Here is a 265,327-nt window from a genome sequence, read left to right on the forward strand (position 1 = left end):
TGGACAAAAAAGAAGAGAAATCTATCATAGAAGCTAGAAATTTTAACGTACGTACAGGGAAGTATTTTTCCTGGACTATAGACATAATATATTGGTTTTCCGTTTTGTACCCTACTCAATCATCATGTACTCGCAGCTTACTAGTTACGAATACTTGACAAAAAAAAAAAAATACTTGACGCCGAGCTAGGCCGTATTAATACAAGTATTAATTGGTAGCTAACGTCCTTTAAACCGATGTGATCGATAAAGACTGAAACATGAGGTTAGAACCCCACCTATGTATAAAACAAAAATATAGCTATTGATAAATTTGAAGAACAATACTTTAATGCAGTCATAAAATATATAAATATTATATAATTATTAAAAAAAAAGTTTATTATTAAAAGATTAATTAATTTTTATTGTGGGTAAATATTTATTCATTTTTTTAAAATAATTGTACGATAGTTATATATTCATGAATATTTTTTTAATAAATAGATAATATTTTTTTAATAAATAGATAATACTTATTTCATATGGAAAAGCTACCGATGGTAATTTATTATTATTATTATTTTTTTTTTAAATTTAGTGATTAAGTAACTGTTTTTAAATAATGTTGTGATTAATATAAAGAAAATGTATGATATAAAATTTTTTTTAAAAAAAAATAGCCGGTTCGGCGGCGGTATTCTCTGTGTCTGTAATAGCAGGCCGGTCTTTAATAAATTGTTATGACTCGTTGGTGTCGAAGTTTCAGTTTACCGTAACATGGAAAATTTTATGTGCAGTCATTTTCGTGAATTTTTTTGTACACTTCAGTGATATAATTGGTTGTGTATTAAAAAAAAATTAATCCAGCCAATTATATCAGTGGAATGCACAGGACGTGCGCAAAAATGACTGTATGTAGCATTACTCCCATAATATTAATGCCAAAAAGCTAAAGGGCATCAAGGTGGCGCGTGGCACGTACGTCTTGGGAGCCCAGGATATCGGTGGTGGCTCGAAGTCCAAACTCTGTGTTTGGGTTTTGGCCAGTTTTATCTTTCTATTTTTTGTGGACTGTGTGAGGGGTTTTGGTGGTTACGCGGATGATCTGGTTCGATTGTTCATTAATTTGCATGAGCTCCACATGGCGACATCGTGTGTGCTGATCTTGGCCGCCTGTGGGGTTTTGAGAGAGTGATATAAATTGCGCGCTCTGATGGTATTGCTTTCTTGTTTGAGGCTTGAGTCCGGCCACACGGTGGCGATCGATGTGGGTGCCTTTTTTTTTGCTTTTAGGTTTGCGGTTGGCCTGCGTTATTGCCGTGGGTCTATGCATAGTGGTTCAGACCGTCTGCAGGTGCGATGGTTCAGTTCAGGCTCAGATCCAGTCTAGCCAGGCCGGTCAGATTCTTTGGTGATTCATGAATGGGGTCATTTCTATAGTACATCGTTCTAATATTTGGGTCCATACATGGTATATAGTACTTCAGATATATATATATATATATATATATGACCTTAATGATCTCAGACCCTAAGGACTGGTGTGTGTTTTTTATGTGGGTAGTGGGGCAGTTTGTGGTCCTGATCGGACTTCTGGTAATTGGAGTGTAACTTCTTGGCAGTATTTGCGGTGGCTGGCCAGCAGCTTACTTGTGACAGTGTCAGTGTGGTCGAATTTTGTGAAGGGAATCCTCCTGCCTCTTCCTAGCTATCACCGGTTGCAGCTTGTGATCTAAAGCCAGTGGTACGTACAAATAGTGTTCAGTAATGCGGAGAAGAAGAGTACGCACGTACTAGCTAGCCGGATTGAAGTAAATGTCTACTACCATTGATGCTAGCTTGTTGATCTGGTTGACATAAATAAACAGGTTTGACAGGCCGAGATCGAGTAGGCCCAGCATATATACCGAGTAATTTGGTTTGGCCCCATATCTTAACGCGTAATATTAATTAGTAGTTAATGAGCATTTCATAATCATCACTTGCCTAGATGACTAACACAAGAGGGAGGTGAATTGAGTTGTATTAAAAAATAACAAATATAAATCAAATATATAATATAAAATATAAACAAAATATGAAATAACAATAAATATAAAGAGTAAGGGTAAGAGAGAAGCAAACTCAGTATGTTAACGAGGTTCGGCCCCACTGCCTATGTCCTCGCCTCAAGCTACCCCTTGAGGATTCCCAAATTCACTATTCAACCTCCTTCAGATGGAGATATAAACCTATTACACCTTTAAACAACACCGCTACAAAGGATCCGTGTAGAACACCCTCTACACTTGCAATCACCTTACACGTGGTGATTCAACTATTCCCCGTGTAATACTTTCTACACGCACAAGGGTTATACACACTCTTTTTCTGATACAAAAGCTGATAGTGGATAAGTTATCAGAAAACACTCCTCAATGAGTGAAACAAAAACAATACAACGCAAACTATATCTCTCAAAATGAACAAGAATTAAGGCTCAATGCTTAGAGAAGAGAAAATGAAAGCTTTGAATGAATGTTGTATGCTCTGGATGTTGTGAATGTGAAGCTCTCAAATGATCTATTTATAGGTATAGGAGACTTCATATTCAAATTTAAAAAGATTCACATGTCAAAGATAATATCATTCACTTTTTCAAAAAAATCAAACCTAATTTTTTACTTTTGGCATATGACAAAAGGAGCACACTTTCTTTTTCAAAAAATTCAAACATAATCTTTTACTTTTTGTATATGACAAAAGGAGCACACTTTACTTTTCAAAAAATTCAAACAAAATCATCTACCTTTTGTATAAGTCTAAAAAAATATCAATCACTTTTGAAAATATTCAAATAAAACATGCACATGTGAAAGATGACAATCAATCATCTTTAATATTTTCAAAATTCAACCCTTTAATCAAGGCATGCACATGTAAAAGATGACAATCAATCATCTTTTAAAATTTTCAAATTTAATTTTCAAAAAAATTCATGCACATGTGGAAAATGTATTTTAATGCTTTATGATAAAATATTAATTTTGAGCATTAATCCTAATTTCGAATTTTAAGAGATTTACAACATTACTCTATGACTTTAATGTGAACTTGTTTCCTTCTTGCTCATACTTAGTTCTTTGATGTGCTTGACTCCATTGTGTGGACAACTTGAGCTTGAAATTCCTTTATTTTTTGAATTTATTTGTTATCATCAAAATCTATGTGTAGATTTATAATCACATGAAACTTAAAACCTTGAGTTCAACAATCACGATTAATTGGACGTTTGAATAATACCATTCTTTATTTTAAATTCAATCATCTCTAATTATTTATATCTATGCGTAACATTAATCACTATAAAAAAATATCATTTGTAACAAATTATACATGATGAGAATGACTATTTGCGATTCAAACAGATTTATTTTCACAAAAAATAATTGACCACAACTGAACAATTTTCTTTTAGTGATTTTAAGTAGTTTTATATATCTATTACTTGAATGAACATCTGCTTAAAATATGTTGTATTTGTAATATTTGTGACTATCCATAATTACAAAATCTAAAATAAAGAACATCATGATTTATCATGCTTTAGAATATAATAATTAAAAAAAATGAACTTTGGATTGCATTATATATGAATAGTTACAATGTCGATGATCTCTAGATCATGATTGTTGCATGCATGGGTGAGTGTCATGGTTAAGAAATTGTTGAATTACCCATGCTTTATTTCCTTGATTACTTTTTCCTAGCTAGCTGATGATTCCCGAAATATATATATGATCAGGAATGCAATCTAATTAATAAAGAGGAGACCAGAAGATATTCTTGATTTGATATCTTCAATACTTTTTGATTTGATATATAGCTCTCGTATTTTTAATTTTGTTTTTTTGAAAAAATGCTTGCAAGTTTTCTTGGCAGTATTCCTCGATCGCTAACTCATTGATATATACGATCATGACTTGGGAGTACATGATATAGAGGTCAAATACTATAGCTCTACTATAAATCAGTGCGCACGTACGTATATACCTACGGGTATATATATATATATATATGTACGTCATATGAATAAATATTGGGTCGATCCAATATTCAAAACAAGTTGACAGGTGGTACGTACATAGTGATTAATGGACCATATATCTATATCTTATATATATTGACATAATTAATTATGTAATGATTTTTCGCCTACCTTAAGGTCTAAAATTAATGAAGCAGTTAAGTCGGTGGACAAGAATCAAGAACGGTGTAGATCATATATCATCGATCGATTAATTGTTATCACTGTCGTCAGCGGCCTCAACCCACATTATTGGTATGTGTTCTGTAAAAAAATAATGAAAGATCCATCTAGCTATATATCTATGGACGGATTGATTTAAATCTTATAAATTTATTGTGCGACGTTTCTTTAAGTACTACTTACAACTTGTAGGTTGACTTCATGAAGTATATATATATATATTTTTTAATTTTAAATATTATGTAAGGTAATAAAAAAGGATGAGAGATGTACATATATGTATGTATGTATGCATGCATGCATGCAGTTCTAGGTTTGGTTAGGATCGATGCACTAATTGATGGCCGATCTACGACCTACTCGTAAAAAGCACAAGTAAGTTCTAATTAAGCGTCAAAGATCATCAAGCAATGGGTGGGTTGCATGGTTTTTGATACTCAGAGGAGGAAAGGGGGGGAGGGGGGGCCGTGGATGATTATTTGTTTTTCCGGGCCCGATTGTGTTATTCCCTTGACAATATTGTTTAAGGACCACTTTTTAAAATCCCTGCAACTGATATAAAACAGCCAACAAAGCTATAAAGAACCAACGCCAACTATGAGTAACTGGTCCTGGAGAGAGAGAGAGAGAGAGAGAGAGAGAGAGAGAGAGAGAGAGAGAGAGAGAGTTTCCAACCATGGCGGGTCATGTCATTTCTTTATAGCTCAAGAACGTAGTGGTGACTCATGGATACACGTACATGCAATTAGAGAATAAGAGGAAGAGACAGATCTAGATGTGCAGGGCCGGAAGATAAAAAAAGATGTCATGAAACATAGCTATCCCCAGATCAGCTTTCAAGTAGATAATGATACTAAGGAGAGACTTTTGTAATATAAATTTTAATATATATTATTTGCAGATGATCAAGTTACGAAATCTTGAAAAGGATGATCATCAGCAAAATGATCTAGTTTTGAAAGAAAAATTCATGTATTTTAGAGAGAGAGAGAGAGAGAGAGAGAGAGAGAGAGAGAGAGAGAGAGAGAGAGAGAGAGAGAGAGAGAGAGAGATCTTAATTATTAATTTTTGTTCGAATGGGTATTTGAGGTATCTCATGTATGTGAATTTGGAAATAGTAACTTGATCATATTTTTGGAGTCTCTCTGCAAAAACAGTCTGCTTTATCCGTGCATGCTTCGCTCCTTTTTTGCCATTATTCCCGGTCCCTCACTTTTTTCATAATTCTTGCTAGCTTTCTTTACCATCGCAGACAAGTCACTCTCTGACCTCTATTTTTCACACACAATTTATTGTGCCTTTTCTTATAGATTACGAACTCTTCTTATAATTAGAACGTTGGCTGAGCCTCCCGGCCCATTCGCACCTTTCTAGATTTCGATCATTTCCTGACATATATATATATCATACACACGACCGAAGCATATATGCAGCTCATGATGTAGTACTGCTGCTTAATTTCCTTTCAAAGTGGACCCAAACCCAACATGCATGCTCCCCCCCAATTTCTTAACCCTAACGACGGGGACGAGGACGAGGACCACGACATCAACCACCGGCCAGTACCAGTACCGGCACCCCTAATTCATTCATGCAATTGCAAATAAACAGTACCCTTTCGTCGTCAGTTGCCATTAAAGTCCTTGTCGCAGATTGAGTTGTGACTAAATTTGGGAGGGGACCATATTAATTGGGGGTTCAATGCAACTGCACCCACTTATTTGCATATATTGCTTGCTCGTCATAAAGTTTGAAATTATATGATGTGAACATCACATCAGATATGGCGCTTGCCGTTTGCTTTGGCTCATCACATGGCTACATATATCACACGCACGCGACGTAATTACATGTCCATAATGATATTACTATATATCCGACCCTAGGCGCCCTTTTTAAGTTTGGGTCAATATTTTGTAGCCGGGGATCGATTGGTATATATAAAAGCAGTTTATATATATGATTTCGTACTTCTAATTATAATTATGTACATTTCAATGACTCATGATATATAATAAGCAGAAGGCCAGCCCAAAAGTTTAAGCAGATCATAATCAGAGCTAACCGATCTACTTCTTCTGTATTAGTTCACCCCCGTTTGTTATGTTTATGCTATTACGTACCTAATCATCTCAATGTTGAATTAATTAATGACTAGTTTACCTATATATATACATGTCTGTATCATATTTTTCTTGATTAAATGCATCATGATGTCGTAAACGTATCAGCTGGGGCCGGATCGAGATAGCAATATGCATGAATCTGGCCGGAGTCCGGCTCGCATATTGATGGAGCTAGCTAGCTGGTAATTTTTTTCATGAGCATGGACCCATATATGAGCATAATTTTGTTGGAAACCCGAGAAGAATTTACCATTCATGCACTAGTCCAAGAGTCTGCAGGTACTTGGTCTCTCGTCCATGCATGCAGTACCCACAAATAAAATGGCAATATCTTGGGAAACTGATCTAATTGATCTCAGCTTCCAAGTAGCTAACTACCTAGCACATGAGCTGGCTCATCATGCAGGTTTCTTGTTTCTACTCTCTCTCTCAGCTCTCTGTCTCCCAGCCGCTTCGTTCATTGTCTTTTATGGCTGGCTAAAGGAGATCGGTCACTGTCTTGTGTTAATTGTTCCTCATCTCTCTTCCCCATTAGGTGGCTTGAACGCGACATTGCCCACGAAAAATCCTCTTCGGGGCCTCTCTGATCACATTTTTCTCTTTTATACGAACTGATGATCTCATTTATCCTCCCCCTGTAACTGTGTTCTCATGTACCGTACGTGGACCAAATTAATGTGATTGATAAATATATAGAGTGGTCATCCATGTCCCTGATGTCCAAACCTAGCTAGCTTGTTTGGATGCATGCGACGTACATTCTTTTTCATTTTTGTCACTGTTAATTACTTTCTCATGAAAAGTTTTTTTTTTTTTTTTTTTTTTTTTTTTTTTTTTTTTTAAAAAGGATGGGCTACATGTCCAAGAGTGATCCCGCTCCAAATTTATATAAAAGACCCTCACGTATGACGGAGGAAGACCTTGGAACAAAGCAGACACTTGGGAGGCTACAAGAAACACCCAAAACCCAAGTGTAAAAAAGATATACTAAGAAAAAACCAAAACCAACAACAAAGAGCCGGGTTTTACTTTCTGAGGGCATACAGACCCATTTTGTCCACTTTTAATATCCCTTTTAGTATGTGAGGAACATCGTTGAAATTCACCCAAATTCCAGATTTCTTTTCCGAAGCCAAGCGAGCTAGGAAATCTGCCCCTGCATTACCTTCTCTAAAGACATGCATCACCTTAAAATGCAATGTATTGAATTTTATCCCATAATATAAAGCTCGTAGTTCAGCTTCATTATTGGTCCCAACCTCCATCTCTTTTGCGTAGACCCACATCATACGACCCTTATCATCACGAATTATGCCACTAGTGCCCATCTGGCCCAAATTGCCCAAAGAGCTCCCATCCACATTAAGTTTAGCCCATCCCATACTTGGCTTGTTCCATTTCATCAAACAAGGTGTTGAACTATGTCCCACTTTCATCGGGACACCAAGGTTATGTAAGACTCTGTCATCCCCATTATTAAACTTTTTGCTAGTGCGTAACCTTAAACCAACCCAAACTAAGGCAGCTTTAATAGTCCCCCACAATCGATCTCCACTTTGCGTCTTCCCTTCCATACGCGCTTTACATCTCCAAATCCAAAGAGACCAAGTTATAATACTAGGAACAAGGCCAAGAAGTGTACCTTTTTGGGTTGAATGTGATGCTTTGCGAAACCATAGTTCCATATTTGCCTTCCACGGTCTCCTATGGTCATACGGCATGCCCATAAGAATAGAAGCGCGTCTCCATATGTCTGAAGCAGTCTTCCCTGTAGCAAGGACATGGTCTTGATCTTCTATACACCTATGCTCACAACACTCGCATCTGGAGGCTAGGGGAATTCCCAGGTTTTGAATGTGATCATCAACACTCAGGCTATGATTCAAAGCCTTCCAGATTGTAACCGAATACTTCTTGGGAAGGGCGGGGTGCCATATCCAGTTGGCCCATTCAGATTTTGGCGCGTGAACACAAATACACTCCCAAGCCGACTTAGATGAGAAGACCCCATTCAAGGCCGGTTTCCAAATTAGCACATCAGTGCCTTCCTTGTGTGCCCCTAGGCTATTTAGAATTTCTTCTGCTTTTGTTTCCCCCACCAGATTTATTAGCAAATTCACATCCCAACCATTCTGAATTCTGCACTCCCTTACACTTAAAGACGGTTGTGCACTCATCTCGCAAGACTCCACCAAAGGGCCAGACCTTAACCAGGGATCCCGCCAAAAGAAAACCTGTCATTCCTTAATCCGCCACCAAGCATTATTAATAATATTCGGAACCATGGTCATTATACATTTCCAAAGAGGTGATCGTTTAGTGTTATCAACTAAAGTCACATGCTCTCCTTTACAGTATTTCTTCCTGAAAAAATTTGCCCATAGAGAGACACGGGACAACAGATTCGAAGCAAGCTTCATGAATAGTGAAGACTGAACTTCTTCAAATTTTCTTAGGCCCAGTCCCCCTTCCTTGGTCAGCATACAAACCTTTTGCCAAGCCACCCATTTACGCTTCTGTTTGCCATTTGAGGTACCCCAGAAAAAATTACTCATGATCCTGTTTAGCGAGGAGACCACTTTCTTGGGAGCATGAACCACTGAGAGTAGATGGACCAGAATGCTTGATACCACATGGTGTAGTAAAAGGAGACGAGCACCAGCTGATAGGAGCCTATTTTGCCACCCCTCTAGACGATCACGAATACGGTTCAGTAAATCCTCAAAATAAGACACATTTACCCTTCCACTAAAGAGAGGGACACCCAGATATTTAACCGGAAAAAGGCATTCCGAGAAGGAGGTCAACTGAAGAAGATTTCTTTTTCGGGCCGAATTGACATACTTGGGGAAAAAAATTGATGATTTCTCCTTACTAACCACTTGCCCCGACCAGCTTTCATACAAGGCAAATATGTCAGAAATGGTTTGCAGGGAGGCTCTACCCCCGTTTGCAAAGACCACTATATCATCAGCATAAAATAAATGGGAGACCAGGGGTGTGCCCCGAGGGTGGGAGTAAGGTGCAATTTTCTCCAGTTCAAAATTATGTTTTATCAATCGAGATAGTATTTCTTGAACTAGAATGAACAAGTAAGGGGACAAAGTGTAACGGCCCGCTAGAAATTCAATTGTGAAATTTCTATTAACTTTAGGAACCTTGTGAAAACCTCATAAGTTTTCACGAATCCATTAATCGTATAAGTTTTTGTTTAACTATATAGTTAGTGTTATTATTTACTATGGTATCATAAGTGTATTTTTTATTATTGGAGATAGTTAGAAGTGTCAAAATGTATTATGGTTTGTGCCATTAGACTCGGAGGATTATTTAAAGTCTTATGGCGCAATAACATTTTTTCATATTTTCGGACAAAACGTCTGTTCAAAACTGTAGATATTATTGGATAAAAAGAAATATCTTGAGGTAATTTTCGTGAATATTATTGGGTAAAAATATTTTGAGTTGATAGATATTATTAGATAAAAATATCTTAAGTTGATTTTTTTTAGATATTATTGGATAGAATATTATAAGATAATCATTTATAGATTTTTTTTGGGTAGGAGAAAACTACACTCAACTCTCAACTCCAGCCTCATCTCTTCCATATCTCATCCATAAGTATCTCCAGCCACCTCTCCCCACGAAATTATCTTCATTTACACTTTCCATTAAAAGAATATCAAACACTCTCTCTCGGACAGCTTTTAGGAGGTCTTTTGTACACCCATTTCGAAGCTTTTGTAAGTGTTTTATCATAAATTCTCCTTCATATAAGTTGTTCCTTTTTGAGTCTAGTTTACATGGATATCTTATTTGCCCCATTTGAAGATCATTTGGTCAGTCAAATATTGTGTAAACTATAGACAGGTCATTCTGGGAGATAAACTGGAGAATATGTTATAGTTTGGAGTTTTTGACCAAGCTAATGGATAGATATTGGTCCGAAATTTTTATGGAGTATTGTTAACATGTATATATGACTATTGGTTGAGGATTTTTGCAGGATTAAAGGTTTTGATGAAAGATTTTCTTAGATTTAGAAACTTAGAAACTGGAAGAGGAAAAACAGTTTCTGTTTTGAGAAAGTTTAACTCTTTGGTGGTCTAAACCTATTCTAATGACTTTGTTAATTTTATTGGAGGATCCTAAACATCTTATATACATGTTATATTATTATTTTGAAGATATTTGATGTTAGTTTCAAATATATGAAATTTTATGTAAAGAGATATTCAGATAAGCCAAAGTGTGAATATTCTTGGCTAAATTTATGTTTTGGTTAATTTCTAACCATTTGATCTTGAATTAGAAGCTTGTATATGTTTTAGGACATCTTTTTAAACCATGTAATGGTTTGGTTTGAAGATCATATATTTATAAGTCATAGATCAAGAGATTTATCAAAACTAGTTGAGGAAAAAGTTTCTGTTTTTGGACTAAGTGTAAAACCAAAAACTCCAAATGTTATTTTGTGATTTTGGTGACTTTAGTTTGATGATTTAAAGCATGGTTGATGTTGTGATGACCCGCTTTTACGTGTATTTTCACTGAAGGGTTGTTTTTAATTTAATTAATATATTGGGTTATTTATTTTAAATTAATGTATTTTAAATTGGTTTTATTTATTTGATGTTCTGTTTTATTTCTTTAAGTTGTTTTGTGGTTTTTAATCCCTTTTCGGCGGTTCGTTTTGTTTTCCCGGAGTGAGGATTGGACCTCATCCTTTCCCTGCAGCTCTTTCCTTTTTCTCTTCTTTTTCCTTTTTCTTTTTTTTTTCTTTTTTCTTTTTCCTTCTTTCCTTTTTTTCCTTCCTTTTTCTTTTTTTTTTTCTTTCTTTTCTTTTTTTCTTCTCTCTTCCCGCTCGAGCCCCCCCGGTCTCTCTCTCTCTTCTCTCTCCTCACCCACGGACGGAGCTGTTTTCAGCCCAGACCGCCGCCGTCGCTCCACCTCCGGCCACCATTTCTTCACCACTTCATCACCGGTCCCTTACCGTCCTAACCCACCCATTTCCGGCCTCCAACGACCACCGGAACAGCTCCTACGAGCTTAGTTTTTGATTTGCATTTTCCGGCCATTTCCGGCGATTCCGCCGCCACCCACGGCCGTTCATCACTTCCAATAGCTTCACAACCATCCCTAGACCATTCCCTATCAATTTTGTGTCCTAGTTTGTCCCCGTTCAAAAGTGGGTTTTTCAAACCCACGGCCGCAATGAATTTTCACTGTGACGTTGCTTTTCCGCCGCCGTTTGCAATACCGCTTGTTTTCTAAAATTACCGTATAGCGCTGTAAGTATTTTCCAAACCCTATTTTCAGATTTAAATATATATTGCTCATTCAATTTATTTTATCTGTTGGTTGGTTGATTCCGGACTGAGTCCGAGGAGTTCGGGGGTCGGATGGATGGAGGACGGAGTTACTTGTTTTATTGTTTTATGTTGGTTGGTTATTTTTTTATGCATTGATATGGCATTACATGGTGCATGCACGTGGGTTTTTGTTTATGTGTGAAAAGCCTGTGTATTGGCGTAAGTGGTCTTACGGGTGCGTGTGTATCACGACCCCAAGCCGGGATGGGGTATTATCCCGGTGGAGCTCCTCTGGTCACTCGGGAGCGGAATAAACTGAGTGATGTCCCCTGAGTTGTCGCTAGACGACGGGAGCGGGGGCTAGGGGTTGCTTGGCTACGAACGCGCCGGGCGCGGAACCGGGCATCGCTCTACGCACCGACTCCGTGGCCCTTCGCTGGTGAGGGCTAGAGGATGCTTGGCTACGAACGTGCGGGGCACGAAACTGGACATCGCTCGTTAGGTGTCACATGCGTGGTGGTACTCTGCGGTGTGGCACTGGAGCCAGGGTGTGCGGATGACCCCTAGGGGAGGTCATGGTGCATACGGATAAAATGTGACTTTGGCGTGTTTTCCGGAAAGGATGTGTTTTTGGGCCAAATGGGTTTTTGGCGTGTGTGGAAAACTGTGTCTTTGGGTTTTGTGCTTTGGGCATGGTTCATGCATATTGTTTGAGTTCTATATGTGTTATTATCTGGTAGTGTTGGGGTTTTACTTACCTGCGGTACCATTTTTCGTTCCGTAGCTTTTGGTGCAGAGTTCGAGGAGGAGGAGGAGGAGGCTGAGCCCGAGGATGCGGCTCCGCCGGGTTGCTGATGTCATGCCTTGTATTTGATATTTTATTATATGCGTGTTTTGTAATATTTTATTTATGTATGTTTTAAACAGCTTGTATTACGTTAAGAAAATTCTGGTACTTAGTTATGACTTTCGTTATTCGCTGCGTGTTCTTCTGTGCATATTTGTTGCTTTTGCACACACTTGGCACCCGTCGATGGGATGGTGACCCGGGTTGTCACCATCCGGACGTCTCGATTTCCCCGTGTTCGGGCGTGGGGATTTGGGGGCGTCACAGGTGGTATCAGAGCGGTTTGGCTCTGGGTAAAACCACATGTCCCGTAGGCAGTACCAGAATGCTTTTTAAAGTTGTGTTTTAAAAATTATGTTAAGTATAGTAGTTTTATTTGTTTTATTTGTTTGAGCTTGTTTGTTTGTTTGTATTTATTTAGTTATGTTTTTGCAAGCTGGTTTCTTTTGTTTCTTGCTGTGTGGTGTTGGTTTTGGTTTTTGGTTTTATGATGGTTTTATTTGTTTTTCTTAAAGGGGGTCAAAGGTTGTGCTGTGGCAGGCAGGCGGTATAATCGAGGATACTATTATTAGGCATGAACAATTAGTGTAGTAGGCTTGAATTTTTAGCGATGTGGCTTGCTTGTATGATGTTGAGGTCTGAAGGGAATGTCATGGTTTAGGCAATCTTTGAAGGTGGGAACTCACGTAGCAATGAGGAGAGGAATTAGCTTTAAGTCGCTTAAGATGATTGAGGTCAAGGTTTTGTAGAATTTTTGTAACAAGGCTATAGTATAGGAGAGTGTAGGTTCAACGAACTTTAAGGATATGTTTAAGGGGATTTTATTTAAGGTTTGCGACCAGATTTATGCAAAATGGTAGTTTGCCACTGTATTACAACTTTTCAGGATTTAGTGGATGTGGCAACTCTTGTGGAGCGAGAGAATAATTTGAGAATGGGCTCCCCTCCAGGACAAAAGAGGCGGAGTTTTACTGGTGAAGGAAGTAGTTCGGGTTCGCCTCAGAAGTTTGTTCAGCGGATCGGGACTCGACCACAAGCGTCCTCAGGAGTGCGTATGGGAGGACGAGTGCCAGTTTGTGGAAGATATAATAGAGCTCACGGAGGCGAGTGTCGTCTGGGTAGTAACCAATGTTTTGAATGCGATCAGACGGGGCATATAGATCGTGAGTGCCCTAGTCGAGTTCAAGAAAGCTGTGGAACTCGTCGCAGTGGTAGAACTAACCAGGGGCTTTTTAGCTCGGGCTCGAATGTACGCAGTAACTCTTGGTACCGTTGGAGGCGAGGTTGCGGAGACTCAGAATGCTGGAGTCATGGCAGGTAGGGGTTTAATCTAATCTTTAGTGATGAACGTCTTGCGTGGTTTATTTTTGTTATCGAGGCTTAGAGAGAGTGGCATGATCTGGGTGATCTTTTGGGGAAGTAGAATAATTGAGTTCTTTGGTTCCGTGGAGTTTATGAAATGGTCTATAACGTAGTAGGTTGTAAGTTCAACAATTTTGATGTTAGATTTTAAGAAGTTTCAGCAAAGTTTTAAAGTTTGGGGCCTTATAGATTTTAGGGAAATAAGTTTATGGTAATTAAGGTGTTAGGTTCGACAAGCTTTGGGGCGAAATAATTCAATTTCGAGTTTAGATTTCGTGATTTGGATGAGTAATTTGGTGACAATTAGGGCTTTAGATTTTACAAGCTTTTAAGGTGAATGATTTGGATTAAAGCCACCAATCTTGAGAATTTTAGAAAATAATTTATTATCTATTAATGTTTTAGAATTTGAAAGATTTGGGAGTCGATTGTTCTATTATGGGATGTAAGTTCTTTGATCTTAGAAGTTTCGAAAGATGATTCTTATTTGATTTAAGGTTTTAGAATTGCAGAGTCGAAGAACTGATTTATAATAAGAATCGAGTTCTTAGTTTTACAGACTTAGTGCTGTAGCTTGATCTACTCTAGTGAGTGATTAGTTTGTAATCATTAAAAATGGGGTTGATTGGAGTTGGGTTATTGATATGAGAATTTTTCTAGAGTAAATTTCTTTGAGGATTGAAGATATCGAGTTAGTTTAGAAAATAATTATTGTTAACTCGAGGTTGTAGTAATAGATTTTAGGAAATGATTTTTATCGGTTGGGAAGAAATAGATCCATCGAGGTTTTGGAAACAATAGTTTAATTGTTGGTATTGAATTCGACTGAAGTTGAGACCTCATGTTCTGGAGACTTTTAGGAACGGATTATTAGTAGGTTTAAGGTCATTTTCAGTATAAAGCTTTAAGTGATAACTATTTGCTGATGTTAAGGGTATAAGTTAAGCAAATATAGGAATGATTCATGTTGATTTGCAGATATAAGTCGAGATGTTGGAAATAGTAGTAATAGACTATTTGTGTGTTGGAATGACTTTTGGTTTCGGCTAAGGACGTCTGAGATCGACACGTGATAGTGGTGAATCGATTGGAGTGTTCAGTCGAAACGTGTTACTCAATGGAATGTTGGTTGGCAATAATTGTTATAGCTCGAGGTTATAGTGACAAGTTTTAAGATTGATTCATACCGAGTTGAGGATAATAGATGATGCAGGTTTTGGAAAATGAATTTTTGTTTATTTTGAGGATAAGGTACGGATGTTGGAAATGGAAGTGATGGATCACTTATACGTTAGAATGATTATTGATCTTAGCTAAGGGTACATGAGATCCATTTATAGTGGTGGTGAGGGTGTATGGATTTCGGAGAGTACAAATCCTAGTCTCTTTTTGGCTTGAGAGAAGTGGCTTTGGTGAGTACTAAAGTGGATTAGATGTTATAGTATTAAATTCAATAGATCATAACTTTGAGTTGTTTGGTAAGTTGAATGGAATGTACAATTGAAGTGGGTTACCAATTGGAGTGATGGTTGGCATGAATTGTTGAGACTATCTTCAAGAATTCATTGTAACTTGAAGTTATAGGAATTTAAATTGGTGAGGCTATACTTTTCTTTGGAGATCAAGTATCTAGTTGGGAGAATTGGGGATATGGTTATATAGCTTGAAAAGAGATCGTTAGGTCACCATGTGTGGTGTATGAAGTAATAAATCTTGGAAGTTGAAACTTGTGCATCAACGGTGGGTAGCATAATCATACGTGTGAAGTAATAAAGCATTAGGATCCATGAGTGTTGTTTAATAGTTTTGATGGATTGATGATTTAAACAGTATGGCCTGTCTTGAGATGTTTTTGTGAAGTGTTATTAAAGGAATTAGTTGTGCTAAAACTAGAGTTTTTGAGAGTACAAGTAGGTGGTGAGTTACCAAGAGCGTTTCGATTATGTCTAGGTAAAGTCAATGGTAGTTTATGGTGAGTTATTATTGCAAGATTAGATGTTATTCATATAGGTAATGAGTTTGAAGTATGGGATATCAGATAGAAGTTATAGGCGCTCTCGTTGGTTGGCCGGGAAGGACTTGGGCCTTTTGGAGAAGTTTCTTATCTTTACAAGAGACGTGTATTTTGGGATGATATTATGTGTTTTCAAATTGGGGCCTGGAGGTTGTTTAGTACTGGTTTCTGTCATCAATCAATGGATATATTTTTGTGGAATCTTGATTTTCGTTTGGGGCAGCGATGGCCAACCGAGGAAGGAGTGGAGATTTGTGGTTTTTGAAAGTATATGATTCTCTATGGAAAGGTGGTAAAAGTTTTCTTGTGATTAGGTGTGGATTGAGCTTGTTCTTCATGATATTAATTTTTGAGGATATAGCCTTTACGTATTTTGGTGAATTATCAGAGTGCGCGCGAAAGCATGATTTTTGGAGATTCTTAGAAGTTCAAAATTTGTGTTGATTTTGAAGAATTAGTAGTGATTCGAAGTTTTAATGGGAGATTAATCTTTTGGTCGTGCAATTTGGTTTATGAATGGTTAACTTTGGAAGTGGCTGTTAGATTACCAAAGTTGGAATGGAATGAAAGTTTGGAAGATAAAGCAAAGACGTCGTTGATATTAGTAATTTATGGTGTGAAGATAATAACCATTGGATTTGTTGGGAGTTGTCGATGATATGTATCTCTCAATTAGGTTCAGAATTGTATCTTGTATCTTTTTGGCGCTGATGGTTGATCTTGTAAATTTCGAGGACGAAATTTTTTTTTAAGGGGGGAGGATGTGATGACCCGCTTTTACGTGTATTTTCACTGAAGGGTTGTTTTTAATTTAATTAATATATTGGGTTATTTATTTTAAATTAATGTATTTTAAATTGGTTTTATTTATTTGATGTTGTGTTTTATTTCTTTAAGTTGTTTTGTGGTTTTTAATCCCTTTTCGGCGGTTCGTTTTGTTTTCCCGGAGTGAGAATTGGACCTCATCCTTTCCCTGCAGCTCTTTCCTTTTTCTCTTCTTTTTCCTTTTTCTTTTTTTTCTTTTTTCTTTTTCCTTCTTTCCTTTTTTTCCTTCCTTTTTCTTTTTTTTTTCTTTCTTTTCTTTTTTTCTTCTCTCTTCCCGCTCGAGCCCCCCCGGTCTCTCTCTCTCTCTTCTCTCTCCTCACCCACGGCCGGAGCTGTTTTCAGCCCAGACCGCCGCCGTCGCTCCACCTCCGGCCACCATTTCTTCACCACTTCATCACCGGTCCCTTACCGTCCTAACCCACTCATTTCCGGCCTCCAACGACCACCGGAACAGCTCCTACGAGCTTAGTTTCCGATTTGCGTTTTCCGGCCATTTCCGGCGATTCCGCCGCCACCCACGGCCATTCATCACTTCCAATAGCTTCACAACCATCCCTAGACCATTCCCTATCAATTTCATGTCCTAGTTTGTCCCCGTTCAAAAGTGGGTTTTTCAAACCCACGGCCGCAGTGAATTTTCACTGTGACGTTGCTTTTCCGCCGCCGTTTGCAACGCCGCTTGTTTTCTAAAATTACCGTATAGCGCTGTAAGTATTTTCCAAACCCTATTTTCAGATTTAAATATATATTGCTCATTCAATTTATTTTATCTGTTGGTTGGTTGATTCCGGACTGAGTCCGAGGAGTTCGGGGGTCGGATGGATGGAGGACGGAGTTACTTGTTTTATTGTTTTATGTTGGTTGGTTATTTTTTTATGCATTGATATGGCATTACATGGTTCATGCACGTGGATTTTTGTTTATGTGTGAAAAGCCTGTGTATTGGCGTAAGTGGTCTTACGGGTGCGTGTGTATCACGACCCCAAGCCGGGATGGGGTATTATCCCGGTGGAGCTCCTCTGGTCACTCGGGATGGGGAATTTACTTCCTACCAACTTCATTTCCAAGAGTCCACAAGTATCAATAAACTCATTAAAATCATCCATAACAATCCTCAAACGAGGTCTCCCGCCTCTTCTCTCCTCCTCCCTGCGAATAATGTTGAAATCTCCAAGGCATAGCCAAGGAGTGTCTTGCACGGCATCCAATTGTAACGACCTCCAAAGTTCTCGCCTTTCCAAATAACTACATCTGGCATAAACTACTGATATGAAATAACGTTGGAAATTTATAACCAAAGAAATGGTGATGTGTTGGGAGCTGAAATTAGTGATTGTGATATGTAAGCCACCTCCCCAAAGCACCCAAAGTTTCCTACCAGCACACTGATTGGAGAAACTGTATTCAAACTTCAGTCTATTTTTCAACATATCCAACCTATTCTCATCTGCAAAAGGTTCAGCAAGCATAATTAAATTTAATTTCAACTTCCCAACCAACTTACCCAATCTTATCCGAGACGATTTGAGGCCCCGGATATTCCAATATAATGGACTACAATTCATAGATCCAAGCATACGGGCTTGCGGGGAACCCGAGTTGAGCTTCTGAGTTTTTTCCTACCCTTTCCTTGAGTTTTCTCCTTTATTTCATCACTCTCCGATGGATATTGTTTATTTTTACTCAAGTGTTCCGCAATTTCATTTTCTGGTTCCGAGTAACTTTCTTCGGCCCTACCATCTTGCATATTTCCGAATTATATTGGTCCCCTTGTCCGGTATTTTGTAACTCTTGAGCAAACATTTCTTTTGGCATGGTTTCCGGCACCATTTCCACACTTATTTCATCACTACCCATAATGGCATCCCCATCTGATCAAATGAGCAAATTCGCAGTCTGTTCCCCTATCGGTGAGAGTTCCGGTGTTTCACGAGAATTGCCTTGAACTTCCGTTACTTGATTTTCAGTGTTTCCCATCACTGCTTCCTGTTCCCTTTCATACGACCACAGTTCCACTGTATTTGCCTCCCTGTTAGCATGATCTTGCACCTCTTCTCTTTCCGTCAAAGGCCCTTCTGTTATTAGTTTATTCCCTGTAGCCGAGTTGGTCCCCATTCTCAGAATTCCAGTCTCTGTCTCTTGGGATGGTTCGGCAAACATTGGTTCAGTATTTCGGCATTCCAGCAATTCAATAATTATTGGGTAATTATTCTCACCATTTTCCCCGTTAGCTGCCTCCCCCATTTCCGTTCGGCAACTCGGCAGTTCAATGATAACTGGTTCATTATTCTCACCATTTTCCCCGTTAGCTACTTCCCCCATTTCTGACCACACCACTAATTCTTTATCCCCTGTTTCGGTCTCTACGTCTTCAGCCTGTTTAATTGGTTTTTCCATTTCCATTTCCAGTAGACAGGTTCCTGCTTCCCTTTGTAACCTCACGGTATTATTCATCTTTAAACCACTCGGACCAGCACCTTCAATTTCAACCAGTTTCAGCTGCGATAAGGGCTCTTTTTCTTTTCCTCCTTCTTCTTCATTAGTTAAATTCTGAAGCTGGTAAATTTTTTTATATTCCTCCCTTTCTTTCCCGTTTATAACTCCATTGTTCTTGGCCCCCTCTTTCCGTTTACACTTCTGCAAATTATGGCCTTGAACTCTGCATTTAGAGCAGTAGGCGGGGAGTGTTTCACACTCTATCTTCACGTACAAACTGGAACAAAGGTTGGGCGTGCCAATCCAGATTCCACAGATCGGTTCCACAGCAGCGTCCATCTCCAAACAGACTCTCGCTCCGTCCATCTTGGTGGCGCATCGTGTGGCATTGTCACGGCGTAGGAAAAGTTGATACTTCCATTAAACAAAAGTTTTTAATGTACGTACGTATGATCAGATCATCATGTATTTGTCGGGACTTTTATATTTGAGAAATGAATTCGGTACCCAAAGTGTATCTCGAAATTTTATTTTACTTAGTTACCAGGAAAATATTTTTTAGTAATGTTGTGAATTTTTAAAAATATATAAAAATGAATTTTTAAAAAAAAAAAAAAGCAGCCTTATTCGGTGGGTATTCGGGCTACCCTTTATATTTAAATTCTTTGTCTTAGATCATGCAGTTTCTCAGGACCATATAAGATCAAAATTCGATGATCCTTACGATCGACCGATAGCGCCTAGCTAGCTTTAATATTTCTCTATTATTAGGTTGATATATAAATAATAATTCACCTAAAGCTAGCACTTAAATGGAACAGCATATAATATTAAATTATTGATGAGTTCAAAGTGCACAATTCAAATAAATTTATAGGCAGTGAATATATAGAGAGAGAGAGAGAGAGAGAGAGAGAGAGAGAGAGAGAGAGAGAGAGAGAGAGAGAGTACTTGACCTAAGAGGCTGCAGATCAGGTAATGAAACAGGTTTTTTCAAACATTCTTTAATTTTTGACCCTTTCACATGCGACGCCATAAGCTGGATGATCACCTTTCCAAATTTAATATTTGGAAAAGATATTTTTGCAGAAACGAAGAGAAAGGGAAAATTAGCAAGTGGCCGTAATGAGATCAAGTAGAGAGCCCATGCACCATGCTTGCCTGCATGCATCACTTTGAAGGATAAAAAAGCAGACCCACACCCTCAAATATTCCATACATATATAACCCTTAATTAATGATCATGAGCAATATGATGGATGAATGGATGGTGAGCTTTTTATTTTTTTTTTATTTTTTTCCTACATTTAAATGATATTAGACCTGAACTGTCTAATTAATATAAAAGGCCGGTAGGTCTTTGAACTCCTTAAAATTAAAAGCTCTTGATGCAATATGGGTAAGTACGATATCAATATTGCTGTCTGAAACTAGAGAGTTTCTGGACCACAGAAAGGACATCTTTTCAGATGTTGAATTAAGGAGGTGGGGGCATCTTTTATTTATGCCATATCCTTCGTCCCTTTCCTATCCTTTCCTAATTTCCTTTTCTTTTTTATTTTTCTGTATTGATGAAATGGCCATGATTTAGTGTGGTCGAGGTCCTAGCAAGCTAAGGATTGAACTTTCTGAGTCAATGTTGATGAGAATAAAGATTGTAACAAGGCTAAATATTACATGGGAAGCTGATCGTGCATTGTTAATTATATATATATATATAGGTATTGATTTCGAATCTTAACACTACATTTTACCTCATTTAATGAAATATTTTACTCTAGAATATTAAGAATTTAGATATATATATTTATGAAGACCAGGAAAAAAAACATGGTGATAACAAGCTTTTTATGTATTGAGGTAAACACTTCACCATAGAGTACGTTAAAAATATATATATATACATATATATATTGAACCTATGAAGCTAGTGGCGAATGGATCATTACGTACTTTTAGGTTCTTTATGCTTTCAGATGCATTAATTAATTGTGCAATTTCTGTTAATCGGCGATTGATTCTCCCTGTGACGCTAAATGCAGAGAGAGAGAGAGATTCACTTTTCGATGTTTATTGAGAATGACAACAAAAGTGCTTCACAGACAGAGCATGCATCTGATGAATTTGGTAGTTGTATCTTAGCGATGGAATAATAATGTTTCCCACATTTACTTCAATCACTGGCTGTTGGTTCATATCTTTAAATTATCAAGACGTTGACATGAAAGACCCTGCGTACCGTATGAATAATATATCTCTTGGGAGCCATCAACAGCTTGCAGACTAAGTATTAATTACCCAAAAGAGAAAAAAAAAAAATATCATTCAAGAAAAACTTTGGAGCAAGTTCTAGCTGAAGTACTAGTACCATTTATAATCATTATATACGAAAGAAAAAAATTATTTATTTTCTATTTTTTCATCATCATCTTATTATCCCATAATATGATATTAAATAATAAATTTATAAATAAAATATAATAAATAATTTTCAATCATTTAATATCATATTATGAGATGATGAGCGGTATTGCGTAAAACTAACCCAAATACTCCTGAAATTATTTTGATTATGTTTTACTAGCTTGTTCATCATTAGAAAAAATCATGTTATTCTTAATAGTATGAATTTCATTATAAACATTATAAAAAAAAATGAGTTATTTGTGATAAAAATTGATTCATTTTGATAATAATAAAAAAGCACTTTCATAATAAATAACTGACAACAAATAAATATTTTTGTTTTAATAATATTAAGAAGCTTATGTGTATATGATATAGAAAAACCAAGAAGCGAACGCTAGTTAAATTTCTTCCTATCTACATTCGAGAAAAACAACATTTTTAAATTAATTTTAAAAAATGATTTGTTTAATTCTTAAATAGATAAACTCTGTGTAATTTTATAAAAAAGAATGGATCCCATTCCAAAAAAATGTAAACAAATTATTATTTTCTAATAAGATTTATTTATTTTTTACAAAAACATTTATATATAATTTATTTATTTAAAACTTATAATTGACATTACTCTTTAATATTAAGTAGGCCGGTTAGATATATAAGAAGTATGCTAGATCGACAAGAGCATCTTTTCTTGAACAACTAGATTAGATAACGGTTGCCCATTAATTTTAGGATCCTCTATATCATATATAAAAGTTATTAATAGTGACTATCGAATAAATTATTTATTTTTAAAAAAAATTATATATATTTTTAATAAATTTTAAATTTATATATATTTTTAATAAATTTTAAATTTATTTTTTAAAAACTTTATAAAATCATCTAAAAACACTTTTTTAATTATTAAATAAAAAAAACACACAGAATCAGTGAGTTTTGTACGTTGGAATCGTTGGATAATCATTTTTCTTAATTTCATATTCTCCCTGTATTAAAGGATGCTGTATATATCCTTTGGTTCTGAGCCATTTTACCGTCTAAAAAGTGTAAAAATTCACTCTCTCTCCCTTTGATTGGGTGATGGAACATCTGACGTTGTCATTTCTTTCATGTTCGCGTGCAGCCAGCTGTCGTTGTGCGTACTTGTTAGGAAACAGCACATGATGTAGATGAGAGAGAGGTTTGAATTTAGGGTAATGGTAGAGTTATCAGTATTTTACTATAATGTATTTTTTTAAAGTATTTTTTTAATATATTTAATTATTAAGAAAAATTAAAAAAATATATAATTTTATTAATAATTATTTTTTTAATTATTAAATTAAAAAAATTTTAAAAAATTTTAAAAAAATAATAATAAAATAGTGATAACACTGTCATTACTCTTCAATTTATGCACTCAGGGTTAGTTTGGTAGGGCATAGTACTTGCCTTAAATTGATGACCGATGCTGTCTGGTATCCTCTCCCTGCAGTGGTCCTAAACATGCAAGTACTCTTTCCGTCTCTTGTGTTTTTATCATCTCTTTGTACTGAGTCTACTGACTGGTTCCTCCACACATGACTTTTTTTGTCTTTTTCTTCTTCTCTCTCTCTTTTTTCCGATGTTTAGGACTGATTGTACTACTGCTGCCATGCATTGGTGGGCACTGGGTGATGGAAACCCCTTGCAAAGCCCAATGGACGACAGACACCCAAATAATCTAATCGCCAACCTGATCAAGTACAAGATCATAAGTAGTTAAAGAAACCCAACATAATCATAATAATTTTGTTTCTCATGGGACTTTGGATATATTTGAGGACTATTCCCTAGATATCCTCGTTGTCGTAGGTAAAGGTAGAGTACTGCCTAGTCTGCCTCTGTGTGGGAAAACTGTCAACTTGCATTACCTCAATTGCCCTCGTGTCATTATTGTCATGCCGTCTGATCGTTACCTAAAAGAAAACTACTCCAATTAATAGTCATCGGAGTCCTTTTTCTTTTTTCTTTTTTTTTTCCCTTTTTTTTTACCAGATGCTGTTAGGGTCCTTGACTGATGTTGGGCAATTCCATAAATATATATAGAGTAATGCTACACATTATTATATATCACACACTTTATATATTAAAATATTATTTTTTATTTTTTTATTTTTTATTTCATTTTATTCTTATTAAACTAATTGAATTATTTAATTTATCATCCACACACTACATATTTAATGTAGAAAAAATAAAAAAAATTAAAATAAATAATGTGTGAAGTATGAGTATGATAAAAAGAATTTTTCATATATATATATATATATATATATATTGGTAATTGGTTAATTGTAGCCTTCTCGGAGTTTCGTAAAATAGCCCATATGTTGTACTTTTGATTGGAAATTCCAACCAATGCATGAACATAGGCTCAATCTGTCACTGCCCCACGACAGGTACCCTGAAGGTCCAAAGAAAGTTACTGAAAAATTGTCTTCGGAAAGGACGATTTCGAGGCGAAGAGTGAACTGGTAGTGATAACGACTAGTTCATCGTATAGTCATATACGTCTTGTTTGGGTCAAGTCTTGGTTGCCCAATTTATTGTCTAAAAAGTTACGGCTTTATCTACTTCGATCTAGTCCCGTACGTTTTACTTTTGGTTCTTCAGTCCACTGTTTTCCAATTGCAATAAGAGTTGCTAGATTTCCTAAGGCTCTCTTTTTTAGGCGCTTGAGTCATACACGCAATTTTTAAGGATTCAAACCAAGAAACACATTAAGGTTATGATTTCAAGTTGGAGTAAATTACAACAATTTAAAACAGCACGCTGATTTTTTTTTTGTTTAATATTTGAAACATTTAAGGAGGGATGGAACTTTCTGCAACATAGGCCATTAATGTTGTATTAAGTCGCTGACAATTTGCCACTCAAATCCTGACTTCTGGGAAAGAGCATTCTGAAGTCAACTGAGGTGGGCCAAGAGAGTATGCTTCTTAAGAGAAGACGACCATGGGGCTCTAGTTACGGCAACTTTTTTGTACAAAGAACTGCATTTCATTGACTTGGCATGTTCCCTAATCACGAAGGTCCTGAGGTTTTGGTTGTTTTGGGAATGGTCCTGTCTGTGAAAGAAATGATTTGTAGTGGGCTTGAGACCGGCGCACAACTCTAAGCCTGAACCGACAGAGGCGGGTCCTATTGTAAGTTTTGCCTGAACATGAAGTGGGCTACGTCCGGGCTGATATGAATTAGGCTTAATTTGAATAATGAAATAAGTTGAGATGATTTTAAATAAAAATTTAAAGTTAAATAAAATATTATTTTTTAATATTATTATTATTTTGAGATTTTAAAAAGTTGAATTGTTTATTATATTTTGTATAAAAATTTTAAAAAAATTGTAATAACGAGATAAAATAATCTGTATCCAAACTAAGCTAAATGTCTGTCATCAAAACCATGTGCACAAATTGTTGGGCTCTGTACTTTTTACGACGAGAACTTCTGGAGTCATGTAAACGCAACATGTTTTTATTTAATTTTTATGTATTAACATACTATAATTCATTGCTAAAGTAGTGGAAACTGGAAATATTATAATTCATAATCGATGAACATCATGTCCAACTTTACAAAGAGTAGACAAACACAGTAAACCTGTTCCATGTTCTCTTTTTAGACCTTTGGAAGGTGGTAAAAGTTGAAATGATTACTTGCCTTAATCCAACACATATTTCGTCACTTTCTCAGGGGATTACTCTTATTTACTGCGAGCCATCATGGAAAAATAACTTGATACGGGAACTTACCTTTCGTCCTGTGTTGGGATCCACACATAACATTATCACTTCAGTAACAATGACCAGCCATTCCAACATTAAACCGTTTGGCAGAAACTTCAAGCAGCAATGGACGAATTCATCTCGTTGAGAATGCGATAATAGGTATTGTGATCAGAAGTACTTTGGAAGCCAGGAATAAAATCCGAAAAGAACCTCAGAACAGCAGCTAGATGCTGTGAGTCGTTGGAAGCGAACGCTGCTTCCAGGAACAACGAAGGCCGGACGGTATTAACCTGAAAATTGTACTCAATTTTGTAAGTCCAAAGCTTCACCAAGACAAACAACCAACTATAAACACAGTTTACAATGGGAAAAAATGAGCAAATTGTAAAGTACAATCAACTCCACTAACATACACCGAAAGTACCATCAGGAAAAGGATTTGGCAGAAAAAATTATAATAACAAGTAACAACAACCATCCTCCTTTGAATGACGTGTCCTGCTGATCTTAAAACTTCAAAAAGAAAAACTGAAACCATCTACTTAGCAAATAGAACATCCAAAATATTTTAGGAAAAGACAGCAAGATGCACTTTCTATCAACCTTAAACACAGTCGGGGAAATGGACTGGGAAATAAAGCCATATATTCTCACTCTTTTTTAGCTTTTCTAATGCTTCCAAATAGGGAGAGTTTTATGTATTTAACTCCATGTTACCAAACACATACCATCTATCAAAAGATTCTAAACAGATTCACAGCAAGAGCTTGATAAAAATAATGGAAGACAAAACCAGCTATTAAGAAACATTTATGTCATGTAAAAAAAAAAAAAACATGAAATAGTAATTTGTTTTCTCATTATTTTATAATGAGACTGAAAAAATAGGTAATACCTTATACTTCCGTGCATAACGTAAAGCTTCAAGATAATAACCATCTTGCACTAAAAACAATACATAGTCATGATGTAAAGAAAGCTGCCTTAGCATATCCAGACCCAACTTCCTTGTTTGGATATTCTGACGACCAGACTCCAGGAGTTGCAATGCAACTTCTTTAGAAGGTTCAACAATCTGTGACAAAACAACTCTCTCTGTTAACATCAAATCCCACATAAACATTGCATAGACAACCTTTCAACCACACACTCATAGATGGAAGCAATGCCAAGACCTTGTTTATGACATAAAGTCCAAGCTCTGCATATCGCTCGTAGCGGGCTAGCAGTTGTATGGTTAAAACATAAAGATTTGGATGCACTTTAACCTTTTCTGAATTAGCACTGCAAAATTAGATACAGATAAGAATTCATGGGACAAGAATAGAAAAATAAAGAGTGACTACATTATAACAAGTGTATGCAAGTGTTTAAATGTTTAGTAATATCGTCATATTATCACTTTTAGGCTTGATTTTATTTTCAGTCTGGTCCAGAAAAGTATCACGAGCCTTTTTACAATAAATTATACACTTTTGTACCATCTGAGTCACAAACTAGACCATTGATGGGAGTTCTAATCATGCTTATTACACACATTTGTACAATTTGGGCATGGATGAGGCTATCATAATGCAGGGAGTGGCTCTCACAACTAGCTATCACAGAGCAGCATCAGCCCTTTAGTAATGATCAACTAATTCCGCGTAAAAAATGAGCTCCTCCAGCACATATTGACCAGATTGATGACTGGAGAATGATCTATAATCTTTAAGTAAAAATAAAGAGCTTAGACTGAAAAACTAGAACCATCATGGTTTGCTTTTACAGCCTTGAATCAACTTCCAAGTTCAGTAATACAGCATACCTGTGAAGGAACTCAATAATGATGGCAACCAAGTAGGAAGGGTCTCCCACCATCTCCTCCTCAATTGGAGCAAAGATAAAGCTGTACATCTGATCGGGTGAAATTGCTGGTGAAGTAAGTTGAGCCTCCTGCTGCTCAGGTGCATTCGCATTCAATGCATTGTTACTCGGTCCAAGAAGTTGATGTTGTAAAGATGTCGGCTGAACATCAGTACTAGAAGTTTCTGCACCCATTAAATTTTCTCCATCCACTTTACCATAAAAAAAGTGAATATCACTTGAATTGGTCTTTTGTGGTTCAGAGATGGCATTGTCCTCAGAGTCTGAACTCAACAAAGTTGAAGATCTATTAAAGAGCTCACTGTCCACACCAGCAGCAAATTCATGCTGAACAGACTTCTCAAGTGCACCTACTCTACTTGCAGTTACCTCAGCCACAGCACTAGGACTACTCACATGTGGGACAGTAGAAGGTGATGTCTTCTCAGATTTTATTCCCTTGAGATAGCTACCTGTTTTGATAGAGTGGGAATAATTGGTAACCAAAATATCCATTGCCCTGGCAACCATGGGCACAGGTCTGTGTTCTAGAATAATTGTGCGTACTATTGCCAAGCACAATTGTTTAGCCTGAAACAGCAGAAGTGAACTAGAATGACCATTTGCTAATTCATCAAGCAATTTCACATAAAGAAGAACAAGGGTCAAAAAGCATTAGGATATTTTTATAACTCAAGACAATGACATATTTCATATTTCATTACTTCATTGATGATCACTACATTTTATTTGGGCAATTGGCTTTATTTCTGATGATAGATATGTGTTTGTAGTTATGGAAGAAGGAATGGACTACTTGTACTTGCTGTACGTATTCCCCATAAACAACCAGGTAAATACTGAGCATACCTAAACTGCACAAAGAGTACTACCTTATTGGCTTCCAACTTTCGTCGCTGCAAAAATTCCAGTACTGATGGCATTTCTGAGCTACTAGCAGCAATTGCCTGCAAGGAAAAAGAAGAATAGACATTCATTGCAAGAAGAATATCTTAATATTGATAAATGATATTTAAAAATAAAAATAAAAAGAAAGAAGGAAAGAAAGAAAAAAGAAAAGAAAAGAAAGGAAAATAGAACTTGCCTCCAAATCTAAATGAATCTTCCACAGACACTTGCTAGCAACGTCACATATAAGGTCTGGAACAAGAAAAATCCATTCATCTCCATAGGTGATAGTTTCATTTCCACTTACAACATTAGCCTCTGAACTTTCGATATCTTCCCTACCAGATCGAGAAGCAGAAGAATTAAATCTGCGGAGACCCCTCAACAATAGAGGAAGTGGGGCAGATATGGGTGCCCGAGAATCTGCAAATATGTCATACAGTATAATGACCTTCGCATCAACTTGGTGAACAAGCAGCACATTATCAACCACACTCACAGCAATCCGGCTTGAATAAATAGGCAAAGAACCCTGTAGATAATCAACATCAATTTGTAAATAGTCAACAGTAAGACTGATGTCAAATTACAAAATCATTTGTGGTCCAGAAGACAGATAAATGTGTAATCCAAAATAACAGAAAACAACAATTTGTCCTTCAAGCTAGAGACTTAATGGGCAGGCAGCATATTCTGGGATGAGAAATTGATTAAAAACAAAGAAATTTCAACTTATATTTAAGTAGAGGTAATTTCCTCAAAAGTGGAAGTAGTTATTGTCCATTTAATTTCACTTTACTGGGAGCAGGTTGGAATTTATTCTTGAGATTCCAATCACGTCTATTCCTTTTATACAATACACTCCTGTATATCCACCTCTATCCTTCAGGAACTGGAAAAAGCTTTTCTGTATCTCGGCCACCAGCGGATTTTTTAAGTGAATCAAAGCATTGGAAAAGAAAGAATTTGATGCAAAAACTTACCTGTTGTACAACAGCATCACGGTAAAACCTATATGAGTGGAGGAGCATTGCAACCCTATCAACTTGCAAGCAGTATATTCTACCATATCTGTGAACAGTGCCAAAATAATTAAATGCTTGTGAACAATTTAAATATATATATATATACTGTGGAACGTCACCAAGTCAGGGCCCTTGAGACCAACCCTTGGAGAGTAAACCCCGGATACATGACCTCACCCATGCCAACAGTGTATCAAGTAATGCGTGGAAAATCCTAGTGCGGAATTGAGCCCAGGATGTCTGAGTCTACAGTTCATCTCAAGCCCGCCCATAGACCACTAGGTTGCACCTTAATGACTAACAAATTAGATATATTTGCAAGAGAAACAAAACAACTGGAACCTACACCGTAATAATATAGATATCTTCAGCAGCGAGGACAGGCTTACTGTTAGCCTCAGGTTTAGCCATCGCCATCTCGAATCTTGGCAAACGAATAATCCCCGCAGATGAGAGCTAAGTAGAAGAAATTGTAACCATATCAGATGATAGAAGATTCAGGTAAAAGAAGTTGGTCGACCAAATGTTCATTGATTAAGATTTGCATGCATATGGTTGCACCATTTTTATTTAAATATGCAAGTGGTCTTACCATTATCGTATTTTGCTTTATAGAAGTATGATTTACAAGTATAACACAGCTACTTGGAAAAAATAGAAGGAAAAAAGAGAGCTGCCCATACAGGCATCCATCTTAAGGTAGTGAATGAAGATGAAATGCCAAACTTTGAACTAACATCACAATACCAGATGAGAATGATAACCTACATGTTGCACATTGAAATGATCATATGCATTGCTTTGAAGGAGACATGTCTATAGAGGATGATTCAAGGATTCCCCAACTAATCTCAGTTTTGGAGCAGAATAAGAGTAAGATATTTTGGATAGACAGTTTAAGATCCTATGGAAATGAAATAATGAAGAGTTCTTCTTCAACTCCTGCTTCTAAAGTCTAAACAAAACCATAAAGTCAGTTTCACAACCATATCTAAACTGCATATATCAGAGCGACTGGAGGTTTTTGAAACCAGTTCCCTAGTCCATTTTTCCAATACACCAATCCAGCCTATCAAATGAAACATACATTGGCAAGAACCAAAGGCGTTGTAAGCTAAAATTGGCAAAGGTAACACATACCTGAAATCCATTGAAGGTCTTGCACTGCATTCCAGAAGCAAGAAGAACCAAGCGACTTTCATGCGTGTAAGCATACCAGCAGACATTCAATTTCCTTGTCTCCACCAAATGAAGTGATTTTGATTCAGAATTGTATGCAAACAAGTCCAGCCCACTGTAATATTACTCCACTCAGTAAGACAAAAATAAAAAAAAAAAAAATCCAAATTTAGTTGAAAAATAAATGCTACCCCCCCCCCCCCCCCCCCCAAAAAAAACAACAACAAAAACAAAAAAATAAATGAAAATAAAAATGCAGGAATATAAACAGAGGGTGGGCAAGGTGGAGAGGGAGAGAAACCATGCAGTAATGTCAATCAGTATCAAATTCATAATGATAACAATGATATTTAATCAGTGCAAAGTAATGCCTTCATTCTTTACTATTCACATGAAGCATATGGAAACTTCCCTGACCTGGTCTTTACAAATACAATATCACATAATGGACAATCCGTCCAAAAAAAACCCAGAATACTCTCTGACTCTGATCTGCAGCTCTGGCTAAAAGTTTCCCCAGTTTCTCTATGCCAAAACTGTATCTCGCGATTAGACCGTTGGATTGCAATAAGCTTTGCGTCTAAAGAATACCGGATAGATAAGATGGGGCCCTCACTTATCGTATCAGAGGTAGGGGCAACAAGAGGAGAAAATGGCATAGTTTTCCATGAGAAGACCTATTATAAAAAGAGAAATGGTGAGAAAAATCAAATAAGACACTATATCCTTTGAATAGGAGCACAAAATTAAAATCTGATGGAATTGTTTTAATGTGATTCAAAAAAGGCCAAATCTTTCAAATGCAAGTACAGGAGCACTTCGTTTGAGTTCTTCTTATTACCTGATCAAGTGTTGGGGAGAGTAGTAACTTATTTCCATCGTCATAGAATAACCCCCTTGATCCAGAAATTTCGCATTGTAGGGGTGGATATTGGATATAAACATGTGACAGGCCACCAGGTCCACTCAAACCAACACTAGACTGTGAACTTGATGCTTTCCCAGACATCTCCCCTGGCCACCTTTTGACCTTGAGAAGATGGCAAATTATGGCAAGTACTGGAGCGAACAATCTTTAACTAACTAAATTTATACTCTCAAAGTATACTGTAAGGAATAGAAAAGACCACATCACTGGAACATCATAATAAGAGATGCGAAGGAGCATAACGCTTTAGAGAAAACAATAATACATTATATTTTGTAATTGATGAATGAAACACTTCCTTACTGCATGCTTCCAACCACTGCCTCCAATGGTTACACATGGTGCTGGCGGCATTCAATATACATCGCAATATAGTGACGAGAACAGATTACAAAGTTAAACCTTTCCCTGCAGCTATTCAGGTAGGGAAAAAAGATTTAAAGTCAATTTCTCCACAAGAAAAGCGCAGGAAGCCCCTTTTTACTCATGTTACGATTTTTTTCTTTCTTTCAACATAAAGTTACAATATCGTTTTCTGACTATGACCCTTTAGTGTAAGAGATTCTTTCAAACACATCAACATCGTGCTCAACTTCTGGCACCTTAGCCACAGCACAGCTTCCATAGTCTTTAGTCTATCAATAAGAAATATCTTGCACTAATACATCAAGCAGATTCCAAACACTTAAATAAAGCAGCTCTTGGTAAATAGAGTTTCTCAAATTCAAAAAACAAAAAAAAAAGCACAAAAAATATTAGAGATTCTTCTTGTTAGTTGAATGTTTCCTTTTGTATACTTCCATAGTAGTTGGGTTATATCCCTGCTCTTCAATAAAATGCATTAATTACAGAAAACATGCTGTGAACTTTTTTATATGTTAGTTTAACAAAGATTTTACTGATATTCTTTTTTCATGCAGGGAAATACTAATCGTTTGTGCCGTCTCGCGTCATCTGTTTGTCATAATAGCGTATACATAAAAAATTTCGACATGGCAGCTTATGTGAGTGCGACATTCATTCTACTTCCACATTTGCTACAATATATTTTCTACACAAACATTAAATGTCGTATCTGCGGGACTTTTATCTTATATAAACATGAATAAAGAAAAGCAAGGAATGCTCAAAATGCACTAATCATGCTTCGTAAACAAATTATTTTTCAGGGACAGACTACCAATGACATTTGCATGTGAATGTTATCTCGTTAGACATTTTAGAGCACTTCTTGAATCTCAACAACAGTTGGCAGAAATCTTAAACGGAATTCGCTAAACATAGTAATAAAACACTAACTAAAAGCATAATCTACACAGAATTTCCCATGCTTTGCCCTGCTGCGGAAGTAATCGTCGATGAGAAATTATTTCGAGTATGATTTGTGAAAGGCAGAAAAATACCTCGCGAATTGACGTTGGGGTTTCCGGAGTCGGTACGGACACGCAGGTCACAAAGCGAGCGTAATCACCGTTTTGCTCACGATTTTTTCTTTTATTTTTTCCTTCTTATATATTATATTTTTCTTTCCTGGGAAGAGGTACCTATTACCTAACAGTCTTCTTGCTTGCTGCAGGCACGCAAATGGTTCGAGCTGGACGAACTGCCATTCTCGCTCTTAGTGCGTGGGCCCATTTTGCCTCGACAGGCCTACATTGATTCCGGTCCATTGCTCGTAATTTCTTACAACGGAACGACCATTCTAGTTGAGCCTTTTCTGTTTAGGCCCAGGTTTGGTCTTCACTACCAGCTCAGCAGCCAAGACGGCCCAAGAGGTCAAAACCATTTCTATAAAGAGAAATGATATATACAAGCCTCAAATACATAAATCTCGTGTAATTCTTTTATAAACATTTAAATCTCACACTAACAAAGTGTGAAAAATTCAAATTTTCTTGGTGAAACCCACTTTTTATAAAAGTTGTATACATTTTAGACTTATACCTAATATTACTCTTCTATAAATAAACTTAATTTATCATGTCTACTCATATTTGTCGATGTAGTATATTTTTAGTAACTGTCCATTCAAATAGTAGACAAATAAAACCACTTAGATTGTGAGCAACGAGGCAAGCGAGCTAGCTGTCAATTAATAAATGAGAAATGATATTTATAATTTTAGAATGTATAAACCTCACTTCATTTAAAAAATATTGTATTACATACGTGAAACTGTAAGTAGCATTGCACTTAACAAATAGTTCAACCGTCTTGATTAATTTGACCATTGAATTGGTTTTGAATGCTCATCACGTGAAAGTAAATAAATAAATATATTAATTAAAACTACATGTATTAATTGTTTCTGATCATCCCTTCAATTTGTTGGTCCATGGTTCTTCGTGTGTTGTTGTAACATCACTGCCTTTGTAACTTAAAAGAGATTATAGCTAGGGACCCCCCTCCAACCAACCTCTCTTTCTCATATCATTTGGAATTATGGTTTCTGCATGCTCCAACAACTTACCTCATGATCACCTTTTGTAGTACTAATTTTTAAGCAACACTCTTTTATTATTATTATGGTCAACACCATCCCACCACTAAAAATTCCGAGTAATAGACGGAGAGATCAAGAGAAGTTCTTTCTTAATCAATGGCCTAACATCCATCTCCATCAACGACCAAATCTGCTATTCTGCTTTGCAGCAGTAGACATTTGACTTCCCACATTATTCTAGTTAATATTTATTATGCACTATATATAGGTGAAAGATCTCACTTCATGACACCCTACTACTGACTCCACCTAGACAATGACACGAGACCGAATTTAATGTGTTCAAGTAGCCCCCCACCCCCAAAAAGAAAAAACGTTTTTATAATTTAAGTAGTCAATTATTTATTGTTTTCTTTATGGCTCAATAAATAAATTTTCATTTTACATTTAACAAATGAATAAGAATATAAAAAACCCAACCAATATATTCCTTAAACCTTGACATGTTTATTTATTTCTCAAATTGAATAATTTATTTGGTTAAATTAATATTTTTGTTGTTATATAAATTATGTTACATGTAATTATTTTTATATATTTTTTATACATTTTATTCATGCGATTGGTCAAATAAATTATTTTATATTTAAAAAAATAACACAACTAATTATATTAATAGAGTATTAAAAGAGAACGTAAAAGTAATTTTACATAAAATTTTTGTTTAGATATGTAGTGAGTTTTGCATACCGAAATTATAAATTTATAAATAAAAATAAATTTTTAACAAATTATTTACAATAAATAAATTATTTATAAAACTAATAGATTTATTTTGATAAAAAATAATTATTTTAATAAATAAATAATTAATAACAGATAAATAATTTTAATAAACCCTTACTGTCTCATGCTTTGGTAACAACAAAAGTCGACGTCATTCCAATTGAATGCCCCTAAGTCCAATCTCATCAATGAAAATTGAAAAGTGGCTCTTGCTTGTAAGTTAGTACGAAAGAAATATCATATTTCCCCTGCTCTTTTTTTCTTTTCTTTTTTTATTTTTAAATTTATTTTTATTCTATACCCACTACTTACGAGTTACATGTATTTGAGTTGGAAGGCTACTCTTGTGTCTTGTGTTTGGACGTCGAGCATATCACAATATTTTTAATATATTTTAATATTATTATTTATTTATTTATTACTATTCATTACTATTTATTATTATTATTTAATATTTTATTATTATTTTTTACTTATTTTTTTATTATTATAAATAACATATATCAACACTTTCTCAATACTTAAACCAACCTATATATTAAATACATCCAGATTGTCATGTCCTCAATATATAGATCTACTTATAAATAGACAAATTTTTAAACGGACGCTTTTATCAGATTCCGACAATATAAACAACAGCGTATAGATCGATATGCATCGCAACCGAACCGACAATTGCACAGATTAAAAATCCGATAAAAAAAATATCTACACCTACTGCCTTTTCTCTAACCTTCTCCTTTTGATAATGATAAGGTAAGCGTGATTCCAACCTCTTCGATACGAGGTCTTGTAATCCTTTGTCTTATTCAACGTACGGTCTTGTGTCTGCGCTATCATGTGTACCTGCTAAGAGAAAATATCCAAGACAGGAGGAATCATTTACAAAAGCCCTCTAATTTTCGAAAAATTTTATACATCACATTTATATATATTTTATTCTCCTTATTAGTTAAGAAGTAACATATTTATTATTATTTTTATATAATATTTTATTATTATTTAATAATAAATATATCACATATTATATAATAAAATAAAAATATAAAATATAGCATTACTATTAATTTTCTCGATAAGAGAGTAGATAGATTGAATTTCCTATATACGACAAAGAACTCTAGAAGGTATTGCTATTCGGCGTCGTTTGCTAGCGTGGGACTTTCTTCGTCGTAATAATAAAAGTTAAATTGCTGACACGGGCGCACCACATCTGATCATACGATGGGTACCAAACACGGACTGCCAGCTCCCTTCTATCATACGAACCAAGAATCTACGTGGTTTCGGAATATTACCTTATTAATTAGAATGGGCACTGAAAAACAAAAATAATAAAAAGGGACTTAACTTGAGTCCTTTCATGTTATATATTAACGTGGAAGAGGATATAGAATATATATAGGGGCTGCTACAGCCACGCCGAGAATCCTCACATTTTTTTTAAAACATTTTTTTAATTTCCTAAATCTTTAAAAATAAAAATAAAATCATAAACTTCTTAAAAAATAATTTTTCAATTATTAAAAAATAAAAAAAAAAAATCGGTGAGAACCGTCATATCCACTATTGGTGTGGGTGATATTTTCCATTTATATGTATAATAAATATTTGTGGATATATTTGTTGTAGTGATGATTTTGATAATTAGTAATGTTAAATATAAGTTTTAAATATGTAAGTTTCGTATAAATTTTTTATAAAAATATAATTTTTTAATATTTTTTATTAATAAATCTATCTTTTAATAGAAAATCTACACAATACATACGCTGCACATTACACATAATTTAAATTTAAATTTTTATTAAATATATAATGTACAGATAATAAATAAAATAATTATTTTAATTTAACAAGATTACAAACATTCTCTCGTTAGCGGTAATTGGTTTGGATTAATGAAAGGAAATGCTGACGAGTCAACCAATCATGGTATCTTGAATTATCTTCTCCGCTTATTATTAAGCCGAGTTGACTATAATTAACTTTTCTTTCAAATATATTATTTTTAAAATCTTGCGATAGGAATTGGAGTCATGAATATGCTTCTGGTCATTCTGTTGTGATGATCGAAAAAACTTCAATCATCATACATCACGTCAAGGTTAGCTCAATAGCGTTTGATTGACGTGATGGAAAATATCCAAGCTTTTTGGAGTCGTGTAAAAGGAATTATTTAGTTTTTTCTTTTCTATTTTTATTGAATTACACATTATATGCGTAGCAATGAAGGTATAATTTTCAAAAAGCCCTGCATATGTATTTTCTTTTTAAATACTTATACTAAAAAAGAATAACTTTTTTTTTTTTTTTAATGAGATTACCGTCTCAAATACATCGTTTATTTTGTTTGATTAGCATAGTACTATTCTTTGGTGTTACATGATTTATTAAAAAATAAAAATATATTTAAAATAAATGGCATCTAAATATATAAAACAATAAAGATTAAATTTTTTATTTTTATTTTTTTAATAAGTTACGTGACATCACGAATGTTGCAATGTTAATGGGACAAAATAAACTATATAACTTTCTTTTATAATTTTGTATAATTGATCTATTTTTTTAATAAAAAAATTTAAGAAAAATTATCTATTTAAAACTCGTATAACTGATTGTGTTAAAAGTAATTTTGGTATGTAAGTTTTCAAATTTACGATTGAAAGTATTTCACTTTTTATAAAATTAAAAAAATTAAATTCTATTCATCATTCTACACATTTTATATTATATTTTTTTTCTTTTATTAAATATATGATATATGGATGATGAATAGAAAAATTTAATTAATTTAATTTTTTTATAAATATAATATGTGATGTATAAGGACGATGAATAATAAAGTTTAAAAAAAAAAACTCAATGCTAAAAGTAAATTTTAACTATATATGAGAAGATAATAATATTTAAGGCCTTGTTTTCTATTGTCCTTCTTAATAGTCTATTATTCGTATAAGGGTACAAATAATGCTAAGATTCTTATTTGGATTCGAAAAGTATTTCATTTCATCTTATTATTATATTTTTTAAAATTTTCACGTAAAATATAATAAACAATTCAACTAAATATTAATTTAACTTTTTTAAATTTTAAAATGATAATAATATTAAAAAAATAATATTTTATTTAACTTCACATTTTATCTAAAACTATTTTATCTTTAATCTAAACCAACCTTAAATATAGTTTTAAAATATGTAAAATATTACTTATTTTAAAAATGAGGGAAATTTCTTATTAAAATTTAATTATATCTAATATATTTTTTAAAAAAAATGGCGGACTTCAAATATATTTTTCTATTCCTACATAGCATTATAGGATGGAACCATGATGAAGAGGCTCTACTTGCAGCAATACTGCGAGCGCCACAGGCACCGGTCAGGTCATACTAGGTAGGGGTGAGTATCGGCCGGTCCGGACCGGCAAAACCGACCGGACCGGCACTGTTTGGACCGAACCGAACCGGGCCGAATTGGGACTGGTCCGGTCCGGTCCAATTTTTAAGAGACCGAGAGGATTCGGTCCGGTCCCGGTCCGGGAGCTTTTCACCCCGGACCGGACCGAATAGAAATTAAAAAAAAAAATATTTATATATATTATTTATATAATAGTTGTATATAATTAATTATATAATTATATATGATATAAAAAAAATATTAATAGTCTAATATAGACTATAGTTATAATATGTATTAAATCACTATAACTACATAGAGTATTAGTAATAAGAGTATTACTATTATTTAATATAGTATTACATATAGTATTACTATCATTACATATAGTTATTAGTTATAGTATTAGTACTAGTATAGTTATTAATACTAGTATAGTTATTAGTACTAATAGACTAATAGTATTAGTTATTAGTATTACATATAGTTACATATATAGTTATCACTATAACTATTATTACATATAGTTATTAGTTATATAATTATTACTAATAGACTAATAGTATTAGCATATTACTAATATATATATAATAGTATACTATATATATATATTAAATATATTACAATATAATTACATAAGTATTAAAAAAAATGTCATTAGATAAAAAAAAAAAAAAAAAAAAGGTCAACCTTGGACCGAATGGACCGACCGGACTGAATAGAACCGGACCGAACCGGTCCTGAGGGAGTTCGGTCCGGTCCAGGGTAAGAAAACCCTGGACCGAATAGGTTCGGTCCAGTCCACAAAACCTCCCCGGACCGAACCGGACCGAACTCCCCCCTAATACTAGGACGCAAATGTTCGTGCGGTTGGGTAAGAAATCGTCGTCTTTCCAATACGTGGCAAGCTCCTATTTGCCACATGTAGCACGCACTTCCTGTGATCCTGTCCCATACGTAACTCACACTGTTTTGCTCGAAAACAGAGGAGAAAGAAAAAAGCGAGAAGTGTGGAGAAAATCACACTACTCCACCATTTTTGGTCTCTCAAAATTTTTTTGTACGGCAAATTTCTCCTCAACTGCTCTTTCTTCTTCTATCTATATATACTCTGAGGAATAGTGGAGTATAGTTTTCTCTGTCTAGAAAAGGCGGGATTGAAAATGTCGTGAGGCTTTTGCCCTTTAATGGGGGGCATCACTTCCAAGGCAAGCGTGAAAAGCTCTACTGAAATAGAAATTTGCCTCTAATCTCTCTTCTTTTCCTTTGTTTTCTTCGTTATCTGACTGAGTGAGCTTCCTTTATTTTCTTCGTCATCTGACTAATTAGCTCTCTCTCTCTCTCTCTCTCTCATCCTTAGATCTGACTCTCAGCTCGAAGAAGATCTCCCTCTCATAAAAATCACTCTCTGTGCGGTTACCCGATTCGTTCTGCCTGCTATCCTCGTCTGCTCTATTTCAGGTAAGCGTAAAATCTTGCCGTGTTTGGCTCCCGAGGAAATGAAGGAAAGAGAGGGAAAAAAGATAATTCCGAGTTTCTATATCTTTTACTTTGACTAAGGAACTTGTCAAGCCCCGTTGAATGCATGTTCTATCCTTAAACGTTGCGGCAATGACGTCCTTTAACTTTCTTATCAGTTGCTTTTTATTTCCTGTCTATGTTTCAATTCTTGAACCTTTTTTGCATCCCACTTCTTTTTACTTCCTAGTAGGTTGCTGAGAAAATGGAGGTGCATAATTTGCAGCTCTATATTTTCGGGTGATATTCATGATGTCACACAAGGATTGGAAAACTTCAATTCAACTAATCATCGGAGTTAACATGAGTTGTTCTCTACCTTCTAAGTGAAGAAAATTTCGAGTAAAAGGGTTTTGATTTATTCTTTACTACTTTTACCTGCGTTTTCTTGCCAAGCATACACCACCGTAGATGACGCTATATTCTTGACAAACTCAAATCGTAAAGATGGTTCTGACTAATTATGAACTCGTTTTTAGTTGTCAGTTGTCACCGTACCGCAGACTACTGGAGAAAAACTTATGACACAAATTGGAGAAGGAATACACTCACTCCCCATTAATTTTTTTTTCCTGGTTAATTGATTGGAGGCTTAGAATAGAGAATTATTTGTGAGAACTCTTGTTTCGGATCGAATTGGAGTTCATTTTTATTTCTTCGTGTTGAAAGATTGACTTGAAGTCGTAATGGCGTCCAAAGAAAAATCAAAATCGAAGAAGTTCGGTTCGACTAAGTCTAAAGCCGCTAATTATTCTTCGTACTCAACCACATCGTCTTCCAAACCGTATCTGGACACGTCTATTGATGGTCAGAGCTCTCCTGCATCTTCATCGGTGCGAAGTAAGCCTCACTTTTACTCAGAGACTCTACCTTTGGATGCTGGGAGATCCAAAGAAAATGTAACAGTGACAGTTCGGTTTCGTCCGCTAAGGTGCATTTTCCATTTCCAAACGATATTTCATTTTGAAATTTCTATTGATGAGTCCTTTTAAATTGGTTCTGGTCTGTGTTTGGAGTAGTCCGAGGGAAATCCATCAAGGAGAGGAGATTGCATGGTATGCAGATGGTGAAACTATCGTGCGGAACGAGCATAACCCTTCAATAGCTTATGCATACGGTAAACTATATAAACCCCTAATAAATTTTTAGTATCACATTGTTCTTATCATCTATTAACTTTAGTATTTCGAACGTGTGAAATCACTACTTGTTCAAAAAACTTAAATTGATAGGAAGATATCGATTTAATCCTTTATATTTTATCTTGACACTCTCCGAATTAGATCAGATTCTCCTTCAATGAACTAGCCCAACACCTGATACCATGTGAAATTAACACTTGTCCAAAAAATTTAACTGATAAGAAGACGTACATTTAATAATTTATATTTATCTCTACAGTATGAAATTAATAATAAAAATTCAATGCGGTCAGCAGTCACTGTGTTGACAGTTGGAGAAACCTTGAAGATGCTAGATGATTTTTAAGTCTGTCGGAGACATCTCACTTTGCAAGAAGTTTTGAAGAGACAAGAAAATACTAAGGAAAATTTTGCAGTGCTGCAAAGCCGGCAGAGACAATTGAAACACAAGCTTAATCTTCTGTCGTGAAATTCTCAGAAATATTGCCGAATATTCTTGGTTATAGTGGTAAAGGCTAAACAGAGTGTTGCAGTGGGGTGAAGTTTGGGGTTGTATAAGAACACCACTTAAGCTGATCTTGTTTCAAGTTTGTGTGAAATCAAAACATGGTTCATTGTAGCAGGTCAAATACATAATTATATGCTTGCTTGTTCATCAGCTTTCTATTAATTATTTATTGCAGACTTGTTTATCTTTCTCGTTTTCTCTTAGGGAAAGACTTTCATCCAATGTATGAACATTCTGAATCTGACTTCTTTAGTTTTCAATTCCATGCTTGCAGATCGAGTATTTGGCCCTACAACCACAACCCGTAATGTATATGATGTTGCCGCCCAGCATGCTGTTAGTGGCGCTATGGAAGGCATTAGTGGTAATTATCTAAAATTCAATGCAACCATTTCTTCCTTATTTTAAGCTTTCTCAGATTTTCTTTTATCTACCCAATTGTCTTATCACCATTATTTGTGGACAAGGCGAAGACCTTACTCTAGAGGAGGGCAACTGGAGTTGTTTTTTTTGTTGTTTGGGGGGGGGGGGAAGGTCAAGCCTGTAAAATCTTTCATTTTTCAAATATTTTGAAAATAAAGTTTATAACTTGTTCTCTTTTTCTCTGCTTTGATTTATTTCCAATTTCTAATTTACTTATCAATTTTGTTCTCTTTTCTTTGAGCTGTTGGAGGCCTCCCACCGCCCCTTTTGCATTTGTCCCTGTGACCTGTTGTGGATTTAGGCATTTCCCCCTGTTATACAGGGTAGCCATCGGAAATACCCTTCTTTTTCTTCTTTAAAACTAATACTAGAAACCAAAAGCATTCCTTTATCCATGATGAGTTAAGCTCGTGAAATGTTGTTAGTTGTTCACACTTTTTATATTCTACAAAATTTGAAAAATGCTTTGGGTGGGCTTCTGCAGCAAGATAATCTCCAGATATTTGAGGTTCATGCCTTAATGATCAGTTTCTGTAAGTCACAAGTGTTTACCACATTGACTTTTGGAAGTAGATTATAGGAGGTAGCAGTTGTTACAAGGGGGAAAGCTGGGATATTGGATTTTTGACCGGTGAATATATATATATTTTTTTTGGCACTGAAAAATCCATTTGTCTTCAGCAAATCATCAAGAGTGTGTGAAATTATCCAAATGTTTGTTGACTTCAGCCTATGTGGCTGAACAATATATTGTTCAGTTCTGGGTACTTGATGTAGTTGCTTAGGCACTCAAGTCCATTTCCTCGTCTATACTGGTCTACCAGTACCACCTGTAAAGGGTTTAAGGTGCCTGTTGGGTGGTCTGTTAGGCAGGGCAACAAGTAGACCAATACTGTTTTTACTGCCATATGTATCGTTATCTAAGTTGCTAATTTCATACAGCACTGTTTAATTATTTATTCTGTGTGTTCTGTTTACCACAGGTACAATTTTTGCATACGGGGTGACAAGCAGTGGGAAGACCCACACTATGCATGTGAGATGATATATTTATGCCCCTCCTTTCCTTAAATTGTATTTGAGATACATTGATAATGCACATTCCTTAAACACCATATACATGCTATTCCATGATATACTGCATGGTTAGAAAATGATGGCTTGATTTGCTGTCATTGTCATTTTTATCGGTGAACCGATTCATGACCTTTTTGGGTGTAATGGGAGTGAAATTTGATGACTCAATGCTTTCATCATGTTTCATTGAAATCTCTGTAGTAGATCAATGTTTGTATAGGTGACGTTTGTGTGGGAATCCAAAATTGCTATTATATGTGCACTGCATCTGCACTGTCACCTCAAAGTTCTATTTCATGATATATGACACATGATATGGGTGACAAGAAATTACTTCTGCATGTTTATCTTCACTGCGGAACTTACCTAGAGTCATTACCTTTTGTTAGTGCTATCATGGCCATCATCTTGATGCTTCCAACATAACTATACATTGCTTGTCCAGAACCAATGGTTTGCTTTTTCTTCGGGAAAATGGATGATGTTATTTAAGAAAAACAACAATAAAACGGTGAGATTCTAGCATCAATGACCTGGGAGCATCTTCACCTCTGGTTATGACAAGTCAATGGCATTTTCATATCAGTTGTAATTTTCCTTTAAACAAATTCAAGGCCAACCTAAAGTTATTGAAATGAGTTTTTTATGGAAGGCTGCTCTCATTTTCATACGGCATATATTAGCTGTTTGTTTGGAAGAATCACTTGTAAAAATGTTTAATAATGAGACTTTCTCGATGTTTGGTTTTGCTATAACCTCATTTTCTGTTACTGCATCAATAATTTTGTTCATTTGTTTGCTGTGATTAAATTATTCCAATCTGCTTGTAAATAACGTTGAAAGTGGAGGAAAGCAACACCGGCAAACTGATGTTCTCTTTGCTAATTAATTGACTTTTAGGCATTGGACTTGAGCATACTTCCTCTGTTTACGTATTTAATGTGTGTAAAGCAGGCGCTTATGCTCATGCCTCATCTTTTTTACCTTCTAGGCCACTATAAATTTGTATTATCGTTTTCAAAATTTCCATGCTAGGTTTTCATGTGCACACGTCCAAATACACTCCAAATTCCATAATGTTTCTAAAAGGTAATATCATTCTAGGTTGTCATATGCGTAGGTTAGTTGGTAGGATCTCATCTCATATAGGCATAAATACTTTCCAAACCCCATGATACACATGTCCATGTTGCACATGCATTTAGGAATTTTAGAAGGCATGTTTTACTTAATTCAGTTTGTGGAAGATCCCATCCTTTTGTCAAAACTTGCAATTTAACATACTGCACCATAACTGTAACAAGAATTTTGTTTTATTTAAGGATAAAATATTGAGAGGACTAATGAAGTCATGGGCTTGGACGAGAAAATCTTAGAAACATGCTTATATAGTACATATGACAATTGCAGGGTGATCAGAGGTCCCCTGGAATTATACCACTGGCAGTGAAAGATGCTTTCAGCATCATCCAAGAGGTAAGGCATGAGGGATATTAGCCTCTCTGTACCTTCCATCCATAATTTTTTTAAAAAAAATAGAATCTACAGTCTGACATGTATATATGCCCTAGACTCCAAACAGAGAGTTTCTTCTTCGTATGTCATACTTGGAAATCTACAATGAGGTGAGCTTCTTGCTATTCTCTATTCTTTATTCTTGGTTTGTTATGGCTTCGATTAAAATTCTCACTGTTTTCCATAAACCTATCCTGAGTTATAGTTTTGTAAGACGCATATGTTGGATATACTCTAGCTTTGATGCTGAATTATTTTTCCAAGGGCTTCAATAACCTTCAAGGTTTCTTTCATTTCAGGTTATGAATGACTTGTTGAACCCAGCAGGACAGAATTTAAGAATTAGAGAGGATTCTCAGGTAGTTGTTAGTTACATGCTAGTCCTTTTTCACAATTCTACCTTCCTTGTTGATAATAGTCAATGAGTAAACATGGTTATTGATTTTTTATTGCTTCTATGCAAAATTAATGCTGGGATTCAATGCATAAGGATAAAAAGTCATGGATCATGGTGAAATAAGATGGAAATCACATGGTATTGCTCAATTTTATCTTTAGGTGTCAAAATAAACTATTTATCAAAAAAAGGTGCCAAAATAAACTATTATAGACAAAGACGGTGTCTGTAAAAGATATTCTACTCTTTCATGCTTCAACATGGACCCATAACACTTGCACAGGTCTTGGGATAGTAGTACATTGAGGAAACTTTCCATAGACATCCTTTCTCTATTTATCTTTCAATGTTAAACCTTTATGGTAAAAATGAAATCAAAGCCATAAATTGGCTTCCTAGGCATCTCAATCCTACAAGCAGAGGCAGTTGAGGACTAGCTAAAGTTGGCACAGACTTGGGACTGGAGGTTTCAAGGACATAACAGGCATCTAGAGCACGTGGTTCAATGTGCATTGGGTGTTTTGAAAGTGGCAGAAGGTCACGGCTTGGGTGGTCTGAATGAACTCAGCTGTGTAGCCAAGATGGTTGAAGTTCATCAGGATGTCTTGGGAGCGGAAGTTTACTATTTTAGTTCAAAGGAACATTGAAAGTGAAAGAATTACATTATGAATTATAACAAGCTTAGTTGAGATGCCTTCATTGGCCTTGAGGTGGAAATTTCTTATTCCCATTCTTGGTTTGTGGCACTATTTGTGTGAGCCTTGGTCTCAGGCAAACTCTATTAGTTGTACGATGTCGTGTGTGACCCTGCGAAACAATCCTTTGGCAGATAATTGGGGATAAGTCGGTTGCGGGAACCAACAAGGTTTTTCGATCTGGAATTAATTATACATATTAGTTTAGGTCAAGATATGTAAGTTGTCCAAAGCTTTGGCTGTTGCGATAATGCCGCCGTGGGGGGGGGGGGGGGGGGGGGGGGGGGGGGGAGAGAACGCCAAATGTGACCATTTGGCACATTTGCTGCTAGAAATGTTGCTGATTTGTATTTAGGCCATCTATTTAACACCTTTTTAACACTCTTCTTTGGGTTGTTTACATGGTTCATTTTTTTTCTAAATTTATAATTTGATTGATGGCTGTAGGGCATCTTTGTTGAAGGAATAAAGGAGGAAGTTGTGCTATCCCCTGCTCATGCCCTTTCCCTTATAGCTGCTGGAGAAGGTACAAATCTTTTGTTATGTTTTGTCATGCAATGAAATCCAAAACCAAAAAATAGAACACTTGCTAATGATCTGTCTATGAAATAGCAAATTGTCACATGTGAACTCATTTTTTTGAGTTATTGCATTGTTAAAACAAAGTTGTGACAGAATTATCAAAAGAGTACCAAAAAACATAAATAGCTCTATAACTTCTCATAAGTTGGAGTTGCTTGAGAAACAATTATCTAGATTGCTTGTTGCTAATTGAGGGTTTAATCCCACTTTGTACCTCTTTTCTGTCACCATTCATGAAATTCTGTTCATGCTTTTTTATAAGATTTTTGTTATTGATGACAGAGCACAGACATGTGGGGTCCACAAATTTTAATTTACTCAGCAGTAGGAGCCATACGATATTTACGCTGGTATTTCTTCCCATCTTTAATTGATTTTTGGATTTCAGTCAATGTTTCTTACAGGTTATACTGTTTTAATGCCTTATATTATATTTCTTTTTATAATTTTCTTGCAATAGACACAGACGTTAAGACAGACAAAGACCCACGCACCTTTTTACATTCGGAAAGCTACAGTGTATGGTTAGACTTGTGAACGTAAATTCTCTGTCATGTATATGGTCTACCACCTTACTGGCCCCTAGGCTTTGATGATGTAGCTATATATTCCTTTGTGTAGTGAACTGTAGAGTAAGCTTATGCCTAGTTGAAAGGCCTTGCTGTCAGGGTCAGCAACCAGTTTGTCTATTCTGTTCTTGATTTCTTGGAACAAATCATCTACCCGTTTCCTTAAATTACTTCAACTGTTCCTCCACATTATATGGCACAATCAATCGCTAATTTTAATTCTTCTGCAATCTGATATAATTTCTTAGTAGCATTGTCTCGTCCTATTACTTTTGTTACTCGCGCTTGAGATTCTACCACATAACTCTTGATTAACTACTAGTTCAGAGCTCTCTTCCCTACTTACAGCACTGGCATATCTTGTGTGGTTGAGCTTTTAAAACGTTATGAGGGGCTCGACCATCTTTCAACCCCCCCCCCCCCCCCCCAAAAAAAAAACCAAAAAAAAAAAAAAAATTATCATAAGAAATGAAATTACTCCCTCATTTTGAATGATGGATTGCCATTATATTTGGACATTTTATCCATTTCGTTTTACTACCTTATTAACAGACTATAGAGAGCAGCCCATGCGGTGAGAATAGTCAAGGGGAAGCAGTAAGCCTGTCACAACTGGTAATTGATTGACATTGATAAACTACTGTTTCAGTGGGAATGTATTTAACCTCTGGTTCCATGTTTCTCTAAAAAATGATTCTGTTGTGTTTTTCAAATGCATATAACTATTTTATATTCTACTTATACCTGCAGAACCTCATCGATCTGGCAGGTTCTGAGAGTTCAAAAGCAGAAACTACAGGTGTGAGACGGAAAGAAGGATCCTATATTAATAAGAGCCTCCTAACGCTTGGAACTGTGAGGCCTCAAACATTTTGTTGGTTGAGCATTTTTAGTTCGAAGTGCTATTTGTTTGCTTATCATTTTGTCAACATTGTCATTTATATTGATTTTAGTTTTTCTGGATCTGATTACTTTCAAAGTGATCTCATAGTTGTTTGCTTTGTTATGACTATATCATGTTTGTGTGAGATAGAGAACCAGTATATTATTTGTGGCTCCTAATGTTACAGTTTTGATGGATATTGAAGATGGTAGTTCTTATCAAAAGACTGAATTCACAGAATCACCAGTGAGGTTGCATGATTTGTAGTGAATAGTTGTAACTTTTGTTTGGGTCATGACTTCAGTGAATTATATAACTATAGTTTGTATATCATGGGAGTTCTTGTTTGTAGATATTCATAATTGAATTTGTATATTGATTTGTAGTGAATAGTTGTAACTTTTGTTCGGATCACGACTTCAGAGAATTATATAACTATAGTTTCTATATCATGGGAGTTCTTGTTTGTGGATATTCGTAATTGAATTTGCATATACAATTTCTTGAAAAATTGTATTTTTTTTGTCAATCAATATGCTTTGGAATATTGTGAAATTGTTTATGAGCATTTATAATGGAACTGATCTCTTCTTCTCTCTCTCTCTCTCACACACACACACACACACTGCGCACACACAACATTGTCCCTTATAATTTGATTATATGCAAATATAGCCTTGGCACATGGGTTTTTTTTTTTTTTTTTCCTCCTTTCTGTGTCTCATCTGTTGGTTCTTTGTGTACTCTTAAAATTGTGATATCGTACAAAATATACTTGTGTCATTGTAACAATTTGTGGTTGTCATAGGTTATATCCAAGTTAACAGATGGGAGGGCTGCTCATATACCATACAGGGACTCTAAATTGACAAGACTTCTTCAGTCTTCATTGAGTGGCCATGGACGTGTATCTGTAAGGGTTCTCATATATATTTTGCAGAAACAGACACGAAATATATCTGGGTAGATGAGATGATAATTTTAAAATATAAATGTGGCAGTTTACTTTTTAATAAATAAATACTACTTGCTGACTTGAGTTTCAATATTTCTTTATTTATCTTTTCTTCTCTGAAAATACAGCTTATTTGCACTGTCACTCCTTCATCAAGCAGTTCCGAAGAGACACATAATACGCTCAAATTTGCACACCGTGCCAAACACATTGAAATCCAAGCAGCACAAAACAAGGTCCATTTATTTACTTATTTTCTGAGCTGTCCCTATTTTTCATTGTATTCTCTTTGGCATTTATAGGAAGAAATTCTGAACCTGCAGATTATTGATGAGAAATCACTTATCAAAAAGTACCAAAACGAGATTCGTTCTTTAAAGGAAGAGTTAGAGCAGTTGAGGAGGGGGATTGTTAGAGTTCCACAACTGAAAGATTCTGCAGAAGAAGACCTCTTGCTCTTAAAACGAAAGGTACAATTGCACTACTATGATTAATTTTAATGGCATTCCTAGGGAAATTTTTTTCTTCTTTTTTAAAAAGATTGTGAATTTAGTCTTTTGCTTTTTTGGTGTTTGACCTCGCCACATGTTTTGACTATGTCCACATTCTGCCACTGTTAGATTTCCTTGCATATATTATGATTACAATCTTAATTTTATCTGATCCTCCTCTTGGTGGTGTGTGTATCAATTTGTTACAGATTTTTAGCTGTACTAGAATTTAAAGAGGCTACTCCCTTTCACCTACTTGAGCCACAATAAATAAAATCGTTACCTTGAACAGTTTCCTCTAGATTGCTACAAGAACATTTATATACCTAAACAGAAATGTGAAAGGACAAACTTTTTTTTTGGTGTGATTTGGTGTATAAAGCTAGAGGATGGTCAAGTCAAACTGCAATCACGATTGGAACAAGAAGAAGAAGCTAAAGCTACTTTGTTAGCCAGAATTCAACGCTTGACAAAACTAATTTTGGTCTCCTCAAAAGCATCGCAATCATCAAGAGTACTTCCTCATAGACCTGGTCATAGAAGCAGACATTCCTTTGGTGAAGAGGAGGTATGACTGAGTTGTACCAAAAGTTATTTTCCCCTTGTTTTTTTCTTCTGGTACCTAAACTTCGATAACCTTAAGCACTCTGCCAGATGACTAGATTCTTTCTGTGTTCGCTGCTTTTTCTTCTTTCTCAATCCTCAATTCTACCTGATCGTAGTTTTTTTGTGTTTTTGTTTTGTATAAAGAAAAATCAATCAATTTAAGCTGATCGCAGTTGCTTATGTAAAACATACAGCTTTCATACCTACCACACAAGAGGCCAGACTTGATTTTAGATAATGACAACATTGAATTGTATGGTTCTCCTGAGGGGAATGCTGAAACCACTAATGCTATGTTGAAGGAGAAAAAGACCCGGAAGCATGGACTCCTAAACTGGTTGAAGCCACGGGTAAAGTAGTTTATCTTTGAGCTATGTTATGCATTCTTGAACAGATAATCCAAATAGTTCTTTATGTTTATGCATGCTTGAACAGATAATCTATATAGTTGTTTGTGTTTATGCGTGCTTTAAAGTACACATTATCAAGGTACAATAAAAAAGTGGTTGAAACTCAAGTATGCTCTTATTTAAGTAATAATCTTTTATTGTTCTTTGGTTCTATTCCTTCTACGATTTATATTCAAAATCTTGAGCCTCTGCAAGTTAACTTTCTTTTCTTTTTTGCTTTGTTAGAAACGAGAAAGTGGCTTGGGTACTTTGACAAGCACCGGTGATAAGTCAAGTGGAATAAAGTCCATGAGTACACCCTCAACAACCCAAGGAGAAAGTAGCATCCTCCATACAGAAGCCAGACTTTCCCATTCTCTACTTTCAGAAAGCTCTCCATCTGCAGAACTTTTATCTGAGGCTAGAGAGGATAGAGAAGTTCATGGGGATAATTTCCGGGGACAAGAGACACCTCTGGTATGTGATTGATTTCTCTTCTTCTTTCTTCAGACTCTGTTGGATAGTTTAAAAGACTTCCTTGCCTTCCCATTATTTTAAGTCCGTTGATATAACCAGCTCTAGGTCTCTACCCCTAGAATTCCACTTTGCCGCTAATTTTCTTTATATCACCTTTGAAGTGCATGTCAAAGGACAAATGTGGTTGTCAATTAAGAACTAACTATGTTTGTATCTAGAAATTGCTGGGAACTACAAAATTGGAAGCTATTGGTTTGACAAATATTTACTTTGTTCTAGCTTGTAAACGCCATTTTAGATTCTTTTGGGCAACTTTTCGGGGTGTGTTTTCCTCCCAGATCATGATTTGAAACGTTGAAGTTCCAATTTTAGAAGCTGTGAGACGTTATATAAAAGTCCTTTCAAGGATTCTTTGGAAATGAAAACAGGCTGAAAATTCCATGTATTCATAGTGTGTTTTTTTTTAAAAAAAAAAAAATTCCAGGCTAGCATAAAATCAATCGATCAGATTGAGCTTTTAAGGGAGCAGAAAAAGATCTTGTCTGGAGAGGTGGCACTCCATTCAAGTGCTTTGAAGCGCTTATCTGAGGCGGCTAAAAGGAACCCCAAGAAGGATCTTATTCATGTAAAATATCTTGTTACGTTATGCTCTCGTTTCTTCAACTGTGCGTATTGTGCTTAGGAACTCAAATTTGTAGATATCTTTCAATGTAGGTGGAGATGAAAAACTTGAAAGATGAAATCATGGGAAAGAATGAACAAATAGCTTTGCTGGAAAAGCAAATTACTGATTCCATTGTCCTTGCTTCACACAAGAAGATTGATAATTTTGAATTATCACACGTAAATCTTAGCTTTCCTTCTTCTTGTAGCTTTCTGTTTTATCTCAAGTCCAAACTTATGCTGCATGTTGTTTCATGCTGCAGTCTGTTTCTGAATTGATGGCGCAATTGAACGAGAAGTCATTTGAACTTGAGGTGATTAATTTTGTACATCTTGGTCGAGTAATTATCTTTAATCTGTTGTTACATTAATATTCATATATTAGTTTCAGGGTCATTATCAAATCTGAGTGTTGCAACTAAATTAACTCATGGACGAGAATTATGAAATGTATAAACCGACGTCATTTTCTGATATCACGAACTGTATCATTATTTTTTCTAGGTTAAAGCTGCAGATAATCGTGTAATTCAAGAGCAGCTGAACCAGAAGGTACAGAGCCACTTGAACAGAATTATTTGACTTTTATATTTTGTTTTATCAGTCATGTTATTACTCGAGTCCCGGTTATAACCTGATATTACCTTCTTTCAGATCAGTGAATGTGGAGGATTGCAGAACACAATTGCCTCCTTAAAGCAGCAGCTCTCTGATGCACTGGAGTTGAGCAATTTAAATACTGCAATCACTTATTCGCAACGATTTACAGAAACAGGGAGCTCGCACGGAGAAGATGGCTCAGGCAGAGGGTTGCTTTTAGGAGCACAGGTTGGTCCTTCCATATTCCTTAGTCATCTCAAAAATGTTTTTTTATAAAAAATAAAAAATAAAAAATATTTAGCAATAAATGCTAGAGAAAAAAGAAAAAAAGAAAAAAAATATGGTAGTGATAAAACGAATCTGTCTATCATAGTTTGGTGGATTTTGGTAGTTTTAATCGTGCGAATGAAACTTCTAAAGGCCAGTATTTATAACCAAGTAAAAAGACATGATGTTGCGTTTACATGGTCTTTAGGTTCCTCATATATATATATATATATATATATAAGCAGGGTCAATATTTGTACTAAATCCTTACTTGTTTTGTCGATTAGGCCACGGCTATTGAAGAACTGAAGCAGACAGTGGGAGAACTCACAGAATCAAAAGAACAGCTAGAACTTCGAAACCAGAAACTGGCGGAGGAGAGTTCGTATGCCAAAGGCTTAGCCTCAGCAGCTGCTATTGAACTCAAGGCATTATCAGAAGAAATTGCCAAGCTTATGAACCATAACGAGAGACTGGCTGCCGAGCTGGCCGCATCTAAGAACTCTCCCACTCAGCGTAGAACTAGCCCTGCGGTCAGAAATGGCCGGAGAGATAGTCATGTTAAGCGCAACGATCAAGGTGGGCCAGTCTCTGATATCAAGAGAGAACTGGCTGCAAGTCGGGAGAAAGAGCTTTCATACGAAGCTGCTCTATTAGAGAAGGATCAGAGAGAGGCTCAGCTTCAAAGAAGGGTTGAGGAATCCAAGCAAAGAGAAGCTTATCTCGAAAACGAACTTGCCAACATGTGGGTTCTTGTGGCAAAGTTGAAGAAATCCCATGGTGCCGAAACTGAGGCTTCTGAATCAACAAGACAGACTCCGCGCGTTGAAGGTTTTGGAATTTGATTTGAACCAACGGTAACAGGTAACACTAATGGAAACGGCTTTAGGATTTAGAAAAATGACCCCATTATGAACCTCGGCCTTCAGTTTGGTACTGGTTTAGAGAGAGAGAAAGGTGTGCTTAGGGATTGGTGTGCATGGTAGGCGATTCCTGTTTGTGTATATAACAAATGAAAGCTCCTTCCTTGTCGATTTCCATTCTTACATTGTATACAAAATTTTTTGTATTTTTTTTTTTCTCTTTCGTGTAAATTACACTTTATCCACTTGCATGGTGCGAGTTTGATATGTTAATTTGTGATTTCAAAAGTGAAGTTCTACACATCTAAGATTACTCCCACTGGCATATTCTGTTGCAAAATCCACGTGTAGTACAAAAGAAATTAATATTATTAACAATTATATTTACAAGCTAGCATGGATGACATTCTTTACACTGCATCAAGGTAAGTTACTACAAGTTGTTATCTACTCATTTTTCCACTCTCATCTATCTTCATAAAGCAAACCAAACTCAATCTATATGTGCATACACCCCTAACAATCAAAGCAGTCTGCCAATATACTTCGTAAGCCTTTTGTTTCAGATGACAAGGTGTGGTTTCTTTATAATAAGGGGAAACTAGCCCATTTGGTTATTAGACTCAACTGATATTAACTCAGTTCAATCTAATTTTAAATTGAGTCTAACATCAAAACACTTAACTCTCAAATTACTAAATTTATCTCAACTCAAAATCTCTTTACACGTAGGACACATAACTTTTTTCAACTCGACACCTCTTTATACATGGGACCTACAATCTTTTTCAACTTTCCATAAATATTTCTAAACTCATCTAAACGTCCAAACATATCTAAACTCATATTAGATAGACTCTACAAAACTCACTCCACCAACTCAACTTACTACTATTCATAAAATATTCAACCCAGCTCAATATCCAAACGCAACCTAGGGCCAGTTTAGTTATTCAACCAATCTCAACTTATCTCATCTAATCATTACAACTTTTTCAAATTTCAACACAAAATATAATATAACAATTTAACTTTTTCAAATTTCAAAATAATAATAATATTAAAAAATAATATTCTAACAATATTTTATTTAACTTTCATCTCAACTCAACTCAACGTCTAAACGCAGCCTAAACATTACTTTGTTCACATCTTTGCTTTCACAGTAATCCTATAGACCGACTGCATTAGCATTCCATGGCTCTTTGTGCAACCTTACAAATGCCTGAGACACATCTCACAGAGCATGGTGCATGCCAACAAACAGTGTATTAATCATTACAACCACCATTGTCAATGCTTGTTAAGTTCTTCTAAACATTACTAATTTGGGGAAAGAATTTCAAAGTAAAGCATCTAGCAGCAAAAGTCAATACACACATTCAATAACATCATTTCCTGAATACAAGAATAATGTGTGCAGAAATCACCGATAACAGCATCCATGTGCACAGACAAACAACAAAATATCTACATGAAAATTCTCAACGACTACAAAATAGCACGCATGCTGCGGGCAGAATATTAAATCAAAGATGACATGTTAGATGGAAGTGGTTTCAGGTCGATACAATGTCAACTTTAAGAAATATTTCACAATCAATGAGCGTAAAGTCCTAAATATACCTTCCAAAAGGTCACCACACTAGCCGCTTCATTTCCCGCCTCTGAATCAGCAATAATTTTACACGAGCTCAACCAATTAAAATACATCTCAATCACCATTCATTTTCGATCCTACTTCTCATTATTCTCATTATAGCATTTAAAAGACAAAGTCCTAATTTGAAAACAACAAGAAAAGTGTAGCGTTGGACCGGATCAATTGGTTTTGGGATCTGGCATGGGGAAGAGGCCGGCGCTGGCACCACGTGGCGGTGAAAACCCTAAGAACTTTTGCAGGTTGGTGCGGATGCTAATCGAGCAGAGGAAGTACAAGAAGGCCATGGAACAATCGGTGGGATCGTCGCCATTTAGACCTCTGTGGCTCATCTTCATAACGATCCTGAAGGGTGCGAAGGGTAATTTGGCGACAACCTTGCCTTCGAAGAGCGAATTGAGGAGACCGAAGACAACAAAGAGGACGAGGGCGACGACGGCGCCGGACTTGAACTTGAAGAGGGAGAGGTCACGGCTGGACTCCTTGAGACTGGTCTCGACGCGGTCCATCTTCTTGGTCTTGGATTTCTTGGCGATCTTGGCAGAGGACTCGGTCTTCATCGTCTCGAGCTTCTTGGAAGCCTTGTCGATGGAAGAACGGAGGGACTTGTAAGAGTTGGTGCGGTAGATGAGGAGCCAGGAGATGGCCTCACAAACTACGGCAGTGCACAATGAAATGGCCACCAAGGTGAGGCTGTCGTAGTATTTGAAGGAGGAGAAGAGCTGGGGTGTGGCCATGGGAGTAGTAGGTGCGAGTGTTAGGGAAGCGTGGGGAAAGAAGGACGAGAAAGTACTGTTTTCTCGCGGAAGTTCCGATGGGAGCATTGTGAGTGTTATTTATTTATTTTAGACAATATTAAATATTTAATAATTTAATCCGAAGAGTGGGCTGGAAGAAAGCCACAATCCAATTGGGCCTAGGCCCGGTTCAAGGCTTCATTTCTGTCATCTCTGCTTCTAGGCTCTAGCAGATAGCGCGAGAATAACTTGGAAAAGTCGTTGCGTTTTTACGGCGCTCAAGGTTTGATTTTTGTAGCAACTCTCTGGGTATCTTTTCTGGGTCATTTCCTGCATAAATCCGTATGAACCTTATAATCCAAACAACTTGCACCAGAATCAAATGAAAATGATTGATGCCAACAAATCCTTCATTAATGGGGAAAAGAACCAAGACTTCATATAGAAAACTCTTCAAACGGTATGCACTCTTGAATCCTTTCTCTTTTCCTCTTCTCTACATTAGGAAATATAATGAGAGAAATGGGATAACACAAAATTAAGGATACTGCAAGTAAAAAATTGGAATTTCTGAAGATTATTGTTCACCGAATTACAAAGTACTCAAACCATTTCCAAACAAGAAGATGGGAACTGAAATACTCAACAGCAATTCACACCTTCTCGTTACTATATTAGAAAAATGAAAACCTTATACCGTTTCTTGCTGCAAACAAGTTGTATTCTTCCATCATACTCTCTTTCTTATTCGAAGAACAATCACTGTCGACATGATTGGTTGGATATTCTTGAGGAAAATCCCCAATAACCCCTTCTTTCCGAGCAATCAGGTCTGGTTTACATCCAGCCACAGGCCCACCAAAATGGAACAAGGAAAACCCTGAGTTACCCGTATGCAATTTGGACGGATTATCATTTTGCCCCACTTCATTTCCTGGTGCTTCTTTTGGATGCAGTCTTGCTTTAACTGCCTTCTCTGCATTAGCTTTATTAAAAGCTTCTTGTCCTGCACCTAGCTTAGCAATCCGAGTTTGCTCATCAGCATTTACACCACTGGCTCTGGCAACTGGTTGATAAACTGGGACTGGGTTGTGATTAAATACCGGGGCAGCCACACCTAGATGCTGCAGCGGACCATATTGCATACAGAAACGTGAGTTTTCATTTATACCAAACCCAAGAGGGCTAGCATATAAATAGTGGTTGGAATGGGGGAAGGGCATTAATCCATTAGCATGAGCTGCTGGCCATGAAACTGGGTTTTGATGGTAAAAACCCAACGTTGAAGGAGATTGAAACACTGGAAAGTGTATGTTTTGGTTATGCATTGAAGGAAGCATGCCTTGAGGTTGAGAACCAATGCTAACAGCAGACGATCCATTATCAAAAACTTGCAAGACTCCCGTTGCTGGTTTCCCCAGACCAACACTTCCCAATCCATCCAATGAAAGACCAACAGATGTGCTGCTTCCCATGACCTTCCCGCCATCTGAATTCTCATTTTTCTCCACTGTAACTTCCTGACACTTAGAGAAGCCATTACGGGCGCATAATTCTCTTCCTTCTGATTGCTGGCTGGAATCTTCTGAATCTGATGTGAAAGAGGATTCCGGATTTCCATGGTTTGAAGAGGCCGTATTGCTGTCACCCTCACTCAGGCATGATGAGAAGCTATCAGAACTCAATGTGCTACTCATGATGGGATCTGAGGTCCCATTAGATGCTGATTTATCATAATTCACTGCAGAACTGATTGCACATGATCCAGTATCCTCAGTAGCCGCTTCAATTGAGTTGCATTGGCCCTTTGCTCCCACATTAAATTCATTCTCGGAGGGCCCATCAGTTTCTAAGCCATGAAGTTCTGATTCCTTTGAATTACTATCCTCCCGATCAATAACAGCTGAATCTTCACTGTGTTCACAATGACTATCGCTATCAGATGACTTGGCAAAGTTATTATCAGGCTTTGCCCCTTCAACCTTGAAAGTAGATGACCTCAAGGTAAAGTTGGAGTCTGAGTTACTTCGTGGATACTTTTTATGTGATTCCATGGGTTCCCAAACCTTCTTGGAGTGAAGCACCTCTTTGCCAGGAGGATTGTTCCCTGAGATGGCTTTGTTTTTGGGTTTCTCACAACCAGCTCGCAAGTATTCTATTTGATTATACTTGTTACCACGATAAAATTGCTTGGACACATCCAATGCAGACTCTAACTTGCTTGCAGATCTAAAATCCCGACTTACTCTGATTGTAGAAACATGTGGATCAATCCTCGCTCTATATTCATTATTCTGGTTACAGCTGCAAGAATTGAGGTCAAATCTTTCACTCAATCTGTTGCTGCAAAACTTAGGGCCACAATGTCGACCATTGGACTTTGGAGCATTCATCCTTAACTGCCTATTAGATCCATTCATGCCCCTGGAAGGAGTCTCACAATTATCACCATGGTATCTTGGCTCAGATCTCTGAACCGCAGTCCCAAATTCTGCTGTTACATATCGGTGTCTGTCAGACCACTTCAAAGATGGATCCAGTTGAACTTCTTTCCGAAATTTTAGTCTCTGACGAGAAAAACTTGATTGCTCATCCGTAAAAGAATCATTCCAATCTTTCCCATAGGTAATTTCCCCATCAGGACTATCATAAGAGTAATCTTGTATTCTTGAACTAATATACCCATTTGAGAAATCATCTTGAATATCAGGAGATCCAGGCCTAAATTGAATAGTATCACCTTCACTAACTGAATCCCGGCAGCTGAGGAGATTATTTGGACCCTCATGCAATTCTTCCTTTGAGACATCAGGATGAAGAGGAGTTTGATTTGACTCCGAACATTTTTTATCTTTATCCTTTTCTTTCTCTTTCAACCTTTCCTTTCTTCGAAGTTTTTTCTCTCTTTCTTTTGTTCTTCTTCTCTCTTTGCGTGCTTCTTCTTCACGCTTCTCGTTTTCTTCTTCTTCAAGAAGTTTCATCTGTAGGAAAAAACATTTGTGAGACGAATTTCTCCCAAGAAATGGCTCGCCTAATCTTTTGTCGCCAAAGTCTTATCCCTAAATACCACAAATATCAAGACCTGCTTTTCTAATGTGATGATTTCTTTGCATGCAACATGAACACGGTCTTCCAGCAGTTTCAGTGCAAGGCAAACAAAGATGCTGTGTGCATTTTGGCGTGCTGTTCCTTCTCTAAAAGCCTTTTCAACCTGAAACAATAGCATTCACAGAATCAGGTGGAGAAGATCTACAGCATCATGCTACCATCTCTTATGGTCCTTTCTACTTTAAATTGCTAAAAAAATGTCATGGACCAGATAAAAAAAAAATAAAAAAATAAAAAAAAAAGCTAAAAATTGCTAAAAAAAAAAAAAACCAAAGGGGTTAATTTTATTGTCTACTTTGCCATTACTTCAAGCACACAACAATATTGCTGCTCACAAGCCCGATAGAATGCAGCATTGCTAACTGAATCATCAGACTGGAATCCAACTGTACTGGGGAGCCACTATTAATGTTTACCAACCATAACAGTAACAAGAGAATTGTTCAGTTATTCAGCCTTCAGGTATATGAGGTAGCATAATTACCTAGACCATAGAAACCGAACCAACCCAACAAAGTCTTAGATTCCAAGTTCTTAAGGTTGGGAAGAAATTCTTCCAATGAATGAAAGATTTCTGTGTCTTTTTTTATTATTATTATTATCGTCCATGTAACCACTCTACACCTATTGCTCTCCGGATACAAGTGTAATCGCTCATCTAGATATCTTCATTCAGCCCAACTCATCCCGTGTGTGTGTTGTGGGTGCTTTTTTTTGGGGGGGTTTTTGATTAGCTAACCTGTGTAATCAAAATGCGAATTGGCCTGACCTTTACCTAAATGGAAATCAAAGTCAATGACTTAGGATTTTTAGATAGACAACAAGCCGGTTCCATTCTTCCACCCCTATATTCTTGCTTTTAACTCTTTCTTCTTTTATTTTGGGGAAAAACTTGCAAAAATCCTACAAGAAATATACTCTTAAATGCTCTATGTGAAAAACCAAACATAAACTTAGGCCTACTACCAGACTAGTCAATGTTTGTAGTCCTGCTTTCTTAACACCATTCTTATTTAGAAAGAAAAAAAAAGGGTTGGCAAACTGAAAATACCTGTTCCTTAAAAATTACAGTTGCAGCATCTAGAAGAAACTCTCGAGCAAGTTCAGGACTCTTCGCATGTTTTTGGGGACGGGAGCATTCTCCATCAAGCTCATTTCCATCCTTGTCCATGGAATCATCATCCTAAAAGTATTACACAACATAGAAGAAAAATCTACATCTTTCAAGGGATTACCGAGATAAAAATTTGTGAACAAAAGTAACAAATTCTAAATGCATGTAAAGAGTTAATTAGCCCTACAGAGATAGAGCTACCTCTTCTTCCTCGGCCTCTTCAGCATGCTCAAAAAAACTTCTGATACTTTCCCCTCTGGTGATTGTCACAAAACCATCCCCAACAACAAGCCTGCCATGTACACATTGTTGACCTTTTAATGCATGAGCTTTCACCGAAAGCTCAGTGCAGCGGCCATCTAACTTCCAAGCTTTCAGAGTGACAAAACATGCACTTAAACCACTAAGATCTAGGCCACTGACTTGGACATTTCCAACCATTCCAACATTTTCAAATTCCAGAATATCAGATTTTCCCTCTCCCGTTCCAACTGCCCACTCAAAGTGATGGTATGTTCCCACAGTGTCAGCAAAAGTTTGGCGCCAGTCAGCTTGAAGTGTGTCGTCAGATACCTGAGAAGTTTGTTATAATAGCACATCATCTCTATTGAGTCTTCACCGAAAGCCCCAAAACACGTGACAAGTTATCAAAAACATTATAATTTATATCAGAAAATTTTCTCTGAACTATTAAAATGAGATTTACAAGAATTCCTAATTAGATTCACAGAAACGGGGGAGAAAAAGAAACTTGAAGGAACGGGCAAAAGCAACACCTCGTATTGAAAGGCTGTATCTGCAACACAAAACCAACTAGTGCAGCGGGGCTCTCTCCTCAAGCGCTTTAACTCCTTTAGCTCCTTGAACTCACGAATGACATTCCTTCTGCAATCTCTGCAAAATCTCTTGCTGTCGAATCTGTGACATGCATATCATATTCTTAGGAAAACAGAAAGACCTTAAAAGAAATCCTAATGAAAAGATAGGTAGCATAATAATCGTTAAATGGGCAAGGATGTTGGATACATTGCTAGGTATTCAAGTAATTGATGTGCAACACGTAGGACAAAACAAGCAAATAACTGCATGCAATATACAAAAATTAAGTTTTAGTTTCTGAATAATGCAAATAGTTCATAGGATGTTCGAAGGCATCTGTCTTTCTACAGAAAAAGCAGATCCACCAGTGCAAAAACTTGTTCTGAATGACTGAATATTGAAAGGAAAAAAAAAAAAAAATCCTATAAAACAGTAGTTAATAGCAGGGAATATCCTCCAGCAACTCTAATCATTTAGATTCCATGTCTCCGGTTAAAAGAGTGTGACTTCAATTCTTACTTTCTCTGCTCTCTTGCAAACTCTCACCCTTCAAAGCCTTTTGTACCTCTTCTATCAACAATGTCACCAAATCCTCATTCAAAGTATCAATTTACACTCCTAGTGGTGATTCTTTATTTTCCTAAAGGCTTTCATGTCTAACCTTAATCATGGATATTGCCAAGGACATTCAATCCAGAAAGCAAGTATAGAATTAGCTTACAATCTCCTTCAAAACAAGAATGATATGCCTTTCAGAACCCTCCTATTATCCCCTAAGGCAAACCTTGACAGCAAGCATTACATAGTGGTAATACTTTGATAGGAGACGGTCCTGTAAGGAAAACTTTCCAATGGATCTTGAAGCCTTTCCAATTAACAATGGCATGTACAGTCTCCTAACTGATGCATATAACAGTGCCAAGTCATTCAGCTCTTAACCCCTCATTCAGTTTGGGTGAGGAAAGAAAATGATAAGTAAAAGGGACAAGTAATGTTGCCTTTACTGTTTAAGAAATAAAGACAACATTGAAATGGTAAGAAATATTTCTGAGGTTCCTCCCATTTGAATCCCCAGCTCAACCAGAGTAACTGCTGAGGAAATGGCTTGTGTGAAGCATTTTTCAACATTTCCCAGTTTTATTCAGCAACTTATCAAGAGCCCATACATTTTTTGCATAAGACTATAATGGTAGAATTACTGTACGGGTAATTAATCGTAAAGCCATAGATTTCCTTCCCTAGCATTTCAGTCAAACCAGACATCTTAATTACCTTACCTTTTCTCTCTTCCTTACTCTATCCTTCTCTATTTTTTTACTCCTCTATTTGAAAACAAACAGAGTGAAAGTCCCAAATACTTCAGATGGTGCCTTTATTTCATCGAGCCTTCAAAATTCAGTAGAGATGGAATTGGAACATTGCTTGCCCGCACAAACAAACATGTAGCATTCCCTTAAGGCAGCTTGTGTGTAGTTTCTTATCTTGAACAACATTCATGGTTCTTCAAACATTTGTTGATCGAACAGCATTTCCACTTTTACAAGGGGATATACAAACAATATTTCAAACACTTTGTCACTTACAGGACATAATTCCCAATCACTGTTGAAGCCTGCCCTAATCAACATCCTAACTGCATGCCCTATCAGATAATCATTTGTAATGTTGCCAGAATGACAGATTGGTGATTTGTTTGAATCATCCTGCAGATTGTGCTAGAAGTATCAAATGTTCAATGACTCGATGGACTTCAAAGGCATGTGAACCAGAAGAAAAACCTTGAAAAAAAACAGTTTAGGACTATTCAAACCCTCCAAACCAACCTAGTGTGAAAATTGAACCTCGTATACGCTTCCAAATAAGCTTTTCTTTTCCTCTGCATCAATTTTCCTAGGAATAACCACCTCTAATGTGAACATTCATCTTGTCATTCCCATAATAGCAACTCATTATTACCATTAATTATCATGCATTTTTTCTACAATATAAACTGAATGTTACATATCAGGAATAAGTATATAGGTAAAACACCTGTACATAAGCCTCTCAATAAAATCCTCTTCCTTCATCCTTAGAAGAGACTGCCGGGTTTCTTCTCCAAGAGCTGACCAGAAATCCACCAAAGTATCACAAGAAAGCCTGGCAGTGTGCAGTGCACATGTTTCCCTTGTCCCATGCCCTCTGCCATAATTCGCAATTCCTTGACTTATCCAACCACGACCACTCCCACCACAGGCATCGGGATAAAGCAACTCTCGTTCCCGTTCCCTGGCACGTGCACTGTCAAATACCTAGTTCAAGCAAAAAGTCAACTGCTAAGTCATTAAAGAATAGCTATAAATTCTAATTGAACAATAAGTTTCATTGGAAATTACATTTTGGAGACCCTTGAGAGACTTTGCATACAGATAGCAATCCATAAGTGTCAGTGACCCATCACGTGTTGTGGTTAGACCTCCCCAAGGATGTACAGATGGATCTTGAATCTCATCTTGGCAACCGTTATCAATACTCTCATTTTGAGTTTTTGAGTCCCCCTGTCTGTTGCAGGGAAGGTGCCCAACTGATCCTTCCTGCTGCAAAGACTTTCCATACATGACAATCTGCAAAAAACCTTCAAGCAGTAACCCATTGCATCTAGAGCAGTACATATTTTTACGAGCTTGCTCAAAGAGGGTTTGCTTGTCGATCCTCAGAAGCTCCTGCTGAGCTTGCGGTGACAACTCACTCCAGAACTAAGTCAAAAGTAAAAGGCACTTAATAAATAACTAACCACAACATCTCGTAAGTTCTCGCAAACTTAACAACCACATTCTCATGCAACACCATATATAGTTGATCACAATTTATAATTGTTACCAGAAACTTGCTAGCTTAACTGCAATCATTGATAAAATCAAGAAAACCCAAAAATTCCTTTCATCAATGATTTGAAAAATGGCACATACTCCAAGATGAAACAGAAAATTCTTCTATCGCTGGTTTCCATGCAAATGTTTCTGTTTATGTATTATTGTTTCCTTTTAACAGATAAAACAGAGAACATGTGTAAAATCCCACCACAAATAAAAACTTCTATTCCAAATTCTAAGAATTCTTGACAATGACAGACCAAATAATAAGAAATATAATATCTTATTCTCTGGCCACAGGTTTCTTTGCCACCAGATAGGCGCCAATGTGTTATTATCAATTGGAAATACAAACTTGATTCCCAGCTAAAGCTAAAAATACAAATAACATATCAAGTGCAACGTTTGTAAATAAATAAACCATATGTTAAACTATCTAGAATGGACCCGATAAACCAAACGCGAATAATCCAATCAAAACAAAGCCTCTAGCTAATAATCATCAATCTCACCCCAGAAAAACACATTGTCTAGATAATTAGCAGTCAAAGATCCAATCCAAACTTAACCCGTCCATCAAAATTCACATAAAATCCAATACCAAACAATGATCTAAATCAATTTTTATATTACTTCGAAAAAGAGAGGGAAAAAAAAAAAAAAGAATCGAGTACCTTCTGGAGCTGGTTATAGCTAACATCGTCGCCATGCTTGGACCAAAACCCGTTGGCCGAGAGCGTGTACGACGCGGTTGAACCATTAATAAATTGTCCATTCCTGTGAACTAGACCTGGCATTTTTTCTTTTTCAGGCGCGTGTAAATTCGTTCACCGATGCTTCCATTCCCGTCCCTTGATAACCGCCCACGTTCCCGGCCCGGTAAGGATCGAATCCGATCGATTAACCGAAAATTCAATCGAATCGGATTGCGGAATACGCAAATTGATTATAAAAAAAAAAAAAAAAAAAACAAGAATTAATTCGTAAATTACAAATCGACGAGTCCACCGATCGAAACGGTGCTGCTTGGAGGTGAGCCCACGGATTGGATTGGATTGGATTGGCTTGGCGAGAACTGGAAGAGATTTAGATAGAGTGATGGAGGAGGAGGTAGGGGTTTTTGGTCGAAGAGAAAATGGAGATTTGGTGCTCTCTGTGAATATATTTGGAGAGAGAGGGAGAGAGAGAGAGTGGACTGGCATTGGGAGGGAGGGTTCGGTTAATAGGGAGGTTACATTACAATTTAACGTGTGGGTTAAATTTGATTTGGGTCCGATATTCTCATTATTTCCATAAATGGCAAAAACAAAATACGAAATCCTATGTTCGACTCTAATTAGATACTCATTTATATAATCTTTATATTTAGAGAAACACTACTTCCACCGAATTTATATATCGATTATTTTTACAGAATTGTATTTTTATTTATTTTTTAATTAATGTTTAAGGAAATATTTTTTAATAAGTTTGTAAATTTTATTTTTTTAAATGTTTAAAGTGGTTTAAAATATGTTTATAGAAAAAAAAAATATATTTACACCATTCCAAACTTTTGGTGGAAGTAGCACCGTACTTATATTTATCATTTTTTTTATTATTATCATCAGGTATTTTTTGATATAACATTAAATTATTGTCTTATAAATAAAATATAATAAATAACCTCCAATTATTAAATAACATGTCATGAAATGATAGTCAAATGTCAAATGATGATAAGATGGATGATGGGTAACATCACTCTCGATTACTTTTTTTTGACATCACAAGATATTAGATAATTATTTATTAGAATTTCCAATAACATTTGAATATCCGTTTGGATAATGAGTTGAAAAAAAAGTTGAATACAATATTATTAAAATATTATTTTTTAATATTGTTATTATTTTGAGATTTGAAAATTTTGAATTGTTTATTATATTTTATATAGGAATTTAAAAAAATTATAATGATGAAATGAAATACTTATTGTATCCAAACCGAGTCTAAAGTTCTCATTATCGACAAAAATATAGAATATAGTGTAAATTCTTATTTTGTAAGATCCCCTCAACTTTTTTTGGGCAAGATAAATATTTATACAAAGATCAACAATTATTATAAAATCCAAACCTCGTGACATGAAGTCCTAAACTTGGTATAAAAATAGTAGATGTTGAGCTTGATCCGGAATTATACAATGTATGTAATTAGCCTTTTCCATTGTGGTGATAAAGTTGTCCTTTAATTTGTCCTTAGGTGGAAGAGCTTGTGGTGCTGTCACGCTGTTGAAAGATGAGGTTGCTGAGGATTGGACCAAACTATTTAAATGTCGAAAATCACTTCATATTTGGTATTTAATATCTTTAATCTGCCTTGAGTTTTATGTTCTTCTTAATGGTGCGATAGTCTTTTTCCTTCTCTTTTCTTTTTTTTTTTTTAAAAAAAAATTGACCAGTTGATGTGATAATCACGACCGAAAAAAGTAGAAAAAGACAATTTTCTGAAGTTAATATATTATTTTTATGGAAATTATAGCAAATTTCGTGGTGAAAATCATGATTACTTGGAAATAGAGTAAAAACATGAGTGTTTGTTTTTTTGTGGGGGTGTTAGTCAACCATAATAAGATATCCCTAAGCATGAAGATTTTCACAAATGTGGAGCTCAATTCTGTCTCGACATTTGCCTAATTACTGTTTTGTATTTGGAGAAATGATTCTTTTTCGTGGGTTTTATATTTATATATTTTTTTTAAAGAAATTACACAAAAATATTATACAAAATAAGTCCACCAATTGACATAGTTTCATGAAATCTATTAAATCTACTTTTATTACATTAAACCACATTAGCTTGTGAGTTTATTTTTGTGTAATTTTTTTATGACTAAAATATTTTTATTTTTATTTTTAAATAAAGAATATGAAATTTGTATATTTTAAGATTATATTTAACGTTACTCTTGTAATTATAAAAGAAGTCAAAATATAAATAATTGTTTTGCTATAAAAGAATTTCAAAAAACTTAGGCCTCTGGAAAGCTGCTTGCTCCCTTGAAAATTTCGAGGAATTCAAGACTATAGAACTACATTTCTCATCCACACGATCCATGATTGGAAATTCACAGGAGGTCAGACAGAACATATATGGTTGTTACTGTTCTTCATCCATTTCAGAATAATATATAATAATAATAAAAAAAGGCTCCGAGAAACAAGGAAAAAGTTACATGATGCAGAAGACATGTTTGTCTGATTCTGAGGTAATTATATTAGGCATGAGAGTCTGGGCCTGCTGGTTTTGAGTTAAGAAGTGGCTGGAGAGCCTTGACAACGATTGTCATGTTTGGCCGGAAGTCTGCCTCATATTGAACACAGAGCGCTGCTACTGCTCCCAACTGAAAATATTACATGAAAACATGGTAAGAACTAGAAAGCTTTTCTGGGATAAACAAATCTGCTCAAGCTCCTGGATTAAAACATGCCTCAAGCACGTGGGTTGGGTTTGTGTTTGAACTTTGAATGAAACATGAAAGCAACGGATATATAATATCATTAGCAAAGCTGTAATGGACCATTAAAGATTGTTCAATTACTGAAGAATGCAAGTCTGAGTATGACAGGAATGGAAGTTGATATAGCATTAACATAATTTGGTCCAAATCATATACAAAGCAAATGTTAAGTGGTGAAGCCCGCTTCAAAATCTGCAAGGTGTGAAACAATGAAGTTGAGGGAAAGGATAACGAAGGAAACCTTAGCAACTGCCTTTGGTGGGTAGTCATTGTTGAGCTTGGGATCAACACATTGCTTCACTTTGTCCTCGCTCAATCTTGGAGTTGCCTGGGGTTGTTGGAATACAGATCAGATGTGTATATATTGGTGGCAAGGCAACTGAAATCAAATTTAGCAGAAAACAAAGCAACTCAGACAAAACCAGCAGAAAACAATACCCAAGTAACAAGACTCTGCTGCCCTTTGGGCATTGTATGGTCTACAGGCTTTCTTCCAGTTAAGAGCTCCAGAAGAACAACTCCAAAACTATAAACATCACTTTTCTGAGTTATCTGCCCTGTCATTGCATACCTGAACGGCAAGCAATAATGTTTAGAAAAAGGAAAATCCATATCAGCAAACAATAACTTGAGAGCAGAATAGAGTGTTTTTCATCAGAGACCCCCAAGAAGACATCATAATACTAAAATTGAAGACGTCAAAGGAATGTAATTTGCAGTCTGTGGATCAACTGCTCAATTGTGTTCATACAGGAAATTGCAGAACCTCAACCTCTGGCACTTCATAGTTCATGTTCCACAAGAGACTGAACAAAATGAAGAATGGAAGCTAAAACTACAAAAAAAGTAAGGCTTACTCTGGAGCATGGTAGCCAAATGTTCCCAAGACTCTAGTTGAATGCAGCCGAGCTGCCGTATCAGAAGACTGATTTGACAAGTTAAAATCGGCAATTTTCGCCAGGTAGTCATCAAAAAGCAGGACATTGGTAGATCTGACATCACGATGAACTATAGAAGGCTGCACCTTTTCATGCAGAAACTCGAGGCCTTTGGCTGCCCCGTAGGCAATCTTAACTCTTTGGTTCCAGTTTAAAACAGGACCAGGTGCAGCCCCTTCTACACCTTTCCTCCCTGCATTAGAGAAAAAAATATGAACTGAGTTCCACAAGGAACGGGGAAGAAAAAGAAAAAGTTCAAGAGTGAAATAACTTGGAATACCGTGTAATATGTCATGTAAAGCACCCTTAGTCGCAAACTGATGTACCAAGATTCGATTATTTGCTTCCAGACAATACCCGATTAACTCAACAAAATGCTCGTGCTTAAGCCTTGAAACTGTTGATAACTGCATGAACCGTGAAAATAGTCAAATCAAGTCCCAAACGCATTGCCTTCTTCAGCAGAAAAATGACATCCTAGAACCTCACCTGAGCTGCAAAATCTGAGTCTGGCTCTTGTGATGAACTGGTATCCAACTTCTTTATTGCAGCAGCCTGACCATTACTCAGCTTTGCATGGAATACCCTGCCATAAGAACCTTCTCCAATCAAAGCCTTTGCGCCGAAGTTGCCGGTCAACCTACTCAACTCATCCAATGATATAGCTGGTGTTTCAATGGGTAATACTTTCTGAGGAGCTCCACTTTTGACTATGTTGGAACCCCTTGGCTCTCCTCTCCCGATACCTGTAATCAAGAGATATTCACACTCCATCACAATTTTTGAAATATTTCCTTGTTCTAAAAAAAAAAAAATGTTCTCATAATTAAAGAGCAGGTGAAGAGTAACAAGATAACACCAAATAGAGTATTAGAAAGAGTTGAAGATTGTTATCCCCACCATATGAATCTTCGCCTCTGGGTGGTGCAGTATATTGGTTAGCTGGGAGACCGTGGATTTCCTCCTCCGTACCTCCACAGCAGAACATTCTTCAAGTTGTGGTTGCAGCGATTTCAAAACCCCATGCAGAGCAAATGAAAGAGGAATTCCTCAGAATATAATAGCTCCTGCAATTACAGCAATCCAAACCCATACATCAAACCATGACTCATAAAGATCAAAGAAAGAAGAACACCAACAGTGAAAGTGACCTTCAATGCCCACCCCACCCGTTTACCTCCAAAAATAGGTAAAAAGAAATTATGGAAACAAGCCAGGTGAAAATATAGAAAGCGCACAAACAAATTAATGAATATTCGTTTGGTTCCAGAGAAAGTGGATGAAAGAAAACTTGCGAGTGTGATGTTAGCATCAGTTGTAAAATAATTGAACTTTTTTCTAATTTTCAAAGATTCCCTCCTACTTTGTATCATCTCAAAGCACCAGTACTGTCGAGATTTCAATATAACAACGAGGCAGCACACCTCATCCAACAAAGAAAAGATAAATTTGATAAAAGTTTGACATGTTAGTGGAAAAGGCAGATGATCAATCAGGTTAACATTGCCCATTTACGTATCCTATGCAAACTCAAAGATGTTCACATGTTAACAACATTTGAAAGAACTTTCAAATAACAATATAATGAGGTTCTTACCTGGGATCCAAAAGATCCGACAAGAGCCGACGAAAAGTACAATCGATACAGACAGAGACCGAGAAAAATAAATTGTGAAATAATGGGAAGATATCTGGAAACAGGGGAAGCAAAAAGTCGTTCCTCTCTAACTTCCTCGGATGTGTCTCTGTTTCGTGGGAAAGGCAGACGTTCTTCTGTTCCGCGGGAAACTCGGTTGGAGTGTTTAACCGGTAAAACTAATCTAATAACCCACCCTACACGTCTAAGTGCCCCCCACGATGCACGTCCCAAAAAAAAACACAGACTGGGAGATTTCATGCCTCATTTTACACAGATCATAAAACTCAGATCATGTTTAGACATGGATTATGCTATAAAAATGCATGGTCCAACTTTCGGCGTTTGACCCACAACTTCATCGTCCGAACTCCATACAAAAACGAAGTTTAAAGCCGTAGATATGGTCTGATGGTGCAAAATTTGATCTTACCAAACGAATATTTGATATTGCATGTCTCTCAAAGAGTAATGCACGTCTTCTGCATTTCCTAATTTATTAACCACAAAGATCGCAAGCCGCGTCACGTAACTTACGTTCCATAAGTACCAAAACTCGCTTTTATAATTTTCCTTGTCCTCTAATAGGGGATGGAACTAAGATAGTACGAGAACTGCTACAGCTAAGAATAGATTTCACAAAAGTAAATTCACAAATTTAAGTGACTTGACGTAATATATAATATTTTTTTTTATAACAATAGCTATTTTAATACTATGTCAATTCATGTTAGTTTGTAAATTTATTTTTGTAAGATTTATTTGGAGATGAGAAGTATTTCTCAGAGAGAAGATATAGAACATGGAATATATTCATTGTAAATCTAATACCAGTTTGTATGGGTTGAGGCCAAAATCCCAAGCCTCGTACAGATTACAATACACTCAAAAGGAGGAAGAAAGTATTGAATCTATTGATTGCTTGGCCGTTGGCGATCCTTGAATGATTCATAAGTATAGGCACTAAAGTCGATAAAATTACAGGACCTTTATTTTTGTGTCCATGCATTCTCAAGAGCCAAGAGGTAAGAATGACGCGTGATGATAGGTTCGAGGATTTGGAAAACAGTGAACGAATTGCAGAAGAAGCTAATTCAAGGGCAAAAAGCCTGCAGATGGATGGAAATAAGAAAAGTATAGAAGATCAATAAAATATAAAACGCATTCATAATACCAAATGAATCTTTTGGTACTACATTTTGATCAATATTTGTTTTGATCTTTTACACTACTTTTCAACCGGAGTATGTGGGCTGCAGGGAAGCTAACAAATGCAGCATGCCTTCAACCCAATTACGGAGACATCATGTAAACACAGAGGGAAACCTAATCGGAATAATTAAAGCTTCACCAGTTGCCACATGAAGCAACCCCAATGTCTTACTGTACACTCACCTAAACATTCATAATCTTTCTAGCTGTTATTCTTCTTTCCATATACGGCCAGTAACCCTCAACTTCAGCTCTTGCCTATCCCCACCAGAAAAGTATAGAGCCATATTCCTCTGAATAATGAGTCCGTCCTGACTGTCACGAACTTTCTTATGACTGTCACGAATGCTTCTTGGTATTCCTTGCCATATGAGCTTACGACCATTTGCACCAACTTCCAAACTATAGCTGAATTTCTTTGCCTCATTGTCATCGCCCATGAATCGCAAGAAGGCCATGTATACTGGTGCCGTACCAAGCTGGAAAGCCTCAAAATGCAAACAGAATTGTCTTCCAAAACAGTTGAACACCTGCACAAAAAGGCAGATCAAAACATTAAATTGGAATGCATTAAACTTATTTGCATAGAGAATGAAAAAGTACATGATATGAAGTAGGTACATAAACGTTTTTATTTCTGAATAAGGAAGCAGGTATATGGGAGTGAATCTAGGGAAAAGATCACTTCACATGCAACTAATTGCTGCTAATGCAACTAATGCAATTTGATTAAAATGACAATACTAGACCAATTCCTTTAGGAGCATGAAATATGTTTTACAAACAACCTGTACAAAAAGCATGTGAACCCGCTTAAGAAATTATTATCATTTATCAGTTCCCAAGCAGTGCAAGAAGCAATTAGGAACCACTTTTCCCATTTCATTTATTTAAAAACTAAATTTAGATCAACAGCCAGTTGCCGGCACCACCACTATGTGCTACAAATGACCAAATCTTAAACTCAACTCAACTAAGCCTCAATCCCAACAAATTAGGCACAAGAAAAATTACCAAATCTTGCTGCCATTAAAAAAAAAATTATGATAATGAGTGATGCAAGATTTATAAGCCCTAACAAGAAATAAGGCATAAGATATAATCATATCGTGTCCAATATACTTCCAACCCGTCCAAGATTTTTTTTTTTCACTTGAACGAGTGATGTATTTACGAATAAGGGACAGCTCAGGGCACAGGCCATCTCCTCCATGTTCCAATAAGAGACAGAGAAGATGGAAATGGAACCTGAGAAATTACAAAAGTCAGCACAACTAGCTAGATATTAGGACCATAGCATAAAATACTTACAGTCAACATCCATGTGGCATTTTCAACTTCATGTGGGTTTGATTTAACATATCGATGGTTGAAGGTACACCCATCATGCATGTCAACCTTGTGATCATCCTTAAGATGTGCAACAAGAGTTGGGATGTCACCTGTGACAGAGCACTCAGATCCAGCATAAGGGCAACTGAATGGACGGAATCGACAATGTTGCTCATGCTTAAGCTTGCTGTAGTATGGGAAAATATCAGTGCAACCCAAAGTCTGGTATGTACATGGGAGCTCCAACGATTCAGCAACTTTCTCCAGAGCCAAACATCTTATATTCCCAAGATCGTAGCGGCAAGTTGGGCAACAATTGTGCACTCTTGTCTTGCAGTTTGAACACAGAGTATGGCCATTTGGACACTACAAAATGAGAATCCAAATACAAAAGGAGTTCAAAATGTGTTTAAAATTTGGACACTCTTATCTAGAATGTGTTAGAATAATTTCACAACAAGCATGTTAAGAGAAAACTGACAATAAGCTCTTTTCTAATTCTATTTTAAAATGTAACAACCAAACCAGCTCAAACGTAGGAAGCAGTTACGACTCACTGCAAAGCTTTCTGAATCAAATTACAAGTTAGTTAAATCACTTACAACAAAAAGTACTACATACACCAGCCAAAATATATCTCTTAGGCATTAGTTATACAGCTACCTAGAAGTCTCCAAAGCTACCCACCAGGTAATAAATTCATAACCCAAAAGTGTCCTTCCTTTTAGAAGGTGTATACTGCATCCAACGGGTCAAAATTAGATTTGGAACGATAATATTAGTTAAAAGTAAACCCCACCCTAAGAGGCCAGCAGTTTCGAAAACTGAATAAGGTGTTAATAAACAGAATAGGCATGCCTCCCTTTGACATATTCTTCCACCACACAGATTCATTAAAATAGAACATGTTCAAGAAAATTAATAGTCCAGTCACTGTCATGTGCTTAGAACATTCTTTTATAATTCATAGCTATATTAAGATTTGGTCATAAGGAATTCCTTTTGGGTCTATAATAAGAAATTATTTCTATATTCAAGTTACATTAAACGCATAGTTGCCATTGCAACTGCAAACTTGGATTCCATATGTAAGGGGAACAGTAATAACCCAAGCATCATTGTAGGCTAGATTACAAGAAAAATACCAAGGTTATGTATGTGAGAGCCCATGATTTAAGCATTATTCTTCAACCCAACGGTGTATTCAGTATATTAGCCGTTTTGTCTCATTTCAGCTGAAACAATCCTACATTATAGTTATATTTGAACATGTGACAGAAAGTTATTTGTACCCAGAATTTGGTTAACAGCATTTGAAACCTCAATACAACTTTTAAGGTGGAGTAGAGTATAAAATTGAAAGAATGCATATATAAGGGAGACATCACCAAACGTGTTAAACATAATAATTTAAATTCTATAAATTTCCAATGATGTTCTATGAATAGTACCATAGCAATTACAGGAGTCATTCCATATGAACATCCCAGAACTAAAAATGGAAGTCCTATCAGAAACAGATCATAAAAAGTTCAGGAATGGAACATATGGGATTAGCACACCTGGTGAATCGGAGGGTACATCAAACATGTGCAGACGGGGCACTCAAGCAGTTCATGCACACCATTAGTTGAATAAATCCCCTGCTGTCCACCAGAACCATTGGTAGCTCTTGTAGGTTTACCAATAGTCTCCAGCTCTGTTGTTGCTATTTCATAATCTGAAACTGTAGAATAAGACTCAACGACTTCTTTGCAAGCGCTACTACCAGGAGCCATGGCTGATAGATATCTAATGATATTTGTAGCTCAATGACCAAGATCCAGAACTGTAATTGCCTCCTCAATTGTACCTCCTCCAATCACCTATGGTGATATTGCTCTGTCAGGAATATAAAGGATCTTAGTGCGAAAGAACCTCATAGACACTAAATAAAACCATATATTTCCAAGCCATTGTTGTTTTCCAGTATGTACAGATCTTGGACCAGATACGTGAGAACACATATTTCCAACTCGCAAGAGATCCATAGACGTATGCTTACGGCACATTGTCCTATTTAACTTTCATTTCAAAAGTACTCTTCTGGCTTTTGAAAGTGGAGAAAAATCAAACTGATAAATTGTAGAATTTAGTCTGCCAAGTTCTTACCATACAACTAGTGGGTCTCTATGCCATCTGGGTGTTTCTATACTACAATTCCCAAGTTATAAAACTAATCGTTTATTAACTACAATTTCCACATCATAAAACTTGTCTATTAACAATATTTCCCAAATCATAAAACTAGCCGTTTATTCTAATGACTAAAGATTGTAACTGGGCATTCAGAAGTTCTATACTACAGCTTTGCTTTTTACAACATCAGTAGGTCGCATCCCTTCATTTGAATTCCCCAGTAAAACAATTTTAATATATCTCTTCCCCATGAAAAACAATTAAAGTAGTCAGGAAATGAGAAGCAGTGCTTTGCAGATAAATAATAGTTTCTAACTTTGCAGTTCGCCAGTATTAGAATTGATAGGAGATTGCATTTGCCTTAGCAAGAACAAGAAGAGGAAACAACATGCGAAATTTGTTTTCAAACGTAAAATGCCCCATGAAGAGTGTTTCAGCGAAAAACATTGTACAAAATGGAAACAACAAAGCTAGACGCAAATTATTTTCAAACACCAAACAAAGAGTGATTCAGCTTTTAAAACATTATACAAAATGGAGACAACAAAGCTAACCCAGACCAAAAAGTTTCGCCTGGTTCCTCCACCATACCTCAGTCAAACAAATCTCCAACGACCTTGAGCACATTCAACATAAACGGAACAAACTCAAAGTGAGTTTTTAGAAAACAGCCATTTCCATTTAGATCAACCGTGGAGCAATCAAAATCTATGTACAAACCAAAAGAACAAAAATTCCAAAAAAAAAAAAAAAATGGCATGTTCAAATAAGTGCCGAACAGAATTCTGGCAAATACACCTCTTGTATCAAGCACCGAATCAGTGAAGATATGAAACCAGAACAAATACCAATTGCAAATTTTAAATTAAAAACAAAACACAATTTTCCACGTAGTTCAAAACTTATTTGCCAATCATTACCTTTCCCACTTAAATCATCAGTAAAATAAATCAAAATAGTTATAAGAATACTAAAATAACGCAAAATCCTGTTTCAAAATTCCATCCAACCAACTCCAATCAAACGCAAAACTGGGTCTTGCCAAAAACTACCTTTCCCACTTAACCAAATCAAGAATGCGGTGAAATCTGGCACGAGAAGAAAAGCCAAAAGAATACCCATTTAAACGATCCAAAAATCATCATCCGATCAAAAGAAAAAACAAACCCACAACATATACAAAAAATCAAATAATCAATTGAGATTTCCGAGGCAAACGTCTAAAAAAAAAATCAAATTAAATCCATAAACTCATGGGTTTCACTTGAATCATGAACAAGAAAACAAAAAACAAAAACAAGACTTTCAGAACCAAAAAAAAAAAAACAACAACAAAAACAAACCAGTTCCACGAGCTTCGGGACTTGCGCGTATAACTGGTTATGGAATTTGTAGAACAAAAATAAAAAAGGATATCCTGTTTTTATCGGTGCTGGTCATGGAGATCTCTATTGTCGACTTCTCTATGCTTCCACAAATCATCACTGTGAAATTTGGTTTTATTATAAAGAGTTTCACCCTTTTTCTAATATTTTTCGCTTAATTTCTTTTTACTTTTTGTGTTAATTTTGTCCCAGACCGTGGACCAGTGACTCTCCCCGCACGCAACGTTTGAATTCTCTCTCTCTCTCTCTCTCTCTTTCCTTTCTTAAGACCGTTGACGTTTTAATTTCTAGAATAAAGGATTGAGCCTGTACTCTCGCGTCTAGAGTAACGACGAGTACTCGCTGGGATCCTCTGTCACGTTCCCTCTATAAGTAATCGAGTGTCATTTCCTTTAATTTTTCTAAAAATATATTTATAATACGAAAGAAATGTAAAGATACAAGGTGAATTTTATTGTATTTAATTCCAAACTTCATAATATCTATATCCAATATTTAATATAATTAAATTTATATTTAGACTCCATCTATCTCTTTTTAAATTATAAAAAATATTATATTGAGAAAATTATAAAAAAAAAAACTCAACTTATCTCATTATTAAAATTTTTATAAATTTACACATAAAATAAAATAAATAATTTAATTTTTCAAATCTAAAAAGAATATTAATATTAAAAAATAATATTTTAATAATATTTTATTTAATTTTTTAATTTATTTTATTTCAACTTATTACTCAAATCTAATCTTAAATGTGAGTTTTGAAGTTTCTATAACTTAGCTCAATTCAAGTAAAATATATGGTCAAAATAGAAGTAATAAAGGTATATTTTTCCCTTATTGAAATGTGTGTAAACTCATTAAAATAAATTGTTAATTTACATATGGTGATTGTTGATAGTTAAATAAATATTTTTTAATGAATTTATAATTTTTATTTATTTTTAAAAAATAAATAAATTAGAAAAAATATATTTAAAAAAAAAAAAGAGAGAGATTAAGAAATTTGCCTATTCGGTGCTGCTGTCGGTGGATTTGGAAGTAGCACCGTCCCTCACCGAATGACTCGGCGAGTACCCATTTTTTCAAACGCAGCGAGTACAGATTGTTCTGCGGACGTATACACTGTGGGCGTTGGAATACAGTAGTTTCACACTGGTCAATCAGTATACTCTTTTTGTCCTTTACTTAGGATTTGGGGGGAATATCATACCATTTCTCACTTTTCAACGATCTTTTGCATATTTAGGGGGAAAAAAATGAACTTTTGCAAAATGTTGAGGTTGAAATAAAATATGGGTATTTTTTTTATTTATTTTTTATTTTTTTCTGAGTAAACGTCATTTGGAAATATAAAAATAAGTTTTATTTGAGAATAAAGTTTCAAGAAATTTGTTTTTGTATTGTTTTTTAATCTTGAAAATCGTTGCCAATAATTAGGTAATTTAAGGTGGAAATGTTTAAAAAATAAAATAAAAATAGTAGGCTATGAAAATCGTTGCCAATAATTAGGTAATTTAAGGTGGAAATGTTTAAAAAATAAAATAAAAATAGTAGGCTATCTTTAAATTCTGAAAGTATTTCATCTCATCTCATTTTATTATTATAATATTTTTAAATTTTTACATAAAATATAATAAATAATTTAATTTTTTTTAATTTTTAAAATAATAATAATATTAAAAAATAATATTCTAATAATATTTTATTTAACTCTCATCTTTTATTTAAAATCATTTCATCTCATTTTTTAATCCAAACTAACCCTAATTCTACTCATAAACTAGCGTGGAGAGCATGCTTTTTAACCATTGATATAGTAGAATTTAATTTGTAAGAATTTTAATTTTTTTTAAATCAAATTTTTTTCATGTTAATAATATGAAATATATGTTTTATACTTACTTACAAATATAATTTTTTTCAAACAAAATTACTTCATTAACCATAATGTTTTCAATAAAAATTAAGCTCGTCGAAACATTGATGAATATTGGATCAATTCAGAGGAATGGGAATTTGGAAACCTCAAAGAGAGAACACCACGAGTACATTTTCCATAGATAGTATATAAATAAGACTAATGTTACATACAATTATTTTTATATATTCTATATATATTTCATTGATATGATTGGTTGTATTAAATTTTTTTAATACTCAACCAATTACATTAGTAAAATACATAAAAAAATATGTAAAAGTGACTGCACACATAATTTTTGTATAAATAATTAGGTGCAATTTAGATAGTGAGAGAATATGAGATGGGATGCTTTATATGAAAGATGAATAAAATATTATTAAAATATTATTTTTAGATTTGAAAAAATTAAATTATTTATTATATTTTATAAAATTTTAAGAAAATTATAATAATAGAATGAAATGAAACACTTTTATTATCAAAACGGAACATTTTATTTATGTATTTATTTATTTTAATATGAAATAAATAATACTGTTGAAAGTTACTTGTAATCTTATTATTTCGTACTGATCAACTTTATCAACCAAACCTGATCACAAGATTCACAACAACTACCCATGGTGTCCAATTGTCCATGCAGGGGAATCCCTTTTGCCTCGCTGATCTTTGTAGCATCTTATCTGTTCTATCATACCCTATCCTTACTAGTTACTACTATTTTATCTATATGCTATAATATCTTTTAAATTAAATTATATATCACGTAAATAATTATTAAATTATAAAATATATATATATTAGGTGCATAGTTTGCCAAGCACTAAAGAACAACGAAAGGGCGCATTTGGCTTTGTCACGTTGTGTGTACATAATCATGACTCATATATATGCGTATGGAATGTGGATAAAGAGAGAGAATGTGATGATTAAAGCCACATTTTTAATCAACAACTGAGACATCATCCTAAACACCAAGCCACATTTTTCAAAGACTCGGCCCAATCCAGTCTTACCACATACTAAAGCATTGTGAATTGCGATGCAGCAATCAACAAGCCTGTTGGCAAGGTTGGAATTGGCATCATGGCTGGAGATCATAAAGGAAATGTATGGCCACCAAAAGGATGCAGATAGAATTTTTTCCTGATCGATCCCCTTTTGGCTTAATCTTTTGAAGCTTTACAAGCTTTTATTTTTGCTTTTGAGTTTGGATTGAGGAAGATTATAGTGAAAGGCGATCCTCTACAAGTCATTAAGAGTACTACACAAGCGTGTTCTTCATGGCATAGTTCAAGTGTTATTATTACTGACGTAAGACAACAACTTTCTAAGTTAGATAGCTGATCTATCAATCATATTAGTAGGGAATACAAATGGTGCTGCTCACATGTTAGCAAATGGTTCTCTAGACCCTATAGAGGATGTTATTGACATCGAGGATTATCCCTCTTGTATTCATTCATTCCTTTGAAGAAAGCTCTTAATAATGCTAGATATTTCCCTTTAAAAAAAAGCATTCTTGCAAACAAAAAGTATAATAACTCTCTTTAAAATATAATGTTAAATATAATAATGTGTAAGTTTCGCGTATTTTTTTAATGAATATAGATAAATTTAATATTTATATAAAAAAATTATTTTTTAATAATAGACTCAATTTAAAAAAAAAAAAATATGTGAAATTTATACACTCTAAAATCGTATTTAAAAAAAAAAAAATTAGTAGACAGATGAGTTTTAAAATTCAGGAAACATAATTTGTTTTGTGGGAAAGTAAATAAGGTCCAATTGAGGTAAAAATTGGCATGAAAGTTTGGTAATTTTATGTATAAATCCAGGAAAGACTTTTGACGAGAGAGGTAAAAAGTTGCCAAATTCAGAGACCTACCTCACCTGGTGATCTTTTCAGGTTTCGAGTTTCAAGTTTCAACGCCAGCCGATGTGCCCCAACACGCAGAGTACCCTTACCAGACCAGACCCCCATTTCAAAAAGTTGGCTTCTCGTTTCCGCGCCCATAATTCCATCCGCACATACTCGCAAGAAATTCACAATCCCTTTCTCTTTCTCTGTGGGTGCGAGTGTGTGAAGGGCAATGGAAGAGGAAGACCACCAAAAGGTCTCAGATCTGATCAAGGAGCTGGTCCTACGCTTGCTCTCCCGAAACCCCACCTCCGATTCGCACGCCCTTGACCCTGATTCTCCCGATTTTCGCAACTCTCTTCGCTACGCAGTTCGCTTACTTTCCAGCCGAATGACCCCCTCCATTGCCCCCGACGCCGCCGCCATCGCCGAGTCCATCAAGCGCCGTCTCGCCACTCAAGGTAAGTCCTCCGAAGCCCTCACTTTCGCCGAGCTTTACACCAAGTTCGCCTCCAAAACCGGCCTAGGTAGCGTCAATAACAAATGGGCTGTCCTTTATTTGCTCAAAATCATAGCCGACGACCGGAAAGCCGCGAAAACCCAGTTAGATTCCTCGGTTTTGTTGCCCCATTTGCCGTTAAACAACGCCGAATCGGGTAATAGTTATAGAGTTTCACGTACTCTAGGAAGCAAAGAAAAGGATTGGAGAAATGGAGTTTTGTTAGTCTCAAAAGACCCGGAAAATCGACGTGAAATTGCATTTAGGGAGTTCGTGAACTTGGTTAAGGAAGAGAATGAGGTGTGTGAAGAGGTTTTGGTGAGAGATGTATTGTATGCTTGTCAAGGAATTGACGGGAAGTATATCAAATTTGATAAAAATGCTGATGGGTTTGTTTTACCGGATTTAGTAAAGGTTCCAAGAGCCACCCGGGCAGTCGTCCGGAAGCTTTGCGAATTGGGTTGGTTGTTTCGGAAGGTTAAAGGGTATATTTCAGAGAGTATGGATCGGTTTCCTGCTGAGGATGTGGGAACCGTTGGGCAGGCCTTTTGTGCTGCACTGCAAGATGAGCTTTCAGAGTACTACAAGTTATTGGCAGTGCTCGACGCACAGTCGATGAATCCTATTCCGCTGGTTTCTGAGAAGGTGTGCTCGGAAAATTATCTTTCATTGAGGAGACTGTCGGTATGGTTTGCAGAGCCAACGGTGAAAATGAGGTTAATGGCTGTTTTGGTTGATAAGTGTAGGGTTTTGAGGGGTGGGGCAATGGCTGGGGCTATTCATTTGCATGCCCAGCACGGTGATCCACTGGTGCATGAGTTCATGAGGCGCTTGCTCCAGCGGGTTTGTTCTCCGCTTTTTGAGATGGTAAGGAGTTGGGTTTTGGAAGGGGAGTTGGAAGATATTTTTGCGGAGTTTTTTATTCTGGGTCAGCCTGTGAAAGCCGAGTCTCTTTGGAGAGATGGTTACAGGCTCCATGCTGGGATGCTTCCTTCATTTATCTCACAATATCTTGCTCAGCGCATTTTAAGGACTGGTAAGTCGATAAATTTTCTTCGGGTTTGTTGTGAGGATCGTGGTTGGGCAGATGCTGCAACAGAAGCTGCCACTGCTGCTGGGACTACAACAAGAAGAGGGGGCCTGGGTTATGGTGAAACTGATGCCCTTGAGTCTTTGGTTGATGAAGCAGCAAAGAGGATTGATAAGCATTTGTTGGACGTTATGTACAAGGAGTACAAGTTCAAAGAACATTGTCTTGCAATAAAGCGGTATTTACTGCTTGGACAAGGTGATTTTGTTCAGTACCTAATGGATATTGTTGGGCCAGAGCTTTCAGAGCCCGCTAACACCATTAGCACTTTCAAACTAGCGGGCTTGCTGGAAACTGCAATTCGATCTTCTAATGCTCAATATGATGATCCTGACATACTGGATAGGTTGAGGGTTAAGATGATGCCACATGAAACTGGAGATAGAGGCTGGGATGTTTTCTCATTGGAATATGATGCAAGAGTGCCCTTGGATACAGTGTTTACAGAATCTGTTATGGCAAGGTATTTAAGAATTTTTAATTTCCTGTGGAAGTTTAGGCGGGTGGAGCATGGGCTTATTGGTGCTTGGAAGACAATGAAACCAAACTGTATTACTTCTCATTCCTTCACGAAGCTGCAGTGTGCTGTCAAGTTCCAGTTGCTTTCGACACTGCGGCGATGCCAGGTTCTTTGGGATGACATGAACCATTTTGTAACAAACTTGCAATATTATATCATGTTTGAAGTCTTGGAGGTGTCATGGTCAAATTTTTCGAGTGAACTGGAGGTAGCAAAGGATCTTGATGATCTACTGGCTGCACACGAGAAATATCTCCATTCAATTGTAGAGAAATCCCTCCTTGGAGAGCGTTCCCAAACCCTTTGCAAGTCACTCTTTTTGCTTTTTGATCTTATATTGCGGTTCCGAAGTCATACCGATCGATTATATGAAGGCATATGCGAGCTAGAAGCAAGGTATTCTTCTTTCTGTATTATTATTGTTATATTTCTGTACAATTTTTTTTAATATTGTTAGAACTGCATTTGGTCATGCTAGTATATCCTAATATACATGTATGCTGCAGAATGGAATCCTCTTTACCCTCTCGAGACAAGAGCAAATCACGGAGGCCAGTAAGTGATAAAGCTTCAGAACCTGGGTCCTGGATAAGTGATGGCAGGAAGGCCCTCACACAACGTGCTGGTGAATTTTTTCGAAACAAGGGACAAGAATTGGATGAAATAGCAAAGGAATATTCATCGCTGCTTGAGGACTTCCTTTCTCAGTTGCCTTTGCAGCAGCATGTTGATCTAAAGTTCCTACTGTTCCGGCTTGACTTCACTGAATTTTATAGCCAGTCTGGTCCTAGTTTATAGAAAACAAATAGACGCATTAGAGTTTAAGGAAAGTTTCCACGATCAAAGCATAAAGAAAATGCTTCAATTTGCTAATTGCTCCTGCCCAAGTGACTGAAACAATCATATTCATCGGGGCTGGCTGACCTCAGGACAATATACCAGTTCATATTTAATTGCTCTAATTCGGTGTGTGAACTTTTAGCTCCTTTATGTTTTTGTAGTCTGTGTGCACATTTTAAAATATTTGTCGGAGATCTGACATATGCATGTCTTAATTTTCAGATGGTGGTTGCTCGTTTCTGATGGCTTATGTGGACGTTTGATTGACTTGGAGGTATATAGATTAGGGGGTGAATTGTGGTAGTGTTTATCTGATATATGAATGATTTTCTTTGGGAAGATTTCTTGCGGCTTTCACAAGCTGTGCATCCAGAGCTTGGATACTGTACCGTAAGTTCTATATTGTTTGAATGATAAGCAACGTGTGTTTACCCTTGTTTTGCATCTTCCTTCAGTTCGATTCAATTACTTTCTCCTTGTGGCATAGAACTAAACCATTGCTTTTTGAACCAACGAACATCTATAGAGTCGTTTATGCACTTAGGGAGATTTGGATAGTGAATTGAGATGAGATGATATAAAAGTTAAATAAAATATTGTTAGAATATTATTTTTTAATATTAATTTTATTTTAGAATTTAAAAAAGTTGAATTATTTATTATATTTTGTTTAAGAATTTGAAAATGTTGTAATAATTAGATGATTTTTGAATCCAAACAAAGCCATTGGTCTAGTTTGGATGGCAAGAGTTTCTAAGCTCATTTTATCTCAATATTTAAATACAATAAATACAAATGTTTTTCAATTTCAAATCTTAATTTTTTCATTTAATCATTATCTAATTATTAAAACTTTTCAATACTTCCAAATAATATAAAAATAATAATAATTAACTTTTTCAAATTCAAAAATAAAAATTATATTTGATCAAATTTAATATTTTAATTTTATAATATTTTTATCGATTTTTTCTTTGTATTTTTCTAAAATCTTATAAAATATCTCAACTCAAATAATCCTATTACTATTTACATATTTGATCTCATTTTACTGTTCAAATGAGGCCGGACTTCCAAATCGCCCCTTCAACATGTTATCTTCAAGTTCTTTTGACTAACATAAAGCTACAATAGTCACGGCAGTATTTTTCATTTTTAATAATTTTAATGGTCCCAAAATTAATTGGGATTTTTATAAAATAATAATTTCCTACCACTTTTTATCTAAACATGGTTAAATTTTCTATAATTAATACTGAAATTCATACCACTTTTGTACATGTGCGTGTATGAAATGGGTAATGATTTTCTTACATTTTTTTTTTTTTACTTTACTTCTCAATTGTTTTTTCTTTTTTCACTATTTGAATTGGGATTAAAAATTTCAGAATATGAACTTTTTATATAATTTATAAGAAAATAAATTCAATCTAATCATATAATTTAATTAAAAAGAAATTAAATTTTATAAAAATTGATTCAAAAAGTAAAAGAAGATCCATCTTTTATCAGATTGAATTTATTTTTAATTAGATTACACGATTATATTAATTGATTAAATTTTTTTTCTTTTAGATAATGCAATTGCCAATTGGCCATTTCTACTTTAAAAAAATAACTGAATGTAAAACAGTAATAAAAGAAACGTAGGGTACCATTATCCGTATGAAATATATTCTTGACTAGCTCCAGAAGACACCTCCTTCTGTCCAAGTTCCAATCTTTATTTTCTTTTTCCAGTTTCCCTCGCTTTAACCATCTATCTCTCTCTCTCTCTCTCTCTCTCAGATATCGGTACGCTTTAATCAGGCTATTGCACACATACTAACCGTTCTCGGAGCTCCCTTAGACTTTTATTTGGGTTCTCTGACATTGGGCAATGGCAAAGTACGGAGAGGGTGACAAGCGGTGGATTGTGAAGGACAGAGCTGACGGCGCCAACGTCCACAACTGGCACTGGGTCGAGACAAACTGTCTCGATTGGTCCCGAAACCTCTTGTCCAACCTCCTTTCCGGTCTCACCGTAACCGACGGCGAAGGTGATCTCTTCATCAAGACCAAGAAGGTTGACAAGGTTGACGGCGACGCCTACCTCAACGTTCGCAAGGGAAAGATCATACCCGGCTATGAGATCAGCGTCACGCTCTCCTGGGAAGGGGAGGCCAAAGACTCCGACGGAAATTCCTTGCTAAAAGCCGAAGGTCTCGTCGAAATCCCCTACATTTCCGACGAGAACGCCGACGAGGACCCCGAATTGAAGGTCTCCATCAAGGACGAGGGCCCCCTTGGGAGGAGACTCAAGGAAGCCATGCTCGCGAAAGGGAAGCCCTTGATTTTCGATAAGGTCAGGGTCTACGTGCAGACCATGGCTAAAGGTGGACCTGCCAAGGACGAATTGGAGGTCAAGAAGATCGTGCCGAAGGCTCAGTCGACGGTGGCTGCTGCGGCTGCCACGAAGCCAAAGGAGTCGGTTGGGGAAAATAAGGCGGCGGCTAAGAAGGAGGCGAAGAAGGGGTTCAAGACAATAACTTTGAGGGAGAAGTTTAGCTGCCGGGCGAGGGATATGTATGAGATACTGATGGACGAGAATAGATGGAAGGGCTTTACGCTGAGCAATGCAAGGATTAGCAAAGAGGTGGGTGGGGAGTTTAGCATCTTTGATGGGTCAGTAACTGGGACCAATTTGGAGTTGCAGGATGGGAAATTGATTGTGCTGAAGTGGAGGTTCGCGAATTGGGCCGATGGCATTTATTCGACGGTGAGTTCTTTTGGTTTGATTAGATTGTAATTGATGGGATTGGTGTAGTGACTGATTCTTGGATGAATCTTGCAGGTGAAACTTGCTTTGGACGAGCCGGAACCCGGGATTACCGTAGTAAAGCTGGCGCATACTAATATTCCTGAGGAAGACAGGTGGGTCTTTGTTGATGGGTTGGCTTGATTTTTCTTTTTTCCGAAGTTCCTGAGAAATGTAGGAAGTTTATTGTTTTCTCGGTTGGTGGGGTGAAGTTCTCTGTTTCGGTTGTTTTTGGTTGCAGATATGGGAATGCGACTGTGGTGGAGAATACTGAGAGGGGATGGCGGGATCTTATTTTCAACAGGATACGGGCAGTTTTTGGTTTTGGTATATGAGATTTTGTAATCACCTATGAGCAGAAGTTCTAATCAATCTTTTTTCTTTTTTCGATTAGCAGAGGAAGGCTACTGTGTTTGGATTATGTTCACACTCTAATGTCATGGAATATCTTGATAGCGTGGATTTTGTCTAGACTGTCTTTCAAACTAAACTACCACAATTTTAGTGTTTTCTGTATTGGTAATTCTTCCATCAGTTTAGCAATTTGGTTTCAATGATAGAGGTGTCTCTTGTTAAGATTATGCTTCTGCCTACTTTAGGTGTCCTTCATCTTGTTTTATCCTGTACTGCATTTGAAGACATCGGAACGCATTACTGCCTAAACTGTCTTCCACTTTTGGCTAGAGAACCGTGGTATTTGTGCTTATTACTGCTTTCTGTTGCAAATGAACTTCTTTTCTTGTTGTTAGCCATTGCTGAATGTGATTGAGCAATTTTAGTATTTAGTAGCAATCTTTTAATAGTACTAGTTCCTGGTTTAAAGTAACGTTCTGTTACGAGGAAATGCTGGTATCTAGAATCATATTGAATCGTGCTATTCTATTTTGAGGCGAACTTATAATGAAAACTTGAACTATTAGCCAAAACAGAAAGATCTTGTAGGTAGCTCAAAATGCTGGGGTTGATTTGATCAAAATTATAGTAGCCTGTGGGAATATTGTATTATGTAACACTGTCTTAAATCTGATTTTGAGTTTTACATTGTTAATTCTGGTCTACGACTTGGAGGTGGTGGCCTGACTTCTTAAAGGCTATTAGCGCGCGCGCCTTCATGATTGTATTTGAAAGCTGGGGCTTCTGCATGGATATTCTGCTCAACAGATTTTAGACTTGTTTTTTAAGAATATATGACTGTGAGGCTGCTTTACTGTAGATCATGATCGTGCTGTTTAATTTTGGGAAGAGAGAGATGGGAGTGCTCGACGTCTTCTTTGGTGTTGTATCTCATTTATTCTTGGATTATAATTTTTTCCAATGGGAGCAAAGTTTTGAGATGTGTGGCGTTGTGTAATCCTAAAGAGGAAAGAATGAAAAAGCTTTCACCTAGCGGAAAAGAGCTTGAAAACATTTGAATCTTAGATTGGATAGGTAGTTCGTATACTGTCAAGCTGGTCTGAATCCATGTCTTTCGTTACCTATTTTTCGCGATTGCTAGAAGCTTCGGCTGAGAAAATAAGTTGTAAAAATAAAAAGGAAACGTCGCCTGAGAGATTCGAACTCTCGCGGGGAAACCCCATGTACTTAGCAGGCACACGCCTTAACCACTCGGCCAAAGCGACGTTATGACGGTTAGGACATTCTATTCATATTTGTTTGTTTCTTGAGTTACTTGATGGCCAAAAACATATTTACATATGACCTTTAAATTATGCATCTCTATAATTTTATATATCTATGAACAGTATTTCTACAAGTTTAGAGATACACCATTCACTTAAATATTATTTTTCTAATTATTTCTTTCTCCTCCCACTCTCTCTCACAACCCTTTTCTCTTCTCCCTCCCTCAGGGCCTCAATAATACAACAAACCTTCACATTCACCTTCATTTTATTATTATATTATATTATTTTTTTATCATTTTCTTATATTTTTAATATAATATATAAAAATTATTTTATTATTATTATATTTTTATTATTAATGTCAAATGTATGTCTTGGATGCTAATTGAAAAATATATAAAAAAATTAATTTTAGGAAAAAAATTGGTAATAAAAAATAATATTTTATTATTATTTTGACTAAAAGATGTATAATCTAATATATAATTTTTTTTAATCTAAAAGCATTATTTTTGTATAAACCAATACCTATACTCTAATGATCAGTGAAAACTTGTCCAGTTGGTCTTCAGAAATATTTGCCACAGTTCACCTTAATAATTTGTACAGATTTTTTGGTTCATGAAGTTGTTGGGCCGCCCCAGCTTGAAAAGTTGTTTCAAAATTCCTCACTTATAGTTTTGGATCTCAAGCGGCCCAAAAGTTGAAGCCCAGCTAGAATCCTTATATGATATCTATTTATTTTTATTTTTTTCTTTGAGAAATTTTACAATAAATTAGAGTTACTTAAAAGAGAGATGGTCTTCAGGCCATCGTTGTTTCTTTAATCTTGTAAAGCTATATGTTACGAGAAGGAATTTATTTATTCATGAAGTGTCTTCCCCTTGTCTTTCGGCTTTTCTACAGCGCTGATCATCTTTTGGGGCCTTACAACAAAGGGGGATTGAGCGGATGGTTCTTCAGCTACACTCCATTTTTTCGAGATGAGGGTCAAGGGAACACCTTTTACAATATTGGATTTGCAGAATCCTCGAGAATAATTCAAGAAAATATTACAATATATAAAAAGCAACCTTCTTTTACGACATTAATAGAAACATGATAAAGTGGACACTAGTGGCCGGTGATAATTCCCCTTTTTGTCCTTTTTAATATAAGAGATGATTTAATTGGAGGACACTTGGGTTCTTTGTAACTTTTAACATGTGACATGATAACTAGGACAAAAGTAGTACGTCTAGAAATATAATACTAATAATAATAATAATAATGCCTGCCCAACAAAATTCCTAGCTGGGTTGCAAGAATGCTTGGTTCTCATTCATTTCTATTATATGGATTGTTATTATTTATTTTTATTTTTATTTTGTGATTACAACCCAGATCCTCATGGGCACGGAATTGCTATTTTAATGAATATATGAATCCTGAATAATTATTTATGAAGCTCGTGGAAATGACCAATAAACCGTGCATACGTGTCCCACAAACATGAGTACCTGGCCAGCTCAGGTGAAATCCTAAGTTTGAGACTTCGAATGCGGAGGTTTTTAATCTAAAATAAGGAATGGAGTAGTACGAGGCAGGCATGTGTTGTGTTGTCGATTATCTTGAAATCAGGGTCTTTTCCTTTTCATATCAAAATAAATTGTATGTCACTCTGATAGTCCAACGCACATTATTATTTTAATTGTCGATATGAAATAGTAAATAAGAAATCCACCCACCTAAGTCGAGAGAGAGTGTGTACAGAATAGGGTTTTGCTAGACACAGTCCGTAAATGTAGTCGGTATATAGTCAGCTGTACGGAATAAATAAATAAAAATTATAAAAATATTTTTTTTATGATTGTATAAAATGAATAAAAAAAATTATGATTTTTTTTCATATAGATCTCATATTAATTTATTTTTTTTAAAGCGATTGAACGTCGATTGCATTTACCGACTAGACAAATCATTTCTATACAGAATAATACGTGAAAATTCAGGGCTTTTGTTGACATGAATTTAACTAAAACTGGAGTACACTGATGGGAGTAAAAAGGTATTCAAGTTTCACCATCGTTCGGTTTCTAGATAAATCCGAGAAGGGACATGACGTGAAATGTTAGAGAGAGAGAGAGAGAGAGAGAGAGAACGTCAAATGGTGGAGTTTGTCCTTTTTAATATTGGAACCTCGAAAGCTTGATTTTAGTTGTAAAGGTATCCCCCGTCTGTCGGTGGAGGGAAAAACAAAAAAAAAAAAAAGAGAGAGTGGGGGCGGATGAGTGGTCTGCTTACTGGATGTATATATAGAGAGCACCTCTGTTCAAAGATAAGAGAGTGTGAACAAAAAAAAAAAAGGTCCCCTTAAGCAAGTTTCAACACTAGTGTCATTTTCCTTTGCCCTTCATGTATTATTATTTATTTTGACAAATGAAAAAAATGACGCAATGAGATGGAGGGATGGATGACAACTTTCAATTTCGTTGAATATTGTTTATTGTTATCATTTAGCCACCAAACTTAATAAATATGAAATTTACTTGCTACCAATCTTCTTAATGCTATGTATATATGCTCTTTGAATCAAATTAATTCATGCTATTATTTTTCATCTTTAGCTATAATTATTAATATAAAATAATAAATATCTAAATATATATTTAATATTTTGATATAAAAAGTACAACAGACACAAAATATTTATTAAAATAAATTCGTAACATATTATATTAAATCACGTTATTTTATAAATTTATTTTTATATAATTATTTTTTTAAGATAATCCGAATGATCCGAGGAGTAAAGGAGTGCGGTTTCATTTGGGACCATGTTGTTTTGGTCTGGAAAACGTGAACCCACGATCTCGAGGGAAAGAACTAAGGATTACAACATTAAGCACGTAAGACTTAGCAGATGCAACACGCGTAACGATGAAAGTCATGTTTATTGTTCTATTCTAATATCCATATCAATTATAGTTTGTTCTTCATTTCATTGCTATTTTTATCTTCTTTCATTTTCCCCTCCAAATAGACTTATGGTGGAGTTGACAATTAACGCTAAAATTGAAGTCAAATCAAAAGAAGCTTATCATTAATATACGAAAAAATCTAGTTATAAGTAAATTGTACATTAATTTACGTATTAATTTAATGTAATTGGTTAAAAAGTAAATTTTATTAAAAATAATATTAATTTAAATTTTAAGTATGAAAGAATCAATATTAATATGTAGATTAATACACAACTTTACTTATATATAATTATATTGCTTGAAGTTTTGATCCATTTTTCTATTTGGTGGCAAACTCAACCTCAACTCATACCTAATTAAAAATTAAACGAACAGTACTATTTTTTTAAGTCATAAAGGGAATGCTTGGTTAAGGAGAGTTTGTATAATTTTTAGAACTACGTCTCGTTTGAATAGTGAAAGTAATTTTTTTTTTATTATAATTTTTTCAAAGTCTCACATAAAATATAATAAATAATTTAATTTTTTAAAATTTTAAAACAATAATAATATTTAAAAATAATATTTTATTTAATTTTCATCTAAAATCATCTCATTTTATCTCACTATTCAAACAGTAGCTTAGTGAAAAAACTTTTGAGATAGATTTTGAGATGATTTTTGTGTGTGGATGAATAAAATAGAAAGTTGGGTAGATAATTGTTTTTAAGATTTGTTTTGTATTGAAGCTTGTAAAATGAATAAAGATATTGAAAGATTGCATGAATAGTGCTTTTATGAGGTAATTTTGAGAAAATTAGGTCCGTTTAATTACACAAACGAATGAGAAGATATTTTTTTAAAAATTAAATAAAATATTGTTATAATATAATTTTTTAATATTAGTGTTGTTTTAAAATTTTAAAAAATTGAATTATTTATTATATTTTATGTAGAAATTTGTAAAAATTGTAATTATGATATGAGATGAAATGAAATGTTTTAGATAAACAAACGGCAAATGATTAAATGAAAAAGTTTTTTTTTTTTTTTTTTAAATAAACTGAAATGGGATTTTGAAATTAAAAGATATTTGTATTAACATAAGTAAAAAAAATCTGAAATTTTAAAAAACCACGCATGGTCATTAAACCTTGTTATTTAGCCTTTTTTTGGCATAAATTTTTTTAAAAAAAGGATAGCTATAAATAGAAAAATTATAAGCCAATTTATGATGAGTAATATAAAATCATCAAATCGCATAGCTAAATCTTTCTTTAGTAAATAAAATCCGAAAATAAAATCAACCACGATGGCTCAATAATTATTAAAATTATTGAATTGCTTTGAAGTGTTTTGACATGATTTAATGAATTTTTTAGTCAGATTTAGAGTAAGTTAAGGCTTAAATTGAGTTTGAGCGAGTGTTTATGCTTTTTATTAATCATCTAGTTACTATTTATTTTTTGGGTTATGCTAGTTGTTCTCTAAATATGCTTCAAAAGTGTCTCCTAAGTGCATTTTTTTTTTTTTGTATTCAAATATTACAAAAATATGCACATACAAATTTATTAATAATAATTTTTTTAAACATATATTTAAAAAAAAAAAAAAGCAAAATGCACTAAATACACATTTAGAGGAAAACCAAGCATTTTTCTTAATTTTTAAAAAATTATAACAAGGTCTACTACAGTCAAGATAAAATGAAAATTAAATTTAAAAATACTTTAATTAAAATATATATATAAAAATTGGTGTATATATAAAGAAATTACATAAAAAAAAATCTACAAATTAATTTAGTTTCATGAGATCTATTAAATATAATTTATAATAAAAATAATTTTATAATCTAATATATCACATTAAGTCACGTTAATTTATAAATTTAATTTTATATATTTTTTTATATTTAAAATATTTTTTAATATATATTACATAAAACTAAATTTAAAAATTTTGACTAACAATTTTCAAATCTAAAATACAAGTAAAAGAGTCTGTTGAGATCACAGTTAACAAGGCTGGCTTACCGTACTTATACAATTTACTTGGTACGTCGTACCTTCAATTATTTAACATTTAAATAAAAAAACCATTTGTGTCTAACAAATCGCCGACAGTGCTTAAAAAACAAAACCGCCGACAGAGAAACCGGCACTTATTTGACGGGTTGACGTGGTCGGTGAGTAATCCAGCGACGTCCCCGCCGGGTTTTGTTTCGTCTAGTCAATTTAAATTTTAATAACACATACATTAGTTTTTTTTTTTAGATCAAACATAAATTAGTTCAAACTATATACAAATATTATTCATTTTCTCTAAGTTTGAAAACCATTTTTTCATATTCCAATTTAATTGTTTCATCTCTTGTACATTATTTTAGGAAAATGTTTGTCTATTTTTGAAAATTAAAAAGTAAGAAATTCATTTATGGTTTTATTTTATTAATTACCAATCGTATGAAGTATATATCCATTGAGATCGTAGATTAATAACATGTCTAATATATAAAGTTTGGTAAGTATATTATAAATTTATTAAATTAATATAAAGACATTGTCGAGTAAAACATGATTGCAAATAAGAAAAATAATATATGACACGACCCGTTAATCCAATACGATAATAATAAGTTTGAGTTTAGTTTATTCAATTCATTTATATAAATAGGTTGACACAACACGACTTGTTATATTAATGGATTGTGTTAAAGTTTGATATTTTAACACGATAAATTTAACGGATTGATTTCAGATTTACCTATATAGTATAATAGATATGTATTGACACGACACAAATATGATCCATTAACATAATTTGACACTCCTAATTATAAAGGGTGGCGTCGATTTATAGGGCCCCACCACTTTCCCTCCATCCGAATTCTACTAAGATATTCATTAAAAAAATGTTGTTTTTGCATCGAGATAATTAAATTCAAAGAAAAAATACATATATTTAAGGGAGTTTTTAACAATAAATATATTTGTTAATAATTAAATCGTCATTTGGTTAAGAAAAATGGTTTATGGATTAAAATCAGTTGAAGCCGTGAGTGCAAAATGGTTGATTTTGTCCGACAGTATAAAAGAAACGAAGAAACTGGCTTGTGTATTGAGAACAGAATATAGGCACTTAAGTGATGTGTAGATAGTAAGTTGAAATAAGTGGAAATATTAATTAAAAATTAAATAGAATATTATTAAAATATTTTATTTTTAATAATTTAAAAAAATTGTAAAGATGAGATCTTGACAAATTAAACAATTTTTCAAACTGGCCGACTTTGTCATATAGACTTATCGAGTGGAAGAAGTCCTTGTGTAGATGGTTTGGTAAGCAAACAAGGACTTTTGATATTCAACAAAAATGACGATGAAATTACTATTCACGTGAATTATTATTCAAGGCTTGAGACCGTACGAAGCATTTGAAATTTAAAGGAAAAAAATCATTTCAAATAATATTTCTAGAAGAGTTACAAATTGAACTTTGGGGATAAAAAAATCATGTAAAATCTTATTTATTTTGAGAATTGGGGCGTTATCGTGTAATGCAAAGGCTTAGAACTATTGCCAAACGCTTATTTTTACTGTATAGAAATGTTCTAAAAAAAAGAAAAGAAGAGAAAGTGATTGTGTGATATTACCCACTCTACAATAACATTACCGAAGAAGTGATAGGGATGTCTGGCTGGCTGTGGTTCCAGATCTAACTCCACTAATTACTGCATCTGATCCGTGAACTTCTGTCGTATGCTACCAATAAAAACCGACACGGTGTCAAAGAGTAGTGCTTGCCTGCCACCTTTGCCGAAAATTGAGACTGCTGAGATCATTGGGAGCGTTCGAAGAGTCTCGTTTAGATTGGCGCCGTAGGATTTTATCTCTGCGAGTTTGGATAGCAAAAGGTAGATGTTGCCACGTACAAACTTGTTGTACGACCGAAACTGTAAACAGTGATTGTGTTAGGTCCCACACAGAAAGCCAGTTAGGAAAGCGGTGAGAAGTAACTCGACTCGAGTCGGTGCGCAAATTGGGGCAGCAGGGCTATTATATTTAGAAAAATTTAATTATAAATATAAATACGTATTAATAGTTGTATTAATCTAATATGATTAATTAAAAAATAAATTTTATTAAAAATAATATTAATTTATATTCTGAATATAAAAAAATCAATATTAATATGCAGATTAATACACGATTTTACTTATATATAATAAAATTCATTATATTTACATAAAGAAAAAAATAGTTACAAGCACAATTATATACTAATCTGTGCACCAATATGATGTGATTGATCAAAAAGTAAATTTTATTAAAAACAGTGTTGATTTAAATTTTAAGTATGAATAAATCAATATTGATATACAGATTAATACGCGACTGTGTTTGTATGTAACAAAACTCTTTACATAATTTGCTACTGCTTTCTTGCAGCTCAGTTTGTTTGGATTTTGAGTTGAATTCATTTTATTTTAATCTAATTTTAAGTTCAATTTAATATTTAAATATCTAATCTTTAAATTACAAAATAATTACTTTTACAAAATTTGTTACCTCATCTCATTTTATTTAATTATAATTTTTCTAAATTTTCATATAAAATAAAATAAATAATTTAATTTTTTCAAATTATAATACAAAAATAATATTAAAAAAACATATTCTAATAATATTTTATTCAACTTTTAACTTTAATCTTAACTTATCTCATCTCCTATCTGAAAACAAATGAGAGCACTTCTAATGGATTATTTATTCTATCATTTAAAATACATTATTAAAATTTACTTTTTCTATTTTACATATTAATTTTTACAAAATACCATACATCATCTTATCTATTTTTTCTTCATATTATTTAAATATTATAATTTTTAATACTTTTCCTCCAATAGAAAATAAAAAACAAGAGAGCTAAACTAATTTAAAATATTTACAATGATAAATAGTTTGATCTATGTTTAGTGGGTTCTTATAACAAAATGTAAAATAAAGAATGAAATATAACATCCATTGGAGGCTAATTTTGAGAGAATTTCTTTATATTTTAAAGAAAATTATATTATAGAGTATCCATTGGGAGTGTTCTAAACTAATCGCAACTAAAAATCTTTTTACACATAAGACGCATAATTTTTTTCAACTTAAAATCTCTTTACACGTAGCATCTACAACCATTTTTAACTTATCATAGATATATTTAAACTCATCTTAAGTGGATACTACAAAACTTATTCTACCATCTAACTCAATACTATTAATAAATAACTCAACTCATCTCAACATCCAAACGAAGCCTTAAACTACTATACAAACTCTTAAAATATAAAAGAAAAAATATCTTCCCTCATTCTAGACGCTATACATGAATATGTGAATTGTCATTTTATTTAAATATGTTGATGTGTAAGTATGTATATTTAAATAAAATAATAAAAATGACAAATTATATATTAGTGTATGGTGTGTAAATGATAAATAGTATTTCTAAATATATATATATTTTTTTCAAAATAAAAATTATACTCATTATCCCTACACTATATATTATGTATAATTTTTTATGTTTTTTTCATCAAATGTGTAGTGTATAAATTATAAGTAGAAAAAATTAATTAATTTAATAATAGTAAAATTTAAAAAATTAAAATTTAATATAATATGTAATGTCTAAAATAATGAATAACTTTCCAAAAACGAAACATATATATATATTTTTTGTAAAGAAAAGCGAAACAAATATTGAGAGGTGGCTAACCACACTTCAAAGGAAAAATATAATTGTAAGCATAATTGTATATTAATCTGTGTATTAATATAATGTAATTAGTTAAAAAATAAATTTTATTAAAAATAATATTAATTTAAATTTTAAATATAAATAAATTAATATTAATATATAAATTAATACCCAAATATATTTGTATATAACAAAACTCCACTTTAAATATTAATTTTGAGACCTCTCAAAACTAATCGGAGAACACACTCCGGTAGTGGCACTCATGCAATTAATCGGATAACAAGAGGACAAATATATAAAACATGTAGATGAACCCTTTATAGTCTTTCTGGAATAGACATGGGCCGTCCGTCGTCGTCCACTCAGAGTAAACTCAACCCGGCAACCCGCACTCCCCTCTCTCTCTCTCTCTCTCTCTCTCTCTCTCTTCATGTCTCTGTGCAGTGCATTCACTTTCGCCATAAGTCCATTTTCCGATCTTTGGAACCAGGCACTACTCTGATTCTTTCCTCCCTTACCTCTCTCCCCAGACTTGAGGTCTCAGGCAAAATAGGCAAGAGAGTGAGAAACCCTCCTCCATGGCTGAGGCTGCGAAGCACATTCCCATCAGTGGCGGGACTCTGATCTCAGACCTCAAGAGCCTCTTCCCAGTCCTCAAAACCAGAAGAACCGTTGTTTTAGCATATGGGTTCGTGTTTGCTTTTGTTGCTTTCACAGTTTTCTTAGCTTTCAGCCCCTCTCCCAACGCTGCTTCTCCTTGGTTCGTCAACATCTTCAGTGGCAGTGATAGCAGTAGCAGTAATGGCTCGGCCAGTGACTCTTACAGATCTCGATTCTCTCCTTTTTTCTCGCAATTCTTGCCCAACAACTCATCACCACAACAAGTTCGTAACTTTGCTTCTCCTCCTCCTGAACAAACCAGCGCTTCTAGATCTAGTAATGACACATTCCAATCTCCCAACCTCGCTAAAGAACCATCTACTGTGAACAACCGTACTCAAAGTACAGAGATTCCTCACAAGGGTAAAGTCCCAGACACAAATCAGTCTGTAGTTGTTGCCCCAGAGGCTCCGGCGGCAGCCAATCGCCGTGCAAGGCTGCCGAAAATTTCGGCTCCTAACGTGAATAGAGAACCACCCTCTGTGAAAAATCAAACTTCTAGTTCAGAAAATTCTGATAAAGTGACAGTTGTAAAAGCAAATCAGAGTACAATTGCCGCCCCAATAGCCACGGTGGCTCCAAATCAGAGCGCGAGTCCGACAGTGAAATCGGGTTCCTCAGATACGAGCAATTCCGAGAAAGAGGGGAAAATTGTTGGAGGGAAAGATGAGATGTCGAACCACACGACTTCGCAATCGAAGAAAGAGAGCAATGGAACTAATTCAGGTGTTACGCAAGGGAAGGATAGTTTGGTGAAATCTTTGATGAACTGTGATTTACTTGATGGGGAATGGGTGAGGGATGATTCGTATCCGCTTTACAAACCCGGGTCTTGCCCACTGATCGACGAGCAGTTCAATTGTATTTCCAATGGCAGGCCCGATAAAGATTACCAGAAAATGAAATGGAAACCTAAGAGATGCAGTCTCCCAAGGTTTGTGCTGTAACTGTATGTTTCAACAATGCTTCTGTTTTCCCATTAATTTTAATATTTTTTGGTATTTATAGAAACTGAATACAGAGATTGGCATGTTACAAATAGATAAACTTTTTTTTTACTCTTAGATGGTTCTACTAAGCTTCGGATTAATGTATGTTACCATTAAGCTGATAATTTATTCTGGTATCTGAGGCTTGTTCTGCTCAGATCGGATTAGGTAATGGACTCCGGCATTTCCATTTTTTGATGGTGTTTAATTTTTGGACATTGTTCCTTACCTTATACCTCTTTTGGAAGTGATCCATGAATTTAATTTCTGGGTTCGTTTCTTTGATGAAATTGATTTAGATGGGACTGTCATATGCAGATTGGACGGAAGTATTTTGTTGAATTTGTTGAGAGGCAAGCGGCTAGTTTTTGTGGGTGATTCTCTGAATAGGAATATGTGGGAGTCTCTGGTTTGCATCTTGAGGAACTCAGTGAAAGATCAGACCAAGGTTTATGAAGCAAATGGTAGACACCATTTTCGTGGGGAAGCTTCGTACTCTTTCGTATTCAAAGTAGGTTAACGAACAAATCTAGTTATTTAATTTCGTTATTACAGTTTCCATTTACCTTGTGAATCGTTTTCTTATTTTGTGAACTTCTGTCACCTTTTTATCTGGATTGGAATGGATGGATGGGCAGGATTATGACTGCTCCATAGAGTTCTTTGTATCTCCTTTCTTAGTTCAAGAAACAGAAACGCCCGACCAACATGGATCAAAGAAGGAAACGCTTCGTCTTGATTTAGTGGGGAAATCTTCTCATCAATATAAAGGGGCAGATTTCATCGTCTTTAACACTGGACACTGGTGGACTCATGAAAAAACTTCCAAAGGGTATGCTGAAGATTACTTTGATAATGATACAGGCTGCATTTTTTGATGTCGGGAACCTCTCCAAGGATGAACCTAATATTTAGTGTGGGAAATTGCAGGAAGGACTATTATCAAGAAGGAAGCCATGTCTATAGCGAGCTGAATGTTCTTGAGGCATTTAGAAAAGCTTTAACTACATGGGCCCGATGGGTTGATGCCAATATAAATCCATCAAAGTCTCTGGTCTTCTTCAGGGGTTATTCTGCCTCCCATTTCAGGTAATCCAATGGAAAAACATTGATACCATGTTTTTTGGACGAATTAGGTTTGGGTACTGATGCATTTTTGTTTGTTTTATGGAATACTTCACCATCATTTGTCACCATTTACACTCCACAAAAATATTTGAAAGCATTTTCCCCCTCTTGAAAGTCTTGTTAGTTTAACAGCAGTGTAACCTTCTTCTACATTAGCAACATATCAATCAAGAAACACTGAAGATATAATGAGCCATTTGTTGTTTTCTGCTGTATATGTTTATAATTCAGCATCACTGCGAGCTCAAAATGATGATGTGTTAAAAAGTAATAAATTTAGTGGCATTATTCTTGTACAGTGGTGGACAGTGGAATTCTGGCGGGCAATGCGACCAGGAGACTCGGCCCATCAAGAATGAGACGTATCTGCGGCCATATCCACCTAAGATGATGGTTTTGGAGAGAGTTCTTAGAGGCATGAAAACTCATGTCACCTACCTGAATATTACAAGAATGACAGATTTCCGGAAGGATGGCCACCCTTCAATATACCGGAAGCAGAGCCTGTCTGAGGAGGAAAAGAGATCGCCGCTAAGGTTCCAGGACTGCAGCCACTGGTGCCTACCTGGCGTTCCCGATGCATGGAACGAGGTTCTCTTTGCTGAGCTCTTGATTAAACAGCACCAGAAGCAGCAGCAGCATAATTAGGTAAAATTGCACAAACATAGGGGGGGCTGCATCCACATTTTATAGTGAAAATATAGTTTTTTTCGCTCGCTATGCGGAATTAGAGTGACAAACACAATACGTGAGATGAATTTGAGAAAGAGTGTTTTATATATATATTGATGGAAGAGGTCAATCCGTCGTGTAATCAAAATCTGTGTTCATATGACTGAAAAACTAAGGGTAGAGGTTCCCACTTCCCAGTATAAGGTTTCCCAGGATCCACTTCATATTCTTTTGGCTTGAGCCCTCAAAGGTTCTCTGAGGATTGTAAATCGATCCCATATTATTTAGAGTTTTTTATTTTTTTTTTAAATGAAAAATAAAGCACTTGCTGTAATTATTCTACTCTACTATTATAATATTTTTGTAGGATCTTTGTATTTATGAGCTTTCCTTTTAAATATGCGATAGTCAAGCTTTAAATACCTTGGCGTGGAATCTAGCTTTAAATATATATTGTCACGGACCATGTATGCGATTCTTTTTCATGTCGTTTTCTTTGCGTAGTTGTTCCAATCAATATTTATTTATTTGGAAATAGGAAATTCTAGCTCGAAGAGGCCGACTGTTTGCTGCTTTTTGATTATATAAAATTCATAAAATATAAAATCAGAACTCTTTTCAGACTGTGGTGTCACATGCGATGTTTGGCCGTTAATCATGAAAGTCAGAAAATAATTGAAAATTGGACTTGTTCGGCGGTGATCCGCGCTCTGCAGCTTTACCTAAAACACCCACCATTGTGGACCGACTTTGCTTAACCTTGTATATATATATAAAAGAATAATGTAAAAGAATAATGTTACCTTCATTCTTTAAGTATATAAGTATTATATAATTTTTTTTTTAAAGTAATAAAGTTTATTATTTAAAAATTATTTTTTTATATAAATCTTGTATTTTTTTTTTTTAAAGAGTTTGCTCTGTGTCTGTGCATTTTGTAACTGTAAATGTTATTTATCTATATACAAACTTTTTTTTTTATAAGTATTTATCTATATACAAACTTGTCACACCAAAAGTGGAGCGAGTCACTTTAAATTCAGTAATTTATGATACACTAAAGTTTCATTTAGATGTTGAGTTAAGTTAAGATAAGTTAATTTTTTTATAAATAGCAATGAGTTGAGATGGTGGAGTGAGTTTTATGAAATTTACTTAAGATGAGTTTAAATATATTTAGATATTAATATGAGTTTAGATATATTCATGGAAAGTAGAAAAATATTATAGATCTTGTGTATAAATAGGTGTTGAGTTCAAAAAGATTATAAGTTTCACTTGTAAATAGGTTTTGAGTTGATATGAGTTTAGTAATTTGAAAATTGAGTATTTAGATACTAGATTCAGCTTAAAATTAGATTGAATTGAATTAATCTCAGTTGAGTCTAACTTTCAAACCAGACCTTATACGATGTATAATGTACATTTCTTTTGAGAAAAAATGAGGTAAATAAATAAATTTTTTATATGAATATTAAATTTATCTATTTTTTAAAAAAGAGCCTGAGGTTTTTACACTTTACAAATATTATTTCTCATTAGTAAAGAGATATGAGCAGTTTTTTATTTTTCTTTCTTTTTATAGAAATAAAAAATTACAAACAATAATGCTTTTAGTCCCAATCGTTGACTCATGAAAGAGCCCATTTTGAGATGGAGGTCTATTTTCTTGTGATGGTCTTAGAGCATCCACATTGGTATATGGATATGCATATGCAAAATTAACTTTTTTGCATATCTATTTTGTCGTTTCAACAAAACTCACATATTGGTTTATGTATATTTAAAGCAAAATAATATCATTTAAATTTTTTTTTTGGCCTAATATTAATTTTTTTACCTTGTAATTTCCATGTGCTAGTTTGTACATGCAATCAGTACCCAGTACATAGATAATATCCATTAAAACTGAACCTGTCAATGAAATAATATAGACTATGTGCTGCATCCATACCACCCTTTCATGCATCCAAATTTCCAGCATTCTATATATAATAATTTCTGACTAATATCAACTTCAGATTACATTTGACTAATATCAACTTCAGAATTTACATGTAACTAATTCTATGTATCAAAATCAACTTAATACAAGTTGCAAAAAGTTGATTTTTATACAAATTCAGCATATATGAAATTCAGCAACCAGAAGATAACTGCACGCCCAGCACCCTCCATCAGCCTCAGCAGCTCCAGCACCCTTCAGCAGCAACAAAAACAGCCTTGCCATTGGGTCCTCCAGCACCAACAAGCAGCAAGCAATACAACAATATCCCACCAACAACAAAAGAAGAGCAAGAGGTTTCAGGAAAAACACTAGGCAGGGAGCACAAGCACGACAATGATTCTCACTAACATCTACAGATTATGGTACCAATAATGCAACTAAAATACCTTTAAATCTAACTTATTTATCCAGCAAGGGTGTTTTAGTACTGTGAATTTAAGACCATGCACTGAAAACAAAATCAATTCATAGCATAAATGAAGAATCAAAAGAGGAAAATTCAATATCTATATATGTTCAACTTTGGCACTATCTACCATTTAAACAATCTCCAATCAAGAAAAGCGCTAAAACAGAGTTCAGAACATGCTTCAAAGTTTTATTTTTTTACGATTTTCTATTTCATTGCCTAGATACACAGCAAATTTCGTAAACACCAACCTATCGATGGCTCCTAAAATCAGAAACCTCTCGTACACAGGGAATCATCACGGTTTCATTGCCTATTTTCTGTTTAAACTCTTTCTAGAAATAATAGTGGGCAAGAACAGAAGATCAAATGCCGCTAATCTGAAATGTATAAACCCTAATCTAAAACCAAGAATAACATGAAATGAAGAAATGGCAACAGCAGAACACAAAAACACTTTCACTAATCTAAAACCCTAACCGAAACTGTGAAGAGAAACAGAGAAATCATACCTGAAATAGAAGAAATTTCAGCAAACCAGCAACCGGGATGATTCACTTCAGCAGTTGCAAGCTCCGTCGACAACCGTCGTCAGAGAGAGGTGCACGGATTCTCTTCTTCCGATGGGGTAGTTTGGGTCAAGAGAGGGATGGAGATTCGGAGGGGAGAAATCGTGTGGAGAGCTCTGCTTCGAGAGAAATAATCCCTTGGGGGGTTTCAGGGAGAGAGAAAGAAATAACACCGTTTGGGGGGGTTTCGGGGAGAGAGAGTGTGGGAGGAGAGAGAAATAACTATTAAAATATAATTTGGAGACAAAATAATGGATATGGAAAGTTGTACATGTACTGTTTATAGTTAGCTAAAATTTTAAAGATAAAGAATCCAATGTGGGTCGATTTTATGCTAATATTATGCAAAACTGGCTTTGCATATGTGGATGCATAGGCCAATATGGATGCTCTTAAAAGATAAGATGCATGACTTGTGATTTTATGTGATTTTGTGGATAATTTTGGATTTTTCAAATAAGTAATATTATATATCACATCTCATCTCATCATGTCTCATTTAGATTTAAAAAGTGTTTTATCTCGTCTTATCATTAAAACTTTTCTAAATTTTTACACAAAATATAATAAATAATTTAATTTTTTTAAATACCCATTCAACTTTTTTAAATATCAAAATAATAATAATTGTAAGAGATTTTTCCCATTCTTCATTCTGGCCAAAGCATGGGCCAACCAGGGAGTAAGAAGAAAGGCCCACAACCCAATAGAAATGGGCCCTTCGGCCCAACCCATGGGCAATCCCAGGGAAGGGGACATGTTGACCTGACGGCTTCTTGAGCAATGACACCTTCGAGTACCTGTCCACACAAGCTAGCGAGAAATAAGGGGGAACCTTTGATTCTTGGACATAGCTTCATCAATAGGCCACAGGGAACGTCAACAAGTCAAGGCCAAACAATAAACTATGCCGCATTAATGGCAGCCCAACTTGAGCCATGCGCTGCATTAATGATGTTGCCATAGAGGCATGCTACATTAAAGAGATTGACAACGAGGAACAACGATAAGGATAAGGGCTCCACGGGAGCAGAGATGATCTGTCCCCCCCCCCCCCCCCCTCAAGTACTAGTATAAATAGCCATCCCCTGGTATGAGGAAATCTCTTTAACTCTCTCTGACTTTTCTCTCTTGGTGATTACTTACAAATAGTCAAGAATCCATTTGCTGACTTTGGCATTGGAGACTCATTGGCCCCAAGGCCGCCCTCCCAAAGCTTCATCTTCTTTGTGTTTTGTAGGCCAGCGTTAAAGACCCGAGTTGCTAAAATCTAATCCGAAGGCGTAGAAAACATGACGTTAACAATAATATTAAAAAATATTATTTTATTTAACTTTCATCTTTCATCTAAAACTATCTCATCTCATCTTTGAATCCAAACCAACTTTATTACCATTCGATAATAAAAATGATCAAATAAAGAATCATTTAATGGTGATAAATGTGCTACATCTTATATAATGTAATAAAAGTAAGATGGTAGTTTGGTATATAAAATTTTCGTTTTCAGATAGACTATTTTTTATAGATATTTCTTCACAATCATTAACAAAATTTAGTCCTAGTAATTCTGAGATTTATATTTGAATTCGATGTTGACAAAGGGGCTTTATTATTATTATTGTTCTTCAATGCTAAGTCCAATATATAATAAATTTTGTTACGTACAAGTGAACTTGTGTACCAATTTGCATACTAAACTAATGGTTTTATATTTAAAATTTAAATTGGTACTGTTTTCTATAAAGTCTACTTTTTGACTAATCACATTGAATGGATACACACGTATTGATACGCATAATCACTTATAACTAAATTTTTTCATATACAACACCATTTGGTTGGGGGAGGGTGAGTGGTATAATTGGTCATAACAATTGCTTGCCAATAACAATTACAAGAAGACAAATTATAGGAGTAGCGAAATATGAATAAAAAGATTATTCTATTAGTACGGAGATTTAGTTTAATATGAAATGCAATTTTGGGGGACCATGGATGGACCTTTCTACTACTACACAAAACTGCAAAGATTTGAAGTTATCGGTGCATGTGAACCCTTATGGAATTTTAGGTAAGCTACGCATAATGTATGATCCCCCACACCTTTGACCTTCTGGCTAACGAACAAGATTATGTATTTGCCTTTTCTCGAAATAAAAATAATGATGATTATCAAGCTTTTTCTTTTTCTACCACTATGAAAGAGACATTTTGCCTGGTTCATATTCTCTTATCTCTCCATCAACCCAGATTTTAAAGCCCAGCAGGGAAATCAAATGCATTAGTTTATAAAGAATAAATGTTAACAGGAGAAACTGCTGGCCAAACATTTGTTTTTTGATAGTGAAGTTATCAGATTTTGAATGGGTATTTTGAATGGGTTTATAGCCTGGTAAATACTGCTGTAGATGTGCAATTAGGCCTTCATAATTACAATTTACAGGAAAGTATCTCAAGTACTGTGTGCATGATCAAGACCCAAGTTTGTTTGAATTTGGGTTTGATATCATCTGGGCTCTCGACGGCCAATCTTCATCCACATTAGTGCATGCAAGACCACAGTTTTCAATGAGGCCCCCTGTACTGACTAGCAGCTCGTTGCCAAATCACCTCACAGAAATGGGTTTCTTCAGCTTCAACATTATCTCTAATATATAATTTTCTTCATCCCCACTTTTTTAAGAAGTCAATCAATGTCTTCTAAAAACAAGTTACCTTTCATTCAAAGCTTTTGTTAGGGCAGGTTTCATGAAACCTTGATCGCTCACCCTCAGAATCATCTTAGTTTTCTGAAATAGATAGATCCATTCGAAATTAATTGGCTTTCTACTTTATAATATTATGTCATGACTACCTACATTGACAAGGAAGTAAATCAGCAGATCCGTGCAAATGGAAGTGTTTTTTTTAACACAAACGGAAGGCAAAATTGAGGTATTCGGGGTTATATGAAATGAGTCCCAAGACTAGTTGGGTGGTTATCTCTTGCTAAATAGCTTGAACATGAAGTGTGCAAGAGAAATATCCAAGAAAACTCTGTAAAATGCCGTTCCTCCCAGAGCTTCATAGGTTAATTTCATGTGGTGTGGGACCTCGTGTTTGGATATGTAAACCATTAATATTTAGCTGTCCCATATAAAGATCGATCAATTTCAGACAGGCATGCCCGCGCAGCAAATTTAAACTTTTACTACCTAACACTTCGGTGGCAGCTCCTCTTTGTTGTCTGTTGATAAGATTTGAAAGTGAAAGTAGTGCTGCGCGTCGCCATGTTTTCCTCTCTTTTCATGCATTACTGCACATTTTTCTTAATCGTTTTGAATATTGCAATCATCAGACTTCAAATGCCTAAATGTATTTGTTTTTAGAGCTCTGAGCTCTCTCACAAATGATTGACTGGGAAGCCATCTGCCGAAACCACCGAGCAGCGATTCTGGGAACTTTCAAGATCGGCCGTCAGTTTCCTCCTAGCGTGATGCATGTTCTGCACGCACTATCGTAGGCTGGGTGCACTGATTTTTTGTATAGAGTGTTTCCATTGATAACTTTTGTGTTATCTATTGAACTCTGGTCTTTAAAAATCGGCCGTTTGGGTTAGACTCAATCACACAGTAGCATATTAAGAAGTTATTAATATTTGTAATTGACTTGTTAACTCAAATTTGTACGTCATTTTTTATGAATATAATGTAATCCATTATTTCAAAATATATATATATATATTCGTACGTAATTCTCATCTAATATTATATTTTCTGTAAATGTGTATAAATGAATCAGCCCAGTTAATTGTCAAGAGTAAATTTTGCACTTCATTTGTTAGAGAACTAAGAACACCAAAAAACGGGGAAATAAAAATAAGGGAGACTCCTGCAGAAATTGTTGTAGTTGTTGAAGCCTGAAGGCATAGTTCTCTGTCAGATTGCATAGAAATACTATAACTAAAATAACATTTATATCACACATTTTATATATTAAAATATTATTTTTTATTTTATTTTATTCTTATTAAATTAATTAAATTATTCTATTAAATTAAAATAAATATGATATGTTTGAAGTGTAAGAATGATAAGAAAAATTTTTCTATATTACAGACTGCACCACTAATGAAACCAAATGTCGTATATTAAAAAAACGCTTTAAACAAGCTTGAGATATGACCATTGGCGTCTTAACACTGCACATGCAATTAATGTTCATTTGGATCAAGAAGCCATCATTATCATAGCAGACATGAAATCGTGAAATTCCTCGGTAGAATTTGGATCTCAGGACAGATCTCCCGTTCAAATCAAACAAAGGGTTAATAACTATATTTTCTCAAAACACATGCATTGACATGGTATCCCTTTTGCTAGCCTCCAAAAGCATTTAACAACAAACATGGCTACCTAAATTCGTATCTAATTTCATTCAGCGTCCCAATATCTAGGGCCCCGCGTTGGAACACTGTCCTATTCCTTCCTTGTGCAGTGCCATAAATTAAAAAGCTACAGTCTACAGATAAAGATTTCTTTGGTAACAAAATCTTCTGTATTTTCACGTCAATCAACAAATATATCACCCCTTCTATCCCGTTCAAAAACTCCATTAACAAGGAAACCCCACTAGAGACAAATTGGTCGAGACGGGAAACAGGAAAATGCTAAAAGCCAGAAGTATGTACAACTGGAAAAAGGTGCAGAACTCAAGACAATTAGTGACATCTCATGAAGCAGCTTGGTGAGGTTGGGCCTGGTGCATGTGAGCTTGTTCTACCTGGTATAACCTGCCCTTTGCAAGTGACAAGGCTGCTTTGTTTGTGGTGCTGTTGTTGTTACCAGCAGTAGCACCGGAAGAGCCTGTAGTAGTTGTGGTGGTGGCCACGCGCTCACAAGATGGACACATGGTGAGAGTGGTGGCAGGAAGCTGCATGTAGAAAGGTTGAGAGGTTTTCAGAGCTCTTAATTCCTGCAGTTCCTTTTGTAACTTCCTATTCTCCTGTGTCAGTGTCTCGCAGCATCTCTTTAAATACTCACAATCTACCTCTGTCTGCTTTAGCTTCGTCCTGTAATTTTCATCATCATTTATCCCCAGAAAACATAAGTTGAGAATACAAATCAAGATTACTACGAATAAAAAACTCCGTAAAAAATAAATTATCGGCAAAAATAAGTTAGCGATACCAAACCCCAAAAACAGAACTTATTAACAAAAGTGGTAGGCAATATTATACCTTGCTCTTCTGTTCTGAAACCACACTTCTACCTGCCGAGGACGAAGATTTAACTGTTTTGCCAGAGCAAGCTTTTGCTTCTACACGTCGAACAAGAAAGAAATAAATAAATAAACCAGCAATCAAATCTACGCTGACACGCGCGTTCAATACAAAATGAAATGTCCAAATGATACGTATGATAAAAAAGAACTGGCTTTTGATGTTGCTCGGACTTACTGGGTTGAGAGTACTGTGCTCTTTGAAACTCTCCTCAAGAAAAGCAGATTGCTCTTTAGTCAGTCTGAGTTTCTTCCGAGTCGACCCGTTTTCGTCATCATCGCTGGCTCTTTCTGTCTCAACCTCCAAATCTCTCTTCGTTCGTCCACCATTCCTAACACAGAAATCCATCTGAAACGATGAAACTGTACTGTTTGGAGACGACAGGGCCGTCCCATCGTCAGCCTCTTCCGCCGCAATCGCAACCGCCGGGAAGCGGTTTACATCCAAACCTTTTCCCGTTCCATCTGACGGAGCCGGTTCAGGAACCACTGCAACAAGCAAGTACCCGTTCAACAAACCGAATGAAACAAGTCGGAATCGGAAAAAACGTTCGCATAGAAAACAGTTATCAAAAAATATTAACCGGTTTCTTATTAACCAGACATAGTGATAAATTACCAAAATAAGCACACAATGGAAATTGGATATTACAGTTATCAGCAAGCCAAGGAAAACGAAGCTGTGTTGGCGGCTGGCTGCGAGGAACAGGTGAGAAAGGTAAAAGATCAAGCTGCACAGGTGGATCTGAAGAAAGTAATCTCCTTTCCCTCGCATCTCTAATCACTTCTCTCCGATCTTCACCCTCACGGGTCTCTCTTTTCTCGTCAGATCTTCCACTGAAAGCACTTCCTAAGCCCATGCAGAACCCTACATCCTTGCTAGACATCTTCGGGGTTTTGTCAAGAAATGTAAACGGCTTCGGTGTATCACCCAGGCTCAAAGCTAACTCCATGGTGTATCACTATCACCAAACCACAGAGAAGGTTTTTTTTTTTTTTCCCCTCAATACACTGGCCGGTTTTGTGTTGTTGAGGAGGAGCTGGGTCTTAAAAAGAGACGCTATCTGAATCCTTTTTTTTCTTTAAAAAAAACATTTAATGTAAACACACAAGACAGAAACCCTACACAATGCTTTTTTATATCTTTTTTGCCTTGTGCGAGTAAAGATTTGACCGACAAATTCAGGTTGACAAACGCACGTGATTCCATTTAATTATACAACGGTTTCACACCCTACGGAGAAATAAAGATTTGGTCTAATATAATCAATCTTCGTAGCCCATGGCCACTTTTGTTAAAAACACTCATGAGAGGAGAAAAATTGAATGTTGTTGACTTTTTTGGGGGGTGAAAAGAAGAAAAAGAAGACAGAATTTGCCTGAGAAATCTTTTTAATCACGAACAAAGGAAGACTAGAATGTTTCTATCTATCTTTAATAAAATATATCCTTTAATCGGCATTTGGCATTATGGTCTGCATGAAATGTACCTAATCATAAACCGAACCCACCGGTAATATTTTGGTGCAGATTAATGTAATTCATTTATTATATAATAATAAATATATCATATTTCAAATAATAAAATGATAACTTAACATATAGAATTTTTAAATCTTTCAGCTGTCTGTCAAAATTTTCAACGATTTGAACAGAAAATCATAGTCCAATTTATGTTGCCTTGCTTGGAAATCCCCGAAGAGATTTTGCAGATGGGTGGAAAAGACTTGTTAGCAATGAATGTGATCATTACTCCTGTGTGTAGCTAAATTATTGTGTTCATACCAAACAAGGGCCACGTCATAGCTATGAGAAAATGGGAAGTAATCCAACGGCTGGCACCATTTCTAATTCTATCCTATTGTTTCATTGACTAAATCAATATATTAATATATATATATATTATGATGATCATGAAAATGATAACTTGAGAGAAAATTATTAATGATTTCTCACCAAACTCGGAAATTAAATTACGGAAGAGATCATGCACTGTTGGTTTTGTTTGTTTCTAAATGATGAAAACAAAAAATTACAGACTCCCCCCAAAGCTTTTGCAGTTTCCGAGTTGATATAATCATATCTGTGACGTAATTCGATAAGAAATGACTGACTGATGGCTTGGTCCGCTGACTTACCAACCAGAGCAGAGCACCTTTACAGGTTTTGCCTACGCGTCCAGCAACTATTTGGAAGGTAACAACCGAAGGTGGTGGTATTAAGCGTGATGTGTGGACAGGAGAAAAAAAACACATTGGGAAGATTAGTCAGATTGGAGCAAGATTTTGACTATGATTATGTGTTTTAACTCAGGCAGACAACACGACCGTCTTTTCCTACTTCAAGGAAAGTTCTGTGTTTTTTTTCTTCTATACAACATATAATAAATGTTTTCGGCATAATTATTAAAGCACTTAGCTTTCTTTTTTTCTTCTTTTTATTAAGAATAAAGGTACATAGATAGCTATGAAGCTTAAAACAAGCGTGACAGCCATCAATATTATAGGTATCCAATGAATATACACATGTATATAGATAGAGATATAAGAGGAGGCCTTGCTATATAGGGTGGTGGTCCCACGCGCGTGGGTGAGCCTTTTAAACAAATGGTAATTAAAATACACATCCAGAGGATGTGACCAGGTCAGATATGTCATGCTTTTAGGATCATTGCAATTATTGAAGTCATGCAGGCTTTAATGATAAGTTGGAGAGAGAGATAGAGAGAGATCTATGGGTTATGTATTATTGGGTGGGACCCTGGGTACCGTGGGATAAAGGTGACCCTTAGAAAAGCCATACCAACCACCCTCTCCTTACATTCCTAATCACCATTTTTTTTTAGCAATGATTAAGCATTTCGGAATTTCAACTAGTGATTTGGTCAAGGCAACTAAATGGGCAGTGCCATCGTGTTCCAACTCTTTTCCTTTCTCTTTTTCCAAATCGATACGTGTATATATTCGTCAAATAATGCATGATTTTTGCATAACTACTAGGGGGGAGTTCGGTCCGGTTCGGTTCGGTCCGGAGAGGTTTTGTGGACCGGACCGAACCTATTCGGTCCAGGGTTTTCTCACCCTGGACCGGACCGAACTCCCTCAGGACCGGTTCGGTCCGGTCCTATTCGGTCCGGTCCGGTCCGGTCGGTCCATTCGGTCCAAGGTTGACTTTTTTTTTTTTTTTTTTTATCTAATGACATTTTTTTAATACTTATGTAATTATATTGTAATATATTTAATATATATATATAGTATACTATTATATATATATTAGTAATATGCTAATACTATTAGTCTATTAGTAATAATACTATAACTAATAACTATATGTAATAATAACTATACTATAACTAATAACTATATGTAATAATAGTTATAGTGATAACTATATATGTAACTATATGTAATACTAATAACTAATACTATTAGTCTATTAGTACTAATAACTATACTAGTATTAATAACTATACTAGTACTAATACTATAACTAATAACTATATGTAATGATAGTAATACTATATGTAATACTATATTAAATAATAGTAATACTCTTATTACTAATACTCTATGTAGTTATAGTGATTTAATACATATTATAACTATAGTCTATATTAGACTATTAATATTTTTTTATACCATATATAATTATATAATTAATTATATACAACTATTATATAAATAATATATATAAATATATTTTTTTTTAATTTCTATTCGGTCCGGTTCGGTCCGGTCCGGGGTGAAAAGCTCCCGGACCGGGACCGGACCGAATCCTCTCGGTCCCTTAAAAATTGGACCGGACCGGACCGGTCCCAATTCGGTCCGGTTCGGTTCGGTCCAAACAGTGCCGGTCCGGTCGGTTTTGCCGGTCCGGACCGGCCGATACTCACCCCTAATAACTACCCCCACCCATTTCTCAATTAGAATTATTATAAATACATAATATTATATAAAATAAATTTATAAATTAATATGATTATAAAAAAAATTTTAAATATATTTTATAATAAATAAAATTTAAAATATCATATTCGGTATATAAATTTACTTTTATATAATATTTTTATATCTAAAATATTTTTCTTTCTCCATTCGAAACAAAATTATTTTATGTTTGGTTGGATTTTAATGATTGCAATTAATAGGAAATTAATTGAAGACTATATTTAATACTCATATGTTTCAATCCATATATTATCATGGCTGATCAAGAGTAGATCGAGATGAGATTTGGTATTATTATTCTTAGAACTGAGGTTTGCATTTGCATATATTCAACCCCTGATTTGACTACTTAAGAGGAATATGGACATTGAAAAGTCATCATAATTAAATGGCATCATGACTTGTATATTGGATGCCCAGTCTTACGGGACAGTTGATCCTGCCGATCAAAGGACAGAAAAACCACCCAATAATTTGCTAGAAGACGTAGAAGAGAGCCTTACTTGATCACGATGCTTGGGATGGGCATTCACATGTATTTCTGATCGAATGAATAGTCCCATTTTCGAATCTAAAAAAGCCAATCATTTCGAGCTAGCATCGATTATGCAGTGTTGCAGCTCGGATACCCTTTCCTTTCCACCCGTTAAGATTTCTAAATTAAGTTCCCCGCCCTAAAATGGGGCATAATCTATGGGGATCGATCTCTAGATGTACGTTGTTTAGTCGCATGAGGTAAATAATTAAGGAAACGGCGTACGTGAGACTCCCTTGAGTTGGCCGGTATCGCACTTTTCTCTGATAAATAATACTTTTCGTCCATATATATATATATATAGTCCAAACCCACTAATCTTCGACGTGTCAATGTTGATTTTGTCTACTCCTTGGAAATTCTTGAAAACCCAATTCAAACCCAAATTTCAAGATTCAAAATTTGTTGAAGTCGGCAACTTTGAAGCTTGATATATATATATCGACTAACTCGTGATCTGACTGGGATATTTAGCAATATTTCAGGGGCCGTATGTTCTATATTTTTTATTGGTTAGGCTTTAAAATAAGGTTTTGTTCTAGTGTATAATTCTGCTATGGCTAAGCCTAATTAAGTTTGTCAAGGAAACACGTTCTTTGACCTGCATGCATCTTCTATATCTGTGTATATATATATATCATATATAATTAACCTTAATTAGCAGATCACGCGTTTCAAGGAGCGGGGTAACCTCCTCAGATAATTCTTAATTTATTGCACCATACTAAAGTCTAAACGATCAATTAAATATGACAATAATGGCCGGTAGTACTTGTCTGATATATATTACGTATGCGGGGGTAAGCTGATCAGAAAAGTAAAAAAAAAAAAAAAAAAAAAAAGGTAAGGCAGAACCGGAAAGAATTAAATGTCGAGTACTTCATATATATATATATATATGAACTGATGAGTCATTAATATGTATTGGTTGTGTCCTGTGAGTTTGGTCTCGACATTTTTTAAAACAGGCCACATGCATTAATAAAACATTTTTATGTTTTTTATATATGCCAGTTATTGCATGTATATCATGTGGACGTGCAAGCTCGCAGCTAGCAACTGGAGATTTGGGATGGAAAAGAAATCCAAATAAACAAGTTTGTACGTTGTGTTGTAATTTGGACTTAAGTTCGGTCCTATATATATAAATTAATATTATTAAATACGAATTACGTGCATGATTAATTATTCTGAAAAAGCCCCACACATTATTATATATAATATAATAATATCCCATGATCCTAGATAGCTGGTGATCTGTTCACGTACTTGGCAATGGCGCCATGCCAGATCATGAGGATGTAATGTTGTATTCACACAACACATAATCATAATAAATTAGAAATAATGAGTCGTCTTGTTCGGATTGGATCGGACAAATCATGTTGTTGGCTTTTTTCAAAATTATAATGCGATAATTCTTACCATTATAAAGTCTGGTCGGGTATGCGCTTGCTTGCTAAGCCGTTGGTCGTACGTACGTACGTAGATTGAGGTCAGAGTGGGGACTTCTTTATTCGATTCTTTAGACTACATCATTGAATAATACAACGACGTCGTACGTACTATATATTAATATATACGAGGATTCCACAATACAATACAATACTTTTTTATTTTTATTTTTATTTTTTTACTTTAAAATGTACTCAAACAGGCCATGCATGCACAATATATAACCTAGCTAGCTACGTCCATAATACGTGGAATATTAATGCATAGTTATACATACTTATGACATATTCAATGAAAAGGTATAGTACGTAATTAATTATGGATAGTGGTAGATGGCTACGTACGTAGCATGTACAAGTACATGCCCACCCGGCCAGCCAGCCAGCCAGCTATAAAGTGACTGTATTAATACGTATATATACGTGTATTTCTGTACCATCCAAGTACGTACGATGGAATGGGACGTAACGGCGTGAGAAAGATTTATAAGCCGGAGACAGATATCGATTATACAAAATGTTTCATAGTCCGAGAATGTATACGTACGTTCGAAGGTTCAACGATATATACATGCGACTGCTACGGAGATAGGTTGAAGACTGACGTGCATGAATCTTGTCCATGAAATAAAACAGAGACACACACAGATCATTATACAATCCTTGGGATGAATAATTAATGATCATAGAGCAATGGGACCCAAAATGCATGGGATAGGCCGGAAGAGACCGTGGACACGCTGCAGCGTCCCAAGGAGACAAATTATACAATAGCAATCATTTGTACGTCGGTCGGATATATGTTATCTCATGATCTCTGTATATATATGTATATTTATTATTGTAAGGTATGAGTATATAAATTATTGGATTTTAGGGGCTTCTTCTTCTTCAATTTTGAATTATCAGCCTATATATGGTCCCCCCATCACCACAAATTCAATTTAGATTTATTGGCTGATTCATGATGTTTTCGTCGTCTTGTCCACCTATATGAATTATAATCTTAGTCACTCGCATATGTAATTAATTTTTTAAGAATCTTTTGAAGTTTTGGGGGTCCCTTGTTGCCGTAAATCAATTTGATATCTTCCACGTTAAGAATATATATGGAGATTTGATTAGCCTAATTATGATTCCCACTAACATCACAGAGTGGAATTAGCAGCTATATACAATATTATTCATGATTATGTTAAACTATACATAAAAAAAAAAGTTATATTTTGTTGAATTTTTTAATCAATCAATGATGATTAAAAGTTTTATTCATATGAGATTCCTTTTGAGATGGTTCTTATAAAGATTGGTTGTGACAAACATTCGAAATTCACATATTTTTTTAAGGATAAGTATTTTATACAAATTAGACATCAAATTAAAGATCACGACACACCACTTAGATAGATTTATCAAAACATCCACCCAATGCATCAAAAGGAATGTGTGACAATTAATTAACTTGATATATGGACTCTCCCTTTTTTTTTTTTGGAAATGATTTGTATAATAATAACAAACAAAATCTAAGATGTATATAAAAAAATGATTTTTAATGACTGATCATATTTTTTAAAAGTAATAATATATAGTATTTATACATTCCAAAATTATATCCAATATGATTTGACGTTACTGAATTTATAAAAGTCGGTATTTGCAAAAAGTTGCCACGGATAAATATGAAGAAAAATTTTACATAGAAGCTTTATATTAAGCACATTTACCTAATCAATATGTAATTTATCATTTGAAAAATATTTTAATTATAAATAAATTATATAAAAGTAATCTCATAAATTAACATAAGTTGACGTGGTTCGTCAAATTATAAAATTATTTTTTTTATAAAATATACCTATTAAATTATATAAAGTTAATGTATGATTACTTTAGTGTAATCTCTTTATAATACTCATCTTGTTATAATTGTCATTTTATCTTAAAACTTAAATATATATAAAAAATAATAATAAATTACATATTAATTACACAGAAATGTAATTATAATAATCCTCCTAACATTTTTCAATCATTAATCATATATAATATTACCAATTATTTAATCATGAATTACCAATAATATCTCCAAAAGCCTGTTGTGTATCTAATTCACCAATCCATTAGGCTGATCGGGACAGAAAGTGCGGTAAAACTTGAGAATAAAGATGATGTGAAATAGCAGCAGTGCTTGATGCATATGACTGATTTATTTTTCCTGACTGAGAACGATCTGATGGAAGATACTGGTTGTGATCAGGAACAGAATCTTGGTGATTTGGCATATACATAAGGGCTACAAAGACCTATTAACGGTAAAAAAAAACTAGACGTGGCTTAAAATAATAAAAATAAAGACAAAAATATTCAATTCTGCACTGCTCGATCTGTGCTCAAAGCAGGTCGGTCATTTTTTTCTTTCTTTTATTATTATTATTTTTTAATTTAGAATGATGCTTTCGTTTCTGGGACCTTTTGTCAGCCATCTGCATATGAATGAATGTCCGTGGACTAAAGATTTCGACCCTTTTGATGCAAAGTCTTGTCCCCACCATCTCACCCTCCATGCTACCTTTCATCTCTCTCGATCTCTTGATGTGGTACTGTTTCTTGAAAATTAGTTGAAAATGAACGGGACGAAGGTGTCGACACTTTACTGTTTGTTCTGTTTTAAGTCAACTACCATAGTTACTCATAATCTGAAGGTTGCAGAAGTGTCTGCTACTTGAATTAAAAACTTTCCAAGTTGTTTTTCTAATAAAAACCTGTGTTTGCACTGCTACTGGTGCGGCAGTTATTGCCAACTAAAATTCTAGATCATGATTCATTGATTTTAGTATTTAGTTTTGTTAAGAAACTATTATTTTAATTATAGGATGCAACGAATTGCTTCCATCATGCATTTATTAGCGTTTTGATTTGATATGCTTGTAATCATCATGTCAATAAGTCTCATTTGTTTACTTAGTCTAGATAAGAGAAATGTTTTATAAAAAATTAAATAAAATATTATTAAAATATAATTTTTAATATTAATTTTATTTTAAAATTAAAAAAATTAAATTATTTGTTATATATTATATGAGAATTTAAAAAAATTATAATAATTACATAAAATGAGATGAGATGAGATGAAATAGTTTAATTTTATATAACTAAATCAACCATAAATATTTGAAAACATACTTAATAAGTGCATTTTTTCTAGATATTATTATTCAATTAAAACCTTCTTAGTTCAGATAAAAAAGGTGATAATAAATTTATAAATTGAGATCATCTATTAAATTTATTTTATAATAAAAATAATTTTATAATATAAAATATCTTGTCAAGACATGTTAATTTATAAATTTATTTTTATAAAACTTAATTGTGAATAAAATATGTATGTTTTATCAAGATAAATACACCTGGAATTCTTCTTAACGAGTAAAATTACAGATGTTAATCATGATTTTTGTTCATGGTAAGCCGGAGATGTATAATTTAAAGAGCATGATATAATTTAATCATGTAAATGATTGCAGAGTGCAGCACTCATAATGGTAGACTAAAAATGACTTTATTAAACTAATAATTGCTCTTTTGTGATTACCAAGATGAGTGCAAAAGATAAAAAGAGACACACAGCAACATGGCATGGCATGCAACCCTGGAAATGGAAGGATCTTTGCTCCCTCCGTAGACATCATCATTACGCCTTTGTCAAGCTTTTGTTTCATTATCATAGCCATAATCATCTCCACCACCATCAGCATAATAATTCTAAGAATTGTGTTCATTTTTCTATGCTGGAATGCTGTTGGATGCTGGGACATTATGGGACAGTAGACCCTCATAATCTTCGTCCTGAAAACTCGCATCGGCTTTTGTAATGGTACTGATCATTCACTTCCAATAATTACAAGTCAAGTGTCTTTTTTTCCCCTTAGTCTAATAATATTCTTTTCATAACCCTTTCTTTCTGCCGCATTAGAGGCATGCACAAAACAACATTTTTTTTGTTTTTGAATGTGGAAATAAGACCTCCTAAAACAAGATTATGTTCCTCGCTAAAACCTGCTAGATTGGTGCTTTTTTAGTGTTTTTAATATGGCATAGGTCTTTGACTAATTAAACTGTTAATTGTAGCAATATAATACAATAATCTTGTTGATTTTCTTCATCCTTGAGTGGGGTTTTGTTAGACTAGTGTTCAGTTAGGCAAATACCTTGCCTTTGCCTTTAGACTCATTGCAGGGTGTGACCTGAACGAATGCTTTCAACTTTATGGTGGAAAAAACATGATTGAAACGAAATTGGAGGGGGTGGGGTTGGGAGGAACGGGAATTCTCTGAGATGGAGTTGGCTAGACAAAGAAGGAAGGTGGGCTAAGGTTGTATTCTTCTGGCCTTCTGTTTAGTAAAGCCTAAGCTGGAGACGCTTGAAAAACCAAAGAGGAAGCTTCGGGGGTTAGGGGAGATTCTGATTGTGCAATGAGAATGATATGCACAGTCCTGGTCCTAAGAATATAAGATGCACACATTCCGTGTACTCTTTTTAGAAAAAATGAATAAATATAAGATCGATCGATAAAAATATATTTTTTTAATGATGAGCTTACTTTTTTTTTTCAAATAGAATATATGAGCCTTGCATATCATAATACTGTATCTGATATTAATACGTATGTCGCCTTCAGTAAGAAGCATACATCTCATCCCTAGTTGAAGGGCCCATTCAGTCAGATGGGTTATCAGAAATGGGACCGGGATTGATTTCTGGTTCAATAGTTTGGATGTTGTCGGCCCACTTAGGAGTCTTGTTTCTTGCCCTTCGGCCCGCGAATAAGAAACTCTTAAAAGTGTATAGGATTTTCTGCTGTTGATGTGAGGCTTGTTATTGTTATAACTTATAAAAAGATTAAAATATCTATACTTTTATGTCGGTACCATCATTGATGTTGTAGTGTCAATAAATAACTTGCAAGCTACTGATATAGGCCATCTCTTCAATTCTGTGAGTAACGTATTACAAGAGTTGTTATTTCAATCATCACAATTCCGATAGCTTGATCTTAAGCCCTCTAATGGAAGACTGCAGGCTTCTGATAGCAAAACTTTAAAGAACCGTTAACAGCGTTTACAGGGCGGGAAGACAACTCCTGTGCTGCCACATGTTGATCAAGAAATGATGCAAATCAAAGCTCTGGCTGGTTTTATCTTTTATGCAAAACCTTCGGTGGATGGCTTTTGGGTAAAATGATGATGTCTGTAGACCAGAGGACAACCGGAATATGGGATGCTTCGAACACACTCTCCCGTGTGCTCAATCATGCTCCCTGCTTCTGCCAATCATTTCATCCCATTTCCTTTTCTCAGATTTTCGAGAAGAACAACAGAAAGATAAAATTCAAAATCTGGAAAAAAAAAAAAAAAATCCTTGATTGATGGTTATCATCATCGTTATCATGATGTTGGAGCGAACCACAATCTTTCCTTGCAGGTACTATTTCTTTGGAAAAGAAGAAATGGTTGGGGCAATAGGATGAACCCATGACCTTGAACTCCAATAAACTCCTAGCTGGATTGGACTTTTGGGTGTTTTACCTGTTGAATTATCAGTTTGATGGCTAAAAGCAGGATTTTCAAATGACATGTGCAACGGAAAAAAGGCTGTTCAAAAACCATAGTTATTCACTGCGGACAAACGCAGTAGTTTGAGAAACGGTTTCAACTCGTCTAATTTTATTATTATATTTTTTTAAATTCTTACATAAAATATAATAAATAATTTAATTTTTTTAAATTCTATAATAATAATATTATGAGTAATGCTATATACCACATCGCCATCTCATTTACATCCTACTATATATAATGTAATGCATTTATCACCATTCGATGATAAAGAAATATGCAATAATGATCATTCAATGGTGATAAATGTGCCACATCTTACTTAGTGAGATGCAAGTAAAATGGTAGTATAGTGTATAGAATTTTCTTAATATTATATTCAATTTTTATTTAAAATCATCTCATCTATCTCATCTCACTATCCAAGCTACGCCTAAAGCTAACAGATATTTCTCTAGAAACAGGACCCCAAGAAAGAGCTATAAATGCAACTGTCCTCCGTTACTGGGGTTTGGTTTGTGGCGTAGAGATTCTCCGAGGGTGATGCAAATAAGTTTTGGAAGGCAATGCTCCTATAGGATTTCAGAATTCTAAACTCAGGAGGATACACACGTTTCCAATCTTGCACGTTTCTAAAGATGCAAAATTGGCATAAGAAAAAATTGGCATTGGCAAACCAATTTTGCAGGATATTGAAGGATAATACGGTAATACTTTCTTGACATATCTGTCTCGCTTTGGTATCAACAGGCAGACAGCAGAGGTTTTTTTTTCTCATAACTTTCAACCATCTACAACAACTTTGACGAATAACTCTGACCCTAAAAGGACTCCATCGTTTGAATTTGTCTTCTATTTTCACTCGTGCTGAGTATTAAATGCATCCATTGGATGGCACACAATTGCGCATAAACCTAGACCAATTCACAAAAGAACCTGGTTCATCTTTTGAGATTAGTTCTGATTCCAAAACCCCTTGATCGGTCAAAAATAAATCACCAATACGAAAGAAATGTAATCTGATATAGAATTTGCATGGAGAAGAAGAAAAGGATACGTTTAATTTTGGTCATTCAGATACGAAATGGTCGAATCTTAAAAGGTGCAGAATGTTAATTTTATTAGCATAGATGTATAATTTGTTAACTTTTTGTAGGTTTAGATGCAATATACGAATTCTTTGTGTAGTTAGAGGCTACCATTTTTTGATAAATAAAGTCAATACGAGTTTCTTAACTTAAATTTCAAAAAGGGAAAATAAAAGGTGTGAGAGGCACAGGCCAGTTGAAAGGAGAAAGATAAATACTTCAAGCCAGATATTCCATACAAATTGAAAGCAGCGTTTGTTTTATAAAACTTCCATGACAGTTCAACAAGGTACTAGAGGTGAATATATCGAAGAGTTAAAAGCAATATTAAGGCAAGGAGCACTTGCATATACCGGGTGTTTATGACAGCAAGATATTTGAACGAAAGGATAGAACTCGTTTTCAATTCAGCCGTCTTCTTCTATGTGCACGAGAATCTCCACTGTCTACATCTGAACCCCTTGAAGCATCGTTTCTTCTCCGAGAAGATGAAGTTGAAAGAGACACCATAGAATCTATTTCCATGGCATTGTCCATCTGACTTTCTGAATTTATAACAGCGGCTATGCTTGAGAAGGAATCTCTATCATCAACTGGTTGGGGCTGCTCTTGATTTCTGCCAACAGGTTGGTTACGGAAAAATGCATCAACTAACCTTTCTGCAGAACTCAAGGCCGACGAAAGAGAATGAAGTGATGTTCTATGAGATTGTGATCGGCGAAGTAAAAGGGACTGCACACGGGAATGCACCCGGCGATTATCTCCAATCTCAGGGCTGCTCATGTCACTTTGTGTTAAATCCACAACATCATCAGGAGGCACCAGATTTTGTTCTCTGCGAGCACGAGAGGTCAAAATTCGATTCAACAGAGAAGTTTCTACTGTTTCATGTGCACCATCAGGCTCCTGTGGCTGTAAGAAGTCCCGGGTCAAATCAAACCTACCTCCAAGGCGACGGATCATCTCCTCCACTGGTAAAAATGCAGTTCTCTGAAGAGTTTGCCTAAAACTTTCAACCCGCCGTGCATGAGGCCTAAGAGGGATCTTTAGACTTGAGTCCTCCTCCGGCTCACGGATATTGTTCCCGCGACCATAAACTGGGGTCACACTTTTAATTGTCACCTCTCCCTTACACACTGGACATTCCTTTGCATCTGAATGAACATGCAACCATCGGTAGAGACATGGCCAACAAAACAGATGGCCACAACAAGTCACAACAGGGTCCCCAGCCAAGTCCAAACAAATATTACAGTCGAAAAAACTCCCATCATTGCCACTACCCTTTTCGATTTCATCATTTTTCTCCGCCGTCTCATCCTCAATAATCCCATTGTTATTTTCACATGTTTTGGGAACCTCATTCATTCTTTCATCAGCGGGGGCACTACCCTCACCCGTCTGCAATGTACTCTGATCTCCAGAATTTACCATCAATTGGTTCAATTCCAAAGAGATGTTCTGAGCTTCTGGTGGAATTTGAACCTGCCGCCATCTCCTCCACCGCTGCCGAGCTCTAAGCCTATTAGTAGCTTCCCTAAGTCTATCAGAAGGATTTTCAATCCAATCATCCAAATTCACAGGGTCAGTCGGTACCGAGCCTGACTGAGGCTCGGGAATGGGACCCAGGTTCAAGTCAAGATTCATTGTATCAGATGTCTCCTCGCCCATCACAAATTGAACAGACCCAGATTAGAAACACTTGCTTTATCACAAATTCTACTAGCCCAGATTTTTTTTTTCAAAAAAAAAAAAAAAAAAACTTGGCTTTATTTTCCAATTGAAGAATACTATAAATTCGACACACGAATTCGAATTCTAACAATTTTTTTTTTTTAAGAAAAAATAGAAAGCAAACCTTAAAACCTTAACTTTGCCACAAAACTGAAGAAACGCAAATCAAAACACCTAAATTGAACAAGAATTCCATGTACCCAGACTATAAACTCAAGCAGAAACGCAGGAATTAGGATCTTAAGCTAGGTTTAGGTCATCAAAATGGTGACTGACATCTTGGGTCTTGAGCGAACACTTTTGTGGATAAAAATATAGGGGTTACAAGTGGAACGAGAGATATAGTGTCAAAACGGAAAGGTGGAGAAGAAAGTTTAACACCTGGGTCCGCGTGGATCGAACTGGATGATCAACTGAGACTCATTCTAAGTTTGAGGTCGAGATGGCTACGTCCAGAACCGGGTTTGCTCCGAATCGACTCGCCATGGACGTTTCTCCCTTCAGGTCAGCGATCTAGGCCAAGAGGCAGAGAAAGAAAGAGAGAGAACGAGAGATGATGCTCATCACAGAAGGTTCAGATTGAATGTGTGAAATGGATGCAAAGTCACAACGATGAGAGAGAGAGGGGGGGGGGGGTGCAGGGGGGAGGGGGTAATGTTACTGTGCAATAGTAATTGTGTTTTCTGGAGCATGCGGAATGCAACGGACGGTTGCGATGAAGTATTTGTCTTACTAATTGACTTAGAGACCGATTTTCAGTAATCGGACCGCTCAAATTGACTTCTACTACACATTCGAAAAGACCTCATTTTCAATTACCAAATCACAGTTGCTTTTTCCTTTTAATTTTTGGTGGCAAAAATTCTAAAACCAAACCCTTGTGTGACTGTGTCGTGTCCAATTCAAGATTAAAATTGGATCAAATTTATTTGTCCTACTAATTAATTGCATGCGCCCGATTATAATTATATCAAACCTCATATTTCTCGAATTTTTTGTCATATACAAACGAATTCACGTAATAATATATATATCAATATTATTATTTTTATATTTAAAATTTAAATTTACATTATTTTTATTAAAATTTAATTTTTTTACTAATTACGAATATATATTAGTACATATAATCACTTACAATTAAATTTTTCATATTTTTCGTGTTTAAGCCACTCGATTGAAATTTACACATTTTCCAAGTAGTAACCTAGATGAACTGAGTTTTAAAAATCAATATTAAAGCCAGATTGGGTTGCTGTATGAGTCTTAAAAGCTCTTTACTAGAAAAATTAAGTAGTTTGGTGTTACATATTAAATTATTTTTAATTTCAAATAAGTAAAAAAATACTTTTAATTTCTTAAAACGTGTTTTTCTAAATAATAAGAAATGTAATTTAAATTTTAAAAAAACTGTCAATTGATTAAAATACTTGTATAACTTTTAGATAATTATAATTTTCAATTCTTTAAAATATATGGCCATAATATTTAAAAATTCAAATAATCGACATTTCTACGATCTACCTCAAAAACTATTTTTTTTTTTAATTTATTTCCAAACAAACGTAATGTATTTGGAAATATTTTAAACATATGATTACTAAACAGTAACTAACTTTTTAATAGTATAACTTATTACTTAATTTATAAGCTATAAGCCATAAAACTATAACCTATATTTTCTACCACAATATCAAACATGTACTAAATTTATACATTGTATTGATCTCTTTTTAAATTATAAACAATATCAAATATTTGAGTTTTAACACAGAAAAGTAATGCTAGATACAATCTTATGGTTTACAAATCTCACGTATTCTTTTAAAAAAATGATGGGATCCACTATTAAAAAAATAAATATTTATGTAGGTCTCACATTTACCTATATATTTTTTTTATAAATGGGTGTACATAGCCTACATCCATTAAGTGAATGTTTGGAATTGCGGTGAAAAATATAGCTTATAACTTAAATAATAAGTTCTACTATTAAAAATTTATTTACTGTATAGTAACCATATGTTTAAAAGTATTTTAAACATGCTATATTTGTTTGGAAACAAATTTAAAAAGTATTTTTTTAGGTAGAAATGACGATTATTTGAATTTTTAAAAATTATGTCATATCATTGAAAATTTGAAAGTTGTAACTATCTTAAAGTTGTATGGATATTTTCGTCCATTGATAGTTTTTTTAAAATTCGAATTACATTTTGCATTATATCGTAAAGCACGTTTGAGAAAAAAATCAAAATGATAATTTTCCTCAAATACACTTTTTAGCTTATTTGAGATAAAAAGTTCTTTAATATATAACATACAAACAACCTAATTTTTTTTATTAAAGAGTTTTTAAGAATATTTAAGTACTTTTTAAGACTCCTACCACAATCTTAAATAGTCCCTAAGACTATATAAATCATTTTCTCTTATAAAATATGTTGTTTAACTTGTAGATATGGATAAAGACAAAGTTTGGAGGGGTAAAATATTTGTAAGCTATAATAAATAGTTTAATTAATTTTTGTTAGGAACACTATCAAGAAAGTAAGACAATATACGAATAAAGCGTGTGAAAATATGAAAAAGAAAAAATAGATTTCAAAATTTTATCCTTCCAATAGTTTCGAAATTTTACGTGTAGCCTTGTCATTTGTTGCAATTAAAAGAAAGATGCCAAACTTTGGAAACAAGCTACATATGAATTATTTAAAAAAAAAAAGGAAAAAAAGAGGACAATTATATGTGAAAGATAAGCTAAGTTTTCGGTTTTTTAAATAATTTATAACAATAAATTATATTATTTTAAATAATACATGAATTATGTATTATGTACTATTTAGCCAAACGTAAATTTTTCATTAAATATATTTCATTCAGATAACTATAAATTTTAAAAGAGGAATAACATAATAGAAGACTTACAAAAGGGGACTTCTTACAAAAGTTTTACGAGAGAATGATCATTTATAAGAGATTTGCTATGCATCCACAAATCTTACATTGTACACTACACACACTTTATTTTTTATTTATTTTCAATGTGAGATGCCTCATCTATCCCTCTCCCTCTCTCTCTCTCTCTCTCTCACTCATAGCTTGTAGTATTTTGAATTTGGGAGCTTCGGGATGAGTGGTTTAGCTCATGCTACGTAAGGTATTGTTTGGCTAATGCCAAATAGTGGCTAATGCAAAGAGTTTCTCCATTTATAAACTTGCAAGAGTAAAATTATCAAAAGTTAATGAGAAAAACATGTAATGGTTGCACGAATTAAAATATTTTTCGTCAAGCCCTAGGGGAAGGTTTTTTTTTTTTTTTGGAGGTTTTAAAGAGCTGTACGAAATTTATACATCTTAAATTTATAAATAATATTTATTTAATCAAACGATCCTAAACGAAAAAAATGTAGAATTTAATGGAAAACACTTGATATACATAAACGTGGATTACGTGGCGATGGGCCGAACTGAGTTGGTCGAGTCGTACAAGGCTATAAAAGTTGGGCTACTAAGTTCTCCAAAATACTTTTGGGACTTTGGAGTTGGGCCTCATCTTCAATCCAAAACAAATCATATTTTTAAGACTGAATATTTGCTTCGATACAAATTTTTCACTCTTTTATGCATGAAAAAATCTATTTATAATTATTTTGTTCATTATTTTTTTTATGATATGACATTTGATTATATAAATTTAAAATTAAAATATAATAAATAATTTCTAACTAATGTCACATCAAATGATGTAGTATTGAGATGCAAGTTTGAATGTTAGTAATGAAATGACATGTTTTTGAATAGTGGCTCGTGGGCACCAAGGCATAATTTTGATACATAAAAAATTTTCAAAATTGAGTTTCTTTGAACCTTTACTTGCAGAAGCTCAATGAGCTCTATATGCTGCAGAGTTGACTATTGACTTAAGATTCAGTTCAGTTTTTTTAAAAAGGAATTCTCACTCAATAATTAAAGTACTTATGCAACACAAATTTAGATGAGATAGAGTGGGTATGATCCTTAATGATATAAAGAGAAAACTTTCCTGTTTAGTTAGCTGGAATGCAATTTTTGTAAAAAGAAATAGTAATGTTTATGCACACACACTTGCAAAAGCATCACTATCTCTTCTTGAGGGCATAGTTGATCTGGCTATTAATCGAGATCTCCTATAATCTGTAACTCTTCTTTAAGTTCAATGAAGTTTACAAGATTTAAACAAAAAAAAAAAAAACAAAAAGGATGATGTAGGATTAGATATGTATATATTTTTTCTAATTCAGTTGAGGTTAAATTTAATTTGGGTGAATCCCAGGCAACTTCGCATCAATCGATATCTGGATACCAAAAAATATCTTCGTGTGTTGTCTTTGTGAGATGTCACATTTTCGTCACTTTGACGGCGACATACATGGCTTGGACCAATTTAACATCTTAGGATCGATCTCTCAAATTTGACCCAATCGTTGTGGATTATCAGTATCTTGGCATGTGGATCCCATGTATTGGTGCAACTGTCAATGACTGCTCTTAGTCCCTGTTCACTCGAACATTCCTACCAAAAATTACGAAGAAGAGGAAGTGGCTATCTCCTCCGGTTAATCTAGAACAATGAAAACTAGCTGCAAAACTTCTCAAGTCTCCAACAATACCATAGCTTGCCAATCAGACTGTTGAATATGGCAGCTCAATTTTGAAAAGAGAAATACTATAATCATAAAAAGATATTATAAAAATAATTTTATAAATTAATGCGACTTTATATGATATATTAGATTTAATAAAAATAATTTTACAATCTAATATATCACATCAAATTATATTAATTTATGAATTTTTTAAATTTTTTGTAATTAAAACATTTATCTCCGAAACCTTTTTTGTAGATTTATTTTAATACCATGCACTAGTTGTAAGGGGACGTTTATTGAATGTCTCTGTAAGCATGCATTTCTAATGAATGAAATTGATAAGCACCAAGTTTGACCGAGTCTTAAAAATTATTTATAAGTTTTAGATGGATTAATTATAATATCAAAAATTAAGAATATCAAAAAAGTAATATAAGGATTTGTATAATTTACTTAGAATGAGACTAGCAAGAAGAGAAAGAATATAGGCATGTCATGGAACAAAGCCTGCTACTCCAACTTAGAACAGTCTCATTGGTTTATCTATATCAAAAAACAGGTGTACTTTTTAATTTTGTAATTTTTAGTTACAATATTTGTAAAGAAAATATCAAATTTGATTTGTACTATACAAAAAGTAAATTGTTATTTTATTATTTATTTGCAACTCTGTCACTCTTATCTTTTAATGAAATTGTCACAATTTCTTTCCCTTGAATTCTTTTTTCCATTTTTTCATGATAAAATAAAATAAAATAATAATTAAAAAAATTAAATATTTTTTAATTATTAATTACTCATTACTATAGAATGAATAAATGGATAATCCAATATGAAGATTTGATGTGAATGGTTAAAATCAAATTCATCTCATATTATTTTATTGTTATATAATGAAAAGATAACTTATAAATTTTATTAAAAAAAATACTAATTTAAATTTTAAATATAAAAGAATAAATATTGATATATAAATTAGCACACGATTTTACATATACGTAACAAAATTCTGTATGTATAATCCATTAGAGCATTGTTAATAGATTATGCATATGTAAATGACAATTTTAATGAATGTAAGATAAATTTAGATTTTAACTATTTTATTTACAAAAGATAAATTTAGATTTTAGCTATTTTATTTACAAAAGTCTCCACATTGGAATAACTAATTTTTTATTATATAACAATAAAATAATAGAAGATAAATTTGACTTTAGCTATTCATATCAAATCTCCACCTTAAATATCTATTTATTTATTATATAGTAATGAGTAATTAATAATTTAAAAAATATTTAATTTTTTAATTATTAATTTATTTTAATTTATTATATTTTAATTATAAATTTATTTTATTTTATCACATTTTACTATTTAATTTAAAGAAACTTATAGAAATTTATAGATATAGATAGAGAGAAGAGAGAGATTGTTTAAAAAAAATAATAAAAAAAGAATTTGATATATATACAATAGATATCAAATTTGATATTTGTTTTATAATTATCATAGCTAAAAGCTATAAAATTTGATAATGGTTAATCTATTGCAAGTGAATTGTCTATGCTATAGTTAAAAATTACACTTATTTTTTGATAGTGGTAATCCAATGAGAATACTCTCTAACAATGCTCTAATAGTGGTGGTAATGCTGCTGAGTGCTGGCTGCGGAGTACAAAAGGGGAGCGGACGCATGCAGCAATGGGAGGAGCGTCTCGGTCGTTAAAGACTTTCAAGAGGAGCTAGCAAAGGACTAAGGGGTGGGGAATGGGACCCATCGTCCTCCTTTTCTTTTTATAAATTTAAAAACGATAGAACTACCCAACTTCCCATCATCTTGTATTCCTCCTTCCACCCTGTCATCGCATCCTCCTCGTCCGTACCCTGCCCCCTTCTTCGTCCCCATTCCAAAACCCCCCCCCCCCCCCTCCTCTCTCTCTCTCTCACCGGCAACCTCATCTACCGGTAACCACAACCTCCTGGTCACCATCACACGTGCCATCTTCCCTCCACACGTGCGTACTAACACCCCCTCTCTCTCTCTCTCTCTCTCTCATATACAAGAACTAGAAACGCATGCTTCCCCAATTCCTTTCTTTTCTGTGGTGCAATTGGTGCAGCAAATAAAAGTTAGAGAGAGAAAGGGAACCCAAGAAATATTTAAAAAGCGTAACAATTTTTTCTTGGTCTTTGGGGTTGTAGTACTAGTAGACGGTCTTCCTCGAATCCTCGGTCTCTCTCTCCCTCTGCGAAATCCGACCTGAAATATCACTGCTGGGTCTGAGTGCGTGGGGGGTCTTTCTTTCTAAGCCAGCCAAAACTCTCTTGATTAGAGAGGGAGACAGAGAGCAATATCTTTATCTTTGCACCGATGAGGATCCGGAAAAGGCAGGTTCCCTTCTCTCTTTCGTCTCTCGCTTCCGTTACTCTCTCAGATCCCCTCCTCAGTCTGTCTCCGGTGGTGCAACTCCAACTCCAAGATGCCACACACCCGAAGGCTTCAGACCCACTTGGAAATCTTACCCCTCATCGCGAAAGAGGTGCCCACTTTGATCATCAGCCGTCCGATCAACCCAATCAACGCCTCGACCTACCGATCGAAGGAGGAAGCAGTGGCCTGGATTGCTCTGATAATGCTAGTGGGACTCACAAGGAGAAGAAAAAGAAAGATTTTTCGGTCAGTGAAACAATCTCTCTTATCATCAATTTTTACCGTTGCTAGTTTTATGTGCGTTTGTGGGGTGCACTTTGGTTCAATGTGCCTTAAAGAGGCAGGTGTATGAATTTTCCAGATGCTGAATTTGTGAACCTAGAGTGGGGCACGTTAGGGTCAAGCATGTGTGAGTGGATCATATATTTGTTGTGATTTTGCAGGAGTTGTTGCAAGGGGAATATGAGAGAGGGGGAGAGGTAGAGGTAGAGAAGGGCAATGATATCAGGTAAGAAAGGAGGCAAAAAGAAGTTAAGGAACTAATCCATTTCCTTCTCAATTTTCACGAAATCTTGTAGTAAAAAAGTTGAAAAGACGGATATCTACAACTTGATTTTACCCATATAATTAGATCCTTTTTTTTTTTGGAAAAAGAAAAGGAAAAAAAAAATTGTGTAAGTGGAAATACTGTTTTGAGGTGTTTTTATATCAGCTGTGGCTGGCCACCATGCCTTCCCATCTAATCTAATCTAGCCCGTCTTTTTTATCTTGGCAAACTAATACACCCATGCCGTGCACGTTAGCATGGCGTTGCTGGTCCCAGCTACATTGCATCTTTCTCCGTATTGCATTTGTTTTTTGGGGTTTTGCTTGGTTCTTCCTTATAAAGGTTGTAAATTTTATGTACGTGGTTGTGGGTCTTCTGGGTCTGGTTTGCTTCTAGGAAGGGTCGCATCCTGGGTGCAGAAACTGTTAATGGGGACGTTCCAGAATCAAGGGCTATTTATCAAGGTAAAGTTTATTTATTTACTAAAGCAGATTAGTGATCATAGAATCTCTACCGTTAAAAGGTATTCAATGTGGTGGTGTGTTGGTTGTTTGGCTTTAATGTACGTACGTCATAGCATCTGGAAGTACTTGGTGTGATGGAGAGAAATCATTTCCGCCAAAGAAGAGGAGGAGTTCCTTCCAGAGATCAAGATCCAGCGAAGACGCGATGATGGAGAAAGATAAGAAGATGAAGACTAAGATGAAGACGAAGATGATCAGTAGCAACAGATGTGCGCAACAAATAAATAAAGAAGAATTAGGAGAAGAAAAAGAAACAAAAGCACGGGGTCTTGAGAATAGTACCGGTGCAAAAAAGCTGAGGGCTAGAGGTGGTGCACTTATGGAGGGGTCGAGGTGCAGCCGTGTTAATGGGAGAGGGTGGAGGTGTTGCCAACAGACGCTTGTGGGCTACTCTCTATGCGAGCATCACTTGGGCAAGGGAAGGCTAAGGAGCATGACAAGCGTTCGAAGCCGATCCTTGGCTGCTAGTAATACTCTTACTGCTCTGAAGAGGGATCATGAGTCTGAGCCACTGTCGACAACTTCATCGTCGCTACTAGAAAACGAACTGAAGGATTCCGTGTTAGATAATGACTGTGAAGATGAAGATGAGAATAAGCCATTGGTGTTCACGAAGAAAAGGATGAAGCTTGGAATGGTTAAAGCGCGCTCCATAAGGAGCTTGCTCGGTCAAACAAACAACGGGACTGTGGTGGCCGATAATCAATATTAATTAGAAGGGCTGCAAGCTCTGAAAGGCAAAAATGGGTGAGGATTATTTCATGTCCTGAGCGATAAAAAAGCAATGAAGGTTCAGGTTTGACGTTATCATGTGCACTTGGTGCAACTACTTTCAACTTCTGTTAGTTTGCGTATGACATTAGTAATGAATTACAAATGCATTAATTGGTGATTATAATGTGCTTTTGGCTATCAGTTTCTTCTTCCTCTAATCCTTTTGTTTCTGTGTGATGGTTTTAATATTAGAGAAGTATATATAGAGCTGGAAGAATATGTAAATTTTGCAGTTTATTAATCCAGATTTTCCTGCAAACAGCTATATATATTCTTTAACAACGTCTGACTTCAATAATGATCTTGATCTCGATCGGTAGGAATTAGCCTCCCCAGCAGACACTGGTTTAGATGTTTGATTACTGTGCGTACACATATTCGACTCAAGTATTCGTTTTATATCTTGTCAATGACTTGATTTTGATGTATGTGTACTGCATGGCAACTTTATCTCAAATATATCGATAGAAACTAATTAAGCATAACATATATATATAGTTATGCATCATTTACAGTACGTACGTTCAAGTTAATTGGCATCTGTACGTACGTAGAAACGTTGAGAAAATAGAATAAGAACTAATACGTTGAGATTTAATCAATTTCTTCCGTTTGAAAAGGAAAAAAGAAACCCGGAGCCATTTTAAGCTGAAACCTGCCATTAGCTCATAAAATATGAAATGTAACATCCTTGCTTAATATTATATAGGAGAAATGCTTTAGTTAATTATATATAATTAAGCTGATTCTACAAAATCAAATCCATATAGATAGTGACTTGATGATATATCTTAAATTGTAAAGCTGTGTTTATTGTAAAGTATTAGATCTAATGCATATCATATGAATTTATATTAATTTTTAAATTTATTTTTATGAGATTTTTTCATGGCGGCAGTACGTTTTCGGCTTAGCATGCTGCGCACTTAAAAAAGATGCTAAAATTTTAATTTTTAATTAGCACATGAGTGGCTGTCCTAAAAGAATGGAAGCACTAGACTAATGACATGCAGTTTGACAAAGGCTTTTTTATTTTTATTTTTATTCCTAGCTCTTTGTCCATATATAGGTTGGGTTGGGTATGACTTGCGAATATATATGATCATTGGGTAATTATTATAAGGTCTAGTTTCTAAGATCCGTCGACTACTTTGATGCGTGGTTAGAATTATTTGCATATATGCCAGAATTTCATTAATCCGGCCAATTAAATTGATTTACCAATTTTTAGAACTTTAGGTTGTTCACAAATTATGAAAACAAAGATTTTATATGTACTCACTTTTGCATATTTTTTGTGCATTCTATTAATATGATTGATCGTATTATTTTTTTAATATAAAATAACTACTTTAATCAATTACATTAATATAGTGTATAAAAAATACGTAAAATTAACTGTATATAATATATATTTAATTGGGCCGTTTAATTCTTCGTAAAAGAGAGTTAAATTAATCCAATAATCATAGTTAATTAGTGACATAATCAATCGAGTTATCCTCCAATAAGCAGACCCAAGGACAAATTAATTAGCCAGTGTATATATATAATATATAGAGACCCCAGGAATAATATTGTCACTGGCCAGTATGATGAACGCGGGTGCACCTCGCTGACCCACCACGTACAATTAATATATGCAGGTCTTTCATTTAGTACTACTACTGCTTTTCAATTATGGTAGCTTTATTTATTTATTTATTAATATTTGAGGTTGTCTCTTTGCCTTGTTTAGAAAATCGAACTCTTTTTCCATCATGAAGCCAACATGCTAATAAGGTTTCAGTTTTTTCGCAGAATGTTCTCTCTTTTTAGTGGTTTGAATAAAGATTGTAGAGATGCCATTCATGTGCCTGAACGGGCCATTAAATATGACAGAGATTCTTTTGGGATGGAGACCGGAAGCTGGATGAAGACAATAGCTAAAACCTTTTCCACATATATTTTAAATGTGAATCATGTGCGTTTAACGATATTTATAATAAAAATAATTTTACATCATATCAAATCAAATCAAAAAATAGAATTATTTTTGTAATTATTTTTTTCTTTGTTATGACGAAAACATTTCCGACGACGAACTAGTATATATTCACGATTGATGTCTTTGTACGTCATGCATGAAAAGATCTGCAAGCCACATAATTGGAGATGTTTCTTTTGTACTAATTACGATGAAGCCATACGTACATCCATCCTTTTGAATGGGATTTTCGAGTTCTCGATCTCAACTATCTGGCCTGGTCTTTTAATATACATGTACAGCCAGACGTGGTCATGCAGTCATGCATAGAAAAATATTTTTGCAACTCTGCTTATTAACGTACGTACACATTAAACATATATATGTATATATATGCAAGTCGTTGATATGTTTACTGTGAATGATATCATGTTTACGCATGATTTGATAAATAATAAAACTTATGTATATATGAAGCATGCATGTTTCTAATATCTTGTTCTTGGTTTGATACAGCAAGCAATAATGACGGGGATTCAAGGACGTACGGTGTTGTAGTGGACATACGTATGTGTGATCCAAATTAAGGTCCCAACAGATCGTTATCCTGCCCAACCTTCATGCCCCACTCAAATAATAATTGGATGTCACGGGGCAAGATGCATGGCCTTCCAATCATATCTTGAACCGATAAAAAACTTGTTTGATCATAGCCAAAAAGCTGATCAACTAGCTAGGTTTGAATTTTCCAGGCTCTCTTTTATATAAAAAGACCACTCACTTTCACAGAATCACTAGTACTTTTTTGCCTTTGATAAAGAGCTAAAGCTATCCGCAGCCAGCTGCAGGCAGATCAACATTGCACAATCGATTAGAAAATGCACGGATACCATGGGAAGATCACAATTAATCATATTACAGGCCAGCCTTGCTGGTGCGCCACTGCACCGAGCATATATACGAGATTTTATGAAACCTGTAATGATGATGATGATGATGATAAAATTCATAATCGTTTGATAATTGATTCAACTTTGGCAGCCCACCTGGCAGGCTGGATTAATCTGAGGGTTTGAAAAAGCTGTATGTGATCTTATAATATATTTCTCGTATGGGTTCCAGTGAGGTGCATGATCGAGGTTTTATAAGCATGCAGTGGATGAAGTACTCAGATCAGGTGTATATACAATTGCCTTAAGAGGGGGGAGGGATGAGAAAAGGGTGGCGTGGGAAGCTATATATTCTTATGCAACTCAATGGATTCTTAAATCAGAGGTACCTATAAAGGAAAGACGAAAAAGGAAAAAGATCAGGACAAAAATATGAAGCAAGCGCAATCGACATTAATATCTAAGACATCGTATCATGAGCTAGCTAGCGCTAGAAGTTTATTTCTACAGTACTGGAATATAATTACAGAGCCAAAGATGATCTAGAAAATTACTTTGCACCGCAGCCTCTAACCTCGAACGATTCCTATTGTTTATCAATCTCGATCGTTGGCCTTGGACGCTTATGAAGTCCAGGATAAACATTCAGCTAGCTAGCTAGCTTGATCAATATATACATTAAGCTGAGATCCCATGTTGGGTTTTGCATCAAGCATCATGTGTGCTCCTCATACATGTAATTTTGGCAGGAGTGCAAGTGTTTGCACGTACGTACTGCATGGTCACGTTGAGAAATGGAAATTTGTCTGAGCCTGACCCCTACCTGAAAAATCATTAATTTCTTAGGGTGATTCTGTTGCCTTTGTGGAATCCCAGAAGTTTTAATTGATAGGAATGATCAGTAATTCTAATCAGTGATTCAAATCAGAACAAGTACTACTGAAATTCTTCATATCATGATAAGGGGAAATTAATAAGCAAAGGTCGGGGCGTCGTCATCGATCTATTGCTACGTAATTGACTAACGAAGGAACAAATGAAATGCAGTTTCTTGCTTAATTTAGTGAGACTAGATGTTGTTCAGACATTGCAACAGCCAAAATGTAACGTCATTGAAGCATGCATGCATGGATTTCTGTGAGTGCTGGATCAGCAATAATCGTTGTCAATTGGGCTGTTTAAATTTTTAGTTGAAAAAGCAACCTTTAACAAATGCTTAGACATTTCAACTCCCTCTGCAAAAATTAGTTTTTATACGTTCAAAAAGTACTCTTCTCGACCTAATTATAATTCCAAGACAACCGTTACAACTATAAAAAGATCTTATAAAATTAAACTCACAAATTAATATGATTTCATATGATATGTTAAATTTATTTTATAATAAAAGTAATTTTAAAATTTAGAGTAACGTTACTTATCATCTCAATCCTCATTATCATCTCATCATATCATGATATGTCATTAGATAGTTAGAGATTATTTATTATATTTAATTTATAAATTTATAATTTAATATTATATCATAAAATGATAAAAAGATGATAAAAAAGTAGATGATAAATAAATTTTTTGTGTTACGATTCTATGGTCCCAACATTTTATGAGATCAAATTCTGGCCCATTGGTATGACTGTGACGCTAAGGCCTAACAAGACACAAGTTGAATTATTGCTGGGCCGGGCAGATTAAAGTTATGTATTTGGGCCGGACTCGAGTCGTTATTAAATTATATCTTATTAAAGAAAAAATATTTAATTAATCCTTAGATTTTGCAATTTTATGATTTCAATCATTGGGTTTGAAATCTTTTTCAATTAGGACCTTCCATCATATTTCCTTTCAGATGGCCACATGGCTAGGCTGGCGGCACATCCAAGCAATGCCCTTGCATGGGTATGCATGTGTCCAGTTGGTTTTAAAGAGCGGCATGACAAGCACAAAGGCTGCAGCATAAATCATAAAATCATAAAATACCACCCACATCTTTAAAAAGTAGAAAACAGGAATTACAAAGGGGACGACAGGGCTCAAAACAGGGAAGAGTGTCATACGACATTGCTGCCTGCAATAGGAAAACATGAATAAGGCCTTATTTGTTTAGCCAAAACTAAAAATCTCATCTCATCTCATCTCAACTCATCATTACACATTTTTCAAATTCCAATACAAAATATAATAAACAATCTAACTTTTTCAAATTTCAATACAAAATTAATATTCAAAAATTATATTATAACAATATTTTATTTATTACTATTTAAAACATCTCATCTCATCTGTGTAACCAAACGGACCTAAGAAACTTAGTGCTGATTTGACATGGTTGCTACTTGCTGGAGTATTTTGGTCATCCTTAGCATTAATTAAACCAGTTGTTGGCTTGTAGCCTACTTCAGTACGTCCAAAAGGGACCCTACCTGGTGGAAACCTCATCATCCTTCTTAGTCATGGACGGAGAAAAGAGAACGACACTGACTTAAGGGGCCAAGCCGCCAATGCCCACTCGTACAGTACATGATACTATTACTGAGATTTCTTTTAAATCAGAATTATTTCGTGGGAATTAGAATCAAATTTTTGAATATCGTTTCTATGAGTTTTGTTTAAGATATTCAAATGAAATTTTTTGATATCAATATTGCATCAAAATTGTTTATATATAAATAAATTATATTTTAAAATAACATTAATACAAATTTTAAAAAATTAAAACACATATAAAAATATTCAGATGTAAGAATTTAAATAAAAATTATGAAAAAATTAAGATTTTTAAATTAATTATAAAAATACTATAACTAGTCGGTATCGATCGAGACGTATTGAAATGATTGGTACATTTCCTATACCAAGTACGTACTGATTAATTGTCAAGTATTTAAAACATTGAGGGGGAAATTATGCTGACCCGACTGCATGCCTTGCGCAGTTTCATAGAACGATCCCTGTTATTTCCGATTGTTCTTTTTTTTCTTCTTTCGTCTGCTCAACATTATCTTCTCTTCTCTCTGTCTCTATCTCTGTCTCTGTCTATCTCAAATTATAAATTGGAATTTAATAGCAGACTTCGCCATTCAAGGAAAGACTTAAAAAAATTATAAAAGAATATGCATGCATACAAAAAGCTGATCTTGCCAATAATATCAATCTCATGAGAGTTTGAATTTTGAATGATTTCTGATTGGTCTGCATTTATTCTTATTTCTCATATGCATCTAGATCGACGATATAATTTTCCACACCGACAATTACTCGCAAAGCATGGGTCTTATTCCGTACACTAATGCAGACATACGTTACGTGCCCAATCAATCGAGCCTATGACGGGTTCCATTATGCAGTCAGCGTCAATATATTTTATGACAAAATAATAGATAAGCATTACGTCGATAAAAAAAAAATTATATAAAAATAAAAATTTATAAATAAATATAATTTTATATTATAATCTACGACATTAAAATATATTGATTTGATGTCTCTTCTCTGTAGAAACTAGCAGCTTCTAAATTTACGAAAGCATCAATCAAGCTATTCTCTTCTATATATGTAGGTATGGACTAATTCAAAGGCAAATAATCAAAGAATAGATACTAATTAGTATATATGTTAATCCACATTTCAAAATATTTCTTCGGAGGCTATTGTATTTTACTAAACCAATTCACAGCAAGTAAATAATCTGTCTCCACTACTAATTCTTAAATTAAACCATATTTTAAATTAAAAAGCTCATCAAATTATATGTTTGTCTCATGACTCAGATGGCAAGAAAAACTGTAAACAAACTTATCATTATGATTTCTAATTATACCCTCCCAACTAGCTAGCTATGCCAGAAGAGAATTCCCTAAGGTTCAGGTTAAATTTAGCAACATCATGTGTGTGTATATATATATATATACATATACAATTTGACCAACAAAGGCTTAAGAACCCTTGTTCGATCAAAGCTGAGCCAGCTGGAAAAAAACTTCAACTTATAACTTTGGTTTAGGCTTCATATCGGCCCTAGGTCTATTAATCAATTCAGCTCCTGCTCAATGTTGTATCTATAATATTAAAAAAGAAAGAGAAAGAGAGATGATATTTGCAGTCGTAAGTATATAAATATTATGTAATCATTTTGAAAAAAAGTGAATAAATACAGAATCTAAATAAAATACAAATTAATTTTTTATTGGTAAACTCTTTTCTTTTTTAAAATGACTGCATAATATTTATATACTTTATAATTATATGTAGCATTAATTTTTTTTTAAAAAAAAAAGAGGCTTTCAACACATAGATACTTCCAATAATTGAATGTATAAAGAAATGCCAAGTTTTACGTAAGCACAATAAATTAAATGTTGTTACGAACTATTGACTATTTCAATGTGTCACTCGGAAGAGGTGCTCCCAATCAACAGAAAAAATCAACGTTTAAAAAAATATTATTAAAAAATTCTTTCACTTTATAATATTTCAAACGGCTTTAATTATATCATTTTTAGAATATAAAAATATAAAATTCATCGGATAAAAGATGAATTGGCTTAACAGAAAAAAATTATATATATAGTAACAGATAATATCACCTCCTAATAAATAATTCAAAGTTAATATTGTATCTAATAATTATTAATTATCAGTAAGTAAACTGCGAATGCAAACTGTCAAACGTATATAAAAGACGTCATTGCTGACATTTTCTTCTTAATAATTGTTCAATGTTCCACCCAACATTTAGCAGTTTTCGCACGCTAAGTTAGGCATAGAATTACTAATTAGAAATAAATATTTTTCAAAGAATTTATAGAGGTGCGCCTGGAGAGGTTCCAGCTCTTGCCAAGAAGATTAGAGAGAGTCGGACTTTGACGATAAAATCGTATTTGTTAATAAAAGTCCAGCTATTGTTAGAGATCAGACAAAGGAATTCGAAGAGGAAAAAATGCGTACGGACTTGGAGGAAACTTCACATGCAAGAAGCAAGGGGATTCAGAAAAGTTAGCTACAACCAAGAGTACTAAACAGAATCATAGCTTGGGCTAGCCAGCGTCAACTTTTGATCTGAGACCTGATCGACAGAGAACTAAAATGTTTGTCCCAAACCTCACTCACGTCCCAAATAAGAGAAATGTTTGTATTTTTTAATTAATAATATTTTTCTTACCATTGCTTATGCGTTCTTGATTTATCTTATTTAACTTCATGTTAGTTCTTTTTAATTGAATGCCCAGATGTCGTATGACAAAAACGGCTTGTAATTCTTCGCTTGCTCGGTGAATTTTTTTGATAAAAGGGGGGCATCCCTCTAGTGTCCCTTAGAGGTTTTGAGAGTAGTGTTTTGGTAGAGCTCTGAGTTTAACCATTTTAATAGAATTGGTTTGGATTATACGACGATCAATTGAACTGTTAAATTTTAGAAAAGTCAAGTTAAAAGAAGTTCTTCTATATCAGTTAATTTGAATTTTATATATCGCATGGGGCTTGAATCTCCTTAACTATTTCTGTGCTTCAGTTCAAACTGGTTTCGTTTAAATGTTAATTTTATTGTAATTTTTATTATATTATTGTGTATTTTAAGAAATCAAAACCGCCACGTAGATAATTAGTAGCAGTTGACTATGTATAATATTGTACCATTGAACGACATTAGAATAGGACAGCAGAAAGGGCAGGGAAATTTCTCTTTATTCTAAGTTGATTTGTCTCCGGTCCTTCTGTTGAGAATATGCCCTTTATAAAATCTATTACTTTGCTTTTGTTCATGTTCTTCTGTATCGGTGTTAAACCTTGGCATAAATTGCAATACTTCAACCTGTTTAAGACCAAACTCTGTTTTCTATGGGTACGGTTTGGTTTCCTCAGTTAGCTGTGTCCCTTTTTCTAGCAGTCCTCTTGGGTGGAGCTCTTTCTCCAGTTGGGTGCCTTACCTTTAACTTTTCAGAATTCCAGAATAAAGATACCTCTCAACTTTTTATGATCAATGATACTATTTCACGTATCTTCGGGGGAGCTATCCAAGTTACACCTGATTCTGATGGACTTGATTTCAATAACACTTTCGGACGCGTCTTTCACAGGAAGCAGTTCAGATTGTACGGCAAGAGCAAGGGCGGGACAGCAGCTTTCAATACCACCTTTACGTTGAATATCAAACCCAAGACATCTCCAGGTGGCGAAGGCATAGCCTTCATATTAGCGGCAGATAAAGCTCTTCCGGAGGCCAGTTATGGGCAATGGCTTGGGATCGTAAACGCGACAACGAATGGATCCTCTCAGGCTAAAATCGTGGCCGTTGAATTTGACACGAGAAAGAGCTATCCAGAAGACCTCGATGATAACCATGTTGGCTTGAATGTAAATAGCATCTACTCAACCAAACAAGTGTCTTTAGCAGACTGCGGTGTTGATCTTTCTTCAAATGTTGATGTGAAGGTAAGGGTTCGGTATGATGGCAAAAATATTTCTGTCTTCGTGACTCAAAATGGAAAAGGACAGGGCATGCTAGTATTGTCTCTGCCTCTTAATCTCTCTCAGTATCTTCCGGAGAAGGTTTTTGTGGGATTCTCTGCTTCAACAAGTACTTACACCGAACTAAACTGTGTAAGGTCATGGGTATTCAACGGCGACGATGTTGGTGATGATAAAAATCCAGAGCTGTTATGGGTCTGGATCACTGTTCCAGCCCTACTGGTGTTATGTGGTATTGCGTTCTTCTTTTATTTGCAGAGAAACCACAGAGAGCAACCAGAAGATGCATATCCAAGGATTGAAGACCAGATTAAAGGGTCCTCTGTAGCTCCAAGGAGATTTCGACTGAAAGAGCTGAGAAAAGCGACAGGCAACTTCAACCCGAAAAACAAGCTCGGAAGAGGAGGCTTTGGAACAGTCTACAAGGGGTTCTTGGAAAATAAGGAGGTAGCTGTCAAGAGAGTCTCAAAGGACTCAACTCAAGGCAAGCAAGAATTTATAGCAGAAGTCACAACAATCGGCAACCTCCATCACAAAAATCTAGTGAAATTGATTGGATGGTGCTATGAAAAGCGTGATTTCCTTCTTGTGTACGAGTTCATGCCAAATGGTAGCCTAGATAAGTTCATATATGACTATGAGCGACTAGGCAATGAGGAATCGCCGACACTTGGCTGGGAAAAAAGACGCATCATAGTCTATGGGGTAGCTGAGGCACTGGATTATCTTCATAACGGGTGTGAAAAGAGGGTGCTTCATCGTGACATAAAAGCCAGCAACATCATGTTAGACTCAGACTTCAGTGCAAAGCTGGGAGATTTCGGACTCGCTCGCATCGTTCAACAGCGAGGAAAAGATCACCACACAACAAAAGAAATTGCAGGAACACCGGGTTATATGGCTCCGGAAACTTTTCTTATCAGTAGGGCTACTGTTGAAACAGATATCTATGCATTTGGTGTTCTTGTACTAGAAGTTGTCTGTGGAAGAAAGCCTGGAAATCAGAATGAAGATAACGATTACAACAACGGCATTGTGTATTGGCTATGGGACCTTTATAGGAGAGAGAGGATTCTTGATGCAGTTGATTCCAGATTGGCCGGGGAATTTGACGAGCAAGGAATGGTGCGCATGCTTGTACTGGGACTGGCCTGTTGCCATCCAAACCCACACCACAGGCCCTGCATGAAAACAGTATTGCAGGTACTTACAGGTGAAGCGCCTCTGCCACCCGTGCCCATTGAAAGGCCTTCATTTGTGTGGCCAGCCATGCCCCAATCATTCAAACAGGACCCAGATATCTCTCTTATTGGAAGCCAACTTAGTCCATTCACACAACTCACCGGGAGATGAATCATGCCGAACTCAAGAATCGGAACAGTCCTTCCTCAGTATGATCTTGTTTTTATTAGCGGATGTTCAACTTGTTTATTCAGCATTTCTTTCTTTGAATAACTTAATTCAAGCATAGTAATACTATATATAAGTTTCAAATATATAAATCTTGTATAAGTTTTTTTTGTAAAAATGTGGGCCGCACTAAGAAAATGGAGTTTTCCCTAATTTCTACAGTGAAGTCCACCTTTTTATAAAAAAAATTTGCCCAAAAAATTATATATTTGAGACTTGTATATATAATTTCTTATTGTAGCAATATAGTACACGCATATTTCTCCAACTTGTAAGTAAATAAGATTCCAGGTTTTTTCTTGTAAAAAAAAAAAAGTTTGTAATTGCAGGTATTCTAATCTTCTGAATGAAAATCTTTTAATTTCTATGTCTTTCCATACTAATCGCCCGCGATGGTTTTATGCGTGTGGGGTGTTTGTACTGCTTTTTGTACATGGTTGTATGGGTGGAGATCCTGTTGATGGGATGCAAGTACGAGTACAGCTTTAATGGTGGCGAGAGTACTAGTACAGTCTTATCGATGGCGAATTTGAATTTCCCATAAACGACTTGAATGACTTTAGAGGTCCGCCGAACAGCAGAAGTCCACGATGGTTTTATGCGTGTAGGGTATTTGTACTGCTTTTTATGCGTGGTTGTATGGGTGGAGATCCTGTCGATGAGATGCGAGTATGAGTACCAGCCTTAATGGTGGCGAATTTAGATGTCCCACGATCGACTTTAAATGACTTGAGAGGTTTGCCGACCATTCTTAACCACGCCCTAGCACAAGTCCCCCCCCCCCCCCCCCCCCCCCCCCCCCCCCCCACGCCCTAGCTCATTTTTCCCACTTTATATATTGGGAAATGCTTATCCATATATTTTTCACACTACATATATTAGAAGATGTTTTTCCCATAGATTGGGGGGAGTGTACCTATGGTGGCACCGATTGAGTTTTTTTATTTTTATTTTTTTTACTTAATAGTTAATTGAGTATTTTTTAATAAATTTCTGGTTTTTATATTATTTTTCTAAAAAATGTTTGAAAACAAAAACAAAAAAACAAAATTTTTTTTACCTATTCCGTGACTCTATCCGAAGTTACCACCCGGGAGAACTCTATTTTATTCGGAGGGAAGAATAGTTTGAAGCTGCTGTGGCATATTCCAATAACCCATTGGGATTCCCGAGGAATTATATCAGAAGCTGAAAATATTTTGAATCTTCCACACAATCTTGTGGTTATTTCCATTTCTTGTCATCAAGCATCACCTAATGGCCTTCACACCGACACGATGAAATGCAACCTTAGAGGCAAGAAGGGGGAGGAGGAGAATCCACAATACACACGCAACGCTGTGCTCTCAACGTAACCATGAAATTATAATCTTTCTTGTCCTAAATGAAATATATATGCCTTCAAGTTTAACAGACATGCAAGTTACAGCGCGTGAAGAAGGAGAGATCTTGCCTCCTTACTGGCTATGCAATGGAGAATCTAAAAGCTCATACCATAATTGCATAGATATTTCAGAGTATGCCCCAGGTAGAACAGGTCAGTTGCCCGGGAAAAAAAAAAAAAAAAAAAAACTATGAGAACGTATGCTGCCCCTTGAGAGAAACAATGGTGGCAATTGCCACACTCTTTCCTTCAGGGGAAAAAAGAAACCTTCTAACTCCAGTTTTTAACTGGATAAAAATACGATCTGCAAGTTGCATCTGCTATAATGCAGCACGCTCTAAAGCATCCTTAACTCACGGCCAGCTTATCACATAAAGATTGATATGCTGCGCTGCAAAGCTTGAACTTTTCCTCTGCAACAGCCTGTTCAAGCCCAGAAATCAGTCAGTCTGTCAGCACCATTCAGATGTTAATCAGCACAAGCAATGATGAGATTTAAACCATTGATGTACACATGAAAAATTCATGAGCCTGGCAAGATACACATGCCTTCTTCATGCCACACTTTACATAAAAGATTCAACATATGGAGAATCATGCTAATTACCTTGGAAGAGCCTTGATGACGATCTGGATGCCATTTTAGCGCACAGACTCGATATCTGAAATTGTAAAGTCAGATGGATAAATGGACAAAACCAGAAAACAAAAAAGAAAGTAGTGATTTGCAAACATTTTTTATTTTTTATTTTTTATAAGTGATTAATTTTAAAATTTAGGTTGCTAGTGATTTGCAAACTCAGACGAAGAACCAAGTGAGAACTCACGCATTTTTAACATCTTCAAGTTGTAGAGGGCCAGAAGCACTCAATCCAAGGGCCAGCCTGTCTGAAGCCATATCTGTCTCGGAACTCTCAGACTCAGATGAAGAATCATATGTTTCTTCATTCCGATATCTCCAATTCCAGGACCTCCCAAAGTTATTATAGTTTGATGAGCTCCTCCATTGAGAATTCTCTTCATTAATGAAAGACCAATAGAAGAATCGGTTCCCACCAAATGCAGATCGGAAAATGGTCTCAACATCAACATCATCTTCTTCACAGAACTGGTGAACTCCTGAACCATAATTGAAAATGTGATGATGTAATGCAACCTCAAAAGGCGATGAAACATGAATCCAAGACTCAACACATGACTAAAGCAATTATGCCGTGGAGGATACCCATCGTGCCCCCACATGATACCATTAAGAAGAGCATCACCCTACATAAAGGCTGAAAGATTATTGCCTTAAGAACTAGAGCAACTGATCTAAACAAATCGAAGGGCACAATAGGCCCATCTATAGGGCTATTTTGCCTAGTTGTGCTATTCATATATATAGTCCTGCAACTAGACATGTTGTGTTTTCTTTATAGCACCAATGATACTTAAAATGTCCTTACTTCTGCCTGATCGCTTGGGTCCCTGGTTGTTGGTCCAGTCCCTTTTGGAGCCCTTAGCAGAGCATTGCCTTCTAAACCATGAGGGGCCCCTACTTGAAGATGGGTCATCCTCTTCATCCTCGTCCCGCCAACTCTGAAATTCCAAAAACAGTTCATGCAGGAAAATTAGAAAATAAATCTCTCTAAAATAAAATATGATAACAATAAGAAATCAGAAAAGTTTCAGTCTGCCCGTATTAACAATGTTATGGCCACACACACTCACAAGCCCATAAGAGAAATTTGTAAAAATTAAAAATTGCCTATTGAGGTGAAATGGAACTGATCAAGACCAGAGCATTTCAGTTCATTTTCTATATCATTCCTTTGTTGCAAACTAAAATAAGTAAATCTCATGTTTCTAGCTTTTGCACTCCATAGCAAGGAATTAGTAGTGATACTCATGTAAAAAACAAGCAGGAAGAAACCATAGTACAAAATCACAAACTAAAGCGAGAATTACAATATTCATTGTGCCCTTGAGCATATAAACCTATGCAAACAAAACATTTTTCCATTAGAAACGAAAAATTTCAAGCCTCTTCACCTTTTTTTCATTTGCATTTTTTGGGCTCCAATTTATCTATCAACTACATCCGTGTGCTTTGTTTTATTTATTTATTTGTTGCCATGACTAATTATGTAAGTAGCCTAATCTTGTAGCTACAAACCATCCACGGTTTGACTTCCAAAACTCTTGCACCTAACAATTTGCAACTAACACGACCTCCATCTTGTCTTCTAAAACCAATACAACTAGCCTCCGACACCCTGCCTCAGCAACCATCTATCTTATGGTGCAACAGCTATTCTCCATGAACTTTACATGGCTACTCATTCAAACCAAAGGATATCATAGTCTTCTATCATTCTTTACTCTTTTCAGACAGAACTGAAAAAAAAATCTAGCATCAACCAAAGAGGAAATGAACTATTTAGAAGTAAACGGCCTGAAACATCATAAATAGAGACCTGAAACATGAAGTCCGCGTAAGCACCAACATTCCGCAATAATGTTTGTTTTGCATGCAGCTGTCTGAACCTTTTTGAGTAATTGTTGGATCTCTGCAAAAGAAGGGTTACGAGCAGAAGAGAATTTTCATTCAGCATCAGAAAAAAGAAATAGTGTGTGTCTGTGTGTGAGTTCAGACTTACGTCAAAACTAACGCATAAACTATATGTCACAAATGACTACCCTATCATATAGCCATAACGAGGTCTGAATGGCATCTCAAAATGTTTGTCTTTGCACTCGGATCATTAGGCGTTTATATATAAACCATAAATTGAGCAAATTGAGAGGGAGAAAATACTGGGACGATTTCATTTATCATGAAAGCCTACATTTTTAGCAAATGTTCCTGCTTGGTTGGCAATAATACAAAAGGAAAAAAATGAACTTCAAATTCAGAGACCGGTTTGTTCCATCAGCTCAACCTTTTTTTTTTTTTTTTTTTGATAAATTAGCTCAACCTAATAAAAGTAGTTGATACAATTTCCCAGTTTCCAAGCAACGAACCAGAGAAATAGAAGCAACTAATAAGATCGTAAAATAAATTATAGGTATTACTATAGACAACGTTTTTCATCCTAAAGGATCTGAATAAGGCAATCCCTAAATCACCTAGTTTGTTTTCTTTTTTTTTTCCCAAAAAAAAAAAAGACTCTAATAATTCACACAAAACCATAGAGGATAAAACCCATATAGATAAATACAAAGACATGGAGAGAGAGAGAGAGAGAGAGAGAGAGAGAGAGAGAGAGAGAGAGAGAGAGAGAGAGAGACTGACGGATTCCCAGTAATTGCGTCTCTTACGTTCTAGGACGGGAGTAGAATGAAAGAGGGCTGCCCTCAATTGAAAGCAGCTGGTTTTCGAGCTTATCAACGCTGCTTTCATGGCGCTGTTCATTTTGAGATATCAATGGTCAGAGAGGGAGAGACCCGGTGGTTGAGGAAGGGGGAGGGGAGCAGTGAAGCGAAGCCGCTACGTTACTCGATGTTATTTTCTTGTCGGAGGGTCGTTTCGGGACTACATTGCGGAACCAGCCATTTTCTTGTCATGGACTTATGGCCACAACCATTGATCCCATTATTACACATTATCAACGAAGAAAACCGAGCTCCTTAATTTGGACAAGTGATTTAAGGCCCGATTGTCAGTATTGCGTGGATCGAGGGGATGTAGTCTAGCGGCAACCATCTGAAAACCCATTTGTCATTTACCTTTATGGGTTTTGGGTTGGCTTAATATGGGCTTAGCCCAAGCAACTCAAATGCCCTACGCAAGAACGGGACATTTTTTTTTTTAATATACATTTCTGTATAGAAACTCATAAAATCTCATTTAAAACTTTTTCTCAACTTTCCAACATTCAAACATCCACTTCAAATAATCACCACATTAGTAATACATACTCTTCCAAATCAGAAGACTTAAACCATATATTAACGGATTTTTCAATGGAACGTATTTTGTTTTGATTTATCAAAATCTATTTTCCGTTATATACAAATATTAAAAATGTGATATTTGTTTTTTATATAACTTTTACCAAGTAATTCCTCATGAAATGCATGCATCCTCAGTACGTACGAGGCATATATAACCGGATCTGTGAAAGAAAAGCCAACCTTTCAAGTAATTAAAACCCTAAAAACTTACAACTTCTAGCTAACTAGCTAGATGGGTATTGATGGCCGAAAGAGAAGTTTGTAACATTTTTTTTTTCAAGGCATAACTTGTTAATGTCGTGTTTCGTAGCTTGATCAGTACTACGATGACCCAATATTAAAGCTTGCAGAAAAGAAGGATGGGCTTCGGTGAGATGTGGGGTTCCTCTTATGCCTAAATCAGATAGAACTTTTGTAAGTGATGAAGAGAAATAAAGGGAGTCAAGGAGAAGAAGAGTTTAGAAAGTCTCCCCTGCCCCCTAGGTGGGATTGGGATATTTATACCTGACTTGAACTCAGTTTCAGAGGAAGATTGCGAGGTGTCAAGTTGTACTCAAGTCAGATTTGCCACCAACCCCTGCCATGGTAGTATGTTAGGTTGAGGTCATGCCGTTTTATGGCACCTCAGGCTGCACGTTGTTGCATGCACAAGCTCCTTGACATGCATGAAACTCAACTTGTCTCTGGCCAAGTGTGTCTACTACCAAACACACCTAAGTGCCTGGGCTTTGAGGCAAGAGTCTATTTTGTACTCTCTTGCAGGACTCGGTTAGTTACCAAGGTCCCAAATGATCATTGCCCTTGGTGGGCTCTTCGACTGGACTGGGCCTGGTGCTTGGGCCTTTCAAGATGGGTAGGCTCATTATGGGCTTGGCACTCGACTTCCTATTTTGGGCCCCTAGCCAGCTTTAATTCTCGTCTGATGGGCGCATGGGCCTTCTCACTCTCTGCGGCCTAATCCAATTGGGCTTAGGCTCTTACTGGGAAGGGCCCCCCTCACACAACTAATCATCTCGCATTGATCCCTAAGTAGTGGCTGACCATCATGTGTAAAAAGCACAATACTTTTATAGTAGAAATGTTTAATGTCTTCTTCATCTCTATATGATTCGACGAGCGTCATCAATGGATCATGGATCCTAAAGAAATTGTATGTAACAACTCCGGCGACATATATAGCTGGATCAGTAGGCGAGTAGGCGACCATTCTGCATTTTCCTTCTGCATAAAGGTTTTAAAGTTGCTTTCTTTTTTGGGTTCGTTATGGACCAAAACATAACTTGATATGATAACCAACCACGAGCCTAGCTTAAAGTAGGGTTCTTTTCACGACCAAAGTTGTCCCAACCAACCGGATCATAGATCGTCCCATTGCTCATTTAATGATGGTTGAACCCTTTCAATGATACTTAAAGGCATATGTTTATTCATTTTATATTAATATCGGCTTTTCAGAAATTAAATTCTTTTTTTATTTCAAGTAAATGAATAGTTACAATATTTTGTATTATTTTACGTTATGTCGTTAAGATAATTGAAGAGAAATGCTAACTATATAGACTAGAGTAGTAAATCGTATTAATAGGTCGTGTTTGTGTCATTTCAAATCGTGTATATTATACAACATGGGTCAATCCAAACACGACAGATTAAGCTTCACGGGTCAAATTTCCAAACTCTAACACAGTCCACTTTGACATATTTTAAATTAATAAAAAATATATCGACCCATTTTAATTTGGGTTAACCCATTTATGTAAATGAGTTTAATTGATTCAAATAATTTATTTGACTCAATTAACATAATTTTACATAAAATTTAAAATCACAATATCTCTTAAAAATATAAAACTAATTACATAAATTTAAAATTACAATTCAAATAATAAAAATACTAAAATTACAATCTAAAAAGAAATATGAGAGGTGATTGTGACTCATGAGAGTTAATTTAATTAAAAACTAAAAAAGAGCGAGGATCTGAAAGAGAGTTTGAAAATACAAAATAGGATTTAATATTTTTGTTTTTAAGTTAAAAAAGATATAATTGAAATTTTGAGTAAAAGTTTAACGGGCCGGTAATTCGTTACATCTAATCCAAATCCACTATTATCACCCCTATTAATAATAGTACAGCCATAAAAAATAAGTCTGTCAAAGCCCGAAACCTATCACCCGAGTTTAGAATCTTCACGTGGATATGTAAGTTTTTTTTAATTAGTTTTCCATATTAACATTTCTCATAATTGAAATATATTTTAAACCCTGGATTGATTACTAAAAATTAAATAATTTTATCTCATCTTATTTAATAATTATAATTTTTTTAAATTTTATATAAAATATAATAAATAATTTATTTTTTTAATTTTAATATAAAATTAATATTAAAAAATTATATTATAATAATAATTTATTTATTATTATTTGAAATATCACATCTCAACAAATTAGGTAACCAAACAGAATCTAAATGATTAAAGAGAATGTTATCGACTTTTAAAAGTGGGATTTATTAATTAGGAACGGTCAACCTGTGATTTTAAAAGAGAAAAAATAAAAAATAAAAAAAAGGAAAACCCTCCAAGGTGAGGAAGGTCATCATGATCACCTTGTGTGCTTGTTCTTGGTGAATCGGTGATTATGCATTGCACGTTACGACTGCCACGCGCATGCAACGTTTGATCTTTGACCGGTTCTCTCGGTCAAGAGCGAAACTATTGAAGCGTCGAAAACATAGCTAGAACGGACAGCTGCAAGTGACTCCTGAATAAACACGCCCGACATGATCTCTCGACGGTTAGAAAACGGAATGGCTGAGTTGGCATTTGCTCTCTATGTTGCACCCAACTCAGCCCTCCCTGCTTTATTACCTTTCTAGCATGAGTCTCCCTCCGAGACGGATTTACCCCCAGCCTTTTCTATATTTGACAACCATATCCAAAATGTATATTTGTATGACTGCGAGGGGTATTTATGAAATTCAAGATAAGAAGTAAGCGCAATTTGTAAATCATAATTATTAAATGCAAAACATCAACTATCTTGAAAAATAGTTGATTTTGCTCGTGAATTACGTTAACAAAAATAAATATTTTATTTTTTATATTTTGAAATTCTTTATTGTGAAATTTTCTTTCGGGTGTTATTCATAAAAATTAATAATATATTTTTGGAAATTTTATATTAATTTCATTGTGATAATAATGGGATAAATCACTCAAAATCATTCAGTTTTTTTTTAAAATATGGTTTTAAATAGGATTCTCCCAATATGACCTTTGCTCAGAAAAAGGTACCGGGGGCCATTTACAGAAGTGCGTGGTGGGTATATCCGTCATCGCGAAGGAACCAAAAGATAGCCAGCTGTTTCCAATGCGAACGTGAGGAGTAATGGGGTCCGTCGATCAGATATTCCGAAACGACGGCCAGGATTTCGGGAGAGAGCATTTGAGGTCCATTAAAGCTGAATTTTACTTACAGGAGGCTACCCTATTTTCAAACATATACCTGAACCCACTCGAAAACAGTCCCATAAACAGAGCCACGACAGAGAGAGCCACACAGAACAACCGAAAAATAAAAAAGCACAGAGAGAGTTTCATTTCAAAGGTGTCCTCTTCCTTCTATCTGATCAACATTTTTTTTTTCCCTGTTCGCAGAGAACACTGATGAATTGTTGTCGTTCAATGTTTCGGAAACTTTGCTAAAGTGATCTTTTTTGTTCATGTTTCTTAAATAACGTTGCTGCGCGTCCATTGATCATCCTTGATTTTCAGATGTTTTGTTGTTCTTTTAACTAATGCGTGATGGGTAGATTCGGATCACGGATGGATTTGAAATTCCATTGATACATTAATGTAGGTTGCATGTTCCTATCAATATTTAGATTTTTATCGAAGAAAGTTTATTGCTTTGATCGTATCGGAAATTTTGTCCAGGTATACAACAGTAGAATTTAGAGTATAGGTTCGGTCTATTGCAAATCGGTATGGGGTAAAGATTGTAAATTCCCTTGTCTACTTTCACATATATATATACGTACGTGCGGTTAAGTTCCAATGGATTGGCTTTTGTGGTTTGAATGGCATATTTTGATTGACTGCCAGAAGATCTGGGAGTCGAGGATTATAGAAACTTTCTATTACCATGAATTGACATCAAACATCTGCATGCATTGTGCTTGGGTTGATTGAATTACGTTATGCGATGGTGAATCAAATTAACAAATTAACAATGTAATACGTAGCTATGATTTGTGGGATGAGAAACTACTGTTCTTTGCTTATGTTTGTAATGGTGGTGTCTTTGTGGAACAGGCAATAGGAAATGGCAGAAGCCGAGGATATTCAGCCACTCGTTTGTGACAATGGAACTGGGATGGTCAAGGTACAAATCCAAAAATCTGATAAATGTTGACCATTTATGTTTTGGGTTCTGATTAGAATCTAATTGCACCGACGGATCTGCAATTTTCAGGCTGGATTTGCTGGAGATGATGCTCCAAGGGCTGTGTTCCCAAGTATTGTAGGTCGCCCTCGACACACTGGTGTGATGGTGGGTATGGGCCAAAAAGATGCCTATGTTGGGGATGAGGCTCAGTCTAAGAGAGGTATCTTGACCTTGAAATACCCAATTGAGCATGGAATTGTTAGCAATTGGGATGACATGGAGAAGATCTGGCATCACACCTTCTACAATGAGCTTCGTGTGGCTCCAGAAGAGCATCCCGTTCTTCTCACAGAAGCGCCTCTCAATCCCAAGGCCAATCGTGAGAAAATGACGCAGATTATGTTTGAGACCTTCAACACTCCTGCTATGTATGTTGCTATTCAGGCCGTCCTTTCCCTTTATGCTAGCGGTCGTACAACGGGTGAGTCAATTACCTATCTTTGCGTTTAATGTTATACCATGAATGAGTTTAGAAAACTGTTTAAATAGACATGTAAGAGGCAGCATGTCGGATTCATTCATTTCTAATATTGGGTAAATTAGAGACATAAATATTTGCCCCTCATGACAAGAAAAATGTTGCTGAAATTGATTTGAGAAACAAGGCATATTCATGGAATACGTTTTAGTACAATGTGATTATGCATAGGCTTGGATCGTCAGCATTTCTCTGTCATAAGTTGCTCTTCTGGTTTCTTTTTTCTCTTTTGCAGTTGCTGTCTGTGCAGTTGTAATACTTCTACATGAATTAATTAAGCGTGTTTTCAAGTCGAGTAAACGTTCTTTGGTTATTTTCTTGGGAACTGCATGCATGCGTATTTTGCTCATTATTGAACAGTGGGGGAACATATTAAATAGTAATTACCGTAAGAGTGGTTTTTCGGGAATGCTTCATGTAATCTTCAGTTTGTAGAGATAATCCAAACGTAATATATTGTAATGAAAGTGTCATGTGTTCATCTGTTTTATGCTGTGCTTTGTCTTTCAGGTATTGTTCTTGACTCTGGGGATGGTGTGAGTCACACAGTTCCCATCTATGAAGGCTATGCCCTTCCACATGCTATCCTGCGTTTGGACCTAGCAGGTCGTGATCTCACAGATGCCCTCATGAAAATCTTGACTGAGCGTGGTTACTCTTTCACCACTACTGCCGAGCGTGAAATTGTGAGGGACATGAAGGAGAAACTAGCCTATATTGCTCTTGACTACGAGCAAGAGCTAGAGACAGCAAAGACAAGCTCAGCAGTGGAGAAGAGCTATGAGCTACCTGATGGGCAGGTGATCACCATCGGTGCTGAACGATTCCGCTGTCCTGAAGTGCTCTTCCAGCCATCCATGATCGGGATGGAAGCAGCTGGCATACATGAAACCACATACAATTCTATCATGAAGTGTGATGTCGACATCAGGAAGGACCTCTACGGTAATATTGTCCTCAGTGGTGGTTCCACCATGTTCCCAGGCATTGCTGATAGGATGAGCAAGGAGATTACAGCATTAGCTCCAAGCAGCATGAAAATTAAAGTCGTGGCACCACCAGAGAGGAAGTACAGTGTCTGGATTGGAGGCTCCATTTTGGCATCTCTCAGCACCTTCCAACAGGTATTGTGAATTTGTTCTCGCCTGTGTTTGTATGAGTGCATTCCATTGTGTACAATCTTGAACATCTATGCATGAGGAAAAGTTGCAAAAAGAAAATATGAACTGATGGTATTATGACAAATAGCATTGCAAAGTTTGATTGTTTATTGAACAAAAGCAGAGTTGTCTCACCCAACGACAGAGTGGTGTTATTTAACTTATTTTGGCACATTTCTAACATGATAGTTGTTAATATGGTAATTCAAACATTCCTAACTGAAAACAAAATCCTTCTGTGTGCAGATGTGGATTGCAAAGGCAGAGTATGACGAATCTGGGCCCTCAATTGTTCACAGGAAATGTTTTTAATCATGCAAAGAAAGTGGTGGGCAGAGAATTTACAAGATACATTTTGTGTTTCTGAGAGGCTTCGAATCTGGTGGTTGCGGACTTTCCCTTTTTCTAATTTATTTCCCATTCTTCATTCATGTTGTTTCTCTATTTTTTTTCTTTTGTTATTATGGGACGGTGAACATGGAGGCAATCAAATTAAGTATCAGACTCAATTTTTTCATAACTATTTGTTGTAGAAGGGTTGTGTATGGTTACTGCTCTGGTTTGGGTTGAAACAGAAATTCTTTTTGCTATAATTTATCTAAGAGTTCTTATGATTGATTATAATCCACTGTATACCTTTTCTGTGCACTGTTTTCTGCAACTCTATAATTGGAGTCTGTATCCTACATGGATGGATATCTAATGTCACAAACGGAAGAACTACATAAACAGCATCATGATTGTTGGGAATGGACCGAACAAACTAAGGCTAAGTTGAAGTAAATAATAGCGGAAGCAACAAAATAAACAACAATCACACAAAGAACACCAAGATTTAAGTGGTTTGGCTCAATGTGAGCCTACGTCCACTGTCAGGGTCGGTTTCAAAGATTTTACTATGAACAAGGATGGAGTACAAGAGTATTGATCACAAAATCCTCAATCCTAAAGCCCCAATACACTCAATGGACTCTTAGGATTGTATACAAAAGGATTCTCAAAACTCTCTCTAACTTGGCTGCTGAACACACCACAAAATGAAGAGAAAATGATGTATTTATAGGACAATGCGCTAGTCAGAACATTCGCTCGAGCGGACGTCGAGCGAAGTGTCGAGCGCACGTTAGGGTTGCATTCTCGCTCGAGCGGAGGTCGAGCGAAACTCTCTGGAAGATTTCGCTCGAGCGAACTGTCGAGTGGAGGTCGAGCGGAACTCTCTGGATGAGTTCGCTGGAGCGGAAGTCGAGCGAAACTGTAGCGGAACTGTAGCAAGCCCCAAAAAACACACTTTCAGCAAGAAATCAAGCCAAACTCAACAAATCTCCACCTTGGCTTGAATTCCGTCAAGCCTAAACAAAAAACCATTAATCAAGAAACCGAAACCCCTCCACCAAGTCCCCTAAGGGAAACACATACCCCGAACACCAATCAAGTCCAAGCAAAGTTTGAACTTGTATACTGGAACTGGCTTTGTCATCATATCTGCTGGATTCTCAGTAGTAGCAATTTTCTGAATTTCCAACACGTCCTCACAACTTCCCGAAGGAAATGATACCTGACATCAATATGCTTTGTCCTCTCATGATACATTTGATTTTTGGTCAAATGTATTGCACTTTGGCTGTCACAAAACACTGAAATTGCATCCTGCTATAATCCCAAATCACTGATCAAACCTTTCAACCAAATGGCCTCCTTAACAGCCTCAGCTGCTGCCATATACTCTGCTTCTGTAGTTGATAAAGCAACAGTAGATTGTAGTGTTGCTTTCCAACTAATAGCAGAGCCACACAAAGTGAAAACATACCCTGTTAATGATCTTCTCTTATCCAAGTCCCCAGCATAATCAGAATCAACATAACCAACCACCCTTGAATGGTAGTCAGTTTCTCTATCAAATATTAAACCAAGGTTCGAAGTACCTTTCAGATACCTGAGTATCCATTTCACAGCCTGCCAATGAGCTCTACCCGGGTTAGCCATGTACCTGCTAACAACACTCACTGCCTGTGAAATATCTGGACGAGTACAAACCATTGCATACATAATACTGCCAACTGCACTGGAATAAGGAACACTAGCCATGAAGCGTTCCTCCTCATCTGTCTGAGGAGATAGGGATGCTGAAAGTTTAAAATGTGTAGCAAGTGGTGTACTTACTAGTTTGGAATCAGACATTCCAAACCTCCGAAGAACTTTCTCAATGTACTTTCCCTGGGACAAATACAACTTTCCAGCTTTCCTATCTCTGTGGATCTCCATCCCCAAAATCTTCTTTGCAGCACCTAAGTCTTTCATTTCAAACTCATTTCTAAGTTGAGTTTTCAGCAAACTAATGTCAGATATGCTTTTAGCAGCAATAAGCATATCATCAACATAAAGTAGCAAATAGATGAAAGACCCATTAGATAACTGCCTATAATAAACGCAACAATCATGGCTACTCCTCACATAACCATGATCTATCATAAAAGAGTCAAAGCGTTTATACCATTGCCTCGGAGACTGTTTTAAACCATACAATGACTTCTTCAATCTGCAAACATGATCTTCTTTGCCTTGAACAATGAACCCCTCCAGCTGATGCATGTAAATGGTCTCCTCCAGGTCACCATGCAGGAACGCTGTTTTAACATCAAGTTGCTGAAGCTCTAAGTCATGTGCTGCCACTATGGCAAGTAACACCCTGATCGAACTGTGTTTCACAACTGGAGAGAAAACTTCGTTGAAGTCGATGCCTTCTCTCTGACTATAGCCTTTTGCAACCAAACGTGCCTTGTACCTTGCATCTGCAACATCTTGGATTCCCTATTTCCTTTTGAAAACCCATTTGCAACCAACAATCTTCGTCTTCTTAGGCAACTTAACCAAATCCCAAGTTTGGTTCTTGTGAAGAGACTCAATCTCCTCAGTCATTGCTGCGCACCATTGTGCACACTCCTTACTTTTGACAGCTTCTGAATAACTGGAAGGCTCTTGACCATCTATGTCCTCTGCTGTAGTAAGTGCATACATCACCATATCTGCATGAGCATATCTTTGAGGTGGCCTGATCTGCCTCCTTTGTCTACCAGTTGCAATACTGTAATCTTGCTCACCCTGTGCGCCATCATCAAAATCAGGATCATGCTCATCTGAAGTGACATGATCTTGGGTGTCGTCTGGCATCCCTTTTGAAGCCTCAACCTGTGACTCCACCTTCTTGCCATTACTCTGCTCTTCACCTATAGACACAGTAAACTCCTTCCTCGGATTAAGCATGGATTGTTCATCAAATACTACATCCCTACTAATTACAAACTTAGGTGATTTGGGATCAGTACACCATAACCTGAATCCTTTCACCCCACTAGCATATCCAATGAATATGCCCATCTTTGCCCTTGACTCAAGTTTTCCATCATTAACATGGAAATATGCAGGACAACCAAAAACTTTCAAATTTGAATAATCAGAGGGAGTACCTGACCATACCTCATTTGGAGTTTTTAAACCAATAGCTGTGGCTGGAGAGCGGTTAACCAAATAGCAAGCTGTGTTGACTGCTTCAGCCCAAAAATCTTTAGACAAGCCGGCGTTTGAAAGCATACTACGGGCTCTCTCCAAGAGAGTTCTATTCATCCGTTCAGCTACTCCATTTTGTTGTGGAGTATGTCTCACTGTGCGGTGCCTCACTATGCCTTCATTTTTGCAGAATTCATCAAAGTCACTTCCGCAAAATTCCATACCATTGTCGGTTCGGAGTCGCTTAACCTTCTTGCCTGTCTGATTTTCAATCAAAACCTTCCATTGTTTAAAGTTAGCAAATACATCGCTCTTACGTTTCAGAAAATAAGTCCAAACCTTCCGTGAGTAATCATCAATAAAGGTAAGCAAATACTGGGCTCCACCTTTCGATGGAACTGAAGATGGACCCCAAAGATTAGAATGAATATAGTCCACAGTACTTTTAGTTCTGTGAACTCCTATAGTAAACTGAACCCTGCACTGTTTTCCAAACACACAATGTTCACAGAATTCAAGTTTTCCTATCTTCTGATTGCACAACAAATCCTGCTTACTCAGGATAGACATCCCCTTTTCACTCATGTGACCCAAACGCATGTGCCATAGACGGGTGTTGTCTGAGTCTGAATTATCTGAAACAGACACTGCAGCTGTACCTGTCAATGTACTGCCTTGAAGGAAATAAAGACCATCTGTTATATCTCCTCTCATTACAATCATGGAGCCCTTACTGACTTTAATAGCTCCACCTTCACCGGTGTACCGGAAACCTAAAGAATCAAGAGTGCCCAAGGAAATAAGATTTTTCTTCAAATCTGGGATGAGTCGAACATTAGACAATGTCCTGACAATCCCATCAAACATCTTAATCCTAACTGAACCAATCCCAACAATTTTACATGCCATATCATTTCCCATCAAAATGGAGCCACCGTTGATTGACTCATAGGTAGTGAACCGGTCCCTTTTGGGACACATATGAAAGGTACAAGCTGAGTTCATGACCCACTTGTCACCATAGCGACTATTTGAGCCACTAATTGCTAGAACAATATTTATGCCGTTAGACTTTTCATCAGCAACGCTAACAGCATTAGAAGAACTAGTGCCTTCCTCTCTATTTTTCAATTTAGAACACTCATTTTTGTAATGACCAAATTTATGGCAGTAATGACATTTAACATTTTTCTTGTTAAATTTCGACTGTGAACTGCCCCTGGATTTACTCCTGTTCTTCTCTGAACTTCTCTCATGTGATCTACCCTTGCTAGATGAACCCTTAACAAACAAACCACTGGCTTGACTATCCGTGCCTTGTACACCCAATTTTGTTCTCAACTCCTTAGAGTTCAAAGCAGATTTTACATCTACCAAAGAGATGGTGTCTATACCATACAACATCGAGTTTACAAAATTTTCAAATGATACCGGCAACGAACACAACACAATTAATGCTTGATCCTCATCATCAAGCTTAATATCAATATTTCTCAAATCCATGATAATCTTATTAAATTCATCTAAGTGTTCAGAGATAGGAGTACCTTCCTTCATTTTGAGCGTGTATAACCGTTGCTTCAAATACAAACGGTTGGTGAGCGACTTTTTCATATACAAGCTCTCAAGCTTGGACCAAACACGAAAGCGGTCTCCTCATCGGCAACCTCCCTCAAAACTCTATTTGATAGTGACAACAAAATGACACTATGTGCCTTCTCATCTTCTTCTCTTGACGATGCAGGAGAATCTTCGGATACCTTCCCTTCCAAAACTTTCGACAAGCCTTGTTGTCGTAACAAAGCCTTCATCTTGATGCGCCATAAGCTAAAGCTGTTTTGACCGTCGAATTTCTCCACTTCAAACTTTGCCATAGCCATTCCTCAAGATTTTGCAAAGAGCTTGACGCTCTGATACCAGTTTGTTGGGAATGGACCGAACAAACTAAGGCTAAGTTGAAGTAAATAATAGCGGAAGCAACAAAATAAACAACAATCACACAAAGAACACCAAGATTTAAGTGGTTCAGCTCAATGTGAGCCTACGTCCACTGTCGGGGTCGGTTTCAAAGATTTCAATATGAACAAGGATGGAGTACAAGAGTATTGATCACAAAATCCTCAATCCTAAAGCCCCAATACACTCAATGGACTCTTAGGATTGAATACAAAAGGATTCTCAAAACTCTCTCTAACTTGGCTGCTGAACACACCACAAAATGAAGAGAAAATGATGTATTTATAGGACAAGGCGCTAGTCAGAACATTCGCTCGAGCGGACATCGAGCGAAGTGTCGAGCGCACGTTAGGGTTGCATTCTCGCTCGAGCGGACTGTCGAGCGGAGGTCGAGCGAAACTCTCTGGAAGATTTCGCTCGAACGGACTGTCGAGCGGAGGTCGAGCGAAACTCTCTGGAAGATTTCACTCGAGCAGACTGTCGAGCGGAACTCTCTGGATGAGTTCGCTCGAGCGGAGGTCGAGCGGAACTGTAGCAAGCCCCAAAAAACACACTTTCAGCAGGAAATCAAGCCAAACTCAACAATGATGATTTTTTCTACGTACATGGAGAGTATTGATGGTTAAAAATATTGGATTTTTAGCATTCAATGGTAAAACATGTAAATAAGACTCCAGTATCCCAGATACAAAGCCCCAGGGTGGAAAAAGGTACAAATTTACAGCTTTGAAACTTTATCATCCTCAATCGGAACCCCGTTCCAAGCACGATAAAAGCTATTCCCTGAACGGAACTTGTCTATTTGAGACTTGTACGTACATGATATTACTCTTTATTATTATACCTCAAAAGAATTTACAATCAACACAAGAAGCGGCAGCTGAGAGGTTTCCCCTCAAGATCTAATTTCCATATCAACTACGTGAATATTAATCCTGACTGCACCTTCTAGCCGTGTACGTGTGAATACGAAACTCTTCGTCGGCAAGCCAATCTGCGAAACACCAATGAATTGGATGGCCACCAACACGAGTCACACACCAAGCAGGAAGAAAAACCAACGCAGGGAATTCACCACAAACTCCCTATATAGGCTTCACTATATATTCTTACCAAAACTGTAACCCAACGTTACAACGTAAAACTCATTGATCTACCAACAAAAATTGAATATACAAATTAGTATAGGACAAAGTAAAGAAATATTACTGTCACTGACAAGCTGAAGAAAAGGATGGTCGCAGATAATGGAGACGCCTCAAGGCTGCCATGGCCGTCGTAAGCACCGAAAAGGTGGCGTTAAGTCCGGTCTCGACCAGGCTATGATAGTCCAGGAACTCATTGGCCTGAACCACGGCGAAGGACCATAAGTCGCCTAAGAAGTGCTTCTAGAGGTTCCGGAACCCGGAACCAGAGGAGCGAAGTCTTCGAGATTCATGTTCATACGGGCATACCGTCTTACTGGCTTCGAACACGCCGACGCGATCCTTGCCAGTTGCCAGCGATGATAGCATCCCTCATTTCTCTCACCAGCAAAGCCCAGAGAATTCAGAAGTACAAAATAAATAGATATTGTTTATGGAAGAGAATGCTGAAGAGTGAGTGATGGATCAAAGTGTAGGGAGAGAGGCAGCAAAATCAAAGATAGCAAATTTGATGAGGGGGAACACAGAGTGTCGTGAGAAAAGGGAAAGTGGAGACTTCTGGTTCCCGGGAAATAGCGGAATTGAAGGGAAAGTTGAAACCGGGCAAGAGCAGCTACCGTTTTTAACAGAGAATCTCTTCGGAGAGTGGATGCGAGACCGCGCTTCCTTCTATTGAGGGCGTCCGAGGAAGATTTAAAAAAAAAAAATAAATAAATACGGAAGAAAAGCAGCTTATTAAAAAGGGCCCAGCCGGGTTCGAACCGGTGACCTCTTGATCTGCAGTCAAATGCTCTACCACTGAGCTATGGACCCCTTCCCGTAGTTGTGGTAAAATATTTTTCTAAATACATTAAAAAAGAGCAGAGTCAAGTAGAAATAAACATGCAACTACTTTGCAGTGGCAGTGCATAACTGCATGTCTTTAAAATTAAAAAAATAACTTGTGCAAATTGTAAATAGACAAGACGTTCCACACAAGATTTTGTAAAAAAATAAATTCTACCTTAAAAAAGTATAAAAAAAGTTATTATTTTTTATTAATAGGACCCACTCTTTACTAAAAGAATTGCATGAGACTTGCTTATTTAGGATTTGTACCTAGCACCATTCTAATACATCTATGGTTGAAGTCTTTTAGTCCTTGGGGGTACCAATTTTCTTAAACAGTGCTATATACAACTATAATTCAATTTTCAACCATGCTTTAACGCCTTTATATATACTTCAGTTTCCTCTCAGGATTCTTGTTGCTTTTCACTGCGAATATCCACTTTGCTAAATTATTTGCCCATTCTGCAAATCTTTCAACTATGCTGGAGAGTTTTGTGGACAACGTGCTGTAGAGTTGCTCGCATATCATCTCAATATTCCAATGCGTAGCTTCGGATCAATAAGAGAGAGAGCCGATCATTTAGAGGCATGAAATGATGAAATTCACCTTTGTTTATTTCTTACTGATGAAACGAATATTGGTGTACTTATGAACAAGTAATGTAAATTTATCGTCGATGTATTAAGGCCAAGCCTTTCCCATTCTCATCGAAAGACAGTAATGGCACATCGCAAAGCTTTGAAACTAGTATATATAGAGAGTTCAGGCCTCAACCTTATACAATGTCATTTATCAAACGCTTATGCCGGTGGTAATGCTTCACCATAAAAACTTTTGATGTCCCTTCTACAGTTTTATTCCATGTCTGCATGCACAAAGTTCCCCACAGGTAAACACATCATAGATAGACGTATATAAGATAGAAGAATAAAAGTAGGAAGAAAATGTTAAAAACAGTGGCATCAACAGAAATACACCAAATTACAATGTACTTTAGTTGTATATGCAAGATTTGAAACATAGCATGCTGAGAAAAAAAAAAAAAAAAGAGCAATTAAATGAAAATGTATCATAAATCCTCACCTTCTCAATGGTTCCCAATATTGACATGTTCTTCACACCCCTTGTCCTGAACTGCGACCTCCCAATCCGAAGTTGCTGAAGCAATGCCAACCGCCTTGTCGGCACCAGAGGAAGAAGCGACCTCCTCTCCAATAAGCTGGTCCTGCCATTTGATGGACTCTCAAAGAGATCCACTTCTCTCATTATCTTGCATCTTTTCCGGAGCTTCGACACTCTTAACTCTTTCCTCGCTGGTGCCTTGTCTACGGAATCTGAACCCAGTTCAGCAAACTTTCTGAGCAATTCATCAGAGGACTTCTTGTTCACATGTTGAACTTTGGCAGAGCTAGTAGAGTCCATTATGGAAAAAGAGAGAAATGGGTAGTGTGTAGGAGTTCAGAAGGGGAGGTGAACAAGGCGATAGTGCAAATGCAAATATACGGTGGGGTGAAGTAATTAAGTGGGTTTGTGTCTTATCATGTGGAAAATGGAACGTTGGGAAGAAGGGAAATAATAATTTGAATAATGAGGCGGGTGGAAAATATAGCCGTTGGGGAGAGCTGAGGGCTCAAGGTTTAGTAAATAATGTTGGGGCACGCAAGGGAACAGATATCCTAATGTAAAATTCTTCTTGTCATTTTCATATTTCACAAACTACACTTATTTTAATTTTTTTTATTTATTTTTTATTTTTTCTATAATAAATATGTAGTGTGTAGATGATAAATAGAATAATTTAATTAGTTTAATAAAAATAAAATGAAATAAAAAATAAAAAATAAAAAATAATATTTTAATATATAAAGTGTATGATGTGAGATGATGTGTAGTATTTCTCTATTCCAATTTCCCAAGACGGCTTAAGAGATTATTTGAATTGAAAAACACTTTCATTTCATCTTATCATTATATTTTTTTTAACTTCTCACACAAAATAAAATAAACAATTTATTTTTTCAAATCTCAAAATAATAATAATATTAAGAAAAAATATTCTAACAATATTTTATTTAATTTTTAATTTTCATTTAAAACTATCTCATCTTATTTCACTGTACAAACAACATCTAAAGATTGCCCTTTGACAATCTTACAAGATCAGATGTAAATTGTGAAGAGATTACACAAAAGAATAAACTTACAAATTAACACAACTTGATGTGATGTGTTACATTATAAAGTTACTTTTATAATAAAATAGATGTAACATATTATATGAAACAGCATCTATCTGACAAAATTAAAAAAAAAAATAACCAAATGTGACCAGATCTATTTGGTTATATTTTAACCGAGTGCAAATTACCAGCATTAATAATTCAGGATGATAATTGCCAACTTTAATAGTTTATGGAGCAAATTAAAAAAATATAATTCAGGGGTGCACAGGACAATTTATGAAAGAAACGAAATTAGACAATTCATGAAAATAATTTATAGCATCTTTGTCGACAAATCCTGTGTTACAACAACGGTACATTAAAAGAAACAAACAAATCACATAGTAAAGAAATTCTACGATAATATTTTACAGAGGATAATTGATAAAATTGGGTGGTGGAAGAAACCGCTTCAAACTTAAGACCTCCACTCGTTGGCTCTGTGTGACGGTTCTACAACGACGGTTGCATTCAAAAGTTCAATTTGTAGAAACCTGTGAGGTATAGAACAGAAAATCTTAACAAGTTATAACATATGTTATCATGAGATCTAAAGCTCATGATACGTTACAAAATTTGTAGAAACTGAAGCTAAACTAGTGATCTAAAGCTCTAACACAAACAGAACTTCATACCATGTCATGAAGAGATGAATTCAGTCCCAAAACTAAGAGTATGACATTCAAGATTTCTCAAATTTAGCTGCAACAATGGAAAAAATGAATTAATGTAAGCATGCATGCAAAATATTGCTCCATAAACCTTTCAATTAAGATACTGAGACACCACCTAAAGCCTTCTAATCACATATTTGGATCATCTAACTCAAGAAAAAATGGAAGAGAAGAAAATGCCGTTTCCTACAAGCTATATCTTCTGGAGAAGATGAAAACTATACCGTAATGCACAATATAAGATCACATAAACTGTATTACATGCATAAGCCGGTCAGTCAAAAGACCATACATGTATGATGGACAGCAGTAACACCTCCTAGGTTCACTTAAAAGGCTTATCTTGCAAAATGGATTTATTTCAAACACAATTTTTATTTGTCTTCAAACCGTTTTTATCTTTTTTAGCATATAAGGGACTAAAAGCAATTGGATGAATAGAATAGACAACATAAATGCACAGTATGTGTGGGGTCTAACAAGTTCAAACCTTCTAGTTTGGTGCTAATTCCTAGAAAATTTTCAGCACCCTGATATTATATAAAAACTTACCACAACAGCAATTCCTGTAGTGCAGAATTGAGGAATGCATATGAGTCTTACAAACTGCCCTTCTGATCCTGCATTCAGAAGTTACCATCAAAGTTATCATTTACGGTTGTTTATCCCTTTCCTTTTTCTTTTTTTTGGCGATTGGAGGGGCAGGCGCTTGAAACTAAAACGATATAAAATGGTAAACGTTTAGCTCATAACTGCGAGTTGAAGAGAAAATACCCTTTATTAAGTCAGTTTTGTATTCATTCTGATTCCCCACGAAATAAACATGAGGGCAGCTCTCAATGAAGAAAGGATCCCTGTCCGTGAAAGGATAACACCCTGGAAAATATTATCAATGTGAATTCTGGTTTAGCTACTCAATTACAACCACATAAAAAGTTCAAATCTCATCAATCAGTCCTCTAATTTCTTTAGTGAAATACTTTTTTCTTATCTCAAGTGAGTCAACTGCTCAGCACTAAGAAATCTTCAAGCAAACAAGGTGATAATAGAAAACATGTAGCGTAGTGTTATAGATATACCAAGAGTATTAGGTGCTGTCGGGGCCAAATGCCTCCACCTTAATGTTCTTTCCATGAATTCAATTTTATCCTTCGCCTCTGAGTACTTCTCAAGATCATTTACATTCTGACCTGACGTTCCAAGAAATCTTAAAAACACAACACACCATGTCAAAAGTGTTTTTGTTTTTTTTTTTTTTGGGGGGGGGGGGGGGGGGGGGGGGGGGGAGATAAGGGGAGAGGGGTGGCAGGGTGGTAAATTACAAATTATGGCCATCGGATACCTGATATTGTCTAGCTCAAAGCAATGAGGGTTAGTACAAGACCTAAAAGTGTTATAAGCAGAAGACCCAGGGAAAAGACATCGATGCAACGGCTGAAAGGAAGAAAAATTAGCATTGAACCAATAGATGCAGATTATAGTAATGAAAATATGCTTTCAATACATAGAACTAACCTGCTGAGGCAACGAAAAGTTAGCAGGGTCATTGGGGCCGGGCATGATATCTAGAGGCAAACTAGCAGCAATCTAGAAATATGTAGATGGTCACAATTAGGAGACAGAAACAAAGCTAACTTCTCAACCAAACCAACGACAATAACCTGTGTCAACAGGATATCTAGCTCTTTAATAGGCTCAGACAGCCTTGATTGATCCTTTGAAGCCAAATTCTGCATGTATTAAATAAAGTGACAATTACAGGAAATGAATTAATGGGTTACTGCCATGTGGTTTGATGAATCTTAGCATGATCATAAATAAGATCATAAATAAAATCTTGTAGAAACAAAACTGTGACATCCTGAACTTTCTGTACTCCAGTCTTATCAAAATAATTTAGAAGAAATTCTCATTATTTGTTGGTTAATAGGAAGGAAGCAAAACTAATTCGTGAATCCATATGCAAGAAATCCTTTTTGCAAGTATACAAACAACTAAAAATCTTTCGAAAACAGACTACTGGTTGCAACAAGCGAATGACATGCACAAAGACCAAACTCGGATGAACATTCAACATTTTTACTGATAAAAAAAAAAACTTTAACATTTTCGAATGAAGCAACAAACAGACTACTAGAGAGAGGGGAAAAGTAACAAGGAAGAAAGAACATCAAAATAAAAGGAAAAATCACAATAATATCCCCTAAGGTTACTAAACTATAACTTTTAGGTCCTCAAAATAACTTCCATCCTTGGAATTACAAGGTGATATAGCCATCTTGTTGTCTTTTTTCCTCTTAACAGATAAAAATCTGTTTAGTCCAATCAATTTTCACTAAAAGAGAAAATTACTTGAAAATTATACAAGGGAAGATATGTTTTTGAAGCTGCCTTTTTTTAAAAATAAAAATAAAAATAATAATATGTTTTTTTAAATAAAAATAATAATAAAAAAAAATGAAGCTGCTCATTCACCTAAGAACACACAGATCGTAAATGCATTACCTGTCCATTAAGAAGACCACGTGGGATTTCGATAGAATCCCCGGCAACTACAAAGTGAACTATTTTTGCTGCAATGCCTTGTTCCTGTTCAATTATAGTCCTATAAAATTAGCCATCTGGGATAGCTTAAAAAGCAGGTATCCCCCTCCCACCCGGTCTAAAAATAAAAGAAAGAAGAAGAATAGCTTTAAGGCAAACACAAGGTGAACCTTCTCATCTCCTAAATGTCCTGTTATATGATCAACAAGAAGCTGAAAGTGGAGAGGATTAGAAGTGCTGCTCCCAACACTTAACCCCGATACAAAGACAACATACTTGTCTTCACCTGCACATTCAAAATTAATGAAATCAAGACAAAGCGTAGATAAGAATTCGTGCTAACTCTGCAAACACAATTCAAATAATTTCCTGAGCAATGCTACTTTTTAACTTTAATTTTGTCATCCCTAGTCATACGAACTGATGTAACACATTTTCAAGTGGCTTCATAAATGAACCACTTGAATTAAAAAAAAAAAAAAAAAAAGGGCACTTGAAATGTGAAATATCAACTTATGTGACTGAGGATGATGAATTCTAGATGACAAACAGAATCTCTCTAATTTCCTTCGATCCTATTCACAATTCCACCCAGCAACATATTTAGACTCATGATAAGAGAGACCAGTTTTGCGTAATATAACATAAGGAGAAAAAGGGCTGAAACACATGCAAGTGTATATAATCAACACTTTTTTTTTTTTTTTTATACCGAGAGGTAGAAACATCAAGAGAGAAAAATGGAAGAAGGTAAACTAGATCATACTTGATTTAAGAGGAAGCTCTATCTGAGGTGGTAAGCCAGCTTCCAGGACATCTTGAACCAAGAAGTCGCCAGCATCAGTCTCCTTCCCATGCAAAGCAACAACAATGCCTATCACGTGTACCATGTCAGTGCAAATAAACATGCTTTATACAGATAACACTTTAAGATTTTTGGTATACCAAGTTGTAAGCCACATCTCAGATTTTAGCCAAAGCTAAGAAAATAAGATACTTGAGCATTCACAGCTATTTCCACACATAAATAAGTAGATAGGTGAAAACTGCATTAAGAACTTGATTATATATTACACAAAGTTTTATCACAACCATCCAATCAATTTTACTTCTAGACCTATTAGACCTACATGATGATTTAAAAAACAGCTTAACAAAAACTGCATTCATTAGGCTAGCAATAAGGAATATTTAAAAGGAGTAATGCAATAAATATGACTTAAGCTGCACTGGGTCGGGGAAAAGGGTAAACCAACCTGAGCAACTCATTTCCAAACAAAAAAAAAAACGTGGTTTCATTTTTTAATAATAGCATAAAAAAAAAAAAAAAAAAACTAGTGAACTACGATCAGATCCTGATAAAGGTTTTCTTACTTCGGTATCATATACTTTTCATTAAACAAACCTGTTACATATGCAGATGGTAAGAGCACACTCCCAGCAAGCTTAACTCTTCCACTATCATCTTCTAAAACCAAATTATCATCTGTGTGCATAAAATTATGAGGCCTGACAAGGGGAGTCGCAGATCTCTGTAGGTTGCAATGAAAGTAATTTACTTCTAAAACTCCGACTTCAATCATGAAAACCATTTTTTTTTTTTTAAAAAAAAATGAAGAGATAAAAATACCTCCTTGGAGTACTCATCGAGAACGCAAGGTTTGAGTTTCATGTGCTTGAAAAGGGTTCCAACAATGATGCATTCCTTGCCTTCTTCCAATTGCAAAATTGTGCAAACTGAAACCCAATAAAAACCCAGCAAATTTTTTAAATTACTGCATGGAATCCTACTTATCTAATTATCAGTACCTTGCTGAGACCTAAAAAAAATCAATTCTTAGATTACAATATTATCATCGTATCAAAACCTAAAGAAATCATTTGAGATGTCCCAGAAAATGAACATAGAATTATTGGCCTCAATTCTCAACCCAAAAAATAAAAAATAAAAAAGGAACTAAAAAAGGAAAAAGTAGGTGCCAAGATCCTATTCTCGTAATATCCAAAAACCCCAGTGCTTACTAACTTTCAGCTACGAATTCCCCCTCTCATGAACATGTAATTATCTATAACTACAAATCCCAAATTATTCTCCCACAAACAAGAATTCCTAATTCCATAAGCTAAACTAACGACACAACACATTTGTAACTAACAAAATCACAAAGGCTATTTGTAAATAAAATCTACCTCTTTCCATTAGCTTAAGCTTTTGGGACAACCGGTGATTTCACATTGTACGAGAAAATTTCAACACAAAACCCTGAAAAAACTGTCACAACGTGCCCAAACCTGAACCCTAAAACTGAGCTGTATCGAAAGCCGAAGACTCAAGGTAGCTTAATAATGCACATGGTTGAAAACAAGCGAAAGCCCAGGATACCAATGTGAACAAAAAGGCCAGAAACCAATTTTGAGTGCACAAAAATGATAAATTTCTAGAAGATTTAGAAGCAGAAGTTACCAGGTAAATGGGGTTTCCGATTTGGAACGAGCGAATAGAGGAGGGTTCGCATCAAGTGGAGACGAGCAAAGTAAATCTGGCTGTACTGCTGGCCCCTGTACGTCTCTTTCTGAATCTCAAAGTTATCGTCCTGCGACCAACAATGCCAAACTCAAATTCACAGGAAAGAAGAGCAAGCAAACAAAAATTTTAAAACGTTGGCTTCCCGGACAGCAAGAAAAGCTAAGTGCAGCTTCAGATTGAAGAATCTATTAAGAGTTGGCCACGGGAAGAGTCCATTTTTTTTCATTTTCCTACGGTTTCTATGCAACCAAACGGACTGAGAAGGGGTTGAGTATTGAGATAGAAGATTAAACTTGGAGCAATATAGAAGAGAACGCAGGCAGTTTACCAGGGAGGAATAGGTAGCCTGTTTTCTCTGGAGAGCCTTCTCGGGGTCGATTTCCATGGGTTCCATGGCGGGAAGATGAGAAGTCCTACCAAATTTCACTAGGCTGTTCATTAGTCCCTTCTTAGGTAAAATTCATAGAATTAGAAAGATATTTAGATTTTCAAATACGTAAACAATGTGGGGATGTAGCTCAAACGGTAGAGCGCTCGCTTTGCATGCGAGAGGTACGGGGTTCGATACCCCGCATCTCCATTTTTCATGTTTTTACCAAAAACAAACGGTTCTTTTATCCGACGAAAATACCCTCACAGCGACGTCGCCCGTCTCTGTCTCGTCTCCCTCCCTCCCCACGCCAGGCCTGCTACCTTCCACTTCATTGTTCCACAAACCTAGGGTTCCCTTATAAATCGTGTTTCAATGGCTTCCATACAAGGCTCACTCCCTGCAATCTCCGCAATTCGGTCGCGTCGAAATTCGTCGTCTCCGTTTTTGTCTTCCCCAGCCACTGCTACTCCGCTGGTCTCCCCCGCTAGGTCGACGGAGACCCACCGCAAACGGTACGTCTGCCAGAGTATTGGCCGGAGATCCTTTTTCAGAGCAATGGTTCAGCAGGCAGTACAGGGAGCTCCGGCAGCTTACGCTAAGGAAATGGAGCGGCTTTCCGCGAAAGAATCCCTTCTTCTCGCTGTGGGTATCACTTATATATATATATATATATACTTTATTTTTTGTGCTAAACATTTTTTTGCATGATTTTAGTGTTCAATTGATTTCCTTATTGGTCATGATTTCCTTTTGTTCGTAAATCCGATATTTATGTAGTTTATTGTTTCGTGACTTAATATTTTTAATTCACTCAGTTCGGAGTCAAATTTGTAGCTTTACGCTCTGCTCGGTTGCTGAGAAATATTGGAAATGCAAACTACCTGAAAATTGTTGACAAGTTACGCGTTTACTTTCCGTTTTTCGGTTGCTTTGGTGCTTAGTTTCATTCATGTAACCTAATATCGATAGAATTTAATCCATCCATTAGTTGTTTTTTCTTGCTTTAAGTCAAACACATGTGGGAGAGCAAGAAGTCGCAGCTTCAACGTGTATTCTCTCTCAATTTGTATAATGATTTATTTTTGGGTTTGAGTCATATGGCACAAGAATGTACTTTTGTAAATTCTCAAGCTCAAGCTCACTAGTGTTTGTTTGTGGAGCCATAATTTCAGTTTAAAGATTCTGGGGGTTTTGAGGCTTTAGTGACAGGTAAGACTACAGAAATACAGCGCATCGATGTGAATGAGAGGATAACTGCTTTGGAGAGGCTCAATCCAACACCTAGACCAACTACGTAGGTGCCCATTCAAGATTTTTCATATTTATATAATTGGTATGAGATGCTGCTAACTCATTTCCTCAGCTGTCCAGATCGCCCTTTCTGGAAGGTAGATGGAATTTTGAGTGGTTCGGGTCTGGAAGCCCAGGATTATTTGCTGCTAAATTTATATTTGAGTAAGTACTTCATTTATTTTTAATCTATTTTCCCTTGTTGGAAGTGATTGTTAAATCTTGGAGTTTTCATTTACAATTTGGTCGAGTGGTGGCTAATGGCCTTGGTTCCCATCTGTATGATTGCAGGAGATTTCCTTCAACTTTGGCTAATTTGTCAAAAATGGACGTGGCAATCAAGGATGGAAATGCAAAGATTACAGCGAACTTGAAATTACTTAACTCGGTAATAACTTAAGAGTTCATTTAAATGTCCACACTGATACTTGTAAAAAAAAAATGTTTTCTTTGAATATGCTTGCACAGATGTGTTGCTCATGCAAGGAAGTTTCTTTGTCATTCAGTGTCCAAAAATTGTCAAAAGATAATTTGTGTTCTTTGGATTGAAAGGCTGGTCTGGAAAGCATAGGTGTTTTCTCATTTGGAATGTTCCCCCATTCGCTTAATGTGGACAATTTGGAGGGGAAAGAAATAATGGTCTGTTTAGTGGTGCAGAGCCATCTGCTGTTGAGTTGAAATCAGCATTCTTCAGATTGTTGTTCAAGCGATCTTGTGCACTTGTAGATTTTATTGACTCCCTTACCGATCAAAAAGAAAAAGGATTTTATTGACCCCTTTTATTAAGAATTGTAATTCTTGGGAGTTTTGTGCACACATCCTGGGCACACAGGGTTTACCCTTGTCTGGTAAAATAAATTAGTGTTGCAGGAATAGTGTCAGAATGAAATAATTGTGCTGGCAACTCTACATTTTTACACTGCATTTGTGTTTACGCATTTTTTGAGCTTGATTTATGTTGAAATGCAGATAGAAAGCAAATTGAATCTTTCCACCAGGTTATCTGTGGAGGGACCGCTTCGAATGAAAGAGGAATACATTGAAGGGATTCTGGAGTCTCCAACAGTTATTGAAGAAACAGTACCAGAACAGCTAAGAGGTGCTTTTGGTCAGGCAGTTAATACAATGCAACAACTGCCTGCTCCTATTCGGGATGCCGTTGCTAGTGGGCTGACAATTCCTCTCAGTAAGCTATTTTTTAGCAGTTTCTTTTCTACTGGAACCAAACAAGTGAACCTTTAAATCCTAAACTTCTGCAAATCCGTTGGGTATATCTGTCCAGGGCGACTTAGTTTGCTTTTATTAATTATTACTTATATCATTTTAGTTGGTAACTGAATCTGCGGATTAGCTGGGGTGGAAAAATGTGTTCTTGATTGTTTAAATCTTCCAAATAATAAATATCCTTGTTTTCAATTCTATGAGCCTACTAGTGACCTTGGGTGCGGTACTCAAAAACTTCCTGGGGTGTCAGAACCTACAGAGTTCCACCATTTTTTCATCCGGAGTGTAACACATCCTTGGTGTGTGTATATACATAGATGTTTTTGTGTATTTGCACACACATGCGCACTGTGCCTCTCTCTCATACCTCCATATGCACACCACACTAGTAAACCAAACATGTTGACAATGTTACTTCAGGATTTTTACTGTAAGAAGCTTTTCAAATTTTAGCAAAGCTGTTTTGGCATTTTGAGGATGCCGTTTCAGTTTCTTCACTGTCCATTTATAGAAGTGGGCAATACTCCATTCAAATGCCTTCCTAAGAATGATAAATTTGTGAATATTTATATGGAAAAGAGTAGGTTTATATTTTATCAGCGACTTGTAGGAATCCAGTGATGAGTTATCATAATTTTTTACGTGTATGTTTTTCAGTTGGATACTGATGTTTCTTTTTCGGTGTACAGGTGGAACTTTCCAGAGATTATTCATGATTTCTTACCTTGATGATGAAATACTTGTAAGTACGTTATTGAGCGTAATCTCCTTGGATGAGTTTAAATGATATTTATTTTCTCCTCCTTGATACCTCCACATACCTTTCACATTGTCTTTCCTTATCCTTTTAGCACAATCAAACAATTTTACTTGAAACATTCCTTCTTGTGCCTTTCTTGCTTGTAATCTTGAAAATTTTGTGGGAGTAACTTCAGTTTCTAGACCACCACCTTTGGGCAAGGTGAAGTTATAATAGCTCAAGGTCTTAACATGACAACACTAGGCTTTCTTTTGCTGCTCCAAAAACATGTTTGAAAGGCACTTATCAAAAGAAAAACTTGTTGAAAGGCACCATTTGATTTGTCGGTTGTTATGAAGAAGATACAACAGAAATAAAATAAAAGGTGAAGAAAGAAGAGGGGAGGGGTGTTTACAATAAATGATGGCCATGTACCATATCTAAGCTAAAAGATGGAGAGTTTTAGCCTCTAGGGCAACTTTTATATGTGGTTGGAGAAGTGATCGATGAGTGTGCAATGCCAACAAACATTCTCTTATTGTCACGTCAAAGGATCCTCATGAAGACTCACAAGTTTGGTCAAGAGCCGATGTATAGGAATAGTTGTTTTCTCACAATCTAAATTCTTTTGATGATTTTGACACAGATAATAAGGGATGCAGCTGGAGTGCCTGAGGTTCTAACAAGGTTGGTAGCGGCCCCGTCCTCCTTGGGAGAACCCATTACAGAATATGAGAGTTAGGAATTAATTGTACATGTATGAGAAACTCTACTTCAGTTACCTTTTTGAATTAAGAATTACATTTCATCTCCTCCTGCTCTCTCTGGTCGAGCTGCTTCTATTATTTTATTTCCTTGTTCCATTCAAAATACAATCACTCGGTATGCCAATGCCCATCTGGCCGAATGGCACCACCCATAGGCTCTTAATGCTCAAGCAGAGAGCTGAGAGCCCATTCGGAACGGGATCGCATGACCAGAAGCTTGATTGAAAGCAATGAGGTGAGGTTTGGATAATAAATTGAGATAAAAATTAAAAGTTAAATAAAATAATATTTTTTTAATATTATTAATATTTTAAAATTTGAAAAAAATTAAATTATTTATTATATTTTATGTAAAAATTTAAAATAATTATAATAATTAAATGAATTGAGATTTGGGAAGGTTTGGGGGTAGAGATGAGAATTTTGAGTTTGAAATGAAAGTTTAAAATATTATTTTTAGTATTATTATTGTTTTGAAATTTAAAAAAGTTGTATTGGAATTTGAAAAAGTTGAATTATTTATTATATTTTATATGAAAATTTAAGAAAATTATAATAATGAGATGAAAATTTTGAATTAAAATGAGAAATTTTGAGATAAAATTTGTTTTCGAAACCTACCCTACTAAACAAAGTTACGACTTCCAAACATGTTTGATTAAAAAAAAAAAAACAAAAAACTTACAAACATGTCGATGTCTTCTTTTTTATTATTATTTTTTGAGAAATCAACACGTAATGCCCATCGCACTTATAAAATATTATGTCATCTAATCTAGTTTCAATCACGTCATAGACTCATAGCTAGCCAACTCAATCCCATTCAAGCGCCGCCCAAGGAATCGATGTTGCAATTTGCATATTAAATTTAAGAAAAATATACACACCAGCCTCGTATTTTTTTATATTATTAAAAAATATAAATTTATTATTTTATCTTTTTCTATTTTATATTTTAAAAATAATGATGTGTTGAATGTGAGGCTACTGTATAACAGTTCTTTTAAATTTATAGGAAAAATATTGACTTCATACCCTGTTTCTACGTCAACAAATAAATTTAAGAAAAATCTAACAATGAATAGAAGAATTAAATTAATTTGAGAAGAATAAATTTTAAAAAATTATTTAAAAAATATTAGAAGTTTCAAAAAATATGGTATATGGAGATTTGAGAGGTTGAATAACGTTACTCTTTTATCAAATTACTTGTTAGCTCAGAAATTAAATCGATCCGCTTCCTTAACAGGTCAAATTAATCTTGAACTTAATAAATCCAAAAATAATCTCTAGACTCCAAACCATTTACATTTATTAGTACATAAAATCATTATCAAATTACAGGTTTTAAGATTGTTTTTGAACGTTGAGTTGAAATAAATTAAATAATTTTTAAAGGTAGAGTGAGTTTTGTAAAATCCATTTAAGATAAATTTAGATATATTTGGACGTTAAAATGAGTTTAAAGATATTATGAAAAATGTTATAGGCTCCAGTGTTAAGAATTTTTGAATTGAGATGAGTTTAATAATTTAATAATAATTAGATGTTTTGGTATTATATTCAATTTAAAATTAAATAAAACTGAATGAATTTCAATTAAGAATTCTAACAACCAAATGGAAGGTAAGACTCTTCTAAGTGAATACATGCATCTTCCAATTATGCAGTTGCACGATTGGAAGATGTTCCTCAAGTCGGGAATCATATGAAATATGATTTCAGTCTGATCTCTGTATATCTCGACGTGATAAAGTGAAAGACGACTTTTCGCAATAGATTGGTATAAACGAGAAAATACATGTATAGCAAATCTTGCAAGAAAAGTAATGCATTTATCTAGAATTAAATTCTGCACGTTCTTGTTTGGTTCGCCAGATCAAAATATTCTCGACAGACAGGGAAAGAGAGGCCCACAAAGACGAACCAGTGCCACATCCAAACGAAAGAGACAAAACCCTTATACATTGAAGTACTGAAATTTCATAAGAAAACTAATAAAAAAAAAGTTTTAAGAAAATATTTTCAGGTGCTTCTATTAATTACATCCAAATATTGTCGTGTAGAATTAAGGCAATTTCTCTGCTAGCTAGAGAAGAAGCCTGAGAGTGTAGCCCGGCTATTTACAGGAGATGGATCTTAAGAGTATCAGAAAAGTATCAGAAAACTAAGTAAATAAAGATCATCATCAGATACCATATGATTAATAAAATTTCCAAAATCAAAATTCCTAAAGATAACCCAAAAAAAAAATCCCTAAAGCTCAAACATTAATCATAAAATGACAGAAGAAAAGGCCATGAAAGAAAAACCCTTCGGTTTCTATTAATAGCTAGGCAAGTTGAGCTTCTCCAAAGCCATGCATGTGGGAATTAGCATCCAACGGAAGAAGTGGGAATTCACCAAGCTCTTGGATAAACTCCAAGTCTGCAAAACCGCCCAAGAACCCACCTGAACTCTCGCCATTCCACATCCCTTCCTCGTCCTTAGCTCTCTCCCTTGACTCCAGACCACGAATCATAGGTCGGAGCTCCATTTTCTTCGCCACTGGCTCGTCGGATGAAGCAGTTCTCGGCTCTTCTCTTCCGGTAATTCTTGGTTTCTCATTGCAGCCCTTTTCTGTACTGGGTTTTCCGGTGAGTCGTTGCACTAACTCGCGGAAGTTTGCTGCGTCGGTTTGGATGATGTCGGGTGCAAATATGTGAATTATGCGTATCTTTGGTTTGGGTTTGGATATTTTCTTTGAATCTTGGTGCACGGCTAGATCAGGAGTTGAAGTCGAACAGTGTTTCCAAGTTTGCTTCTTTGTTATCACCTCCATTGGAAAATGCTCAGAGAGAGAGAGAGAGGCGCGGAGAAGTTGGTGTGTTTGTTTAGAAGAAAGGAAGGCCGGATGCATATATATATATATAGAGAGAGAGAGAGAGAGAGAGAGAGAGAGAGAGAGGTGGAGAAGAAGTGTTAATGGAGATTGTTCGATGGGGAGAGCAATAGAAAAAGAATTTAAAAAAAAAAAAAAGGATGTGTGTTGGGAGAAAGTAGCGGATGAAGCCATGTCTGGCAGATTGCAAGGAAGTCAATAAAGTAAAGAGAATTCTTGAGGGTCCCCCAATTCCCAATTTGTTGATTAGATAATTATACATATTGTGTACAGTTTTTCGTCTTCTGGCCGGAGAGATGCATGCCGAATGAACCGGTAAGATCAAAAGGATAATGGTTATGCATATCTCATATATCATGCTTTAATAAAAAAAGAAAAACAAAAACATGAAGACACCCCGGATCTGTTAATAAGTTAGGATCATTCTTTTCTTTGTTTATTAGCATTTTCTTAATTTGTGATCTGATGATCATTGAAAACATAATCATTGCACATTATGGCCATGCTTCGTTCTATAAGTTTGCACAATCTGTCAGGTAAACCCCATTATTCTTGAGGGAAAACTTTCCTTAATATATACGCTTACATTATATACCAAACTTATTAATTTGATGTTTAACAAAAGAAAATTTCTATTCTCAAATGAGTAATGCTACCTATCATCCTAATTTTCATTAACCTCTCATCATTCTATGATATGACATTAGATGATTATAGATTATTTATTATATTTTATTTGTGAACCTATCATTTAATGCTACATCATAAGATGATGAAAATTAAGATGATGAATAGATTTTTTCGTTCACAAATAGTTAGGGGTGTACGTCAAAATAACTCTCAATATATATATATATATTATTTCTTTCAAAACATGACATAATTTGGAGCAATAATGCAAATTCCAAAGATGATCAGCTATTGATAATTATCTATTGGATATAAAATAACTATCTATATATCATGATTTCGTGATTGCCACCTAACTAGCTATTATATTAGAAAAGAAACCAAAGCCATTACATTAACCAGCATGCAGAGATCACATCATGAGATCAATGGCATGCAACAACATGTTTGGAGTTGGGAACTTGGGATCGCTCATAAACCAGCACGGCCATGGCCATGGGTACCATTTTGGCTCGATCCCATCATGTCATATCTCAAACTATATATGAGAATCCGCTTGGTCGTTGGAATAAAATCCGAAATCATGGCTTGCACAATATATATATATATATATATATATATATATATATATAAATATATGTACAAACGACAGCTAGCCATTCGTAATCAGCTAGCGTTGCAGATAGATTATCGACACGAGATCGATCAGGAGTTCATAATTATTTATGCTCCCTCGATCGGGCCTCAGTCCCTCTAACCTGTTGAATTCCCTTTTCATATATATTTTAGTAATTAAGTTACTAAATATTCTCTGATTTTGCACCTTCATGCATGGACTCCCAACATTTAAAAATCATTCAGATTGTTTTATAGTTCAGCAACTCGTTGAATTACTTGAACTGTTTTCTGGTTGATCAGCGTTAACAAATCATTGATTATTTGAAGTTTTGAACTAATCAATATTGTAGTGTACGTATATGCTATAAGAAAAGTGGGTACTTATGACCAATCTTTTGCAACAGAAAGTCTATTTGTAACTCATTTTAGTTAGAAATGATCATTTCACTAGAAATAACTGGTCGTAAATAAATAGTTTTCTTATAATATGTTTTTTTTTCTTAAAAATAAAAAAATTTAACCATAAATAAATTAAATAAAAATAAACCCACAAAATAATATAATTTGATGATCATATAAAGCTGTCACGTAATTTTATAAATTTATTTTTACGTAATCTCATTATATGTTGCTTTGAGGTTGAAGGTACAGTTTTTCATTCATGTTTGGTACAATCTTTTGTGCCATATTTTTTAAACTATTCTGCAAATTTGTGACTGTTTATTTAATTTATAACGTACGTTCTTTTGTGTACACATGCATATAATTTAGATATAATTTTATGCCTATATTAATTATTTCATTCCTAGTGTCTCTTTTCTATTCTAACTCCGATCCACTGTATAAACACCATAAAACGAAAAAAACAAATTATAATATTGTATTATTCTTTTTTACAAAGTTTCTTAATTATCTAAGTTATTGAATCCTGACAGTTAAGACTGTCGCTTCTTGATCTATGGGGTTGAGTTTTGGGACGTATATGTTTTGGATCTAATGACATGAAAGTGACCTTGAGGGCGACACTTGAGACAGACATGGCAGCCTTATCTCTTATTCTTATATATACTAATTAACACGCCATATACAATGATTATAACTCGAAAAATTAAATATTTTTCTTAGGTTTTTTATGAAAAATATTTATATTTGCAAATGGGATCGAAAAAGTTCATCATGGGCTGCGCAGGACAATGACTTTTGGGAAGGTGGAGACAGAACATTGGTTGGAACGTACAGATCAAAAACATACCAAGATATGTGAATAAAGAAATGTAAAATTAAAAATTTATAAATTTATTTTTATGTAAAATATTTTATAATAAAAATAATTTTATAATTTAACGTATTATATCAGTTTATAAATTTATTTTTATGTATTTTATTAGTGGTTAAAATAAAACATCAAAAATAAAAATAAAAATAAAAATAAGAGAGAGAGAGAGAGAGAGAGAGAGAGAGAGGTATGTTTGGTGGCAGGAAGAAGTTATGATGGGTAACATTTGAGTTGGGTGGGGGGAGAGAGATGTGCGTAGATCGTTCGAGGCTGATGGTATCATAGATCGTATGTGAAGGGCAATTGCAAACAGATCGATCTGACGTATTTGACACGTAGATATTGTTTCCGTGTTTGCGTCAGCAAAACGAAAGAACACCCGACAGGCTCATGCCGACTGGGCCGGCCCAAATGGTAAGAGTACGTGCGTGGAAGGATTTTAACCGCCACGTGGCGATGTACGCGTGCCTACGCCAACGCCGTCTGCAGACTTCAATTCAGCCAACCAATTAAAACTAGAAAAATAAACATTAAACTAGAGATGTTTACTTTTATTGTTTGTCAACAAAAACCACATCGCATATACTACTAGCTAGGACCTGCTCGGTTGTAAACTTGTAACATTTTTTGTTTTTTTGATATATTTGGGGTGTGGGTTTTAGAATTCTAGACTTTCATTTTAGAAACTCGAGATAATGTTATTCAGGCTACATGCATTTAGCCGGTTGAAGACATTTTAAAACCCAATTCAATTTCTAAATAATTGAAATTTATGTCGTTTGGAGTGTATTTAAGAATTAAGAGGTCCATTCTCCACATAATAGTTCTATATATATATGTCAATGATATCTTTAAATATTAGTCAAATTGAGTTTCTTAAATACTTATTCAAACCTTGTGATATTAGGTGAAAGCATATATAGTAGGCACTAATGAATTAAAATCACACAAGCTAGTTGGATCAGAGAATTGCTTAACATGTTTTAAAATTATCTGATTTTGACATGTTTGGATGCTAGCTCCTAATCATGTGCAACCACCAATTGTCAATCGCAAAGAAAGCCTACAACACACAAAGAATATGCAGGACAGCTTGTCACCCTCTGACCTCGGTTCAGTAGGCCTAAGGTTTGTTACTTGGAGTAGTCATCAGCTAGCTGGGGAGGCCATTTTAGTCGGCTATCACCAGAATAACATTTCAAGACAGCGTTTTCTTTCTCTCTTTTTTTCTTTCTAATGTCCATCTGATCCATGCATCATACGCTTGTTGGTTAATCTAGTGATGAAGACAGAAGATCAGGGGAGAGCGATATACGCTTCAAAAGGTAAATGTTCTGACTTAATTCTCAAGCCATGAGGATTCATATATCAAATCAAGTTTCAAGATGTTCCTAATAGCTAGGTTACAAATGTGCTTAAGTATTGCTTTCTTCTCATTATTTAAGAAACAATATTATTTATGAGATCAGAAGAACGTAAAAAAGGTCTAATTCGCAGTAAGCATACAACTTGGATTAGACCTATAAAGGATTTTAAGCTAATATATAATAGGCAGTTTCAATCAGCAGTACTAGTGCTACAGCTTATTGGCGTACCAGAAGACACCTTTGCTCTGGGCGCCACCTTCATCCGATTCAACATAAATGCACTCCTTTGCCTCCCTCCACGTTGCCTTATAAATTGGTGTCCCGTCAAACTGATAATAATCGCCCAAAATAGGTTTTATTGCCTTCGTGGCCTCCATTGCATGATAATGCGGCATCGTCGAGAACAAGTGGTGCGCCACATGCGTATCTGTGATGTTGTGGAAAATCTTGTTTAATATTCCATAATCCCTGTCAACTGTTGACAAAGCTCCTTTCAACCATTCCCATTCGGAGGAATCGTAATGGGGCAACGAAGGGTGAGTGTGCTGCAAAAACGTGATCAGCACCAAGAACCCATTCACGACCAGCAATGGTCCTCCGTAAATACATAGAACCCAAGCAAGTCCTTTCGTCATGGCAAGGTGGTAAAGCCCGTAAAAGACAGAAAGAACACCAGCATCGGATATGTATATCTGGAGTCGCTGGCGATCCGAGTAGATGGGGCCATGAGGGTCGTAGTGGCTTGCAAACCGATCATAGGGCCTGCCGGAAACGTTAAATGCGAGGTACAGAGGCCAGCCGAGAGTGAGTGTGATGGCAAGTGTGAAGACTCGGCCTGGTGGATTGTTAAGGTATTTGGAGTACCAACTGATGCTGGATTTTTTCTTCGGAACAAAGACTTCATCTCGCTCAAGGGAACCTGTATTTGAATGGTGACGGCCATGGCTGTACTTCCAGGAGAAGTAAGGGACAAGAAGACCGGAGTGGAGGATGAAGCCAACCAAGTCATCGAGCCATTGGTAGTCACTGAAGGCATGGTGGCCACACTCGTGAGCTATGACCCAGAGGCCAGTGAGGACACAACCTTGGAAAATCCAGTAGATTGGCCAAGCCATGTATGAGAGAAGTTGATGAGGAAGGTGGTGGAAGTAATTGGTGGCAATGTAGAGGAAGAGAGAGGCTAATGCGAGGTCGTAAGCAACGTAGGAGAAAGAGCGGTGTACAGAACGCTGGAAACAATGAGGTGGGATGGCTTTCTTTATCTGGCTGAGTGTAAATGGGGGCTTTGTGTGGGGAACTCGCTTCAGCCTGTCGGATTGATCAGACTTGTTGGGAGTCGGAGGAGCTGCCATTTGACCACCGGCACCCATTATTCTTCAACCTGCAAACAAAGAGTGAAAGAGAAGTGGCATGTGATATCTAACACAAGAAATGCTAATAATTGGTCTAAGATTTTACAAAAGCAACTTGATAAATAGACAACTCAACAGAAACAATAAGAAATTAAAATTATTGCACCAAACATTTCTGTCCCCAAACTCGTACAAATTTGTATTTTCTTTGATTAGTGTTCATGAAATTAAAATATAAATTGAAAAGTGCTTTATAAACAAAGAGAATTCATACAAATAAACCTATAAATTAATATGATGTCATGAGATCCATTAGATATAATTTATAATAAAAAAAATGTTATAATCTCACATTTCTAAAATTATTTTTATATAATTATTTTTATGTATAAAGTATTTTTGTAAATTAAAAAAGGTTCATGTCTAAGTGCAGAAATGATGGTAAATTAAAGAACGTCGACAATTTCGTGCCTTCGTTTTTTATTTATTTATTTAATATAATTAAAAAAGGGACCACGTCGTAAAAAAAATTTAAAAAAAAAATGTTTTCCCTATGTACGTACCAAAAGCGAGTCAAGCGACTTTTCGTTTCACGCGTAAAATTTGCGGGTGCTGGGAACACCAGAAGGTGGGTCACACTCTACCTTTTACGGTATTTTTTACGGTATCCATAAGAAGGCGGCCATCTTTTTTGCAATTCACCGGACTATCCCTTATTTTTACATGCCAACTTTTAACGCTATACCATAGATTTCTTAAGAATCAAAACATTAAATCCTACATATAAATAATATAGACCATAATATTATATATAATCAGTCATATATTATATTTCTTTAAATTATAAAAAGATCTTAATCCGTCCGCCCTTCCCATTTACTATCATTCAATTCAATGCATTAGGACCACAATTTTTTATGTTATATTTAAAACATGCACGTAAGTAATTGTATTCAAACTCTTCACAAAAACGTGTGTACTTATTCCGGAATATTCGTCCTAAAACTTGACCGGACATCGCACGTTTTTTTTCCTTCGCTTTGTTTATATTTCGTTTGGTAGAAGTGAAAGGACATCTGCAACTCCGGTAACTCCGGGACGACTGAAGAATCGGTGTTTGATAATTGATAAAAATGAACGACGTCTATCCTTAATAACCCGAATAAAGGAAAGGACGAGAAAGAAAGATGTTTGGAAAATGAAAAAATTTATTTATTATTTATTTTTTTATCATTCTCTCGTAATTTTATGATATACTATTAGATGATAGGTTCATAAATAAAATATAATAAATAATTTCTAATTATCTAATACCATATAATTAAATGACGAAAGGATAATAAGAATTGAAATGTTGAATAACATTACTCGACAAATTTTTGTCTCGCATCCAAAGCATTAAACAAAACAAAAAATAACCCCTAAAAATATAAATCTAATAAATAAATGGCCATAAAAGTCTGGAAAAACTACAACATGCATGATGGTTTGAGATCCTAAAAGCTGAGGCTTAAAATAAAATAAAAATGAAAACGACTCCAATTTTAATACGATAATGCACGCATTCTTTGTTTGAGCTCAAGCTAAGAGAATTTCTTGAACCGGGATTTACAAATTCAAGGAAGCTAAAAAATGAAAAAGCTAGTTCAGTTTGACGAAGGAAACAAAGATGATGATAAAGATCTCAAACTCGGAGAGGCTTTAGGAACAATAAACTGGCCTTTTACAACAAGATCTTTAAGAACAAAATATTCAAAAGCATATATACCGTGAGAGGAAAACTTCCAGCTCCGATTGGCACGCGATTTTCAACATTCAATCACAAAGCACGTACGGAATCATGTGTATAACAAAAAAATAAAAAGGAAACAGGGAGAGAACATTCACGAAACAAACCAGAGAGAAACTAATATATAAACATTAGGAAAGGCACAAGAACACTTACCGGAAAATAGAGAAGCTCCCAAAACTTAATGAATCTGTCTCCCACTCTATGCGCTCTCTCTCTCTCTCTATGTGTCTGTCGCTTGCTCGGAACGGAAACGCTGGCCTATCTTTTGCTCTGAACGGAAACGCTGGCTAATGGATAGGAATAGCCGGCATGTCTTTAGGCCTTCAACGATGCCTCTGTATTTAACCTTTCTAATTTCCCTCTGCCGAGCCCCCCCCTCTCTCTCTCTCTCTTCCCGTTCATTCTCTGTACGTGATTGATATTTCGCACACGTGGCAATCATTAATTTCATTTTTTTTTTCTTTATCATGTACCATTTCGATAATCTTATTAAAGTTATTTTATAATTAATTTACAACTCTCTATAAAATAGAGAGTAATTTTATAATATTAAAATTTATTTTTAATGAAGTGGTATGATTTTATTGATTATTTGAAAATGAAAAATGATAGTTGCACTCTTGAATGTACAAATCGTATAATTATTTTTAAAAAAATAAATAAATATATAATCTATTGACAAAAAATTTATCTTTTAATAATAAACCTAACTCTTTAGCCTTATATATTCTACGATTATATATAACATTATTCCTTTAAATATTATTAGGTTTCATTGCTTACTCTTTGGCCTGATAACTACCCACACCCCACCAAGAAAATTTAATGGTATTTGTAAAATTCTAAAATTGAATAGTATATGTATCATGTGATTAGTATTAGTCAATTTTTTTTTTTTTAATGAATGATCGAGACAAGTATATATATATATATATATATATATATATATATATATATATATATATATATATATATATATCAATATTTGTGGTATTAGTAATATTACGCAAATATATATTATTCTTCATTATTTAACAAAATTACATCTCGATAATTCTAGGAATTGGCTAAAGTGATAATGACTTTAGCCTTGGTAGTATATTCTCGAGTTGGATAATTTTCTTCTTAAATTATCCAATATATACTTATAAAAGATACCTTACTAAAAATTTGTATGTGCACCTATGAAGAGTTTGTTTTTGTTTATAAACTGCCAATATCAATAACGACGGAATCCATTTCTCACGATCGAGAATTTAATCTATCAATATTATTGAGATCTTATGTTATTTGAGTTTTTTCAATATTTTAATTTTTGTTTTAGGGATAAATTTTAATCTGATCATATTCTGTTTTTTCAATTAGTCAGAAAGGCCGAGTTGGTATTTATATATTTTATGAGTCAAAAACTTGAACGTCAAGAAATGTCAAGATTTTAATGAGTTAAGATTTCTTGATCACAATTAATGATACTATTATTTTTATTATTTTGTTTTGAAAATTCAAACCTAAGAAGCCCTTTAAGTACGTTATATATATACTAAATGAAAGTAACGTACAACGTACAACGCACGTTTGTTTAGTTTATATTTAATTTTTTTAAGAATTAATTTTTTATTAATAAAAACATAATATTTTTGGTTAATTAAATAACTAACGATGTAATGTTTATATAATTAATAAATAATTACACATTGTGAGATATTATAAAAAAAGAACATTAATAGAATTTATAATATGATCCTATAAATAAACATCGTCCATAATTTTATGAAAGTTATTTGAGATAATTTTAATTCTAAGATAACGATCCAGTATTTTCTTTGTCTTCCATTATTTCAATAGAGAGGATATTAAAATGCCTATATTTTTTCTCTTTCAGTTTCTATGGATCTATATAAACTTGAATCCTCCAATTTTTTTTTTTTGATAATTTCTCCGCAACGCTTTTAACATATAGTCGATGCTCCTATAAAATAAATTTCGAATAGTAAATTAATTGATGATAATTTATACTTATCATTTATACACACCATACTTATTTTATTTATTTATTTTATAATAAATATGTAGTATATAGATGATAAGTAAAACAACTTAATAGTTTAATAAAAATAAAATAAAATAAAAAATAATATTAAAATATATAAAATATATGATATGAAATGATAAGTAACATTTTTGTGAATTAAACAAATAGTAACATAACTACTGAGATTATATATATCATTTATAAAATAAAAATAGTAATTAGTGCAAAGTAAAATAAAAACAAAATATCTTTAGGCTTAAAGAAAAGTGTACTTCATAAATATCTTAACATCTCCATGAGCTATGGCTGCATATTTCACGATGCTGTAAACACGCAAGGGCTGCTTTTTGCTATTAGAGTGAGAAAGCATTCGTGAGTATCCAGACATAACAAAACGTAAGCTTTCTTTCTATTTTTTTTTTCTTTACCCTTTTTATGGACAAATAAAAGCACAAGTATAATGAAAAAACTTCATAAAACTCTAATACCAGTGCCATTGGAATCCAATTAATTAGTAAGGGACTCAAAATCTTGTTGTGGGTTCAAAATCAAAGAGTGACAAAAAATGAGAGCAAAACTCAGCTAATCTACAACAATGTCTCGTAGATTTAGCTTGTATCTCTTTTATATAAATAAAACTCATGGGATTGAATCTACAACCTCATCTCCAATCCTTATGTGGAAGATATATGCTATTTGGCAAGATTCATGAAAACTCAATAGTTTGATGCCTCCATGAAAGCAACACCCAACACACTAACATAGCTAAGCAAGGCAGTCTAGCTATTACTGAAAAGAAAAGGTAAGTGTTTCTGATAACTAATCCTGTTCCTACAATTAGGACTGTTTAGCCGACTCGATCCAGACCGAATAGAGAATGTTTCGACCCGACCCGCCTCGCCTATTTCCACTACCGAATTTGGTATTCCCGAACTACATTCCGTTACCCGATTACCCGAACCGTTTTTTTTTTTTTTTTTTCGATTTAATCTTAAAAAAGAAGAAGAAGAAGATGATGATGACTTCCAATGCCGTAGTTTCTCAACAACCAAACAAAATTATAGGAAAGTTCTGGATATAGCTTCGTACCTTCAAGAAAACTCAAAACCCCTCATTTTTACTTGCTCTGTTTTCACTGTCACCTCCAAATCAACCCCACATTCTAATCCAAAACCCATTTTGGCTTGACAAGAAAATGGCTGAAAACACCCAAATTGCAAGCAGTAAAGAAGACCCAAAAGCACCCAAAACTTTCAGATTATATAGAAAAACTTTTACACATGCCATAGTTTCTCAACAACCAAACACATATTTCCAGACATAGGTGTTTATTTTCTATTCCCTAGACTTTTCCTGCTATCCAAACACAAGTAAACAAACATAAACTGAAAACATAACATAAAAACCGAACTCAACCAAAGTAGATTCAACAAATAGGCACCGACCCACAAAAGAAGAGCCCGAATCTGGATCTAGTTATTGCTTAAGATGGAGGATTTAATATCAGACGAGGCTGAGGAGCTGGGAAAGTTGAGGTTTGGGCTCCGAGTTCATGCCGATGATGATGATTAGAAGTTTTGTACACGAGGCCGTAAACTTCTTCGTAGGCTACGGCAATTTCTTCTTCAGTCTCTATGGGACCCTCATCCAAGCAAGGTAGAGGAACAAAGCCTTCACAGGAGGGAAAGGCAAAGAGCGAGAGAACTAAAGAGAAACGGCACAAACGGATATCGGGTAATTCCGTTTAAATCAAAAACGGGTACGACCAGTTCCACTTCTAAATAAAAATTGAAACGGGTCGGGCTTTTTTGGTCGGATCGAGTCAATTAAATCGACCGGGTCGGTTATATGGCTTATTTGTGCACCCCTACCTACAATAGTACTGTTGAACCCAAGGTTTCAAGTTTCATGTGATTATAAATCTACACATAGATTTTGATGATAACAAATGAATTCAAAGAATAAAAGAGTTTCAAGTTCAAGTTGTTCACACAATGGAATCAAGCACATCAAAGAACTAAGCATGAGCAAGAAGGAAATAAGTTCACATTAAAGTTATAGAGTAATGTTGTAAATCTCTTAAAATTCGAAATTAGGATTAATGCTCAAAATTAATATTTTATCATAAAACATTAAAATACATTTTCCACATGTGCATGAATATTTTTGAAAATTAAATTTGAAAATTTAAAAAGATGATTGATTGTCATCTTTTACATGTGCATGCCTTGATTAAAGGGTTGAACTTTGAAAATATTAAAGATGATTGATTGTCATCTTTCACATGTGCATGTTTTATTTGAATATTTTCAAAAGTGGTTGATACTTTTTTAGACTTATACAAAAGGTAGATGATTTTGTTTGAAAAATTTTTTGAAAAGGAAAGTGTGCTCATTTTGTCATATGCCAAAAGTAAAAGATTAGATTTGAGTTTTTTTTAAAAAAGTGAATGATGTTGTCTTTGACAATTGAAAAAGAAGAACCTTTTATTTGAATTTTTTGAAAAAGTGAATGATGTTGTCTTTGACATGTGAATCTTTTTAGATTTGAATATGAAGTCTCATATACCTATAAATAGATCATTTGAGAGCTTCACATTCACAACACCAAGAGCATACAACTTTCATTCAAAGCTTTCATTCTCTCTTCTCTAAGCATTGAGCCTTAATCCTTGTTCATTTTGAGAGATATAGTTTGCGCTGTATTGTTCTTATTTTACTCATTGATGAGTGTTTTCTGATAACCTACCCATTATCAGCTTTTGTATCAGAAAAATTGTGTGTATAACCCTTGTGCGTGTAGAAAGTATTCTACACGGGAAATAGTTGAATCACCACGTGTAAGGTGATTGCAAGTGTAGAGGGTGTTCTACACGAATCCTTTGTAGCGGTTTTGTTCAAATGTGTAATAGGTTTCTATTTCCACTTGAAGGAGGTTGAATAGTGAATTTGGGAATCCTCAAGGTGTAGCTTGAGGCGAGAACGTAAGCAGTGGGGCCGAACCTCGTTAACATACTGAGTTTGCTTTTCTCTTACCCTTACTCTTTATATTTATTGTTATTTCATATTTTGTTTATATTATATATTTAATTTATAATTGTTATTTTTTTAATACAACTCAATTCACCCCCCCTCTTGTGTTAGTCATCTGGGCAACAAGTACACTTCTAATGGCTGGCATAGATAAACATTAAAACCCCTGCCTTGAAGGAATGATTTGAACATGCCTTCTCTGGTGGCGCACAAGTCCCTTATTATAATTTCCTGGCCTAACTCTGTTTTTGTTGAGCCTCCTTCAAGTCTCCTCAGTCTCTCAGTTTCTTCACCACTTCCTTTCTCCTACTTAGATGCACCATGAGCCACCAGTTGCACCACCTAGCCCACTTTTCCTCCACTCGTCCAACCCACACGGCAAGCTTTATTTCTATACAACAAAAACAGAGCACGGTTTCTTCCGTTGAACACGACTCTGCCTCAAACTCCCCAACCACTTGCTGCCTGTGCATGCATCTAGCTTTATCTTCTACATAAATGTTTACTATTTAATAAATAAACTAACGTGCATAATTAATCGACAGCTTTTTCTTTCACAGAATACGGCCGGACGTCTATAATTGAATGAAAAGTCCAATGTGAATTAACTTTAACTGCGTTAACAATCTTCGTTAAAAACAACAACTTCCATTTGACAACTTCCGCTAAAACAAGAATTTCTGTTTCATACACACTTTTTATATATAGAAGATATAATTGATTTTGGTTTATTATTTTACGCGTTCTAGATGTTTAACTATTATATGTTGAAGGGTTGAATTACTTGTCGTTTGTTTTGAGAGATGAGATACGTTAAAATTAAAATTAAAAATTGAATAAAATATTATTAGAATATATTATTTTAATATTGATATTTGAAAAAGTTAAAATTATTCATTTTATTTTGTATAGAAATTTAAAAAAATTGTAATGATTAAATAAGATGAGATGAGATGTTCCGTAAAAATAAATAATATTGCATATCGTGATTTGTTGGAAATATTCAATGTATAAACTAAGCGATACCTCTAAGAAAAAGATTTAATCTATAAAGAAATCTTATCTAAGTAATCATATAAATTAATCTGATACATCATATTCTTAATTAATTAATTATTTTTATTTATTTTTAATTTTTTTATCGCTATTGGTTAACTTAAAAGGCTAGTTAATGGTATGGAAGGATCCAATATATCCTAACGTTGTGATTCACGTAAACATAAATTAAATATTTTAAGGATAATAATCGACATAGTTTTAGTCCGTTTAGGTGTTGAATTGAATTGAAATAAATTAAATTTTTTATTAATAGCAATAAGTTAAAATAGTAAAGTGAGTTTTATGAGGTCTACTTAAAATAAATTTAAATATATTTGAATGTTAATATGAGTTTAGACGTATTTATGAGAAGTTGAAGAAAGTTATGAGTTCTGTGTATAAAGAGATATTGAGTTGAAAAAAATTGTAGATATCACGTGTAAAGAAATTTTAAATTTAAATGAATTTAGTAATTTGAGAGTTGGATGTTTAAATTTTAGACTCAATTTAAAATTAGAATAATCTGAGTTGATATCAATTGAATCTAAGTTTCAAAAAGTCTTAGCTCCGTACATTCTATTTAAAAAAAGAAAACGGTTTCAGACCATATTTTGATGAGTTTCTTCGTTCCAAATAAATGAGATAGCTCTCTTTCACGAACGCTGACGGTTGATCGATAACCGACTGATAACCGAAATTTTTATGAATGAGTATTTATTGATAGTTAAATAATTGTCACATGTGCCTAATGTTTTTCTCTTGCATCCAAACATGAAGAATAGTTCTTGGAATATTTAATATTGTATGCATGATTTTATCTCAGAGTTGAAGCAAAAACTTTAAAGGACTTCGATCCCGTTCATGAAACTCGGTCCAACATGAGCAGTTTGTTTGCAGATTAACTGCAATCAGATCAGTTCTACAATCTATATTTGATCAGCATAACTGTATTTAAAATCTTTTAAAATTTATAATTTGCTTCCTTGAACCACTATCATTTTTACAATATGCACCTTAATTTATTAAAGAAACTCAACACTAAGGGCTCTTTTGCTTATACAAATGAGATGAGATGAAAGTTAAATAAAATATTATTAGTATATAATTTTTTAATATTATTTTTATTTTGAGATTTGAAAAAATTAAATTATTTATTGTATTTTGTGTGGGAGTTTAAAAAATGTGTAATAATTAGATGAGATGAGATAACTTGTACGTAATAAATTACATTAAAAACTAAGATTTTGTTACGTACAAGCAAAATCGCGTACTAATTTACGTATCAATATTGATTCCTTCATATTCAAAATTTAAATTAGTGTTATTTTTAATAAAATTTATTTTTTGACCAATCACATTAGATTAATGTATATATTAGTGTAAATTTGTGCTTGTAATTAAATTTTTTTAAAAACTATGTCAGTATGTAAACACTTTATTACGGAAGAACAAACATTTCTCATTATAAATTTGGTGCCCAAAATCAACTTCCTTTCAGTTTCACACCGTGGCCTACCCACGTGCAAAGAAACCACCAATATTGTCCCTCGTGAATTTCTACGAAACCATCGCCCATTCATAATGGTGTCTTGTCTCGGCAGGAAAACATGATAATCCCTTGACAATGTCTAAATACCTAATATAGGGGAAGAAAATTAGAAAAAGAAACGGAAAAATACACAAATTATCCCTCTCCCTATCGTCTAATTTATAATTATATATAAAATCTTCGTGTTGACACAATCATCCCTCCATACCATACAAAATTACACTGTCCAAAAGACTTGATTGGTTCTCGATTCATCATTATAAGCTGGAAATTATTCATGAATAGTTATTGCGAAAATAGCAAACCAAACATTCAACTGCTTTTACGAGGTTCATTCAGTAGCTGGTTTTGTACGATGATTAACCAGGATATAAAAGCATATACTCTATTATGATAAATAGCTATTTGTTTTAAGGAGAAACAAGCTTTAATGACACAGCGTTCATTCTCCTCGGGTAAAAAACCAAATTCAAGGTACGTCTTGGCAAAGGCAGATTAAAAGGTAAAAAAAAAAAACCAAAACGCCAAGTCAAAAAGCACATTAGCAAAATGCAATCAGAAAAAAGCATCTACTTTTATAAACTAAATTATGGTTAAGAAAGAGAAGAATAGCTCTTGAAACAAACAAGAATCCCAAAAACTCGGATGTCATAATCTCATCAATCCACTGCGTTGCATTGCATTGGCGACAATCCAAAACATACCTCCCCACTAAAACAAGACTGCATGACAACTAGTGCAATGAACTAATCATGGGAAAGGCAGTCTTCACACCCCTGATTTCCGCAGTTCAGCAGCACCATGGGCAAAGTGACATCTTTCTCCAAAGGTGCACGATCCTTTACTAAAATTCTCACACAGCTTAGTCTTAAAGTTGCTTCCCGCTGGAGCTGCAGCTCCTGGCATTCCATGGGTTTTTGGAGGGCCAGACACAGAAACAGTCACGATTAGCTGTCTCACCATGGCACTTGCCTCCTTTATTTGTTCAAAAGTCCCCTCAAGTTCAATGTTCCTGAGATTGGGATCAGACTCGTGTTCTCTAATTGAAAGCTTGGCTCCTGTCTGGCGACATATCTGCTTGGAATTCACACCACCCTTCCCAATTATTGCTCCAGCAAGGGAAGCATCAACACTGATTTTTGCTGTAGCTGAAGCACCAAAGCTAGCAGCAGGGCCTGGTGGGGGTGCCTCCATACGACCACCCATACGACCAGGAATAGGTCCCATGGAGCGTGGATCTTCATGGGATGGAGCAATAGGCTTACCAAGTTCCCATTCATTATGAGCAAAATGGCATTTGTCACCAAACTTACAGCCTTCAGCAGTATTATACTTGTTGCACATTCGGGTTTTAACTGAAGGGGCAGAGCCATTTTGGATAGTTGGTGGCCCCGCCATGTTTCTAGATGCCGCAGGAACAGCAGGGCCCAAATTCATCATCTGGGCCACAGCATTATAACCGCCAGCAACATAGTGCAGGAAGTGGCAACTCTCACCAAAGGGACAGCCAGCAGTACTGCAATCCAAAACATAATGTCAGAGCACAGTAAATACTTGATAACAAGTTGCTGCACCTCAAGCAATATAAAGAACAAAAACCATCACTACAATGCACAAGTTGTCACATATGAATGAATTCATGGATAATGAAACAATACAAATAAAAATTACCACTCACCTATAAGCTCACAGAACAAATAGTTTAGTTGCAATTACATGCTACATGAGATGTCAAACTAAATTGTTGGAATTTTATTCCTTGCCTTGGAAGGACCTATGAAAAGTAAGGCTACAGAACTTAATTCCCTAAAATATTCTATTGCCACCAAGGTTGTATGCTTCAAATGTAAATAAACCCCACTCTATAACCATCCTCTCCTGGGCAGATGCTCAGACATGAATCCGCATCTAGCTTGGTTTCATTAGGCAGGGAGCCAAATGGACTGGATCTAAGACCAATTGAGAAATCCAGAAAGTAGAAACTAAAGGATTACTTCCACATCCTGCACCCCCAAAACAATGAAGATCTACGTCTTCAAAATAAGACACAGTGACAGGGGCGAGCAAAATAATGGCCACCCCTGCCTGAAACCAAAGGAAACCAACTGACATTGGTTAGCTATCAAATTGTGAAACTGATGTGAGTCGATGGCGGAAATTAGAAATCCAAACCATACCATCCTTGAGAGGCCCCCTCACCCAAAATTTCAGTCTGTCTTGACTCTACTAGCTCTAACCCTCTCCCTCTATAAAACCGTGCAACAGCCTCCCCCACTCTGCAACCATGCCCCTAACCATTATGAGCAAAACTCATAGATGATGACATGGTAAGTAGGATGTCATCATCTATGAGCAAAACTGTCTAAAGGACATAGATCTGGCAAGTTGATGAAAATGAGGTTAGGTTGAAGATCCTGTTCTATTATGAGATCCATTGGGTGAGAAAATGTATTGAGTGAACTAACCGGTCGAACTAAAAATGACCGATTACTTAGGTTACTCAGCTCAAAATTGATGGCTGGATGCATCTAACAACCTCATCAGTTAGACCATCAATATCCACTAAATACCAACTCAAGTGATTCATGCTCACCCTTAGTCAAAAGCCATATTTTCTGTCTTATCAGGCCTTTTAGGACAGGAAAAAATAGGGGAGGTTGAAAATAAAAGATGCTATATCACATAAAGAAAAGCTCGACCAGTCTTAAAAAAGCCATCAAGAAACTTTCTTGGAAGCCAAAAGGGTTGGAAATCTCATAAACCACAAGCTAAAATCTATCCCCCTTCCTTAACTCCAAGTTGTATTTAGTTCTCCCACATATTAAAAAAAAGTTAGTTCCCTCATTAATGATTTTATCTCTACTCTTCCTAAATTGTATTTCTCTTTGTCCTCTTCCACAGAACTCACCTCTCTCTTCATTTTCTTCTTCTTCTTCTTCTTTTATTTTTTTATTTTATTTTTATTTTTATTATGGATAAAAAAAAGAATCCACTTCTTATCATTGTCTGGTACCCTTCTGGATCTTTCTGATAATCAAAGCACAAAAAGAAAATAACAAAATGAAAGACATTGGTTCTACTGATTATTCAAATCTAACCACAATAAACCTTTGTGAAAATGCATTAAAAAGGCATACAAAATGCAACAGATAACCTACAGAACGTAGCTAGTAACTAATACAAGAGAAAACCTTATATTTAAAGCATATCCATCATTAGACAAGGGGTTGTCTACAACTTGCAAGAACTTCATATGAAGAAAAGGACATAAATTATACTGAAAAGAAAGAAAAGTCAGTATATCACTATATTGGCAAACAAGGCTGCTGGAAAGGACTCACTATCAGAACTTAGACAACCACTCCCACTCCCCCCCCCCCCCCCCCCCCCTTTCTTCTTTCTTTCCCTGGATTTTTATCTTCTCATAGAAACAACGAAAAATGAATAAATTCTCAAAAGTGGCACGACACACACACACATATATCTTTTTATAGCCTGTCTAATTACAACAATGTGTCTTGATGTTTAAGCATGGAATGATATAATATTTTGACATACCTGAATGCGATTTACCAGACTCCAACATTTTAACATGTATCATACTGAAAGAATGTTGGGTTCAATTTCTGTACCAATTCACTAAAATATGGAGCAATACCATTAGATTAAATCTACTGGATTGATAGGGACATTTGGACTTCAATTTAGGTATAAGGTACAGTATAAATCAATTACACAAAAGAAGAACGAATCTCAATGTGACATCCTTAATACCAACTTTATTCTGGCAAAAGGTTATCTTTTGTACTTCATTAATAACCACCAGTATTCCGTTACATGGAGTTTTCTTTATACCGCACAGTATGTACCTGTATAAGTTCTGAATGCCCAGTTCATTAGTGCAGGTTAATAATTATTATCTTGTACAATCATGATCAATTCTTACAAGAATTTATAAACATTAGAAAATGATAGGACCAAGCTCAAAAATTTATTTAGATGAGAAAAGATTTGAACCTGAAAAACTTGGTGCATGGCTTCGATTTGCTTCCTACACCAGTTGAGTCCATTTCTGTTGCAAAAAATTAGTTACTTGCTCTCAGTTAATATTCCACTGGATTCTTAGTCCAATTACCTCAACTATTTCAAACCGATTAAAATCTTGATACTGTAGATTTCATTCACAAAAATAAAATAAAAAATCTTCCAACAAGAAATGCCCAAGAAATCTAGGGAGAATTATTTTGGTTCGCGTATTGAAGAAAAAAATTTACTGTGTTGACTTTACTATCTTGAAAGTAAAAGATAACCACGAGAAACATACCTAGCTATTTCCAGATCAGTTTTTTTGAAAAAAAGAAAATTTAATATTTTTTTGATCGGTAGAAAAAGAACATTTCATAATGAGATGCGAAACGAAAATAACACATGCAGCACGACTATGAAAGACTTCTTTTTTTCCTTTAAAAAAGTATGACCAATTTTTCCAATTATTGATTAAGTGGTTCCTTATGAACGCTCATTATTTTGCTATTTCGGTTTTCTGGCCATTATCTTTAAAAGTCAAAAACCCTAATCTTTTTTACCGCTTTTCTTTCTTTACTACAAAATACAAAAAACGCTTACCACATGTTAGAAAACCCGTTAGGCTAAATAAACAATTAAAATCCTGCAAATTCTAGTTGACAACTTCCTAAATACCACTACATTCCATGTTCTGTAACTTGAATTATGAAAAAAATAAAATGTTAAAGCTAACAGGACCAGAAGAAATCGCAGTGCCTAACGCACGAAGGCAAGGAGAACCTTAACCCTAAAAAAATTACCCAACACTCCCGGATTTACCAATACACCAACAAACCAAGTTTCCGCTACTTACTAAGCAACCAAAAAGAGCATGTCATGCATAACAAGTTAAAAGCAGACCCAACGGATAAATATGTCAAAATCGAGAGTAAGAGAGAGAGAACTCTACAAACCTTGCTTGAACTTCTTGAAGCCACCATTAGCGTTCAACCCAGCTTCAGGCCTCCCTCTCTTGCGAGTATCCATTGGTACAGCTCACAGATCTAGATCCAAATACAACGTCCGCGTATTGCACGGCAAATACTTCAAAAGAATACCTCGGGAATAGGAGTGGAAGTAAAACCCTTGAAAAAATGGCGAACTATCGGAGGAAAAACCCAAACCCTAGACGCAGGTTTTTGTGGCGGAGATGCAGCTCAGGGAGTTGTTTGCAGGGTGGGCTTTCCAAAGGGTAGTGAGAGATGAGATGTCGAGAAATGGATATTAATTGTGGGTGAAAAATTGAAAATAAGGGAAGCCGCGCAAGTCACGTGCGATGACGTCAGCTCAAATCCAAGTTCAAACTAGATGATACAAGTTCGGGAAGAAGGCTTTTTTCCTCGGCCCTATTGTGTTAGCCCGTTTAGTAAGGCCGGTAGACCTTAAATTTAAAATGAAAAATAAATAAACACGCAGCTCTCATGGGCATTGGGTTCGACCCCTCCCCAATGTATTACCCAAAAAAAAAAAAAATGTGTGGTGGAAATGCTGAATAACAAAAATCATATAATATTACTCGTTTCTTAAACCTATCTGCACACTTATTTTTATTTTTTTTCAATTTTATTTACTTTTATTCTTCAAAGTAAATGAACTTTTTTAATCATTATTTATACACCACATTTGATAAGGAAATAAAACTTAAAATTAAAAACTTATGTGATATAGTGAGGATAATGAGTATAATTCTTTATGTATATAGTCTTAGAGCATTTAAGTTTCACGTATTCACTTTAAAAAAAGTAAGATTTACTACTAAAAAAATAATTTGTTTCTTGTAGATTCTAGATTTATCTTACAGAATGCACGAATTTTACACCTCCTAATACTATAAATATCATTTCTCATAAAGAATTAAGACCAGGGGTCTTGCATAAACGTACGTGTGTGTGAGAGAGAGAGAGAGAGAGAGAGATGTATTGACTTCCCATTCTCATTAACAACAATCTCTTGGGGAAAATGTGCAGGCACTAAAACATTTCAATTGCAGCCACAACACAATTTGCACAGCTTCCCCCATACAAGAATTAATTAAAGACTAGATTACAAAACTTTTTTCTGTCACATTTCGCTTTCCCTATCCAATATTTTTCTCTTACGGGAATGCCGCTTAGAAATCACCTTTCAAAAACATACCTTCCCAGCCAGTAGACAAGCAGAGTTCCCAGTGTACCCCCCATGTCCCCAAGAGCACCGCCCGGATTTGATTAGATGGTGATCACTGGTCTCCATAAATAATGAGATTCAACCCTTGATTTCAGTATCAGCCAATGTCAGTATACTCAGCCAAAAATGGACAATCCCCCAGACCAGATATTAATCCTGGAACATAGAGATGCGGTACCACCTCAAAATTCTCCATTTCCATAGAAAGTTCCGTATCCATGTCAGTCGGTAAATTACTTTCCACATTGTCCTTCCCAACTTCCAGGATGATAGGTTGAAACGGGTCAAACCTTACACTAGCATCATTTGGTACAGCTCCTGGCAACGGTTCTGGCAGTGGCTCGGCAATAAGGTGGGGTATCTCACCATGCTGCTCCATTGAGGTTCTTTTAAACTTTGATTTCGAAGGTTTCTTTGAGTCAGATATGGAGAGCTTGTGCTTGCCCAATGATGGTAACTTGGATACGGACCTAGCCCTGACGTCATTTATTGGGAATACAGAAGATGCCCATCCTAGGTTATCTTCAACACAAGCTTTTGCAGAAGCCCTGAGTAGATGGCGTTACACTATTAGCAATCTGCAATACAATGCCTAATGATCTTGATGTATTCTATCTTTTCTCATACATATATATGACAATTAATCAATAATCTTTCACCTAGATGACTTGAAAACACCTCTCGAAGGTCATGCAACCAATACCACTATCAACGACCAAATCAGAAAATGCTGAAGTTCAATAATTAACCCTCCACAAGAACCAAACAACTTTTCAGCCTATCCAACAACAAAAATAAATAAATAAAATGCAAATCTTTCAGTTTAAAGACCTGATAAGATAAAACTCAGGTTAATCATGCGAAATAAAGAGGACTTGAGTCACTTGACCATAACCAGCGGTTGACAAATCCAAGTCGCAAAACAAGTAAATTACACGTTTGCATCAGGCGATACCTGCAACGGTTCTCAGCCATATTTCTGAAAGCTTTTAGATGATCATCTCCAGTACCCTTGCTTACAGAGGGAGGATCTTCCCCACATATTGATAAGCTTATAACAGATGGCAAAGGAACCATGGAGTCCACCATTTCTTTCTGGAATTCCAGTGTAATCTCCAATTGTTCGGTAATGGCTGACATGTCACTCTCCTGGTTGGGAAGGGAGACTCTCTCATCTGGTTGTCTATGATAGGCATCATGGAGTGCAGCTGCTAACATCTTTCTACTCTGACCTAAATTTGTGAATTTCATCCTTTCTACAGGTTCCCGCATGGAAGTCTGAGAAATCTGGCTAACAGAATAAGTAAAAAACCTTCCACCAAAATAGAGACTATTACTGGATGACGAAAGACTAGGTCTGCAGTCAATACGTGATGTCACCTTCCAGACAGAAGAAAGCAGGGCAGTTAAGTGCTTCTGAAGGAGTAACTCTGTATCTGGCTGCTCAGCAGCAACGTCTAAAAGCAATTGAATGTTATCCTGCCGCAAAAGAAAATTGATGAGCAAGGTTTTCATTTTCAATCTTTATCATGGTAAATTTCTAATTATAATATTAGAAAATTTATTTTAGTTGTTTGCACATAGGACCCACTTGAAAATAATACAAGTGAGGTTAACACTGCAGCAATGCATGCAGATGTGCAAAGCAGTTTAGTTCCCAAGTATGTTTGAATTTACAATGGTTACCTCTGTTACTTTGAGAAGAGCCTTTCCAGAGCCTGTACTGCTGACCTTTTCAGTATTAGGATTGTCGGGTGCAGACAAAACATATCTCTGGATGAGTTCTCTAAACCTCTCACAACAATGGACCGGATGGCGATATCTTCCCCTGTAAGACCCACCAGCAGTCATCCCATACAAAGTTTCACTAACCAAGCTCCAATGAGGGCCATATTCATGTACCACAGCACATAATATTGCATCCTCCTGTGGCAACCAGAAATCAGGAGATGGAACACACTCTCTTGACCAAATATTTGCCTTCTTTAGTTTCTCTGGTTTTATCGTTACAACCCGCTTAACTGGCATGGTAGTAATGGATACTTTTCCTCCCATCCTACACCTGCTTGCTGGTTTTTGCTCAATATCAGCCAAACTATCACATGGTCTTGAATATAAATGTTCATCATGCCGCATACCTGACAATTTGGAATCTAAATCTGAAGGACATTGTTCAGTGGGAGGCTTCTTGAGTTTCTTAGACTTCTTTTTCAACATCTTTCCTTCTTCAACATTCAAAGCAGATTCAGCATTCTTACGTTTTTTCTGCACACGTGATATTGGTGAAACAATTTCTGTAGAGGTGACCACCTCATGACAAATAATCTCATCATCCATTGATATAGTTTCTAATGATGGCTCTTCTTTTGCAGGCTTCAGTTCAGACGCTAAAGATCCCTTCTTCAGAGATTTGAACTTGGCTTTCTTTGGCTTCCTTTTAGACTTGATTTTCGGATCACCTGGCATTTCATTCCTGTTAATTGAACTAGATTAGTCACTGAACATCGAATCCCCAGGCATGATATGGGTTGACATACATATTCATTAAATATATCATGATACATATGTGTCTGAAGATATACTCTTTACTTTATAGCATAGATGAGATACTGCAACTGCAAGATTAAAATTTACTAATTAAAAAAAGAAAAAAAAAAAAGAAGAAGAAGAAGATTAAAAATGATCAAACATTCCTGCTCTATTCTAATATGGTCATCCATGTCAGACAAGTACGCATTATTTATCAAGGAGAATGCTGAGACACGCACCAATCCCCTGTGCTGGCATTCTCTCTCCCTCTATCTCTCTCTGTTTAAGTTACTAACCCTGTGGGTGTTGAGTCCATGACCTCACCCTTAGTTCCATTTATGGGGATGAAGGTGCCTTTTGAGATATCACTTATTGACACAAATTCTTTTTGGTATGGATTATGTAACATGCTGGATCCTGTGGCTCTTGTATATGTCCTGAATACTTGGGCTATATGCCTATCTATAGCATCAATAAAAAATATTGTATACTAATAAAAAATAACATGCCAGATTCTGTGTAGGAAGGTGGTGAATGGGATCGTATAAGCTTAGGAAAGAGAAGTTATTGCCCTTTATAATGAATTTTAAGGGCTCCAAATGCAACCTTAATTAGCCCTTTTGGAGTACGGGCCTGAATGTAGCTTGGCTATCCTTGAATCTTTACAAATTAATAAAGAAAATCACTACATTATACTCAACAATTAAAAAAAATTATCAAATGACTTGCCTAGTGGGGATTATTTTGTGATCACAGAATAGTTTTTAATTTAAGTCAACAAGTCATATGACTTGTCATTGTGTCCAACACCAAGACCTTTGCCATTGTCCCTATTTTGAATATAACTGTTAATTTCTAACAGACAATCTTTCTTTTTCTTTAATTAGTAATTTCTATGAGACAAACATCGAGCACAAACCATCATACACTGAAATGATATTTTATTTATTTTTTCCTGACATCAACATTCTAATGTTAAGATGGCTTGTGAGAACCATAATTGTCCCAAACCTCTGGTTAAGTACAAGCAACACTACAGTCAACTCCCACATATTTCCATCACAATAACAAGCAAGGTCTTCAGGAAGATGAGGTAATGCCAGTCCAACAAACTGTCTTATTGTTATTATTTTTTGAAATATTCTATTTTATTGAACTTGTGAGTTCCCACCATTCAATTATCTATAGAGCTAGAAAGAAATTTTTAATGACAAAAAGGCCAATTCATCCACTATTTAAGCGAATATGATTCTAGAAGTTTTATGGAAGAAATAAGTAACTATGTCATTTTCTGCATATCATTCTATGGGGGAGATCATAGTGTTTTCTTACTTCGTAGAATCACATTTGTCATCCTCCGCATCTTCCTTCTCCTTAGCTTCACATTCCAGCTCTTCCATTAACTAACAAAATAAGTGTATATTAGCAAAGAGATGATGCACCCACAGAAAAGAACGCAGCACAAAGTTGATAATATGACCTGGTGTTGAGCCAAGGCCTCAACTTGCTGCCGATAAGCTTCAGTAGCGAAATCAGAATCCCACCCTAACACAAGTAGAGAACCCTCAAGTTTAGTCTCACCATACAAACCATGCAAATTTGGAAGGAACTACTGAGTTAATAAATATGACATGACATCATAGAAAAATAGGTTCAATATGGTTATGAAATTCTTTACACTGTTCATATTATTTTACAACTAAGCAAAAGTACCAAGTTGGCAAGTTCTATATCGCCCAGAATCTGTTTTGAGAGAGAGAGAGAGGGAGGGAGGGAGGGGGGGAGGGGGGGCAAGACATGCACTCAATTTCTTTTTTAGATTTCTTACGGTTGGATAGCATATCTCATAGTGGCATTATTTGAAAATCAACTCAAAAATAAAATAAAAACCCTCTAACAAATAAGGGCAGATCAAAGGCACTTTTTTTTTAAGGTACTTACTCTCATATATGAGGGGTTCCTCATCTTCATCAATCTCAGCTTCCATTTCTTCCTTGTACCTCTCAAGGCGGTCCAATTCCCATTCTGTCTCCTCAAACCTAGCTTGAGATTCTACTGCAGCCTTGTCTATAATGGGATCCCAAAATTCCAGAAAACGAATCGCATATCGATCTATTGGACGTAGCTGATTCTCAAAGGATGAGATTGCTTGTCCAGCAGCTGCTGCTGCTGCAGCAATTTGTTTGACATCAGCGAGCATGTCAACATCATCTTCTTTACTAGCAAGAGCAGGAGCTCTCTCTTCGCTAGGATTACTCCCATTTAACGTCACCCCAGTTTCTTTATTTGATGTTGTGATCCAGTCACCCTGATCTACAGGCTCATCAACCTTCAGATCATCTTCATTTACAAAATCATCATCTTCCAACCTTCCAATGGCTTCTTCTGTAAACTCCTGGTTGTCCACGGCTTCTTCTTCTTCAACTTTCTTCAATGCCATGTAATCTGCTTCATCCTCAGCACATTTCAAAGCAGCTTCCACATCCGCATTAGATACAGAAACCTCATTTCCATTGTTGTTATTCTTTTCCTTTTGCAAATTCTTGATGGTAAGTGATTGATGACCAGAGAAAAGTTCCATAGGATCAAGCTTTTTGAAGAATTCAGTGTTGTACCCTCCACTTTGTATTACAAGATCATCGAGTGCACGCTTTTTATTTGCTTTCTTTAAAATATTTTCTTCAATTGTGAGCTCACTGATTAATCGATAAATATGAACTTCACGTGTCTGTCCAATCCGGTGGCATCGATCCTGGGCCTGTTGATCCATTGCAGGATTCCAGTCACTGTCATAAAAGATAACAGTATCTGCCCCAATTAGGTTGATACCAACACCCCCACTACGAGTTGACAAGATGAAAAGAAAGATTTTTGGATTTGTATTAAAGCGTTGCAATAAGGTCTGTCTCTCCTCTGGCTGAGTGGATCCATCTAAACGCATGTAAGTGTAACCATACAAATTAATGAAAGCTTCCAAGATATCAAGCATCTTCGTCATTTGGGTGAATATTAATGCTCGATGACCTTCTGATTTTAATTTCCTGAGCAAAATTGCTAGCTCCTGCAATTTACCACAGTCAAACTGTATAAGTCGCCTGTCTGGGAAATATACTTGACTCCAGACAACTGCAGGCCTTATAGGTAATAGAAGGGGTGATAACATGTCAGAAAGTTTCTGCTTATCAGTTGGGTGCAGAAGCACAGATGTCCCTGATTTACTGCACCAAGAAAGGGGTGGCGGAGCTCGTGCAGCTGGTATTGCAAACATGAAACTTTCAACAAGGTCCAACATTCTCTGGAAGCGTTCCACTGGTGAGAGGACAATGTCAGCGAGCTTTGAGGAGTAAATGTAGGACAAAGGGTTGGCCTTCAGACGATTAATATCATAAACAGGATGCTCTATTGTTACAATTTCCCTTAGTGTCCTTGAGTACATGGGTTTCTTCTCGCACCTCAAGGAATTCCACCACGCAATAGCAGCAGCCCGTTCCTTTGCTTCTCTCAGTCTCTCCTCCATGATTGCCTTATGGATCTCTTCAAAAAAATTGGTTCCATGCAACCTTTTTTTATGTTTAAATCCAGACCCACTTTCTTCTACATTGTACAAGTCAGTGCACTCCTTGATTAAACTTGAGGGGGTAGCAATGGCTTTCACTTCATCACCCTCCCAAGAAGTCATCCTAAAATCAAGATGAGTAAATAAAAATCCCAAACTCCTAAGGTCTACATTAGAAAATGGGTTGGGTGAAAGCATCGAACAAATAGAAGAACTCAATTGGATGTCAATACCACCCATATCAAAAGAACTGACAATTGGACGACCCTCAAACAAATCAGGATGATTGCAAACTTTGCGAAGTTGCATGATAACACTGATCATCCCAAAAAAGTTTGTACTGGCAAGAGTAGCTTGTGTTTCTGTGCTAGCAATAAAGTCTTCATACAAGTTACGCTGCCTCTTTGACAGTCTACAGTAAATGACATGTTCATGTTTCATAGGCAGCTGCTTCTCCACATCTCGTTTCAACCGACGAAGTATGAAAGGACGGAGGACATTATGAAGACGATCAACAACTTCTTTATTTACTTTCTCCTGTCCCTCAACCATTCCTGATATTGGATTACTGAACCAATCCTTGAATTCCTGATGAGATTGAAAGATGTGCGGCATCAGAAAATGCATTAGAGACCAGAGTTCCATGAGATCATTCTGCAGTGGTGTCCCAGTTAATAAAATGCGTCGTTTTGAATTGAAGTTCAAAAGAGTTTGCCATCTTTGTGACTTCCAGTTTTTAATCAGATGGGCTTCATCTAAAATCAAATATTTCCACTTCTTTCGCTTGAAAACTTTTGAATCTTGAATAACCAGTCTGTACGTGGTTATGCATGCATGAAATGAATTTGGTTTCAACCAGCCTTGCCTCTTATATTTTCTCTCTTTTGCACTTCCGAAATAAGTTAAAATCTTAAAAGCAGGACACCATTTCAGAAACTCAGTCTCCCAATTGAGCATAACACTTGTGGGGACAACAATGAGATGAGGGCCCCATATTCCCTTTTCAATTGCTAGGTGTGCAAGAAGGGAGATTGTCATAATCGTCTTTCCAAGCCCCATTTCATCAGCTAGAATCCCGTTCAGTCTTTTCTCATACATTGTAACAAGCCAATCCAAGCCAATATGTTGATACTCACGAAGAGGATGCCTCAGAAGAAATGGGAACTTAGTGCGCACTTTGGTTGTGGAAAAGGTATTCCCTGTGGGTTGTGCTGATCTTGCAGCTGCAGCTGCATCAGCAATTATATTCTCACTATCCCTTCCTTCTGGTTTTTCAAGGGATCCAGCTTCCTGCTCTTCTACAAGAGAATGCACAACTGGCTGATAATCACCAGTTTTCACATCTTCATCCATATTAATGGCCTGCTGCTCAAGTTCAATGCCTTCATGAGCTGGAGAATCCACAAGATTGTCTGATAAAGCAGATGCATCATTGGATTCATCATCTGCAACTTCTTCGTCGTCAAATCCCTATTAAACAGATGTTGAAAATAGAATTTTAAAATCATGGCACAATACGAACCACCGGAGAAATAACCAGAAGCAAAACCTACCTTTTTATACCTTGCAAGCAATTCTTCCACAGGCATTTCACTCTCCTTTTGCATTAATGCAATCTACAAAATAGCCGCTTCGTTCAGAATGATAAATTATGAGAAGAGACCAAAACCAGTTAAATTCAACAAGCTAAATAAACATATTAAGGATAAATAAGTAAAGAAACATGAAATTTGAACCTAGGGTATAGAAAGTTTTCAGCAAGGAATAGCTCGTCTTGCTCTTTACCTCATCCATGGGATCACTTGAATCTGCTTTTGCCAGTTCTTCCTCCTGCAACAAGGTTGCCTCATCACCCTGGACATAGAAGTCAAATTAGAAGTTGGCATGACCATTGGAAATAACAAGTACAAACTTATGTCACACCTGATCATTCATTTAACCTAATTCTGACTAATCAAGCACAACCACATATTACAAGACCAGTACATTTACTCAAAAATATCAGGAAAAATATTCTACATGATTTGGTAATAATAAAATTCCTCCAACTTAAATCCCCTTAATTGCAATCCTTAAAGGCATTATCAAATGCTAAACAACTGGAGCTTTAAAGCATAAAAGCCTTGTCTGTTCTTTAGAGCATAAAAATCTCCAATCTCGAAGGAAAAAACAAAAAATCTCAAACCTCCTTATTTAACAACTTGCAAATGACGAAAACATATCCATTTACTTATGTCATGTTGTTTAAGCTTGACTCTGTACCGTTGATCAAGTAACATACTATAGCACATGCACATATAACTTTATTGAATATGGAGTAAAGGAGAGTATTCAATTGAGAACTTAAAAATAGCTATTGAGTGCAGAGAATTCTTTAAAGCGTTTCTAGCATCTTGCACACTTCACTTTAGTTAATACCTTTAATAAAATCATAATGATGAAAATAACATGCCTCCTTTACACTATACGACACCAGAGGGAAAATGGGAAAGAATTAAAAAAAAAAAAAAAAGAAACAGCTTCGTTTTATTTGATACCTTTTCTTCCTCAGCAGCAAAAACAAAGTCACCATCTTCCTACATAATTTGAGATACAGGTCAGTAAAATAGCTTATTTAAAAAATCATAATTAATTTCTGAAATATTAACATCGAAAAAACTAAATAAAATAACACGTAATAGTACCTGTTCATCATGAAAATCATATAGAAAATGATCTTTGGTCAATTCCCCAGAAACTTCTAATGGATCAGTAGCTTGAGTTTCAATTTCTAACAAATGTTTTTCTGAAACATCATTACTTTCAACCTGTAATTAGAAAACACGTGCTACATTGAGATCTTATCTTGCTCAACAATTCACCAATCAACACCACAAACACATACAACTTACACAATGACAACCAGTGGCTATGACATCAATCTCATTTACAGCAGAAAGATTATTTCTTTTGCCTGCAGCATATTCAGACCCCTCAGCCCCACAACCACATTAGAGAAATCACATATTTCAGAAGATAGACAGAATAATTAACTGCTTCTTACCCTTTCCACGATCTTCCCACACGGGTGTTGGTTCAGCCTCATCTCCATCCATTTCCGGAGTACTTTCTCTGCTAAGTGGTTCAGCTGCATCTTCACCCTTTGCTGGACTACTCTCTCTGCTCACTGAACATGCTCACGTTGATTATATAAATATATATATATATATATATATATTTTACAAATACAAAATGTAATGTATTTCCTTAGCCAATGCGAAAGAGATAGAGCAAGAGAGATCCTACAACAACTGATTTTTTGCCACATCACTTCATTTACATGGTATATCTAAATTATTTATATTGTATGAAAGGTACATCACAAGGAGGATAGAGCAAAAATGGTAGCGCAATGCAAACGCCAAGTCCATGAGTTTGTGTGACAAACCCAAAACTAGGCACCCAACACAAAGGCTCGACCATCTGAAACTCTTGCAATCCTGGGTGCCTAAAGCATGTACGGTAGTCCATCTTTACACACAAGATCATTTCTTATTTAGCTTGGGAGGATTAGGATATTGGGGGCTGTGGGAACTGGAAGGCAAGTCAGATACTGCTCAGTTTGCTTTTGCATGGAAGAAAGTAGGTCTGCTTAAAACTGGTGGTCCCTCTCTTAGAAAACCCAATCAGACTGTTAAGAAAAACAAAAAATTCGGTCATGATGATAGTTCACCTTTCTTCATGGTATAACGTTTGAGTAGCTCCTCAAGTGGAAGATCCACTTCATTGCGCAAAGCTGCCAATTCTTCTTTTCTTTCTTCTTCAGTTATGAGGGCCTCATCTTCCTCAATTGTTTGCTCATCATCTTCCTAAAACAGAAACAATGTGTAGGAAACAATTCTATGCACGTAAAAACTAGAGAGGACAAAAAAAAAACACAGATCATAAGATATCAAGAATACAAATCCAAGGAAACCCACGTAAGGTTAAAAAATGCTACTGTATCTAATCTTCAAGATTACAAGTGAATAGGAGGTTATAATCCACACTTGTGTGCAAGCAAAGCTCTGTATTTAAGACCTTACAAATGCAGGTAGTGTCTCAAACAACATCAAAATTTGAAATATTAACCACACAAAATGAAATCTGATGTGAAAGCCTGCAACTATAAATTCTAATTTGAGAAGGGGGCTAAATGTTTTGGGTCCTTATTTTGGTCAATATCTATTAGCTTGTTTTTACACCTTTTTCACCAAGGTGTCATTTAATATTATGCAAGTATCTGCAACAGGAAATTTTTGTTCCTTTGGCAGCTTCAGTAAACAGCCAGATACCAGGACGATAAAAACCACAGCTGAACTTTATTGGTCTGCAGTACATTCCGTTCCTATATTTTCACAACTTCTTCCAATAAAGGATTGAGATTATATACAAAAAAGATGGAAAATTATCTTACCATTTAAATCCTCTAAGAAGACAAAAAATGTACTAAGTATATGCCTTGTAAAGAAAAAATATGATATATATCTGTCCTATTATTTTTTCAGTTTTTGGATAGCAACAAGTATGCATAAGTGGCAAAGGCACAACACTTCCCAACAATAATTTGCATATTAGGATCATATGCCCCTTAATGAAAAAAAAAAAAAGACTCAAAAATATTAAAATCGGATCTACAGGTGATAGTGAAGGGACAATAAAAGCCTACCGACTCGTCTTCAGATTGTGTACTGTAATCTTCATCCATATCCGCAGTACTTGACTTAGATTCTGTCAGATTGTGTAAAATATATTGTCAATAAAAAAAAAAAAAAAATGTCATCCTTTTGAGGTTATCAGGTAAATAACAACTAAACCAAATTCCTACTCACCAAAATTAAATTCTGGAGATTCATTACCATCATTTTCATCCACTTCTTTGTATTTAATACTCAGTTGATCTTGTGTAGTACATTGTTGCACTGGTTTATGAGTATCAACAAGATTTTCTGCTAACATTGTTGAGTACCTGATATCCAACACAATAATGTCATTTCACTTTACCTGTGGACGCATGACAAGAACTTCTCACAATCCAATACATGACAAAGAAAGGCAGTTCATCGAACAAAAAATATGAGAGAAATAATTTTACCTCTCAGTTTGGCCCAAAAGAAACTCAAGTTGCTTATCAAGTGCCTTTTTCTTCTTCCCATCAAGCTCCATCTGATGCTTGTAAAGCACCTGGAATTACAAGATCTTTTTTAAATATGAACAAAGAGGACTCAGAAGAAATTGTTAAATTAGCTTTTAAGACTAGATAACTATCTTGATAAGTTATTTGAAGAATAAATATCATAGATTAACTAACCAGTTTTTCTATTTTCATCCAGAATTTCTTCACATCCTTTGAGATATTAAGTGCAACTTTTCTTAACCGCTGCTCCTCTTCCTGTTAAAATTTTAGTTATTCCGATATACACATAATCATCAAATCACCGTGTTGTAAAAAACGAAATAATTCTGTCCACTACTGGTGATGCAATAAAAGATTCATTAACACAAGGAAGCAAAAAAACTAACCTTCATTTTCTTTTCTCCCCTAGTAGCCTGATCTACGGTGCCCCTGCTCGCTCTTAAAGCAACCTTCTTTGCTTGAGCCAATTTCCATTTTCTCTCTGACTCGAAGTCCTGCTAACAACCAATTGAATGAGCAGGGGAAGCAGTGAACATATATCTCACAAACTCCACTAAACGAGCACAACATTATCATATGAAGTAAATGAGTATAGCCAAGGTTTCCTACATCATAGAAGATAAAATCTTTGAGGAACTTGTTAATTACCTTTGACAACCAAACCATCTCTTCTAAAACATGATCCCAATGAGTTTTTCGGCGTAGAGGTTCTTTGGGAGCTTCAAGTGCCTGATATAAACAGCTTGAGTCATGGTGACAATATTTGGAAGAGAAAATCACAGCAGAACATTCAAATTACTGACAGTTCTCAGCACCCACAATGTTATCATCACAAGGGAGTAGCACCCACAAGGTATTGTGGGATGCGATCTTCTTGAGACTCGGTATTGCATGGGTCATGCCTAAAAGGGTGAGAGATCTTTTGTCTTGTTGGCAAGGAATTCAGGGCAATCGTTAGATCACTGCTGTATGGAAGATGGTACCCTTATGTTTAATGTGGTGCGCATGGACCGAAAGAAATGGCCGATGTTTTGAAGATAAGGAACGCTCTCCGGACAGCTTTAGGGATTTTTTCTTTCACCCTTTGTTGCTTTGGGCTTCTTCTATTGCATGGAATGGAACAAGTCTTAATGTTTTGTACACTACTATCAGTAGCATGTAGTGTGGTATCTAGGCTCTTCTATGTATACTTCCTGTGTACTCGGGCTTTGCCTATTTACGTGGATCAATAAACTTTTTAGTGTGATAATTAAGCCTTTTCATTACTCGCTCTTCTTTTTTCTAACCTTTCTGTTGCACAATCAACATTTGTTTTTGGTCATCTTCAACAGCTTAACTAAGTTTACCTAGGTTCTGAACTGCGCACATAAGTTGAAGTTAAAGTCAACATCGCCAATTTTGATTTACAAAAGAAAAAAAGCACACTAGTTCGATTAAATACAATGTGCTTACATTAGATTTTTAGCTAATATAAACTATAGCTTCAGATCACAACAGTAAATCCATCATGTATGCTGATTTAAAAAACACATAGCTTCCTATCCATAACAGATAGCAGTAGGAAGTTCAGTTTATCTAGTAATGTCGTTTATACATTGTGGAAAATTCATTTAAAGACAAATAAAATATAAGTATGAAAGTAAGATCAAACAACATATTCTGTAGATTTCAGGAACTCCGCGAAGGCACCAGAAAAAGGTATGAAAGACACAGCAGAAAGAAAAGAGAAAAAAAAAATGGCTTAATTAATAAGGGCTTCAAAAGGACACCCAAAAAAACATACAAAGACTCCGCCAAAACAAGACAGATATAGCAATTGATTTACGCTCCGAAAAGAAGTACAAGTGAATTAATCTACAGATAAAATATTCACAAGCTAACCTTTTGACGCTTAGCTCTTGTCTCATGATCAAGCTTACACCTGGGACCTTTGGATGCCATAAGTTTATTGCAATATATATATCATTATAGAATGGCAGAAGATCGTGAATGACCTAGAACCAAACAACCCTTGCAAGTATCAGTTCAAGCACTTTTTTAAATGATGAGCCCCATCAAACATAAAAAGTGAGAGAAACAAATTAAGCATCAATATATATTTTTTTTTACAAGTGTTAAGCATCAATATATAGTCAAAGCATATTACATATGATTCTCAAAATTCATATTAATATAACTCCTAGATATAAAAATACCCGTTTCAAGAAGACTGCAATTTATTCAGTAGCTTTAGCGGAGTTTCATGGATTAAGTCACATCTAGATTGTCGATACTTGGTGGAACTATCTCAAGCTAGAGCTGCATTTTCAAGAGCATCTGGTAAATTAAAACGCATTTCGCATGCTCAAAAGGGGCATATGATACAATATGCAGCTTGTGCCTGGCTCTCTCTCTCATTATCATGCAAACCACGGGTTGAAAAGAGCAAGATGAAACCCGATTATTAAATGAGAAATCGATAGCTATTTTCAAATTTTGCTTAAGCTGCTCCAACAATATTTCAAAAAAGAAATCTCGAGATGGTAGCATAAATGCACCTTAAAATGCTCCAAACCAAGAGTAGTTGACATGCTTGCGAAAAGTTATTTAAGGAAAAAAAACAATTAGGATGCTATGTTTGGTTTAATAAAACTTTATGGTATAAACGAGAACGTGAAAGATGTTTTGCCTCTTCATCCCAGAAACACACAGCCAACTGAAAGTCTGAAACAAACAGAAACAGCCGTACTGAGCTCAGCGAGTGGAGATGATTTTCGTACGTTCCAACAAATAAGAGAAGAAAAAAAAAATCGAAAATGTCATCTTTATGTCTCGCGACTTTATCAGAAACCAAACACACCAAAATCCATAACTGACCTGGTAGAAGCTGCGGTAGTGTGCTTTTCACTTTCCACTCCGCCCAGTTCTCACCGATCTTTCACGAGAAAATTCATAGGCCATCGTTGGTGACCGTCATCGTTGGGTACCAGTTGTCGGGGTTTTCGGGCGGGTTTAAGCGAAGGCAAGCTCCTGCGAGCAAACCCAAAAGAAGCACCCCCCCACGCAGATCCAAAAATAAAAAATGAAAAATAAGAGTAAAAAATGTGAAAATCTTTTGCTTTCCCAGAAATAGAATTTATTTTCCTTTCCACTGGGAATTGTGGATAAAATCCTATCTATAAATAACAAGGCCGGTGTCTACGGATGTACGAATTATGATCGGTACCTTCATTGATCCTGCGAATGAATCGCAGTGAAAAAGAAATTTTAGCATGCGATGGCGTTTCTGAATTGTAGCACTACAATAAACGTCGCCGTCTAGTTATGCTGTATGATCTTATATCGATGATTCTAAGGTCTCAAAAGTAGAGTAAAAACATGCCTTGCAAATGCCGCTTGCCATTTCAACGAATCTTAATTCCCTTTTAATTCACTCTATATATTTTATTTGTTCAAAGGTACGAGACGATGGAATAAAAGGGTTTTCCATTTACATATTACATGATTTTTTAAAAAGAAATACATCATATTATGTTGATGAATAATGTTAAAAACAAGTCTAAATTGCACTAATTACGTGCAAATATTTTATAAAAAAGTAATCTAAAACAAAAAATTTACACTTTATTTAAGATTTGTATACAAAAAATTAAGTCAGAATTATATATTTAAGATTTGTATATATCATTATTCTTAGATAAATTCTTATTTTTATTTTAAAAAATATCAAGGGAAAAATCAATTAACAATGTCATAGGTATAGAAGTGACAAAGAGGGTAATAAGTCTGATTTCTCAAAAAAAAAAAGAGAGAGAGAGAGAGATGGGCTAATGGCCTAGCTATTATTAGGGAGTAATCCAATGTGCTAGACTACACATATTGCTATAAAAAGCTGGGCAGGGCCGCAGGGGGGAGTGGGGAGGCCTATTACGGGCCTCCAGAGAACCAGAGGAGCACAAGACAGAGATGACAAAACTGGTAAAAATAAAAAGCTGGACTGGATTCCAGCAAACTTGGATCCAGAGACACCGTGCAAACGCCCATTCTGGTCCAGCAGCATACGGCAATCGGCCCCAGTTTACGGAAAAGCACAAAGAAATGTACGGCAAAAAGTACCCATATTGTTTCATTCTTAAAAAAATATTTCTCAATATCATTTTTCCAAGTCATTCACATGCACGTCGTACCAACACAACGACAATTGTTCATATTAATATTAAATCAAAAAATGTACAATGACCTAAAAGGTGATGCAGGCGTACGCGTACATGATTAATATTACATGAGGAAAGCATAATATTTCTAGTCAAGTATACACCTGCTTAATTAATTTACTCCTCATAGAAGATGGCTGAGGTGGTCTTGCCACGTAGGACTACAACAAATTCCTTTTTTCAAAGTTGCTGGCCAGATTCCATGTTCATACTGATCCCACTGTTAAATCCAATAGGTCTTCGAGGAAAACGGCATTAAAGTACTATTGTTTAATAGGAAGCCCTTGAGGGAATTCAAAATTATGCTGACAAGCCAGCTAAGTCTAGTTGGACCCTAAAACTCCACATGCTCTATCTTGTGGGATCTTCTTCTAAACCGATTCTGAAGTTTCCACTACTATTACTGGCTCACACTGTAGTAAAAATTATATATAAGCTATGAAACAAATTAACAATTAAGAGAAAACACGAAGAATATGCTATTATTGAACTCGATTCAATTTCACGTGCTCGGCCACGGGAATATATAGATAAATCCCTGCTTGCAAGTTTCAATGAAGTCAGAAACAGTAATAGTCAATTCAGCGTCACATGTTCGGCGACTTCCGAGTTGCTGTTGAAGATATTTGATCGACTCACACCTCAAAAGTTGATACATCTTGTCCAGAGAATATCAACCTGAGTGAATAAATCTTTTGGGTTGAGGTGAAAAGTTTTTAGAACTTTGTTTTGATCTGATCCCTAGCTAGTTATTCCAAAGCACTTCGTAACTCGATCACTCTCATATATACATATAACCCACTATTCCTCCCTTGTTCTCCTCGTCTGCTGTTCGTTGTGCCAATGCCATGAAAGCTATCCAAGAGATCATCAGAGATTAATCCAGTCAAGGAAACTGCTACTTTCTACAGCTTCTGTGACTGTATCAACGAATGATCATGATCAAAACAAACTCAATGGAACAATGAAAGATCCCAAGAAAGCAGTGGGGCCAAGTTTAAGAAAAGCTCCGCCTAGCGTCCCAAATCCTACTCAGAATAAGGAGCGCAACTGATCAAGGCATACTACGTCCGGATAGGTATATACCTGATCATCATCGACAGTCAATAACGCTGGATCAGCAGTTTTCCTGGATCGATCGATCGGTTCATGTGATCTTTAGTTCTGATTTTATCCTAATTTTTAGCTAGCGGCGTTGAACTTGCGCCTAGTTCTTATTTTTCATGTGTTTCTTATGAATGGTACTGTAAAAGCCTCATTCTATTACAGTTCTGTACGTATGAAGCCTTGTGAATTGAATGTAGGCAAATTGTACATAACGAGCTAAACTACTAGACATTTTGGAATTCAATTTTGTTGCAATATTTCAATCGATTTCTTCCCAGTCTCCATTTATTTCATTTGTTCTGCGTTTGTTGCTGACACTATATACGGTAGTGCTATATATATATTATTTTCCACCGTATTCTTGGCAATGCCTAGACTGGAATTTAGGTCCGTTCACTTCAAACTTGCAGCTTGGGTCTTGGTAATTAAAAATCTAGAGGGCAATATTTTCCTTTTTATTTTTCATTTTTAAATAGTTTCAAAGAGAAAAATGTGAAATCATCGCTTATTTGAAAGTTTAAGTTGATGGTAGAAAGAGGTGATTTCAATTATTTGTATTGTACTTTTAACACTTTCTTATATGTTGGTCAGATTCAATTTGAACTCAAGACCTAATCTACTTAATATCACGTGAAGTCGCCACTTGTTCCAAAAAATTAAATTGATGAAAAAAGCTAGATTTACATATTTATATTATATTTTAAAAAAATGGATAAAAAGTTGTTAATATTACTTGATATTTAAAGTTGAATATTCATTCGAAGTTAGTACTAGTGTGGGCAGGTAACAACCACATATCTGACCCATTTGCCTATGGTTTATTTTAGTGCTATTCCTGGTTTATACATGTTGTCCCCTGCTTGATAAGATAGAAGTGAAATGGCTTTGGTGCTCATGCATGATGCCAATACCACAAGCCATAATACAGATGGAAAGTGAGGGATTGATGCACGACGGTTCCAAGTAAGGATGTTGTCAATTGGATTATTGTTGGCCGGTCAATGTTGCGGGCCAGGACCAGCTTTTAGGTACAACTAACAAGGTTGTCGTTCCAGCCCAAAAGTTCACTTGATCTCCAACATTCCATGTGCTGTAAACACGGAAAATATATATGAGATTGGGAAAAGGGCAAAATATACTTATTGCAATGGACTCGATTCCATATCTGCTTATAGGGCCTAAATCAATCCATGATCTCGATCGGCATGTCTCGTATTACGTTCACAGTGAAATAAATCACGGAAGTGTAAGAAACTCCGACCCCGAACAGAAAAGGGTGAGAGTGGGAGAGGCAAAAAGAAAAGGAGATGGTCGATTTTGGCTGAAAAAGACTGGGCTGAAGATTAAGAATTGCAGCAACAAATTAGCCCAGATTAAGATGATCGAGTTAATCCTGTTTCCTACAAAGCCTTTTTATTGAAGCGACAAAGCCCAGATTATTACAGCGACAAGGGGGTGGGCCTTGGAATCCGTGCAGTTTGAAAATCTGCATGGCGAAAGTATGGCGGGTCTTCTAATTTACCCCGGTCCCCATCCTTGAAAAGCTTATCCTGGCCGAATGTCTTGACGTCTTGAAAAGTTAAAGGCCGAGTATGTGGCTGAAAATGCACAAATTGGGTCGAACCAACCATTTTCTCAGTGATTTCGAGGTTAATTTTCTTCTTCTTTTCTTTCTTTTATCTTTTGATCCTGAAGATTTACCTCCTTGCCTGGATGAATTATAAAATGGTAAAATGGGTTTGAAAGAAAAACGGGTAGCTAGCAGATCGAATAAATACTAGAGGTAGCCTAGCTTATCTTGATACGTGAATAAAATCCCAAGAAAAGGCAGTCCATAAGCAAGAAAACAACTATAAGGAGACCAAAGGAACATCTCTCTCTCTCTCTCTCTCTCTCTCTCTCTCTCTCTGTGTGAAATAAAAAGCAGATAAGTTAAAGAAGTTTTGGAATAAAGAAGCTGGCGCACAATAGAGAAAAAAGAAGCATCAATGATAACGTAACGCTCCAGCTTTTTACAGTACTCCTTACTGACTCTGTACATGATGCAAATGGCCGTCCTTGATCACTAGTACGTCTTCGCTACGTACGTACCTCATCCACTTCATATAAGGTGAACCAATTATTATGAGGTCCACCTTGTAATTACAAAGCCTTCTTGATCACAGTACTGTATTAATCTACTTTTCTTTCTTTTTTTCCCTCAAACCGGGAACATATGGGAGTATTAGTTTATTATATTATAATGGAAAAGGAAAGGTCTTGCATGAGCCTCATCATTGACACTTAGCGCAAGCTACCGATCAAGCTAGGAAGCTCAGGACCAGAATATATATGTAATTTTAATGGTGGGGTTCATGAAAATCAGTAGCACGTTACAACCAATGAAAGAAGGCCGTAGCTAGCTAGCTAGCTAAGCACATCAAGAATTGTTAGATCCTAGGTCACCCTTGGCTGACATAGAAGCTGGAAGCTGAGTCAGTACTAAATAATCGATGATTAATTAATGTCCAATTAATTCGGCGAAAGTCTGCCTTTCTGAGATTATGTGCGTTGGGAGCTCCCATGCATCGTTATATAACTCTATATATGCACCGTGCATGCATGCATCATGTGCTTGCCTTTGCATCAAGATTTTCATTCTAATAAATTTTCCTAGACCCTCTAACAGTTTATCGTACTCTTTGCCCTTTGGTCTTTTAAAATAAATAAATAATTCAATTCCAGGTGTTTTGCCCGGAAGGAACGATGGGGAAGAAGTCGCTTTGGTACGACTTCAGTGCAGAGAAAGAATACAGATCAAGTTGTTCTGCATTGGCCGATGTAATAGATCATTATAAACAAGTCGTGTACGTGCCACAGTCGACAAAATAAGCTTTTAAAGTCACTTTTCTTACCTCGAAACTTAAACCCCCCCAAAAAATCAATTGAATAGCTAGGCAATTAGTGCTGGATCAATTCTTATAATTATCCACCACACCTTCTACGCTATGCATGACACTATGGAAAGTGGTCCAGGTTGCTGTTCTGAGTGGTCTCAGTTGATCATGGCTTGCTTAATTATAAGAGCCCGTGATTCAACATTATTCAAAAAGAAAATATCAAGATTCCTCTGATGATCCTTAGCTGCAGGCATAAACTTTAATTAGGTTTTCAAGTGAGAAACATAGATAGATGAAGATCCAATCCCACTTTAGACTAGGGTTCTTTCTTTTGCAAGTAAAAAAAAAAATGCATATATAGCGTAAAAGATTGGACTTTTAGCTGTAATAACCCAAAGGAAAATTAACTGCTTTACGTACTCCTCAATCGCCTTCTAAACTTCCCTTTCAAGTAAGATAGATCGATCGTTTTGAGAGGTTTTCCTGAATTACAAGAAAGCATGACAGTCGACAGATCAGGAGGGAGGGAGGGAGCATCCATGCAGCATATATGGCCCTGATCACCCGCTATATGGCCCTGATCACCCGAACCTTCATAAAATCTGAGATATTTTTTATTAAAAAAAAATTATTTTAATTATTTACAATATATGGATCCAAAATAAAATCTCAATAGTTGGTCCTCCCTATATTAAATTCCGAGTTTGTCCCCTTATGAAACGGCTTAAATAATTCAAAGATGAAAAATCAAACTGGGCTCCACCCTCCTAGACAGCAGGTAATACAAGCGAGAGAGACCTCAGACCTACTCCAAACTTGGATCTCACTGATTGCCAACTATATATCAATTGAGAGATATATAGAAGAGATAACTGAGATTCCTCTCTCTCTCTCTCTCTCTCTCTCTCTCTCTCTCTCTCTCTCTCTCTCATATATATATATATAGACGAAGTCCACGCTTGGTCGCATAATCGCCCAAAATTATAATGAGCTTTGGCAATATCAGAAATATATAAATTGACATGTGCTGAACATGATACATACATATATATGTATGTATGTATGTATATATACACATACCATGAACCAGCATGCATGCACGAGATATGGATCTTGAAACCAAGATTCCAATTTTTCAATGATCACGATCACTACGAAATTTGAAAATATATATACTCTCATCAGAAGAAACGTACAACGTACATATAATTAATAACAAGACCGAGGTCCAAACCAACCATGGGCGATCCTCCATATATATATATATATATATATCCAATTAACTAATTAGAACATTATTATCTGGACCGAAAACATCGGAACTTTGTTTTCTCTAATCTGCATGTTCACACTTAAAATGACATTTTGATCCATACAATTCAAGCAACTTGATATATAATTTTATGGAATTTGCTTAATTTGCATGTGTACAACCATTTTAGTCAAAATCCAAAATCCTTATAAATCGTTTATATATATCATATCCCCTTAAGCCTAGCTATAACCTTCCTTGACTTTCGTGATAGTGCGTAGGTAACTACTCATGCTGATCATCTAAGTTTGGAGAACATCCCCCTCAAGTACTTACTACTTACTCCAAACTTGGATTTAAGTGATCAGATAGATCATATTTTTAGACATCTAGATTAATCGGCTTACAAATAGATTTGTTTAATTATATATAGAATAAGGAATAGTACTTGTTTTCAAGATGTACGTGACATCATCACTTTTTAAAAAAATTTAAATACATAATAAAAAATATATTTAATTATTTATATTATATTCTCAACAAGTTGTACACGCAGATCACGTTAATAGCGTACTTTCGCAAGTCACAGATCAATTGTAATTACACATTCACATGTACTGAAGATATATATATATATATATATATGTACATTAATCTGCATGACATACTAAACGATCAGAGAAAATGTTACAAAAATAGTAACGTGCAAGAGTCCAAGACTATAATAAACAATATTGGGCGATCCAATTAACTCAGCCCGTTATTTTGACCAATCGAAGACATGACTTTATTTTGTCTAATCAGTAGTACTGATCATCCTCATAATTAAATACTTAAAATGATCACATTTTGATCCGAAGTACTACTCGACACATTTATTATGACAAGCGCCTATACATGTGTACATGCAATTTTTTAAGACAAATTAAATCCGAAATCCTTAATCGCTATATATCTGCTAGCTAGCCTGGCCTTAAGCTTTTCTACTCCTCCTTTGATATCAATACTGCATGTGTACTATACTCATATGTACATCTATTTATCTAAATATATACTATAAAAAAATATAATTTTTTACATCATCTAAATTCTTCGCAAAACATACAAAACGCATTGCAAATTAATATTCCCAACGAGTTTTGTATTTTTTTTTTTCAACAAATTCAGATGACGTAAAAAACTATTTTCCTTATAATGATATAGGTAATATATTAATATACGCGGCCATCAGTACTTTAGTAAGTAGATGGTGCAGTTTGTGTCCATACATTACTTTTAAATATTGCCCTCAAACGTTTTGTTTAATATTAATATTAGATATAGTTTCAAGGTATATAAATTTTATGTAGAATTTACTTAAAGATTGTCTTTTTACATAAATCTTAGATTTATCGAACTTTTAAAAGGAAAAAAAAAAGTGCAAAACTTACGTACCATTAAATACAAATATCGTTTTTTCCCTTCTCTTTTTTATAAGATGATGTCTAGCATTCAAGGGATCGGAAATTGACAAAATTAATTCCCTGAAACTAACTATTTAAAGGACTTCGATCGCCACCAATATATCAATATTGCTAGTAGTGCTCGTGCCCGGCCACCACAGTCATCATTTATATATATATATATATATATATATATATGAAGATAAGAATTGCACAAATCCCCAGTACACCCATCATGTACAAGAATTCTGCACAGATGATAGACCCCTCATGACTCATGAGCAGTTCAAAAGAAACATATAAAACCAAGTAAGAAGATTATACGAAAAAAGCATACAATTAAAACTAAAAACTGAATCCAATCAATCACTGTACTTTCCCACCCAGCTTCTTACAAATTTAACATCAAAGAATGGGAAAGTAGAAAAGGTACAACAAACACCATATCTGACATGATTCTGGCAAGCGGCCGGCCTGAGGACTCTCGGAATCACATGCTTCTATCCAGCATTTGTGTCTTGGATTCATATGCTTCTAGCCATCATGTCTTGGAATCTCCTGTATGACTCCTCCTTCTCCAGCCTGAACTTCTCGTGGCAGTTTGCTATGAACATCTCGGCAAGCTTATCAACATCATCGACATCCTTCTGATCACCGGTAGAATTGTCATCAGGAACCTTTTCTTCAAGCCACCGGAGGTAGCCGGAAAGCTGCGACTCCCCGCCGTCCTTGCCTTGCTGATCACCCGTGTAAAGAACAGAATTCCACGTCGAATCATAGTAGAAATGGGTCTCGGAAAGCCCGTTTAGAACAGGAGCAGGTACAGGAACCACATGGGAAGAACACCAGTTATAGTGTAGCCTAAATGACCCAAAGAATAGCTTTCTGTTCTTGTTCTTGTCTTGGGGGAATATGATTTGGATGTGCTGAATTTCCTTGACAAACTCAACGAGGGTGGTTTTGGCTTTGGAGAGAGCTCGAATGATGCGGCACATGTGCGTATATATGAGGGTGTGGATTAGGCTTTTGATCTTCGTGAAGCTTAAGTTGGAAGATGGCGATTTCATTGAGAAAACTCGAAGAGAGCCAGCCATCTTTGTTTGGGAGAGTGACTGTGGGTATACGGGTTAGATGGATATCATGTGTCCTGTGCTGAAATGGATTTATAAAAATCCTCGATTACCAATTTACCCTTGGACTCTTGGGTTTTTACTTTTTATAGGTACAACCAACCACCTTAGTGAATTATTGGGTGTGTTGTTTTTTTTTTTTTTTTTTTTTTTAACCCTTTTTGGGATTTGCAATTGAGGACTCAAAATGTAAAAAAGCTATTCAAAACTTTAAAGGTCCTAAAAAGAGACCCGCTTGCACTATTTGAATTCTGTGGCAAACATGTTATTTAGATATAAATCAAGGTAGTTTTTGGACTAAGACATAAAAGTAGGATAGTCTATCCATATCCCAAGAAGGCGGATTTGTGGCTAGAAATATCATATACGGTTATGCTTGTTAACTCAGATTTCTATATGAAATTTTGAATTTTAAGGTTAAATATTAAAATATTATATTTTAATATTATTATTATTTTAAGATTTATAAAATTTTAAAAAAAATTAAATTATTTATTATATTTTGTATATAAATTTAGAAAAGTTGTAATAATAAGATAAAAATTTTGTATTTGAGATGGGAAATCATAATGGTTAAACAGTACTCTAAATTTCAAATAGATAAATTTTAGATAAGCATACAGTAAAAAAAAAAATTTTACTCATTATTATTACGTACACCATACTTTTTTTTTTTAGTGGTATAAGATGATTAGCAGTAGAACTCTTTGTAAAAATATGCATCCTCTTTGAAAAAATATATATTTTTTACATTTTTTTTTATAATGAAATCAATTTTTATAAATAATGTCTATTTGAAATTTTACAAATAATTTATCTTCGCGGCTCTGTGCGGGGCCAAGAGCGGTACTGGCTTTTTAAAATAATTATACAGTAATTGACCCTAAAACGGCGATTAAGGCTTAATCTTCGACAAAATTACAAACCCAAGGATTATTAAATTGGGCATAGCCATTTGTAATTAGAGAATGTATATCGATCTGGTCCTTAATACCTGGCAGGCAGCTTATATCCTCCGAGCACTAGGCACCAAAAATTTCATTAATTAAACAGAAATTTTTAATACATATCTAATCTTGATGTTTCCAGACTCCTTGATTTCTTTCTTTTTTGTAAACAATCGGCCGAGGCCCGAGAAGTTTCGTCAGAATTTGCTGCTAGACTCAAGACCGGCCTATGGTCTCAAGAAAAATGAAAAACACCAACTTCTTTGCCAATAGTTTTTAAGTAGTACTCAAAATGGTTTTGTTTGCTGCAATTTGAGCAAAATACCAATTTAATTACCAGACTATATATCTTTTTCTTGCAGACTTGAGTAAAGGAGAATTGACAGTTGTCTCGACAATATGAAAGACCAAAAACGATAACGAAGGAAAAGAGAAGAAGACGAAGAAAATAAAAGGATTCGTCCAATATGCATGCAACTCTATCCTCTAAATAAGTATTTAAATGGAAAGAAAGAAAACAAGTGAAGCTCAAATAATATTGGAGCTGGGTCTGGTGTAGATAGATCGACTTGTGTTAAAAAATCATTGACTCTCGAGTTACAGACAAAAATGACGATGTCAAGAAACATACAGAAAACATAAATAACTGAAGTGACTTGAGCTTTATTTGTTATGTCATTTTCTGAGAAAATTCCAAACGTTTCCCTCCCATTTGGATCTGATCTTGAGGAAAATGGGACACATTTAATTAAGCTGCTTTTACTCGTGATAAAAGTAAAATGATTCTTCTAGCTGTAGTACTTTCTTTTGAAGTACTGCTGATGATGTTTGGGAATTATTATTAATATTATCTATTCCTAGCTGTAGTACTTTCTTTTGAAGTACTGCTGATGATGTTTGGGAATTATTATTAATATTATCTATTCCATTCAGGAATTAATCAAACGGTATGTCGTAATCCTAACGAGCATCATGATCAGAATTAATTAATTCAACTGAAATGGCAGCTCTGAAGAATTAATGCACCTATATATACGCAGTAAAAACTAAAAATCTGAAAAATATAAAGGGAAAAAGAAAAAAAAGGCAAAAAACTCCTGGTGATGTTTTCTTAAAAAGCAATATTACTGGTACAAGGTAAGGTTAGTCTTCAGTGTGTTTCTCCTGACACTAGCCAGTGTGGAGAGAATCTGAAAGACATCGAAAAAGGAAATAAAGCCAAGGCATAGTAGTACTGGTAACAGATAGTAAAATCCTCAGGTAGCCAACTTTAGTTTCTGTACCAAAAGATATACATTCACGAGTCACATTAATATCGAAAGATTGGAATAGGGTGCCTTTAATATATTCCCTATTCCCTAGAATCAATGGTCACTGTCAGGAAAAGTTTCAATTCAATTTATATATAGTTCAACTTTCATGCATGTTGATCTGAGAAATTATTCTAAATTAATTCCTCCTTGATTTGAATAGATATATCTAACTCTCTCGGCCGAACTCCTAATCTTGTACATATCGCCCGCAATCCAACGTCCAATTAATATAGAAACAGCTCAAAATCACCAAAACGCTCCCCTTCAATCCCCGATTAGAAGAATCACCATTTATGCTATAATTTGCTCACAAAGCCTTGTACAGTACAGTATTTCCACATAATTAACGATGCACACACTTCGATAAAATTAATTGAGCAGCTTAATTACTATTAATTCGATGATCATATTTTCTTCGGCCCATAAATTTATCTCTATCATCATGAATTGAAATAACATTAATGTCATGTACTGTACTTGGTGTCTTCTTCCATATTTTATTTTATTTTTTTGCATTAGACATGATATATATATGCTCCCGACAGGGTGGCCCTTGTCATTGGTTTCTTTATCTTTTCTATGTTCCTTTTCTTTTTGCAAAGGTATTAAAAATTTATATTAGGAGGAAGGACACATGCACTTTCCTACAGGCGCTGCAGCTAGCTTCCCTTTTATTGAATAAATAAAATGGAAAAAATTACCCATTGTAGATTGGAACTACACACCTAAATACATGTGTCACAATATCATCATCATGTAGATCATCACGATCGAATAAATTAAAGCTCAACGCCTCAACCACTTTATATATAAATGTTTCTTTAATACCCAATTAGATATAAGACGTTGCACTAATGATCCATCGTATATATCTTCAATTCGATTTCTGCTTTCACGCACACGGATAATTAGTTTACCCAAATTCGTTAAGAACATATCGGATTAAATGGTTGTTTTTTATTTTCCTATTTTATTCTTTTAGTCAAAACACATCCAAAAGAATATATATATATATATATGTGTGTGTGCACTCAAAGAAAACAGCTACATGCATGAAGAGTGTGTGTATGTATATATGTACCTGGTCAACATTAATATCTTCTCTAATCTTTGCAAAATGCTAGATGCATGGAGTAGTAGGGGACTTGGGCTCTCGTACGTAGATAAGTACTTGTTCACCCTTTTTCTTGGCATGCACGGAAAACATGATTTTACTTCAGATGGAAAACCAATGATCATCATGATCATCGTAATCGTCATGATCAATATTATATATATAGCTAGCTTCTGTAATTTGACTTCCCATTAATTATCATGAATTAATTGCATGCGCATGGGAAAAGTTTAAGCTGATATCATGCATGCACGACGTAATTCTAATCGGACAACAATTTCCTATGATCTATGGGGTTTGGTGGTGATCTCATGCATCAGCATATACGAGCTAGCTATATAGTATATACGTTTCGTGAGCAAGCAATTAAGCCAGCAGTTACGACACATAAATGATTAATTTGATGTGCCTAGGTACACAAGAACACGTCTACAGTACCAGTCTTTAGATTCAGAAATTGTGGCAATATATATAATATTATTCATGTGTTTTCCATTAAAGATATAATATCTTTCTCATCGGTTTAATTAAAATTTTAAAATAAATAATGATTTATAGTTTTAGATCTTATATATATAATATATATATATATATATAATGTGCAGTATTAATGGTTCGTCAGTACTACTACTCCATGAACGTACCTTTGTCCATACGATACACTTCCTGCCACAAAATCTACGTACGAGAAACGGAAATGGCATTCTCATGATCAGTTTGACCACATGCTGATCATGTTCTGTTTTCCTTTGCCCGTAAAAATTAAATCATGACGCCATTCCCAATGTCGACGACATAGTTCTAGTACTACTGGTACATTATATTTATATATAACGTCCCTAGAGATCATTTTAAGCATTAATCTGCAGGCCATATATGCTGCATGCATGCATACACGCTCGAAATTAGGACATATATTGTAATCCATTGACCCGCATGCAGGAAGGATCCTCCTAATTAATGGTGCTCTCTGCCATATGTATGCTATGATCTATACGTTTCAAGCTGGACGGGCAGATGACATTGGTCGCACTCACGTACCGAAGAAAAAGGCAGTACTACGTATATATATTAATTGGCATGTCCGGTCAGAGATCAAAGCGATGGATATATAAACAAATGACTCATGGAGAAACAATATATGCGTGTACGTGTGTGTAAGATTATGAAGAATTATACCAATTAGTTGACTAGAAATGATTTATATAAATTTTAAATAGATAAGTATCATGTAAACTTTTGTAAAAAAAAAGTAGATTATCCATTAAAAAAGTGTAAAAAAAATATTTTTTTTATTACTGTGACCCTTTTTTGCACGTACATGACTTATTTATTTAAGATTTGTACTTAGCATTACTCTTCATTGAAATACAATATAATACTATATACCGCCTTCTCGACTCAATTGACCTAAACAAATAAGGAGAGGTAGGACTAACGACTACAAGCTGCTATCTACCCAAATTTCCGATATTGTATGAAAGATGTAACATGAATATTAAAAAAATAACTTAGTCAAAAAGAATCATGATCATGATGATAATAGAGTAATTTCGATCAAATTTCTCGCTGCAGCCATATATTTAAACTCTGGCTTATTCAACTAATACCTAACCTTGTAGAAACTTTATGGCCTGATACAGCCACCAAACGTATCCAAATCATTTTTTTTTAATTTTTTTTAAATAATCTTTCCGAGTCAATTCAACCTGATCTGTAGGCCAAATAGAATCTAATATTTACTATAAAAATAATTAGCATTTATGACGAGTTATTTACGTTAAAAATGACTATATGCGATGAGAATTGACTTTTTGATAAAAAATAATTGATAACAAATAAGTAGTTTTCTTGTAATGATTATTGTCTTTATACATATCTACGAGTAGTACTATGCATGTAATTAATTAATTTTTTTTAATTAATTGGCTAAAAAGTTATTTCTTTTAGTGAGACCCACATTTTGAAACAACTATACTTAAAATTTATCTATTTAAAACTTATAATTAACATTATTCCGTAATTAGAAAGTCAATCACACAGCCTAGCTAATTTAATTTGGAGAAGTGGATGCCGTAACAGTACGTACCCCATGGGCCAAGGGTTAATTGGTCCTTAGCAACCCAATTCTAAAAGTGCAGTTAACTCTGTGTTGTCAGCCCATGGGCCTATGAGCCATGACCCTTCTGGCCTGTGCACCTTTTGGGCTAGGCTTGGCTCTTCTTCCGACCATTCAAGGAAAATTACTCAATGGGTGGGGCTTTTTATGAATACCAAGTCCATCTAAGTTTCTATGATTCTAATAACTTTATAGCCCATAAATGGTTTGTACTACATCATTTGATGTAATTGGGATTATGAAACTCATAGCGAAGAAAAATATTACCGACCTTATGAAATTAAATGTTCTTATATAACTTAAAAAAAAAAAAAAAAAAAAAAGAAATAGAAAGGAGAGTTACAATGTGAACCCTTCTGACATAGATAATACATGTACAGCTAATGTTCTTGTACTGACATATATATAAATAAGATGCGTTTCAAATTGAAAGAGAAAGAGAATGAGTATCATCAAGCAAAGGTATAAACATGACAACTTTTGGAATAATGCAGAACAGGACCACATATGATGATTAGTATTCTCCATCTCGATCTATATATTTAGACTCGATCAGTACTAAATTAGCACAGTCCGATATATAGTACTGTACTAAATTAGCACAGTCCGATATATAGTATTGTATTGGCGATGCAACTGCCTGGCCTGCAAATTGGCAACCAATTCAAACAGTTCCATCCTATATATGTTTGTGTACTTGGGCTTGTTATGAGTGGAGACAAAATGGTGAACGGTGAGTCATGCACCGTTTGCTCCTTTGGCATACTAGGAATTCCAGCACCGTTTCTCTCTTTGTTTTATTAGGCACCCACCCCTTAGTTTCTGCAGCAGATTACTGCACCGTAAATGGCCTGCTCTCCTATAAATAGGAGAGCTTAAATGTGCAGAATGGTGTAGAGTGTGGGAGAGAAAGAAGAGAAAAACAGAGTTGGTGAGCAGAGAGAGTTTACAAGAGAGGTTTTTTGTAAAAATAATTTCATAGTGAAATTACAGCAGCTGTGGACGTAGGCAATTGCCGAACCACGTTAAATTTCGTCTATTCTTTATTTAGAATCATTTCTGTGTCAAAACAGCTCCCAACAACTGGTATCAGAGCTCTGGCTCGAGCTGTCTGAAAATTCAAGTTGCTCAAATCAATTTTTGACAACTCCACGGTATTCCTCGCGTCGAGACGAATCGGTTGCCGCAAACGGAATCGAAAACGGAGGTCGGACGAGCCCACACGTGCCCCTAGAAGATCGGTGCGTGCATCTGCTGTAACCCACGCGCCCCACGCGCTCCAGATGTTGAAGACGCATGAAGAGCACGCGCCCCCACGCGCTCTAGAGGTTGAAGACACGTGAAGGACACGCGCCCACGAGCCCCCACGCACCTACAGAGGTTCAGCGCGTGTAATACACGTGCCTCATTCTCCCCTACGCGCACATAGTACTGTAGCGCATGTAATACACACGCCAACTTGCCACCACTCGCACTGTGCAGCGCGTGCATCCCACGCACTAGACAGATCAGAACCGTCAGTTTTTCAGATCTGTTTTGGGCTAGATCTAAGCCATTCGGAATCCAATTTCAATGATCAAATAGTGTTTTCCAACTATTTGGATCATTCCAGACTCATCTGTACGGTCGAAATTTTGAGATTCACCATCATTACATTGGATCTGAACCATCCACGTGTTACAGATCATTTTGGGCTAGATCACGCCAGTTGGAGTTCCATCGCGACGATCAAATAGTGCTGACAAACCATTTGGATCATTCTGGACTCGTTTCCAGCTAATTCGAGTGTTTCGGACATAACGGTGATCTTTGTTTGTTTAAATTTGAACTCATTTGTAAAGTTATGGCTGGAGAAGAAGCTAAAGGTGTTGGTATCGAGAAATTTGACGGTACAGACTTTGCCTACTGGAGAATGCAGATAGAGGATTATCTCTATGGGAAGAAACTACATCTTCCACTCCTAGGAAGAAAGCCAGATGACATGAGCAATGAAGATTGGAGTTTCCTTGATAGACAAGTGTTGAGAGTCATTCGACTAACACTGTCAAGATCAGTTGCACACAATGCGGGAAAGGAAAAGACCACAGCGGATTTGATGAAAGCTCTATCAGACATGTACGAGCAGCCATCAGCCAATAATAAAGTGCATTTGAGAATAGCAGAAGGAACTCCAGTTATTCAGCATCTGAATGAGTTCAACACCATCATCAATCAATTAGCTTCAGTGGGGATTGAATTTGATGATGAAGTACGTGCATTGATTACTCTAGCTCAATTGCCAAAAAGCTGGGAGGCCATGAGAACAGCTGTTAGCAATTCTTATGGCAAAACAAAGATGAAGTATCAAGATATCCGAAACCATATTCTTAGCGAGGAAGTTCGCAGAAGAGATACAGGAGAAGCATCAACTTCCAGTTCTGCCTTAAACCTCGAGACAAGAGGTAGATGAACTAGTAGAAGTTCAAATCGGGACAGGTCAAAGTCCCGAAGAGGCAGAAGTAAATTTAGGTCCGGAGAACAAGTACAGTGCTAGAATTGTGGCAAGATTGGCCACTTCAAAAATAATTGCAAGGAAGCAAAGAAGAAGAATGAGCATGACTCTCCTAATGCCACAACAGAAGATCTCCGAGATGCCTTATTCCTTTCAGTCGACAACCAAATTGAATCTTGGGTATTAGATTCAGGAACCTCATTCCACACTACAGCACACCAAGAAATCATGCAGAATTATGTCACTGGTGATTTCGGGAAGGTGTACTTAGCAGATGGTGAAGCATTGGAAATCGAAGGTATGAGAGATGTACCAATCAATCTGTCCAATGGAAGTGCATGGTTGCTACAGAAGGTGCGACATGTTCCCAAGCTCATGAGGAACCTGATTTCTGTAGGACAACTTGATGCTGATGGGCATTTGGTACTATTTACCGGTGGCACGTGGAAGATAACAAGAGGAGCTATGGTAGTAGCTCGAGGCACAAAAACAGGTACTCTATACATGACTTCAAGTAGTAGAGATACTGTTGCAATTACTGATGCAAATGCCAACCTATGGCATCAAAGGCTTGGTCACATGAGTGAGAAAGGAATGAAAGTACTATTATCCAAAGGGAAGTTACCAAAGTTGGAATTAACTGATTTCGACATGTGTGAAAGTTGCATTTTTGGGAAGCAGAAAAAAGTTAGTTTCCTGAAAAATAGTAGAACTCCAAAGTCTACAAAGTTGGAGTTGGTGCACACAGATTTGTAGGGGTCATCCCCAGTCGCTTCTCTTGGAGGATCGCGTTACTATGCTTCCTTTATTGATGACTCAAGCAGGAAAGTATGAGTTTATTTTTTGAAAAATAAATCTAACACATTTGATACTTTCAAGAAGTGGAGAGCCATGGTTGAAAATGAAACATGCTTGAAGTTAAAATGTCTGAGGTCAAACAATGGAGAAGAGTACATCGACGGAGGGTTCAAAGAATTATGTGCTGCAAATGGGATTAGATTTTAGAAGACTATTCCCAGGACACCGCAGCAGAATGGCGTAGCTGAACGCATGAATAGAACTCTCAATGAACGTGCCAGAAGCATGAGGCTGAATTCAGGATTGCCTAAATGTTTTTGGACTGATGCAGTTAACACTGCAGCCTATTTGATTAATCGGGAACCTTCAGTTCCCTTAAAATTAGATCTACCAGAGGAAGTCTGGAGCGAAAAGAAGGTAAATCTTTCCCATTTGAAAGTTTTTGGCTGTTTATCATATGCTCACATAGATTCTACTGATCATAACAAGTTAGAAGCCAAATCTAGAAAATGTTTTTTCATCGGTTATGGTGATGAAGAATTTGGCTATCGATTTTGAGATGATAAAAATTGCAAAATCATCAGAAGTAGAAATGTGATATTTAATGAGCAGATTCTGTACAAAGCTAAGTCACAAGCTGAACCTGAAGAGCAGCCAAAGAAACCTGAAGTTGTTGACTTTGATGTTACTTGAGTCAACACTTATCAGAACGAGGATCAAGAAAATGATGATACACAGATCGAACAACGTACACCACTCACTGTTATTCGAAGATCTTCAAGGACAATCAGGCCACCACAGCGGTTCTCACCATCTCTACACTACATCTTGCTAACAGATAGTGGTGAATCAAAAAGTTATGATGAATCTCTACGAATTGAAGATTCGGTCAAGTGGGAGAAAGCCATGCAAGATGAGATGGAGTCACTGATGTCAAATCAGACATGGGAGCTAACTAAGCTTCCAAAAGACAAGAAGGCTTTGCAAAATAAATGGGTGTACAGAATTAAGGAAAAACACAATGGTAACAAGCGCTACAAAGCCAGAATGGTCGTGAAGGGGTTTCAACAAAAGAAGGTGTCGACTACACAGACATTTTCTCCCCAGTTGTAAAATTGACTACGATCAGGCTAGTGTTGGCAATTGTGGCTGCAAAGAATCTACATCTTGAGCAGTTAGATGTGAAGACTGCATTCCTTCATGGTGATTTGGAGGAAGACATCTATATGCACCAGCCACAAGGATTCTCAGTGAAGGGAAAAGATAATCTAGTTTGTAAACTGAAAAAGAGCTTGTATGGCCTAAAACAAGCTCCACGACAATGGTATCGGAAGTTTGACAACTTCATGTACAGTAATGGATTTACAAGACTGCAGGCTGACCATTGTTGCTATATGAAGAACTTTGACAAGTCTTATATTATCCTACTGTTGTATGTGGATGATATGCTCGTTGCAGGGTCAAGCATCGAGGAAATCAATGAACTAAAGAAGCAGTTGTCAAAGCGGTTTGAGATGAAAGATTTGGGTGCTGCAAAACAAATCCTTGGTATGAGAATTATTAGAGACAGGACTAATGATTCTCTTAAGCTCTCGCAGGAGGAGTATGTAAAGAAGGTGCTCAGAAGGTTTAACATGGACCAGGCGAAACCAGTGAGCACACCCTTAGCTAGTCACTTTCGACTAACAAAGGATCAGTCGCCAAAGACGGAGGAAGAGCAAGAATGCATGAAAACAAAATATCTTATGCATCTGCTATTGGTAGTCTTATGTACGCCATGATCTGTGCAAGGCCAGATATTGCACAAGCAGTGGGAGCTGTGAGTAGGTACATGAGTAATCCAGGAAAGCAGCATTGAGAAGCAGTCAAGTGGATTTTAAGATATCTACAAGGCTCTTCAGATACGTCACTATGCTTTACAAAAGCAGGTTTAAACCTACAAGGATATGTAGATGCTGATTTAGCAGGTGACGTTGACAGTAGAAAAAGTACTACTGGATTTGTGTATACGCTGGGTGGTACAGCTGTATCGTGGGCTTCTAAGTTACAGAAGATTGTTGCTCTCTCAACTATAGAAGCGGAATACGTTGCTATAACTGAAGCAGGGAAGGAAATGGTTTGGTTGCAGTCATTCTTGAAGGAATTGGGAAAGAAGAATGAAAAAAGTATTCTGCACAGTGATAGTCAGAGTGCTATTTTTCTTGCAAAGAATCCAGTCTTTCATTCCAGAACAAAACACATACAGTTGCGATACCATTTTATCCGATCTCTTCTCGATAGTGGACAGCTGATACTTGAGAAGATTCGAGGAGTAGAGAACCCGGCATTTACAAAAATAGTTACTGCTGACAAACTGAAGCTGTGTATAGCTTCAGTTGGCCTTCGTACTTAAAGGCATGACTTGAAGTTGCTGTGATGGTTGCTATGAAGATATGTAGACTCATTTGTCTCCAAGTGGGAGATTGTTATGAGTGGAGACAAAATGGTGAACGGTGAGTCATGCACCGTTTGCTCCTTTGGCATACTAGGCACCCCAGCACCGTTTGTCTCTTTGTTTTATTAGGCACCCACCCCTTAGTTTCTGCAGTAGATTGCTGCACCGTAAATGGCCTGCTCTCATATAAATAGGAGAGTTTAAATATGCAGAATGGTATAGAGTGTGAGAGATAAAGAAGAGAAAAACAGAGTGGGTGAGCAGAGAGAGTTTACAAGAGAGGTTTTTTGTAAAAATAATTTCATAGTGAAATTACAGCAGCTATGGACGTAGGCAATTGCCGAACCACGTTAAATTTCGTCTATTCTTTATTTAGAATCATTTCTGTGTCAGAACAGCTCCCAACAGGGCTCGAATTATTCTTTCCTTAGTCACATTAATGACACATCCTTTCGAATGTTTAGTTCTTTGTCTATCGACTCTCCCATCAATTTTTCAAGCAATAAAGAGTGGATTAGTTTTACAGTCTCACGAACCCGATGGATCTTCCATTGAGGGAAATCCTTCTTTCATGAAGCTCGGAAAATATGCCACTAATTAAATATCATTCTAGTCACGGTTGGAGGTCATAAATTATAGTGATGTGTGTGGCAATGGAAGTTGCCTTCTCAAATCTTTATGATTAGTACAACTCCTAAATAAACAAGTTTTGCGTAGTCATTTTATAAAAAAAATACACTATCTTGAAAAAGTATAAATATATATATATATATATATATATATATATATATATATATATATATATTTTAGTATAACCCAATTTTTTATAAAAGATTTACGTAAAACTTGTCTATTTCAAAATTTATACCTAACATTACTTTTTAATTAATTTTCGATACCCGATAGGCTATTGGCCACTAACACAAAAAGTGACTTGATTTTGTCTAGCCAAAGAGAAAGATCTATTAATATCGATCAATGGGGTTTAGGATCAGCGAAAATTTCAGAGGATGGTTAATTATTAACCTTGTGTCCATATCTATGGTTCCAAATTGGCAGTCAAGCCTGTCAAGGCTGAAATGTCCCCTCCTTGTTTTGAAGGGTCAGTTTCTATGGTAATGACCAACTAAGAACAATGTAACAAGAAAAATGATGAAATGCCCTTTAGTCTTAGCCGAGAGATACGTACAATGTTGCTTTCTTTTGTATGTTCTTGGCCATGCCCATCTCGTTGATTTTTTTCTCTCATTTCTTAAACGCCCAATATCTTGGATCTTACATGCTAGAACAAACACAAACTGATATTTCGGCATCCTAATTTTGGCTCTAAGCAATGCAATAAATACCTCTTCAGCTTAAAATCTTGTTTAAATGCAGCCGTCATGATCTTCTCTCTTTGCTGCATTCGAAAACTACAATATTGAAATTACATATACATGTCCGAACTTGGCATGTCAAAGAGATGGGAATTTATGCCAACATTGGATATGTAAATAAATATATATTATTGTACGAGCATATGAGGAATAACCTTTTTGAAAAGGTTACATCGATCTGCAAGACCTACAATATGCATGTAGCTAGATTCTCTTAATTGGTTCGAAAATAATCAAATGATTCCATGCATTATTGGGTTGTTTATTCAACAATGTAGGCAGCCTTCCTTGCTCCTAAGACTCCAAAAGACAAACAGTTGTCGTGCAAAATGAACCATCCAACTAATTACAAATTTTGCAATACAAATAATTTGTTCGCTCGCCAATCTCCTATAATAAGAAGCCCTCTCTCTCTCTCTCTCTCTCTCTCTGATGTTATCGCTTTTGTCGAAACGTTTTCATTTGATAATTGGATTAGTAGTTTTTGATTAGGCCATTCCACCTTCACCAGCTACAATATATTCGATTGCCAACATACAATACCAGGCTACATTGGATATACATATATATATAAAGGCATTCATTTAGACAAAATCCAGCAACCCAATTAGGCTTTACACCAAGTGCTTAACGAGGTGGTTAAAAATGATATTAAAGTAAAGAAAAATCTTTTTACAAGCAAATATCGTGTACTAATTTATATACCAATATTGGTATGTAAGGCATATATTTAACAAAACGATGTGAATTGAAGACAAAAATAATTTTTTTAAAATAGGAGATATTCATCTTCTCTAAAAAAATTTAAATAAAAAAAATCATTAGTACATAAATTAGTGCACGAACTTACTTGTACCTAACAAAACTCTTAAAATAATATAGTTAAAATGACGATAAATAATATTATAATAATATCCACATAATACATTTTATAATATATTTCACAACACATATTTTAAGATGAAAATATTTTTATAAAATGATGTTATTTTATAAAAATAATCTTGTCTTAAAGATATGGTTGCATAATATGATGCGAAAAGTGATGTAACTTTATCATTTTTTTTCCATAAAAAGAGGCAAATAATTGTGAAAAAAGTAACAACTATCAGTGCATATGATGCTTGTATTGACAGAGAAATCCAGAAAAGTACTTCATCTTTCTATATCCCTTTGAAGTTTCAGCTGACTAGGACGGACATGGAACAGGGTTCTTCTCAAATCGCAAATGAAATGCATGGGTTTTGCCGAAGAAGGAAACAAAAGAGTGTAGTCACTGTAGTGCTAGTTTCATCTCTACAGGCATTGTCCATATCAATCTCCACAAGCACCAAAACTCAACATCAACCAAAAGAATGAAAATATTGCAAACTGTCATTTGTCTTCTCTTCCCAAGGCTAAACTGCCATTAGACCCCTTTCAATTTTATTACAAATTCTTTATTCTCTTCCTGACAACATCTTCGAACATTTCAATTAACTGGCACACATCAAGCCAAACTCCCACACATTCGCCCAGAGACTTGGAGTTTTGATCCTGAATACTAGAACAGGAGAAATTTATCGAATAGAATTAATACAGAGAAGGAAGAGAATTCACCTTCTCACAAGAATGAGTGGATGAAATTTCAAGAGATAACGCACTCAGCCGGGAACAAATCCCCATTAGGGGTCAGTATCAAATCTAGAACTTTCTTGATCACTCACTAGGAATCCCAAAACAATGGGAATCGTAAATTTGAAACCTCTGTATGGTATGTCGTCGCCATCGCTTCAGACGAACAATTTGAATTCAAAAGATCATTACAAACGGTTTTAACTGATTTGGGACTCAGAAAACACACGTAAGATATTCTTTTAGTGATCTTCAAGGGGCTGAAACTTCACCTAGGAATCAAGCTTTCGGCCTAAAACACTACACGGCATTTGATTCGAACACTGCTCAGACAATGACATGGAGGCACCGAGGCAAGTACAAGTACAAGAATAATGCGTTTTTTTTTTTTTTTTCTATTGCTACCGCTGATAGTAACCCTATTTATTTAGAATAGTCATACAGGCCGTGTAAAGATTCCCGTGCAAAAATATATCAACTTTTTACCATCTCAAATGATTTTATTGGCTGCCTCAGATTACAGCGATATGCCAGGCAATCTTTATTGATTTTATTGTATTCTTTTTTTTTGTTGTTTTTTTGTCTCTAGTGAGTGATGGCTGCTTTTTGTTTTAGGTGTTACTTTTTGATGTTTCGATTTGACTGAAAATCGATTCGATGAACTGAAAACGAATTGTCTTTTCAGGTTAATTTTTTTAGTGGTATTGTTAATAATTTTGAGGAAGTATATAGTTTTTTAACGAAATGTAGTGTCCAAAATTCTTAAAATTAGGGTTTTTCAATTCCAGACCACCTGTACAAGGATCACTTCCACTAATGTTTCGCAAAAGGAACTCAGATTTGAAGATTATCAGAGTCTGACTGTTATTACGATAATGAAAAACTGGCTATGTGTCGGTATATGAAAAAAGGCTTAGCAGCATTAGTTTCTGGTTTGAGAAACCATCAGATTCTCAAACAATGGTATTATAGTCGATCTACGATCAATCTATTTATTCGTTGAAAGGCCACTAGATCGTGTGGATGGAATTGGAGATCGTTAAATCCACTCATGTTTTCTCAACTTGTGCAGAATCTTAAAACACAATACAAAGTCCTCTCTGTTTTTACTGTAATATTGTAGAGCAATGAGCATGAACTTTTCTGGCAATTTCCAGATATAAGATACCCAGTTTGTAACATGAAATCTCAAGGAACGGGGAGGGGGATTCGTATCTTTTATTGTGAGGGAAAGAATCGAGTTTCTTTTATTTTATACCATCTTTTTTGGCCGCAAAATTGACTTCATCCGTATCCAGTGTAGGAATAATCGCAGATTTATAACGAATTTATGCTAGAATCTCCGGTTGAATTGTTCAGCATCTACATTACAATATTCTCCAATATTTTTAATTTTAATGATAAATTTCCAATACTGCAGGACATATTTTAATTTTTTCTAAAGACCCACAAAGCCCTTTCGATATTTTGGATTTTTTTCATTTCTATTTTGTTTTCCTTTTCTCTTCGGTGATTGAGACATTTTCTCATTGGAGTTTATGAATGGACAAATTCTGTTAGCCCATTTGTTTGTCTTCGAGAGATTTGTATCTTTATAAGCGTTTTCTGGCTTTGGTTCTGTCAATAAATAAATTACAGTTCATTCCTATCCTTCATTATGGGAATAAATAAAGGCCTTTCATAGTGCTTTTATACAAATCCTATTCATATCTTAAACCTGAAGTTTCCCGGAATATAAGTGAGAATTTTATGCTGCACATCAGAATTTAACCCTGTTGTTGTTTGTCCATCTGATTTGCATCTTCTCTTTTCTATTTTGCGTATATTTTTCCTGTGGCGTTTCCTTTCTGAAAAACATATAAAGAGAACGAAAGTTGATGTAGTTTTGGATGGTAGACAGGATATTTGAGCAGAAATCAGCTCTGCTTGCTGTTGTTGTTGGGATAGCTGGGTTGCAGTTTTGGTCATTTGTAAATGAACACTCAGGAGATAGATTGCCGAGAACCAGTTAGCCAGAACTATGAACTGATCAATGATCGTGGCTCTGAATTTGCTAATTGTTCTTCCCAATTATTTGGATCCAAACAGTCTTGGCAATTCGGAACTGGTGCTCAGCCACCAACCATGGGTGGAGGATCACAACTGCAATATATTAGGCCTGCTAAATCATCCAGCACAATTATGAGCCGCTTTGATTCACCAGCTTCCACTTTTTACGAAACCGAACGCTGCATGGGAATTCAACAGTATGATAGTCCAGTTGATAACCCCTCTTTGTGTTCCCAAGTTTCCAGGACTTATGATTCGCAGTTCCCTCCGTATCAATCTTCCAGGGAAGACTTTTCCATCGATTCAGCTCATCAAGATGATTCCAACTTTGATTTGAGAAACACCTTGCAGGCAATGGTGAAATCTCAGTTCTTTTGTAATCAATACTTTGAATCCTCTGGAAACAAAATTTCATGCAGCGATTCACCAGGATGTAAGCTTCTTCCACATGAACAAAATAAGTTGCTTGGTGATGATACTAACTATGGTGGGAGGCACCTTTTGATTCCTTTTAAAGGAAATCAGGACGATATGGTATGTATTTCCTAATTTAGAGCTTGTGTACTTTCAATTCTTTACATGCAATAATTCAAGTTTGGCATCATTCCTAATGTGTCAAGATCATTCTGATTATGGCTGGGTAATTTTTCAGGGCAATTGCAATTCACATACTTCCTCACCCCCACAGCTGGGCTGCTCCTCTCAGCAAGGGAAGCAGTTTTCAAGGCTTTCCTCTGAAAATATACACATTACTCCAGGCCATTCTGCTTCAGCCGGGGCAGTAATATCTAGCAAGGCAAGAATAAGGTGGACTCAAGATCTTCACGAGAAATTTGTTGAATGTGTTAATCGCCTTGGTGGTGCTGAGAGTAAGTCATTTGATATAAGCTTCATCAAAGTAAGAAATAAACCATCGGTCTCTGATGATTTTTCAATGATGTACAATAGAGGCAACGCCAAAGGCAATACTAAAGCTGATGAACTCGGATGGATTGACCATTTTTCATGTGAAAAGTCATCTTCAGGTATTAAAGCTTTCTAAAGTACTGTAGATGTTACCTGTAATATTGTTTCAACTTCCCTCCACAAATTAGATTCATTTTCTTTGTTCCCTGCAGAAGTACCGAATTGCAAAATACATACCAGACTCAACAGAAGGTAATGCCTGTGACAATTTTGGTATTTTTCTGAAGAGATTTATTGTGCTTGGTTCCTTTGCTCTTAGCTGGCTGAACTTTTTCAAGTATAATTTAAGAAGGGTGGAGTAATTTACGTTTTTGCTTTGCATTTTGTTCATGAGTGTCACTTTCCTCTCATCATGAGGATATTCCTTTGTTTTTCTTTTTATTTGCATTAAATTTCTATGGAATAATTAGGTTCATGATAATGATGATATCTGTAATTAGGTCACGACAGCCCTAGCATTTATAGGCGATCATTCTCATTATTCAAACCACTTCAGAGAGCCATGAACAGTGTGCTTTTAATAATAGGCTGTCCTTTTTTTCTCAGATCAGACAATCAAGCATTTGAGGTGATCCTTAATCCTCAATGCAAAGAGCGTTCTTTTGATTTGCAAACTACTTTGAAAAATGACCAGTTCTCTCTCGTTGTTGAAGGCAGAACTCAAAAAACCTTGAAGTTATGTTTCAGATTAAGAAAATAAAGTTTAGTTTTTGCAACTCTATAGGCTAGAGTTATTTGAAATGGTATTAATGCTAGCGGTTTCCCCCCCTAACTTCCTTCTATACAACAACTAACATGGCACTAGCCATCACAAAAGTATCCTTAACCTTTCATGTTTTTCTGGTCAATTCCCTGAAATGATCAGGCCAACGTCACTGAAGCGAACTGAAAAGCAATTCAGAATCCATTTATTTTAAGTTTGTGTGTGCATTTTGCTGACTTTCATCAATCTACATTGATCTTTTCTTTGAATAAGATTACAATGAACTTGATTTAACCAGTTAAATAATAATTTTGATTAGAGTAGGCTTTTCTATTGCAGGAAAATTGGAGAAAAGAAACAGTATGAGCAATGTACCCCAGCTCGATGTTAAAATGTAATGTTCATGAATTTTATTCTATTGTATTGGCATCCTACTCAAACACAATTCTCCTCTTAAAATTGTAATTCTTTGAAAATTGGCGTTTGGTTTTATCTTTCTTTTCTTCTTCTTTATTGCTCTGTTCATAACCCTTTGAATGACAGTGGCTTGCAGATCACAGAGGCACTGCAAGTGCAGTTAGATGTCCAGAGGCGTCTTCATGAACAATTAGAGGTGATTTCATGGGCTTTTCTTCTCCATTTCAGATTGTGATTTTATTTATGTCAATATATTGACTTCCCGTTTGACCAGTTCTCCAGTATCTTCTAGTCATTGCTTCTATAAGGTCCACCTTCTCTGCATTTGTTTCCTTCATTCCATGTATAGTGTAGTTTCAGGTATCCTTCAAAAATTGATTTCTCTTCCAAGGTGATCTTGACCTTTTTTAAAAAAAATTTCTTTCACAATAAAAGGAATTTCATATCAATTGGAAACAACTTTATATGAGCTTGAACTTTAGGGTCACCCAGCACAACAGCTTGGGACTTTTGATTGCCTGGCAAGACAATAAGAACAAAACAGGTTGCAGCCTTCTTGAAACCCAGGCAGGAAACGTATAGCGTATATTTACCCCTACATTCTTAACGGTTACTACAAACTGGACCTCACACCTTATATAAGCACTTGCATCTGCTACTCAGGTTTCAAACCATTTATCGAGGGGTTTGCTGGTATATGATCTCCTAGCTACTAAACTTTGCTTGATGACTTATCCGGGCCAGGTTCAGCGAAGATTACAGCTACAAATTGAAGAACAAGGGAAGCAGCTCAAGATGATGTTTGAGCAGCAACAGAAAACAAATAGTAGCCTCTTCCAGAATCACAACTTGGATTCTTCCTCTGCTGAACCATCAAATAGTCAAGAGGTTCAGGTTCCCATTTCTGAAGGTTCTGGAAATTCTTTATTCCCATCCAAGATAAGCTAGATCCTCAAAGCATGACATATGATCTTTTGCTTATACACCTTCAAGCACTTAATCAGTCATGGGTTCCCTGGAAAGCTTTCATCTTTTGCATATTGAAAGCAGTTAAACAGTCATGAGGTTCCTGCAAAGCTCATTCATTCCCTATAATAGAATCAAGACATACGCAGCAGCCTAATTAAGAATAGCATGCAGTGTATTTGCATAATCCAAACTGTATATTTACAGTGTAAATACAATGGAGTGCACTCGTGCATAATTCCCTTCAGAAAATAACTGTTGTGTAAACTTCATGCATCCCTTGTCCATCCTTAAACCTAGTGAAAAACATTCTTGTTGTAAAGCTCATTTAGAGCTTGTGTTAGCGTAAGAATAATGTTGTCTTGTAATTTGTGTGCTCATGTTCTTTTGAGTTGGTTGAAAACTTTACTGAGGGAACCCATATGAAATTCGAACTAAACTCTCTATGGATTTCTTTTCTTTGAGCTCATGAGCTCATAATGTAGGAAAATGTTCTGCAAAATGTTCTTTGGGAACCATTTAAATTATGTCCAGCGGAAGAACTTTCGAAAAAATTGCTATTCATTAAAATCATGGGCCTTTTTTCCTCGTAATTTCTGAAATAAAAAAAACGTGAAAGAAATCGAAAAAGAGAGACGTCATTATTCAGGAATCAGAAACAGCATTTGTGTGTTAAGAGAACAAATATTAAGACAGGCCTTGGCTGCTATTCCTGCAGGAAATTATAAATTTTAGTTTTATCTTCTCTTAATGAACAATGAACATGGTAGTTTTGAAGCACGAATTCGAAAATATTGAACTGCACGGTGCATCCCAGCATCTTTACAGGGTACATCTTGTTTATCTTCTCTTCTTGCTGTTTTCCTAACAAACTTACAGTGTGGGGTATATGGAAGTTTTCGAAGGGTTATTGTGCTAATTACACGAAATTTTTTGTATTTAACCCAAAACCTTGATGATCTTCCATAAACACTTAACTTTGAATAATGGTTCATATGTTTATTAAGTTAGTAAGCCACGTGTAGAAGCCACGTGTAGAAGAGGTTTAGTTAAGTTAGTGTTAAGTTAGTTAGTTTGTATATAAATAGACTTGAACAGATTGTAACAGTGACGTAATTCATTTTTCAATACATTTTTTCTTCCTTGCATATTCTGATATGGTATCAGAAGATGAAAACTCTGCTTCCACAAACCCTATTTTCTCAAATCCTAATCGTACCAGTTCCTTTGTTGAAGATTTCTCAAATCCTTATTTTCTCAATCATGGAGAAAGCCCTGGATCTGTTTTGGTTTCTCAACCTCTTAATGGTGAGAACTATTATACTTGGAGTAGGTCGATGGTAATGGCTCTCAATGCCAAGAACAAGACGGGTTTTATTGATGGAACTTTTTCTTGTCCTGCAAATCGATCTGATTCTCTTTATGTTCAATGGTTTAGATGCAACAATATGGTTCTTTCTTGGATTTTAAACTCTCTTACGCAAGAGATTGCTGCAAGTGTCATCAGTTCCTCTATTACTGCAGAGGTTTGGAACAACTTAAACACTAGGTTTATGCAAGGTAATGGCCCGAGTCTTTTTCAACTCAAGAAAGATCTTTCGTCCTTAATTCAAGATCAAAGTTCAGTTAGTTTGTATTACACAAAACTCAAAGCTTTATGGGATGAATTCTCCAATGTTAAGCCTATTCCCAGTTGTATTTGTCAACCAAATTGTTCGTGTGGAGCTTTGAAGACAGTTATTGATCAACATAATAATGAATATGTTGTTCAATTTCTAATGGGCCTTAATGATTCTTTTACACACATTCGGGGTCAAATTCTCCTAATGGATCCAATTACATCCATTGACAGAGTTCTATCTCTTACTCTTCAAGAAGAAAAACAAAGGAAAGTTGTTGGATCTTCAATCTTGTCTGAATCTGCTGCTTTGTTTAGCAAGAATGTGGCCCCTGCATCGACTTCCTCAACTAATGTCAAGAATTATCAAAAATTAAGATCACGATCAGTTTGCACTCATTGGACATACAGTTGATAGGTGCTATAAACTACATGGATATCCTCCAGGGTATCGACATAATGCAAAGCCAAGAACACCTTATGTTAATCAAGTTTCAGCATCTTCGAATGGCTTTGATGAAACATCTAATGGTCCAAACTCCACTCCTCCATTCCCCTTTACTCAAGAACAATGTAATCAACTTCTCTCATTTCTTCAAAACTCCTCACAACAACCAACAACAATGAATGCTGTAGCAAATCCATTGAGTCTATCAGGTATAGTTAACTCACCTGATAATGTTCTCAAAAAGTCAAATTCTTGGATAGTTGATAGTGGTGCTACTGATCTGATCATATGGTCAGTTCCCTTTCGCATTTTACTACAACTATCTCTGTTGCAAATACTTCAGTAAAATTGCCTAATAGTGTCTGTGTTCCAATAACACACATTGGAACAGTCAAATTATCAGAATCATTGATTCTTGATAATGTTTTGTATGTACCTTCCTTTTCTTTTAACCTCATATCAGTCAAAAAGCTTATTGAAAATTCATGTTGTTTTGTTTTTCTTGCTGATTTCTGTTTCATACAGGACCAACACTCTTGGAAGACGATTGGAGTGGCTAAACAAGTGGCTGGGTTATATTTGTTTCAAACATATGATATTCATTCTGCTGCTAATTCTAGTAAAATTTCTGTTGTCAATTCTACTGTAAATAGCTCTTCTTTTGATCTATGACATTTTAGGTTAGGTCATCCTTCCTTAAAAAGGATCCAAATAATTCACAAATTGTTTCCTGATGTCACTACTTCTTCCACTTTTGACTGTAATACTTGTCCATTGGCAAAACATAAAAGATTGCCATTTAATACGAGTGATTCTATCAGTAATAAAATTTTCGATTTGATTCATGTTGACATTTGGGATCCCTTTGTTGTTGAATCTATCACTGGTTTCAGATACTTCCTTTTAATTGTTGATGATTGCTCACGATGTACTTGGGTATATCTAATGAAAAATAAATCTGACACTCAATTCCTTCTTCAGTCATTCTTTAATCTCATTGAGACTCAATTTGGTATTCATATCAAAGTTATTAGAACTGATAGGGGAAATGAGTTTCATATGTCAGATTTCTATGCTTCTAAAGGGGTAATTCATCAACAAACTTGTAGAGCTATACCTCAACAAAATGGTGTAGTTGAGCGTAAACATCAGCATTTACTCAATGTGGCACGATTCCTCAGATTTCATGCCAATTTACCTCTCAATTTATGGAGTGAGTGCATTTTAAAAGCAGCTCATTTGATCAATAGAACTCCATCACCTTTGTTGTCAAATAAAACACCATATGAAATTCTATTTTCTAAGCCACCAAATTACTCAAATCAGAGTATTTGGTTGCCTATGTTTTGCATCAACTCTATCTCATAATCGCTCAAAGTTTGCACCTAGAGCTCACCCTTGCGTGTTCATTGGATATCCATATGGAACAAAAGGGTATAAACTCTATGATTTAGAAACCAATGTTATCTTTTTGTCCAGAGATGTTATATTTCGAGAATCTGTTTTTCCATTCAAAACAGGTTATGATCTTCCTACAAAATCAATTGTTCTACCTATACCACAAACAAATAATGCAACTTTTGATTATCCTCAAACTCAGACTACTTCTCATTCAATTCCAGAAAATTCTGAGTCAGTTTCTGTTTCAATTCCAGTTTCTTCACCATCAAATCCTGAGATAATTCCCTCAACTAGAAAGTCTACTAGAATACATAAGCAACCATCTTATATTGCAGATTATCATTGCAGCTTAGCCAAAACTGCAGAAGCCACTTCATCATCTAACGCGAGTGAAGGTTCATCCTCAGGTATTCCATATCTACTTTCTTCTTTTATATTATATTCTAATCTGTCTACCTCACATAGAGCTTTCACACTTGCTATATCCTCACATAAAGAACCCAATTCCTTTAGAGAAGCCATTAAACACAATCAGTGGTATGATGCCATGGCTGCTGAAATCAAAGCTTTAAAAGATAATAAAACTTGGACACTTACTCATTTACCTCCTAACAAACATGCTATTGGATGTAAATGGGTTTATAAAGTGAAATACAACTCTAATGGATCTGTTGAAAGGTATAAAACTCGATTAGTTGCTAAGGGCTATACACAGCAAGAGGGATTGGATTACATGGAGACTTTTTCACCAGTTACAAAACTGGTTACTATCAGGGTACTCTTAGCTATAGCCGCATCTAAAAACTGCTCATTGCACCAATTAGATGTCAACAATGCATTTTTGCATGGAGACTTAGAAGAAGAAGTTTATATGTCTCTTCCTCAAGGTTTTTATTGTAATCAAAATAGTGCTGCAGCCAAGGGGGAGTTCATGCCCACTGTCAAGTCAGACTATGCTAACCAACTTGTATGCAAACTCAACAAATCTTTATATGGCCTAAAACAGGCATCAAGGCAGTGGTTTTCTAAGTTTTCCACTGCTCTGTTGAAACATGGTTTTATCCAATCCTCAGCTGATCCAACTTTGTTTACAACACAGAAAAACAGTTCATTCATTGCTTTGTTGGTGTATGTCGATGATATCATCATCGCCAACAATGATGATTCAGCAGTAAGTGACTTAAAGATTTTTCTTCATTCTCAATTCAAGCTCAAAGATCTTGGAGTTTTGAAGTACTTTCTTGGTCTTGAAATTGCAAGATCAGCAAAAGGGATAGCTGTTTCACAGAGGAAGTATGCTTTAGAAATACTATCAGATTCAGGGTACCTAGCATCTAAACCTGCCTCATTTCCGATGGATCAAAATCTTAGACTCTCAAAAATAGAAGGAACACCTCTTGAAGATCCACTCTGTTACAGAAGATTAGTGGGTAGACTTGTTTATCTGACAATAACGAGACCAAATTTGTCATTTGCAGTTCAAATCTTAAGCCAGTATGTAGTAGCACCTACTGATGTTCATTTGGCAGCAGCTCATCGAGTGTTGAGATACATCAAACACAATCCTGGTCAAGGAATATTTTTCTCTTCATCAAGTGACTTGCAACTCAAGGCTTTTTGTAATGCAGACTGGGCTGCTTGCAGAGACACCAGGAAGTCAATCACTGGTTTTTGTATTTTCCTTGGACAATCACTTGTTTCATGGAAATCCAAGAAGCAGAACACGGTGTCTAGATCCACAGCAGAGGTTGAATATCGTGCGATGGCAACTACTACATGTGAAATAACATGGCTGCAACACTTGCTCAAAGATCTGTCTATTTTCCAAACCAAACCAGCTTTGTTTTTTTGTGATAATGAGGCTGTCGTCCACATATCTGCCAACCCTGTTTTTCATGAACGAACTAAACATATTGACATAGATTGTCACATTGTTCGGGAAAAACTCTTGGCAGGAACCATGAAGACTTTGCATGTTTCATCCATTCATCAATTAGCAGATATACTAACTAAGCCTCTCGGTTTTAATTCTTTTTCTAGTATTCTTTCCAAGATGGGTGTCATTGCCATTTACACTCCATCTTGAGGGGGAGTTTAAGTTAGTAAGCCACGTGTATAAGAGGTTTAATTAAGTTAGTGTTAAGTTAGTTTGTATATAAATAGACTTGAACAGATTGTAACAGTGACGTAATTCATTTTTCAATACATTTTGGAATACATTTTTTCTTCCTTGCATATTCTGATAATGTTGGGTTTGTGGAGCTTTCTTTATCGTTGTGGCGGCCCGACTTGAAAATCTGACTCGATAATGATTCGTTACGATTTTTAGTGAATTTTCAATAAGACTTTTTCGGCAATATTTTTTACTCATGAAGCGTCAGGCATAGAGTTCATTCGATGTGTGCTTGACACTACGCTTGAGCGAGTGTTGCATAAAAGTGAAATTAGGATTTCTTCCATATAACCATATAAATATGCTTATTTTGTACACTACGACCGTTTTGATCAATGAAAAATTGTCCAAAAAATGTACTTTATGATTCCTCAACATAATAAAATTCTCTACAACTTCATGGATATAGACATGTTGTCGAACCACATAAATTTATATTGCGTGATTGGTTGTTTGATTATTTTTTGTTTACTTTTATTTTATTGTCATCGTTTTTGCAACATGATATAATTTTAAAAATATGCAAAATCTAGTGTACTTATTTTGAAAAAATAAATATTTTAACCATAAAGAGATCTCATAAAAATAAACTCATAAACTAATGTGCTTTGATATAATACGTTAAATTAAATTAATAAATTTAACATATCATATAAAATCATATGAATTTGTGAGTTTATTTATGAAATATTTTTATATGAATTTTAAATTTTTCAAAAGGAATTCGCTAAGTGCTAACTTGCTCGTCCTATAATAAAAATCATATTCCTTTAATTTTTCATAACCCATTCTATAAAGAGAACTGTTACATCAAATGATATAATTTCATAAAAATAAATTTATAAATTAAGTTAGTTTTTAACTCTATAATAAAATAATTTTTACTGAAATAAATATCTTTCGTAAATTCACCCTGGGCCATAGCAGAAAACCGAACAGAAACTCGTCAATTTCTCCCCATTTTCCAATTACAGTGATGGAAACCGTTTGCCCAAAGCTCGTGGACGATGTCGTCGTTGACATCTTCTCCGAGCAGCTTGCCAGAGTTGTTCGACTTCCATTCGATTCCGTTATTTTTCCCTGCTCCCAAACAGCCTCTTAAGCGAATAGATAAAAAAAAAAATAGAAAAATGAAATGGATGGGTCCCAGTTTATGACAATCCTGTCAGGAAATGGTGACACGGAGCTATGATAGGCCAGTCCATGGTATTATAACGGCTTTTATAAAGCCAAACAAGCCCTAAGGAGAGGTACCCGGAACCCCATCGTTACCTAGACCAATTCGCACACTAGGCAGTAGGCACTTCCTTTACCCGCACAGAGAAAGAAGAAGAAGAGGAATGGAGGGCATGAAGAAGAGAAAGCTGGGAGAAGCAGCGGGTGACGAAGAAATACCATCGGAAGAAGAGCTCCGCTTGCTGCTTGATCCTCTCCCTAAACCCCAGCTCGTCCATCTTCTCTCTAAACTGTACGTTTCTTTATCCCCGTCCCAATTAAATCAACCCTGCCCATCGGTTTTTTTTTTTCCAATTCACTTCGCCCCCTCCCCCAATTTCTGCCCCTGAAAAGTGGAATAAGAAGTGTGATTTTCGTTTGTCTTCTTCACTTTTCAATTGTTAAGGTTATACTCTAAAGCAAGGTTCTATTTCCCCCCTCCTGTTTTTGTCTTTCCGTTCCGCAGATGAATTGAAAATACCCCGTCAGTCTGAGTTGCATAAAATGACATTTTGGAAAGCAAATATATATATATATAGATATATATATATATATCTATATCACGCTGGTGATCAGGAAAATATATAAAAGACATTGGAAGCCATTGTATTGTTTTTTTATCCTTCCGTTTTTCATTTTTATTTTCATTTCTTGAATACCAAGGAAACTATTTTTATACCAAACGTATTTGTTTGTTCTATAGGGTAGATAATATTTATAAATTTAAGGCAGTTGTCCCATTCTGGAAATTTGTTGTGTATTTCATATTGATAAATATAAGGCTTAATGTTGGGGCTTTGTTTTCTCACTGCCCCCTAGTATATTTAGTGATAGCATCTCTTGCTAATGCTTATCATAAATGTTCTGTTGGTTACTGTAAATCATTTGGAATGGAGCACAAATACGCCAAGTCTTGGAGTTAAGGTTGTGTATTTGGCTTTGGAAGTCACTTAAAGGTCGGTCTCTCACAAAGGCCGCAGGAAAAGAATTGAGTAGTCTTATTAATGGAAAAAGTAAAACGAGATACAGGCTCTGAAACGTGCAGATTGCTGTAATGCCTGTAGGTATCACAGGGCAGTGATGCTCCATTATTTAGACATCACCTGATATAATCATTAAAAGCTACTCTTGGGGCTGTGAATCTAGCCATTAATTGATTCTCTTCAGGTTCCGGAACTTCTACTGTTTTTACTTAGAAATAGTATATGAAGTGTTAATACAAAACATAAAAGATTAGGAAATGAACTAAAGCATGATAATAGTCATCTTCAATGCACGAAGTTTGGAACTTGGTGCAACTTATGCTTCAAGCCATGAGACCGTGACTTTGAGGCAGGCCTAAATGCCTAGAGCCTTGAAATATAGAGGGACCTTGTCTGAAACATATATGCGTTTGTCTTTCTGTCCATGCATGTGCTTTATAACGACAATCACAATCTTTAATTTTTCAAACAAAACATCAATCCGCCTTTGAGCTCGTATTGGAATTTTGGTTCATGTTGCATGTGAGAATGTTGTGCATGTGTCATGAGAAGGGGCCACATCAGTGTTGCTCCTGACTGTATGCTGTCTGATTGATCCTGTGCATGTGTGTTTGCTTGCATGTTGAGGCATAAAGAGGCTCCCAATATCCTTCAATTGCAGAAGAAATTAGAAGTATTGCCAGTGCAGATCCTGTACATCGAAAGCTTTTTGTTCGTGGCTTGGCCTGGAATACCACTTCAGAAACCTTGTGTGCTGTGAGTGCATTGCTGATTGCTGATGGTGTTTTGTGCGTCGTGCTTGTGACTGTCCCATGATTGTTCACTGAACTTATATCTTCAACTTAACCCCTTTCCTTTAGCTATTTTTCTTCTTGACTTCTCAGAAAATTGGAGCACTGAGCCAGTATGTATGCTGAACATTTGGGATATTTTGTTCAGGCATTTCTAGTGCATGGAGAAATAGAGGAAGGAGCTGTGATCTTTGACAAAGCAACAGGAAAATCGCGTGGTTATGGCTTCATTACTTACAAACATATGGATTCGGCTCACAGTGCATTGAGAGCACAGAGTAAAATGATTGATGTAAGCATTGTCCCTTTTTGGGTGAAATTGGACTTCAATCTCATTTAGACCTCTCTCTCTCTCTCTCTCTCTCTCTCTCTCTCTCTCTCTCTCTCTCTCTCTCTCTCTCTCTCTCTCTCTCTCTCTCTCTCTCTCTCTCTCTCTCTCTCTCTCTCTCAATAGTCTACGCTTGCAAATATGTTTCCAGTGGTTTTATAGAATATCCTGGAATGTAAACATCTCTGTCATAATATTGTCCTGTTTGCGGTGGGGACAATTGAGTGTTCTTCCCATCTCTCTCCCTCTCTTCATAAAGATGTCTACACCATACAATCATAATTTTCCCCATGCTGCTTCAGAGTTATTATATAAGAGCATCAACTCCATCCTATTGCATGAATGGACTCTTCAGTACCTTCATATGTGTAAGAAGGATGGTGAATCTGTTAACCATCTCTTTCTTCATTGCGAAGTGGTAACGAAGACTTGGAACGAGATTTTTGTAAGGGTAGGTATTGCTTGGGTGATGCCTATGCATGTGGTGGACTTCTTGACTTTCTGGCAAGGTATTGGGGGGAGTAGAATCAGTGCAGCAGTGTGGAGGATGATTCCCTTGTGTTTATTTTGGTGCCTTTGGTTGGAGAGGAATGGAAGGTGTTTTGAAGATTGTGAATGCTCTATGGGGGAACTTAGGGAGTTTTTCCATAGCAGTTTAAGTTTTTGGGTGAAGAATCTTGTAAGGGATGGGAACTTTTGTAATGGTCTGTTTCTGTTTTAGTCATGTTCCGTTTTAGTAGTGTTCTGTTTTTTTTTTTATAAGTAATATGATATTTCATTGATAAAAAGATAGGCATAGCCCAAGTACACTAGAGGTATACAAAAGCATACACCTTTCTAAGAACTAGAAACCGTTATAGTAGTGTTCTGTTATAACTTTTATTTAGGCATATTCTCTTGTATACTTCCTATGTACTTGGGCTATGCCTATTTAGTATTTATTTGGAATAAAATTCTCTTATTAACTAACTAAAAAAAAAAAAAAAGTACCTTCATAATGATGAGTTTCTTGTTTTCTTTTCATGGTTGATTGAACATTTTCATTCAGGGCCGATTGGCTGTTTGTAATCTTGCTTGCGAGGGCTTGAGTGGAGCAAGTACAACACAGGATTTAGCCCAGAGGAAGCTCTACATTGGGGGATTGTCACCAGATATCACTAGTGAGAAGCTGCTAAGCTTTTTTGGGAAATATGGTGAAATAGAAGAAGGTTCAGTTGCATATGACAAAGATACAAATGAATCACGGTATACTACCATGGGCATCTCTTATGTTGTCGAGATTATTTATTTATTTATGATAGTTAATAATGCAACCATCGTTCTCAATTTTCTTTGTGTAGTGGGTTTGGCTTTGTGACATACAAGATAGTGGATGCTGCAAAGAAGGCCATAGATGATCCAAATAAGCTGCTTGGGGTGACTAACTATAAGCCTTGTGTCTAGTCGTAATATTCAAATATTGCTTTCTTCATGCATGACCCTTCGAAAGTAATAGGCCTGATGGGTGTTATGCCTGCAGATCATTTCTGTTAATGAAGCCTGAAGAAGAATTTAGAAAGAAAGAAAATAGAAAATTACACATACAACCATTTTGAGATAACAACTTCGAGAAATTGGATCTATTACCTTTCCGTTCAATGTAAATGAAGCCTGTAAAGAACAGCATGTTGGAAACTCTCTCATATTTCTGAAAAGTCAATCTCATTTTCTTGATTTTAGGCACAAATTTTAGATTGTGACTGTTTAGGAGACTCTTGTATACACCCTTTATACTTCAGTTTCTCATCAAATTATTGGAATTTTTTATTGGCTATTGAAAGAAAAATCTGAAACAGAGAAAATTTCTTGGTTTATCAACTCGAAATGGCAATATTTAATTTTTTATTCTCCATCTTATTTCAGTTGCTACCAAGTTAGTAAAATTAGTCGATACAAAAACGGTTGGAGAAAGCTCTATGCTTGGAAGAATATAGGACTTACAGGGGGAAAAGATTTTGCTTTAAATCATCTTGTTTTGTCACCGAAATAATTGGTTTATTGATGATGTCAATGGTTATGTGGATTTTATTTTTTGGTGTTAATTTTTTGCAGGTGTAAACTAATTTGTTTCTCAACGTAACTAATTAACCTGATGTTTAGTGGTACAGGATTTGTATGTTGGGGCCGTTCTATATGTGCCGATTTGAATAGCACTTGATATAAATAAGATCCTTGGATTTGGAGGATTGTTAGATTAATTTGTACATCTTTGTACTTGAAAAAAAAAATGTAAACTTTTGTGCAATCCCTGGTAATTATATAGAGCAACTGTGGCAATATGTTTTGGTTGCAGGGAAGGAATATAATCGTGAAGCTTGCCGATTCTCACAAGGGCAAATCACTACAGACACAGTTACCCACAGCAGAGGTCCCTATGTCCTTTCCTATGGCAGCTGGATATCCACAGCCTGGAAGTGCGCATGCCAGTACTACTCCTGTTGGCTACACTTACCCTCAAACCGTTGCATCATACACTGCTTCTGCTTACCCTAGTGTTCCTGCACCACCTGCTCTGTACCCGACCCAACCTCAAATTTCCTATCCACCTGTGGCTTTAAAAGAAGACTCCTATGGATTCCCATCAACACAAGTAGGAATTGGCGGCTACCCATATTACATTTCCAAACAATGATTACAATGGCTGCGAATGAACTATAAAGATGGTGATATTTAGGCTTCATCTCTCTCTTTTTCTGTGTTTGTTGATCTGATCTCAGCAACTACTACTACAATAGTAGTGTTATTTCTCACTTACCCTGTTGTATGTCATGGTTTCTGCAGGTTAGTACCTGGTCTTGCGCGTCTGGGAAGTATTGTGATTTCATAGATGGCATGAAATCTAATGTTTCAACATTTGTTTCTACTTTCTGGTTATACATGGCTAGAATAACAGGAATCCAGTTCTACAGTGGTAGGATAGTTTCTCACTAATTCTGTAATTCATATGATTGTTTTATCTTTCTTGGATCGGACGTGTAAGTGTTAGAATGAAGTTCCTAATCTTATTATTTCCTTCTCGGATCAGAAGTAAAAAAGTGTAAGGATGAAGTTCCTAATCTTATTTCTCCTTTCTATTCATCGGTTTTTACTGTTTAATCTATTATAAAAGCCTCTTTTCCAATCTAAAAACAGAGCAAAACTTGAGTCTTGCATCGAAAATAAAGAGGCAAATTTACAATTAATGATGTCCTAGTTATCGTGGCATATCACTACTGTCTTGCTTGCCGGTCAGTGTTTCGAAAGCCGCCCTTGTGTAAGTGAAAGCATAGGAAACAGTTGACTGACTACAACACTACCTTGAGTCCCACAGACTTCATTATTAGTTCCCGCATTGTGTTTGGGAGAAGGGATTTGGGCGGAAAGGAAGCAAGATGAAGGGAAAATAATGCAGCAATATTTGTAATATAAAAAATGTAGTGTTGTTATTATCTCTAGGGAGTTTTTGAGTCGAAGTTGTGAATTTTATTTTTATAAATGTTTAAAGATAAAAATAAAAATTACCAATTCGCCTTGTCGGGAGCTGTTTGAATAAAAAAAATTTGTAAGAAACTGGATCCCGTCAAGCGTCCGAAGACACCCAAACATGCGTCCGCCATTAGGTTTTATATATTTTTCTTAAAAACGAACTCGCGAGTCTCGATTTCGTTTCTCTCATTTTTCCTGTTATTCCAGGCTTTTCAAGCCTCGAACAGTCGAACCTGAAGCGGCTCCATGAATAGACCATGACCTAAGCTGGACGCCACCATTAATGCTTGGTGTAAATGTTTTTTGTATATGAATTCCATTTCTCAGAATCTATGAAAATCCCATAACTCAAAATTATTGAAGATACTCCCGGTCGTTTCGCGATAACTTCGTTGAAAACCCTTCTCTGGGAGTTTGGGGCTTAACTGGTCTGCACCAAAGTTCCATAGATATGGCTGCCACTGAATCACCAGAACAGAACTTCGCAACTCAAACTTTAACGCATACTGAGTAGACCGCACGTGTCATTTCCGCCCACCCATCAAAAACCAAGGTAAGAAGTCCAGCCCAGAGACTTCATAGTTCATACTCCTTGCTATTTAACCTAAAATTGTTGAACTACTGGGTTCTCCATTAATCACGCACTGTTAAGTCTCTTCAAACTGGTCATGACCCGTTTGGCGAAACTGAGAATACTATCTATTCTCAAATGGGCTTCTTCAAATATCGGCGAAAGCCTCCTTGGATCATCAAAAGCCCCATTTTGGCCAACGAGGGCTTTCCTCATTGCCCAAAACCCTAGGTATTATAGAACAAAAAGAACTCTTCATATCGAGAACTGTGAAGAGTCGGGTGAAGCTTCTTCTGCTAATAGCAAAAATGTTGGTAAATTTCATCGTGCCATGAGAAAAGAAGGCCAAGCTGCATTGCTGGATTATTTGCATTATACTAGGAGCATACAATTCGTGGATGCTGAGAACATGAGTAAAAACTCGCCTCATTTTCTCGGAAAGCTTTTGGAAAGGGTCGAGAATGAGGAGAACATTGGACGGTCTATAACCCGGTGGTTGCGTTACCATCCTATTAATGAATTTGAGCCTTTTTTTGAGAGCTTGGGTTTGAAGCCTTCTGAGTATGTTCCTCTTCTTCCGCGTAAATTGATATTTCTGAGTGATGATGATTTGTTGATGGAGAATTATCGTGTATTGTGTAACTATGGGGTTGCACGTAATAAGATCGGGAAGATTTATACAGAGGCAAGGCAAATTTTCCGATATGATTATGGGGTATTGTCATCAAAGCTTCAAGCTTATGAAGAGCTGGGGCTTAGCCGGTCAACTATAACTAAGTTTATTGTTTCTAGTCCATATATTTTGATTGGAAATGTAAATGTGGAGTTTGTTCAGGTATTAGAGAAGCTGAAGAGTTTTGGAATGGAGATCAGTTGGATTGAGGGGCATTTGCTGGAGGGGATTACTTATAAGTGGAGTCAGATGCTTCTCGTTCTATGCTTGTTTAGGAAGATGGGATTAAGTGAGGAGCGGTTGGCTGGATTGATCATCAAGCATCCGGGGCTTCTATTTGAGGGCTCAGGGGAGAAGACACTTTCTATAATTGGATTATTATTGAAACTTGGATCTACTATGGACCAGATATGTATGATATTTTTACAATTCCCACAAATCCAAGTTATAAAATTTGTTTTGAATTTGAGGCAGTGCCTTCTTTTTTTGAACGAGATTGAGATGGAGGTCACTGAGATTAGGAAGATCGTCTGCTCTCACGCCCTATTGCTTGGTTCATGTAGTTTGAAGAAAACCAACAGCTTGCTTAATAATTTGAACGTCGGGAAGAAGCGACTCTGTAGATTTATCCAGGATAACCCACAACAACTGAGTAATTGGGTTCTAGGAAATAAAATTGAGGCATTACCAAACTCAGGAGAGGACCTAAAATCACAAATCCTGAGGTCTGAGTTTTTGTTGAAGTTGGGGTTTGTAGAGAACTCGGACAAAATGAAAGCAGCATTAAAGGCATTCCGGGGTAAGGGAGGAGAGCTTCAGGAGAGATTTGATTGTATTGTGAAAGCTGGTTTGAATCCAAAGGATGTTTCCAAAATGATTAAAGCATCACCTCAAATTCTTAACCAGACGAAAGATGTGATTCAAATGAAGATTGATTTTTTTGCAAACAAGTCAGGTTATCCCATTTCAGCTTTGGTGACATTCCCAGCCTATCTTGCATACACAATTCAGAGGGTCAAGCTCAGGTTAACAATGTATAATTGGCTCAAAGGTCAAGGAAGAATAGATCCCAACTTGGCTCTGAGCACCATAGTTTCATGCTCAGATAAAGAATTTGTACTGCAGTATGTAAGACATCATCCTAGGGGCACTCAGGTTTGGGAGGACTTGAAGAAAAAAATTTATTCTGAATAAGTATTCATGAGAAGGTGGGGGAGGCATCAGTTGAGGACAAAATGAAGGAGAGTCGTTTAAGATGGATTGGACTGGTGAAAAACTTATTTCCTCATATGTGTACGTGTTATATTTAATCTCGCATTTGGACTTGTTATTGCTCCATATACATTTTCCTGGAAAACTTATCTTCTCATTGAAATTGCTGTACTTGTTTGGATTTGTCTCTACCTTTTCGTTAGCTTTGCTTATTTTATCATCATGAAAGCACAAATTTGTCAAGACAGATTGTAATATCAAGTAACTGCATGGCCACCAAGTGAATTTTTGGGATTATTATTTCTATTAGAGATCGATCAACTGTAGCAATGAGAAAACATGAATGCATATAAACGTAACCACGACTCACTTCTGTTCTCATCTAATCTGACTAATAAAGTAGCAAGCAGCTAAAACTTTCCCGTTAGGTTTTAATCCAGGTTTATTAATCAAAAAAGGTTTCAATTCAGGTTTTCATAGATTTGTTTAAAAACGAGTAATCATGTTGACTCACTTCCATTACTCAGAGCTTAGATAGTTTGTTTTATTAATCTATATCTGTATACTGTTGCGAGATGACCGGGAAACATTGTAATTTTGACTATTTCCATGGGCAGAGTTTGTCACTTGTTTTTTTCTTTTGGCCATGCAGCTGATACTTGCGAGTTACTGGTAGTGGCAAGCTCAAATGGGGTAAAATCCTAGCCCGCAGTCACCTTATGACAAGGAACAGACTTCTATCACTAGATGTTTAATTGCCATCTCGAAGTGTAGATTCGTAGCGAGGAATGCGGTGGTATGATTCCCCCCCTAAGGCGGGAACCTTTGAAAGAAGGCAAGTTCTATGTCTTTGTGGGATTCTCTTTCCAAATATTCATGCGAGCATAGAAATTTTATATACCATGCTGGCACAAACTTTCATATTGCCCGTAGTCCTTGTTAGCCACATCATATTTAGCGAGCAATGGTTGCACATTACTAGAGTGAAGAGCATATACGGTGAACTTTGCAGCAGCCTCAATTATTTCATGTTATTTTCATCATGCAAGGAGAGAAACCAATATTATCATTAGGGTGTGTGTGTGATTTTGACTCCATGAGTTTCTTGCAGCTGTTGAAACAAAGATAGGAGTAGTTGTTCTGATCTGTAACAGAAGTTGCTATCTCTCATTCATTTTAACCCCAAATATAAGCTCTCTCTCTCTCTCTCTCTCTCTCTCTCTCTCTCTCTCTCTCTCTAAAAAATCATTTACATGGGTAAATGGGGGTTGGATAGAGTTGCTCCCAATTTTGAGTTCTCTCTCGAAATTCACGAAAATAAGAAACCATGACACTGAATACGGATTGAGCACTATGAATCCCTGATCCTAAAACCATTTTCTTGAATCTATCGAATTGAGAAATAAAGTCAAGCTTTGTATGCTAATTTCTGTCTTCCAACGTAGCATATGGTAGTAATCGGCAGGAAAGTGATAAAACAGAATTATGATTATGGTAGTGATGAATAAAGTAACCAAACAGAACTTGCAAGAAACTCGTGGGATTTCATGAATTGAAATTGTGATTTGTGCATGACTGTCATTCAATAACATCAAAAAATTAGCATTTCTCACTGTTCTCAGGCTGGGCTACACACCACAAAACTCGAGATATATTGAAAGTGTTCTTAAAACGTCAAAGACTAAAATTATGTTTCGACCCTTCTTTTTTCCAATTCATGGGCTCATTGTTAGCTTGAGGTATGGTTGGATTACGTTAAAAGGTACTGCTTTTTCTCTTTTCTTGCACAAGTAATATTGTTTGTTTCCTCCTTTAAAGTGATTAATTATAAAGAGGAACAACCTTTGCAGTTAGGAATTTTCCGATGCTTGTTGGGAACCTAAACAGCAGGGCAACCACTTTATCTTTGACCAGAATGATCAGGCATTATATCTGTAATATGTAAAACTTACGTACGAAAACAACCAATCAAGAGAGACCACCTAAACACATCAAAATGTAGTGGCATCCACGCTTTCTTTGTCTGCTCCTTTAACATTTGATATAGGTACGATATGCACTTATGTTGTCCTTGAATAGTTTGAATTTTAAAATATTTTCCAGCTATAATCTAGTTTTTTTTTAATTATCTATAAAAAATTTCTATACAAATCTAAATTCTAATATCTTTAATCCAATGAAAACGCATAATTAACAATATATTGAGTATTAATAAGAAGATCTAAGAAGGAATATGTTACTAACAATATATTGACAAATTATTTTATTGTAAGGTCTTTATAGCACATATCATTTGCGTTGCATAATTATATAAGATAAATTTTAAAAATTAAATATTATAAATTAAATTATGACATGTGGATAATGTGTGGTTTAAAACCTTTTAAAAAGATAAATTATTATTTTTTAAGTCTTTTATTTAGCAAATTATTTTTTATAGACACGTCGGTGAGCTATATAAAAGGTTTTTTAAATAAAGTATAACCTACAATCATGATTTTGATCCCAACCAATTGGCTTCATCAAGCAAAGTCATATATTTGGTATAGGCTACCTACCGTTAGGGCATTGTGATTGGTGTTTTATTTACTTATTTTTTTCTAATATTTTTTATTCTAATTTACCTATCAAAAAAAAAAATATTTTTTATTCTAATTTTATTACTTAACACAGTTGGTGTATACTAAAGATTTGTTTAGACAGTGAAATGAGATAAGATAGTTTTAGATAAAATATTATTAAAATATTATTTTTAATATTATTATTATTTTAAAATTTGAAAAAATTAAATTTTTATTATATTTTGTGTAAAAAATTAAAAAAATTATAATAATAAGATAAAGATGATTTTTAAATCGAAACGCACCTAAAAAAAATTGAACCGTGGCTACTGTCCAAATTTGGGTTGATTAAGAGGACTTTTCTTTCACTGTCTCCCCCATTTTTTTTTTAATTTTTTAATTTTTTTGTTTGTTGGTTAATTGTAAATTTTACAGTATTCAAAGGTTAAACAAGATTCCACTTGTCCCTTGTATATTCTTTGCTTGTGAAAGTTCCATGGAAGTTCCATTAATAACTCATTTGCTCTTAAGAAACAAATAATAGTTTGAAAATTTGACAACTTTCACCTCTGACTTTTTTTCTTATTAAAATGAAAGCCCTGTGATGATGATTACTCTATATCGTATCCAGCGTTGATAACACGTGATATGTCAATAAAAATAATGAAAATTATATGAAGTACACTGTTTATCTTATTCTTATCCTATCATAATGATATGGCATGTTATATAGTTGAATGAAATTGTAATAAGGGTGTGGATTACATGTCATTAGGCCATCAGACCAGTAACATTTTATCTGTTTAAATTTTATAATTTAATGTTTTGTTAATAGCAATAAGAAAATTGAAAATTTTCAAAAGTCCAAAGACAAATACTATTTTCTATATATGATTTATCACAACTTATAATCAAAGAAAACTATATTCAAATAACTTCATAATCATATCGAAGACAAAATTAGCATTCAATACATTCTTTCTCTCTCTCTCTCTCTCTCTCTCCCTCTTATTTCCTCATTTCTCTGCCACTATTTGTCTATCAAGTAGTTATATTTTCTTAACTTTTTTATTTTCTTCAAGGTCGAAAAAAATAGATTTACAATTTTTTGTCAACTCTAAAGAGATTTTCCTAGCACAAGAAGACTTTCAAGCTGCAAATCATTTAGAGGCTAGTGGCAGTTTTGTAAAAATATCGTGCGTTCCTCATGTGCCATCTTTTCTGACAGCTTTTCTTGCCACACACACTGAATCACTGAATTGTCATATCAGGTCTTTCAGATCTGACTTTTGTGGATGAAAAGAAACAAGTATGGTGTCTTCACACTCCGTCACATATACCAAAATCTACTAAAGTTGGTCCAAACTATAATTCGTCTTTTTTATATCTATCTTACTATTTTTCTTATTGTTTAGTTTTAGTTTTTTTTTTTTTGAAAAAAAAAAAGAGTTTGTCTATAGAGGTTGAATTATCTCTTTCTATGAAAAGTGATGTTGAGTCTATTTTTAAGCAAAATGTTGTCTTTTAAATATTTGTCTATAAAGAGTATCAGCAATAATGAAAAGCAAATTAGTCATAAAAAAATAGTATACTGATGGAGCTCTAAATGCATTAATTGGTTTATGAGCTAATGGTTAATATGAGGATATCCTTACATATATGCATCTGGTCATAAATGTAAGTTTTTCTGATGAATAACGATGACAGTTTTCCTTAAAAAAAAATACATTATTTATGCATGTATAAATATGTTATCAAAGCACGAGTAGATTACTAATTATATTCATCATCTCTATATTATACATTTATTTTTTTAACAAATATATGATATAAAAAATGATGAGTAAAATAATTCAAACTATTAATTATTTATTTATAATTGAGTATTCACCGAAAATTTGAAAAAGGGAGAGGTTGGTTCGAGCACGAGCCTTCGGCATGACGCCTGCTACATTTTTCACCACACAGACCACTATTTTCACCAGCGGATCAAAAAAGGGGGAAAATCCTTTTAACTTCTCGACCACTTTCCATGTCCTGGCTCTCTCGCTGCCTCTTCCTCCTCTTTGGCTAAGCTCTCAAAACCAGTATGTATCTGAGAAACCTCTTCAAGCCTCAATCGTGTATGCTAACATTTTTCCTTAATCACATCATTTACTAATCTGGGTCTTCAGTAGTTCTCCTTCAGATCATAGCTTCCACCACTTTTGGCCTCAGTTACTTCACGTTGAAACCGTCAACAGAAACAAAACCACTTGTTTCTTGAGGTTTTAATCGTCTCTCGATTAGTATAAATCAGATTTTGAGAATTGGGTTTTGCTTTTTACATGCAGAAAATGGATGTGTGCTTATAAGGTTAGCTTCATTTTTGTTGTTTCTCTCTTTCTGTAAAACATACTGTATAATAGCAGTGATATATGTTCGCTCTAAATTTTTTGCTTTCGGAAAAGAATTAAACTTGATCTGTTCTTCTTGGAATACGTTGGAAAATAAAATAAATTACTATTTTTAAACATAGATTCTAGTTTTTTGAGGACTGAGAATTTAAAGACCTCTACTTCACTGAGAAAAATTAAGCGCAGATAGGCCAGTATTTCATTTTCTGGTCCGAAACGATATAATACATAGGATTTATGGTTTTGGTTCTTCTTTTTCTCGTTTATTTATTATTGATTTTTTTTTTCTATGTATTGTTCAAAGTGAAGTGAGCATCGATTTACCTTTGTTTTGATCCTGAAAAGTATTCGTTTTGCTTATTTGGCTTGTTATATGACGAGCGTGACTTCGTTTGTGATATTCTATCTTCTTTTGGTTGTTTATCCCTTGATTTTTCCGTTCTCGATGTATTTGTTTACCATGGTTTCCCTTGCTTTGTGCGGACACTACTGATGTTTGAGTTGGTTGACTAGAAAAAGGATGTAGGAAGAGGAGGCCAACTAAAATCATGAATTTAATTTTGTTAAATAGGACGTCAGAAACATAACCAATTGTATTTATCGAACTTATCGGCACGGTTAAGGCGAGTTTTCATATTCAAAACTATACGATCGCAAAACAATTAATTCAAGATTGTATTTTTATTCTATTTTATCTTTTCTCGGCTTCCTCAGCAACCACATAGAGGGGTAGTATACAGATTGTTATATTTTATCATGATGGACTGTAAGCTTTTTAGTTTGTTTATATTCCGTTGTTTTTAGTAAGGCTGTGGATATGCCCTCTTAAAGATTGCTGATTTTGGTTCAGGTTATATATCCCGATTCATTCCCACCTGTTGTCATTATGAGCTTCAATGTTGCCATTATAAAAAGTATCTTGAATCCTCTGCTGTGAAATAGCTAGCCTCTTAGTTTTCGTATCATCATTTAAAATTTGCAGTCTCAGTTAATACGTTTTAACTTGCATCTCTAAGTTCATCCACTTGACTTTGCAGCAATCTCCTTGAGTTGATCAAAATTTTATCAGGGGAATTTCTTCATTATGGGAAGAGGTAGAGGAAAAGGAAAGAAGCGAACTGCTATTGCTGTCCGTGAGGATCATGGAAGTGGTGAAGAAGGAAAAAGTCCAGGGTACAGGAGAAGAGGAAGGCCTCAAAAACCTTTGAAGGATGAAATCGAAGAAGAAGCAGAAGAGGAAGAAGAAGAAGTTGCTGAAAAGATAGAAGAAGATGGTGAGAATTCTAAACGCAATATTTCTAGAAAAGATGTGAAAAATCAAGCTACCATAGAGAATGGACGAAAGAGGAAGCGGTCTGCCCAGGTCAAAGAAAACATAGATTCGGTGGGAGTGGAGAATGGTATTGGAACAAAATCAAGCACCAATGATTCGACTAAGTCTGTCGGATTTCGACAAAATGGAAGTAGGAGAAAAAATAAGCCTCACCGAGCTGCTGAAGCTGGTGTTGAGTGCAAGTGAGCTTGGATTAGCTATTATAATGGTTGCATAGCTTCTCGTCCCTTGGATAAGTCATTCGTATGGAGAGGGGCTTTGTTTACTTTCATATGGTTTCCTGTAATTCCTGTCATATATTTGCTTTTTGTAATATCTGAGCTCCCATTCCTCTATGAATGATTTTGATTGGGAGGTTTTGGAGCAGATTATCCTGCCAGAATTTTGCATGGAGCTAGCACCTTTAAAAAATATTTACTACTTTTCTGCTATTTTCGTTCCGTTGAGTGAACAGAACTTCTAGTCCCCCTGCAAACATTGTTTCTCGTACTTCATTGATCTCGAATTGTACCAATTACTTTTGTTTCCCTTTCAGTTTTCTTTCTTCATTTCCTTCCTTCCCCAGCATGGATTTGCAAGAAAAGGAACACAAGAATTGGAGCAGATGTGTATGATGAATTAGCACTTGGAAGGGTTCCAGATCCCAGCAAGTTGGTCATAATATAAGAGTGCACAATGCAGGTTGGTGCTCAGAGAATGAAACTCTAGGGCTGGATCTGGAAATTAAGGGATAAATGTTATAGGTTAAAACAGGCTAACTGAGACATTGATCAGATGTGACTGGTAATGGACGGCTGCAACATGATCTGTATTGCTGAACAAAGTACGCTTCATTAGTCATTGATTACTTCTTATGACATGTAGACAGATACACATTCAGGGTTGCGTTCTTTGCTCATTGTTAACTCTGATTCTTGCACACTTCACCATATAAAACGAGTTAAGTAATAAAAATTATGCATTTCTTTTTAATATTTGTCTTTGGGCGTTTAATATTTTTTCCTGCATTGCTTTGCTGCCAATTTTGTAATGATAGATGCATTTGTATGGTGAAATGGTTGGATTATATCCAGTGACACATATGATGATGCGATATTCATTTTGATTATACTACAAAGTATATTCTTGCTAGCTCTTGCCAATAAATGGAGGAAACATGTTGGAGATCAAACATGTTGTAGGTAGGTTTGATGATTGGTGCATCTCGGTTTTAATTTATCTGTAACCTGCTTTCTAGTTCTTCAAATGTAAAATTTTCTTGGTGTACTCTGTGCTGGAATGCTGAAAAATAAGGGAAATTGATGTGGAAGCTTTGCTCTGACAGATGGGAATAATAGTTGGATACTGAGGAGATCATGAGCATGCAGCTTCCTTTCTAGGATGCCAGGAGTTCAAACAAGTTTCTGTATGCAGACAGTACCCGTAATGGTGACTGCACATGTGCACGCAGCATCATAAAGAAAACTGGAGCTCAGATTCTACTCATCAAAAAAAAAAAAAAAAACCCAAAAATAAAGGAGGACTTGTAGAAGTGATTGATACAGTAATAATCCAATTTTTGTTCTGCTTAACACCTTCACACTTGGAAACACCCCTCTAAATTTCTTAATTTTAGGACTTGTTTGCCCAGCAATTAGACATGGAACATCTTGACAAAACCAGCAAGAGAAACTGATTGTAAGAATCCACATCTTCACTGAAAGATTTTTTTCCATGCAAAGCATGCATCCATACGAATTATTTGGCCTACACAAGAATCTTACAAAGGTAGTTTTACACGCTCACGTGTTAGTCAGTTTTATTTTTAAGTTGATTTTTTGCTAAACCAAAACTCTCATTGTCATTGTCAAGTCTATAACTTATCATAGACTTTCTCACCTACTATAACATTTTCTCCTCCACTAGTTCTACGTACAGTCGCTTGGCGCAACCGGTGCGAAGTAGCTGACGCCATGTCAGCTGAAAAAAAATAGAAAAAACAAATGTGCGAAATAAGAAAAAAAGAAGGAAAATCAAAACAAAACTTGGGTTCATCTAGCTTTCAGGTGGGTTTGTTCCTCGTGTTTGATCATCTGCATCCTGCATGTGTTTCTTCATCTTTGTGCTCGTTTGAGCTGGTTCCATCCTTTTACTAGCATAGAAGTTCTGCATAGAATAATAAAAGAAGTGCCCGAGAAACCAAAATAAGAAATAAAGAAAAAACTCACTAAAAGTATGAAACAGAGCTCAGCATGGTGCTTCGGGCAAGTTTGGTAAACATGTTTCATCCTAAAATTCTCATCTCAACTTAAAATTCTTATTTTATCATTACAACTTTCTTAAATCCTCACACAAAATATAATAAAAATTTAACTTTTTCAAATTCCAATATAACTTTTTCAAATCTCAAAACAATAATAATACTAAAAATAATATTTTAAACTTTCATCTCTACTCCCAAACCTCCTTACCTCCTGTTCGTATGAGACCGTGGGTCTCCATTTTCGTGTGGGTCTTCTCCATCAGTAGCTTCATCAAACATTGGTAAAAGTTTTTTCTTTTCTCAATCTACATTTATGCTTCTTCTTGACATATTCAACTAGTTTTTTTTTTTTCCTCTCTGTTAAGTCTACCTGCTTTCATCTTTTCTAAATATAAAAAAAAGTACTCTTTCCATTTTCTTAAACACTTATTTTATGTGATTGCTTTGGTAAAGTCTCTCATTTGGTACAAATGCCCGGTGGGTTTTGTTGTCAAAACTAAAACCTCTACTTGGGTCTGTTTAGCTGTCGAGAAAATAAAAGAAATTTTTCGTCTTAAACTAAACCCAACTTAGTTAGGCCATGTATTTGTAGGAACCTTACCTCCTTTTGAAAGTTTCTTGCTGTCAATGTTACCTCTAAATACGAACATTTTAGTGATAATGCATTTTTCTAGTCTATTTTATTGTTGAATGAATAACTTTGTAATGGCGTTTTAATGAAATTTGCTTTTCCTAACAAATTTCCTTATTTTCAAACTAAAATACTCAACAAGTTTAAACAGCACAAGGCTTTATTTTTTCTAGGGAGATAAGTACAGAGAGTGTCCTTCGTGGGAGATAAACACAGAGAGGGTCTTCGAGTGTTCGAAATACGTAAGGGAAGGAAGGAAGAGGGATCTGATATAGGAAAATGAGGGCAATCGTCTAAAAGTTGAAACGGTGCCATTTTTATTTTTTCAGCTTAGCGCCGTTTGTCCACGCTTATACACGCCGACTCCTTGTAGCATTTCGAACTTGTTACGGTCTACGTGTCCGAATTTACGATTTTGGGTCCATATTTGCATAGACATTAGGACAGTCATATAACTGCGGGCTGGCCCATTCGGCTTCTTTAAAGAGATTTTCTTGTATAGTACTGTATTCGTGGGCCACTACTTCCTAGAGCCACAAAACAAATATCCAATTCTGCCATCCTTGGATCGGAGCTCAGTTCGCAATATCCTTTGCTTTGCCTATTTCCTTCCCTTACAAACTCCCCAACGTTTAATAATAATAATAATAAATCCTTTTATTTAGGTTTCATTTATTTTTAAAGTTGAGATGAGATGAATTAATATTAAAATTAAAAGTTAAATAAAATATTATTAAAATATATTATTTTAATATTATTTTTGTATTAGAATTTGAAAAGATTGAATTGTTTATTTTATTTTATGTGAAATTTTTAAAAAGTTGTTATAATTAAATAAGATGAGATAAGATAAAAATTTTTGGAAAACACTATAGATAAAAAATGATCCCACACAAAAAATCTCACACACTGATATGGCATACATTACATTACTAATGTGCCACGTGCCACCTATTTTTTTTCTTTTTCCTCCCATCCCCCTTGCCCACCCTTGCCCTCTCTTCATGCTTCATGCCCCCTCCCCGAGCGTGACCATGACCACCCAATGGTAGGCAGAAGATGCCGGGGCACAATTGGTGTGGTGGCTGTCGACGAGCTGTGGCAGTGGTGAGCAATGTTTTGAATACCGTACCGGATGGCGTACCGATTAAGGCACTAGAACGAAATATTTCGGTACCGGTACCGTTTCGTGTACCGTTTCGGGATAGTCAATGTATAAATAAATTATATATATAAATATATATAAATTATATTTCAAAATAATAATTTATATATGAATAAATTATACATAAATACATATGTATATATAAATTATAAATAGTCTAATATGAATTGGGGTAAAAAAATAAGATTATAACTTAAAAAAATATAAAAAAAAAAAAAACATGAAGGCCGAAATACCGGCCGGTACAGGCCGGTACGCAGGCCGGTACAGGCCGAAATACAGGCCGGTATTTCAGCCGGTACGAAACAGGTACCTTACCTGTACCGGCCTGGTGACCGGTACGGTACGGTACCAAAAACTGTGGTAGTGAGCGGGAGATGGGTAACGGCGATTCGAAAAAAAAGATGAGGGAGATGGGTAATGACAACCTGAGACCTGCACAGCTTGTCGGCTAGAAGAGAAAGGAAGAAGAGAGAGACAGATGGATGGGCGGTGGTTTGTTGGCGATGGGTTGCGGGCGGGAAGAAAAAGGGAGGAGGGAGATGGGAAGGGAGAGCAGCGAGGGGGAGAGGGAGAGCGGGTGAGGGGGGAACGACCACTAGTGGTGGCGATTGACGAGCTATGGCGGTGGTGGACGCTACTGAGGGGAGGGGGCGCATAGGGAAGAAGGGCCACTACTGAGGGGAGGGGGTGCATGGGGAAGAAGAGAGAGAAAGTGGAAAAAGATGGCTTAAGAAAAACAGACACATGACACACTAATATTGTATTATATCAATGTGTTATGAAATCTCGTTTTATGTTTCTAACGTCTCCAAAAAATTTTATTAAAGTGAACAAAGGCCTTGTTAATTTGGACGGTGTTACTTCCTTGGACTTGCCACCAGGTTTACATAAAAAGAGACATGGGCTATATAGCCAGATCGTTCCCGTAAACATGGTTGACTTCCTAGGAACTCGCGTTTTTGAATTTTTTGTGTGTTCAAACTCCATCCCATAAACAATGCGTGGGCGAATCTCCTTAGCGTAGGATACGTGATAGGGACTTTGTACTGGCTCACGTTACAGAATCTGAGATCTTTGAAAATCTCTTCTTCTTTTCATTTTTTTTCTTTCTTAAAGAAATGAACGCTGTTTTTAAAATGTGTATTTTAGATTTATTTATTTTTTAAATAAGTGTGTGAGATTTATATATTTTAAAATTATAAATATTTTTTTATCTAATAAAGAAAACCTATTTTTAATTTTGTAAATAATGATAATCCTCTAACATCCCATCTTTGACATTTTCTCTCTCAAAGTGGATAAGAAAAGTAGTGTGTACTGTTAACTACCCGCAGGCATGATTAAAAGGAAAAGGGTCCGGCTACTAGCCGCCCCCGCCCAGCGTTTTATTTATTTATTTTTATTTTATTTTATATTTTTTAATTAATAAGTAAAAAAATATATATCAATATATTTAAAATTATTTTTTTAATAATTAAATAAAAATAAAAAATAAAAAATTTTTTTACCCAGCAATCAAACTGGACGATCAATCCCAGGCGGTAAAAAAACTTTTTCCAAAAAAAAATATTAGGTAGCCCTTCAATCTCATGCATTTTAATTTTTTTATTTAATAATTAAAAAAATTATTATTAGTGAAATTATATTTTTTTATTTTTTTCTCAATACTTAAAAAGTGTTAAAAAGATCTTTACAAAAAAAATGATAAAATAGAATATTTAAATTTGTGTTAGCCCAAATGATAAGTGCTGAATGGCTTCGCTAGCATCATTATAATTTTAAAAAATACTATTATAGTACGATTATACTGCTCACTTGGTCTTATAGATATGACATAATTATATAGTGTCAAGTGATTTTTTAATCTAAAATTAATCTAATTTTTTAAAATTTAAAAAATTAAATTATTTATTATATTTTATATAGAATTTTTAAAAAATTATAATAATTAAATAAAATAATTTGATATTAGTAATGACATGAGATTGTCCCAGAGGATTACCT

The 265,327-nt window shown here is 35.5% G+C and overlaps 28 protein-coding genes and 3 non-coding genes across 54 annotated transcripts; 13 read left to right on the top strand and 18 right to left on the bottom strand.

The window, feature by feature from the left end:
- Positions 1-8,594: 8,594 nt before the first annotated feature.
- On the bottom strand, positions 8,595-18,467 carry LOC122279511. Its single transcript, XM_043090195.1, has 4 exons — positions 18,344-18,467; positions 18,099-18,167; positions 17,766-17,984; positions 8,595-9,319 (listed from the first exon to the last, which is right to left on the bottom strand). The coding sequence occupies exons 1-4, from the start codon at positions 18,465-18,467 to the stop codon at positions 8,595-8,597; spliced, it is 1,137 nt and encodes a 378-aa protein (XP_042946129.1).
- Positions 18,468-25,111: 6,644 nt separating this feature from the next.
- LOC122279294 lies at positions 25,112-32,761 on the bottom strand. Of its 4 annotated transcripts, none has more exons than XM_043089837.1 (13): positions 32,610-32,761; positions 31,510-31,620; positions 31,120-31,308; positions 30,696-30,955; positions 30,240-30,393; positions 29,446-29,555; positions 29,058-29,145; positions 28,271-28,606; positions 28,059-28,133; positions 27,128-27,756; positions 26,496-26,604; positions 26,216-26,395; positions 25,112-25,610 (listed from the first exon to the last, which is right to left on the bottom strand). In XM_043089837.1, the coding sequence occupies exons 2-13, from the start codon at positions 31,558-31,560 to the stop codon at positions 25,434-25,436; spliced, it is 2,358 nt and encodes a 785-aa protein (XP_042945771.1). In that variant the 5' UTR covers positions 31,561-31,620; positions 32,610-32,761; the 3' UTR covers positions 25,112-25,433. The 4 variants fall into 4 exon arrangements, with proteins under 4 accessions (XP_042945771.1, XP_042945773.1, XP_042945772.1 ...); XM_043089839.1 differs by having other exon boundaries at positions 31,120-31,385; positions 32,610-32,631; XM_043089838.1 differs by lacking the exon at positions 31,510-31,620 and having other exon boundaries at positions 31,120-31,385.
- A 6,057-nt stretch (positions 32,762-38,818) lies between these two features.
- LOC122279373 (kinesin-like protein KIN-7K, chloroplastic) lies at positions 38,819-52,771 on the top strand. Of its 3 annotated transcripts, XM_043089999.1 has the most exons (25): positions 38,819-39,051; positions 39,204-39,304; positions 40,031-40,292; positions 40,381-40,478; positions 41,286-41,375; positions 42,418-42,470; positions 43,922-43,987; positions 44,083-44,136; positions 44,326-44,385; positions 45,566-45,644; positions 45,983-46,050; positions 46,822-46,884; positions 47,020-47,124; positions 47,961-48,065; positions 48,236-48,343; positions 48,431-48,577; positions 48,981-49,166; positions 49,399-49,554; positions 49,840-50,070; positions 50,555-50,695; positions 50,785-50,913; positions 50,997-51,047; positions 51,238-51,285; positions 51,388-51,561; positions 51,888-52,771. In XM_043089999.1, the coding sequence occupies exons 3-25, from the start codon at positions 40,048-40,050 to the stop codon at positions 52,443-52,445; spliced, it is 3,015 nt and encodes a 1,004-aa protein (XP_042945933.1). In that variant the 5' UTR covers positions 38,819-39,051; positions 39,204-39,304; positions 40,031-40,047; the 3' UTR covers positions 52,446-52,771. The 3 variants fall into 3 exon arrangements, with proteins under 3 accessions (XP_042945933.1, XP_042945934.1, XP_042945935.1); XM_043090000.1 differs by lacking the exons at positions 50,555-50,695; positions 50,785-50,913; XM_043090001.1 differs by lacking the exons at positions 38,819-39,051; positions 39,204-39,304; positions 40,031-40,292; positions 40,381-40,478 and having other exon boundaries at positions 44,094-44,136.
- A 1,139-nt stretch (positions 52,772-53,910) lies between these two features.
- Positions 53,911-54,957, bottom strand: LOC122279374 (calcium load-activated calcium channel-like). Its single transcript, XM_043090002.1, has one exon. The coding sequence runs from the start codon at positions 54,945-54,947 to the stop codon at positions 54,285-54,287; it is 663 nt and encodes a 220-aa protein (XP_042945936.1). The 5' UTR covers positions 54,948-54,957; the 3' UTR covers positions 53,911-54,284.
- Positions 53,911-63,978, bottom strand: LOC122279372. Of its 2 annotated transcripts, XM_043089997.1 has the most exons (8): positions 63,428-63,978; positions 62,277-62,636; positions 61,933-62,192; positions 59,859-60,000; positions 59,284-59,655; positions 59,020-59,151; positions 57,943-58,071; positions 53,911-57,841 (listed from the first exon to the last, which is right to left on the bottom strand). In XM_043089997.1, the coding sequence occupies exons 1-8, from the start codon at positions 63,548-63,550 to the stop codon at positions 55,535-55,537; spliced, it is 3,825 nt and encodes a 1,274-aa protein (XP_042945931.1). In that variant the 5' UTR covers positions 63,551-63,978; the 3' UTR covers positions 53,911-55,534. The 2 variants fall into 2 exon arrangements, with proteins under 2 accessions (XP_042945931.1, XP_042945932.1); XM_043089998.1 differs by lacking the exons at positions 61,933-62,192; positions 62,277-62,636.
- A 1,823-nt stretch (positions 63,979-65,801) lies between these two features.
- Positions 65,802-69,505, bottom strand: LOC122279252 (probable protein kinase At2g41970). Its single transcript, XM_043089732.1, has 8 exons — positions 68,791-69,505; positions 68,094-68,260; positions 67,683-67,939; positions 67,474-67,600; positions 67,113-67,386; positions 66,694-66,826; positions 66,497-66,583; positions 65,802-66,138 (listed from the first exon to the last, which is right to left on the bottom strand). The coding sequence occupies exons 2-8, from the start codon at positions 68,179-68,181 to the stop codon at positions 66,013-66,015; spliced, it is 1,092 nt and encodes a 363-aa protein (XP_042945666.1). The 5' UTR covers positions 68,182-68,260; positions 68,791-69,505; the 3' UTR covers positions 65,802-66,012.
- Positions 69,506-69,977: 472 nt separating this feature from the next.
- Positions 69,978-75,087, bottom strand: LOC122279253 (E3 ubiquitin-protein ligase SINAT2-like). Of its 2 annotated transcripts, none has more exons than XM_043089733.1 (4): positions 74,895-75,087; positions 72,936-73,254; positions 71,353-71,739; positions 69,978-70,571 (listed from the first exon to the last, which is right to left on the bottom strand). In XM_043089733.1, the coding sequence occupies exons 2-4, from the start codon at positions 73,149-73,151 to the stop codon at positions 70,251-70,253; spliced, it is 924 nt and encodes a 307-aa protein (XP_042945667.1). In that variant the 5' UTR covers positions 73,152-73,254; positions 74,895-75,087; the 3' UTR covers positions 69,978-70,250. The 2 variants fall into 2 exon arrangements, with proteins under 2 accessions (XP_042945667.1, XP_042945668.1); XM_043089734.1 differs by lacking the exon at positions 74,895-75,087 and adding an exon at positions 74,143-74,888.
- A 3,642-nt stretch (positions 75,088-78,729) lies between these two features.
- Positions 78,730-82,123, top strand: LOC122279144 (gamma-tubulin complex component 3-like). The gene is made up of 3 exons (XM_043089522.1): positions 78,730-81,235; positions 81,346-81,805; positions 81,902-82,123. Exons 1-2 carry the CDS (start codon positions 78,963-78,965, stop codon positions 81,635-81,637), a joined length of 2,565 nt encoding a protein of 854 aa, XP_042945456.1. The 5' UTR covers positions 78,730-78,962; the 3' UTR covers positions 81,638-81,805; positions 81,902-82,123.
- LOC122279145 (activator of 90 kDa heat shock protein ATPase homolog 1-like) lies at positions 81,931-84,992 on the top strand. 2 transcript variants are annotated; one of them, XM_043089524.1, is made up of 4 exons: positions 81,931-82,069; positions 83,468-84,437; positions 84,513-84,592; positions 84,718-84,992. In XM_043089524.1, exons 2-4 carry the CDS (start codon positions 83,559-83,561, stop codon positions 84,809-84,811), a joined length of 1,053 nt encoding a protein of 350 aa, XP_042945458.1. In that variant the 5' UTR covers positions 81,931-82,069; positions 83,468-83,558; the 3' UTR covers positions 84,812-84,992. The 2 variants fall into 2 exon arrangements, with proteins under 2 accessions (XP_042945458.1, XP_042945459.1); XM_043089525.1 differs by lacking the exon at positions 81,931-82,069 and having other exon boundaries at positions 83,362-84,437.
- A 1,021-nt stretch (positions 84,993-86,013) lies between these two features.
- On the bottom strand, positions 86,014-86,095 carry TRNAS-GCU. Its single transcript has one exon. It is a non-coding gene; the product is annotated as a tRNA-Ser (tRNA).
- Positions 86,096-95,138: 9,043 nt separating this feature from the next.
- On the top strand, positions 95,139-98,631 carry LOC122279615 (protein trichome birefringence-like). Its single transcript, XM_043090344.1, has 5 exons — positions 95,139-96,397; positions 96,771-96,963; positions 97,091-97,284; positions 97,383-97,541; positions 97,880-98,631. The coding sequence occupies exons 1-5, from the start codon at positions 95,382-95,384 to the stop codon at positions 98,226-98,228; spliced, it is 1,911 nt and encodes a 636-aa protein (XP_042946278.1). The 5' UTR covers positions 95,139-95,381; the 3' UTR covers positions 98,229-98,631.
- A 7,001-nt stretch (positions 98,632-105,632) lies between these two features.
- LOC122278136 (homeobox-leucine zipper protein HOX11-like) lies at positions 105,633-107,606 on the bottom strand. Its single transcript, XM_043088238.1, has 4 exons — positions 107,153-107,606; positions 106,679-106,989; positions 106,460-106,539; positions 105,633-106,291 (listed from the first exon to the last, which is right to left on the bottom strand). The coding sequence occupies exons 1-4, from the start codon at positions 107,451-107,453 to the stop codon at positions 105,952-105,954; spliced, it is 1,032 nt and encodes a 343-aa protein (XP_042944172.1). The 5' UTR covers positions 107,454-107,606; the 3' UTR covers positions 105,633-105,951.
- Positions 107,607-119,360: 11,754 nt separating this feature from the next.
- LOC122279597 lies at positions 119,361-121,518 on the bottom strand. 2 transcript variants are annotated; one of them, XM_043090307.1, is made up of 2 exons: positions 121,261-121,518; positions 119,361-120,804 (listed from the first exon to the last, which is right to left on the bottom strand). In XM_043090307.1, exon 2 carries the CDS (start codon positions 120,790-120,792, stop codon positions 119,548-119,550), a length of 1,245 nt encoding a protein of 414 aa, XP_042946241.1. In that variant the 5' UTR covers positions 120,793-120,804; positions 121,261-121,518; the 3' UTR covers positions 119,361-119,547. The 2 variants fall into 2 exon arrangements, with proteins under 2 accessions (XP_042946241.1, XP_042946240.1); XM_043090306.1 differs by having other exon boundaries at positions 119,361-121,518.
- A 6,008-nt stretch (positions 121,519-127,526) lies between these two features.
- LOC122278189 lies at positions 127,527-129,910 on the top strand. Its single transcript, XM_043088309.1, has 4 exons — positions 127,527-128,190; positions 128,388-128,452; positions 128,888-128,955; positions 129,069-129,910. Exons 1-4 carry the CDS (start codon positions 127,885-127,887, stop codon positions 129,725-129,727), a joined length of 1,098 nt encoding a protein of 365 aa, XP_042944243.1. The 5' UTR covers positions 127,527-127,884; the 3' UTR covers positions 129,728-129,910.
- An 8,409-nt stretch (positions 129,911-138,319) lies between these two features.
- LOC122278285 (probable L-type lectin-domain containing receptor kinase S.5) lies at positions 138,320-140,881 on the top strand. Its single transcript, XM_043088469.1, has one exon. The coding sequence runs from the start codon at positions 138,478-138,480 to the stop codon at positions 140,458-140,460; it is 1,983 nt and encodes a 660-aa protein (XP_042944403.1). The 5' UTR covers positions 138,320-138,477; the 3' UTR covers positions 140,461-140,881.
- Positions 140,882-141,858: 977 nt separating this feature from the next.
- LOC122279213 lies at positions 141,859-145,473 on the bottom strand. Its single transcript, XM_043089652.1, has 6 exons — positions 145,179-145,473; positions 144,361-144,453; positions 143,350-143,482; positions 142,729-143,020; positions 142,509-142,563; positions 141,859-142,324 (listed from the first exon to the last, which is right to left on the bottom strand). Exons 1-6 carry the CDS (start codon positions 145,296-145,298, stop codon positions 142,250-142,252), a joined length of 768 nt encoding a protein of 255 aa, XP_042945586.1. The 5' UTR covers positions 145,299-145,473; the 3' UTR covers positions 141,859-142,249.
- A 3,828-nt stretch (positions 145,474-149,301) lies between these two features.
- Positions 149,302-152,450, top strand: LOC122279214 (actin-1). Of its 2 annotated transcripts, none has more exons than XM_043089653.1 (5): positions 149,302-149,452; positions 150,160-150,229; positions 150,320-150,713; positions 151,281-151,894; positions 152,177-152,450. In XM_043089653.1, exons 2-5 carry the CDS (start codon positions 150,170-150,172, stop codon positions 152,240-152,242), a joined length of 1,134 nt encoding a protein of 377 aa, XP_042945587.1. In that variant the 5' UTR covers positions 149,302-149,452; positions 150,160-150,169; the 3' UTR covers positions 152,243-152,450. The 2 variants fall into 2 exon arrangements, with proteins under 2 accessions (XP_042945587.1, XP_042945588.1); XM_043089654.1 differs by lacking the exon at positions 149,302-149,452 and adding an exon at positions 149,488-149,700.
- Positions 152,451-158,206: 5,756 nt separating this feature from the next.
- LOC122278884 lies at positions 158,207-160,932 on the bottom strand. The gene is made up of 3 exons (XM_043089094.1): positions 160,451-160,932; positions 160,142-160,232; positions 158,207-159,915 (listed from the first exon to the last, which is right to left on the bottom strand). Exons 1-2 carry the CDS (start codon positions 160,787-160,789, stop codon positions 160,143-160,145), a joined length of 429 nt encoding a protein of 142 aa, XP_042945028.1. The 5' UTR covers positions 160,790-160,932; the 3' UTR covers positions 158,207-159,915; position 160,142.
- Positions 159,277-159,348, bottom strand: TRNAC-GCA. The gene has a single exon. It is a non-coding gene; the product is annotated as a tRNA-Cys (tRNA).
- Positions 160,933-161,841: 909 nt separating the features above from the next.
- On the bottom strand, positions 161,842-167,822 carry LOC122279461 (DNA polymerase delta small subunit). Its single transcript, XM_043090143.1, has 15 exons — positions 167,663-167,822; positions 167,272-167,401; positions 166,438-166,544; positions 166,213-166,339; positions 165,574-165,681; positions 164,978-165,093; positions 164,769-164,852; positions 163,925-163,993; positions 163,779-163,850; positions 163,606-163,697; positions 163,343-163,470; positions 163,038-163,139; positions 162,816-162,883; positions 162,225-162,291; positions 161,842-162,083 (listed from the first exon to the last, which is right to left on the bottom strand). Exons 1-14 carry the CDS (start codon positions 167,771-167,773, stop codon positions 162,229-162,231), a joined length of 1,377 nt encoding a protein of 458 aa, XP_042946077.1. The 5' UTR covers positions 167,774-167,822; the 3' UTR covers positions 161,842-162,083; positions 162,225-162,228.
- A 19-nt stretch (positions 167,823-167,841) lies between these two features.
- On the top strand, positions 167,842-167,914 carry TRNAA-UGC. Its single transcript has one exon. It is a non-coding gene; the product is annotated as a tRNA-Ala (tRNA).
- A 12-nt stretch (positions 167,915-167,926) lies between these two features.
- Positions 167,927-171,772, top strand: LOC122279462 (probable plastid-lipid-associated protein 13, chloroplastic). The gene is made up of 7 exons (XM_043090144.1): positions 167,927-168,349; positions 168,880-169,001; positions 169,079-169,162; positions 169,289-169,385; positions 169,967-170,183; positions 170,911-170,963; positions 171,607-171,772. Exons 1-7 carry the CDS (start codon positions 168,080-168,082, stop codon positions 171,700-171,702), a joined length of 939 nt encoding a protein of 312 aa, XP_042946078.1. The 5' UTR covers positions 167,927-168,079; the 3' UTR covers positions 171,703-171,772.
- Positions 171,773-173,895: 2,123 nt separating this feature from the next.
- On the bottom strand, positions 173,896-174,902 carry LOC122279863 (VQ motif-containing protein 25-like). Its single transcript, XM_043090744.1, has one exon. The coding sequence runs from the start codon at positions 174,780-174,782 to the stop codon at positions 174,060-174,062; it is 723 nt and encodes a 240-aa protein (XP_042946678.1). The 5' UTR covers positions 174,783-174,902; the 3' UTR covers positions 173,896-174,059.
- Positions 174,903-178,444: 3,542 nt separating this feature from the next.
- On the bottom strand, positions 178,445-182,006 carry LOC122278215 (delta(12)-fatty-acid desaturase FAD2-like). Its single transcript, XM_043088352.1, has 2 exons — positions 181,797-182,006; positions 178,445-179,880 (listed from the first exon to the last, which is right to left on the bottom strand). The coding sequence occupies exon 2, from the start codon at positions 179,867-179,869 to the stop codon at positions 178,709-178,711; it is 1,161 nt and encodes a 386-aa protein (XP_042944286.1). The 5' UTR covers positions 179,870-179,880; positions 181,797-182,006; the 3' UTR covers positions 178,445-178,708.
- A 7,838-nt stretch (positions 182,007-189,844) lies between these two features.
- Positions 189,845-194,590, bottom strand: LOC122279529 (zinc finger CCCH domain-containing protein 14-like). Its single transcript, XM_043090215.1, has 3 exons — positions 194,274-194,590; positions 193,312-193,366; positions 189,845-190,810 (listed from the first exon to the last, which is right to left on the bottom strand). The coding sequence occupies exons 1-3, from the start codon at positions 194,344-194,346 to the stop codon at positions 190,063-190,065; spliced, it is 876 nt and encodes a 291-aa protein (XP_042946149.1). The 5' UTR covers positions 194,347-194,590; the 3' UTR covers positions 189,845-190,062.
- Positions 194,591-195,274: 684 nt separating this feature from the next.
- On the bottom strand, positions 195,275-210,126 carry LOC122278261 (protein PHOTOPERIOD-INDEPENDENT EARLY FLOWERING 1-like). Of its 5 annotated transcripts, none has more exons than XM_043088420.1 (22): positions 209,971-210,126; positions 209,622-209,774; positions 208,647-208,759; positions 207,414-207,494; positions 207,152-207,259; positions 206,940-207,020; positions 206,724-206,812; positions 206,461-206,597; positions 206,298-206,359; positions 205,323-205,458; positions 204,654-204,776; positions 204,502-204,563; positions 204,295-204,417; positions 204,148-204,186; positions 203,396-203,464; positions 203,164-203,226; positions 199,996-203,080; positions 199,535-199,599; positions 199,387-199,457; positions 197,212-197,998; positions 196,481-197,004; positions 195,275-196,073 (listed from the first exon to the last, which is right to left on the bottom strand). In XM_043088420.1, exons 3-22 carry the CDS (start codon positions 208,704-208,706, stop codon positions 195,623-195,625), a joined length of 6,216 nt encoding a protein of 2,071 aa, XP_042944354.1. In that variant the 5' UTR covers positions 208,707-208,759; positions 209,622-209,774; positions 209,971-210,126; the 3' UTR covers positions 195,275-195,622. The 5 variants fall into 5 exon arrangements, with proteins under 5 accessions (XP_042944354.1, XP_042944353.1, XP_042944352.1 ...); XM_043088419.1 differs by adding an exon at positions 208,961-209,063 and having other exon boundaries at positions 209,622-210,117; XM_043088418.1 differs by having other exon boundaries at positions 209,622-210,117.
- A 7,826-nt stretch (positions 210,127-217,952) lies between these two features.
- LOC122279436 lies at positions 217,953-218,785 on the bottom strand. The gene has a single exon (XM_043090114.1). The coding sequence runs from the start codon at positions 218,730-218,732 to the stop codon at positions 218,163-218,165; it is 570 nt and encodes a 189-aa protein (XP_042946048.1). The 5' UTR covers positions 218,733-218,785; the 3' UTR covers positions 217,953-218,162.
- A 14,741-nt stretch (positions 218,786-233,526) lies between these two features.
- LOC122279204 (myb family transcription factor PHL5-like) lies at positions 233,527-240,986 on the top strand. Of its 6 annotated transcripts, none has more exons than XM_043089627.1 (7): positions 233,527-235,557; positions 235,676-235,892; positions 235,972-236,048; positions 236,145-236,181; positions 237,017-237,086; positions 237,236-237,305; positions 237,773-240,986. In XM_043089627.1, the coding sequence occupies exons 1-7, from the start codon at positions 234,949-234,951 to the stop codon at positions 238,055-238,057; spliced, it is 1,365 nt and encodes a 454-aa protein (XP_042945561.1). In that variant the 5' UTR covers positions 233,527-234,948; the 3' UTR covers positions 238,058-240,986. The 6 variants fall into 6 exon arrangements, with proteins under 6 accessions (XP_042945561.1, XP_042945563.1, XP_042945560.1 ...); XM_043089629.1 differs by having other exon boundaries at positions 233,529-235,557; positions 237,032-237,086; XM_043089626.1 differs by having other exon boundaries at positions 233,531-235,557; positions 236,142-236,181.
- Positions 240,987-244,937: 3,951 nt separating this feature from the next.
- LOC122279206 (UBP1-associated protein 2A-like) lies at positions 244,938-250,149 on the top strand. The gene is made up of 7 exons (XM_043089633.1): positions 244,938-245,183; positions 246,549-246,669; positions 246,853-246,996; positions 248,081-248,277; positions 248,373-248,448; positions 249,365-249,734; positions 249,853-250,149. The coding sequence occupies exons 1-6, from the start codon at positions 245,056-245,058 to the stop codon at positions 249,701-249,703; spliced, it is 1,005 nt and encodes a 334-aa protein (XP_042945567.1). The 5' UTR covers positions 244,938-245,055; the 3' UTR covers positions 249,704-249,734; positions 249,853-250,149.
- A 447-nt stretch (positions 250,150-250,596) lies between these two features.
- Positions 250,597-254,219, top strand: LOC122279203 (transcription termination factor MTEF18, mitochondrial-like). Its single transcript, XM_043089625.1, has 2 exons — positions 250,597-253,073; positions 253,645-254,219. The coding sequence occupies exon 1, from the start codon at positions 251,205-251,207 to the stop codon at positions 252,972-252,974; it is 1,770 nt and encodes a 589-aa protein (XP_042945559.1). The 5' UTR covers positions 250,597-251,204; the 3' UTR covers positions 252,975-253,073; positions 253,645-254,219.
- Positions 254,220-257,483: 3,264 nt separating this feature from the next.
- On the top strand, positions 257,484-259,713 carry LOC122279207 (VID27-like protein). Of its 5 annotated transcripts, none has more exons than XM_043089638.1 (3): positions 257,493-257,640; positions 257,731-257,820; positions 258,987-259,713. In XM_043089638.1, the coding sequence occupies exon 3, from the start codon at positions 259,034-259,036 to the stop codon at positions 259,466-259,468; it is 435 nt and encodes a 144-aa protein (XP_042945572.1). In that variant the 5' UTR covers positions 257,493-257,640; positions 257,731-257,820; positions 258,987-259,033; the 3' UTR covers positions 259,469-259,713. The 5 variants fall into 5 exon arrangements, with proteins under 5 accessions (XP_042945570.1, XP_042945572.1, XP_042945569.1 ...); XM_043089635.1 differs by having other exon boundaries at positions 257,495-257,640; positions 257,731-257,908; XM_043089636.1 differs by lacking the exon at positions 257,731-257,820 and having other exon boundaries at positions 257,484-257,640.
- The last annotated feature ends 5,614 nt before the right edge of the window (positions 259,714-265,327 follow it).

Source organism: Carya illinoinensis, chromosome 10 (assembly GCF_018687715.1).
Source record: "Carya illinoinensis cultivar Pawnee chromosome 10, C.illinoinensisPawnee_v1, whole genome shotgun sequence".
Classification (NCBI taxonomy): domain Eukaryota; kingdom Viridiplantae; phylum Streptophyta; class Magnoliopsida; order Fagales; family Juglandaceae; genus Carya; species Carya illinoinensis.

Excerpts from the sequence above, each read along its gene's own strand:
- LOC122278884 (XM_043089094.1), bottom strand. The coding sequence starts at position 160,789 with ATGGACTCTACTAGCTCTGCCAAAGTTCAACATGTGAACAAGAAGTCC. Across the intron at positions 160,233-160,450 it reads TATTGGGAACCATTGAGAAG|ACATGGAATAAAACTGTAGA; the intron begins GTGAGGATTTAT and ends TTGTGCATGCAG.
- LOC122278261 (XM_043088420.1), bottom strand. The coding sequence starts at position 208,706 with ATGGCATCCAAAGGTCCCAGGTGTAAGCTTGATCATGAGACAAGAGCT. Across the intron at positions 204,564-204,653 it reads GTGGGAAGATCGTGGAAAGG|GCAAAAGAAATAATCTTTCT; the intron begins GTAAGAAGCAGT and ends AATATGCTGCAG. Across the intron at positions 199,600-199,995 it reads GGAACCCCTCATATATGAGA|GGTGGGATTCTGATTTCGCT; the intron begins GTAAGTACCTTA and ends TACTTGTGTTAG.
- LOC122279207 (XM_043089636.1), top strand. The coding sequence starts at position 259,034 with ATGGGAAGAGGTAGAGGAAAAGGAAAGAAGCGAACTGCTATTGCTGTC.
- LOC122278215 (XM_043088352.1), bottom strand. The coding sequence starts at position 179,869 with ATGGGTGCCGGTGGTCAAATGGCAGCTCCTCCGACTCCCAACAAGTCT.
- LOC122278285 (XM_043088469.1), top strand. The coding sequence starts at position 138,478 with ATGGGTACGGTTTGGTTTCCTCAGTTAGCTGTGTCCCTTTTTCTAGCA.
- LOC122279436 (XM_043090114.1), bottom strand. The coding sequence starts at position 218,732 with ATGGCTGGCTCTCTTCGAGTTTTCTCAATGAAATCGCCATCTTCCAAC.
- LOC122279144 (XM_043089522.1), top strand. The coding sequence starts at position 78,963 with ATGGAAGAGGAAGACCACCAAAAGGTCTCAGATCTGATCAAGGAGCTG. Across the intron at positions 81,236-81,345 it reads ATATGCGAGCTAGAAGCAAG|AATGGAATCCTCTTTACCCT; the intron begins GTATTCTTCTTT and ends TGTATGCTGCAG.
- LOC122279206 (XM_043089633.1), top strand. The coding sequence starts at position 245,056 with ATGGAGGGCATGAAGAAGAGAAAGCTGGGAGAAGCAGCGGGTGACGAA. Across the intron at positions 248,278-248,372 it reads AAAGATACAAATGAATCACG|TGGGTTTGGCTTTGTGACAT; the intron begins GTATACTACCAT and ends TTCTTTGTGTAG. Across the intron at positions 248,449-249,364 it reads ATCCAAATAAGCTGCTTGGG|GGAAGGAATATAATCGTGAA; the intron begins GTGACTAACTAT and ends TTTTGGTTGCAG.
- LOC122278136 (XM_043088238.1), bottom strand. The coding sequence starts at position 107,453 with ATGGAGTTAGCTTTGAGCCTGGGTGATACACCGAAGCCGTTTACATTT. Across the intron at positions 106,990-107,152 it reads TCCTTGGCTTGCTGATAACT|TGGTTCCTGAACCGGCTCCG; the intron begins GTAATATCCAAT and ends TGCTTGTTGCAG. Across the intron at positions 106,292-106,459 it reads TTTCAGAACAGAAGAGCAAG|GACGAAGCTAAAGCAGACAG; the intron begins GTATAATATTGC and ends TGAAAATTACAG.
- LOC122279511 (XM_043090195.1), bottom strand. The coding sequence starts at position 18,467 with ATGCAAGATGGTAGGGCCGAAGAAAGTTACTCGGAACCAGAAAATGAA. Across the intron at positions 18,168-18,343 it reads GGAGAAAACTCAAGGAAAGG|ATGAGAATAGGTTGGATATG; the intron begins GTAGGAAAAAAC and ends AACCTTTTGCAG. Across the intron at positions 9,320-17,765 it reads GGAAATGAAGTTGGTAGGAA|TGGTCTTTGCAAACGGGGGT; the intron begins GTAAATTCCCCA and ends CTGATGATATAG.
- LOC122279372 (XM_043089997.1), bottom strand. The coding sequence starts at position 63,550 with ATGCCAGGTCTAGTTCACAGGAATGGACAATTTATTAATGGTTCAACC. Across the intron at positions 60,001-61,932 it reads ATTGAGAGGCTTATGTACAG|ATTCGACAGCAAGAGATTTT; the intron begins GTGTTTTACCTA and ends TGCATGTCACAG. Across the intron at positions 58,072-59,019 it reads CTGTAATTTTTAAGGAACAG|GTTGAAAAGGCTTTTAGAGA; the intron begins GTATTTTCAGTT and ends CTATTGTTTCAG.
- LOC122279863 (XM_043090744.1), bottom strand. The coding sequence starts at position 174,782 with ATGGCTTCATCCGCTACTTTCTCCCAACACACATCCTTTTTTTTTTTT.
- LOC122279214 (XM_043089653.1), top strand. The coding sequence starts at position 150,170 with ATGGCAGAAGCCGAGGATATTCAGCCACTCGTTTGTGACAATGGAACT. Across the intron at positions 150,230-150,319 it reads ATGGAACTGGGATGGTCAAG|GCTGGATTTGCTGGAGATGA; the intron begins GTACAAATCCAA and ends TGCAATTTTCAG. Across the intron at positions 151,895-152,176 it reads CTCTCAGCACCTTCCAACAG|ATGTGGATTGCAAAGGCAGA; the intron begins GTATTGTGAATT and ends TTCTGTGTGCAG.
- LOC122279294 (XM_043089837.1), bottom strand. The coding sequence starts at position 31,560 with ATGCCGCCAGCACCATGTGTAACCATTGGAGGCAGTGGTTGGAAGCAT. Across the intron at positions 26,605-27,127 it reads ATTATTGAGTTCCTTCACAG|TGCTAATTCAGAAAAGGTTA; the intron begins GTATGCTGTATT and ends CTAATTTTGCAG. Across the intron at positions 25,611-26,215 it reads GTTATGCACGGAAGTATAAG|GTTAATACCGTCCGGCCTTC; the intron begins GTATTACCTATT and ends TACAATTTTCAG.
- LOC122279462 (XM_043090144.1), top strand. The coding sequence starts at position 168,080 with ATGGCTTCCATACAAGGCTCACTCCCTGCAATCTCCGCAATTCGGTCG. Across the intron at positions 168,350-168,879 it reads AAGAATCCCTTCTTCTCGCT|TTTAAAGATTCTGGGGGTTT; the intron begins GTGGGTATCACT and ends CCATAATTTCAG. Across the intron at positions 169,163-169,288 it reads GCTGCTAAATTTATATTTGA|GAGATTTCCTTCAACTTTGG; the intron begins GTAAGTACTTCA and ends GTATGATTGCAG.
- LOC122279374 (XM_043090002.1), bottom strand. The coding sequence starts at position 54,947 with ATGCTCCCATCGGAACTTCCGCGAGAAAACAGTACTTTCTCGTCCTTC.
- LOC122279615 (XM_043090344.1), top strand. The coding sequence starts at position 95,382 with ATGGCTGAGGCTGCGAAGCACATTCCCATCAGTGGCGGGACTCTGATC. Across the intron at positions 96,964-97,090 it reads CGTACTCTTTCGTATTCAAA|GATTATGACTGCTCCATAGA; the intron begins GTAGGTTAACGA and ends ATGGATGGGCAG. Across the intron at positions 97,285-97,382 it reads CATGAAAAAACTTCCAAAGG|GAAGGACTATTATCAAGAAG; the intron begins GTATGCTGAAGA and ends GGGAAATTGCAG.
- LOC122279253 (XM_043089733.1), bottom strand. The coding sequence starts at position 73,151 with ATGGCTCCTGGTAGTAGCGCTTGCAAAGAAGTCGTTGAGTCTTATTCT. Across the intron at positions 71,740-72,935 it reads TGTACCCTCCGATTCACCAG|TGTCCAAATGGCCATACTCT; the intron begins GTGTGCTAATCC and ends CTCATTTTGTAG. Across the intron at positions 70,572-71,352 it reads ATGCCACATGGATGTTGACT|GTGTTCAACTGTTTTGGAAG; the intron begins GTAAGTATTTTA and ends CTTTTTGTGCAG.
- LOC122279213 (XM_043089652.1), bottom strand. The coding sequence starts at position 145,298 with ATGAACAGCGCCATGAAAGCAGCGTTGATAAGCTCGAAAACCAGCTGC. Across the intron at positions 143,483-144,360 it reads ACGCGGACTTCATGTTTCAG|AGTTGGCGGGACGAGGATGA; the intron begins GTCTCTATTTAT and ends TTGGAATTTCAG. Across the intron at positions 142,325-142,508 it reads GTCATCAAGGCTCTTCCAAG|GCTGTTGCAGAGGAAAAGTT; the intron begins GTAATTAGCATG and ends GGGCTTGAACAG.
- LOC122279204 (XM_043089626.1), top strand. The coding sequence starts at position 234,949 with ATGAACACTCAGGAGATAGATTGCCGAGAACCAGTTAGCCAGAACTAT. Across the intron at positions 235,893-235,971 it reads TCGCCTTGGTGGTGCTGAGA|AGGCAACGCCAAAGGCAATA; the intron begins GTAAGTCATTTG and ends GATGTACAATAG. Across the intron at positions 236,182-237,016 it reads CATACCAGACTCAACAGAAG|GCTTTTCTATTGCAGGAAAA; the intron begins GTAATGCCTGTG and ends TGATTAGAGTAG.
- LOC122279203 (XM_043089625.1), top strand. The coding sequence starts at position 251,205 with ATGACCCGTTTGGCGAAACTGAGAATACTATCTATTCTCAAATGGGCT.
- LOC122279461 (XM_043090143.1), bottom strand. The coding sequence starts at position 167,773 with ATGAACAGCCTAGTGAAATTTGGTAGGACTTCTCATCTTCCCGCCATG. Across the intron at positions 166,340-166,437 it reads TCGATGAGTACTCCAAGGAG|AGATCTGCGACTCCCCTTGT; the intron begins GTATTTTTATCT and ends TGCAACCTACAG. Across the intron at positions 163,851-163,924 it reads TAGATATCCTGTTGACACAG|ATTGCTGCTAGTTTGCCTCT; the intron begins GTTATTGTCGTT and ends ACATATTTCTAG.
- LOC122279597 (XM_043090306.1), bottom strand. The coding sequence starts at position 120,816 with ATGGGCGAGGAGACATCTGATACAATGAATCTTGACTTGAACCTGGGT.
- LOC122279373 (XM_043089999.1), top strand. The coding sequence starts at position 40,048 with ATGGCGTCCAAAGAAAAATCAAAATCGAAGAAGTTCGGTTCGACTAAG. Across the intron at positions 43,988-44,082 it reads CTTTCAGCATCATCCAAGAG|ACTCCAAACAGAGAGTTTCT; the intron begins GTAAGGCATGAG and ends TATATGCCCTAG. Across the intron at positions 50,914-50,996 it reads ATAATTTTGAATTATCACAC|TCTGTTTCTGAATTGATGGC; the intron begins GTAAATCTTAGC and ends TTCATGCTGCAG.
- LOC122279145 (XM_043089524.1), top strand. The coding sequence starts at position 83,559 with ATGGCAAAGTACGGAGAGGGTGACAAGCGGTGGATTGTGAAGGACAGA. Across the intron at positions 84,438-84,512 it reads CCGATGGCATTTATTCGACG|GTGAAACTTGCTTTGGACGA; the intron begins GTGAGTTCTTTT and ends TGAATCTTGCAG. Across the intron at positions 84,593-84,717 it reads AATATTCCTGAGGAAGACAG|ATATGGGAATGCGACTGTGG; the intron begins GTGGGTCTTTGT and ends TTTTGGTTGCAG.
- LOC122279252 (XM_043089732.1), bottom strand. The coding sequence starts at position 68,181 with ATGTTCTGCTGTGGAGGTACGGAGGAGGAAATCCACGGTCTCCCAGCT. Across the intron at positions 67,601-67,682 it reads ACTCAGATTTTGCAGCTCAG|TTATCAACAGTTTCAAGGCT; the intron begins GTGAGGTTCTAG and ends CGGTTCATGCAG. Across the intron at positions 67,387-67,473 it reads TTTACATGACATATTACACG|GGAGGAAAGGTGTAGAAGGG; the intron begins GTATTCCAAGTT and ends TCTCTAATGCAG.
- LOC122279529 (XM_043090215.1), bottom strand. The coding sequence starts at position 194,346 with ATGGATACTCGCAAGAGAGGGAGGCCTGAAGCTGGGTTGAACGCTAAT. Across the intron at positions 193,367-194,273 it reads CTTCAAGAAGTTCAAGCAAG|AAATGGACTCAACTGGTGTA; the intron begins GTTTGTAGAGTT and ends TTTTTGCAACAG. Across the intron at positions 190,811-193,311 it reads CCATGCACCAAGTTTTTCAG|TACTGCTGGCTGTCCCTTTG; the intron begins GTTCAAATCTTT and ends TTTGGATTGCAG.
- LOC122278189 (XM_043088309.1), top strand. The coding sequence starts at position 127,885 with ATGAGGATCCGGAAAAGGCAGGTTCCCTTCTCTCTTTCGTCTCTCGCT. Across the intron at positions 128,191-128,387 it reads AGAAAAAGAAAGATTTTTCG|GAGTTGTTGCAAGGGGAATA; the intron begins GTCAGTGAAACA and ends GTGATTTTGCAG. Across the intron at positions 128,956-129,068 it reads ATCAAGGGCTATTTATCAAG|CATCTGGAAGTACTTGGTGT; the intron begins GTAAAGTTTATT and ends CGTACGTCATAG.